This window comes from Aptenodytes patagonicus, chromosome 12 (genome assembly GCF_965638725.1).
Source record: "Aptenodytes patagonicus chromosome 12, bAptPat1.pri.cur, whole genome shotgun sequence".
Classification (NCBI taxonomy): Eukaryota; Metazoa; Chordata; class Aves; order Sphenisciformes; family Spheniscidae; genus Aptenodytes; species Aptenodytes patagonicus.
Genome location: NC_134960.1, coordinates 22,217,044 through 22,498,334, shown reverse-complemented (window position 1 = coordinate 22,498,334; position 281,291 = coordinate 22,217,044). Strand labels below are relative to the sequence as shown.

The window sequence follows — 281,291 nt, the reverse complement described above, 5'->3', positions numbered from 1 at the left end:
CTGAACCGTTTGACCCTCCTGTTCCCTCAGAGGGATGCTGTAGGGGGGAACTCATTGACCACGAGAAGGGGATCTGTTTCCCGGTTTACCCTTTTCCTTCTACTCTCAACCCTTACAAGACTTGCTCACAGCACCAGTGTGTGAACACCCTCACCCCAGTGGCTTGGTTACGAAACACTTCTACATACATTTTGTTGCAGGAAACGTACAGAACTGCATGTGGAACACACATGTTTTTGGGCACGCTTCAATTAAACTTCAGGGTTTCTAATAGAGGAACCCCAATCAGGGCCATCTCGGGAACTGTCCCATTAACTGAAAAAAAATTTTCAATATAATTTATGGCAAGACCATTTCACTAGGAAAACAAGTGTGAAAGATTAATTTTGGGCCGTTTGAACTGATGACAATAACTACAGATCAAGATGAGTAGAGGTGACAATAAACACCAGTACAAAAAAAAAAAAAGCGTCTTCGAGAAGAATTAAAAGTTCAATGAGATTTTTCTGCCTGTTTTAACCGAAGAACAAAATTCAGGCCTCAAAATCAGTTGCAATTAAGTTGCAAGTGGAAAGCACCACGTTTCAGAAAAACTAGCAGACGGGCTCTCTACGAAGAGGCTGGGGAAAAATTATATGCACTTGTCCTAAATCAGTACAGTGGAAATGCTGGGGATGAGTATTTGGCAACAATGTGAGAAAGAATTGAAGTGCATGGAATGGAAAATGGCAAAGATGAAGGAAACCAGCATGATTTGCAGACAACCGTAAAAGGCAATTTGTGCAGAGTTCCACATGATGCCACTCTGACCTAATGTATGATAAAAGCGGGGGAAGGGGAGGAAAGACCTTCCAGTGCACGTAAAAGAAGAATGCAGATGAGAAAAAGAGCAGAAGAGAAAAGGATCTGTAGCCCCTGAGAAAGGATTACTGTACAGCGCACAGCTAAAACTGTTTTGATATAAAGATCTGTAATGACACAGTGGGGAGAAGAAGGAATCGCTGACTGCGATGGGCTTTTGCGGACTACCACGGCAGTGCTGGGGACCCGTGGTGCCGGTGCTGGGTCTGGGTATTGTGGCAGTGATCCTGTGAGTGGTACCGAGTAGGGCCTGGGCCTGTGTCACGGGGAGGGTGAGTTTGATGAGGCAAGAGTCTTGTCTGCTGGAAATGGAGATGCTGGGTAGAACATGGTCTGTGTCGTTGGGGAAGGACTGGAGAATGTCTGCTTAGCTGTGGAGATGCCATTCCCCATGGCGCGGGATAGAGGATGCCAGTAGAAAACCTTGAGAAGAGCCCTGGTGCACAGGGCTGCTTGCCCGGGATCCTCTCAGGACCTCCACAAGTTCAGTGCATCCTCGCACCCTTTTGTCTTTTGTGATATTCCTGCGTGATGTGAAGACATCTGCCATAGGCTGCCTTAATAATTTGCTCTTGAACGTGTTATGTTGTTGCTCAAACAGAACCTTTTTGAAATTTGGCTCATGCTGCCAGCCTTCTCTGATCCTTCCTTGATCTCCCCTCTGCTCTTTGTCTTGCTAGGGAGGGGAAGGAATTGTCTCCATATTCAGGATGTTGGCAAACCTTGCGTTTCAAGACAGTGGAATGGGATCCTTTGGTTTTCTTCCCTCCTCTCACCAAACCCACCCTCCCTTCTGGTTTATTTTGCTCTCACATTGTCACTGTGTTGGTCACAGTGGATGAGATGCAGACTGGAGAATTTTGGCAGCTGTCAGGTGGCCGACGTTTGTGTGATTTCCCATCAGCGTGGGGGATGGCTTTTCCGCTCTCCTGAGCTAAGTTTCACTTTGAGAGAATGTCCTTAGCTTTCAGGCCTCCCTTCTGCTTCCCCTGTGATAGAAGTGCCTAAGGGGCACTGCGCACTGTCCAGGTTTTGGAGAACGTGAGTCATTTGTTTCTGCCCAGCATCCCCAGAAATCTCTCATAACGTTAAGGGAAAATGTCCTTTAAATCCCATTGTCCTGTTTTGCAAATGTTTCTTTTCTGAAGAAGCAACCAGTGATGCTACAGGTAAGTCGCTGATACGTAAAGAAGATGTGTTTGAGAGACAGATGTACTGTTGTTCCTGTTCAGTGGTGGTATTTAGTGATGTTGGATGGACGGAATGTTGCGTGGGCTGTAATGCCTGTAGGTTTGGAGCAGCAAAGCACCCCTGCCTGCTCTCGTTCCTTTCCTGCTGCTTCCAGGCACAGGGTGAGCAGGTGGCAGCAAGGCCAGAGGGAGGAGGGACCCCAGTGCATTTCTTTGAGTGGAAGTGTTGGGCATCAAGGAGATGTTTGCATTGCATGCCTGCCTGAAAGGGCAAGCAAGTGCTTGCCATTCAGCATGCACGTGAAAATGAGTCAGGAAAAATAGCTCTTCCTCAAGGTATATGAAGAGCACCCAGGAGCTGTGGTTGCCCCGTGCTTTTCCAGCCTTCGTGGAGGATTGTCGTGCTGGGCTGTGATGGGTTTGAGTTCCCGAATGAGAGACTCGCCTGGGCTGTTTGTACTCTTTGGAGCGTGTTTGCACAGCTGTCCAAGTACCTGGGGCTTGGGCTTGTGTTTCCAAGGGTGGAGGATTCTGTTGTGATGTAGCAGAGCTGTTTGTTGCCGTACGATTGCCTTGCTGTGTTATGTGCTGGGTCCTTGAGAGGACTGGAGGCTGAAGAGTGTGGTCTTCTTCCAGAAGGGAAGGGGAGGTGCAGGGGCAGTCTGTCTGTCTTGCATAGACCAGAAGAAAGCAGGAAGGTTGTTGCCTGTCCGGATGGATGGAAGGCAGGAGGGAAAATGAATGCGAGCTCTTGCCAAAGGGCATGTCCGTGCTTCATGCCGAGCATGGTGCAGCCATCTAGAAAATATTTTGGTAAAGGGGGAAAAGAAGAGAAGAGGCAAGGATGGAAGCAGAAAAGAAGGGGAGGCAAGGATACGGCAGGGCAGGCAAAGAAGAAAAAAGAGAAGGAAAAGAAGGAGGAAAGAGAAAAAAGATGAAGAGAAACGCAGAGATGAAGAAGGAAGAAGGAGGAGAAAACGAACGAGAAAGGAAGCAGGAAATGAAGAAGGAATGCAAGAGAAAGGAATATGGAAAGGAAGGACTCTATGCAAGGAAACAGCAAGCAAAGATGAAAGAAAGAAGGAAGAGGAGGGAAGGGAGGAAGGAAGAGACGATAGCCGAGATTACCAGGCTGCCCCGATGTTATCTCTACGTGCTGAATGGAGTTGAGGACGTCGGCATCATCGGTACTGAGAGACGCTGTGGAAGGCTTGATGAAAAGCGGTGAGGAAGAGGGAAGAGCTTTTGCCTGAGGGCCTGTCCGTGCTCCATGGCGAGAGTGATGTGGTCCTGCAGCAAACACGTTGGTAAAGGAGACGAGGAAGAGGCGAAGAGGGAAGAAGAAGAGAAGGGGAGGGAAGGACAGGGAAGAGAAGGAGAAAGAGGAGGAAGAGAAGGAAAGGAAGGAAGGAAGGAAGGAAGGAAGGAAGGAAGGAAGGAAGGAAGGAAGGAAGGAAGGAAGGAAAAGGAAAGCAAACAAGTCAGCAATGACTAGAGAGAAAGAAGATAAAGAAAGGAAGACAAGAGGAATGAGTTTACTAGCGTGCACGGATGCTATCACTGTACAGAGAAAGGTGGTGAGGGACAGGAAGGCAGAAAGAAAGAAGGAAATACACAGAAAGAGGGAAAAAAGCAAAGAAGCAAGGAAAGAGTCAAGGAAGGAAGGAAGGAAGAAGACACAAAGGAAGAAACCATAAATGAGATTACCAGGGTGCACCAACGTTATCTTGCAGAAGAATCGCAGAAGGAAAGGGAAAAGGCAAGACAGGGACCTGTGGAAGTAAAAAGCAAGGGAGGGAGGAAGAAAGAACAGCAGGGAAGGCAGGAAGTATGGAAGGCAGGAAGAAGCGATAGACAAGATGACCAGACCGCACCGGCATTACCTCTAGACGCTGAACGGAGGTGGTCCCTAACAGCCCCCCCGCTGGTTAGAGCACCGCGCTCCGGCGCTGATGCCCCGTAATTAGCGCTGATGCCCCGTAATTAGCGCTGATGGCTCCGTCTTGGATGGTCTCCGCCGCGGCGCCGGAGGCGACTGGGGAGGGGTTAAAGAAGAGAGAAGGGCGGAAAGAGAAGGGAAAGGGGAGTAAGGAATCGTGCACGGCAGGGCAAGAACGAAAAGAAGAAGGACGAGAAGAAAGCAGAAAGAGAAGGAGAAAAAAGTAGGGAAATGAAAGGAAGAAGAAAGAGAGAACCGAAGAAAGATAACGGAAGGAAGGAAGAAGGAGAAAGGAAGGAAGAGAAAGGAAGAAGGGAGGGAAGGAATCTGTGCAAGTAAAGAGCAAGTAGTCACGAAAAAAGGAATAAAGAGAGAAGGAAAGAGAGGAACAAAAGAAAGAAGAAAAGGGAAGAGGAGGACGGAAGGAAGAGAGGAACGAGGGGATGACCGGCGCGGGGCCGGCGGCGCGGGCGACGGTGGGGAGCGTGTGAGGCGGCGGAGCAGCACACGGTGTCGCTGCAGGCTCAGAAACGGCGGCTCCGCGGCGAGGCGGCTCCGCCCCGGTGCGGCGGAGAGCCCGGCTGTGAGCGCGGGGGGGCGGCGCGGGGCGGGCAGGAGAGCCGGTGCGTCCGGGCGGCGGCGGGGAGCCGTGCGGGGCCCGGTCGGGTGCCGGCGGCGGCGGCGGCGGCGGCGATGGGCGTGTGCTGGGGTCCCGTGGTGCGGGTGCTGGTGCTGCAGGCGGCCTGGGCGCTGGGCGGCGGGCAGGTGCGCTACTCGGTGCCGGAGGAAGCCAAGGCCGGGACGGTGGTGGGCCGGCTGGCGCAGGACCTGGGCCTGGAGGCGGGCGAGCCGGAGGCGCGTCGGCTGCGGCTGGTGGCGCAGGGCCGGCGGGCGAGCGTGGAGGTGAGCGGGGCGAGCGGGGCGCTGGTGGTGAGCTCGCGGCTGGACCGGGAGGAGCTGTGCGGGAAGAGCGCGCCCTGCGCCCTGCGCCTGGAGGTGCTGGTGGAGCGGCCGCTGCGCGTCTTCCACGTGGAGCTGGAGGTCACCGACATCAACGACAACGCCCCGCTCTTCCCCGCCGCCCGGAGAAACCTCAGCATCGCGGAGCTGTCGCTGCCGGGGTCTCGGTTCCCGCTGGAGGGCGCGTCGGACGCAGATGTGGGAGCCAACGCGCAGCTCTCCTATACGCTCAGCCCCAGCGAGCACTTCTCGCTGGATGTTAAATCCCCTGACGAAAACAGAAAATCCCTGTTTCTGGTGCTCGCGAAACCGCTGGACCGGGAGACGGTTCCCGTGCACCGGTTGTTGCTGACGGCGAGGGACGGGGGCCGTCCGTCGCTGACGGGCACGGTGGAGCTGGTGATCTCGGTGCTGGACGCCAACGACAACGCGCCGCAGTTCAACCAGTCGGTGTACAAAGTGCAGGTGCCGGAGAGCGCTGCGGAGGGGACGCTGGTGACGCGGGTGAACGCCACGGACCCGGACGAGGGCGTTAATAAGGAGTTTTCTTACAGCATCGTCAGTTCGGTTCCTGCTGGTAGCAAAGATGTATTCAGCATTGATCCCAAGACGGGGGAGATCCGTCTCACGGGCGCCCTGGACTTCGAAGACGTCCGTTTACACGAGTTGCAAATCGAAGCGAGAGACAGAGGTTGGCCCCCGCTGTCGGGCCACTGCAGCGTGGAGCTGGAGGTGGTGGACGTGAACGACAACGCGCCGGAGGTGTGGGTGACGTCGCTGTCGGTGCCGGTGCCGGAGGACGCGGCGGTGGGGACGGTGGTGGCGCTGCTGAGCGTGTCGGACCGGGACTCGGGGGCGAACGGGCGGGTGCGGTGCGCGGTGTGGCCGGCGGCGCCGTTCGGGCTGGTGGCGACGTTCGCGGGCTCGTACTCGCTGGTGCTGCGGGAGGCGCTGGACCGGGAGCGGGTGCCGGAGTACGAGGTGGAGGTGCGGGCGGAGGACGGCGGGGCGCCGCCGCTGCGCGCCAGCCGCGGGGTGCGGGTGCCGGTGTCGGACGTGAACGACAACGCGCCGGCGTTCGCGCAGGCCGTGTACACGGTGCTGGCGCGGGAGAACAACGCGGCGGGCGCGGAGCTGGCGCGGCTGTGGGCGCGGGACCCGGACGAGGCGGGCAACGGGCGCGTGAGCTACTCGGTGGCGGAGGGCGGCGGCGGGGGCGCGGCGGCGGCGGCGGGCGTGGGGTGGCGTGCGGCGTCGAGCTACGTGTCGGTGGACGCGGAGAGCGGGCGCCTGTGGGCGCTGCAGCCGTTGGACTACGAGGAGCTGCAGGTGCTGCAGTTCGAGGTGCGGGCGGTGGACGCGGGGGAGCCGCCGCTGTGCGGCAACGCCACGGTGCAGCTGTTCGTGGTGGACGAGAACGACAACGCGCCGGCGCTGCTGGCGCCTGCGGGCGGCGGGCCGGGGCCCGGGGCCGCGGGCTCGTCGGCGTCGGGGCCGGGCTCGTCGGGGGCGTTGTGGGCGTGGGCGGCGTGGGGGGCGCCGGCGGGGCAGGTGGTGGCGAAGATCCGCGCGGTGGACGCGGACTCGGGCTACAACGCGTGGCTGCGGTACGAGCTGTGGGAGCCGCGGGGGAAGGGCCCGTTCCGCGTGGGGCTGTACAGCGGCGAGGTGAGCACGGCGCGGGCGCTGGAGGAGGCGGACGGCCCGCGGCAGAGGCTGGTGATCGTGGTGCGGGACCACGGGGAGCCGGCGCGCTCGGCCACGGCCACGCTGAGCGTGTCGCTGGTGGAGGGCGGCGAGGCGGCGCTGGCGGCCGCGGGCTCGTCGTCGTCGTCGTCGTCGTCGTCGGGGGCGGGGCTGCGTCCGGCGGCGGGCGCGGAGGGCGGCGCGGCGGCGGCAGCGGCGGCGGCGGCGACGAACGTGTGGCTGGTGGTGGCGATCTGCGCGGTGTCGAGCCTGTTCCTGCTGGCGGTGGTGCTGTACGGGGCGTCGCGGTGGGCGCCGCGGGCGGCCGTGCTGTCGGGGCGCGGGCCGGCGACGCTGGTGTGCGCCAGCGAGGTGGGGAGCTGGTCGTACTCGCAGCGCCAGAGCCGGAGCCTGTGCGTGGCGGACGGCGCGGGCAAGAGCGACCTGATGGTTTTCAGCCCCAACTTCCCGCTGCCGCCGCCGCCCGGCCCCGCGGCGAAGGAGACGCAGCCGGAGCCGCCCGCTCTCCTGGACACGGTCAGTGGCCCTCCCTTTCTCGCCCCTTCTCGCCCCTTCTCTCCCTTCTCGCCCTTCCCTCCCGCCCCCTGGGCAGGCGGTGGTGGGAGCCGTGCTCGGGCGGCGGGGCCTGCGGGCGGTGGGTGCTTGGCGGGTGCTTAAGGGTGTTGATGGGACCCTTGCACCTGCCTTCGCGTCCTCGCCGGAGCCCCTCGGCTCTTGCTTCGGCGTGGGGAAGAGATGCAGGTATTGCCGCAGCCGGCAGCAGTTACCGTCCGCAGCGGAGGTTTGCTGCTCTGGGTGGGAGTTGTTCTCCCGCAGAAGAAAAGCACTGCCGATTGCGAGGAGAGGTGCCACGGCATGAGCTTTGCAGACGCTCTTGCTTGCTGGTGTGTGGCGTTTCCACCCGAGCTTGCTGGAGGAGTGCAAGAGACGCAGGCTGTGGTGGTGACAGTCCCCCCCCGGCCCTACTTCCTGCCTTGTTACCGTGGCTGAGTGCAGTCCGTGCTGGAATCAGCTGTGGTTTCTTGTCCAAAACGGTGTCCTCGTCCTCCCCTGTGATTCTGCTCTGGAAGAGAGGGGATGGAAGGTGACAACTGGGCCTTCAGGGTTCTCTCTCCCCATGGTGTAATTCCTGCCTTTCAGTTCTCTCAACAGTGGCATTATGAAAGTAGGGAAAGCAATAGGGACTTTCCTTTTTATTTTTCCTCTAAGTTTGTTGATACTGTAGTTCGTAGCATAAAGCGTTCAGGGAGAGGAGTGTCACCCAAGGCAGGTGTTAGAAAAGGGAATTTTCTTTTCCTGCTCCCCCTTTCCCCCAGGTTGTGGACTGCATTCCTCGCCCGTGAATTGTCATGACATATGCTGACCTGTTTTGATGTTCTTTCAATATTTGTATCAACAGCCACACCCTTTCAAAAGCCCTCCAAATCTTCTTTTCTTTAAAGAAAAAACAAACAAACAAACAAACCAACCAACCCATAAACAAAGAACCAGCCCTCCCCAACAAAAGCCAAATCAAATTCTCCTACAGAGTTGCTATCATCCGTTACGGTGGTGTGCTCATCAACATTTTGTTTTTTCTCTCAGTGCATGAAATCACTGCCATCGCCATTAGGGCTGTCCCGACATCCCCTTTAGAAAGGGTATCGGTCCCAGGTCTGCCACGTTTCCCTCTGCGATAGCTGAAGCATTGCCAAACACGAAGGGTCAGCAGCAGAGAGTCTGCCGACACTGTGCCTATGATACCTGTGTGTGTTTTTTGTGGTGCTCTCCTTGATGGGAAGTGTCTGCACTGCTTGGATTGAGGCCACTGAGTAGGGCCTGGCCATGTCCTGATGTGCAGGTTGACCTTGAGCAGTGGGAAGACTTGTCTGAGGGAAGTGGAACTCCTTGGGAAGACCGTGGGCCATGTCGTAAGAAGACAAGAATGGGATCTGATGTGCTTGTCTTGAGAACGCTTGTTGCAGAGTGGGGACTGGAGGATGCCTAGCAGAAAGCATGAGGCAGGATGGGCACGGAGTGTTCCTGCCCAGGATCCTTTCCCAGGCTCCAAGGGTCTGGAGTTGGAGGCCTTCCTGATCTTGAGATACTGTGTGGTACTGAAATGCCCACAACGTCCTTTGAGGTTATGACTATCTGGCAGCAGAGAGAGTCCCTTGTGCTGGTGCCTGCCTGACGTAGGCAATGTGTTGGTGAGAGGGGCTGAGATGCAGACTGCTGAGTACTCTCTGATGCAGCTTTCTGCTGCTGTTTTGGGAAAGGTGTTGTGGGAGGGTACTGCTTCAACCTGGTGTCCTTGTGTAGTGGTGGTGATCTGTAGTAGCTTCCACAGCCGTTGATGTTCCCATGACGGTTCCTGTGTCCTCCTCAGGCAGGATTTTTAAGGGCACGTGATGAGGTGGGTATAATCTTTGTGCTCTTGACTTCTCCTCCTTGTGCACTTGCACAGTCGGCCTACGGTACAAATGCTGTGTCCCCTTGTCATGCTTTACTCCTGTGGTTACATGCAGGGACACGCCAAACCCTGCAGAGCAGCCCAACTCTCTTCTGCTGTGGCAGAATCACTCCCCTGTGATTCTGCTCTGGAAGAGAGGGGATGGAAGGTGACAACTGGGCCTTCAGGGTTCTCTCTCCCCGTGGTGTAATTTCTCTCTTTTTACTCACCCACCAGAGTCATTATGCAAGTAGGGAAGGCCTTGGGGACTTTTCCTATGTTCTTTTTCAAGTATGTTCTAGACGTAGTTCGTAGCATAAAGCGTTCAGGGAGAGGAGTGTGACCCAAGGGAGGTGTCAGGAGCAGGAATTTTCTTTGCCTTCCTTCCCGCCCCCAAGCCATGTTATAGACTTCCATTCTTGGCTGGAGAAGTGACGTGCTATGATGTGCGCTGGCCTGTTTTGATAGTCTTCCAATATTTGTATCAGCAATGTCAGCCTTATGGAAGCCCCGGAAACCTTCTTTTCAAAGTCCCCAAATTCTCCTATACATTAGGTATCTTCCATTCCACGGCTGTGCTCGTCAGCATTCGGGTTGCTCTCTCAGAGAAGGACATCAATGCCCATTGCTATTGGAGCTGTCCTGACACCATGTCTACAAATAGATGTGTAACATTTCCGATGTGTAACTGAGCTCCCAGGTGTGTAACATTTCCATCTGAGATAGCTGAAGCATTGCAAAACATGAAGGGTCAACTATGGAGAGTCTGCTGAATGCAGTGTATATGATACCATCTGTATGTTTTTTTATGGTGCTCTCATTGATGGGGACGGTTGTGGGCTTGGGTTCCTGGCCAGAGAAGTGGCATGATGTACGCTGGCCTGCTATGATGTTCAACAGCTGGAGTGAGCCCTGAGGTGAGAAAGGAAAGGGTGGCATGTTTGTGGAGGTGAATGTGGCAGTGGCACTGAGTAGGGCCTGGCCATGTCGTGATGTGCAAGGTGACCTTGAGCAGTGGGAAGACTTGTCTGAGGGAAGTGGAACTCCTTGGGAAGACCGTGGGCCATGTTGTAAGAAGACAAGAATGGGATCTGATGTGCTTGTCTTGAGAATGCTTGTCGCAGAGTGGGGACTGGAGGATGCCTAGCAGAAAGCATGAGGCAGGATGGGCACGGAGTGTTCCTGCCCAGGATCCTTTCCCAGGCTCCAAGGGTCTGGAGTTGGAGGCCTTCCTGATCTTGAGGTACTGTGTGGTACTGAAATGCCCACAGTGTGCTTTGGGGTTATGACTATCTGGCAGCAGAGAGAGTCCCTTGTGCTGGTGCCTGCCTGACGTAGGCAATGTGTTGGTGAGAGGGGCTGAGATGCAGACTGCTGAGTACTGTCTGGTGCAGCTTTTTGCTGCTGTTTTGGGATAGGTGTTGTGGGAGGGAAGCTCTTCAACCTGGTGTCCTTGTGTAGTGGTGGTCATCTGTAGTAGCTTCCATAACCATTAATGTTCCCATGACGGTTCCTGTGTCCTCCTCAGGCAGGATTTTTAAGGGCATATGTTGAGGTGGGTATAAACTTTGTGCTCTTGACTTCTCCTCCTTGTGCACTTGCACAGTCGGCCTACGGTACAAATGCTGTGTCCCCTTGTCATGCTTTACTCCTGTGGTTACATGCAGGGACACGCCAAACCCTGCAGAGCAGCCCAACTCTCTTCTGCTGTGGCAGGAATTTTCCCATGCAGTTGGTATCGCGAGTGTGCTTGCGCTTCGGCATTTGGTGTGGTTCTCTTGAAGAATAAAATCTGTGGGGAGTGGGATCCGAGCCGTCACAGCTCTAATCACAGAATCCTCAAGAAGTGCAATGTGCAGCTCTGTGGTGTTTCCATCTGAGATTGCTGAACAGGCAAAAGCATTTCCGGGTGAAGTTCACACAGCTGGGAAGAGCCTGCCCGGTGCTGTGTGCCTTTGCAGCCTTCCATAAGTTCTTTATGCCGATCATGAGGGAAGGTGGGGATGTGCAAGGGTCTGGGTCACGCTCAGAGCTGGGTTTAGAGCTGGGCATGTCGTTGGGGTGGAGCAGTGTCTGGGTATTGTGGCAGTGATCCTGTGAGTGGTACCGAGTAGGGCTTGGGTCTGTGTGACGGGGAGGGTGAGTTTGGTCAGGGGATTGAAGGTCTTGCCTGCTGGAAATGGAGATGCTGGGTCATTGACAACATGGTCTGTGTCATTGGGGAAGGACTGGAGAATGTCTGCTTAGCTGTGGAGATGCCATTCCCCATGGCGCGGGATAGAGGATGCCAGTAGAAAACCTTGAGAAGAGCCCCGGCGCACAGGGCTGCTTGCCTGGGATCCTCTCAGGACCTCCACAAGTTCTGCACATCCTCGCGCCCTGTTGTTCTCCGTGGTATTACTGCTTGTGACGATAACTGCCATATGCACCTTTCATCACTTGTTTGTGATGTGGAATGTTGTTGGTCAAACAGAAGCTCTCTGAAATTTGGCTCATGCTGCCAGCCTTCTCTGATCCTTCCTTGGTCTTCTCTCTGCTCTTTGTCTTGCTAGGGAGGGGAAGGAGTGGTCTCCGTATTCAGGATGTTGGCAAACCTTGCGTTTCAAGACAGTGGGATGGGATCCTTTGGTTTTCTTCCCTCCTCTCACCAAAACCGCCCTCCCTTCTGGTTTACTTTTCTCTCACATTGTCACTGTGTTGGTCACAGTGGATGAGATGCAGACTGGAGAATTTTGGCAGCTGTCAGGTGGCAGACGTTTGTGTGACTTCCCATCAGCGTGGGGGATGGCTTTTCCGCTCTCCTGAGCTAAGTTTCACTTTGAGAGAATGTCCTTAGCTTTCAGGCCTCCCTTCTGCTTCCCCTGTGATAGAAGTGCCTAAGGGAGCACTGCGCACTGTCCAGCGTTTTCAAGGCTTTTGGAGAACGTGAGTCATTTGTTTCTGCCCAGCATCCCCAGAAATCTCTCATAACCTTAACGGAAAATGTCCTTTAAATCCCATTGTCCTGTTTTGCAAATGTTTCTTTTCTGAAGAAGGAATCAGTGGTGTTACAGGTAAGTCGCTGATACGTAAAGAAGATGTGTTTGAGAGACAGATGTACTGTTGTTCCCGTTCAGTGGTGGTATTTAGTGATGTTGGATGGACGGAATGTTGCGTGGGCTGTAATGCCTGTAGGTTTGGAGCAGCAAAGCACCCCTGCCTGCTCTCGTTCCTTTCCTGCTGCTTCCAGGCACAGGGTGAGCAGGTGGCAGCAAGGCCAGAGGGAGGAGGGACCCCAGTGCATTTCTTTGAGTGGAAGTGTTGGGCATCAAGGAGATGTTCTCAGTGAAAATATCGTGCTGTTACCTTCGTGGCTTTTGTTTGACTGTGTGATGGGTGGATCATGCTAACGAAGGAGAGGTATTCCATGCGGAGTAAATCCCTTGCGTAACAAGGTTCTTGGTGTGTTGTTCTGGCATTGCATGCCTGCCTGAAAGGGCAAGCAAGTGCTTGCCATTCAGCGTGCAGGTGAAAATGAGTCAGGAAAAATAGCTCTTCCTCAAGGATTATGAAGAGTGCTTGGGAGCTGTGGTTGCCCCCTGCTTTTCCAGCCTTCATGGAGGATTATAGAGCTCAACGATTGTGATGATGATACGGTTGAGTGTTTATGGGTAAGGATGAGGGGGAAGGCCAACGAGGCAGATATCCTGCTGGGAGTTTGTTATAGACCACCCAACCAGGATGAAGGGGCGGATGAAGCATTCTGCAAGCGGCTGGCAGAAGTCTCTCAATCGCTAGCCCTTGTTCTCGTGGGGGACTTCAACTTCCCGGACGTCTGCTGGAAATACAACACGGCAGAGAGGAAGCAGTCTAGGAGGTTCCTGGAGTGTGTGGAAGACAACTTCCTGACACAGCTGGTAAGTGAGCCTACCAGGGGAGGTGCCTCGCTCGACCTGCTGTTTACAAACAGAGAAGGACTGGTGGGAGATGTGGTGGTCGGAGGCCATCTTGGGCTTAGCGACCATGAAATGATAGAATTCTCGCTTCTTGGTGAAGTAAGGAGGGGGGGCAGCAAAACCGCAACCATGGACTTCCGGAGGGCGGACTTTGGCCTGTTCAGGACGCTGGTTGAGAGAGTCCCTTGGGAGACGGTCCTGAAGGGCAAAGGGGTCCAGGAAGGCTGGACGATCTTCAAGAAGGAAGTCTTAAAGGGGCAGGAGCAGGCTGTCCCCATATGCTGTAAGAAGAATGGGCGGGGAAGACGACCGGCCTGGCTGAACGGGGAGCTCTTGCTGGGACTCAGGAAAAAAAGGGGAGTTTACCACTTGTGGAAGAAGGGGCAGGCGACTCAAGAAGAGTACAGGGATCTCGTTAGGTCGTGCAGAGAAGAAATGAGAAAGGCAAAAGCCCAGCTAGAACGCAATCTGGCCGCTGTCATTAAAGACAACAAAAAAAGTTTTTACAAATATATTAATGACAAGAAGAGAGCCAAGGAGAATCTCCATCCCTTATTGGATGCGGGGGGGAACATTGTCACTGAGGATGAGGAAAAGGCTGAGGTACTCAATGCCTTCTTTGCCTCAGTCTTTAACAGTCAGACCAGTTATCCTCAGGGTACTCGGCCCCCTGAGCTGGAAGACAGGGACGGTGAGCAGGATGAACCCCCCATAATCCAAGAGGAAGCAGTCAATGACCTGCTACGCCACCTGGACGCTCACAAGTCTATGGGGCCGGATGGGATCCACCCGAGAGTGCTGAGGGAGCTGGCGGAGGTGCTCGCCAAGCCGCTCTCCATCATTCATCAGCAGTCCTGGTTAATGGGGGAGGTCCCGGATGACTGGAGGCTTGCCAATGTGACGCCCATCTACAAGAAGGGCTGGAAGGAGGATCCGGGGAACTATAGGCCTGTCAGCCTGACCTCAGTGCCGGGGAAGATTATGGAGCGGTTCATCTTGAGGGCGCTCACAAGGCATGTGCGGGACAACCAGGGGATCAGGCCCAGCCAGCATGGATTCATGAGAGGCAGGTCCTGCTTGACCAACCTGATCTCCTTCTATGACCAGGTGACCCGCCTAGTGGATGAGGGAAAGGCTGTGGATGTGGTCTACCTGGACTTCAGTAAGGCCTTTGACACCGTCTCCCACAGCATTCTCCTAGAGAAGCTGGCGGCTCACGGCTTAGACAGGTGTACTCTGCGCTGGGTCAAAAACTGGCTGGACGGCCGGGCCCAGAGAGTTGTGGTGAATGGAGTTCAATCCAGTGGGCGGCTGGTCACGAGCAGTGTTCGCCAGGGCTTAGTTTTGGGGCCGGTCTTGTTCAATATCTTTATCGATGATCTGGACGAGGGGATCGAGTGCTCCCTCAGTAAGTTTGCAGACGACACCAAGTTGGGCGGGAGCGTTGATCTGCTCGAGGGTAGGAAGGCTCTGCAGAGGGACCTGGACAGGCTGGATCGATGAGCCCAGGCCAATTGTATGAGATTCAACAAGGCCAAGTGCCGGGTGCTGCACTTCGGCCACAACAGCCCCATGCAGCTCTAGAGGCTTGGGGAAGAGTGGCTGGAAAGCTGCCTGTCGGAAGAGGACCTGGGGGTGCTGGTTGACAACCAGCTGAACATGAGCCGTCAGTGTGCCCAGGCGGCCAAGAAGGCCAATGGCATCCTGGCCTGTATCAGCAATAGTGTGGCCAGCAGGAGTAGGGAAGTGATCGTGCCCCTGTACTCGGCACTGGTGAGGCCGCACCTCGACTACTGTGTTCAGTTTTGGTCCCCTCACTACAAGAAGGACGTCGAGGTGCTGGAGCGTGTCCAGAGAAGGGCAACGAGGCTGGTGAGGGGTCTGGAGAACAAGTCTTATGAGGAGCGGCTGAGGGAACTGGGGTTGTTTAGCCTGCAGAAAAGGAGGCTGAGGGGAGACCTCATCGCTCTCTACAACTACCTGAAAGGAGGTTGTAGTGAGGTGGGTGTCGGTCTCTTCTCCCAAGTAACAAGCGATAGGACGAGAAGAAATGGCCTCAAGTTGTGCCAGGGGAGGTTTAGATTGGATGTAAGGAAAAATTTCTTTACTGAAAGAGTGGTTAAACATTGGAACAGGCTGCCCAGGGAAGTGGTTGAGTCCCCATCCCTGGAGGTATTCAAAAGACGAGTAGATGAGGCACTTAGGGACATGGTTTAGTGGGTGGTGGTGTTGGGCCGACGGTTGGACTCGATGATCTGAGAGGTCTTTTCCGACCTTAATGACTCTATGATTCTATGATTCTATGATTGTCGTGCTGGGCTGTGATGGGTTTGAATTCCTGAAGAAAAGACCCCCTGTGCATTGTTTGGACTCTTTGGAGCATGTTTGCACAGATGTCCAAGTACCTGGAGCTTGGGCTTGTGCTTCAGTTCAATCTGGCCATCACTGTGAAGGGCAACAGAAAGGGCTTTTTTAAGGATGTTAACAGCAAAAGGATGGTCAGAGATAACGTCGGTCCGTTACTTGATGAGGTCGGCCACCTCACAAAGAGGGATGTAGACAAAGCAGAGATGTATAATGCCACGCTCTGCCTCTGTCTTTAACACCGATGATGGGCCCTGGGAGCCCCGGAGCCCTGTGTTGGAGGAGCGTGAGTGGGGGAACGCTAAACTCCCAGCCAAGTCTGAAGTTGTTTGAGAGTTGCTGCTCCAGCTATGAAGCACAATGGGATTCACCCCAGGGTACTGAAAGAGCCAGTCGATGTTATTGCGGGATAACTGCGTGCAGTTTTGGACGCCTCAGTATAAGAAGGACATCAAACTATTCGAGTGTGTCCAGAGTAGGGTGACCAAGATGGTGAAAGGTCTCGAGGGCAAGACTTATTGGGAGTGGCTGAGGTCACTTGGTTTGCTCAGCTTGGAGAAGAGAAGTCTGAGGGGTGCCCTCATCACAGTCTACATCTTCCTCAAGGGGGGCAGCAGAGGGCGAGGTGCTGAACTCCTCTCTCTGGTGACCAGCACTAGGACACGAGGAAATGGAAGGAAGCTGCGTCAGGGGAAGTTCAGATTGGACGTTAGGAAAAGGTTCTTCACTGAGAGGGTGGTTGGTCACTGGAACGGGCTCCCCAGGGAAGAGGTCACGGCACCAAGACTGTCAGAGCTCAAGGAGCGCACTGTACAATGGTTTCAAAATTTTGGCAGAAAATGAGTAATTTTTTCTCTGTCTGGCAACCCCAGAAATCTCTCATAACCTTAAGGGGAAATGTCCTTTAAATCCCATTGTCCTGTTTTGCAAATGTTTCTTTTCTGAAGAAGGAATCAGTGGTGTTACAGGTAAGTTGCTGATACGTAAAGAAGATGTGTTTGAGAGACAGATGTACTTTTGTTCCTGTTTGGTCTTGGTATCTTGATGTTGGATGGACGGAATGTTGCCTGGGTGGCCTGTAGGTTTGGAGCAAGATTGTCGTGGTGGGTTGTGATGGGTTTGAGTTCCCGAATGAGAGACTCGCCTGGGTTGCTTGTACTCTTTGGAGCGTGTTTGCACAGCTGTCCAAGTACCTGGGGCTTGGGCTTGTGTTTCCGAGGGTGGAGGATTCTGCTGTGATGTAGCAGAGCTGTTTGTTGCCGTACGATTGCCTTGCTGTGTTATGTGCTGGGTCCTTGAGAGGACTGGAGGCTGAAGAGTGTGGTCTTCTTCCAGAAGGGAAGGGGAGGTGCAGGGGCAGCCTGTCTGTCTTGCATGGACGGGAGGAGATCAGGAATGTTGTTCCCCATCCGGAGGCATGGAAGGCGGAAGGGAAGGGGAATGATGGCTCTTGCCAAAGGGCATTTCCACGCCTCACGGCAAGTGTGGTGTAGTCACGTGGTAAATATTTTGGTAAAGGGAAAAAGGAAGGAAGAGGCAAGGATGGAAGCAGAAGAAAATCGGGAGGCAAGGGTAGGGCAGGACAGAGCAGGAAAGAAAAAGGAAGAGAAAGAAAAGAAGGACGAAAGAGAAAAGGAAGAGAAAGGAAGAGAGGACGGAAGAAAAGGAAGATCGGACCAAAGGGAAAGGAAGAAGGAAAGAACGAGAAAGGAAGATGGAAAGGAAGGAATCTCTGCAAGGAAAAAGGAAGCAAGGGAGAAAGGAAGGGGAAGGGAGGAAGAGGAAGGGAGGGTGGGAGGGAGAATTTACCGGTGGTGAAGAAGAGGAAAGAGCTCTTGGCAAAGGGCATGTCCGTGCTCCGTGTCGAGAGTGATGTCGTGATATAGAAAGCACACTGGTAAAGGGGAGAAGAAGAGAGTAAGGGGAGAGCGGGACAGGGATAAGAAGAGAAGGAGTAAGGGGATACAGAAGAGAAGGAAGGAGGGAACAGCAGAGAGAAAGGAAAGCAAACAAGTACGAAGCAAGCAGCAGAGAGAAAGAAGATAAAGAAAGGAAGAACCGATAAACGAGTTTACTAGCATGCACCGACGTCATCACTGTACAGAGGAAGGAGGGTAGGGAGAGAAAGAAAGAAGGAAAGAAAGGAAGAAGGAGGAAGAAGAAAGAAAGAAAGAAGCAAGGAAGGACGAAATGTAGCAAGGAAGAAATAAAGGAAGGAAGATGACAAAGAAGACAAAGAAAGGAAGAAATCATAAAGGATGTTACCAGGGTGCAGCGACGTTCTCTCTAGACGCTGAACGGAGGTGGTCCCTAACAGTCTCCGCCTTTGTCAGATACCGCGCTCCGGCGCTGATGCCCCGTAATTAGCGCTGATGGCTCCGTCTTGGATGGTCTCCGCCGCGGCGCCGGAGGCGACTGGGGAGGGGTTAAAGAAGAGAGAAGGGCGGAAAGAGAAGGGAAAGGGGAGTAAGGAATCGTGCACGGCAGGGCAAGAACGAAAAGAAGAAGGACGAGAAGAAAGCAGAAAGAGAAGGAGAAAAAAGTAGGGAAATGAGAGGAAGAAGAAAGAGAGAACCGAAGAAAGATAACGGAAGGAAGGAAGGAAGAAGGAGAAAGGAAGGAAGAGAAAGGAAGAAGGGAGGGAAGGAATCTGTGCAAGAAAAGAGCAAGTAGTCACGAAAAAAGGAATAAAGAGAGAAGGAAAGAGAGGAACAAAAGAAAGAAAGAAGAAAAGGGAAGAGGAGGACGGAAGGAAGAGAGGAGCGAGGGGATGACCGGCGCGGGGCCGGCGGCGCGGGCGACGGTGGGGAGCGTGTGAGGCGGCGGAGCAGCACACGGTGTCGCTGCAGGCTCAGAAACGGCGGCTCCGCGGCGAGGCGGCTCCGCCCCGGTGCGGCGGAGAGCCCGGCTGTGAGCGCGGGGGGGCGGCGCGGGGCGGGCAGGAGAGCCGGTGCGTCCGGGCGGCGGCGGGGAGCCGTGCGGGGCCCGGTCGGGTGCCGGCGGCGGCGGCGATGGGCGTGTGCTGGGGTCCCGTGGTGCGGGTGCTGGTGCTGCAGGCGGCCTGGGCGCTGGGCGGCGGGCAGGTGCGCTACTCGGTGCCGGAGGAAGCCAAGGCCGGGACGGTGGTGGGCCGGCTGGCGCAGGACCTGGGCCTGGAGGCGGGCGAGCCGGAGGCGCGTCGGCTGCGGCTGGTGGCGCAGGGCCGGCGGGCGAGCGTGGAGGTGAGCGGGGCGAGCGGGGCGCTGGTGGTGAGCTCGCGGCTGGACCGGGAGGAGCTGTGCGGGAAGAGCGCGCCCTGCGCCCTGCGCCTGGAGGTGCTGGTGGAGCGGCCGCTGCGCGTCTTCCACGTGGAGCTGGAGGTCACCGACATCAACGACAACGCCCCGCTCTTCCCCGCCGCCCGGAGAAACCTCAGCATCGCGGAATTCACGTCGCTGCCGGGGTCTCGGTTCCCGCTGGAGGGCGCGTCGGACGCAGATGTGGGAGCCAACGCGCAGCTCTCCTATACGCTCAGCCCCAGCGAGCAGTTCTCTCTGGATTTGCAAAAAAACGAGGAGGAAGGTGACTCCTTATTCCTGGTGCTCGCGAAACCGCTGGACCGGGAGACGGTTCCCGTGCACCGGTTGTTGCTGACGGCGAGGGACGGGGGCCGTCCGTCGCTGACGGGCACGGTGGAGCTGGTGATCTCGGTGCTGGACGCCAACGACAACGCGCCGCAGTTCAACCAGTCGGTGTACAAAGTGCAGCTGCCAGAAAATACGGAACGCGGCACTTTAGTGATCAGAGTAAACGCCACGGATTTGGATGAGGGGACGAACGGGAATATCTCGTATTCTCTCCAGCACTTGTTCCCTCAGGATGGCAGAGACGTTTTCGAGATCGACAGAAACAGCGGAGAGATCCGTCTTAAGGGGGACGTAGACTTCGAGGATGTTGGTCTCTATCGCCTGCAAGTTGATGCGGCAGATCAGGGAAACCCCCCGCTGTCGGGCCACTGCAAGGTGGTGGTGGAGGTGGTGGACGTGAACGACAACGCGCCGGAGGTGTGGGTGACGTCGCTGTCGGTGCCGGTGCCGGAGGACGCGGCGGTGGGGACGGTGGTGGCGCTGCTGAGCGTGTCGGACCGGGACTCGGGGGCGAACGGGCGGGTGCGGTGCGCGGTGTGGCCGGCGGCGCCGTTCGGGCTGGTGGCGACGTTCGCGGGCTCGTACTCGCTGGTGCTGCGGGAGGCGCTGGACCGGGAGCGGGTGCCGGAGTACGAGGTGGAGGTGCGGGCGGAGGACGGCGGGGCGCCGCCGCTGCGCGCCAGCCGCGGGGTGCGGGTGCCGGTGTCGGACGTGAACGACAACGCGCCGGCGTTCGCGCAGGCCGTGTACACGGTGCTGGCGCGGGAGAACAACGCGGCGGGCGCGGAGCTGGCGCGGCTGTGGGCGCGGGACCCGGACGAGGCGGGCAACGGGCGCGTGAGCTACTCGGTGGCGGAGGGCGGCGGCGGGGGCGCGGCGGCGGCGGCGGGCGTGGGGTGGCGTGCGGCGTCGAGCTACGTGTCGGTGGACGCGGAGAGCGGGCGCCTGTGGGCGCTGCAGCCGTTGGACTACGAGGAGCTGCAGGTGCTGCAGTTCGAGGTGCGGGCGGTGGACGCGGGGGAGCCGCCGCTGTGCGGCAACGCCACGGTGCAGCTGTTCGTGGTGGACGAGAACGACAACGCGCCGGCGCTGCTGGCGCCTGCGGGCGGCGGGCCGGGGCCCGGGGCCGCGGGCTCGTCGGCGTCGGGGCCGGGCTCGTCGGGGGCGTTGTGGGCGTGGGCGGCGTGGGGGGCGCCGGCGGGGCAGGTGGTGGCGAAGATCCGCGCGGTGGACGCGGACTCGGGCTACAACGCGTGGCTGCGGTACGAGCTGTGGGAGCCGCGGGGGAAGGGCCCGTTCCGCGTGGGGCTGTACAGCGGCGAGGTGAGCACGGCGCGGGCGCTGGAGGAGGCGGACGGCCCGCGGCAGAGGCTGGTGATCGTGGTGCGGGACCACGGGGAGCCGGCGCGCTCGGCCACGGCCACGCTGAGCGTGTCGCTGGTGGAGGGCGGCGAGGCGGCGCTGGCGGCCGCGGGCTCGTCGTCGTCGTCGTCGTCGGGGGCGGGGCTGCGTCCGGCGGCGGGCGCGGAGGGCGGCGCGGCGGCGGCGGCGGCAGCGGCGGCGGCGGCGGCGACGAACGTGTGGCTGGTGGTGGCGATCTGCGCGGTGTCGAGCCTGTTCCTGCTGGCGGTGGTGCTGTACGGGGCGTCGCGGTGGGCGCCGCGGGCGGCCGTGCTGTCGGGGCGCGGGCCGGCGACGCTGGTGTGCGCCAGCGAGGTGGGGAGCTGGTCGTACTCGCAGCGCCAGAGCCGGAGCCTGTGCGTGGCGGACGGCGCGGGCAAGAGCGACCTGATGGTTTTCAGCCCCAACTTCCCGCTGCCGCCGCCGCCCGGCCCCGCGGCGAAGGAGACGCAGCCGGAGCCGCCCGCTCTCCTGGACACGGTCAGTGGCCCTCCCTTTCTCGCCCCTTCTCGCCCCTTCTCGCCCTTCTCGCCCCTTCTCGCCCCTTCTCTCCCTTCTCGCCCTTCCCTCCCGCCCCCTGGGCAGGCGGTGGTGGGAGCCGTGCTCGGGCGGCGGGGCCTGCGGGCGGTGGGTGCTTGGCGGGTGCTTAAGGGTGTTGATGGGACCCTTGCACCTGCCTTCGCGTCCTCGCCGGAGCCCCTCGGCTCTTGCTTCGGCGTGGGGAAGAGATGCAGGTATTGCCGCAGCCGGCAGCAGTTACCGTCCGCAGCGGAGGTTTGCTGCTCTGGGTGCGAGTTGTTCTCCCGCAGAAGAAAAGCACTGCCGATTGCGAGGAGAGGTGCCACGGCATGAGCTTTGCAGACGCTCTTGCTTGCTGGTGTGTGGCGTTTCCACCCGAGCTTGCTGGAGGAGTGCAAGAGACGCAGGCTGTGGTGGTGACAGTGCCCCCCCGGCCCTACTTCCTGCCTTGTTACCGTGGCTGAGTGCAGTCCGTGCTGGAATCAGCTGTGGTTTCTTGTCCAAAACGGTGTCCTCGTCCTCCCCTGTGATTCTCCTCTGGAAGAGAGGGGATGGAAGGTGACAACTGGGCCCTCAGGGTTCTCTCTCCCCGTGGTGTAATTCCTGCCTTTCGGTTCTCTCAACAGTGGCATTATGAAAGTAGGGAAAGCAATAGGGACTTTCCCTGTTGTTTTTTTTTCCTCTAAGTGTGCTGATACTGTAGTTCGTAGCATAAAGCGTTCAGGGAGAGGAGTGTCACCCAAGGCAGGTGTTAGAAAAGGGAATTTTCTTTTCCTGCTCCCCCTTTCCCCCAGGTTGTGGACTGCATTCCTCGCCCGTGAATTGTCATGACATATGCTGACCTGTTTTGATGTTCTTTTCATACTTGCATCAGCAGCATCAACTTTACCAAAGCCCTGTAAGCCTCCTTTTCAACCAAAGAAACCCCTAACCAAAGAACCCCGAAGTGTCCTACGCGTTAGATATCATCCATTACAGAGCTGTGCTCGTCAGCATTTGGGTTGCGCTCTCACAGCATGAAATCGATGCACATTGCACTTAGAGCTGTCCCGACATCATGGGTTTATGCAAGGCAAGTCCTGCTTAACTAACCTGACCTCCTTGTATGACAAGGTCACCCGCTAAGTGGATGAGGGAAAGGCTGTGGATGTTGTTTACCTGGACATTATTAAAGCCTTTGACACCGTTTCTCACAGCATTCTCCTGGAGAAAGTGGCTGCTCGTGGCTTGGACGGGCGTAGTCTTCGCTGGGTAAAGCACTGTCTGGAAGTCTGTGCCCAAAGAGTTGTGGTGAGTGGGGTTCAATCCAGTTGGCGGCCGGTCACAAGTGGTGTTCCCCAGGGCTCAGTACTGGGGCCAGTTGTGTTTAGCATCTTTATCATTGATCTGGACGAGGGGATCGAGTGCACCCTCGGTAAGTTTGGAGGTGACGCCAAGTTGGGCGGGAGTGTTGATCTGCCTGAGGGTAGAAAGGCTCTGCAGAGGGACCTGGACAGGCTGGATCGATGGGCTGAGGCCAATTGTATGAGGCCTAAGATGGCCAAGTGCCGGGTCCTGCACTTGGGTCACAACAGCCCCATGCAACGCTAGAGGCTTGGGGAAGAGTGGCTGGAAAGCTGCCTGTCGGAAAAGGACCTGGGGGTGTTGGTTGACAGCCGGCTGAATATGAGCCGTCAGCGTGCCCAGGTGGCCAAGAAGACCAATGGCATCCTGGCCTGTATCAGAAATAGTGTGGCCAGCAGGAGTAGGGAAGTGATCGTGCCCCTGTACTCGGCACTGGTGAGGCCGCACCTCGAATACTGTGTTCAGTTTTGGTCCCCTCACTACAAGAAAGACATTGAGGTGCTGGAGCGTGTGCAAAGAAGAGCAATGAAGCTGGTGAAGGGTCTAGAGCACAAGACTTCTGAGGAGCAGCTGAGGGAGCTGGGGTGGTTTGGTCTGGAGAAAAGGAGGCTCCGGGGAGACCTCCACACAACCACCTGAAAGGAGGTTTTAACGAGGTGGGTGTCGGTCTCTTTTCCCAAGTAACAAGTGATAGGACAAGAGGAAACGGCCTCAAGTAGTGCCAGGGGAGGTTTAGATTGGATATTAGGAAAAACTTCTTCACCGAAAGGGTTGTTGAGCACTGGAAGAGGCTGCCCAGGGAAGTGGTTGAGTCGCCATCCCTGGAGGTATTTAAAAGACGCGTAGCCGTGGGGCTTAGGGACATGGCTTAGTGGTGGACTTGTCAGTGTTATGTTCACAGTTGGACTCGATGATGTTAAGGTTCTTTTCCAACTTAAATGGTTCCGTGATTCTGTGATCATCTTTGGAAATAGTATTGCTCCCAGGTGTGTAAGATTCCATGTGAGACTGCTGAAGCATAGCAAAACATGAAGGGGAAGCTGCGGAGAGTCTGTTGGACACCGTGTATGCGATACCATCTGCATGTTTTTCCGTGGCGCTCTCATGGATGGAAGGGTCTGCAAAAGCTGGAGTGAAAGGAAAGTGTTGCATGTTTGTGGAGGTGAATGTGGCAGTGGCACTGAGTAGGGCCTGGCCATGTCGTGATGTGCAGGGTGACCCTGAGCCGTGGGAAGACTTGTCTGAGGGACGTGGAACTCCTTGGGAAGACCGTGGGCCATGTTGTAAGAAGACAAGAATGGGATCTGATGTGCTTGTCTTGAGAACGCTTGTTGCAGAGTGGGGACTGGAGGATGCCTAGCAGAAAGCATGAGGCAGGATGGGCACGGAGTGTTCCTGCCCAGGATCCTTTCCCAGGCTCCAAGGGTCTGGAGTTGGAGGCCTTCCTGATCTTGAGGTACTGTGTGGTACTGAAATGCCCACAGTGTGCTTTGGGGTTATGACTATCTGGCAGCAGAGAGAGTCCCTTGTGCTGGTGCCTGCCTGACGTAGGCAATGTGTTGGTGAGAGGGGCTGAGATGGAGACTGCTGAGTACTGTCTGGTGCAGCTTTTTGCTGCTGTTTTGGGAAGGGTGTTGTGGGAGGGAAGCTCTTCAATCTGCTGTCCCTGTGTAGTGGTGGTGATCTGTAGTAGCTTCCACAGCCGTTGATGTTGCCATGACGGTTCCTTACTCATCCTCAGGCAAGACTTTAAGGCAATGTGATGCGGTGGGTGTAATCTTTGTGCACTTGCACAGTTGGCCAACAGTACAAATGCTGTGTCCCCTTGTCATGCTTTACTCATTTGGTTACACGCACGGACATGCCAAACCCTCCAGAGCAGCCCAACTCTCCTTCTATGGCACAAATTCTCCTATCGAGTTGAAACCGTGAGTGGGCTTATGCTTCGGCATTTGGTGTGGTTCTCGTGAAGAATAAAATCTATGTGGACTGGGATCTGAGCTGTCACAGCTCTCATCACAGATTCCTTAAGAACTCTAATGTGCAGCTCTGTGGTGTTTCCACCTGAAATTGCTGAAAAGATGGAAAGTGTTTAGGGTGAAGTTCACACAGCGGGGAAGAGTCTGTGAGACACTGTGTGGCTTTGCATCCGTCCATATGTTCTTTGTGGTGATCACGAGGGAAGGTGAGGATGTGCAAAGGCCTGGGTCATGCTCAGCGTGGGGTTTAGAGCCGGGGCATGTGATTGTGGTGGAGCAATGCCTGGGTATTGTGGCAGTGATGCTGCTAGTGGCATGGAGTGGGGCCTGGGCATGTGTCACTGGGAGGGTGACTTCGAGTGGGGAAGAGTCTTGCCTGATGGGAATGGAGATGTTGGGTAGATCACGGTCTGTGTCATTGGGGAAGAACTGGAGAACGTCCGCTTAGCTGGAGATCTCCTTTCCCATGGTGTGTCATAGAGAATGCCAGCAGAAAACCTTGAGAAGAGGCCTGACGCAGAGTTCAGGCTGCTCTCAGGCCCTCCAGAAGTTCTGCACATCCTCGCACCCTTTTGTCCTCTGTGATATTCCTGCGTGATGTGAAGACATCTGCCATAGGCTGCTTGAATAGTTTGCTCTTGAATGTGGTATGCTTTTGGTCCAACAGAAGGGTTTTGAAATTTGGATCATTTTGGGTGCCTTCTCTGAAGCTCTCCTCGGTCATCGCTCTGCCCACCTCTCTTGTTTGGGAGGGGAAGCAGTGCTGTCCGTATTCAGGATGTTGGCAAACCTTGCATTTCAGTAAAGTGGAATGGCTTCCTTTAGTTTTCTTCTCTCAGCAAAAATTCTCGCCCTTTTCTTTTTCTTCTCTCACATTGGCGATGTGTTGGTCACAGCGGATGAGATGCAGACTGGAGAATTTTGGCAGCTGTCTGGTTGCAGAGCGTTGGGCCGTTTGCCGTCAGTGTGGGGGATGGCTTTTCCACTCTCCTGAGCTGAGGTTGACGTTGAGAGAATGTCCTTAGCTTTCAGGCCTCCCTTCTGCTTCCCCTGTGATAGAAGTGCCTAAGGGAGCACTGCGCACTGTCCAGCGTTTTCAAGGCTTTTGGAGAACGTAATTTTTTTCTGCCCAGCACCCCCAGAAATCTTTCATAGCGTTAAGGGAAAATGTCCTTTAAAACCAATTCTCCTGTCCTGAAAATATTTATTTTCTGAAGAAGCAACCAGCGATGCTACAGGTAAGTCGCTGATACGTAAAGAAGATGTGTCTGAGAGACAGATGTACTTTTGTTCCTGTTCAGTGGTGGTATCTTGATGTTGGATGGACCCAATGTTGCCTGGATTGTAATGCCTGTAGGCTGGACCAGTAAGGCACCCCTGCCTGCTCTCGTTCCTTTCCTGCTGCTTCCAGGCACAGCGTGGTCGGGTGGCAGCAAGAATGGATGGAGGAGGGACCCCAATGCGTTTTGCGGAGTAGATGTGTTGGGAGTCAAGGGGATGTTCTCAGTGAAAATGCCGTGGTGTTACCTTCGTGGCTTTTATTTGGCTGTGTGGCAGGTGGCTCATGCCGATGAAGAAGAGGTATTGCGTGGGGACTCATGCCCCTGGATACCGAGGTTCTTGCTGTGTCATTCTGGCAGTGCCTGCCTGCCTGAAAGGGAAAGCAAGAGCTTGACATTCACTGCGCAGGTGGAAATGAGGCCAGAAGAAGAGCTCTTCATCGAGATACATAAAGAGTGCTCAGGAGCTGTGCTTGCCCCGTGCTTTTCCAGCCTTTGTGAAGGATTGTTGTGGTGGGCTGTGATGGGTTTGAGTTCCCAAATGAGAGACTCGCCTGGGTTGCTTGGACTCTTTGGAGCGTGTTTGCACAGCTGTCCAAGTACCTGGGGCTTGGGCTTGTGTTTCCGAGGGTGGAGGATTCTGTTGTGATGTAGCAGAGCTGTTCGTTGCCATACGATTGCCTTGCTGTGTTATGTGCTGGGTCCTTGGGAGGACTGGAGGCCGAAGAGTGTGGTCTTCTTCCAGAAGGGAAGGGGAGGTGCAGGGGCAGCCTGTCTGTCTTGCACAGACGGGAGGAGAGCAGGAATGTTGTTCCCCATCCGGAGGCATGGAAGGCGGAAGGGAAGGGGAATGATGGCTCTTGCCAAAGGGCATTTCCACGCTTCATGGCAAGTGTGGTGTAGTCACGTGGTAAATACTTTGGTAAAGGGGAAAAAGGAAGGAAGAGGCAAGGATGGAAGCAGAAGAAAATCGGGAGGCAAGGGTAGGGCAGGACAGAGCAGGAAAGAAAAAGGAAGAGAAAGAAAAGAAGGACGAAAGAGAAAAGGAAGAGGAAGGAAGAGAGGACGGAGAAAAAGCAAGATCGGACCAAAGGGAAAGGAAGAAGGAAAGAACGAGAAAGGAAGATGGAAAGGAAGGAATCTCTGCAAGGAAAAAGGAAGCAAGGGAGAAAGGAAGGGGAAGGGAGGAAGAGGAAGGGAGGAAGGGAGGGAGAATTTACCGGTGGTGAAGAAGAGGAAAGAGCTCTTGGCAAAGGGCATGTCCGTGCTCCGCATCGAGAGTGATGTTGTGATATAGAAAGCACACTGGTAAAGGGGAGAAGAAGAGAGTAAGGGGAGAGCGGGACAGGGATAAGAAGAGAAGGAGTAAGGGGATACAGAAGAGAAGGAAGGAGGGAACAGCAGAGAGAAAGGAAAGCAAACAAGTACGAAGCAAGCAGCAGAGAGAAAGAAGATAAAGAAAGGAAGAACCGATAAACGAGTTTACTAGCATGCACCGACGTCATCACTGTACAGAGGAAGGAGGGTAGGGAGAGAAAGAAAGAAGGAAAGAAAGGAAGAAGGAAGAAGAAAGAAAGAAAGAAGCAAGGAAGGACGAAATGTAGCAAGGAAGAAATAAAGGAAGGAAGATGACAAAGAAGACAAAGAAAGGAAGAAATCATAAAGGACGTTACCAGGGTGCAGCGACGTTCTCTCTAGACGCTGAACGGAGGTGGTCCCTAACAGCCCCCCCGTTGGTTAGAGCACAAAGAGGGATGTAGACAAAGCAGAGATGTTTAATGCCGCCTCTGCTTCTGTCTTTAACACCGATGATGGGCCCTGGGAGCCCCGGAGCCCTGTGTTGGAGGAGCGTGAGTGGGGGAACGCTAAACTCCCAGCCAAGTCTGAAGTTGTTTGAGAGTTGCTGCTCCAGCTGGAGGCACGTAGGTCTATGAAGCACAATGGGATTCACCCCAGGGTACCGAAAGAGCCAGTCGATGTTATCGCGGGACCTCTCTCCGTTATCTTTCAATGGTCTTGGGAGTCTGGAGAGGTCCCCGTTGACTGGAAGTTGGCAAACGTTGTCCCAATTTTCAAGAAGGGTAAGAAGGAAGACCCTGGTAATTACAGGCCTGTCAGTGTCGCTTCAGTGCCTGGTAAAGTGATGGGGAAGGATATTGTGGGAGTTACTGATAAACACTTGAGAGACACTGCAGTCGTTGGTCATAGCCAGCAGGGGTTCACGAGGGGAAGGTCCTGTTTAACTAACTTAATTTCTTTTTATGACAAGGTCACCCATCTAGATGAGCAAGGGAAGCCAGTAGATGTGGTGTGTTTTGGGTTTTAGCAAAGCTTTTGATACCGTCTGTCCTGGTTTTGGCTGGGCTAGAGTTAATTTTCTTCCTAGTAGCTGGCATAGTGCTGTGTTTTGGATTTAGCATGAGAATAATGTGATAACAGACCGATGTTTTAGTTGTGGCTAAGCAGTGATAATACTAAGTCAAGGTCTTTTCAGCTTCTCTTGCTCTGCCAGCGAGGAGGTGCACAGGAAGCCGGGAGGGGGCACAGCCAGGACAGCTGACCCAAAGTGGCCAAAGGGATATTCCATACCGTGTGACGTCATGCTCACTATATAAGCTGGGGGGAGGTAGCTGGGCATCAGCGACTGCTGCTCAGGGCCTAGCTGGGCATCGGTCGGCGGGTGGTGAGCGGTTGCATCGATTTTTTTTGGTTTTGTTTTTCTCTCTCTTGTTGTTTCACTTTCCATTACTATTACTATTACTATTACTATTATTATTATTGTAATATTTCAAGTGTTAAACTGTTCTTATCTCAACCCACGAGTTTTCTTACTTTTGCTCTTCCGATTCTCTCCCCCATCCCACCGGGGGGGGGGGGGGGGGCAGGGTGAGGGTGAGCGAGCGGCTGTGTGGTGCTTAGTTGCCAACTGGGGTTAAACCACAACATGTCTCTCACAGTATCCTTCTGGATAAACTGTCCAGCACACAGCTGTCATAATACTTGTCGTAAGACAGGTCCATCGTACGTTGGGTGAGCAATTGGCTGACGGGTTGGGGTCAGAGAGTTATAGTAAAAGGGGTGACATCAGGCTGGTGGCCAGTCACCAGTGGGGTTCCGCAGGGCTCAGTTTTTGGGCCAGTGCTCTTTAATATGTTTCTAAATGATCTGGATGCAGGAGTCGAATGTACGTTAAGTAAGTTTGCTGATGATACTAAATGAGGAGGAGCAGCGGACTCCCTCGAGGGTAGAGAGGCCTTAGAGTGAGATCTGAATAGACTAGAAAGCTGGGCAATCACCAACAATATGAAATTTATCGAGAACAAATACTGGATTCTGCACCTGAGACAGGGTCATCCTGGTTATACGCACAAAGTGGAGGACGAGAGGCTGGAGAGCAGCCCCTCGGAAAGAGATCTGGGGGTTTGGGTGGATGGCAAGCTAAATATGAGTCAACAGCGTGTCCTGGCAGCCAAAAGGGCCAACCGTGTCCTGGGGTGCATCGAGCACAGCATAGCTAGGCGGTTGAGGGAGGTGATTGTCCCCCTCTACATTGCAGTGGTGTGGCCGCACCTCAAGTACTGTGTGCAGTTTTGGACGCCTCAGTATAAGAAGGACATCAAACTATTCGAGTGTGTCCAGAGTAGGGTGACCAAGATGGTGAAGGGTCTCGAGGGCAAGACTTTTCGGGAGCGGCTGAGGTCACTTGGTTTGCTCAGCTTGGAGAAGAGAAGTCTGAGGGGTGCCCTCATCACAGTCTACAACTTCCTCGAGGGGGGCAGCAGAGGGGGAGGTGCTGATCTCCTCTCTCTGGTGACCAGCACTAGGACACGAGGAAATGGAAGGAAGCTGCGTCAGGGGAAGTTCAGATTGGACGTTAGGAAAAGGTTCTTCACTGAGAGGGTGGTTGGTCACTGGAACGGGCTCCCCAGGGAAGAGGTCACGGCACCAAGACTGTCAGAGCTCAAGGAGCGCACTGTACAGTGGTTTCAAAATTTTGGCAGAAAATGAGTAATTTTTTCTCTGTCTGGCAACCCCAGAAATCTCTCATAATGTTAAGGAAAAATGTCCTTTAAATCCCATTGTCCTGTTTTGCAAATGTTTCTTTTCTGAAGAAGCAACCAGTGATGCTACAGGTAAGTTGCTGATACGTAAAGAAGATGTGTTTGAGAGACAGATGTACTGTTGTTCCCGTTCAGTGGTGGTATTTAGTAATGTTGGATGGATGGAATGTTGCGTGGGCTGTAATGCCTGTAGGTTTGGAGCAGCAAAGCACCCCTGCCTGCTCTCGTTCCTTTCCTGCTGCTTCCAGGCACAGCGTGGTGTAAGTGGATGGAGGAGGGACCCCAATGCGTTTCGCAGAGCAGATGTGTTAGGATGTTCTCAGTGAAAATGCCGTAGTGTTACTCTCCTGGATTTTGTTTGGCTGTTTGACGGGTGGACCATGCTAATGCGGGAGAGGTATTCCATGGGGACTTATGCCCCTGTGTTGTTCTGGCTTCCCTGAAAGGGAAAGCCAGAGCTTGACATTCAGTGTGCAGGTGAAAATGAGGCCGGAGGAAGAGCTCTTCATCGAGATACGGGAGGAGTGCTCGGGAGCTGTGCTTGCCCCGTTCTTTTCCAGCCTTTGTGGAGGATTGTTGTGCTGGGCTGTGATGGGTTTGAGTTCCCGAATGAGAGACTCGCCTGGGTTGTTTGGACTCTTTGGAGCGTGTTTGCACAGCTGTCCAAGTACCTGGGGCTTGGGCTTGTGTTTCCGAGGGTGGAGGATTCTGTTGTGATGTAGCAGAGCTGTTCGTTGCCGTACGATTGCCTTGCTGTGTTATGTGCTGGGTCCTTGGGAGGACTGGAGGCCGAAGAGTGTGGTCTTCTTCCAGAAGGGAAGGGGAGGTGCAGGGGCAGGCATGTAGAGAATATTTTGGTAAAGGGGGAAAAGAAGAGAAGAGAATAGACAAGGATGGAAGCAGAGAAGTAGGAGAGGGAAGGATAGGGCAGGGTGAGGCAAAGAAGAAAAAAGAAGAGGAGGAAAAGAAGGAGGAAAGAGAAAAAAGGAGAAAGGCAGAGATGAAGAAAGAAGAAGGAGGAGGAAAAGAATGAGAAAGGAAGGAGGAAATGAGAAGAAGAAGGAATGCAAGAGAAAGGAAGGTGGAAAGGAAGGACTCTATGCAAGGAAACAGCAAGCAAAGATGAAAGAAAGAAGGAAGAGGAGGGAAGGGAGGAAGGAAGAGACGATAGCCGAGATTACCAGGCTGCCCCGATGTTATCTCTACATGCTGAATGGAGTTGAGGACGTCGGCATCATCGGTACTGAGAGACGCTGTGGAAGGCTTGATGAAAAGCGGTGAGGAAGAGGGAAGAGCTTTTGCCTGAGGGCCTGTCCGTGCTCCATGGCGAGAGTGATGTGGTCCTGCAGCAAACACGTTGGTAAAGGAGACGAGGAAGAGGCGAAGAGGGAAGAAGAAGAGAAGGGGAGGGAAGGACAGGGAAGAGAAGGAGAAAGAGGGGGAAGGGAAGGGAAGGGAAGGGAAGGGAAGGGAAGGGAAGGGAAGGGAAGGGAAGGGAAGGGAAGGGAAGGGAAGGGAAGGAAAGGAAAGGAAAGGAAAGGAAAGGAAAGGAAAGGAAAGGAAAGGAAAGGAAAGGAAAGGAAAGGAAAGGAAAGGAAAGGAAAGGAAAGGAAAGGAAAGGAAAGGAAAGGAAAGGAAAGGAAAGGAAAGGAAAGGAAAGGAAAGGAAAGGAAAGGAAAGGGGAAGGGGAAGTAAGCAATGACTAGAGAGAATGAAGATAAAGGCAGAAAAGAGGAATGAGTTTACTAGCGTGCACGGATGCTGTCACTGTGCAAACAAAGGTGGTGAGGGAGAGGAAGGAAGAAAGAAGGAAATAGAAAGAAAGAAGGAAAGAAGCAAAGAAGGAAAGAAGCAAGGAAGGAGTAAAGGAAGGAAGGAAGAAGATACAAAGGAAGAAACCATAAAGGGGATTACCAGGGTGCACCAACGTTATCTTGCAGTAAAATCGCAGAAGGAAAGGGAAAAGGCAAGACAGGGACCTGTGGAAGTAAAAAGCAAGGGAGGAAGGAAGAAAGAATAGAAGGGAAGGCAGGAAGTATGGAAGGAAGAAAGAAGCGATAGACAAGATGACCAGACCGCACCGGCATTACCTCTAGACGCTGAACGGAGGTGGTCCCTAACAGCCCCCCCGCTGGTTAGAGCACCGCGCTCCGGCGCTGATGCCCCGTAATTAGCGCTGATGGCTCCGTCTTGGATGGTCTCCGCCGCGGCGCCGGAGGCGACTGGGGAGGGGTTAAAGAAGAGAGAAGGGCGGAAAGAGAAGGGAAAGGGGAGTAAGGAATCGTGCACGGCAGGGCAAGAACGAAAAGAAGAAGGACGAGAAGAAAGCAGAAAGAGAAGGAGAAAAAAGTAGGGAAATGAGAGGAAGAAGAAAGAGAGAACCGAAGAAAGATAACGGAAGGAAGGAAGGAAGAAGGAGAAAGGAAGGAAGAGAAAGGAAGAAGGGAGGGAAGGAATCTGTGCAAGTAAAGAGCAAGTAGTCACGAAAAAAGGAATAAAGAGAGAAGGAAAGAGAGGAACAAAAGAAAGAAAGAAGAAAAGGGAAGAGGAGGACGGAAGGAAGAGAGGAGCGAGGGGATGACCGGCGCGGGGCCGGCGGCGCGGGCGACGGTGGGGAGCGTGTGAGGCGGCGGAGCAGCACACGGTGTCGCTGCAGGCTCAGAAACGGCGGCTCCGCGGCGAGGCGGCTCCGCCCCGGTGCGGCGGAGAGCCCGGCTGTGAGCGCGGGGGGGCGGCGCGGGGCGGGCAGGAGAGCCGGTGCGTCCGGGCGGCGGCGGGGAGCCGTGCGGGGCCCGGTCGGGTGCCGGCGGCGGCGGCGGCGGCGGCGATGGGCGTGTGCTGGGGTCCCGTGGTGCGGGTGCTGGTGCTGCAGGCGGCCTGGGCGCTGGGCGGCGGGCAGGTGCGCTACTCGGTGCCGGAGGAAGCCAAGGCCGGGACGGTGGTGGGCCGGCTGGCGCAGGACCTGGGCCTGGAGGCGGGCGAGCCGGAGGCGCGTCGGCTGCGGCTGGTGGCGCAGGGCCGGCGGGCGAGCGTGGAGGTGAGCGGGGCGAGCGGGGCGCTGGTGGTGAGCTCGCGGCTGGACCGGGAGGAGCTGTGCGGGAAGAGCGCGCCCTGCGCCCTGCGCCTGGAGGTGCTGGTGGAGCGGCCGCTGCGCGTCTTCCACGTGGAGCTGGAGGTCACCGACATCAACGACAACGCCCCGCTCTTCCCCGCCGCCCGGAGAAACCTCAGCATCGCGGAATTCACGTCGCTGCCGGGGTCTCGGTTCCCGCTGGAGGGCGCGTCGGATGCAGATGTGGGAGCCAACGCGCAGCTCTCCTATACGCTCAGCCCCAGCGAGTATTTTAGAATAGAGGAAGAAGAGAGTAACTCTCGCAGTAAGTCCCTGTTTCTGGTGCTCGCGAAACCGCTGGACCGGGAGACGGTTCCCGTGCACCGGTTGTTGCTGACGGCGAGGGACGGGGGCCGTCCGTCGCTGACGGGCACGGTGGAGCTGGTGATCTCGGTGCTGGACGTGAACGACAACGCGCCCCAGTTCAACCGGTCGGTGTACAACGTACTTTTGCCCGAAGACGCCTTAGAGGGGACGCTCGTGGCCCGAGTGAGCGCAACAGATCCGGACTTGGGAATATATGGAGAAGTGATTTACGAAATTGATACTTTTGTTCCTCCCTCGGCCTCAGACGTGTTCAGCATCGATGCAAAAAGCGGGGAGATGAGACTGACGGGCGCGCTGGACTTTGAGACTGTTACTTTCTACGACCTACACGTGAAGGCGACAGATCAGGGAAACCCCCCGCTGTCGGGCCACTGCAAGGTGGTGGTGGAGGTGGTGGACGTGAACGACAACGCGCCGGAGGTGTGGGTGACGTCGCTGTCGGTGCCGGTGCCGGAGGACGCGGCGGTGGGGACGGTGGTGGCGCTGCTGAGCGTGTCGGACCGGGACTCGGGGGCGAACGGGCGGGTGCGGTGCGCGGTGTGGCCGGCGGCGCCGTTCGGGCTGGTGGCGACGTTCGCGGGCTCGTACTCGCTGGTGCTGCGGGAGGCGCTGGACCGGGAGCGGGTGCCGGAGTACGAGGTGGAGGTGCGGGCGGAGGACGGCGGGGCGCCGCCGCTGCGCGCCAGCCGCGGGGTGCGGGTGCCGGTGTCGGACGTGAACGACAACGCGCCGGCGTTCGCGCAGGCCGTGTACACGGTGCTGGCGCGGGAGAACAACGCGGCGGGCGCGGAGCTGGCGCGGCTGTGGGCGCGGGACCCGGACGAGGCGGGCAACGGGCGCGTGAGCTACTCGGTGGCGGAGGGCGGCGGCGGGGGCGCGGCGGCGGCGGCGGGCGTGGGGTGGCGTGCGGCGTCGAGCTACGTGTCGGTGGACGCGGAGAGCGGGCGCCTGTGGGCGCTGCAGCCGTTGGACTACGAGGAGCTGCAGGTGCTGCAGTTCGAGGTGCGGGCGGTGGACGCGGGGGAGCCGCCGCTGTGCGGCAACGCCACGGTGCAGCTGTTCGTGGTGGACGAGAACGACAACGCGCCGGCGCTGCTGGCGCCTGCGGGCGGCGGGCCGGGGCCCGGGGCCGCGGGCTCGTCGGCGTCGGGGCCGGGCTCGTCGGGGGCGTTGTGGGCGTGGGCGGCGTGGGGGGCGCCGGCGGGGCAGGTGGTGGCGAAGATCCGCGCGGTGGACGCGGACTCGGGCTACAACGCGTGGCTGCGGTACGAGCTGTGGGAGCCGCGGGGGAAGGGCCCGTTCCGCGTGGGGCTGTACAGCGGCGAGGTGAGCACGGCGCGGGCGCTGGAGGAGGCGGACGGCCCGCGGCAGAGGCTGGTGATCGTGGTGCGGGACCACGGGGAGCCGGCGCGCTCGGCCACGGCCACGCTGAGCGTGTCGCTGGTGGAGGGCGGCGAGGCGGCGCTGGCGGCCGCGGGCTCGTCGTCGTCGTCGTCGTCGTCGTCGTCGGGGGCGGGGCTGCGTCCGGCGGCGGGCGCGGAGGGCGGCGCGGCGGCGGCGGCGGCAGCGGCGGCGGCGGCGACGAACGTGTGGCTGGTGGTGGCGATCTGCGCGGTGTCGAGCCTGTTCCTGCTGGCGGTGGTGCTGTACGGGGCGTCGCGGTGGGCGCCGCGGGCGGCCGTGCTGTCGGGGCGCGGGCCGGCGACGCTGGTGTGCGCCAGCGAGGTGGGGAGCTGGTCGTACTCGCAGCGCCAGAGCCGGAGCCTGTGCGTGGCGGACGGCGCGGGCAAGAGCGACCTGATGGTTTTCAGCCCCAACTTCCCGCTGCCGCCGCCGCCCGGCCCCGCGGCGAAGGAGACGCAGCCGGAGCCGCCCGCTCTCCTGGACACGGTCAGTGGCCCTCCCTTTCTCGCCCCTTCTCGCCCCTTCTCTCCCTTCTCGCCCTTCCCTCCCGCCCCCTGGGCAGGCGGTGGTGGGAGCCGTGCTCGGGCGGCGGGGCCTGCGGGCGGTGGGTGCTTGGCGGGTGCTTAAGGGTGTTGATGGGACCCTTGCACCTGCCTTCGCGTCCTCGCCGGAGCCCCTCGGCTCTTGCTTCGGCGTGGGGAAGAGATGCAGGTATTGCCGCAGCCGGCAGCAGTTACCGTCCGCAGCGGAGGTTTGCTGCTCTGGGTGCGAGTTGTTCTCCCGCAGAAGAAAAGCACTGCCGATTGCGAGGAGAGGTGCCACGGCATGAGCTTTGCAGACGCTCTTGCTTGCTGGTGTGTGGCGTTTCCACCCGAGCTTGCTGGAGGAGTGCAAGAGACGCAGGCTGTGGTGGTGACAGTGCCCCCCCGGCCCTACTTCCTGCCTTGTTACCGTGGCTGAGTGCAGTCCGTGCTGGAATCAGCTGTGGTTTCTTGTCCAAAACGGTGTCCTCGTCCTCCCCTGTGATTCTGCTCTGGAAGAGAGGGGATGGAAGGTGACAACTGGGCCTTCAGGGTTCTCTCTCCCGGTGCTGTAATTCCTGCCTTTTGGTTCTCTCAACAGTGGCATTATGAAAGTAGGGAAAGCAATAGGGACTTTCCCTGTTGTTTTTTTTTCCTCTAAGTGTGCTGATACTGTAGTTCGTAGCATAAAGCGTTCAGGGAGAGAAGTGTCACCCAAGGCAGGTGTTAGAAAAGGGAATTTTCTTTTCCTGCTCCCCCTTTCCTCCAGGTTGTGGACTGCATTCCTCGCCCGTGAATTGTCATGACATATGCTGACCTGTTTTGATGTTCTTTCAATATTTGTATCAACAGCCACATCATTTCAAAAGCCCTCCAAATCTTCTTTTCTTTAAAGAAAAAACAAACAAACAAACAAACAAACCAACCAACCCATAAACAAAGAACCGGCCCTCCCCAACAAAAGCCAAATCCAGTTCTCCTACACAGTTGCTATCATCCGTTACGGTGGTGTGCTCATCAACATTTTGGTTTTTCTCTCAGCGCATGAAATCACTGCCATCGCCATTAGGGCTGTCCCGACATCCCCTTTAGAAAGGGTATCGGTCCCAGGTCTGCCACGTTTCCCTCTGCGATAGCTGAAGCATTGCCAAACACGAAGGGTCAGCAGCAGAGAGTCTGCCGACACTGTGCCTATGATACCTGTGTGTGTTTTTTGTGGTGCTCTCCTTGATGGGAAGTGTCTGCACTGATTGGATTGAGGCCACTGAGTAGGGCCTGGCCATGTCCTGATGTGCAGGGTGACCCTGAGCAGTGGGAAGACTTGTCTGAGGGAAGTGGAACTCCTTGGGAAGACCGTGGGCCATGTCGTAAGAAGACAAGAATGGGATCTGATGTGCTTGTCTTGAGAACGCTTGTTGCAGAGTGGGGACTGGAGGATGCCTAGCAGAAAGCATGAGGCAGGATGGGCACGGAGTGTTCCTGCCCAGGATCCTTTCCCAGGCTCCAAGGGTCTGGAGTTGGAGGCCTTCTGGATCTTGAGATACTGTGTGGTACTGAAATGCCCACAACGTCCTTTGAGGTTATGACTATCTGGCAGCAGAGAGAGTCCCTTGTGCTGGTGCCTGCCTGACGTAGGCAATGTGTTGGTGAGAGGGGCTGAGATGCAGACTGCTGAGTACTGTCTGGTGCAGCTTTCTGCTGCTGTTTTGGGAAAGGTGTTGTGGGAGGGAAGCTCTTCAACCTGGTGTCCTTGTGTAGTGGTGGTGATCTGTAGTAGCTTCCACAGCCTTTGATGTTCCCATGACGGTTCCTGTGTCCTCCTCAGGCAGGATTTTAAAGGGCACGTGATGAGGTGGCTATAATCTTTGTGCTCTTGACTTCTCCTCCTTGTGCACTTGCACAGTTGGCCGACAGTACAAATGCTGTGTCCCCTTGTCATGCTTTACTCCTGTGGTTACATGCAGGGACACGCCAAACCCTGCAGAGCAGCCCAACTCTCTTCTGCTGTGGCAGAATCACTCCCCTGTGATTCTGCTCTGGAAGAGAGGGGATGGAAGGTGACAACTGGGCCTTCAGGGTTCTCTCTCCCCGTGGTGTAATTTCTCTCTTTTTACTCACCCACCAGAGTCATTATGCAAGTAGGGAAGGCCTTGGGGACTTTTCCTATGTTCTTTTTCAAGTATGTTCTAGACGTAGTTCGTAGCATAAAGCGTTCAGGGAGAGGAGTGTGACCCAAGGGAGGTGTCAGGAGCAGGAATTTTCTTTGCCTTCCTTCCCGCCCCCAAGCCATGTTATAGACTTCCATTCTTGGCTGGAGAAGTGACGTGCTATGATGTGCGCTGGCCTGTTTTGATAGTCTTCCAATATTTGTATCAGCAATGTCAGCCTTATGGAAGCCCCGGAAACCTTCTTTTCAAAGTCCCCAAATTCTCCTATACATTAGGTATCTTCCATTCCACGGCTGTGCTCGTCAGCATTCGGGTTGCTCTCTCAGAGAAGGACATCAATGCCCATTGCTATTGGAGCTGTCCTGACACCATGTCTACAAATAGATGTGTAACATTTCCGATGTGTAACTGAGCTCCCAGGTGTGTAACATTTCCATCTGAGATAGCTGAAGCATTGCAAAACATGAAGGGTCAACTATGGAGAGTCTGCTGAATGCAGTGTATATGATACCATCTGTATGTTTTTTTATGGTGCTCTCATTGATGGGGACGGTTGTGGGCTTGGGTTCCTGGCCAGAGAAGTGGCATGATGTACGCTGGCCTGCTATGATGTTCAACAGCTGGAGTGAGCCCTGAGGTGGGAAAGGAAAGGGTGGCATGTTTGTGGAGGTGAATGTGGCAGTGGCACTGAGTAGGGCCTGGCCATGTCGTGATGTGCAAGGTGACCTTGAGCAGTGGGAAGACTTGTCTGAGGGAAGTGGAACTCCTTGGCAAGACCGTGGGCCATGTCGTAAGAAGACAAGAATGGGATCTGATGTGCTTGTCTTGAGAACGCTTGTCGCAGAGTGGGGACTGGAGGATGCCTAGCAGAAAGCATGAGGCAGGATGGGCACGGAGTGTTCCTGCCCAGGATCCTTTCCCAGGCTCCAAGGGTCTGGAGTTGGAGGCCTTCTGGATCTTGAGATACTGTGTGGTACTGAAATGCCCACAACGTCCTTTGAGGTTATGACTATCTGGCAGCAGAGAGAGTCCCTTGTGCTGGTGCCTGCCTGACGTAGGCAATGTGTTGGTGAGAGGGGCTGAGATGCAGACTGCTGAGTACTGTCTGGTGCAGCTTTCTGCTGCTGTTTTGGGAAAGGTGTTGTGGGAGGGAAGCTCTTCAACCTGGTGTCCTTGTGTAGTGGTGGTGATCTGTAGTAGCTTCCACAGCCTTTGATGTTCCCATGACGGTTCCCGCGTCCTCCTCAGGCAGGATTTTAAAGGGCACGTGATGAGGTGGCTATAATCTTTGTGCTCTTGACTTCTCCTCCTTGTGCACTTGCACAGTTGGCCGACAGTACAAATGCTGTGTCCCCTTGTCATGCTTTACTCCTGTGGTTACATGCAGGGACACGCCAAACCCTGCAGAGCAGCCCAACTCTCTTCTGCTGTGGCAGAATCACTCCCCTGTGATTCTGCTCTGGAAGAGAGGGGATGGAAGGTGACAACTGGGCCTTCAGGGTTCTCTCTCCCCGTGGTGTAATTTCTCTCTTTTTACTCACCCACCAGAGTCATTATGCAAGTAGGGAAGGCCTTGGGGACTTTTCCTATGTTCTTTTTCAAGTATGTTCTAGACGTAGTTCGTAGCATAAAGCGTTCAGGGAGAGGAGTGTGACCCAAGGGAGGTGTCAGGAGCAGGAATTTTCTTTGCCTTCCTTCCCGCCCCCAAGCCATGTTATAGACTTCCATTCTTGGCTGGAGAAGTGACGTGCTATGATGTGCGCTGGCCTGTTTTGATAGTCTTCCAATATTTGTATCAGCAATGTCAGCCTTATGGAAGCCCCGGAAACCTTCTTTTCAAAGTCCCCAAATTCTCCTATACATTAGGTATCTTCCATTCCACGGCTGTGCTCGTCAGCATTCGGGTTGCTCTCTCAGAGAAGGACATCAATGCCCATTGCTATTGGAGCTGTCCTGACACCATGTCTACAAATAGATGTGTAACATTTCCGATGTGTAACTGAGCTCCCAGGTGTGTAACATTTCCATCTGAGATAGCTGAAGCATTGCAAAACATGAAGGGTCAACTATGGAGAGTCTGCTGAATGCAGTGTATATGATACCATCTGTATGTTTTTTTATGGTGCTCTCATTGATGGGGACGGTTGTGGGCTTGGGTTCCTGGCCAGAGAAGTGGCATGATGTACGCTGGCCTGCTATGATGTTCAACAGCTGGAGTGAGCCCTGAGGTGGGAAAGGAAAGGGTGGCATGTTTGTGGAGGTGAATGTGGCAGTGGCACTGAGTAGGGCCTGGCCATGTCGTGATGTGCAAGGTGACCTTGAGCAGTGGGAAGACTTGTCTGAGGGAAGTGGAACTCCTTGGCAAGACCGTGGGCCATGTCGTAAGAAGACAAGAATGGGATCTGATGTGCTTGTCTTGAGAACGCTTGTCGCAGAGTGGGGACTGGAGGATGCCTAGCGGAAAGCATGAGGCAGGATGGGCACGGAGTGTTCCTGCCCAGGATCCTTTCCCAGGCTCCAAGGGTCTGGAGTTGGAGGCCTTCTGGATCTTGAGATACTGTGTGGTACTGAAATGCCCACAACGTCCTTTGAGGTTATGACTATCTGGCAGCAGAGAGAGTCCCTTGTGCTGGTGCCTGCCTGACGTAGGCAATGTGTTGGTGAGAGGGGCTGAGATGCAGACTGCTGAGTACTGTCTGGTGCAGCTTTTTGCTGCTGTTTTGGGAAAGGTGTTGTGGGAGGGAAGCTCTTCAACCCGGTGTCCTTGTGTAGTGGTGGTGATCTGTAGTAGCTTCCACAGCCGTTGATGTTGCCATGACGGTTCCTGCGTCCTCCTCAGGCAGGATTTTTAAGGGCATATGTTGAGGTGGGTATAAACTTTGTGCTCTTGACTTCTCCTCCTTGTGCACTTGCACAGTGGGCCGACAGTACAAATGCTGTGTCCCCTTGTCATGCTTTACTCCTGTGGTTACATGCAGGGACACGCCAAACCCTGCAGAGCAGCCCAACTCTCTTCTGCTATGGTAGGAATTTTCCCACGCAGTTGGTATCGCGAGTGTGCTTGCGCTTCAGCATTTGGTGTGGTTCTCTTGAAGAATAAAATCTGTGGGGAGTGGGATCCGAGCCGTCACAGCTCTAATCACAGAATCCTCAAGAACTGCAATGTGCAGCTCTGTGGTGTTTCCATCTGAGATTGCTGAACAGGCAAAAGCATTTCCGGGTGGAGTTCACACAGCTGGGAAGAGCCTGCCCGGTGCTGTGTGGCTTTGCAGCCTTCCATAAGTTCTTTATGCCGATCATGAGGGAAGGTGGGGATGTGCAAGGGTCTGGGTCACGCTCAGAGCTGGGTTTAGAGCTGGGCATGTCGTTGGGGTGGAGCAATGTCTGGGTATTGTGGCAGTGATCCTGTGAGTGGTACCGAGTAGGGCTTGGGTCTGTGTGACGGGGAGGGTGAGTTTGGTCAGGGGATTGAAGGTCTTGCCTGCTGGAAATGGAGATGCTGGGTAGAACATGGTCTGTGTCGTTGGGGAAGGACTGGAGAATGTCTGCTTAGCTGTGGAGATGCCATTCCCCATGGCGCGGGATAGAGGATGCCAGTAGAAAAACTTGAGAAGAGCCCCGGCGCACAGGGCTGTTTGCCCGGGATCCTCTCAGGACCTCCACAAGTTCTGCACATCCTCGCGCCCTGTTGTTCTCCGTGGTATTACTGCTTGTGACGATAACTGCCATATGCACCTTTCATCACTTGTTTGTGACGTGGAATGTTGTTGGTCAAACAGAAGCTCTCTGAAATTTGGCTCATGCTGCCAGCCTTCTCTGAACCTTCCTTGGTCTTCCCTCTGCTCTTTGTCTTGCTAGGGAGGGGAAGGAGTGGTCTCCGTATTCAGGATGTTGGCAAACCTTGCGTTTCAAGACAATGGAATGGGATCCTTTGGTTTTCTTCCCTCCTCTCACCAAAACTGCCCTCCCTTCTGGTTTATTTTTCTCTCACATCGTCACTGTATTGGTCACAGTGGATGAGATGCAGACTGGAGAATTTTGGCAGCTGTCAGGTGGCCGACGTTTGTGTGATTTCCCATCAGCGTGGGGGATGGCTTTTCCGCTCTCCTGAGCTAAGTTTCACTTTGAGAGAATGTCCTTAGCTTTCAGGCCTCCCTTCTGCTTCCCCTGTGATAGAAGTGCCTAAGGGAGCACTGCGCACTGTCCAGCGTTTTCAAGGCTTTTGGAGAACGTGAGTCATTTGTTTCTGCCCAGCATCCCCAGAAATCTCTCATAACGTTAAGGGAAAATGTCCTTTAAATCCCATTGTCCTGTTTTGCAAATGTTTCTTTTCTGAAGAAGGAATCACTGGTGTTACAGGTAAGTCGCTCATACCTAAGGAAGATGTGTTTGAGAGACAGATGTACTGTTGTTCCTGTTCAGTGGTGGTATTTAGTGATGTTGGATGGACGGAATGTTGCGTGGGCTGTAATGCCTGTAGGTTTGGAGCAGCAAAGCACCCCTGCCTGCTCTCGTTCCTTTCCTGCTGCTTCCAGGCACAGGGTGAGCAGGTGGCAGCAAGGCCAGAGGGAGGAGGGACCCCAGTGCATTTCTTTGAGTGGAAGTGTTGGGCATCAAGGAGATGTTCTCAGTGAAAATATCGTGCTGTTACCTTCGTGGCTTTTGTTTGGCTGTGTGATGGGTGGATCATGCTAACGAAGGAGAGGTATTCCATGCGGAGTAAATCCCTTGCATAACAAGGTTCTTGGTGTGTTGTTCTGGCATTGCATGCCTGCCTGAAAGGGCAAGCAAGTGCTTGCCATTCAGCGTGCAGGTGAAAATGAGTCAGGAAAAATAGCTCTTCCTCAAGGATTATGAAGAGTGCTTGGGAGCTGTGGTTGCCCCCTGCTTTTCCAGCCTTCATGGAGGATTATAGAGCTCAACGATTGTGATGATGATACGGTTGAGTGTTTATGGGTAAGGATGAGGGGGAAGGCCAACGAGGCAGATATCCTGCTGGGAGTTTGTTATAGACCACCCAACCAGGATGAAGGGGTGGATGAAGCATTCTACAAGCGGCTGGCAGAAGTCTCTCAATCGCTAGCCCTTGTTCTCGTGGGGGACTTCAACTTCCCGGACGTCTGCTGGAAATACAACACGGCAGAGAGGAAGCAGTCTAGGAGGTTCCTGGAGTGTGTGGAAGACAACTTCCTGACACAGCTGGTAAGTGAGCCTACCAGGGGAGGTGCCTCGCTCGACCTGCTGTTTACAAACAGAGAAGGACTGGTGGGAGATGTGGTGGTCGGAGGCCATCTTGGGCTTAGCGACCATGAAATGATAGAATTCTCCATTCTTGGTGAAGTAAGGAGGGGGGACAGCAAAACCGCAACCATGGACTTCCGGAGGGCGGACTTTGGCCTGTTCAGGACGCTGGTTGAGAGAGTCCCTTGGGAGACGGTCCTGAAGGGCAAAGGGGTCCAGGAAGGCTGGACGATCTTCAAGAAGGAAGTCTTAAAGGCGCAGGAGCAGGCTGTCCCTGTACGCCGTAAGAAGAATGGGTGGGGAAGACGACCGGCCTGGCTGAACGGGGAGCTCTTGCTGGGACTCAGGAAAAAAAGGGGAGTTTACCACTTGTGGAAGAAGGGGCAGGCGACTCAAGAAGAGTACAGGGATCTCGTTAGGTCGTGCAGAGAAGAAATGAGAAAGGCAAAAGCCCAGCTAGAACGCAATCTGGCTGCTGTCATTAAAGACAACAAAAAAAGTTTTTACAAATATATTAATGACAAGAAGAGAGCCAAGGAGGATCTCCATCCTTTATTGGATGCGGGGGGGAACATTGTCACCGAGGATGAGGAAAAGGCTGAGGTACTCAATGCCTTCTTTGCCTCAGTCTTTAACAGTCAGACCAGTTATCCTCAGGGTACTCGGCCCCCTGAGCTGGAAGACAGGGACGGTGAGCAGGATGAACCCCCCATAATCCAAGAGGAAGCAGTCAATGACCTGCTACGCCACCTGGACGCTCACAAGTCTATGGGGCCGGATGGGATCCACCCGAGAGTGCTGAGGGAGCTGGTGGAGGTGCTCGCCAAGCCGCTCTCCATCATTTATCAGCAGTCCTGGTTAATGGGGGAGGTCCCGGATGACTGGAGGCTTGCCAATGTGACGCCCATCTACAAGAAGGGCTGGAAGGAGGATCCAGGGAACTATAGGCCTGTCAGCGTGACCTCGGTGCCAGGGAAGATTATGGAGCGGTTCATCTTGAGGGCGCTCACAAGGCATGAGCGGGACAACCAGGGGATCCAGCCTAGCCAGCATGGATTCATGAGAGGCAGGTCCTGCTTGACCAACCTGATCTCCTTCTATGACCAGGTGACCCGCCTAGTGGATGAGGGAAAGGCTGTGGATGTGGTCTACCTGGACTTCAGCAAGGCCTTTGACACCGTCTCCCACAGCATTCTCCTAGAGAAGCTGGCGGCTCACGGCTTAGACAGGTGTACTCTGCGCTGGGTCAAAAACTGGCTGGACGGCCAGGCCCAGAGAGTTGTGGTGAATGGAGTTCAATCCAGTGGGCGGCCGGTCACGAGCGGTGTTCCCCAGGGCTCAGTTTTGGGGCCGGTCTTGTTCAATATGTTTATCAGTGATCTGGATGAGGGGATCGAGTGCACCCTCAGTAGGTTTGCAGACGACACCAAGTTGGGCGGGAGCGTTGATCTGCTCGAGGGTAGGAAGGCTCTGCAGAGGGACCTGGACAGGCTGGATCGATGGGCCCAGACCAATTGTATGAGGTTCAACAAGGCCAAGTTCAACTAGAGGCTTGGGGAAGAGTGGCTAGAAAGCTGCCCGTCGGAAAAGGACCTGGGGGTGCTGGTTGACAGCTGGCTGAACATGAGCCGTCAGTGTGCCCAGGCGGCCAAGAAGGCCAATGGCATCCTGGCCTGTATCAGAAATAGTGTGGCCAGCAGGAGTAGGGAAGTGATCGTGCCTCTGTACTTGGCACTGGTGAGGCCGCACCTCGAATACTGTGTTCAGTTTTGGTCCCCTCACTACAAGAAAGACATTGAGGTGCTGGAGCGTGTCCAGAGAAGGGCAACGAGGCTGGTGAGGGGTCTGGAGAACATGTCTTATGAGGAGCGGCTGAGGGAACTGGGGTTGTTTAGCCTGGAGAAAAGGAGGCTGAGGGGAGACCTGATCGCTCTCTACAACTCCCTGAAAGGAGGTTGTAGCGAGGTGGGTGTCGGTCTCTTCTCCCAAGTAACTAGCGATAGGACGAGAGGAAATGGCCTCAAGTTGTGCCAGGGGAGGTTTAGATTGGATGTGAGGAAAAAGTTCTTTACTGAAAGAGTGGTGAAACATTGTAACAGGCTGCCCAGGGAAGTGGTTGAGTCCCCATCCCTGGAGGTATTTAAAAGACGAGTAGATGAGGCACTTAGGGACATGGTTTAGTGGGTGGTGGTGTTGGGTCGATGGTTGGACTCGATGATCTGAGAGGTCTTTTCCAACCTTAATGACTCTATGATTCTATGATTCTATGATTGTCGTGCTGGGCTGTGATGGGTTTGAGTTCCTGAAGAAAAGACCCCCTGTGCATTGTTTGGACTCTTTGGAGCATGTTTGCACAGATGTCCAAGTACCTGGAGCTTGGGCTTGTGTTTCAGTTCAATCTGGCCATCACTGTGAAGGGCAACAGAAAGGGCTTTTTTAAGGATGTTAACAGCAAAAGGAGGGTCAGAGATAACGTCGGTCCATTACTTGATGAGGTCGGCCACCTCACAAAGAGGGATGTAGACAAAGCAGAGATGTATAATGCCACGCTCTGCCTCTGTCTTTAACACCGATGATGGGCCCTGGGAGCCCCGGAGCCCTGTGTTGGAGGAGCGTGAGTGGGGGAACGCTAAACTCCCAGCCAAGTCTGAAGTTGTTTGAGAGTTGCTGCTCCAGCTGGAGGCACGTAGGTCTATGAAGCACAATGGGATTCACCCCAGGGTACTGAAAGAGCCAGTCGATGTTATCGCGGGATAACTGTGTGCAGTTTTGGGCGCCTCAGTATAAGAAGGACATCAAACTATTCGAGTGTGTCCAGAGTAGGGTGACCAAGATGGTGAAGGGTCTTGAGGGCAAGACTTATCGGGAGCGGCTGAGGTCACTTGGTTTGCTCAGCTTGGAGAAGAGAAGGCTGAGGGGTGCCCTCATCGCAGTCTGCAACTTCCTCGAGGGGGGCAGCGGAGGGGGAGGTGCTGATCTCCTCTCTCTGGTGACCAGCAATAGGACACGAGGAAATGGAAGGAAGCTGCGTCAGGGGAAGTTCAGATTGGACGTTAGGAAAAGGTTCTTCACTGAGAGGGTGGTTGGTCACTGGAACGGGCTCCCCAGGGAAGAGGTCACGGCACCAAGACTGTCAGAGCTCAAGGAGCGCACTGTACAATGGTTTCAAAATTTTGGCAGAAAATGAGTGATTTTTTCTCTGTCCAGCAACCCCAGAAATCTCTCATAACCTTAAGGGAAAATGTCCTTTAAATCCCATTGTCCTGTTTTGCAAATGTTTCTTTTCTGAAGAAGCAACCAGTGATGCTACAGGTAAGTCGCTGATACGTAAAGAAGATGTGTTTGAGAGACAGATGTACTGTTGTTCCCGTTCAGTGGTGGTATTTAGTAATGTTGGATGGACGGAATGTTGCGTGGGCTGTAATGCCTGTAGGTTTGGAGCAGCAAAGCACCCCTGCCTGCTCTCGTTCCTTTCCTGCTGCTTCCAGGCACAGCGTGGTGTGAGTGGATGGAGGAGGGACCCCAATGCGTTTTGCAGAGTGGATGTGTTAGGATGTTCTCAGTGAAAATGCCGTAGTGTTACTCTCCTGGATTTTGTTTGGCTGTTTGACGGGTGGACCATGCTAATGCGGGAGAGGTATTCCATGGGGACTTATGCCCCTGTGTTGTTGTGGCTTCCCTGAAAGGGAAAGCCAGAGCTTGACATTCAGTGTGCAGGTGAAAATGAGGCCCGAAGAAGAGCTCTTCATCAAGATACAGGAGGAGTGCTCGGGAGCTGTGGTTGCCCCGTGCTTTTCCAGCCTTTGTGGAGGATTGTTGTGCTGGGCTGTGATGGGTTTGAGTTCCCGAATGAGAGACTTGCCTGGGTTGTTTGGACTCTTTGGATCGTGTTTGCACAGCTGTCCAAGTACCTGGGGCTTGGGCTTGTGTTTCCGAGGGTGGAGGATTCTGTTGTGATGTAGCAGAGCTGTTCGTTGCCGTACGATTGCCTTGCTGTGTTATGTGCTGGGTCCTTGAGAGGACTGGAGGCTGAAGAGTGTGGTCTTCTTCCAGAAGGGAAGGGGAGGTGCAGGGGCAGGCATGTAGAGAATGTTTTGGTAAAGGGGGAAAAGAAGAGAAGAGAATAGACAAGGATGGAAGCAGAGAAGTAGGAGAGGGAAGGATAGGGCAGGGTGAGGCAAAGAAGAAAAAAGAAGAGGAGGAAAAGAAGGAGGAAAGAGAAAAAAGGAGAAAGGCAGAGATGAAGAAAGAAGAAGGAGGAAAAAAAGAATGAGAAAGGAAGGAGGAAATGAAAAGAAGAAGGAATGCAAGAGAAAGGAAGGTGGAAAGGAAGGACTCTATGCAAGGAAACAGCAAGCAAAGATGAAAGAAAGAAGGAAGAGGAGGGAAGGGAGGAAGGAAGAGAAGATAGCCGAGATTACCAGGCTGCCCCGATGTTATCTCTACATGCTGAATGGAGTTGAGGACGTCGGCATCATCGGTACTGAGAGACGCTGTGGAAGGCTTGATGAAAAGCGGTGAGGAAGAGGGAAGAGCTTTTGCCTGAGGGCCTGTCCGTGCTCCATGGCGAGAGTGATGTGGTCCTGCAGCAAACACGTTGGTAAAGGAGACGAGGAAGAGGCGAAGAGGGAAGAAGAAGAGAAGGGGAGTGAAGGACAGGGAAGAGAAGGAGAAAGAGGAGGGAGGGAAGGGAAGGGAAGGGAAGGGAAGGGAAGGGAAGGGAAGGGAAGGGAAGGGAAGGGAAGGGAAGGGAAGGGAAGGGAAGGGAAGGGAAGGGAAGGGAAGGGAAGGGAAGGGAAGGGAAGGGAAGGGAAGGGAAGGGAAAGGAAAGGGGAAGTAAGCAATGACTAGAGAGAATGAAGATAAAGGCAGAAAAGAGGAATGAGTTTACTAGTGTGCACGGATGCTGTCACTGTACGGACAAAGGTGGTGAGGGAGAGGAAGGAAGAAAGAAGGAAATAGAAAGAAAGAAGGAAAGAAGCAAAGAAGGAAAGAAGCAAGGAAGGAGTTAAGGAAGGAAGGAAGAAGACACAAAGGAAGAAACCGTAAATGAGATTACCAGGGTGCACCAACGTTATCTTGCAGAAGAATCGCAGAAGGAAAGGGAAAAGGCAAGACAGGGACCTGTGGAAGTAAAAAGCAAGGGAGAAAGGAAGAAAGAATAGAAGGGAAGGCAGGAAGTATGGAAGGCAGGAAGAAGCGATAGACAAGATGACCAGACCGCACCGGCATTACCTCTAGACGCTGAACGGAGGTGGTCCCTAACAGCCCCCCCGCTGGTTAGAGCACCGCGCTCCGGCGCTGATGCCCCGTAATTAGCGCTGATGCCCCGTAATTAGCGCTGATGGCTCCGTCTTGGATGGTCTCCGCCGCGGCGCCGGAGGCGACTGGGGAGGGGTTAAAGAAGAGAGAAGGGCGGAAAGAGAAGGGAAAGGGGAGTAAGGAATCGTGCACGGCAGGGCAAGAACGAAAAGAAGAAGGACGAGAAGAAAGCAGAAAGAGAAGGAGAAAAAGGAGGAAAATGAAAGGAAGAGAGAACCGAAGAAAGATAACGGAAGGAAGGAAGGAAGAAGGAGAAAGGAAGGAAGAGAAAGGAAGAAGGGAGGGAAGGAATCTGTGCAAGAAAAGAGCAAGTAGTCACGAAAAAAGGAATAAAGAGAGAAGGAAAGAGAGGAACAAAAGAAAGAAAGAAGAAAAGGGAAGAGGAGGACGGAAGGAAGAGAGGAGCGAGGGGATGACCGGCGCGGGGCCGGCGGCGCGGGCGACGGTGGGGAGCGTGTGAGGCGGCGGAGCAGCACACGGTGTCGCTGCAGGCTCAGAAACGGCGGCTCCGCGGCGAGGCGGCTCCGCCCCGGTGCGGCGGAGAGCCCGGCTGTGAGCGCGGGGGGGCGGCGCGGGGCGGGCAGGAGAGCCGGTGCGTCCGGGCGGCGGCGGGGAGCCGTGCGGGGCCCGGTCGGGTGCCGGCGGCGGCGGCGGCGATGGGCGTGTGCTGGGGTCCCGTGGTGCGGGTGCTGGTGCTGCAGGCGGCCTGGGCGCTGGGCGGCGGGCAGGTGCGCTACTCGGTGCCGGAGGAAGCCAAGGCCGGGACGGTGGTGGGCCGGCTGGCGCAGGACCTGGGCCTGGAGGCGGGCGAGCCGGAGGCGCGTCGGCTGCGGCTGGTGGCGCAGGGCCGGCGGGCGAGCGTGGAGGTGAGCGGGGCGAGCGGGGCGCTGGTGGTGAGCTCGCGGCTGGACCGGGAGGAGCTGTGCGGGAAGAGCGCGCCCTGCGCCCTGCGCCTGGAGGTGCTGGTGGAGCGGCCGCTGCGCGTCTTCCACGTGGAGCTGGAGGTCACCGACATCAACGACAACGCCCCGCTCTTCCCCGCCGCCCGGAGAAACCTCAGCATCGCGGAATTCACGTCGCTGCCGGGGTCTCGGTTCCCGCTGGAGGGCGCGTCGGACGCAGATGTGGGAGCCAACGCGCAGCTCTCCTATACGCTCAGCCCCAGCGAGCACTTCACGCTCGATGTTAAATCCTCTGATGAAAACAGAAAATCCCTGTTTCTGGTGCTCGCGAAACCGCTGGACCGGGAGACGGTTCCCGTGCACCGGTTGTTGCTGACGGCGAGGGACGGGGGCCGTCCGTCGCTGACGGGCACGGTGGAGCTGGTGATCTCGGTGCTGGACGTGAACGACAACGCGCCGCAGTTCAACCAGTCGGTGTACAAAGTACTTTTGCCCGAAGACGCCTTAGAGGGGACGCTCGTGGCTCAAGTGAGCGCAACAGATCCGGACTTGGGAATATATGGAGAAGTGATTTACGAAATTGATACTTTTGTTCCTCCCTCGGCCTCAGACGTGTTCAGCATCGATGCAAAAAGCGGGGAGATCAGACTGACGGGCGCGCTGGACTTTGAGACAGTTACTTTCTACGACCTACACGTTAAGGCGAAAGATAATGGGATGCCCCCGCTGTCGAGCCACTGCAGCGTGGAACTGGAGGTGGTGGACGTGAACGACAACGCGCCGGAGGTGTGGGTGACGTCGCTGTCGGTGCCGGTGCCGGAGGACGCGGCGGTGGGGACGGTGGTGGCGCTGCTGAGCGTGTCGGACCGGGACTCGGGGGCGAACGGGCGGGTGCGGTGCGCGGTGTGGCCGGCGGCGCCGTTCGGGCTGGTGGCGACGTTCGCGGGCTCGTACTCGCTGGTGCTGCGGGAGGCGCTGGACCGGGAGCGGGTGCCGGAGTACGAGGTGGAGGTGCGGGCGGAGGACGGCGGGGCGCCGCCGCTGCGCGCCAGCCGCGGGGTGCGGGTGCCGGTGTCGGACGTGAACGACAACGCGCCGGCGTTCGCGCAGGCCGTGTACACGGTGCTGGCGCGGGAGAACAACGCGGCGGGCGCGGAGCTGGCGCGGCTGTGGGCGCGGGACCCGGACGAGGCGGGCAACGGGCGCGTGAGCTACTCGGTGGCGGAGGGCGGCGGCGGGGGCGCGGCGGCGGCGGCGGGCGTGGGGTGGCGTGCGGCGTCGAGCTACGTGTCGGTGGACGCGGAGAGCGGGCGCCTGTGGGCGCTGCAGCCGTTGGACTACGAGGAGCTGCAGGTGCTGCAGTTCGAGGTGCGGGCGGTGGACGCGGGGGAGCCGCCGCTGTGCGGCAACGCCACGGTGCAGCTGTTCGTGGTGGACGAGAACGACAACGTGCCGGCGCTGCTGGCGCCTGCGGGCGGCGGGCCGGGGCCCGGGGCCGCGGGCTCGTCGGCGTCGGGGCCGGGCTCGTCGGGGGCGTTGTGGGCGTGGGCGGCGTGGGGGGCGCCGGCGGGGCAGGTGGTGGCGAAGATCCGCGCGGTGGACGCGGACTCGGGCTACAACGCGTGGCTGCGGTACGAGCTGTGGGAGCCGCGGGGGAAGGGCCCGTTCCGCGTGGGGCTGTACAGCGGCGAGGTGAGCACGGCGCGGGCGCTGGAGGAGGCGGACGGCCCGCGGCAGAGGCTGGTGATCGTGGTGCGGGACCACGGGGAGCCGGCGCGCTCGGCCACGGCCACGCTGAGCGTGTCGCTGGTGGAGGGCGGCGAGGCGGCGCTGGCGGCCGCGGGCTCGTCGTCGTCGTCGTCGTCGTCGTCGTCGGGGGCGGGGCTGCGTCCGGCGGCGGGCGCGGAGGGCGGCGCGGCGGCGGCGGCGGCAGCGGCGGCGGCGGCGGCGACGAACGTGTGGCTGGTGGTGGCGATCTGCGCGGTGTCGAGCCTGTTCCTGCTGGCGGTGGTGCTGTACGGGGCGTCGCGGTGGGCGCCGCGGGCGGCCGTGCTGTCGGGGCGCGGGCCGGCGACGCTGGTGTGCGCCAGCGAGGTGGGGAGCTGGTCGTACTCGCAGCGCCAGAGCCGGAGCCTGTGCGTGGCGGACGGCGCGGGCAAGAGCGACCTGATGGTTTTCAGCCCCAACTTCCCGCTGCCGCCGCCGCCCGGCCCCGCGGCGAAGGAGACGCAGCCGGAGCCGCCCGCTCTCCTGGACACGGTCAGTGGCCCTCCCTTTCTCGCCCCTTCTCGCCCCTTCCCGCCCTTCCCTCCCGCCCCCTGGGCAGGCGGTGGTGGGAGCCGTGCTCGGGCGGCGGGGCCTGCGGGCGGTGGGTGCTTGGCGGGTGCTTAAGGGTGTTGATGGGACCCTTGCACCTGCCTTCGCGTCCTCGCCGGAGCCCCTCGGCTCTTGCTTCGGCGTGGGGAAGAGATGCAGGTATTGCCGCAGCCGGCAGCAGTTACCGTCCGCAGCGGAGGTTTGCTGCTCTGGGTGCGAGTTGTTCTCCCGCAGAAGAAAAGCACTGCCGATTGCGAGGAGAGGTGCCACGGCATGAGCTTTGCAGACGCTCTTGCTTGCTGGTGTGTGGCGTTTCCACCCGAGCTTGCTGGAGGAGTGCAAGAGACGCAGGCTGTGGTGGTGACAGTGCCCCCCCGGCCCTACTTCCTGCCTTGTTACCGTGGCTGAGTGCAGACCGTGCTGGAATCAGCTGTGGTTTCTTGTCCAAAACGGTGTCCTCGTCCTCCCCTGTGATTCTCCTCTGGAAGAGAGGGGATGGAAGGTGACAACTGGGCCCTCAGGGTTCTCTCTCCCCGTGGTGTAATTCCTGCCTTTTGGTTCTCTCAACAGTGGCATTATGAAAGTAGGGAAAGCAATAGGGACTTTCCCTGTTGTTTTTTTTTCCTCTAAGTTTGTTGATACTGTAGTTCGTAGCATAAAGCGTTCAGGGAGAGGAGTGTCACCCAAGGCAGGTGTTAGAAAAGGGAATTTTCTTTTCCTGCTCCCCCTTTCCCCCAGGTTGTGGACTGCATTCCTCGCCCGTGAATTGTCATGACATATGCTGACCTGTTTTGATGTTCTTTCAATATTTGTATCAACAGCCACACCCTTTCAAAAGCCCTCCAAATCTTCTTTTCTTTAAAGAAAAAACAAACAAACAAACAAACAAACCAACCAACCCATAAACAAAGAACCGGCCCTCCCCAACAAAAGCCAAATCCAGTTCTCCTACACAGTTGCTATCATCCGTTACGGTGGTGTGCTCATCAACATTTTGGTTTTTCTCTCAGCGCATGAAATCACTGCCATCGCCATTAGGGCTGTCCCGACATCCCCTTTAGAAAGGGTATCGGTCCCAGGTCTGCCACGTTTCCCTCTGCGATAGCTGAAGCATTGCCAAACACGAAGGGTCAGCAGCAGAGAGTCTGCCGACACTGTGCCTATGATACCTGTGTGTGTTTTTTGTGGTGCTCTCCTTGATGGGAAGTGTCTGCACTGATTGGATTGAGGCCACTGAGTAGGGCCTGGCCATGTCCTGATGTGCAGGGTGACCCTGAGCAGTGGGAAGACTTGTCTGAGGGAAGTGGAACTCCTTGGGAAGACCGTGGGCCATGTCGTAAGAAGACAAGAATGGGATCTGATGTGCTTGTCTTGAGAACGCTTGTTGCAGAGTGGGGACTGGAGGATGCCTAGCAGAAAGCATGAGGCAGGATGGGCACGGAGTGTTCCTGCCCAGGATCCTTTCCCAGGCTCCAAGGGTCTGGAGTTGGAGGCCTTCTGGATCTTGAGATACTGTGTGGTACTGAAATGCCCACAACGTCCTTTGAGGTTATGACTATCTGGCAGCAGAGAGAGTCCCTTGTGCTGGTGCCTGCCTGACGTAGGCAATGTGTTGGTGAGAGGGGCTGAGATGCAGACTGCTGAGTACTGTCTGGTGCAGCTTTCTGCTGCTGTTTTGGGAAAGGTGTTGTGGGAGGGAAGCTCTTCAACCTGGTGTCCTTGTGTAGTGGTGGTGATCTGTAGTAGCTTCCACAGCCTTTGATGTTCCCATGACGGTTCCCGCGTCCTCCTCAGGCAGGATTTTAAAGGGCACGTGATGAGGTGGCTATAATCTTTGTGCTCTTGACTTCTCCTCCTTGTGCACTTGCACAGTTGGCCGACAGTACAAATGCTGTGTCCCCTTGTCATGCTTTACTCCTGTGGTTACATGCAGGGACACGCCAAACCCTGCAGAGCAGCCCAACTCTCTTCTGCTGTGGCAGAATCACTCCCCTGTGATTCTGCTCTGGAAGAGAGGGGATGGAAGGTGACAACTGGGCCTTCAGGGTTCTCTCTCCCCGTGGTGTAATTTCTCTCTTTTTACTCACCCACCAGAGTCATTATGCAAGTAGGGAAGGCCTTGGGGACTTTTCCTATGTTCTTTTTCAAGTATGTTCTAGACGTAGTTCGTAGCATAAAGCGTTCAGGGAGAGGAGTGTGACCCAAGGGAGGTGTCAGGAGCAGGAATTTTCTTTGCCTTCCTTCCCGCCCCCAAGCCATGTTATAGACTTCCATTCTTGGCTGGAGAAGTGACGTGCTATGATGTGCGCTGGCCTGTTTTGATAGTCTTCCAATATTTGTATCAGCAATGTCAGCCTTATGGAAGCCCCGGAAACCTTCTTTTCAAAGTCCCCAAATTCTCCTATACATTAGGTATCTTCCATTCCACGGCTGTGCTCGTCAGCATTCGGGTTGCTCTCTCAGAGAAGGACATCAATGCCCATTGCTATTGGAGCTGTCCTGACACCATGTCTACAAATAGATGTGTAACATTTCCGATGTGTAACTGAGCTCCCAGGTGTGTAACATTTCCATCTGAGATAGCTGAAGCATTGCAAAACATGAAGGGTCAACTATGGAGAGTCTGCTGAATGCAGTGTATATGATACCATCTGTATGTTTTTTTATGGTGCTCTCATTGATGGGGACGGTTGTGGGCTTGGGTTCCTGGCCAGAGAAGTGGCATGATGTACGCTGGCCTGCTATGATGTTCAACAGCTGGAGTGAGCCCTGAGGTGGGAAAGGAAAGGGTGGCATGTTTGTGGAGGTGAATGTGGCAGTGGCACTGAGTAGGGCCTGGCCATGTCGTGATGTGCAAGGTGACCTTGAGCAGTGGGAAGACTTGTCTGAGGGAAGTGGAACTCCTTGGCAAGACCGTGGGCCATGTCGTAAGAAGACAAGAATGGGATCTGATGTGCTTGTCTTGAGAACGCTTGTTGCAGAGTGGGGACTGGAGGATGCCTAGCGGAAAGCATGAGGCAGGATGGGCACGGAGTGTTCCTGCCCAGGATCCTTTCCCAGGCTCCAAGGGTCTGGAGTTGGAGGCCTTCTGGATCTTGAGATACTGTGTGGTACTGAAATGCCCACAACGTCCTTTGAGGTTATGACTATCTGGCAGCAGAGAGAGTCCCTTGTGCTGGTGCCTGCCTGACGTAGGCAATGTGTTGGTGAGAGGGGCTGAGATGCAGACTGCTGAGTACTGTCTGGTGCAGCTTTTTGCTGCTGTTTTGGGAAAGGTGTTGTGGGAGGGAAGCTCTTCAACCCGGTGTCCTTGTGTAGTGGTGGTGATCTGTAGTAGCTTCCACAGCCGTTGATGTTGCCATGACGGTTCCTGCGTCCTCCTCAGGCAGGATTTTTAAGGGCATATGTTGAGGTGGGTATAAACTTTGTGCTCTTGACTTCTCCTCCTTGTGCACTTGCACAGTGGGCCGACAGTACAAATGCTGTGTCCCCTTGTCATGCTTTACTCCTGTGGTTACATGCAGGGACACGCCAAACCCTGCAGAGCAGCCCAACTCTCTTCTGCTATGGTAGGAATTTTCCCACGCAGTTGGTATCGCGAGTGTGCTTGCGCTTCAGCATTTGGTGTGGTTCTCTTGAAGAATAAAATCTGTGGGGAGTGGGATCCGAGCCGTCACAGCTCTAATCACAGAATCCTCAAGAACTGCAATGTGCAGCTCTGTGGTGTTTCCATCTGAGATTGCTGAACAGGCAAAAGCATTTCCGGGTGGAGTTCACACAGCTGGGAAGAGCCTGCCCGGTGCTGTGTGGCTTTGCAGCCTTCCATAAGTTCTTTATGCCGATCATGAGGGAAGGTGGGGATGTGCAAGGGTCTGGGTCACGCTCAGAGCTGGGTTTAGAGCTGGGCATGTCGTTGGGGTGGAGCAATGTCTGGGTATTGTGGCAGTGATCCTGTGAGTGGTACCGAGTAGGGCTTGGGTCTGTGTGACGGGGAGGGTGAGTTTGGTCAGGGGATTGAAGGTCTTGCCTGCTGGAAATGGAGATGCTGGGTAGAACATGGTCTGTGTCGTTGGGGAAGGACTGGAGAATGTCTGCTTAGCTGTGGAGATGCCATTCCCCATGGCGCGGGATAGAGGATGCCAGTAGAAAAACTTGAGAAGAGCCCCGGCGCACAGGGCTGTTTGCCCGGGATCCTCTCAGGACCTCCACAAGTTCTGCACATCCTCGCGCCCTGTTGTTCTCCGTGGTATTACTGCTTGTGACGATAACTGCCATATGCACCTTTCATCACTTGTTTGTGACGTGGAATGTTGTTGGTCAAACAGAAGCTCTCTGAAATTTGGCTCATGCTGCCAGCCTTCTCTGAACCTTCCTTGGTCTTCTCTCTGCTCTTTGTCTTGCTAGGGAGGGGAAGGAGTGGTCTCCGTATTCAGGATGTTGGCAAACCTTGTGTTTCAAGACAATGGAATGGGATCCTTTGGTTTTCTTCCCTCCTCTCACCAAAACTGCCCTCCCTTCTGGTTTATTTTTCTCTCACATCGTCACTGTATTGGTCACAGTGGATGAGATGCAGACTGGAGAATTTTGGCAGCTGTCAGGTGGCAGACGTTTGTGTGATTTCCCATCAGCGTGGGGGATGGCTTTTCCGCTCTCCTGAGCTAAGTTTCACTTTGAGAGAATGTCCTTAGCTTTCAGGCCTCCCTTCTGCTTCCCCTGTGATAGAAGTGCCTAAGGGAGCACTGCGCACTGTCCAGCGTTTTCAAGGCTTTTGGAGAACGTGAGTCATTTGTTTCTGCCCAGCATCCCCAGAAATCTCTCATAACGTTAAGGGAAAATGTCCTTTAAATCCCATTGTCCTGTTTTGCAAATGTTTCTTTTCTGAAGAAGGAATCACTGGTGTTACAGGTAAGTCGCTCATACTTAAGGAAGATGTGTTTGAGAGACAGATGTACTGTTGTTCCTGTTCAGTGGTGGTATTTAGTAATGTTGGTTGGACGGAATGTTGCGTGGGCTGTAATGCCTGTAGGTTTGGAGCAGCAAAGCACCCCTGCCTGCTCTCGTTCCTTTCCTGCTGCTTCCAGGCACAGGGTGAGCAGGTGGCAGCAAGGCCAGAGGGAGGAGGGACCCCAGTGCATTTCTTTGAGTGGAAGTGTTGGGCATCAAGGAGATGTTCTCAGTGAAAATATCGTGCTGTTACCTTCGTGGCTTTTGTTTGGCTGTGTGATGGGTGGATCATGCTAACGAAGGAGAGGTATTCCATGCGGAGTAAATCCCTTGCATAACAAGGTTCTTGGTGTGTTGTTCTGGCATTGCATGCCTGCCTGAAAGGGCAAGCAAGTGCTTGCCATTCAGCGTGCAGGTGAAAATGAGTCAGGAAAAATAGCTCTTCCTCAAGGATTATGAAGAGTGCTTGGGAGCTGTGGTTGCCCCCTGCTTTTCCAGCCTTCATGGAGGATTATAGAGCTCAACGATTGTGATGATGATACGGTTGAGTGTTTATGGGTAAGGATGAGGGGGAAGGCCAACGAGGCAGATATCCTGCTGGGAGTTTGTTATAGACCACCCAACCAGGATGAAGGGGCGGATGAAGCATTCTACAAGCGGCTGGCAGAAGTCTCTCAATCGCTAGCCCTTGTTCTCGTGGGGGACTTCAACTTCCCGGACGTCTGCTGGAAATACAACACGGCAGAGAGGAAGCAGTCTAGGAGGTTCCTGGAGTGTGTGGAAGACAACTTCCTGACACAGCTGGTAAGTGAGCCTACCAGGGGAGGTGCCTCGCTCGACCTGCTGTTTACAAACAGAGAAGGACTGGTGGGAGATGTGGTGGTCGGAGGCCATCTTGGGCTTAGCGACCATGAAATGATAGAATTCTCCATTCTTGGTGAAGTAAGGAGGGGGGACAGCAAAACCGCAACCATGGACTTCCGGAGGGCGGACTTTGGCCTGTTCAGGACGCTGGTTGAGAGAGTCCCTTGGGAGACGGTCCTGAAGGGCAAAGGGGTCCAGGAAGGCTGGACGATCTTCAAGAAGGAAGTCTTAAAGGCGCAGGAGCAGGCTGTCCCTGTACGCCGTAAGAAGAATGGGTGGGGAAGACGACCGGCCTGGCTGAACGGGGAGCTCTTGCTGGGACTCAGGAAAAAAAGGGGAGTTTACCACTTGTGGAAGAAGGGGCAGGCGACTCAAGAAGAGTACAGGGATCTCGTTAGGTCGTGCAGAGAAGAAATGAGAAAGGCAAAAGCCCAGCTAGAACGCAATCTGGCTGCTGTCATTAAAGACAACAAAAAAAGTTTTTACAAATATATTAATGACAAGAAGAGAGCCAAGGAGGATCTCCATCCTTTATTGGATGCGGGGGGGAACATTGTCACCGAGGATGAGGAAAAGGCTGAGGTACTCAATGCCTTCTTTGCCTCAGTCTTTAACAGTCAGACCAGTTATCCTCAGGGTACTCGGCCCCCTGAGCTGGAAGACAGGGACGGTGAGCAGGATGAACCCCCCATAATCCAAGAGGAAGCAGTCAATGACCTGCTACGCCACCTGGACGCTCACAAGTCTATGGGGCCGGATGGGATCCACCCGAGAGTGCTGAGGGAGCTGGTGGAGGTGCTCGCCAAGCCGCTCTCCATCATTTATCAGCAGTCCTGGTTAATGGGGGAGGTCCCGGATGACTGGAGGCTTGCCAATGTGACGCCCATCTACAAGAAGGGCTGGAAGGAGGATCCAGGGAACTATAGGCCTGTCAGCGTGACCTCGGTGCCAGGAAAGATTATGGAGCGGTTCATCTTGAGGGCGCTCACAAGGCATGAGCGGGACAACCAGGGGATCCAGCCTAGCCAGCATGGATTCATGAGAGGCAGGTCCTGCTTGACCAACCTGATCTCCTTCTATGACCAGGTGACCCGCCTAGTGGATGAGGGAAAGGCTGTGGATGTGGTCTACCTGGACTTCAGCAAGGCCTTTGACACCGTCTCCCACAGCATTCTCCTAGAGAAGCTGGCGGCTCACGGCTTAGACAGGTGTACTCTGCGCTGGGTCAAAAACTGGCTGGACGGCCAGGCCCAGAGAGTTGTGGTGAATGGAGTTCAATCCAGTGGGCGGCCGGTCACGAGCGGTGTTCCCCAGGGCTCAGTTTTGGGGCCGGTCTTGTTCAATATGTTTATCAGTGATCTGGATGAGGGGATCGAGTGCACCCTCAGTAGGTTTGCAGACGACACCAAGTTGGGCGGGAGCGTTGATCTGCTCGAGGGTAGGAAGGCTCTGCAGAGGGACCTGGACAGGCTGGATCGATGGGCCCAGACCAATTGTATGAGGTTCAACAAGGCCAAGTTCAACTAGAGGCTTGGGGAAGAGTGGCTAGAAAGCTGCCCGTCGGAAAAGGACCTGGGGGTGCTGGTTGACAGCTGGCTGAACATGAGCCGTCAGTGTGCCCAGGCGGCCAAGAAGGCCAATGACATCCTGGCCTGTATCAGAAATAGTGTGGCCAGCAGGAGTAGGGAAGTGATCGTGCCTCTGTACTTGGCACTGGTGAGGCCGCACCTCGAATACTGTGTTCAGTTTTGGTCCCCTCACTACAAGAAAGACATTGAGGTGCTGGAGCGTGTCCAGAGAAGGGCAACGAGGCTGGTGAGGGGTCTGGAGAACATGTCTTATGAGGAGCGGCTGAGGGAACTGGGGTTGTTTAGCCTGGAGAAAAGGAGGCTGAGGGGAGACCTGATCGCTCTCTACAACTCCCTGAAAGGAGGTTGTAGCGAGGTGGGTGTCGGTCTCTTCTCCCAAGTAACTAGCGATAGGACGAGAGGAAATGGCCTCAAGTTGTGCCAGGGGAGGTTTAGATTGGATGTGAGGAAAAAGTTCTTTACTGAAAGAGTGGTGAAACATTGTAACAGGCTGCCCAGGGAAGTGGTTGAGTCCCCATCCCTGGAGGTATTTAAAAGACGAGTAGATGAGGCACTTAGGGACATGGTTTAGTGGGTGGTGGTGTTGGGTCGATGGTTGGACTCGATGATCTGAGAGGTCTTTTCCAACCTTAATGACTCTATGATTCTATGATTCTATGATTGTCGTGCTGGGCTGTGATGGGTTTGAGTTCCTGAAGAAAAGACCCCCTGTGCATTGTTTGGACTCTTTGGAGCATGTTTGCACAGATGTCCAAGTACCTGGAGCTTGGGCTTGTGTTTCAGTTCAATCTGGCCATCACTGTGAAGGGCAACAGAAAGGGCTTTTTTAAGGATGTTAACAGCAAAAGGAGGGTCAGAGATAACGTCGGTCCATTACTTGATGAGGTCGGCCACCTCACAAAGAGGGATGTAGACAAAGCAGAGATGTATAATGCCACGCTCTGCCTCTGTCTTTAACACCGATGATGGGCCCTGGGAGCCCCGGAGCCCTGTGTTGGAGGAGCGTGAGTGGGGGAACGCTAAACTCCCAGCCAAGTCTGAAGTTGTTTGAGAGTTGCTGCTCCAGCTGGAGGCACGTAGGTCTATGAAGCACAATGGGATTCACCCCAGGGTACTGAAAGAGCCAGTCGATGTTATCGCGGGATAACTGTGTGCAGTTTTGGGCGCCTCAGTATAAGAAGGACATCAAACTATTCGAGTGTGTCCAGAGTAGGGTGACCAAGATGGTGAAGGGTCTTGAGGGCAAGACTTATCGGGAGCGGCTGAGGTCACTTGGTTTGCTCAGCTTGGAGAAGAGAAGGCTGAGGGGTGCCCTCATCGCAGTCTGCAACTTCCTCGAGGGGGGCAGCGGAGGGGGAGGTGCTGATCTCCTCTCTCTGGTGACCAGCAATAGGACACGAGGAAATGGAAGGAAGCTGCGTCAGGGGAAGTTCAGATTGGACGTTAGGAAAAGGTTCTTCACTGAGAGGGTGGTTGGTCACTGGAACGGGCTCCCCAGGGAAGAGGTCACGGCACCAAGACTGTCAGAGCTCAAGGAGCGCACTGTACAATGGTTTCAAAATTTTGGCAGAAAATGAGTGATTTTTTCTCTGTCCAGCAACCCCAGAAATCTCTCATAACCTTAAGGGAAAATGTCCTTTAAATCCCATTGTCCTGTTTTGCAAATGTTTCTTTTCTGAAGAAGCAACCAGTGATGCTACAGGTAAGTCGCTGATACGTAAAGAAGATGTGTTTGAGAGACAGATGTACTGTTGTTCCCGTTCAGTGGTGGTATTTAGTAATGTTGGATGGATGGAATGTTGCGTGGGCTGTAATGCCTGTAGGTTTGGAGCAGCAAAGCACCCCTGCCTGCTCTCGTTCCTTTCCTGCTGCTTCCAGGCACAGCGTGGTGTGAGTGGATGGAGGAGGGACCCCAATGCGTTTTGCAGAGTGGATGTGTTAGGATGTTCTCAGTGAAAATGCCGTAGTGTTACTCTCCTGGATTTTGTTTGGCTGTTTGACGGGTGGACCATGCTAATGCGGGAGAGGTATTCCATGGGGACTTATGCCCCTGTGTTGTTGTGGCTTCCCTGAAAGGGAAAGCCAGAGCTTGACATTCAGTGTGCAGGTGAAAATGAGGCCCGAAGAAGAGCTCTTCATCAAGATACAGGAGGAGTGCTCGGGAGCTGTGGTTGCCCCGTGCTTTTCCAGCCTTTGTGGAGGATTGTTGTGCTGGGCTGTGATGGGTTTGAGTTCCCGAATGAGAGACTTGCCTGGGTTGTTTGGACTCTTTGGATCGTGTTTGCACAGCTGTCCAAGTACCTGGGGCTTGGGCTTGTGTTTCCGAGGGTGGAGGATTCTGTTGTGATGTAGCAGAGCTGTTCGTTGCCGTACGATTGCCTTGCTGTGTTATGTGCTGGGTCCTTGAGAGGACTGGAGGCTGAAGAGTGTGGTCTTCTTCCAGAAGGGAAGGGGAGGTGCAGGGGCAGGCATGTAGAGAATGTTTTGGTAAAGGGGGAAAAGAAGAGAAGAGAATAGACAAGGATGGAAGCAGAGAAGTAGGAGAGGGAAGGATAGGGCAGGGTGAGGCAAAGAAGAAAAAAGAAGAGGAGGAAAAGAAGGAGGAAAGAGAAAAAAGGAGAAAGGCAGAGATGAAGAAAGAAGAAGGAGGAAAAAAAGAATGAGAAAGGAAGGAGGAAATGAAAAGAAGAAGGAATGCAAGAGAAAGGAAGGTGGAAAGGAAGGACTCTATGCAAGGAGACAGCAAGCAAAGATGAAAGAAAGAAGGAAGAGGAGGGAAGGGAGGAAGGAAGAGAAGATAGCCGAGATTACCAGGCTGCCCCGATGTTATCTCTACATGCTGAATGGAGTTGAGGACGTCGGCATCATCGGTACTGAGAGACGCTGTGGAAGGCTTGATGAAAAGCGGTGAGGAAGAGGGAAGAGCTTTTGCCTGAGGGCCTGTCCGTGCTCCATGGCGAGAGTGATGTGGTCCTGCAGCAAACACGTTGGTAAAGGAGACGAGGAAGAGGCGAAGAGGGAAGAAGAAGAGAAGGGGAGTGAAGGACAGGGAAGAGAAGGAGAAAGAGGAGGGAGGGAAGGGAAGGGAAGGGAAGGGAAGGGAAGGGAAGGGAAGGGAAGGGAAGGGAAGGGAAGGGAAGGGAAGGGAAGGGAAGGGAAGGGAAGGGAAGGGAAGGGAAGGGAAGGGAAGGGAAGGGAAAGGAAAGGGGAAGTAAGCAATGACTAGAGAGAATGAAGATAAAGGCAGAAAAGAGGAATGAGTTTACTAGTGTGCACGGATGCTGTCACTGTACGGACAAAGGTGGTGAGGGAGAGGAAGGAAGAAAGAAGGAAATAGAAAGAAAGAAGGAAAGAAGCAAAGAAGGAAAGAAGCAAGGAAGGAGTTAAGGAAGGAAGGAAGAAGACACAAAGGAAGAAACCGTAAATGAGATTACCAGGGTGCACCAACGTTATCTTGCAGAAGAATCGCAGAAGGAAAGGGAAAAGGCAAGACAGGGACCTGTGGAAGTAAAAAGCAAGGGAGGAAGGAAGAAAGAATAGAAGGGAAGGCAGGAAGTATGGAAGGCAGGAAGAAGCGATAGACAAGATGACCAGACCGCACCGGCATTACCTCTAGACGCTGAACGGAGGTGGTCCCTAACAGCCCCCCCGCTGGTTAGAGCACCGCGCTCCGGCGCTGATGCCCCGTAATTAGCGCTGATGCCCCGTAATTAGCGCTGATGGCTCCGTCTTGGATTGTCTCCGCCGCGGCGCCGGAGGCGACTGGGGAGGGGTTAAAGAAGAGAGAAGGGCGGAAAGAGAAGGGAAAGGGGAGTAAGGAATCGTGCACGGCAGGGCAAGAACGAAAAGAAGAAGGACGAGAAGAAAGCAGAAAGAGAAGGAGAAAAAGGAGGAAAATGAAAGGAAGAGAGAACCGAAGAAAGATAACGGAAGGAAGGAAGGAAGAAGGAGAAAGGAAGGAAGAGAAAGGAAGAAGGGAGGGAAGGAATCTGTGCAAGAAAAGAGCAAGTAGTCACGAAAAAAGGAATAAAGAGAGAAGGAAAGAGAGGAACAAAAGAAAGAAAGAAGAAAAGGGAAGAGGAGGACGGAAGGAAGAGAGGAGCGAGGGGATGACCGGCGCGGGGCCGGCGGCGCGGGCGACGGTGGGGAGCGTGTGAGGCGGCGGAGCAGCACACGGTGTCGCTGCAGGCTCAGAAACGGCGGCTCCGCGGCGAGGCGGCTCCGCCCCGGTGCGGCGGAGAGCCCGGCTGTGAGCGCGGGGGGGCGGCGCGGGGCGGGCAGGAGAGCCGGTGCGTCCGGGCGGCGGCGGGGAGCCGTGCGGGGCCCGGTCGGGTGCCGGCGGCGGCGGCGGCGATGGGCGTGTGCTGGGGTCCCGTGGTGCGGGTGCTGGTGCTGCAGGCGGCCTGGGCGCTGGGCGGCGGGCAGGTGCGCTACTCGGTGCCGGAGGAAGCCAAGGCCGGGACGGTGGTGGGCCGGCTGGCGCAGGACCTGGGCCTGGAGGCGGGCGAGCCGGAGGCGCGTCGGCTGCGGCTGGTGGCGCAGGGCCGGCGGGCGAGCGTGGAGGTGAGCGGGGCGAGCGGGGCGCTGGTGGTGAGCTCGCGGCTGGACCGGGAGGAGCTGTGCGGGAAGAGCGCGCCCTGCGCCCTGCGCCTGGAGGTGCTGGTGGAGCGGCCGCTGCGCGTCTTCCACGTGGAGCTGGAGGTCACCGACATCAACGACAACGCCCCGCTCTTCCCCGCCGCCCGGAGAAACCTCAGCATCGCGGAATTCACGTCGCTGCCGGGGTCTCGGTTCCCGCTGGAGGGCGCGTCGGACGCAGATGTGGGAGCCAACGCGCAGCTCTCCTATACGCTCAGCCCCAGCGAGCATTTTCGTCTGGATATACAGAAATCGAATGAGCGAAATATTGTTCCCGATCTTGTTTTAACGAAACCGCTGGACCGGGAGACGGTTCCCGTGCACCGGTTGTTGCTGACGGCGAGGGACGGGGGCCGTCCGTCGCTGACGGGCACGGTGGAGCTGGTGATCTCGGTGCTGGACGCCAACGACAACGCGCCGCAGTTCAACCAGTCGGTGTACAAAGTGCAGGTGCCGGAGAGCGCTGCGGAGGGGACGCTCGTGGCTCAAGTGAGCGCAACAGATCCCGACGATGGAATTAACAGTGAAGTGACCTACACGGCGACCAACTTCCTTCCCCTGAGTGGAAGGGATGTGATTACCGTCAACCCAAAGACGGGGGAGATCCGTCTCACGGGCACCCTGGACTTCGAAGACGTCAGTATATTCGATTTTCGTATTGAAGCGAGAGACAAAGGGACGCCCCCGCTGTCGGGCCACTGCAGCGCGGAGCTGGAGGTGGTGGACGTGAACGACAACGCGCCGGAGGTGTGGGTGACGTCGCTGTCGGTGCCGGTGCCGGAGGACGCGGCGGTGGGGACGGTGGTGGCGCTGCTGAGCGTGTCGGACCGGGACTCGGGGGCGAACGGGCGGGTGCGGTGCGCGGTGTGGCCGGCGGCGCCGTTCGGGCTGGTGGCGACGTTCGCGGGCTCGTACTCGCTGGTGCTGCGGGAGGCGCTGGACCGGGAGCGGGTGCCGGAGTACGAGGTGGAGGTGCGGGCGGAGGACGGCGGGGCGCCGCCGCTGCGCGCCAGCCGCGGGGTGCGGGTGCCGGTGTCGGACGTGAACGACAACGCGCCGGCGTTCGCGCAGGCCGTGTACACGGTGCTGGCGCGGGAGAACAACGCGGCGGGCGCGGAGCTGGCGCGGCTGTGGGCGCGGGACCCGGACGAGGCGGGCAACGGGCGCGTGAGCTACTCGGTGGCGGAGGGCGGCGGCGGGGGCGCGGCGGCGGCGGCGGGCGTGGGGTGGCGTGCGGCGTCGAGCTACGTGTCGGTGGACGCGGAGAGCGGGCGCCTGTGGGCGCTGCAGCCGTTGGACTACGAGGAGCTGCAGGTGCTGCAGTTCGAGGTGCGGGCGGTGGACGCGGGGGAGCCGCCGCTGTGCGGCAACGCCACGGTGCAGCTGTTCGTGGTGGACGAGAACGACAACGCGCCGGCGCTGCTGGCGCCTGCGGGCGGCGGGCCGGGGCCCGGGGCCGCGGGCTCGTCGGCGTCGGGGCCGGGCTCGTCGGGGGCGTTGTGGGCGTGGGCGGCGTGGGGGGCGCCGGCGGGGCAGGTGGTGGCGAAGATCCGCGCGGTGGACGCGGACTCGGGCTACAACGCGTGGCTGCGGTACGAGCTGTGGGAGCCGCGGGGGAAGGGCCCGTTCCGCGTGGGGCTGTACAGCGGCGAGGTGAGCACGGCGCGGGCGCTGGAGGAGGCGGACGGCCCGCGGCAGAGGCTGGTGATCGTGGTGCGGGACCACGGGGAGCCGGCGCGCTCGGCCACGGCCACGCTGAGCGTGTCGCTGGTGGAGGGCGGCGAGGCGGCGCTGGCGGCCGCGGGCTCGCCGTCGTCGTCGTCGTCGTCGGGGGCGGGGCTGCGTCCGGCGGCGGGCGCGGAGGGCGGCGCGGCGGCGGCGGCGGCAGCGGCGGCGGCGGCGACGAACGTGTGGCTGGTGGTGGCGATCTGCGCGGTGTCGAGCCTGTTCCTGCTGGCGGTGGTGCTGTACGGGGCGTCGCGGTGGGCGCCGCGGGCGGCCGTGCTGTCGGGGCGCGGGCCGGCGACGCTGGTGTGCGCCAGCGAGGTGGGGAGCTGGTCGTACTCGCAGCGCCAGAGCCGGAGCCTGTGCGTGGCGGACGGCGCGGGCAAGAGCGACCTGATGGTTTTCAGCCCCAACTTCCCGCTGCCGCCGCCGCCCGGCCCCGCGGCGAAGGAGACGCAGCCGGAGCCGCCCGCTCTCCTGGACACGGTCAGTGGCCCTCCCTTTCTCGCCCCTTCTCGCCCCTTCTCTCCCTTCTCGCCCTTCCCTCCCGCCCCCTGGGCAGGCGGTGGTGGGAGCCGTGCTCGGGCGGCGGGGCCTGCGGGCGGTGCTTGGCAGTTGTGTACTCTCTGCTGACTGAAATGTTTCTTGTGTCTTCTTCCTCTGCAAGCTGTTGCACTGCTGCAATTTTTTATGCCCCTTTCTCATCTTCCTGGGGCACGGAATTGCTTGGAGCCGTTTTGCAGCTATTTTCCATAGCGCCACGACCGCAATGCTAATATCTTCACGTGATCGTTTGCTCCTTCATTTCTAGCTGAGGTGTGATAAAGTAGGCTTCTGTTTTGTGTAGCACCTCGTATTGTTTCGTAGAGGAGATGGAGTGTTCGGGAGTAGAAGTTGGGATTTAAAAGATGTGTGGAAATGTCTAGTACAAACCCATCCTGAAAGGTGGACGTGTTAAAGGTGGATGGGTTTTCTCGCGGTGTTGTCCAATCTATTTTTTCATGTCTTTGCTCCTTATCATTCTTCATGGTACTTCTGCTTTAGAGACCTCTGTCGTGTTCCCTTTCAGACTTTTATTTTTTGACACGAGGAAATGTTCCTCCAACAGAAGCTGCTCTAAATCTTTGGTCATCGTGTTGGCCTTCTCTGAAACTCTTCGTGGTCTTCTCTCTTCTTCTCACCATGTTAAGAAAGGGAGGACCTCCACAGAATATTCAAGGTGTTGGTGAACCTTATGTTTCTACAAAGTTGAATGATATGTATTGTTTTCTTCCGTGGTCTCCATAAGTCTTACCTTTTTGATTGGCACCGAGAACAGAGCTGATATATCCACATCACTGTCTTCTCTATGCCAAAGATGTAATTTCAGAACCTTAAATGATTGTTTCAAAGTCAGTTACAGTCTCTGTTGAAGCCACATTTTTTCCCTCATCTGCTCAGCTTTGTGGTGTCCTGCATGGAAAATATTTTGCCATTTTCCCACCTAGGTCTTCAGGGTCATCAACCCTCTCTGGAGTTCTTCTCAGCAGACCTGTATTTTAACTCCACTCCATAGGGTATTATCTCCCATAACCTTTGTTATATCACTCTCCATGACTTTTTGAGATCCCTTGATGAGCTATTAAATGGCACAGCGCCTGGCAAAGATCTCTGCCCTACTGCAGTGTTGACCTTATTACCTTGCTCAAGTGACCAGTTTCGGTTTTCCTGCCATCTGTGTAGTTAATGACAACTCTAAGTGCCTCTTTCAGCCTTCTTTCATTTTGTATGGAGTGTCTTCATTTCTGTACGTTTTCCTGTCTTGCAGGTAGGGCACTTTCAATTAACTTTTTGCTTTTGGCTGTTGCGAAGTGCTGGTATCCAGTCTTTTCTTAATCAGAAGTCTGTTGTCCTTTTTTGATTCTCCTCTGAAACAGAGTTGATGCAAGGTGACCACAGTTGGTACTCCAGGGTCTTCTCTGTTCACCTTGCATGGCATATATTAGTTTGTGAAGTACTACAGGATTTAGTAGAAGCATTTCACGTTGCCCCTTTCTAAGTATGATGTAAATGTACTTTCTAATACAAAGTACTTAACGGCAGAAGAGCACGAACCAAGGGAGGTGTGAAAAACATGCAGCTATAGTGCTGTATTAGGCAAGATGTGTTGCTAGAGGACTTGTTTTTGGTAGGCGAATACATTTGTAGAAGCACCTCAGCTATGGTTCCTGACTTTGCTAGTTCCATGTACCCTGCAGTGGTAGGCTTTGTATTTCCTTTTTTTTTTTTTCCTTCCTGAGAATACTTTTTAAAATAAACTGTTATTTCGTGTCTCGTTGTGTGTGTGCCTTATGATGCTCATGTGAATATGAACTGGGATGACACTTGAAACTGCTGATTCCTCCATAGACAGCGTGGCTAAGCTTGCCTTTCTCAGGAGTTGTGTCAGTACTTGGGAGCGAGAGCCATGCTGCCAAATAGCGTGGACTGATTTCAGAATTTGTGCCCCTTGCCATCGCTGTGGTTCACTGTCTTGTAGTCCCTTAAGGGGATGTTTACCTCGAGAGAATGCTGTGAGACTTCAGGTTTAATTTCTGTTTCCACCTTCATAGAAGTGGATACAGAAACACTGGTAATACAGCAGCGATTTGAGAGGCTGGACAAAACCTGTTTGCTTTTCCAGCCCTACTTCCCCGAAATCATGAAGAGCAATCCCTGAGCTTGGCCCTGACAATGGAGACCTGGAAATAAATCAAGACAACTGTTAGAATAGCAACAGGTGTATTTAAAGATGACCCATCGACAGACCTAGCTGGGTTTTTTTAGCATTTGGTATCTTCATTTTGTTTTGACCTCCTGTTGCATCGTTTATGCTTCTGTGGTAGAACCAGCAAGTTGCTACCCTGTGAAATCATCCGTTTCGTGTTGCTTGCCTGGCCTGTGCAGCAGGGTAGCAGCAAGCGTCCATAGTGGCGTAGAGAAGGGGCCCTGGTGTGTTTATGTCAGTGGATGAGGTGGGAGCCTGGAAACACGTTGTGAGATGAACTGTACCTTGCCAGAGCAGTGGTGCAACCCTTTTGTGTTGTCTTCAGTTATGTGGTGGGTGGATGGCTGTACTGTATCCTGCAGCGGCTCATCTCCATCAGTCATGGTCACATTGTTTTGCTGTACTGTGAGTGCCTACCTGCCTAAAAAGGTAAGAAAGAACTGGTCATTCATTGCGCAGCTACAAGCGGGGAGTACAACTTACAGGAAATACTTTACTGAGACACATAAAGACTACTGGAGAGCTCAGGTTCCCTGAGCTATTTCACCCTTCCGAGAGGATTTGTGCTATGTGGGTTATGTTTAGACTGACATATAGCGTTAAGGAGTCACTGATGGAGTTGAAAGTCTTTGGAATTTGTATGCACTGATGGTTTCTTAGGTTGGACCTATACTTCAAAAGGCATAATCATTCTGTTATGGACAGACACAGATACTCTTTGTAATATGTTGTTCTCACTCTATTGTTTACTGTATGAAAACCAAGGAGAGTGCATGGGATTGCTCAGCTACGTCACTGGCACGAAGCCATGAAAAAGTAAGCAGTTTCTGCTTGTTTTTAGCGTTGCTGCACTAGACACAAATAAATTCCATGTGAATCTATGTCTTTTGGAGACGTGAGTACTTTCCATAGACGGAAGATCAAGGATACAGTCGTCTTCTGTAGAGGAAACAGCTGAATTCTCTTTGCAAAGAAAGAAGTAAATGAGGAAACTGAGTTATGCCTCCTCAACAACGTGTAGGGAAGACAAAGTCAGGAGATCAGAAGTGGGGCGGGTTCTTTTCAGTCAAGACCTTCTCAGGTGTGATTTCTGGGTTAATGTAGGCGTTTAGGAAACATTTTGGCAAGTATATATCAATTAAAGTGCCTTTAAGGAAGAGAAGAGGAAGAGGCGGGGGAAGAAAGAAGAGGAAGAGAAGAGAGAAGAGATGGAGAAGAGGAGAACCATCTATTATCGTTTTTGACGAAGGGAAATGTTTCGAAGGGAAATCGCGGAGCTTGTCGGCCGAGCGGGCGGAGCCACGGCCCGTCGTTCCTCGAGCCGAACGCCGCTGCATGGCGCGGGAGGACGGCAGGGGGAGGCTGCTGGCGGAAGGAGCCGCGGTCGGACACCAGGTGCCGCTGTTGGCCGCGAAGGCGCCGTGAACCCGCGGGAGGGAGGCAGCTCCTCCCCGAGCCGCTGTCGCGGTTGCCGTCAGCGGGCGGGCGGCGGCGGGAGGGAGGATGCGGCGGGCTGGGCCGGGCGCGCCGGCGGAGCACGGAGCAGCGCCCCGCGACTGCCGGGGAGCCCTTAAGGCGGGCGTCCGGGCGGCGGCGGGGAGCCGTGCGGGGCCCGGTCGGGTGCCGGCGGCGGCGGCGGCGGCGGCGATGGGCGTGTGCTGGGGTCCCGTGGTGCGGGTGCTGGTGCTGCAGGCGGCCTGGGCGCTGGGCGGCGGGCAGGTGCGCTACTCGGTGCCGGAGGAAGCCAAGGCCGGGACGGTGGTGGGCCGGCTGGCGCAGGACCTGGGCCTGGAGGCGGGCGAGCCGGAGGCGCGTCGGCTGCGGCTGGTGGCGCAGGGCCGGCGGGCGAGCGTGGAGGTGAGCGGGGCGAGCGGGGCGCTGGTGGTGAGCTCGCGGCTGGACCGGGAGGAGCTGTGCGGGAAGAGCGCGCCCTGCGCCCTGCGCCTGGAGGTGCTGGTGGAGCGGCCGCTGCGCGTCTTCCACGTGGAGCTGGAGGTCACCGACATCAACGACAACGCCCCGCTCTTCCCCGTGAACGAAGAAGCCTTTACAATTGCGGAATCGTCGCTGCCGGGGTCTCGGTTCCCGCTGGAGGGCGCGTCGGACGCAGATGTGGGAGCCAACGCGCAGCTCTCCTATACGCTCAGCCCCAGCGAGCACTTCAGTCTCGATCATCAGGGGAATAATGAACAGAGCGCGTCATTGGCTCTTGTTCTAACGAAACCGCTGGACCGGGAGACGGTTCCCGTGCACCGGTTGTTGCTGACGGCGAGGGACGGGGGCCGTCCGTCGCTGACGGGCACGGTGGAGCTGGTGATCTCGGTGCTGGACGCCAACGACAACGCGCCGCAGTTCAACCAGTCGGTGTACAAAGTGAAAGTCGTAGAGGGTTCAGAGCGCGGGACTCTGTTAACCAAGCTCAGTGCCACGGATTTGGACGAAGGGATCAATAGTGATATTATATATTTATTTAGTAGGCGTGTCGCTGCTCAAGTAAAAGAAATGTTCACTGTAGATGAAAACAAAGGAGAAATCAGACTTCAAGGGAAATTAGACTACGAAGAAATGGACAGTTACGAGATTACAATAGAAGCAAGAGACAAAGGCTCCCCTCCGCTGTCGGGCCACTGCAAGGTGGTGGTGGAGGTGGTGGACGTGAACGACAACGCGCCGGAGGTGTGGGTGACGTCGCTGTCGGTGCCGGTGCCGGAGGACGCGGCGGTGGGGACGGTGGTGGCGCTGCTGAGCGTGTCGGACCGGGACTCGGGGGCGAACGGGCGGGTGCGGTGCGCGGTGTGGCCGGCGGCGCCGTTCGGGCTGGTGGCGACGTTCGCGGGCTCGTACTCGCTGGTGCTGCGGGAGGCGCTGGACCGGGAGCGGGTGCCGGAGTACGAGGTGGAGGTGCGGGCGGAGGACGGCGGGGCGCCGCCGCTGCGCGCCAGCCGCGGGGTGCGGGTGCCGGTGTCGGACGTGAACGACAACGCGCCGGCGTTCGCGCAGGCCGTGTACACGGTGCTGGCGCGGGAGAACAACGCGGCGGGCGCGGAGCTGGCGCGGCTGTGGGCGCGGGACCCGGACGAGGCGGGCAACGGGCGCGTGAGCTACTCGGTGGCGGAGGGCGGCGGCGGGGGCGCGGCGGCGGCGGCGGGCGTGGGGTGGCGTGCGGCGTCGAGCTACGTGTCGGTGGACGCGGAGAGCGGGCGCCTGTGGGCGCTGCAGCCGTTGGACTACGAGGAGCTGCAGGTGCTGCAGTTCGAGGTGCGGGCGGTGGACGCGGGGGAGCCGCCGCTGTGCGGCAACGCCACGGTGCAGCTGTTCGTGGTGGACGAGAACGACAACGCGCCGGCGCTGCTGGCGCCTGCGGGCGGCGGGCCGGGGCCCGGGGCCGCGGGCTCGTCGGCGTCGGGGCCGGGCTCGTCGGGGGCGTTGTGGGCGTGGGCGGCGTGGGGGGCGCCGGCGGGGCAGGTGGTGGCGAAGATCCGCGCGGTGGACGCGGACTCGGGCTACAACGCGTGGCTGCGGTACGAGCTGTGGGAGCCGCGGGGGAAGGGCCCGTTCCGCGTGGGGCTGTACAGCGGCGAGGTGAGCACGGCGCGGGCGCTGGAGGAGGCGGACGGCCCGCGGCAGAGGCTGGTGATCGTGGTGCGGGACCACGGGGAGCCGGCGCGCTCGGCCACGGCCACGCTGAGCGTGTCGCTGGTGGAGGGCGGCGAGGCGGCGCTGGCGGCCGCGGGCTCGCCGTCGTCGTCGTCGTCGTCGGGGGCGGGGCTGCGTCCGGCGGCGGGCGCGGAGGGCGGCGCGGCGGCGGCGGCGGCAGCGGCGGCGGCGGCGACGAACGTGTGGCTGGTGGTGGCGATCTGCGCGGTGTCGAGCCTGTTCCTGCTGGCGGTGGTGCTGTACGGGGCGTCGCGGTGGGCGCCGCGGGCGGCCGTGCTGTCGGGGCGCGGGCCGGCGACGCTGGTGTGCGCCAGCGAGGTGGGGAGCTGGTCGTACTCGCAGCGCCAGAGCCGGAGCCTGTGCGTGGCGGACGGCGCGGGCAAGAGCGACCTGATGGTTTTCAGCCCCAACTTCCCGCTGCCGCCGCCGCCCGGCCCCGCGGCGAAGGAGACGCAGCCGGAGCCGCCCGCTCTCCTGGACACGGTCAGTGGCCCTCCCTTTCTCGCCCCTTCTCGCCCCTTCCCGCCCTTCCCTCCCGCCCCCTGGGCAGGCGGTGGTGGGAGCCGTGCTCGGGCGGCGGGGCCTGCGGGCGGTGGGTGCTTGGCGGGTGCTTAAGGGTGTTGATGGGACCCTTGCACCTGCCTTCGCGTCCTCGCCGGAGCCCCTCGGCTCTTGCTTCGGCGTGGGGAAGAGATGCAGGTATTGCCGCAGCCGGCAGCAGTTACCGTCCGCAGCGGAGGTTTGCTGCTCTGGGTGCGAGTTGTTCTCCCGCAGAAGAAAAGCACTGCCGATTGCGAGGAGAGGTGCCACGGCATGAGCTTTGCAGACGCTCTTGCTTGCTGGTGTGTGGCGTTTCCACCCGAGCTTGCTGGAGGAGTGCAAGAGACGCAGGCTGTGGTGGTGACAGTGCCCCCCCGGCCCCACTTCCTGCCTTGTTACCGTGGCTGAGTGCAGTCCGTGCTGGAATCAGCTGTGGTTTCTTGTCCAAAACGGTGTCCTCGTCCTCCCCTGTGATTCTCCTCTGGAAGAGAGGGGATGGAAGGTGACAACTGGGCCCTCAGGGTTCTCTCTCCCCGTGGTGTAATTCCTGCCTTTTGGTTCTCTCAACAGTGGCATTATGAAAGTAGGGAAAGCAATAGGGACTTTCCCTGTTGTTTTTTTTTCCTCTAAGTGTGCTGATACTGTAGTTCGTAGCATAAAGCGTTCAGGGAGAGGAGTGTCACCCAAGGCAGGTGTTAGAAAAGGGAATTTTCTTTTCCTGCACCCTCTTTCCTCCAGGTTGTGGACTGCATTCCTCGCCCGTGAATTGTCATGACATATGCTGACCTGTTTTGATGGTCTTTCAATATTTGTATCAACAGCCACACCCTTTCAAAAGCCCTCCAAATCTTCTTTTCTTTAAAGAAAAAACAAACAAACAAACAAACAAACCAACCAACCCATAAACAAAGAACCGGCCCTCCCCAACAAAAGCCAAATCCAGTTCTCCTACACAGTTGCTATCATCCGTTACGGTGGTGTGCTCATCAACATTTTGGTTTTTCTCTCAGCGCATGAAATCACTGCCATCGCCATTAGGGCTGTCCCGACATCCCCTTTAGAAAGGGTATTGGTCCCAGGTCTGCCACGTTTCCCTCTGCGATAGCTGAAGCATTGCCAAACACGAAGGGTCAGCAGCAGAGAGTCTGCCGACACTGTGCCTATGATACCTGTGTGTGTTTTTTGTGGTGCTCTCCTTGATGGGAAGTGTCTGCACTGCTTGGATTGAGGCCACTGAGTAGGGCCTGGCTATGTCCTGATGTGCAGGGTGACCTTGAGCAGTGGGAAGACTTGTCTGAGGGAAGTGGAACTCCTTGGGAAGACCGTGGGCCATGTCGTAAGAAGACAAGAATGGGATCTGATGTGCTTGTCTTGAGAATGCTTGTTGCAGAGTGGGGACTGGAGGATGCCTAGCGGAAAGCATGAGGTAGGATGGGCACGGAGTGTTCCTGCCCAGGATCCTTTCCCAGGCTCCAAGGGTCTGGAGTTGGAGGCCTTCCTGATTGTGAGATACTGTGTGGTACTGAAATGCCCACAGCGTCCTTTGAGGTTATGACTATCTGGCAGCAGAGAGAGTCCCTTGTGCTGGTGCCTGCCTGACGTAGGCAATGTGTTGGTGAGAGGGGCTGAGATGCAGACTGCTGAGTACTGTCTGGTGCAGCTTTTTGCTGCTGTTTTGGGAAAGGTGTTGTGGGAGGGAAGCTCTTCAACCCGGTGTCCTTGTGTAGTGGTGGTGATCTGTAGTAGCTTCCACAGCCGTTGATGTTGCCATGACGGTTCCTGCGTCCTCCTCAGGCAGGATTTTTAAGGGCATATGTTGAGGTGGGTATAAACTTTGTGCTCTTGACTTCTCCTCCTTGTGCACTTGCACAGTGGGCCGACAGTACAAATGCTGTGTCCCCTTGTCATGCTTTACTCCTGTGGTTACATGCAGGGACACGCCAAACCCTGCAGAGCAGCCCAACTCTCTTCTGCTATGGTAGAAATTTTCCCACGCAGTTGGTATCGCGAGTGTGCTTGCGCTTCAGCATTTGGTGTGGTTCTCTTGAAGAATAAAATCTGTGGGGAGTGGGATCCGAGCCGTCACAGCTCTAATCACAGAATCCTCAAGAACTGCAATGTGCAGCTCTGTGGTGTTTCCATCTGAGATTGCTGAACAGGCAAAAGCATTTCCGGGTGGAGTTCACACAGCTGGGAAGAGCCTGCCCGGTGCTGTGTGGCTTTGCAGCCTTCCATAAGTTCTTTATGCCGATCATGAGGGAAGGTGGGGATGTGCAAGGGTCTGGGTCACGCTCAGAGCTGGGTTTAGAGCTGGGCATGTCGTTGGGGTGGAGCAATGTCTGGGTATTGTGGCAGTGATCCTGTGAGTGGTACCGAGTAGGGCTTGAGCCTGTGTGACGGGGAGGGTGAGTTTGATCAGGGGATTGAAGGTCTTGCCTGCTGGAAATGGAGATGCTGGGTAGAACATGGTCTGTGTCGTTGGGGAAGGACTGGAGAATGTCTGCTTAGCTGTGGAGATGCCATTCCCCATGGCGCGGGATAGAGGATGCCAGTAGAAAAACTTGAGAAGAGCCCCGGCGCACAGGGCTGTTTGCCCGGGATCCTCTCAGGACCTCCACAAGTTCTGCACATCCTCGCGCCCTGTTGTTCTCCGTGGTATTACTGCTTGTGACGATAACTGCCATATGCACCTTTCATCACTTGTTTGTGACGTGGAATGTTGTTGGTCAAACAGAAGCTCTCTGAAATTTGGCTCATGCTGCCAGCCTTCTCTGAACCTTCCTTGGTCTTCTCTCTGCTCTTTGTCTTGCTAGGGAGGGGAAGGAGTGGTCTCCGTATTCAGGATGTTGGCAAACCTTGCGTTTCAAGACAATGGAATGGGATCCTTTGGTTTTCTTCCCTCCTCTCACCAAAACTGCCCTCCCTTCTGGTTTATTTTTCTCTCACATCGTCACTGTATTGGTCACAGTGGATGAGATGCAGACTGGAGAATTTTGGCAGCTGTCAGGTGGCCGACGTTTGTGTGATTTCCCATCAGCGTGGGGGATGGCTTTTCCGCTCTCCTGAGCTAAGTTTCACTTTGAGAGAATGTCCTTAGCTTTCAGGCCTCCCTTCTGCTTCCCCTGTGATAGAAGTGCCTAAGGGAGCACTGCGCACTGTCCAGCGTTTTCAAGGCTTTTGGAGAACGTGAGTCATTTGTTTCTGCCCAGCATCCCCAGAAATCTCTCATAACGTTAAGGGAAAATGTCCTTTAAATCCCATTGTCCTGTTTTGCAAATGTTTCTTTTCTGAAGAAGGAATCACTGGTGTTACAGGTAAGTCGCTCATACCTAAGGAAGATGTGTTTGAGAGACAGATGTACTGTTGTTCCTGTTCAGTGGTGGTATTTAGTAATGTTGGTTGGACGGAATGTTGCGTGGGCTGTAATGCCTGTAGGTTTGGAGCAGCAAAGCACCCCTGCCTGCTCTCGTTCCTTTCCTGCTGCTTCCAGGCACAGGGTGAGCAGGTGGCAGCAAGGCCAGAGGGAGGAGGGACCCCAGTGCATTTCTTTGAGTGGAAGTGTTGGGCATCAAGGAGATGTTCTCAGTGAAAATATCGTGCTGTTACCTTCGTGGCTTTTGTTTGGCTGTGTGATGGGTGGATCATGCTAACGAAGGAGAGGTATTCCATGCGGAGTAAATCCCTTGCGTAACAAGGTTCTTGGTGTGTTGTTCTGGCATTGCATGCCTGCCTGAAAGGGCAAGCAAGTGCTTGCCATTCAGCGTGCAGGTGAAAATGAGTCAGGAAAAATAGCTCTTCCTCAAGGATTATGAAGAGTGCTTGGGAGCTGTGGTTGCCCCCTGCTTTTCCAGCCTTCATGGAGGATTATAGAGCTCAACGATTGTGATGATGATACGGTTGAGTGTTTATGGGTAAGGATGAGGGGGAAGGCCAACGAGGCAGATATCCTGCTGGGAGTTTGTTATAGACCACCCAACCAGGATGAAGGGGCGGATGAAGCATTCTACAAGCGGCTGGCAGAAGTCTCTCAATCGCTAGCCCTTGTTCTCGTGGGGGACTTCAACTTCCCGGACGTCTGCTGGAAATACAACACGGCAGAGAGGAAGCAGTCTAGGAGGTTCCTGGAGTGTGTGGAAGACAACTTCCTGACACAGCTGGTAAGTGAGCCTACCAGGGGAGGTGCCTCGCTCGACCTGCTGTTTACAGAGAAGGACTGGTGGGAGATGTGGTGGTCGGAGGCCATCTTGGGCTTAGCGACCATGAAATGATAGAATTCTCGCTTCTTGGTGAAGTAAGGAGGGGGGGCAGCAAAACCGCAACCATGGACTTCCGGAGGGCGGACTTTGGCCTGTTCAGGACACTGGTTGAGAGAGTCCCTTGGGAGACGGTCCTGAAGGGCAAAGGGGTCCAGGAAGGCTGGACGATCTTCAAGAAGGAAGTCTTAAAGGCGCAGGAGCAGGCTGTCCCTGTACGCCGTAAGAAGAATGGGTGGGGAAGACGACCGGCCTGGCTGAACGGGGAGCTCTTGCTGGGACTCAGGAAAAAAAGGGGAGTTTACCACTTGTGGAAGAAGGGGCAGGCGACTCAAGAAGAGTACAGGGATCTCGTTAGGTCGTGCAGAGAAGAAATGAGAAAGGCAAAAGCCCAGCTAGAACGCAATCTGGCCGCTGTCATTAAAGACAACAAAAAAAGTTTTTACAAATATATTAATGACAAGAAGAGAGCCAAGGAGAATCTCCATCCCTTATTGGATGCGGGGGGGAACATTGTCACCGAGGATGAGGAAAAGGCTGAGGTACTCAATGCCTTCTTTGCCTCAGTCTTTAACAGTCAGACCAGTTATCCTCAGGGTACTCGGCCCCCTGAGCTGGAAGACAGGGACGGTGAGCAGGATGAACCCCCCATAATCCAAGAGGAAGCAGTCAATGACCTGCTACGCCACCTGGACGCTCACAAGTCTATGGGGCCGGATGGGATCCACCCGAGAGTGCTGAGGGAGCTGGCGGAGGTGCTCGCCAAGCCGCTCTCCATCATTTATCAGCAGTCCTGGTTAATGGGGGAGGTCCCGGATGACTGGAGGCTTGCCAATGTGACGCCCATCTACAAGAAGGGCTGGAAGGAGGATCCAGGGAACTATAGGCCTGTCAGCGTGACCTCGGTGCCAGGGAAGATTATGGAGCGGTTCATCTTGAGGGCGCTCACAAGGCATGAGCGGGACAACCAGGGGATCCGGCCTAGCCAGCATGGATTCATGAGAGGCAGGTCCTGCTTGACCAACCTGATCTCCTTCTATGACCAGGTGACCCGCCTAGTGGATGAGGGAAAGGCTGTGGATGTGGTCTACCTGGACTTCAGCAAGGCCTTTGACACCGTCTCCCACAGCATTCTCCTAGAGAAGCTGGCGGCTCACGGCTTAGACAGGTGTACTCTGCGCTGGGTCAAAAACTGGCTGGACGGCCAGGCCCAGAGAGTTGTGGTGAATGGAGTTCAATCCAGTGGGCGGCCGGTCACGAGCGGTGTTCCCCAGGGCTCAGTTTTGGGGCCGGTCTTGTTCAATATGTTTATCAGTGATCTGGATGAGGGGATCGAGTGCACCCTCAGTAGGTTTGCAGACGACACCAAGTTGGGCGGGAGCGTTGATCTGCTCGAGGGTAGGAAGGCTCTGCAGAGGGACCTGGACAGGCTGGATCGATGGGCCCAGACCAATTGTATGAGGTTCAACAAGGCCAAGTTCAACTAGAGGCTTGGGGAAGAGTGGCTAGAAAGCTGCCCGTCGGAAAAGGACCTGGGGGTGCTGGTTGACAGCTGGCTGAACATGAGCCGTCAGTGTGCCCAGGCGGCCAAGAAGGCCAATGGCATCCTGGCCTGTATCAGAAATAGTGTGGCCAGCAGGAGTAGGGAAGTGATCGTGCCTCTGTACTTGGCACTGGTGAGGCCGCACCTCGAATACTGTGTTCAGTTTTGGTCCCCTCACTACAAGAAAGACATTGAGGTGCTGGAGCGTGTCCAGAGAAGGGCAACGAGGCTGGTGAGGGGTCTGGAGAACATGTCTTATGAGGAGCGGCTGAGGGAACTGGGGTTGTTTAGCCTGGAGAAAAGGAGGCTGAGGGGAGACCTCATCGCGCTCTACAACTACCTGAAAGGAGGTTGTAGCGAGGTGGGTGTCGGTCTCTTCTCCCAAGTAACTAGCGATAGGACGAGAGGAAATGGCCTCAAGTTGTGCCAGGGGAGGTTTAGATTGGATGTGAGGAAAAAGTTCTTTACTGAAAGAGTGGTGAAACATTGTAACAGGCTGCCCAGGGAAGTGGTTGAGTCCCCATCCCTGGAGGTATTTAAAAGACGAGTAGATGAGGCACTTAGGGACATGGTTTAGTGGGTGGTGGTGTTGGGTCGATGGTTGGACTCGATGATCTGAGAGGTCTTTTCCAACCTTAATGACTCTATGATTCTATGATTCTATGATTGTCGTGCTGGGCTGTGATGGGTTTGAGTTCCTGAAGAAAAGACCCCCTGTGCATTGTTTGGACTCTTTGGAGCATGTTTGCACAGATGTCCAAGTACCTGGAGCTTGGGCTTGTGTTTCAGTTCAATCTGGCCATCACTGTGAAGGGCAACAGAAAGGGCTTTTTTAAGGATGTTAACAGCAAAAGGAGGGTCAGAGATAACATCGGTCCATTACTTGATGAGGTCGGCCACCTCACAAAGAGGGATGTAGACAAAGCAGAGATGTATAATGCCACGCTCTGCCTCTGTCTTTAACACCGATGATGGGCCCTGGGAGCCCTGGAGCCCTGTGTTGGAGGAGCGTGAGTGGGGGAACGCTAAACTCCCAGCCAAGTCTGAAGTTGTTTGAGAGTTGCTGCTCCAGCTGGAGGCACGTAGGTCTATGAAGCACAATGGGATTCACCCCAGGGTACTGAAAGAGCCAGTCGATGTTATCGCGGGATAACTGTGTGCAGTTTTGGGCGCCTCAGTATAAGAAGGACATCAAACTATTCGAGTGTGTCCAGAGTAGGGTGACCAAGATGGTGAAGGGTCTTGAGGGCAAGACTTATCGGGAGCGGCTGAGGTCACTTGGTTTGCTCAGCTTGGAGAAGAGAAGGCTGAGGGGTGCCCTCATCGCAGTCTGCAACTTCCTCGAGGGGGGCAGCGGAGGGGGAGGTGCTGATCTCCTCTCTCTGGTGACCAGCAATAGGACACGAGGAAATGGAATGAAGCTGCGTCAGGGGAAGTTCAGATTGGACGTTAGGAAAAGGTTCTTCACTGAGAGGGTGGTTGGTCACTGGAACGGGCTCCCCAGGGAAGAGGTCACGGCACCAAGACTGTCAGAGCTCAAGGAGCGCACTGTACAATGGTTTCAAAATTTTGGCAGAAAATGAGTGATTTTTTCTCTGTCCAGCAACCCCAGAAATCTCTCATAACCTTAAGGGAAAATGTCCTTTAAATCCCATTGTCCTGTTTTGCAAATGTTTCTTTTCTGAAGAAGCAACCAGTGATGCTACAGGTAAGTTGCTGATACGTAAAGAAGATGTGTTTGAGAGACAGATGTACTGTTGTTCCCGTTCAGTGGTGGTATTTAGTGATGTTGGATGGACGGAATGTTGCGTGGGCTGTAATGCCTGTAGGTTTGGAGCAGCAAAGCACCCCTGCCTGCTCTCGTTCCTTTCCTGCTGCTTCCAGGCACAGCGTGGTGTGAGTGGATGGAGGAGGGACCCCAATGCGTTTTGCAGAGTGGATGTGTTAGGATGTTCTCAGTGAAAATGCCGTAGTGTTACTCTCCTGGATTTTGTTTGGCTGTTTGACGGGTGGACCATGCTAATGCGGGAGAGGTATTCCATGGGGACTTATGCCCCTGTGTTGTTGTGGCTTCCCTGAAAGGGAAAGCCAGAGCTTGACATTCAGTGTGCAGGTGAAAATGAGGCCCGAAGAAGAGCTCTTCATCGAGATACAGGAGGAGTGCTTGGGAGCTGTGCTTGCCCCGTTCTTTTCCAGCCTTTGTGGAGGATTGTCGTGCTGGGCTGTGATGGGTTTGAGTTCCCGAATGAGAGACTTGCCTGGGTTGTTTGGACTCTTTGGAGCGTGTTTGCACAGCTGTCCAAGTACCTGGGGCTTGGGCTTGTGTTTCCGAGGGTGGAGGATTCTGTTGTGATGTAGCAGAGCTGTTCGTTGCCGTACGATTGCCTTGCTGTGTTATGTGCTGGGTCCTTGAGAGGACTGGAGGCTGAAGAGTGTGGTCTTCTTCCAGAAGGGAAGGGGAGGTGCAGGGGCAGGCATGTAGAGAATGTTTTGGTAAAGGGGGAAAAGAAGAGAAGAGAATAGACAAGGATGGAAGCAGAGAAGTAGGAGAGGGAAGGATAGGGCAGGGTGAGGCAAAGAAGAAAAAAGAAGAGGAGGAAAAGAAGGAGGAAAGAGAAAAAAGGAGAAAGGCAGAGATGAAGAAAGAAGAAGGAGGAGGAAAAGAATGAGAAAGGAAGGAGGAAATGAGAAGAAGAAGGAATGCAAGAGAAAGGAAGGTGGAAAGGAAGGACTCTATGCAAGGAAACAGCAAGCAAAGATGAAAGAAAGAAGGAAGAGGAGGGAAGGGAGGAAGGAAGAGACGATAGCCGAGATTACCAGGCTGCCCCGATGTTATCTCTACGTGCTGAATGGAGTTGAGGACGTCGGCATCATCGGTACTGAGAGACGCTGTGGAAGGCTTGATGAAAAGCGGTGAGGAAGAGGGAAGAGCTTTTGCCTGAGGGCCTGTCCGTGCTCCATGGCGAGAGTGATGTGGTCCTGCAGCAAACACGTTGGTAAAGGAGACGAGGAAGAGGCGAAGAGGGAAGAAGAAGAGAAGGGGAGGGAAGGACAGGGAAGAGAAGGAGAAAGAGGAGGGAGGGAAGGGAAGGGAAGGGAAGGGAAGGGAAGGGAAGGGAAGGGAAGGGAAGGGAAGGGAAGGGAAGGGAAGGGAAGGGAAGGGAAGGGAAGGGAAGGGAAGGGAAGGGAAGGGAAGGGAAGGGAAGGGAAGGGAAGGGAAAGGAAAGGGGAAGTAAGCAATGACTAGAGAGAATGAAGATAAAGGCAGAAAAGAGGAATGAGTTTACTAGCGTGCACGGATGCTGTCACTGTACAGACAAAGGTGGTGAGGGAGAGGAAGGAAGAAAGAAGGAAATAGAAAGAAAGAAGGAAAGAAGCAAAGAAGGAAAGAAGCAAGGAAGGAGTTAAGGAAGGAAGGAAGAAGACACAAAGGAAGAAACCGTAAATGAGATTACCAGGGTGCACCAACGTTATCTTGCAGAAAAATCGCAGAAGGAAAGGGAAAAGGCAAGACAGGGACCTGTGGAAGTAAAAAGCAAGGGAGGAAGGAAGAAAGAATAGAAGGGAAGGCAGGAAGTATGGAAGGCAGGAAGAAGCGATAGACAAGATGACCAGACCGCACCGGCATTACCTCTAGACGCTGAACGGAGGTGGTCCCTAACAGCCCCCCCGCTGGTTAGAGCACCGCGCTCCGGCGCTGATGCCCCGTAATTAGCGCTGATGCCCCGTAATTAGCGCTGATGGCTCCGTCTTGGATGGTCTCCGCCGCGGCGCCGGAGGCGACTGGGGAGGGGTTAAAGAAGAGAGAAGGGCGGAAAGAGAAGGGAAAGGGGAGTAAGGAATCGTGCACGGCAGGGCAAGAACGAAAAGAAGAAGGACGAGCAGAAAGCAGAAAGAGAAGGAGAAAAAGGAGGAAAATGAAAGGAAGAGAGAACCGAAGAAAGATAACGGAAGGAAGGAAGGAAGAAGGAGAAAGGAAGGAAGAGAAAGGAAGAAGGGAGGGAAGGAATCTGTGCAAGTAAAGAGCAAGTAGTCACGAAAAAAGGAATAAAGAGAGAAGGAAAGAGAGGAACAAAAGAAAGAAAGAAGAAAAGGGAAGAGGAGGACGGAAGGAAGAGAGGAGCGAGGGGATGACCGGCGCGGGGCCGGCGGCGCGGGCGACGGTGGGGAGCGTGTGAGGCGGCGGAGCAGCACACGGTGTCGCTGCAGGCTCAGAAACGGCGGCTCCGCGGCGAGGCGGCTCCGCCCCGGTGCGGCGGAGAGCCCGGCTGTGAGCGCGGGGGGGCGGCGCGGGGCGGGCAGGAGAGCCGGTGCGTCCGGGCGGCGGCGGGGAGCCGTGCGGGGCCCGGTCGGGTGCCGGCGGCGGCGGCGGCGATGGGCGTGTGCTGGGGTCCCGTGGTGCGGGTGCTGGTGCTGCAGGCGGCCTGGGCGCTGGGCGGCGGGCAGGTGCGCTACTCGGTGCCGGAGGAAGCCAAGGCCGGGACGGTGGTGGGCCGGCTGGCGCAGGACCTGGGCCTGGAGGCGGGCGAGCCGGAGGCGCGTCGGCTGCGGCTGGTGGCGCAGGGCCGGCGGGCGAGCGTGGAGGTGAGCGGGGCGAGCGGGGCGCTGGTGGTGAGCTCGCGGCTGGACCGGGAGGAGCTGTGCGGGAAGAGCGCGCCCTGCGCCCTGCGCCTGGAGGTGCTGGTGGAGCGGCCGCTGCGCGTCTTCCACGTGGAGCTGGAGGTCACCGACATCAACGACAACGCCCCGCTCTTCCCCGCCGCCCGGAGAAACCTCAGCATCGCGGAATTCACGTCGCTGCCGGGGTCTCGGTTCCCGCTGGAGGGCGCGTCGGACGCAGATGTGGGAGCCAACGCGCAGCTCTCCTATACGCTCAGCCCCAGCGAGCATTTTCGTCTGGATATACAGAAATCGAATGAGCGAAATATTGTTCCCGATCTTGTTTTAACGAAACCGCTGGACCGGGAGACGGTTCCCGTGCACCGGTTGTTGCTGACGGCGAGGGACGGGGGCCGTCCGTCGCTGACGGGCACGGTGGAGCTGGTGATCTCGGTGCTGGACGCCAACGACAACGCGCCGCAGTTCAACCAGTCGGTGTACAAAGTGCAGGTGCCGGAGAGCGCTGCGGAGGGGACGCTCGTGGCTCAAGTGAGCGCAACAGATCCCGACGATGGAATTAACAGTGAAGTGACCTACACGGCGACCAACTTCCTTCCCCTGAGTGGAAGGGATGTGATTACCGTCAACCCAAAGACGGGGGAGATCCGTCTCACGGGCACCCTGGACTTCGAAGACGTCAGTATATTCGATTTTCGTATTGAAGCGAGAGACAAAGGGACGCCCCCGCTGTCGGGCCACTGCAGCGTGGAGCTGGAGGTGGTGGACGTGAACGACAACGCGCCGGAGGTGTGGGTGACGTCGCTGTCGGTGCCGGTGCCGGAGGACGCGGCGGTGGGGACGGTGGTGGCGCTGCTGAGCGTGTCGGACCGGGACTCGGGGGCGAACGGGCGGGTGCGGTGCGCGGTGTGGCCGGCGGCGCCGTTCGGGCTGGTGGCGACGTTCGCGGGCTCGTACTCGCTGGTGCTGCGGGAGGCGCTGGACCGGGAGCGGGTGCCGGAGTACGAGGTGGAGGTGCGGGCGGAGGACGGCGGGGCGCCGCCGCTGCGCGCCAGCCGCGGGGTGCGGGTGCCGGTGTCGGACGTGAACGACAACGCGCCGGCGTTCGCGCAGGCCGTGTACACGGTGCTGGCGCGGGAGAACAACGCGGCGGGCGCGGAGCTGGCGCGGCTGTGGGCGCGGGACCCGGACGAGGCGGGCAACGGGCGCGTGAGCTACTCGGTGGCGGAGGGCGGCGGCGGGGGCGCGGCGGGGGCGGCGGGCGTGGGGTGGCGTGCGGCGTCGAGCTACGTGTCGGTGGACGCGGAGAGCGGGCGCCTGTGGGCGCTGCAGCCGTTGGACTACGAGGAGCTGCAGGTGCTGCAGTTCGAGGTGCGGGCGGTGGACGCGGGGGAGCCGCCGCTGTGCGGCAACGCCACGGTGCAGCTGTTCGTGGTGGACGAGAACGACAACGCGCCGGCGCTGCTGGCGCCTGCGGGCGGCGGGCCGGGGCCCGGGGCCGCGGGCTCGTCGGCGTCGGGGCCGGGCTCGTCGGGGGCGTTGTGGGCGTGGGCGGCGTGGGGGGCGCCGGCGGGGCAGGTGGTGGCGAAGATCCGCGCGGTGGACGCGGACTCGGGCTACAACGCGTGGCTGCGGTACGAGCTGTGGGAGCCGCGGGGGAAGGGCCCGTTCCGCGTGGGGCTGTACAGCGGCGAGGTGAGCACGGCGCGGGCGCTGGAGGAGGCGGACGGCCCGCGGCAGAGGCTGGTGATCGTGGTGCGGGACCACGGGGAGCCGGCGCGCTCGGCCACGGCCACGCTGAGCGTGTCGCTGGTGGAGGGCGGCGAGGCGGCGCTGGCGGCCGCGGGCTCGCCGTCGTCGTCGTCGTCGTCGGGGGCGGGGCTGCGTCCGGCGGCGGGCGCGGAGGGCGGCGCGGCGGCGGCGGCGGCAGCGGCGGCGGCGGCGACGAACGTGTGGCTGGTGGTGGCGATCTGCGCGGTGTCGAGCCTGTTCCTGCTGGCGGTGGTGCTGTACGGGGCGTCGCGGTGGGCGCCGCGGGCGGCCGTGCTGTCGGGGCGCGGGCCGGCGACGCTGGTGTGCGCCAGCGAGGTGGGGAGCTGGTCGTACTCGCAGCGCCAGAGCCGGAGCCTGTGCGTGGCGGACGGCGCGGGCAAGAGCGACCTGATGGTTTTCAGCCCCAACTTCCCGCTGCCGCCGCCGCCCGGCCCCGCGGCGAAGGAGACGCAGCCGGAGCCGCCCGCTCTCCTGGACACGGTCAGTGGCCCTCCCTTTCTCGCCCCTTCTCGCCCCTTCCCGCCCTTCCCTCCCGCCCCCTGGGCAGGCGGTGGTGGGAGCCGTGCTCGGGCGGCGGGGCCTGCGGGCGGTGGGTGCTTGGCGGGTGCTTAAGGGTGTTGATGGGACCCTTGCACCTGCCTTCGCGTCCTCGCCGGAGCCCCTCGGCTCTTGCTTCGGCGTGGGGAAGAGATGCAGGTATTGCCGCAGCCGGCAGCAGTTACCGTCCGCAGCGGAGGTTTGCTGCTCTGGGTGCGAGTTGTTCTCCCGCAGAAGAAAAGCACTGCCGATTGCGAGGAGAGGTGCCACGGCATGAGCTTTGCAGACGCTCTTGCTTGCTGGTGTGTGGCGTTTCCACCCGAGCTTGCTGGAGGAGTGCAAGAGACGCAGGCTGTGGTGGTGACAGTGCCCCCCCGGCCCTACTTCCTGCCTTGTTACCGTGGCTGAGTGCAGTCCGTGCTGGAATCAGCTGTGGTTTCTTGTCCAAAACGGTGTCCTCGTCCTCCCCTGTGATTCTCCTCTGGAAGAGAGGGGATGGAAGGTGACAACTGGGCCCTCAGGGTTCTCTCTCCCCGTGGTGTAATTCCTGCCTTTTGGTTCTCTCAACAGTGGCATTATGAAAGTAGGGAAAGCAATAGGGACTTTCCCTGTTGTTTTTTTTTCCTCTAAGTGTGCTGATACTGTAGTTCGTAGCATAAAGCGTTCAGGGAGAGGAGTGTCACCCAAGGCAGGTGTTAGAAAAGGGAATTTTCTTTTCCTGCTCCCCCTTTCCCCCAGGTTGTGGACTGCATTCCTCGCCCGTAAATTGTCATGACATATGCTGACCTGTTTTGATGTTCTTTTCAATATTTGTATCAACAGCCACACCCTTTCAAAAGCCCTCAAAATCTTCTTTTCTTTAAAGAAAAAACAAACAAACAAACAAACAAACAAACCCATAAACAAAGAACCAGCCCTCCCCAACAAAAGCCAAATCAAGTTCTCCTACACAGTTGCTATCACCTGTTACGGTGGTGTGCTCATCAACATTTTGGTTTTTCTCTCAGCGCATGAAATCACTGCCATCGCCATTAGGGCTGTCCTGACATCCCCTTTAGAAAGGGTATTGGTCCCAGGTCTGCCACGTTTCCCTCTGCGATAGCTGAAGCATTGCCAAACACGAAGGGTCAGCAGCAGAGAGTCTGCCGACACTGTGCCTATGATACCTGTGTGTGTTTTTTGTGGTGCTCTCCTTGATGGGAAGTGTCTGCACTGATTGGATTGAGGCCACTGAGTAGGGCCTGGCCATGTCCTGATGTGCAGGGTGACCCTGAGCAGTGGGAAGATTTGTCTGAGGGAAGTGGAACTCCTTGGCAAGACTGTGGGCCATGTCGTAAGAAGACAAGAATGGGATCTGATGTGCTTGTCTTGAGAACGCTTGTTGCAGAGTGGGGACTGGAGGATGCCTAGCGGAAAGCATGAGGCAGGATGGGCACGGAGTGTTCCTGCCCAGGATCATTTCCCAGGCTCCAAGGGTCTGGAGTTGGAGGCCTTCTGGATCTTGAGATACTGTGTGGTACTGAAATGCCCACAGTGTCCTTTGGGGTTATGACTATCTGGCAGCAGAGAGAGTCCCTTGTGCTGGTGCCTGCCTGACGTAGGCAATGTGTTGGTGAGAGGGGCTGAGATGCAGACTGCTGAGTACTGTCTGGTGCAGCTTTTTGCTGCTGTTTTGGGAAAGGTGTTGTGGGAGGGAAGCTCTTCAACCCAGTGTCCTTGTGTAGTGGTGGTCATCTGTAGTAGCTTCCACAGCCGTTGATGTTCCCATGACGGTTCCCGCGTCCTCCTCAGGCAGGATTTTAAAGGGCACGTGATGAGGTGGCTATAATCTTTGTGCTCTTGACTTCTCCTCCTTGTGCACTTGCACAGTCGGCCTACGGTACAAATGCTGTGTCCCCTTGTCATGCTTTACTCCTGTGGTTACATGCAGGGACACGCCAAACCCTGCAGAGCAGCCCAACTCTCTTCTGCTATGGTAGGAATTTTTGCACCCAGTTGGTATCGCGAGTGTGCTTGCGCTTCGGCGTTTGGTGTGGTTCTCTTGAAGAATAAAATCTGTGGGGAGTGGGATCCGAGCCGTCACAGCTCTAATCACAGAATCCTCAAGAACTGCAATGTGCAGCTCTGTGGTGTTTCCATCTGAGATTGCTGAACAGGCAAAAGCATTTCCGGGTGGAGTTCACACAGCTGGGAAGAGCCTGCCCGGTGCTGTGTGGCTTTGCAGCCTTCCATATGTTCTTTACGCCGATCATGAGGGAAGGTGGGGATGTGCAAGGGTCTGGGTCACGCTCAGAGCTGGGTTTAGAGCTGTGCATGTCGTTGGGGTGGAGCAATGTCTGGGTATTGTGGCAGTGATCCTGCAAGTCATACTGAGTAGGGCCTGGGCACGTGTCACAGGAAGGGTGACGTTCTTTTGATACTTGGATCAGTAGCATCAACATTACTAAAGTCCTACAAACCTCCTTTTCAACCAAAAAAACCCCTAACCAAAGAACCCCGAATTGTCCTACGCGTTAGGTATCATCCATTACAGTGCTGTGCTCGTCAGCATTTGGGTTGCTCTCTCACAGCATGAAATCGATGCACATTGCACTTAGAGCTGTCCCGACATTATGGGTTTATGAAAGGCAAGTCCTGCTTGACTAACGTGACCTCCTTGTATGACAAGGTGACCCGCTAAGTGGATGAGGGAAAGGCTGTGGATGTTGTTTACCTGGACATTATTAAAGCCTTTGACACCGTTTCTCACAGCATTCTCCTGGAGAAAGTGGCTGCTCGTGGCTTGGACGGGCGTAGTCTTCGCTGGGTAAAGCACTGGCTGGATGTCCGGGCCCAAAGAGTTGTGGTGAATGGGGTTCAATCCAGTTGGTGGCCAGTCACAAGTGGTGTTCCCCAGGGCTCAGTACTGGGGCCAGTTGTGTTTCATATCTTTATCATTGATCTGGACGAGGGGATCGAGTGCACCCTCGGTAAGTTTGGAGGCGACACCAAGTTGGGCGGGAGTGTTGATCTGCCTGAGGGCAGGAAGGCTCTGCAGAGGGACCTGGACAGGCTGGATCGATGGGCCGAGGCCAATTGTATGAGGCCTAAGATGGCCAAGTGCCGGGTCCTGCACTTGGGTCACAACAGCCCCATGCAACGCTAGAGGCTTGGGGAAGAGTGGCTGGAAAGCTGCCTGTCGGAAAAGGACCTGGGGGTGTTGGTTGAAAGCCAGCTGAACATGAGCCGTCAGCATGCCCAGGTGGCCAAGAAGGGCCAATAGCATCCTGGCCTGTATCAGAAATAGTGTGGCCAGCAGGAGTAGGGAAGTGATCATCCCCCTGTACTCGGCACTGGTGAGGCCGCACCTCGAATACTGTGTTCAGTTTTGGGCCCCTCACTACAAGAAAGACATTGAGGTGCTGGAGCGTGTGCAAAGAAGAGCAATGAAGCTGGTGAAGGGTCTAGAGCACAAGACTTCTGAGGAGCAGCTGAGGGAGCTGGGGTGGTTTGGTCTGGAGAAAAGGAGGCTCCGGGGAGACCTCCACACAACCACCTGAAAGGAGGTTTTAACGAGGTGGGTGTCGGTCTCTTTTCCCAAGTAACAAGTGATAGGACAAGAGGAAACGGCCTCAAGTAGTGCCAGGGGAGGTTTAGATTGGATATTAGGAAAAACTTCTTCACGGAAAGGGTTGTTGAGCACTGGAAGAGGCTGCCCAGGGAAGTGGTTGAGTCGCCATCCCTGGAGGTATTTAAAAGACACGTAGCCGTGGGGCTTAGGGACATGGCTTAGTGGTGGACTTGTCAGTGTTATGTTCACAGTTGGACTCGATGATGTTAAGGGTCTTTTCCAACTTAAATGGTTCCGTGATTCTGTGATCATCTTTGGAAATAGTATTGCTCCCAGGTGTGTAAGATTCCATGTGAGACTGCTGAAGCATAGCAAAACATGAAGGGGAAGCTGTGGAGAGTCTGTTGGACACCGTGTATGCGATACCATCTGCATGTTTTTGCATGGTGCTCTCATGGATGGAAGGGTCTGCAGAAGCTGGAGTGAAAGGAAAGTGTGGCATGTGGCAGAGGTGAATGTGGCAGTGGCACTGAGTAGGGCCTGGCCACGTCCTGATGTAAAGGGTGACCCTGAGCCGTGGGAAGACTTGTCTGAGGGAAGTGGAACTCCTTGGGAAGACCGTGGGCCATGTCAGACGAGAAGAATGGGAGATGATGTGCTTGCCTGGAGAAGACATGTCCTAGAGTGGGGACTGGAGGATGCCTAGCGGAAAGCATGAGGCAGGATGTGCACGTAGTGTTCTTTCCCAGGATCCTTTCCCAGGCTCCAAGGGTCTGGATTGGGAGGCCTTCTTGATCGTAAGATACTGTGTGGTACTGAAATGCCCACAGTGTGCTTTGGGGTTATGACTATCTGGCAGCAGAGAGAGTCCCTTGTGCTGGTGCCTGCCTGACGTAGGCAATGTGTTGGTGAGAGGGGCTGAGATGCAGACTGCTGAGTACTGTCTGGTGCAGCTTTTTGCTGCTGTTTTGGGAAAGGTGTTGTGGGAGGGTATTGCTTTAACCTGGTGTCCTTGTGTAGTGGTGGTCATCTGTAGTAGCTTCCACAGCCGTTGATGTTGCCATGATGGTTCCTTGCTCTTCGTCAGGTGGGATTTGTAAAGGGGTGTGATGCGGAGGTGGGTGTAATCTGTGTGTGCTTGACTTCCCCTACTTGTGCATTTGCACAGGTGGCCTCAGTAGAGATGGTGTGTCCCCTTGTCATGCTTAACTCAGATATGTGCACGTACACGCCAAATCCTTCAGAGCAGCCCAGCTCTGGTTTTCTGTGGTACAAGTATTCCCACCCAGTTGGTATCGCGAGTGTGCTTGCGCTTCGGCATTTGGTGTGGTTTATTCAAAGAAGAAAATCCGTGCGGACTGAGACCAGAGCTGTCAAGCTCTAATCACAGAATCCTTAAGAACTCCAATGTGCAGCTCTGTGGTGTTTCTTTTTGAGATTGCTGAACAGGCAAAAGGATTGATGCTGAAGTTCACACAGCTGGGAAGAGCCTGCCCGGTGCTGTGTGGCTTTGCAGCCTTCCATATGTTCTTTACGCCGATCATGAGGGAAGGTGGGGATGTGCAAGGGTCTGGGTCACGCTCAGAGCTGGGTTTAGAGCTGTGCATGTCGTTGGGGTGGAGCAATGTCTGGGTATTGTGGCAGTGATCCTGCGAGTGGTACTGAGTAAGGCTTGGGCCTGTGTGACGGGGAGGGTGAGTTTGGTCAGGGGATTGAAGGTCTTGCCTGCTGGAAATGGAGATGCTGGGTAGAACATGGTCTGTGTCGTTGGGGAAGGACTGGAGAATGTCTGCTTAGCTGTGGAGATGCCATTCCCCATGGCGCGGGATAGAGGATGCCAGTAGAAAACCTTGAGAAGAGCCCCGGCGCACAGGGCTGTTTGCCCGGGATCCTCTCAGGACCTCCACAAGTTCTGCACATCCTCACACCCTTTTGTCCTCTGTGATATTCCTGCGTGATGTGAAGACATCTGCCATAGGCTGCTTGAATAGTTTGCTCTTGAATGTGGTATGCTTTTGGTCCAACAGAAGGGTTTTGAAATTTGGATCATTTTGGGTGCCTTCTCTGAAGCTCTCCTCGGTCATCGCTCTGCCCACCTCTCTTGTTTGGGAGGGGAAGCAGTGCTGTCCGTATTCAGGATGTTGGCAAACCTTGCATTTCAGTAAAGTGGAATGGCTTCCTTTAGTTTTCTTCTCCCAGCAAAAATTCTCACCCTTTTCTTTTTCTTCTCTCACATTGGCAATGTGTTGGTCACAGCGGATGAGATGCAGACTGGAGAATTTTGGCAGCTGTCTGGTTGCAGAGCGTTGGGCCGTTTGCCGTCAGTGTGGGGGATGGCTTTTCCACTCTCCTGAGGTGAGGTGGACGTTGAGAGAATGTCCTTAGCTTTCAGGCCTCCCTTCTGCTTCCCCTGTGATAGAAGTGCCTAAGGGAGCACGGTGCACTGTCCAGGGATGTTGAGGCTTTTGGAGAACGTGAGTAATTTTTTCTGCCCAGCATCCCCAGAAATCTTTCATAGCGTTAAGGGAAAATGTCCTTTAAAACCACGTCTGCTTCCTGAAAATATTTATTTTCTGAAGAAGCAACCAGTGATGCTACAGGTAAGTCGCTGATACGTAAAGAAGATGTGTTTGAGAGACAGATGTATTTTTGTTCCTGTTCAGTGGTGGTATCTTGATGTTGGATGGACCCAGTGATGCCTGGATTGTAATGCCTGTAGGCTGGACCAGTAAGGCACCCCTGCCTGCTCTCGTTCTGTTCCTGCTGCTTCCAGGCACAGCGTGGTCGGGTGGCAGCAAGAATGGATGGAGGAGGGACCCCAATGCGTTTTGCGGAGTGGATGTGTTGGGAGTCAAGGGGATGTTCTCAGTGAAAATGCCGTGGTGTTACCTTCGTGGCTTTTATTTGGCTGTGTGGCAGGTGGCTCATGCCGATGAAGAAGAGGTATTGCGTGGGGACTCATGCCCCTGCATACCGAGGTTCTTGCTGTGTCATTCTGGCAGTGCCTGCCTGCCTGAAAGGGAAAGCAAGAGCTTGACATTCAGTGTGCAGGTGGAAATGAGGCCGGAAGAAGAGCTCTTCATCGAGGTGCATGAAGAGTGCTTGGGAGCTGTGCTTGCCCCGTGCTTTTCCAACCTTCGTGAAGGATTGTCGTGCTGGGCTGTGATGGGTTTGAGTTCCCGAATGAGAGACTCGCCTGGGTTGTTTGTACTCTTTGGAGCGTGTTTGCACAGCTGTCCAAGTACCTGGGGCTTGGGCTTGTGTTTCCGAGGGTGGAGGATTCTGTTGTGATGTAGCAGAGCTGTTCGTTGCCATACGATTCCCTTGCTGTGTTATGTGCTGGGTCCTTGAGAGGACTGGAGGCCGAAGAGTGTGGTCTTCTTCCAGAAGGGAAGGGGAGGTGCAGGGGCAGCCTGTCTGTCTTGCATGGACAGGAGGAAAGCAGGAATGTTGTTCCCCATCCGGAGGCATGGAAGGCGGAAGGGAAGGGGAATGATGGCTCTTGCCAAAGGGCATTTCCCTTTGTATCACATGGGAAATATTTTGGTAAAGGGGAAAAAGGAAGGAAGAGGCAAGGATGGAAGCAGAAGAAAATCGGGAGGCAAGGGTAGGGCAGGACAGAGCAGGAAAGAAAAAGGAAGAGAAAGAAAAGAAGGACGAAAGAGAAAAGGAAGAGGAAGGAAGAGAGGACGGAAGAAAAGGAAGATCGGACCAAAGGGAAAGGAAGAAGGAAAGAACGAGAAAGGAAGATGGAAAGGAAGGAATCTCTGCAAGGAAAAAGGAAGCAAGGGAGAAAGGAAGGGGAAGGGAGGAAGAGGAAGGGAGGGAGGGAGGGAGGGAGGGAGGGAGAATTTACCGGTGGTGAAGAAGAGGAAAGAGCTCTTGGCAAAGGGCATGTCCGTGCTCCGCTTTGAGAGTGATGTCGTGATATAGAAAGCACACTGGTAAAGGGAAGAAGAAGAGAGTAAGGGGAGAGCGGGACAGGGATAAGAAGAGAAGGAGTAAGGGGATACAGAAGAGAAGGAAGGAGGGAACAGCAGAGAGAAAGGAAAGCAAACAAGTACGAAGCAAGCAGCAGAGAGAAAGAAGATAAAGAAAGGAAGAACCGATAAACGAGTTCACTAGCATGCACCGACGTCATCACTGTACAGAGGAAGGAGGGTAGGGAGAGAAAGAAAGAAGGAAAGAAAGGAAGAAGGAGGAAGAAGAAAGAAAGAAAGAAGCAAGGAAGGACGAAATGTAGCAAGGAAGAAATAAAGGAAGGAAGATGACAAAGAAGACAAAGAAAGGAAGAAATCATAAAGGACGTTACCAGGGTGCAGCGACGTTCTCTCTAGACGCTGAACGGAGGTGGTCCCTAACAGCCCCCCCGTTGGTTAGAGCACAAAGAGGGATGTAGACAAAGCAGAGATGTTTAATGCCGCCTCTGCTTCTGTCTTTAACACCGATGATGGGCCCTGGGAGCCCCGGAGCCCTGTGTTGGAGGAGCGTGAGTGGGGGAACGCTAAACTCCCAGCCAAGTCTGAAGTTGTTTGAGAGTTGCTGCTCCAGCTGGAGGCACGTAGGTCTATGAAGCACAATGGGATTCACCCCAGGGTACTGAAAGAGCCAGTCGATGTTATCGCGGGACCTCTCTCCATTATCTTTCAATGGTCTTGGGAGTCTGGAGAGGTCCCCGTTGACTGGAAGTTGGCAAACGTTGTCCCAATTTTCAAGAAGGGTAAGAAGGAAGACCCTGGTAATTACAGGCCTGTCAGTGTCGCTTCAGTGCCTGGTAAAGTGATGGGGAAGGATATTGTGGGAGTTACTGATAAACACTTGAGAGACACTGCAGCCATTGGTCGTAGCCAGCAGGGGTTCACGAGGGGAAGGTCCTGTTTAACTAACTTAATTTCTTTTTATGACAAGGTCACCCATCTAGATGAGCAAGGGAAGCCAGTAGATGTGGTGTGTTTTGGGTTTTAGCAAAGCTTTTGATACTGTCTGTCCTGGTTTTGGCTGGGCTAGAGTTAATTTTCTTCCTAGTAGCTGGCATAGTGCTGTGTTTTGGATTTAGCATGAGAATAATGTGATAACAGACCGATGTTTTAGTTGTGGCTAAGCAGTGATAATACTAAGTCAAGGTCTTTTCAGCTTCTCTTGCTCTGCCAGCGAGGAGGTGCACAGGAAGCCAGGAGGGGGCGCAGCCAGGACAGCTGACCCAAACTGGCCAAAGGGACATTCCATACCATGTGACATCATGCTCAGTATATAAGCTGGGGGGAGGTAGCTGGGCATCAGCGACTGCTGCTCAGGGCCTAGCTGGGCATCGGTCGGCGGGTGGTGAGCGGTTGCATTGATTTTTTTTGGTTTTGTTTTTCTCTCTCTTGTTGTTTCACTTTCCATTACTATTACTATTACTATTACTATTATTATTATTGTAATATTTCAAGTGTTAAACTGTTCTTATCTCAACCCACGAGTTTTCTTACTTTTGCTCTTCCGATTCTCTCCCCCATCCCACCGGGGGGGGGGGGGCGGGGTGAGGGTGAGCGAGCGACTGTGTGGTGCTTAGTTGTCAACTGGGGTTAAACCACAACATGTCTCTCACAGTATCCTTCTGGATAAACTGTCCAGCACACAGCTGTCATAATACTTGTTGTTAAGACAGGTCCATCGTACGTTGGGTGAGCAATTGGCTGACGGGTTGGGGTCAGAGAGTTATAGTAAAAGGGATGACATCAGGCTGGTGGCCAGTCACCAGTGGGGTTCCGCAGGGCTCAGTTTTTGGGCCAGTGCTCTTTAATATGTTTCTAAATGATCTGGATGCAGGAGTCGAATGTACGTTAAGTAAGTTTGCTGATGATACTAAATGAGGAGGAGCAGCGGACTCCCTCGAGGGTAGAGAGGCCTTAGAGTGAGATCTGAATAGACTAGAAAGCTGGGCAATCACCAACAATATGAAATTTATCGAGAACAAATACTGGATTCTGCACCTGAGACGGGGTCATCCTGGTTATACGCACAAAGTGGAGGACGAGAGGCTGGAGAGCAGCCCCTCGGAAAGAGATCTGGGGGTTTGGGTGGATGGCAAGCTAAATATGAGTCAACAGCGTGTCCTGGCAGCCAAAAGGGCCAACCGTGTCCTTGGGTGCATCGAGCACAGCATAGGTAGGTGGTTGAGGGAGGTGATTGTCCCCCTCTACACTGCAGTGGTGTGGCCGCACCTCAAGTACTGTGTGCAGTTTTGGACGCCTCAGTATAAGAAGGACATCAAACTATTCGAGTGTGTCCAGAGTAGGGTGACCAAGATGGTGAAGGGTCTTGAGGGCAAGACTTTTCGGGAGCGGCTGAGGTCACTTGGTTTGCTCAGCTTGGAGAAGAGAAGGCTGAGGGGTGCCCTCATCACAGTCTACAACTTCCTCGAGGGGGGCAGCAGAGGGGGAGGTGCTGATCTCCTCTCTCTGGTGACCAGCAATAGGACACGAGGAAATGGAATGAAGTTGCGTCAGGGGAAGTTCAGATTGGACGTTAGGAAAAGGTTCTTCACTGAGAGGGTGGTTGGTCACTGGAACGGGCTCCCCAGGGAAGAGGTCACGGCACCAAGACTGTCAGAGCTCAAGGAGCGCACTGTACAGTGGTTTCAAAATTTTGGCAGAAAATGAGTAATTTTTTCTCTGTCTGGCAACCCCAGAAATCTCTCATAACCTTAAGGGAAAATGTCCTTTAAATCCCATTGTCCTGTTTTGCAAATGTTTCTTTTCTGAAGAAGCAACCAGTGATGCTACAGGTAAGTTGCTGATACGTAAAGAAGATGTGTTTGAGAGACAGATGTACTGTTGTTCCCGTTCAGTGGTGGTATTTAGTAATGTTGGATGGATGGAATGTTGCGTGGGCTGTAATGCCTGTAGGTTTGGAGCAGCAAAGCACCCCTGCCTGCTCTCGTTCCTTTCCTGCTGCTTCCAGGCACAGCGTGGTGTAAGTGGATGGAGGAGGGACCCCAATGCGTTTTGCAGAGTGGATGTGTTAGGATGTTCTCAGTGAAAATGCCGTAGTGTTACTCTCCTGGATTTTGTTTGGCTGTTTGACGGGTGGACCATGCTAATGCGGGAGAGGTATTCCATGGGGACTTATGCCCCTGTGTTGTTGTGGCTTCCCTGAAAGGGAAAGCCAGAGCTTGACATTCTGGTGAAAATGAGGCCAGAAGAAGAGCTCTTCATCGAGATACAGGAGGAGTGCTTGGGAGCTGTGCTTGCCCCGTTCTTTTCCAGCCTTCGTGAAGGATTGTCGTGCTGGGCTGTGATGGGTTTGAGTTCCCGAATGAGAGACTTGCCTGGGTTGTTTGGACTCTTTGGATCGTGTTTGCACAGCTGTCCAAGTACCTGGGGCTTGGGCTTGTGTTTCCGAGGGTGGAGGATTCTGTTGTGATGTAGCAGAGCTGTTCGTTGCCGTACGATTGCCTTGCTGTGTTATGTGCTGGGTCCTTGAGAGGACTGGAGGCTGAAGAGTGTGGTCTTCTTCCAGAAGGGAAGGGGAGGTGCAGGGGCAGGCATGTAGAGAATGTTTTGGTAAAGGGGGAAAAGAAGAGAAGAGAATAGACAAGGATGGAAGCAGAGAAGTAGGAGAGGGAAGGATAGGGCAGGGTGAGGCAAAGAAGAAAAAAGAAGAGGAGGAAAAGAAGGAGGAAAGAGAAAAAAGGAGAAAGGCAGAGATGAAGAAAGAAGAAGGAGGAGGAAAAGAATGAGAAAGGAAGGAGGAAATGAGAAGAAGAAGGAATGCAAGAGAAAGGAAGGTGGAAAGGAAGGACTCTATGCAAGGAAACAGCAAGCAAAGATGAAAGAAAGAAGGAAGAGGAGGGAAGGGAGGAAGGAAGAGACGATAGCCGAGATTACCAGGCTGCCCTGATGTTATCTCTACATGCTGAATGGAGTTGAGGACGTCGGCATCATCGGTACTGAGAGACGCTGTGGAAGGCTTGATGAAAAGCGGTGAGGAAGAGGGAAGAGCTTTTGCCTGAGGGCCTGTCCGTGCTCCATGGCGAGAGTGATGTGGTCCTGCAGCAAACACGTTGGTAAAGGAGACGAGGAAGAGGCGAAGAGGGAAGAAGAAGAGAAGGGGAGGGAAGGACAGGGAAGAGAAGGAGAAAGAGGGGGAAGGGAAGGGAAGGGAAGGGAAGGGAAGGGAAGGGAAGGGAAGGCAAGGCAAGGCAAGGCAAGGCAAGGCAAGGCAAGGCAAGGCAAGGCAAGGCAAGGCAAGGCAAGGCAAGGGAAAGGGAAAGGGAAAGGGGAAGTAAGCAATGACTAGAGAGAATGAAGATAAAGGCAGAAAAGAGGAATGAGTTTACTAGCGTGCACGGATGCTGTCACTGTACAGACAAAGGTGGTGAGGGAGAGGAAGGAAGAAAGAAGGAAATAGAAAGAAAGAGGGAAAGAAGCAAAGAAGGAAAGAAGCAAGGAAGGAGTAAAGGAAGGAAGGAAGAAGACACAAAGGAAGAAATCGTAAATGAGATTACCAGGGTGCACCAACGTTATCTTGCAGAAGAACCTCAGAAGGAAAGGGAAAAGGCAAGGCAGGAACCTGCGGAAGTAAAAAGCAAGGGAGGAAGGAAGAAAGAACAGCAGGGAAGGCAGGAAGTATGGAAGGAAGTATGGAAGGAAGGAAGAAGCGATAGACAAGATGACCAGACCGCACCGGCATTACCTCTAGACGCTGAACGGAGGTGGTCCCTAACAGCCCCCCCGCTGGTTAGAGCACCGCGCTCCGGCGCTGATGCCCCGTAATTAGCGCTGATGCCCCGTAATTAGCGCTGATGGCTCCGTCTTGGATGGTCTCCGCCGCGGCGCCGGAGGCGACTGGGGAGGGGTTAAAGAAGAGAGAAGGACGGAAAGAGAAGGGAAAGGGGAGTAAGGAATCGTGCACGGCAGGGCAAGAACGAAAAGAAGAAGGACGAGAAGAAAGCAGAAAGAGAAGGAGAAAAAAGTAGGGAAATGAAAGGAAGAAAGAGAGAACCGAAGAAAGATAACGGAAGGAAGGAAGGAAGAAGGAGAAAGGAAGGAAGAGAAAGGAAGAAGGGAGGGAAGGAATCTGTGCAAGTAAAGAGCAAGTAGTCACGAAAAAAGGAATAAAGAGAGAAGGAAAGAGAGGAACAAAAGAAAGAAAGAAGAAAAGGGAAGAGGAGGACGGAAGGAAGAGAGGAGCGAGGGGATGACCGGCGCGGGGCCGGCGGCGCGGGCGACGGTGGGGAGCGTGTGAGGCGGCGGAGCAGCACACGGTGTCGCTGCAGGCTCAGAAACGGCGGCTCCGCGGCGAGGCGGCTCCGCCCCGGTGCGGCGGAGAGCCCGGCTGTGAGCGCGGGGGGGCGGCGCGGGGCGGGCAGGAGAGCCGGTGCGTCCGGGCGGCGGCGGGGAGCCGTGCGGGGCCCGGTCGGGTGCCGGCGGCGGCGGCGGCGATGGGCGTGTGCTGGGGTCCCGTGGTGCGGGTGCTGGTGCTGCAGGCGGCCTGGGCGCTGGGCGGCGGGCAGGTGCGCTACTCGGTGCCGGAGGAAGCCAAGGCCGGGACGGTGGTGGGCCGGCTGGCGCAGGACCTGGGCCTGGAGGCGGGCGAGCCGGAGGCGCGTCGGCTGCGGCTGGTGGCGCAGGGCCGGCGGGCGAGCGTGGAGGTGAGCGGGGCGAGCGGGGCGCTGGTGGTGAGCTCGCGGCTGGACCGGGAGGAGCTGTGCGGGAAGAGCGCGCCCTGCGCCCTGCGCCTGGAGGTGCTGGTGGAGCGGCCGCTGCGCGTCTTCCACGTGGAGCTGGAGGTCACCGACATCAACGACAACGCCCCGCTCTTCCCCGCCGCCCGGAGAAACCTGAGTTTACCGGAGAACAACCCTCCCGGGTCTCGGTTCCCGCTGGAGGGCGCGTCGGACGCAGATGTGGGAGCCAACGCGCAGCTCTCCTATACGCTCAGCCCCAGCGAGCAGTTCTCTCTGGATTTGCAAAAAAACGAGGAGGAAGGTGACTCCTTATTCCTGGTGCTCGCGAAACCGCTGGACCGGGAGACGGTTCCCGTGCACCGGTTGTTGCTGACGGCGAGGGACGGGGGCCGTCCGTCGCTGACGGGCACGGTGGAGCTGGTGATCTCGGTGCTGGACGCCAACGACAACGCGCCGCAGTTCAACCAGTCGGTGTACAAAGTGCAGCTGCCAGAAAATACGGAACGCGGCACTTTAGTGATCAGAGTAAACGCCACGGATTTGGATGAGGGGACGAACGGGAATATCTCGTATTCTCTCCAGCACTTGTTCCCTCAGGATGGCAGAGACGTTTTCGAGATCGACAGAAACAGCGGAGAGATCCGTCTTAAGGGGGACGTAGACTTCGAGGATGTTGGTCTCTATCGCCTGCAAGTTGATGCGGCAGATCAGGGAAACCCCCCGCTGTCGGGCCACTGCAAGGTGGTGGTGGAGGTGGTGGACGTGAACGACAACGCGCCGGAGGTGTGGGTGACGTCGCTGTCGGTGCCGGTGCCGGAGGACGCGGCGGTGGGGACGGTGGTGGCGCTGCTGAGCGTGTCGGACCGGGACTCGGGGGCGAACGGGCGGGTGCGGTGCGCGGTGTGGCCGGCGGCGCCGTTCGGGCTGGTGGCGACGTTCGCGGGCTCGTACTCGCTGGTGCTGCGGGAGGCGCTGGACCGGGAGCGGGTGCCGGAGTACGAGGTGGAGGTGCGGGCGGAGGACGGCGGGGCGCCGCCGCTGCGCGCCAGCCGCGGGGTGCGGGTGCCGGTGTCGGACGTGAACGACAACGCGCCGGCGTTCGCGCAGGCCGTGTACACGGTGCTGGCGCGGGAGAACAACGCGGCGGGCGCGGAGCTGGCGCGGCTGTGGGCGCGGGACCCGGACGAGGCGGGCAACGGGCGCGTGAGCTACTCGGTGGCGGAGGGCGGCGGCGGGGGCGCGGCGGCGGCGGCGGGCGTGGGGTGGCGTGCGGCGTCGAGCTACGTGTCGGTGGACGCGGAGAGCGGGCGCCTGTGGGCGCTGCAGCCGTTGGACTACGAGGAGCTGCAGGTGCTGCAGTTCGAGGTGCGGGCGGTGGACGCGGGGGAGCCGCCGCTGTGCGGCAACGCCACGGTGCAGCTGTTCGTGGTGGACGAGAACGACAACGCGCCGGCGCTGCTGGCGCCTGCGGGCGGCGGGCCGGGGCCCGGGGCCGCGGGCTCGTCGGCGTCGGGGCCGGGCTCGTCGGGGGCGTTGTGGGCGTGGGCGGCGTGGGGGGCGCCGGCGGGGCAGGTGGTGGCGAAGATCCGCGCGGTGGACGCGGACTCGGGCTACAACGCGTGGCTGCGGTACGAGCTGTGGGAGCCGCGGGGGAAGGGCCCGTTCCGCGTGGGGCTGTACAGCGGCGAGGTGAGCACGGCGCGGGCGCTGGAGGAGGCGGACGGCCCGCGGCAGAGGCTGGTGATCGTGGTGCGGGACCACGGGGAGCCGGCGCGCTCGGCCACGGCCACGCTGAGCGTGTCGCTGGTGGAGGGCGGCGAGGCGGCGCTGGCGGCCGCGGGCTCGCCGTCGTCGTCGTCGTCGTCGGGGGCGGGGCTGCGTCCGGCGGCGGGCGCGGAGGGCGGCGCGGCGGCGGCGGCGGCAGCGGCGGCGGCGGCGACGAACGTGTGGCTGGTGGTGGCGATCTGCGCGGTGTCGAGCCTGTTCCTGCTGGCGGTGGTGCTGTACGGGGCGTCGCGGTGGGCGCCGCGGGCGGCCGTGCTGTCGGGGCGCGGGCCGGCGACGCTGGTGTGCGCCAGCGAGGTGGGGAGCTGGTCGTACTCGCAGCGCCAGAGCCGGAGCCTGTGCGTGGCGGACGGCGCGGGCAAGAGCGACCTGATGGTTTTCAGCCCCAACTTCCCGCTGCCGCCGCCGCCCGGCCCCGCGGCGAAGGAGACGCAGCCGGAGCCGCCCGCTCTCCTGGACACGGTCAGTGGCCCTCCCTTTCTCGCCCCTTCTCGCCCCTTCTCGCCCCTTCCCGCCCTTCCCTCCCGCCCCCTGGGCAGGCGGTGGTGGGAGCCGTGCTCGGGCGGCGGGGCCTGCGGGCGGTGGGTGCTTGGCGGGTGCTTAAGGGTGTTGATGGGACCCTTGCACCTGCCTTCGCGTCCTCGCCGGAGCCCCTCGGCTCTTGCTTCGGCGTGGGGAAGAGATGCAGGTATTGCCGCAGCCGGCAGCAGTTACCGTCCGCAGCGGAGGTTTGCTGCTCTGGGTGGGAGTTGTTCTCCCGCAGAAGAAAAGCACTGCCGATTGCGAGGAGAGGTGCCACGGCATGAGCTTTGCAGACGCTCTTGCTTGCTGGTGTGTGGCGTTTCCACCCGAGCTTGCTGGAGGAGTGCAAGAGACGCAGGCTGTGGTGGTGACAGTGCCCCCCCGGCCCTACTTCCTGCCTTGTTACCGTGGCTGAGTGCAGTCCGTGCTGGAATCAGCTGTGGTTTCTTGTCCAAAACGGTGTCCTCGTCCTCCCCTGTGATTCTCCTCTGGAAGAGAGGGGATGGAAGGTGACAACTGGGCCTTCAGGGTTCTCTCTCCCCGTGGTGTAATTCCTGCCTTTTGGTTCTCTCAACAGTGGCATTATGAAAGTAGGGAAAGCAATAGGGACTTTCCTTTTTATTTTTCCTCTAAGTGTGCTGATACTGTAGTTCGTAGCATAAAGCGTTCAGGGAGAGGAGTGTCACCCAAGGCAGGTGTCAGAAACAGGAATTTTCTTTTCCTGCTCCCCCTTTCCCCCAGGTTGTGGACTGCATTCCTCGCCCGTGAATTGTCATGACATACGCTGACCAGTTTTGATGTTCTTTTCATACTTGCATCAGCAGCATCAACTTTACCAAAGCCCTGTAAGCCTCCTTTTCAACCAAAGAAACCCCTAACCAAAGAACCCCGAAGTGTCCTATGCGTTAGATATCACCCATTACAGAGCTGTGCTCGTCAGCATTTGGGTTGCTCTCTCACAGCATGAAATCGATGCACATTGCACTTAGAGCTGTCCCGACATCATGGGTTTATGCAAGGCAGGTCCTGCTTGACTGACCTGATCTCCTTGTATGACGAGGTGACCCACTTAGTGGATGAGGGAAAGGCTGTGGATGTTGTTTACCTGGACATTGTTAAAGCCTTTGACACCGTTTCTCACAGCATTCTCCTGGAGAAAGTGGCTGCTCGTGGCTTGGACGGGCGTAGTCTTTGCTGGGTAGAGCACTGGCTGGATGTCTGTGCCCAAAGCGTTGTGGTGAGTGGGGTTCAATCCAGTTGGCGGCCGGTCACAAGTGGTGTTCCCCAGGGCTCAGTACTGGGGCCAGTTGTGTTTCATATCTTTATCATTGATCTGGACGAGGGGATCGAGTGCACCCTCAGTAAGTTTGGAGGCGACACCAAGTTGGGCGGGAGTGTTGATCTGCCTGAGGGCAGGAAGGCTCTGCAGAGGGACCTGGACAGGCTGGATCGATGGGCCGAGGCCAATTGTATGAGGCCTAAGATGGCCAAGTGCCGGGTCCTGCACTTGGGTCACAACAGCCCCATGCAACGCTAGAGGCTTGGGGAAGAGTGGCTGGAAAGCTGCCTGTCGGAAAAGGACCTGGGGGTGCTGGTTGACAGCCGGCTGAATATGAGCCGTCAGCGTGCCCAGGTGGCCAAGAAGGCCAATGGCATCCTGGCCTGTATCAGAAATAGTGTGGCCAGCAGGAGTAGGGAAGTGATCGTGCCCCTGTACTCTGCACTGGTGAGGCCGCACCTCGAATACTGTGTTCAGTTTTGGTCCCCTCACTACAAGAAAGACATTGAGGTGCTGGAGCGTGTGCAAAGAAGAGCAATGAAGCTGGTGAAGGGTCTAGAGCACAAGACTTCTGAGGAGCAGCTGAGGGAGCTGGGGTGGTTTGGTCTGGAGAAAAGGAGGCTCCGGGGAGACCTCCACACAACCACCTGAAAGGAGGTTTTAACGAGGTGGGTGTCGGTCTCTTTTCCCAAGTAACAAGTGATAGTAGAAGAGGAAACGGCCTCAAGTAGTGCCAGGGGAGGTTTAGATTGGATATTAGGAAAAACTTCTTCACCGAAAGGGTTGTTGAGCACTGGAAGAGGCTGCCCAGGGAAGTGGTTGAGTCGCCATCCCTGGAGGTATTTAAAAGACACGTAGCCGTGGGGCTTAGGGACATGGCTTAGTGGTGGGCTTGTCAGTGTTATGTTCACAGTTGGACTCGATGATGTTAAGGTTCTTTTCCAACTTAAATGGTTCCATGATTCTGTGATCATCTTTGGAAATAGTATTGCTCCCAGGTGTGTAAGATTCCATGTGAGACTGCTGAAGCATTGCAAAACATGAAGGGGAAGCTGTGGAGAGTCTGTTGGACACCATGTCTGCGATACCATCTGCATGTTTTTCTGTGGCGCTCTCATGGATGGAAGGGTCTGCAGAAGCTGGAGTGAAAGGAAAGTGTGGCATGTGGCAGAGGTGAATGTGGCAGTGGCACTGAGTAGGGCCTGGCCACGTCCTGATGTAAAGGGTGACCTTGAGCCGTGGGAAGACTTGTCTGAGGGAAGTGGAACTCCTTGGCAAGACCGTGGGCCATGTCAGACGAGAAGAATGGGAGATGATGTGCTTGCCTGGAGAAGACATGTCCTAGAGTGGGGACTGGAGGATGCCTAGTGGAAAGCATGAGGCAGGATGGGCACGGAGTGTTCCTGCCCAGGATCCTTTCCCAGGCTCCAAAGGTCTGGATTGGGAGGCCTTCTTGATCTTGACATAGTGTGTGTTGTTGAAATGCCCACAGTGTGCTTTGGGGTTATGACTATCTGGCAGCAGAGAGAGTCCCTTGTGCTGGTGCCTGCCTGACGTAGGCAATGTGTTGGTGAGAGGGGCTGAGATGCAGACTGCTGAGTACTGTCTGGTGCAGCTTTTTGCTGCTGTTTTGGGAAAGGTGTTGTGGGAGGGTATTGCTTTAACCTGGTGTCCTTGTGTAGTGGTGGTCATCTGTAGTAGCTTCCACAGCCGTTGATGTTGCCATGATGGTTCCTTGCTCTTCCTCAGGTGGGATTTGTAAAGGGGTGTGATGCGGAGGTGGGTGTAATCTGTGTGTGCTTGACTTCCCCTACTTGTGCATTTGCACAGGTGGCCTCAGTAGAGATGGTGTGTCCCCTTGTCATGCTTAACTCAGATATGTGCACGTACACGCCAAATCCTTCAGAGCAGCCCAGCTCTGGTTTTCTGTGGTACAAGTATTCCCACCCAGTTGGTATCGCGAGTGTGCTTGCGCTTCGGCATTTGGTGTGGTTTATTCAAAGAAGAAAATCCGTGCGGACTGAGACCAGAGCTGTCAAGCTCTAATCACAGAATCCTTAAGAACTCCAATGTGCAGCTCTGTGGTGTTTCTTTTTGAGATTGCTGAACAGGCAAAAGGATTGATGCTGAAGTTCACACAGCTGGGAAGAGCCTGCCCGGTGCTGTGTGGCTTTGCAGCCTTCCATATGTTCTTTACGCCGATCATGAGGGAAGGTGGGGATGTGCAAGGGTCTGGGTCACGCTCAGAGCTGGGTTTAGAGCTGTGCATGTCGTTGGGGTGGAGCAATGTCTGGGTATTGTGGCAGTGATCCTGCGAGTGGTACTGAGTAAGGCTTGGGCCTGTGTGACGGGGAGGGTGAGTTTGGTCAGGGGATTGAAGGTCTTGCCTGCTGGAAATGGAGATGCTGGGTAGAACATGGTCTGTGTCGTTGGGGAAGGACTGGAGAATGTCTGCTTAGCTGTGGAGATGCCATTCCCCATGGCGCGGGATAGAGGATGCCAGTAGAAAACCTTGAGAAGAGCCCCGGCGCACAGGGCTGTTTGCCCGGGATCCTCTCAGGACCTCCACAAGTTCTGCACATCCTCACACCCTTTTGTCCTCTGTGATATTCCTGCGTGATGTGAAGACATCTGCCATAGGCTGCTTGAATAGTTTGCTCTTGAATGTGGTATGCTTTTGGTCCAACAGAAGGGTTTTGAAATTTGGATCATTTTGGGTGCCTTCTCTGAAGCTCTCCTCGGTCATCGCTCTGCCCACCTCTCTTGTTTGGGAGGGGAAGCAGTGCTGTCCGTATTCAGGATGTTGGCAAACCTTGCATTTCAGTAAAGTGGAATGGCTTCCTTTAGTTTTCTTCTCCCAGCAAAAATTCTCACCCTTTTCTTTTTCTTCTCTCACATTGGCAATGTGTTGGTCACAGCGGATGAGATGCAGACTGGAGAATTTTGGCAGCTGTCTGGTTGCAGAGCGTTGGGCCGTTTGCCGTCAGTGTGGGGGATGGCTTTTCCACTCTCCTGAGGTGAGGTGGACGTTGAGAGAATGTCCTTAGCTTTCAGGCCTCCCTTCTGCTTCCCCTGTGATAGAAGTGCCTAAGGGAGCACGGTGCACTGTCCAGGGATGTTGAGGCTTTTGGAGAACGTGAGTAATTTTTTCTGCCCAGCATCCCCAGAAATCTTTCATAGCGTTAAGGGAAAATGTCCTTTAAAACCACGTCTGCTTCCTGAAAATATTTATTTTCTGAAGAAGCAACCAGTGATGCTACAGGTAAGTCGCTGATACGTAAAGAAGATGTGTTTGAGAGACAGATGTATTTTTGTTCCTGTTCAGTGGTGGTATCTTGATGTTGGATGGACCCAGTGATGCCTGGATTGTAATGCCTGTAGGCTGGACCAGTAAGGCACCCCTGCCTGCTCTCGTTCTGTTCCTGCTGCTTCCAGGCACAGCGTGGTCGGGTGGCAGCAAGAATGGATGGAGGAGGGACCCCAATGCGTTTTGCGGAGTGGATGTGTTGGGAGTCAAGGGGATGTTCTCAGTGAAAATGCCGTGGTGTTACCTTCGTGGCTTTTATTTGGCTGTGTGGCAGGTGGCTCATGCCGATGAAGAAGAGGTATTGCGTGGGGACTCATGCCCCTGCATACCGAGGTTCTTGCTGTGTCATTCTGGCAGTGCCTGCCTGCCTGAAAGGGAAAGCAAGAGCTTGACATTCAGTGTGCAGGTGGAAATGAGGCCGGAAGAAGAGCTCTTCATCGAGGTGCATGAAGAGTGCTTGGGAGCTGTGCTTGCCCCGTGCTTTTCCAGCCTTCGTGAAGGATTGTCGTGCTGGGCTGTGTTGGGTTTGAGTTCCCGAATGAGAGACTCGCCTGGGTTGTTTGTACTCTTTGGTGCGTGTTTGCACAGCTGTCCAAGTACCTGGGGCTTGGGCTTGTGTTTCCGAGGGTGGAGGATTCTGTTGTGATGTAGCAGAGCTGTTCGTTGCCATACGATTCCCTTGCTGTGTTATGTGCTGGGTCCTTGAGAGGACTGGAGGCCGAAGAGTGTGGTCTTCTTCCAGAAGGGAAGGGGAGGTGCAGGGGCAGCCTGTCTGTCTTGCATGGACAGGAGGAAAGCAGGAATGTTGTTCCCCATCCGGAGGCATGGAAGGCGGAAGGGAAGGGGAATGATGGCTCTTGCCAAAGGGCATTTCCCTTTGTATCACGTGGGAAATATTTTGGTAAAGGGGAAAAAGGAAGGAAGAGGCAAGGATGGAAGCAGAAGAAAATCGGGAGGCAAGGGTAGGGCAGGACAGAGCAGGAAAGGAAAAGGAAGAGAAAGAAAAGAAGGACAAAAGAGAAAAGGAAGAGACAGGAAGAGAGGACGGAAGAAAAGGAAGATCGGACCAAAGGGAAAGGAAGAAGGAAAGAACAAGAAAGGAAGATGGAAAGGAAGGAATCTCTGCAAGGAAAAAGGAAGCAAGGGAGAAAGGAAGGGGAAGGGAGAAAGGAAGGGGAAGGGAGGAAGAGGAAGGGTGGGAGGGAGAATTTACCGGTGGTGAAGAAGAGGAAAGAGCTCTTGGCAAAGGGCATGTCCGTGCTCCGCGTTGAGAGTGATGTCGTGATATAGAAAGCACACTGGTAAAGGGGAGAAGAAGAGAAGGGGAGAGCGGGACAGGGATAAGAAGAGAAGGAGTAAGGGGATACAGAAGAGAAGGAAGGAGGGAACAGCAGAGAGAAAGGAAAGCAAACAAGTACGAAGCAAGCAGCAGAGAGAAAGAAGATAAAGAAAGGAAGAACCGATAAACGAGTTCACTAGCATGCACCGACGTCATCACTGTACAGAGGAAGGAGGGTAGGGAGAGAAAGAAAGAAGGAAAGAAAGGAAGAAGGAGGAAGAAGAAAGAAAGAAAGAAGCAAGGAAGGACGAAATGTAGCAAGGAAGAAATAAAGGAAGGAAGATGACAAAGAAGACAAAGAAAGGAAGAAATCATAAAGGACGTTACCAGGGTGCAGCGACGTTATCTCTAGACGCTGAACGGAGGTGGTCCCTAACAGCCCCCCCGCTGGTTAGAGCACAAAGAGGGATGTAGACAAAGCAGAGATGTTTAATGCCGCCTCTGCTTCTGTCTTTAACACCGATGATGGGCCCTGGGAGCCCCGGAGCCCTGTGTTGGAGGAGCGTGAGTGGGGGAACGCTAAACTCCCAGCCAAGTCTGAAGTTGTTTGAGAGTTGCTGCTCCAGCTGGAGGCACGTAGGTCTATGAAGCACAATGGGATTCACCCCAGGGTACTGAAAGAGCCAGTCGATGTTATCGCGGGACCTCTCTCCGTTATCTTTCAATGGTCTTGGGAGTCTGGAGAGGTCCCCGTTGACTGGAAGTTGGCAAACGTTGTCCCAATTTTCAAGAGGTGCACAGGAAGCCGGGAGGGGGCACAGCCAGGACAGCTGACCCAAACTGGCCAAAGGGATATTCCATACCGTGTGACGTCATGCTCACTATATAAGCTGGGGGGAGGTAGCTGGGCATCAGCGACTGCTGCTCAGGGCCTAGCTGGGCATCGGTCGGCGGGTGGTGAGCGGTTGCATTGATTTTTTTTGGTTTTGTTTTTCTCTCTCTTGTTGTTTCACTTTCCATTACTATTACTATTACTATTACTATTATTATTATTGTAATATTTCAAGTGTTAAACTGTTCTTATCTCAACCCACGAGTTTTCTTACTTTTGCTCTTCCGATTCTCTCCCCCATCCCACCGGGGGGGGGGGGCGGGGTGAGGGTGAGCGAGCGACTGTGTGGTGCTTAGTTGCCAACTGGGGTTAAACCACAACATGTCTCTCACAGTATCCTTCTGGATAAACTGTCCAGCACACAGCTGTCATAATACTTGTCGTAAGACAGGTCCATCGTACGTTGGGTGAGCAATTGGCTGACGGGTTGGGGTCAGAGAGTTATAGTAAAAGGGGTGACATCAGGCTGGTGGCCAGTCACCAGTGGGGTTCCGCAGGGCTCAGTTTTTGGGCCAGTGCTCTTTAATATGTTTCTAAATGATCTGGATGCAGGAGTCGAATGTACGTTAAGTAAGTTTGCTGATGATACTAAATGAGGAGGAGCAGCGGACTCCCTCGAGGGTAGAGAGGCCTTAGAGTGAGATCTGAATAGACTAGAAAGCTGGGCAATCACCAACAATATGAAATTTATCGAGAACAAATACTGGATTCTGCACCTGAGACGGGGTCATCCTGGTTATACACACAAAGTGGAGGACGAGAGGCTGGAGAGCAGCCCCTCGGAAAGAGATCTGGGGGTTTGGGTGGATGGCAAGCTAAATATGAGTCAACAGCGTGTCCTGGCAGCCAAAAGGGCCAACTGTGTCCTGGGGTGCATCGAGCACAGCATAGCTAGGCGGTTGAGGGAGGTGATTGTCCCCCTCTACACTGCAGTGGTGTGGCCGCACCTCAAGTACTGTGTGCAGTTTTGGACGCCTCAGTATGAGAAGGACATCAAACTATTCGAGTGTGTCCAGAGTAGGGTGACCAAGATGGTGAAGGGTCTTGAGGGCAAGACTTTCGGGAGCAGCTGAGGTCACTTGGTTTGCTCAGCTTGGAGAAGAGAAGGAGAAGGCTAAGGGGTAGATGCAGATCTCCTCTCTCTGAGACCAGTAATAGGACACGAGGAAATGGAATGAAGCTGCATCAGGGGAAGTTCAGATTGGACGTTAGGAAAAGGTTCTTCACTGAGAGGGTGGTTGGTCACTGGAACGGGCTCCCCAGGGAAGAGGTCACGGCACCAAGACTGTCAGAGCTCAAGGAGCGCACTGTACAGTGGTTTCAAAATTTTGGCAGAAAATGAGTAATTTTTTCTCTGTCTGGCAACCCCAGAAATCTCTCATAACCTTAAGGGAAAATGTCCTTTAAAACCAATTCTCCTGTTTTGCAAATGTTTCTTTTCTGAAGAAGCAACCAGTGATGTTACAGGTAAGTCGCTCATACCTAAAGAAGACGTTTGAGAGACAGATGTACTGTTGTTCCCGTTCAGTGGTGGTATTTAGTAATGTTGGATGGACGGAATGTTGCGTGGGCTGTAATGCCTGTAGGTTTGGAGCAGCAAAGCACCCCTGCCTGCTCTCGTTCCTTTCCTGCTGCTTCCAGGCACAGCGTGGTGTAAGTGGATGGAGGAGGGACCCCAATGCGTTTCGCAGAGCAGATGTTTTAGGATGTTCTCAGTGAAAATGCCGTAGTGTTACTCTCCTGGATTTTGTTTGGCTGTTTGACGGGTGGACCATGCTAATGCGGGAGAGGTATTCCATGGGGACTTATGCCCCTGTGTTGTTCTGGCTTCCCTGAAAGGGAAAGCCAGAGCTTGACATTCAGTGTGCAGGTGAAAATGAGGCCGGAGGAAGAGCTCTTCATCGAGATACGGGAGGAGTGCTTGGGAGCTGTGCTTGCCCTGTGCTTTTCCAGCCTTTGTGGAGGATTGTCGTGCTGGGCTGTGATGGGTTTGAGTTCCCGAATGAGAGAGTACTTGTTTGTACTCTTTGGAGCGTGTTTGCACAGCTGTCCAAGTACCTGGGGCTTGGGCTTGTGTTTCCGAGGGTGGAGGATTCTGCTGTGATGTAGCAGAGCTGCTCGTTGCCGTACGATTGCCTTGCTGTGTTATGTGCTGGGTCCTTGAGAGGACTGGAGGCTGAAGAGTGTGGTCTTCTTCCAGAAGGGAAGGGGAGGTGCAGGGGCAGGCATGTAGAGAATGTTTTGGTAAAGGGGGAAAAGAAGAGAAGAGAATAGACAAGGATGGAAGCAGAAAAGTGGGAGAGGGAAGGATAGGGCAGGGTGAGGCAAAGAAGAAAAAAGAAGAGAAGGAAAAGAAGGAGGAAAGAGAAAAAAGGAGAAAGGCAGAGATGAAGAAAGAAGAAGGAGGAGGAAAAGAATGAGAAAGGAAGGAGGAAATGAGAAGAAGAAGGAATGCAAGAGAAAGGAAGGTGGAAAGGAAGGACTCTATGCAAGGAAACAGCAAGCAAAGATGAAAGAAAGAAGGAAGAGGAGGGAAGGGAGGAAGGAAGAGAAGATAGCCGAGATTACCAGGCTGCCCCGATGTTATCTCTACATGCTGAATGGAGTTGAGGACGTCGGCATCATCGGTACTGAGAGACGCTGTGGAAGGCTTGATGAAAAGCGGTGAGGAAGAGGGAAGAGCTTTTGCCTGAGGGCCTGTCCGTGCTCCATGGCGAGAGTGATGTGGTCCTGCAGCAAACACGTTGGTAAAGGAGACGAGGAAGAGGCGAAGAGGGAAGAAGAAGAGAAGGGGAGGGAAGGACAGGGAAGAGAAGGAGAAAGAGGAGGGAGGGAAGGAAAGGGAAGGAAAGGGAAGGAAAGGGAAGGAAAGGGAAGGAAAGGGAAGGGAAGGGAAGGAAAGGAAAGGAAAGGAAAGGAAAGGAAAGGAAAGGAAAGGAAAGGAAAGGAAAGGAAAGGAAAGGAAAGGAAAGGAAAGGAAAGGAAAGGAAAGGAAAGGAAAGGAAAGGAAAGGAAAGGAAAGGAAAGGAAAGGAAAGGAAAGGAAAGGAAAGGAAAGGGAAGGAAAGGGAAGGAAAGGGAAGGAAAGGGAAAGGAAAGGAAAGGAAAGGAAAGGGAAAGGAAAGGGAAAGGAAAGGGAAAGGGGAAGTAAGCAATGACTAGAGAGAATGAAGATAAAGGCAGAAAAGAGGAATGAGTTTACTAGCGTGCACGGATGCTGTCACTGTACAGACAAAGGTGGTGAGGGAGAGGAAGGAAGAAAGAAGGAAATAGAAAGAAAGAAGGAAAGAAGCAAAGAAGGAAAGAAGCAAGGAAGGAGTAAAGGAAGGAAGGAAGAAGACACAAAGGAAGAAACCGTAAATGAGATTACCAGGGTGCACCAACGTTATCTTGCAGAAGAATGGTGGAAGGAAAGGAAAAAGGCAAGGCAGGAACCTGCGGAAGTAAAAAGCAAGGGAGGAAGGAAGAAAGAACAGCAGGGAAGGCAGGAAGTATGGAAGGCAGGAAGGCAGGAAGGAAGGCAGGAAGGAAGGAAGGAAGGAAGGAAGGAAGGAAGGAAGGAAGGAAGGAAGGAAGGAAGGAAGGAAGGAAGGAAGGAAGGAAGGAAGGAAGGAAGAAGCGATAGACAAGATTACCAGGGTGCAGCGACGTTACCTCTAGACGCTGAACGGAGGTGGTCCCTAACAGCCCCCCCGCTGGTTAGAGCACCGCGCTCCGGCGCTGATGCCCCGTAATTAGCGCTGATGGCTCCGTCTTGGATGGTCTCCGCCGCGGCGCCGGAGGCGACTGGGGAGGGGTTAAAGAAGAGAGAAGGGCGGAAAGAGAAGGGAAAGGGGAGTAAGGAATCGTGCACGGCAGGGCAAGAACGAAAAGAAGAAGGACGAGAAGAAAGCAGAAAGAGAAGGAGAAAAAAGTAGGGAAATGAAAGGAAGAAGAAAGAGAGAACCGAAGAAAGATAACGGAAGGAAGGAAGGAAGGAAGAAGGAGAAAGGAAGGAAGAGAAAGGAAGAAGGGAGGGAAGGAATCTGTGCAAGTAAAGAGCAAGTAGTCACGAAAAAAGGAATAAAGAGAGAAGGAAAGAGAGGAACAAAAGAAAGAAAGAAGAAAAGGGAAGAGGAGGACGGAAGGAAGAGAGGAGCGAGGGGATGACCGGCGCGGGGCCGGCGGCGCGGGCGACGGTGGGGAGCGTGTGAGGCGGCGGAGCAGCACACGGTGTCGCTGCAGGCTCAGAAACGGCGGCTCCGCGGCGAGGCGGCTCCGCCCCGGTGCGGCGGAGAGCCCGGCTGTGAGCGCGGGGGGGCGGCGCGGGGCGGGCAGGAGAGCCGGTGCGTCCGGGCGGCGGCGGGGAGCCGTGCGGGGCCCGGTCGGGTGCCGGCGGCGGCGGCGGCGGCGGCGATGGGCGTGTGCTGGGGTCCCGTGGTGCGGGTGCTGGTGCTGCAGGCGGCCTGGGCGCTGGGCGGCGGGCAGGTGCGCTACTCGGTGCCGGAGGAAGCCAAGGCCGGGACGGTGGTGGGCCGGCTGGCGCAGGACCTGGGCCTGGAGGCGGGCGAGCCGGAGGCGCGTCGGCTGCGGCTGGTGGCGCAGGGCCGGCGGGCGAGCGTGGAGGTGAGCGGGGCGAGCGGGGCGCTGGTGGTGAGCTCGCGGCTGGACCGGGAGGAGCTGTGCGGGAAGAGCGCGCCCTGCGCCCTGCGCCTGGAGGTGCTGGTGGAGCGGCCGCTGCGCGTCTTCCACGTGGAGCTGGAGGTCACCGACATCAACGACAACGCCCCGCTCTTCCCCGCCGCCCGGAGAAACCTGAGTTTATCGGAGAACAACCCTCCCGGGTCTCGGTTCCCGCTGGAGGGCGCGTCGGACGCAGATGTGGGAGCCAACGCGCAGCTCTCCTATACGCTCAGCCCCAGCGAGCATTTTAGAATAGAAGAAGAAGAGAGTAACTCTCGCAGTAAGTCCCTGTTTCTGGTGCTCGCGAAACCGCTGGACCGGGAGACGGTTCCCGTGCACCGGTTGTTGCTGACGGCGAGGGACGGGGGCCGTCCGTCGCTGACGGGCACGGTGGAGCTGGTGATCTCGGTGCTGGACGTGAACGACAACGCGCCGCAGTTCAACCAGTCGGTGTACAACGTACTTTTGCCCGAAGACGCCTTAGAGGGGACGCTGGTGGCCCGGCTGAGCGCAACGGATCCGGACGTAGGAAGTAATCGAGAAGTGATTTACGAAATTGATACTTTTGTTCCTCCCTCGGCCTCAGACGTGTTCAGCATCGATGCAAAAAGCGGGGAGATGAGACTGACGGGCGCGCTGGACTTTGAGACTGTTACTTTCTACGACCTACACGTGAAGGCGACAGATCAGGGAAACCCCCCGCTGTCGGGCCACTGCAAGGTGGTGGTGGAGGTGGTGGACGTGAACGACAACGCGCCGGAGGTGTGGGTGACGTCGCTGTCGGTGCCGGTGCCGGAGGACGCGGCGGTGGGGACGGTGGTGGCGCTGCTGAGCGTGTCGGACCGGGACTCGGGGGCGAACGGGCGGGTGCGGTGCGCGGTGTGGCCGGCGGCGCCGTTCGGGCTGGTGGCGACGTTCGCGGGCTCGTACTCGCTGGTGCTGCGGGAGGCGCTGGACCGGGAGCGGGTGCCGGAGTACGAGGTGGAGGTGCGGGCGGAGGACGGCGGGGCGCCGCCGCTGCGCGCCAGCCGCGGGGTGCGGGTGCCGGTGTCGGACGTGAACGACAACGCGCCGGCGTTCGCGCAGGCCGTGTACACGGTGCTGGCGCGGGAGAACAACGCGGCGGGCGCGGAGCTGGCGCGGCTGTGGGCGCGGGACCCGGACGAGGCGGGCAACGGGCGCGTGAGCTACTCGGTGGCGGAGGGCGGCGGCGGGGGCGCGGCGGGGGCGGCGGGCGTGGGGTGGCGTGCGGCGTCGAGCTACGTGTCGGTGGACGCGGAGAGCGGGCGCCTGTGGGCGCTGCAGCCGTTGGACTACGAGGAGCTGCAGGTGCTGCAGTTCGAGGTGCGGGCGGTGGACGCGGGGGAGCCGCCGCTGTGCGGCAACGCCACGGTGCAGCTGTTCGTGGTGGACGAGAACGACAACGCGCCGGCGCTGCTGGCGCCTGCGGGCGGCGGGCCGGGGCCCGGGGCCGCGGGCTCGTCGGCGTCGGGGCCGGGCTCGTCGGGGGCGTTGTGGGCGTGGGCGGCGTGGGGGGCGCCGGCGGGGCAGGTGGTGGCGAAGATCCGCGCGGTGGACGCGGACTCGGGCTACAACGCGTGGCTGCGGTACGAGCTGTGGGAGCCGCGGGGGAAGGGCCCGTTCCGCGTGGGGCTGTACAGCGGCGAGGTGAGCACGGCGCGGGCGCTGGAGGAGGCGGACGGCCCGCGGCAGAGGCTGGTGATCGTGGTGCGGGACCACGGGGAGCCGGCGCGCTCGGCCACGGCCACGCTGAGCGTGTCGCTGGTGGAGGGCGGCGAGGCGGCGCTGGCGGCCGCGGGCTCGTCGTCGTCGTCGTCGTCGTCGTCGTCGGGGGCGGGGCTGCGTCCGGCGGCGGGCGCGGAGGGCGGCGCGGCGGCGGCGGCGGCAGCGGCGGCGGCGGCGACGAACGTGTGGCTGGTGGTGGCGATCTGCGCGGTGTCGAGCCTGTTCCTGCTGGCGGTGGTGCTGTACGGGGCGTCGCGGTGGGCGCCGCGGGCGGCCGTGCTGTCGGGGCGCGGGCCGGCGACGCTGGTGTGCGCCAGCGAGGTGGGGAGCTGGTCGTACTCGCAGCGCCAGAGCCGGAGCCTGTGCGTGGCGGACGGCGCGGGCAAGAGCGACCTGATGGTTTTCAGCCCCAACTTCCCGCTGCCGCCGCCGCCCGGCCCCGCGGCGAAGGAGACGCAGCCGGAGCCGCCCGCTCTCCTGGACACGGTCAGTGGCCCTCCCTTTCTCGCCCCTTCTCGCCCCTTCTCGCCCTTCTCGCCCTTCCCTCCCGCCCCCTGGGCAGGCGGTGGTGGGAGCCGTGCTCGGGCGGCGGGGCCTGCGGGCGGTGGGTGCTTGGCGGGTGCTTAAGGGTGTTGATGGGACCCTTGCACCTGCCTTCGCGTCCTCGCCGGAGCCCCTCGGCTCTTGCTTCGGCGTGGGGAAGAGATGCAGGTATTGCCGCAGCCGGCAGCAGTTACCGTCCGCAGCGGAGGTTTGCTGCTCTGGGTGGGAGTTGTTCTCCCGCAGAAGAAAAGCACTGCCGATTGCGAGGAGAGGTGCCACGGCATGAGCTTTGCAGACGCTCTTGCTTGCTGGTGTGTGGCGTTTCCACCCGAGCTTGCTGGAGGAGTGCAAGAGACGCAGGCTGTGGTGGTGACAGTGCCCCCCCGGCCCTACTTCCTGCCTTGTTACCGTGGCTGAGTGCAGTCCGTGCTGGAATCAGCTGTGGTTTCTTGTCCAAAACGGTGTCCTTGTCCTCCCCTGTGATTCTGCTCTGGAAGAGAGGGGATGGAAGGTGACAACTGGGCCTTCAGGGTTCTCTCTCCCCGTGGTGTAATTCCTGCCTTTCAGTTCTCTCAACAGCGGCATTATGAAAGTAGGGAAAGCAATAGGGACTTTCCCTGTTGTTTTTTTTTCCTCTAAGTTTGTTGATACTGTAGTTCGTAGCGTAAAGCGTTCAGGGAGAGGAGTGTCACCCAAGGCAGGTGTTAGAAAAGGGAATTTTCTTCTCCTGCTCCCCCTTTCCCCCAGGTTGTGGACTGCATTCCTCGCCCGTGAATTGTCATGACATATGCTGACCTGTTTTGATGTTCTTTTCATACTTGCATCAGCAGCATCAACTTTACCAAAGCCCTGTAAGCCTCCTTTTCAACCAAAGAAACCCCTAACCAAAGAACCCCGAAGTGTCCTATGCGTTAGATATCACCCATTACAGAGCTGTGCTCGTCAGCATTTGGGTTGCTCTCTCACAGCATGAAATCGATGCACATTGCACTTAGAGCTGTCCCGACATCATGGGTTTATGCAAGGCAGGTCCTGCTTGACTGACCTGATCTCCTTGTGTGACGAGGTGACCCACTTAGTGGATGAGGGAAAGGCTGTGGATGTTGTTTACCTGGACATTGTTAAAGCCTTTGACACCGTTTCTCACAGCATTCTCCTGGAGAAAGTGGCTGCTCGTGGCTTGGACGGGCGTAGTCTTTGCTGGGTAGAGCACTGGCTGGATGTCTGTGCCCAAAGTGTTGTGGTGAGTGGGGTTCAATCCAGTTGGCGGCCGGTCACAAGTGGTGTTCCCCAGGGCTCAGTACTGGGGCCAGTTGTGTTTAGCATCTTTATCATTGATCTGGACGAGGGGATCGAGTGCACCCTCGGTAAGTTTGGAGGCGACACCAAGTTGGGCGGGAGTGTTGATCTGCCTGAGGGCAGGAAGGCTCTGCAGAGGGACCTGGACAGGCTGGATCGATGGGCCGAGGCCAATTGTATGAGGCCTAAGATGGCCAAGTGCCGGGTCCAGCACTTGGGTCACAACAGCCCCATGCAACGCTAGAGGCTTGGGGAAGAGTGGCTGGAAAGCTGCCTGTCGGAAAAGGACCTGGGGGTGCTGGTTGACAACCGGCTGAATATGAGCCGTCAGCGTGCCCAGGTGGCCAAGAAGGCCAATGGCATCCTGGCCTGTATCAGAAATAGTGTGGCCAGCAGGAGTAGGGAAGTGATCGTGCCCCTGTACTCTGCACTGGTGAGGCTGCACCTCGAATACTGTGTTCAGTTTTGGTCCCCTCACTACAAGAAAGACATTGAGGTGCTGGAGCGTGTGCAAAGAAGAGCAATGAAGCTGGTGAAGGGTCTAGAGCACAAGACTTCTGAGGAGCAGCTGAGGGAGCTGGGGTGGTTTGGTCTGTAGAAAAGGAGGCTCCGGGGAGACCTCCACACAACCACCTGAAAGGAGGTTTTAACCAGGTGGGTGTCGGTCTCTTTTCCCAAGTAACAAGTGATAGGACAAGAGGAAACGGCCTCAAGTAGTGCCAGGGGAGGTTTAGATTGGATATTAGGAAAAACTTCTTCACCGAAAGGGTTGTTGAGCACTGGAAGAGGCTGCCCAGGGAAGTGGTTGAGTCGCCATCCCTGGAGGTATTTAAAAGACGCGTAGCCGTGGGGCTTAGGGACATGGCTTAGTGGTGGGCTTGTCAATGTTATGTTCACAGTTGGACTCGATGATGTTAAGGGTCTTTTCCAACTTAAATGGTTCCATGATTCTGTGATCATCTTTGGAAATAGTATTGCTCCCAGGTGTGTAAGATTCCATGTGAGACTGCTGAAGCATAGCAAAACATGAAGGGGAAGCTGTGGAGAGTCTGTTGGACACCGTGTATGCGATACCATCTGCATGTTTTTCCGTGGCGCTCTCATGGATGGAAGGGTCTGCAGAAGCTGGAGTGAAAGGAAAGTGTGGCATGTGGCAGAAGTGAATGTGGCAGTGGCACTGAGTAGGGCCTGGCCACGTCCTGATGTAAAGGGTGACCCTGAGCCGTGGGAAGACTTGTCTGAGGGACGTGGAACTCCTTGGGAAGACCGTGGGCCTTGTCAGAAGAGAAGAATGGGAGATGATGTGCTTGCCTGGAGAAGACATGTCCTAGAGTGGGGACTGGAGGATGCCTAGCGGAAAGCATGAGGCAGGATGTGCACGTAGTGTTCTTTCCCAGGATCCTTTCCCAGGCTCCAAAGGTCTGGATTGGGAGGCCTTCTTGATCGTAAGATACTGTGTGGTACTGAAATGCCCACAGTGTCCTTTGGGGTTATGACTATCTGGCAGCAGAGAGAGTCCCTTGTGCTGGTGCCTGCCTGACGTAGGCAATGTGTTGGTGAGAGGGGCTGAGATGCAGACTGCTGAGTACTGTCTGGTGCAGCTTTTTGCTGCTGTTTTGGGAAAGGTGTTGTGGGAGGGTATTGCTTCAACCTGGTGTCCTTGTGCAGTGGTGGGCATCTGTAGTAGCTTCCACAGCCGTTGATGTTGCCATGATGGTTCCTTGCTCTTCGTCAGGTGGGATTTGTAAAGGGGTGTGATGCGGAGGTGGGTGTAATCTGTGTGTGCTTGACTTCCCCTACTTGTGCATTTGCACAGGTGGCCTCAGTAGAGATGGTGTGTCCCCTTGTCATGCTTAACTCAGATATTTGCACGTACACGCCAAATCCTTCAGAGCAGCCCAGCTCTGGTTTTCTGTGGTACAAGTATTCCCACCCAGTTGGTATCGCGAGTGTGCTTGCGCTTCGGCATTTGGTGTGGTTTATTCAAAGAAGAAAATCCGTGCGGACTGAGACCAGAGCTGTCGAGGTCTAATCACAGAATCCTTAAGAACTCCAATGTGCAGCTCTGTGGTGTTTCTTTTTGAGATTGCTGAACAGGCAAAAGGATTGATGCTGAAGTTCACACAGCTGGGAAGAGCCTGCCCGGTGCTGTGTGGCTTTGCAGCCTTCCATATGTTCTTTACGCCGATCATGAGGGAAGGTGGGGATGTGCAAGGGTCTGGGTCACGCTCAGAGCTGGGTTTAGAGCTGGGCATGTCGTTGGGGTGGAGCAATGTCTGGGTATTGTGGCAGTGATCCTGTGAGTGGTACCGAGTAGGGCTTGGGCCTGTGTGACGGGGAGGGTGAGTTTGGTCAGGGGATTGAAGGTCTTGCCTGCTGGAAATGGAGATGCTGGGTAGAACATGGTCTGTGTCGTTGGGGAAGGACTGGAGAATGTCTGCTTAGCTGTGGAGATGCCATTCCCCATGGTGCGGGATAGAGGATGCCAGTAGAAAACCTTGCGAAGAGCCCTGGTGCACAGGGCTGCTTGCCCGGGATCCTCTCAGGACCTCCACAAGTTCTGCACATCCTCTCACCCTTTTGTGCTCTGCGTGATGTGAAGATATCTGGCATAGGCTGCTTTGATAATTTGTGCTTGAACGTGGAATGTTGTTGGTCAAACAGAAGCTCTCTGAAATTTGGCTCATGCTGCCAGCCTTCTCTGATCCTTCCTTGGTCTTCTCTCTGCTCTTCTCTCTGCTCCCCAACAAAACCCAAATCCAGTTCTCCTACACAGTTGCTATCATCCGTTACGGTGGTGTGCTCATCAACATTTTGTTTTTTCTCTCAGTGCATGAAATCACTGCCATCGCCATTAGGGCTGTCCCGACATCCCCTTTAGAAAGGGTATTGGTCCCAGGTCTGCCACGTTTCCCTCTGCGATAGCTGAAGCATTGCCAAACACGAAGGGTCAGCAGCAGAGAGTCTGCCGACACTGTGCCTATGATACCTGTGTGTGTTTTTTGTGGTGCTCTCCTTGATGGGAAGTGTCTGCACTGCTTGGATTGAGGCCACTGAGTAGGGCCTGGCCATGTCCTGATGTGCAGGGTGACCTTGAGCAGTGAGAAGATTTGTCTGAGGGAAGTGGAACTCCTTGGCAAGACCGTGGGCCATGTCGTAAGAAGACAAGAATGGGATCTGATGTGCTTGTCTTGAGAACGCTTGTTGCAGAGTGGGGACTGGAGGATGCCTAGCGGAAAGCATGAGGCAGGATGGGCACGGAGTGTTCCTGCCCAGGATCCTTTCCCAGGCTCCAAGGGTCTGGAGTTGGAGGCCTTCCTGATTGTGAGATACTGTGTGGTACTGAAATGCCCACAGTGTCCTTTGGGGTTATGAATATCTGGCAGCAGAGAGAGTCCCTTGTGCTGGTGCCTGCCTGACGTAGGCAATGTGTTGGTGAGAGGGGCTGAGATGGAGACTGCTGAGTACTGTCTGGTGCAGCTTTTTGCTGCTGTTTTGGGAAAGGTGTTGTGGGAGGGAAGCTCTTCAATGTGGTGTCCTTGTGTAGTGGTGGTCATCTGTAGTAGCTTCCACAGCCGTTGATGTTGCCATGACGGTTCCTTACTCATCCTCAGGCAAGACTTTAAGGCAATGTGATGCGGTGGGTGTAATCTTTGTGCACTTGCACAGTTGGCCGACAGTACAAATGCTGTGTCCCCTTGTCATGCTTTACTCATTTGGTTACACGCACGGACATGCCAAACTCCAGAGCAGCCCAACTCTCCTTCTATGGCACAAATTCTCCTATCAAGTTGAAACCGTGAGTGGGCTTATGCTTCGGCATTTGGTGTGGTTCTCGTGAAGAATAAAATCCATGTGGACTGGGATCTGAGCTGTCACAGCTCTCATTGCAGATTCCTTAAGAACTCTAATGTGCAGCTCTGTGGTGTTTCCACCTGAAATTGCTGAAAAGATGGAAAGTGTTTAGGGTGAAGTTCACGCAGCTGGGAAGAGTCTGTGAGACACTGTGTGGCTTTGCATCCGTCCGTATGTTCTTTGTGGTGATCACGAGGGAAGGTGAGGATGTGCAAAGGCCTGGGTCGTGCTCAGCGTGGGGTTTAGAGCTGGGGCATGTGATTGTGGTGGAGCAATGCCTGGGTATTGTGGCAGTGATGCTGCTAGTGGCATGGAGTGGGGCCTGGGCATGCGTCACTGGGAGGGTGACTTTGAGTGGGGAAGAGTCTTGCCTGATGGGAATGGAGATGTTGGGTAGATCACGGTCTGTGTCATTGGGGAAGAACTGGAGAACATCCGCTTAGCTGGAGATCTCCTTTCCCATGGTGTGCCATAGAGAATGCCAGCAGAAAACCTTGAGAAGAGGCCTGACGCAGAGTTCAGGCTGCTCTCAGGCCCTCCAGAAGTTCTGCACATCCTCGCACCCTTTTGTCCTCTGTGATATTCCTGCGTGATGTGAAGACATCTGCCATAGGCTGCTTGAATAGTTTGCTCTTGAATGTGGTATGCTTTTGGTCCAACAGAAGGGTTTTGAAATTTGGATCATTTTGGGTGCCTTCTCTGAAGCTCTCCTCGGTCATCGCTCTGCCCACCTCTCTTGTTTGGGAGGGGAAGCAGTGCTGTCCGTATTCAGGATGTTGGCAAACCTTGCATTTCAGTAAAGTGGAATGGCTTCCTTTAGTTTTCTTCTCCCAGCAAAAATTCTCACCCTTTTCTTTTTCTTCTCTCACATTGGCAATGTGTTGGTCACAGCGGATGAGATGCAGACTGGAGAATTTTGGCAGCTGTCTGGTTGCAGAGCGTTGGGCCGTTTGCCATCAGTGTGGGGGATGGCTTTTCCACTCTCCTGAGCTGAGGTTGACGTTGAGAGAATGTCCTTAGCTTTCAGGCCTCCCTTCTGCTTCCCCTGTGATAGAAGTGCCTAAGGGAGCACTGCGCACTGTCCAGGGATGTCGAGGCTTTTGGAGAACGTAATTTTTTTCTGCCCAGCATCCTCAGAAATCTCTCATAACGTTAAGGGAAAATGTCCTTTAAAACCAATTCTCCTGTCCTGAAAATGTTTATTTTCTGAAGAAGCAACCAGCGATGCTACAGGTAAGTCGCTGATACGTAAAGAAGATGTGTTTGAGAGACAGATGTACTTTTGTTCCTGTTCAGTGGTGGTATCTTGATGTTGGATGGACCCAGTGATGCCTGGATTGTAATGCCTGTAGGCTGGACCAGTAAGGCACCCCTGCCTGCTCTCGTTCCTTTCCTGCTGCTTCCAGGCACAGCGTGGTCGGGTGGCAGCAAGAGTGGATGGAGGAGGGACCCCAATGCATTTCGCGGAGTGGATGTGTTGGGAGTCAAGGGGATGTTCTCAGTGAAAATATCGTGGTGTTACCTTCGTGGCTTTTATTTGGCTGTGTGGCAGGTGGCTCATGCCGATGAAGAAGAGGTATTGCGTGGGGACTCATGCCCCTGGATACCGAGGTTCTTGCTGTGTCATTCTGGCAGTGCCTGCCTGCCTGAAAGGGAAAGCAAGAGCTTGACATTCAGTGTGCAGGTGAAAATGAGGCCCGAAGAAGAGCTCTTCATCGAGATACAGGAGGAGTGCTCGGGAGCTGTGCTTGCCCCGTGCTTTTCCAGCCTCTGTGGAGGATTGTCGTGCTGGGCTGCGATGGGTTTGAGTTCCCGAATGAGAGACTCGCCTGGGTTGCTTGGACTCTTTGGTGCGTGTTTGCACAGCTGTCCAAGTACCTGGGGCTTGGGCTTGTGTTTCCGAGGGTGGAGGATTCTGTTGTGATGTAGCAGAGCTGTTTGTTGCTGTACGATTGCCTTGCTGTGTTATGTGCTGGGTCCTTGAGACGACTGGAGGCCGAAGAGTGTGGTCTTCTTCCAGAAGGGAAGGGGAGGTGCAGGGGCAGCCTGTCTGTCTTGCACGGACGGGAGGAAAGCAGGAATGTTGTTCCCCATCCGGAGGCATGGAAGGCGGAAGGGAAGGGGAATGATGGCTCTTGCCAAAGGGCATTTCCCTTTGTATCACGTGGGAAATATTTTGGTAAAGGGGAAAAAGGAAGGAAGAGGCAAGGATGGAAGCAGAAGAAAATCGGGAGGCAAGGGTAGGGCAGGACAGAGCAGGAAAGAAAAAGGAAGAGAAAGAAAAGAAGGACGAAAGAGAAAAGGAAGAGGAAGGAAGAGAGGACGGAAGAAAAGGAAGATCGGACCAAAGGGAAAGGAAGAAGGAAAGAACGAGAAAGGAAGATGGAAAGGAAGGAATCTCTGCAAGGAAAAAGGAAGCAAGGGAGAAAGGAAGGGGAAGGGAGGAAGAGGAAGGGAGGAAGGGAGGGAGGGAGGGAGGGAGGGAGGGAGAATTTACCAGTGGTGAAGAAGAGGAAAGAGCTCTTGGCAAAGGGCATGTCCGTGCTCCGCTTTGAGAGTGATGTCGTGATATAGAAAGCACACTGGTAAAGGGAAGAAGAAGAGAGTAAGGGGAGAGCGGGACAGGGATAAGAAGAGAAGGAGTAAGGGGATACAGAAGAGAAGGAAGGAGGGAACAGCAGAGAGAAAGGAAAGCAAACAAGTACGAAGCAAGCAGCAGAGAGAAAGAAGATAAAGAAAGGAAGAACCGATAAACGAGTTCACTAGCATGCACCGACGTCATCACTGTACAGAGGAAGGAGGGTAGGGAGAGAAAGAAAGAAGGAAAGAAAGGAAGAAGGAGGAAGAAGAAAGAAAGAAAGAAGCAAGGAAGGACGAAATGTAGCAAGGAAGAAATAAAGGAAGGAAGATGACGAAGACAAAGAAAGGAAGAAATCATAAAGGACGTTACCAGGGTGCAGCGACGTTCTCTCTAGACGCTGAACGGAGGTGGTCCCTAACAGCCCCCCCGTTGGTTAGAGCACAAAGAGGGATGTAGACAAAGCAGAGATGTTTAATGCCGCCTCTGCTTCTGTCTTTAACACCGATGATGGGCCCTGGGAGCCCCGGAGCCCTGTGTTGGAGGAGCGTGAGTGGGGGAACGCTAAACTCCCAGCCAAGTCTGAACTTGTTTGAGAGTTGCTGCTCCAGCTGGAGGCACGTAGGTCTATGAAGCACAATGGGATTCACCCCAGGGTACTGAAAGAGCCAGTCGATGTTATCGCGGGACCTCTCTCCGTTATCTTTCAATGGTCTTGGGAGTCTGGAGAGGTCCCCGTTGACTGGAAGTTGGCAAACGTTGTCCCAATTTTCAAGAAGGGTAAGAAGGAAGACCCTGGTAATTACAGGCCTGTCAGTGTCGCTTCAGTGCCTGGTAAAGTGATGGGGAAGGATATTGTGGGAGTTACTGATAAACACTTGAGAGACACTGCAGCCATTGGTCGTAGCCAGCAGGGGTTCACGAGGGGAAGGTCCTGTTTAACTAACTTAATTTCTTTTTATGACAAGGTCACCCATCTAGATGAGCAAGGGAAGCCAGTAGATGTGGTGTGTTTTGGGTTTTAGCAAAGCTTTTGATACCGTCTGTCCTGGTTTTGGCTGGGCTAGAGTTAATTTTCTTCCTAGTAGCTGGCATAGTGCTGTGTTTTGGCTTTAGCATGAGAATAATGTGATAACAGACCGATGTTTTAGTTGTGGCTAAGCAGTGATAATACTAAGTCAAGGTCTTTTCAGCTTCTCTTGCTCTGCCAGCGAGGAGGTGCACAGGAAGCCAGGAGGGGGCACAGCCAGGACAGCTGACCCAAACTGGCCAAAGGGACATTCCATACCATGTGACATCATGCTCAGTATATAAGCTGGGGGGAGGTAGCTGGGCATCAGCGACTGCTGCTCAGGGCCTAGCTGGGCATCGGTCGGCGGGTGGTGAGCGGTTGCATTGATTTTTTTTGGTTTTGTTTTTCTCTCTCTTGTTGTTTCACTTTCCATTACTATTACTATTACTATTACTATTATTATTATTGTAATATTTCAAGTGTTAAACTGTTCTTATCTCAACCCATGAGTTTTCTTACTTTTGCTCTTCCGATTCTCTCCCCCATCCCACCGGGGGGGGGGGGCGGGGTGAGGGTGAGCGAGCGACTGTGTGGTGCTTAGTTGCCAACTGGGGTTAAACCACAACATGTCTCTCACAGTATCCTTCTGGATAAACTGTCCAGCACACAGCTGTCATAATACTTGTCGTAAGACAGGTCCATCGTACGTTGGGTGAGCAATTGGCTGACGGGTTGGGGTCAGAGAGTTATAGTAAAAGGGGTGACATCAGGCTGGTGGCCAGTCACCAGTGGGGTTCCGCAGGGCTCAGTTTTTGGGCCAGTGCTCTTTAATATGTTTCTAAATGATCTGGATGCAGGAGTCGAATGTACGTTAAGTAAGTTTGCTGATGATACTAAATGAGGAGGAGCAGCGGACTCCCTCAAGGGTAGAGAGGCCTTAGAGTGAGATCTGAATAGACTAGAAAGCTGGGCAATCACCAACAATATGAAATTTATCGAGAACAAATACTGGATTCTGCACCTGAGACGGGGTCATCCTGGTTATACGCACAAAGTGGAGGACGAGAGGCTGGAGAGCAGCCCCTCGGAAAGAGATCTGGGGGTTTGGGTGGATGGCAAGTTGAATATGAGTCAACAGCGTGTCCTGGCAGCCAAAAGGGCCAACCGTGTCCTGGGGTGCATCGAGCACAGCATAGGTAGGTGGTTGAGGGAGGTGATTGTCCCCCTCTACACTGCAGTGGTGTGGCCGCACCTCAAGTACTGTGTGCAGTTTTGGACGCCTCAGTATAAGAAGGACATCAAACTATTCGAGTGTGTCCAGAGTAGGGTGACCAAGATGGTGAAGGGTCTTGAGGGCAAGACTTTTCGGGAGCGGCTGAGGTCACTTGGTTTGCTCAGCTTGGAGAAGAGAAGGCTGAGGGGTGCCCTCATCACAGTCTACAACTTCCTCGAGGGGGGCAGCAGAGGGGGAGGTGCTGATCTCCTCTCTCTGGTGACCAGCAATAGGACACGAGGAAATGGAAGGAAGCTGCGTCAGGGGAAGTTCAGATTGGATGTTAGGAAAAGGTTCTTCACTGAGAGGGTGGTTGGTCACTGGAACGGGCTCCCCAGGGAAGAGGTCACGGCACCAAGACTGTCAGAGCTCAAGGAGCGCACTGTACAGTGGTTTCAAAATTTTGGCAGAAAATGAGTAATTTTTTCTCTGTCTGGCAACCCCAGAAATCTCTCATAACGTTAAGGAAAAATGTCCTTTAAATCCCATTGTCCTGTTTTGCAAATGTTTCTTTTCTGAAGAAGCAACCAGTGATGCTACAGGTAAGTCGCTGATACGTAAAGAAGATGTGTTTGAGAGACAGATGTACTGTTGTTCCCGTTCAGTGGTGGTATTTAGTAATGTTGGATGGATGGAATGTTGCGTGGGCTGTAATGCCTGTAGGTTTGGAGCAGCAAAGCACCCCTGCCTGCTCTCGTTCCTTTCCTGCTGCTTCCAGGCACAGCGTGGCGTAAGTGGATGGAGGAGGGACCCCAATGCGTTTCGCAGAGCAGATGTGTTAGGATGTTCTCAGTGAAAATGCCGTAGTGTTACTCTCCTGGATTTTGTTTGGCTGTTTGACGGGTGGACCATGCTAATGCGGGAGAGGTATTCCACGGGGACTTATGCCCCTGTGTTGTTCTGGCTTCCCTGAAAGGGAAAGCCAGAGCTTGACATTCAGTGTGCAGGTGAAAATGAGGCCCGAAGAAGAGCTCTTCATCGAGATACAGGAGGAGTGCTCGGGAGCTGTGCTTGCCCCGTGCTTTTCCAGCCTTCGTGAAGGATTGTCGTGCTGGGCTGTGATGGGTTTGAGTTCCCGAATGAGAGACTCGCCTGGGTTGTTTGGACTCTTTGGAGCGTGTTTGCACAGCTGTCCAAGTACCTGGGGCTTGGGCTTGTGTTTCCGAGGGTGGAGGATTCTGCTGTGATGTAGCAGAGCTGTTTGTTGCCGTACGATTGCCTTGCTGTGTTATGTGCTGGGTCCTTGAGAGGACTGGAGGCCAAAGAGTGTGGTCTTCTTCCAGAAGGGAAGGGGAGGTGCAGGGACAGGCATGTAGAGAATATTTTGGTAAAGGGGGAAAAGAAGAGAAGAGAATAGACAAGGATGGAAGCAGAGAAGTAGGAGAGGGAAGGATAGGGCAGGGTGAGGCAAAGAAGAAAAAAGAAGAGGAGGAAAAGAAGGAGGAAAGAGAAAAAAGGAGAAAGGCAGAGATGAAGAAAGAAGAAGGAGGAGGAAAAGAATGAGAAAGGAAGGAGGAAATGAGAAGAAGAAGGAATGCAAGAGAAAGGAAGGTGGAAAGGAAGGACTCTATGCAAGGAAACAGCAAGCAAAGATGAAAGAAAGAAGGAAGAGGAGGGAAGGGAGGAAGGAAGAGACGATAACCGAGATTACCAGGCTGCCCTGATGTTATCTCTACATGCTGAATGGAGTTGAGGACGTCGGCATCATCGGTACTGAGAGACGCTGTGGAAGGCTTGATGAAAAGCGGTGAGGAAGAGGGAAGAGCTTTTGCCTGAGGGCCTGTCCGTGCTCCATGGCGAGAGTGATGTGGTCCTGCAGCAAACACGTTGGTAAAGGAGACGAGGAAGAGGCGAAGAGGGAAGAAGAAGAGAAGGGGAGGGAAGGACAGGGAAGAGAAGGAGAAAGAGGGGGAAGGGAAGGGAAGGGAAGGGAAGGGAAGGGAAGGGAAGGGAAGGGAAGGGAAGGGAAGGGAAGGGAAGGGAAGGAAAGGAAAGGAAAGGAAAGGAAAGGAAAGGAAAGGAAAGGAAAGGAAAGGAAAGGAAAGGAAAGGAAAGGAAAGGAAAGGAAAGGAAAGGAAAGGAAAGGAAAGGAAAGGAAAGGAAAGGAAAGGAAAGGAAAGGAAAGGAAAGGAAAGGAAAGGGGAAGTAAGCAATGACTAGAGAGAATGAAGATAAAGGCAGAAAAGAGGAATGAGTTTACTAGCGTGCACGGATGCTGTCACTGTACAGACAAAGGTGGTGAGGGAGAGGAAGGAAGAAAGAAGGAAATAGAAAGAAAGAAGGAAAGAAGCAAAGAAGGAAAGAATCAAGGAAGGAGTAAAGGAAGGAAGGAAGAAGACACAAAGGAAGAAACCGTAAATGAGATTACCAGGGTGCACCAACGTTATCTTGCAGAAGAATGGTGGAAGGAAAGGAAAAAGGCAAGGCAGGAACCTGCGGAAGTAAAAAGCAAGGGAGGAAGGAAGAAAGAACAGCAGGGAAGGCAGGAAGTATGGAAGGAAGTATGGAAGGAAGGAAGAAGTGATAGACAAGATGACCAGACCGCACCGGCATTACCTCTAGACGCTGAACGGAGGTGGTCCCTAACAGCCCCCCCGCTGGTTAGAGCACCGCGCTCCGGCGCTGATGCCCCGTAATTAGCGCTGATGGCTCCGTCTTGGATGGTCTCCGCCGCGGCGCCGGAGGCGACTGGGGAGGGGTTAAAGAAGAGAGAAGGACGGAAAGAGAAGGGAAAGGGGAGTGAAGAATCGGGCACGGCAGGGCAAGAACGAAAAGACGAAGGACGAGAAGAAAGCAGAAAGAGAAGGAGAAAAAAGTAGGGAAATGAAAGGAAGAAGAAAGAGAGAACCGAAGAAAGATAACGGAAGGAAGGAAGAAAGAAGGAGAAAGGAAGGAAGAGAAAGGAAGAAGGGAGGGAAGGAATCTGTGCAAGTAAAGAGCAAGTAGTCACGAAAAAAGGAATAAAGAGAGAAGGAAAGAGAGGAACAAAAGAAAGAAAGAAGAAAAGGGAAGAGGAGGACGGAAGGAAGAGAGGAGCGAGGGGATGACCGGCGCGGGGCCGGCGGCGCGGGCGACGGTGGGGAGCGTGTGAGGCGGCGGAGCAGCACACGGTGTCGCTGCAGGCTCAGAAACGGCGGCTCCGCGGCGAGGCGGCTCCGCCCCGGTGCGGCGGAGAGCCCGGCTGTGAGCGCGGGGGGGCGGCGCGGGGCGGGCAGGAGAGCCGGTGCGTCCGGGCGGCGGCGGGGAGCCGTGCGGGGCCCGGTCGGGTGCCGGCGGCGGCGGCGGCGATGGGCGTGTGCTGGGGTCCCGTGGTGCGGGTGCTGGTGCTGCAGGCGGCCTGGGCGCTGGGCGGCGGGCAGGTGCGCTACTCGGTGCCGGAGGAAGCCAAGGCCGGGACGGTGGTGGGCCGGCTGGCGCAGGACCTGGGCCTGGAGGCGGGCGAGCCGGAGGCGCGTCGGCTGCGGCTGGTGGCGCAGGGCCGGCGGGCGAGCGTGGAGGTGAGCGGGGCGAGCGGGGCGCTGGTGGTGAGCTCGCGGCTGGACCGGGAGGAGCTGTGCGGGAAGAGCGCGCCCTGCGCCCTGCGCCTGGAGGTGCTGGTGGAGCGGCCGCTGCGCGTCTTCCACGTGGAGCTGGAGGTCACCGACATCAACGACAACGCCCCGCTCTTCCCCGCCGCCCGGAGAAACCTGAGTTTACCGGAGAACAACCCTCCCGGGTCTCGGTTCCCGCTGGAGGGCGCGTCGGACGCAGATGTGGGAGCCAACGCGCAGCTCTCCTATACGCTCAGCCCCAGCGAGCATTTCGGTTTGGATTTACAGCGGAGTGAAGAATACCGAGAATCCCTGTTTCTGGTGCTCGCGAAACCGCTGGACCGGGAGACGGTTCCCGTGCACCGGTTGTTGCTGACGGCGAGGGACGGGGGCCGTCCGTCGCTGACGGGCACGGTGGAGCTGGTGATCTCGGTGCTGGACGCCAACGACAACGCGCCGCAGTTCAACCAGTCGGTGTACAAAGTGCAGGTGCCGGAGAGCGCTGCGGAGGGGACGCTGGTGGCGCGGGTGAACGCCACGGACCCGGACGTGGGAAGCAATGGGGAAATGACGTTCACAGCGAGCAATACTTTTCCTCCAAAGGGCTTAAACCTCTTCGTTTTAAATCCGAAGACGGGGGAGATCCGTCTCACGGGCGCCCTGGACTTCGAAGACGTCCGTTCCTACGAAATACAAATTGAAGCGACAGATAAGGGGACGCCCCCGCTGTCGGGCCACTGCAAGGTGGTGGTGGAGGTGGTGGACGTGAACGACAACGCGCCGGAGGTGTGGGTGACGTCGCTGTCGGTGCCGGTGCCGGAGGACGCGGCGGTGGGGACGGTGGTGGCGCTGCTGAGCGTGTCGGACCGGGACTCGGGGGCGAACGGGCGGGTGCGGTGCGCGGTGTGGCCGGCGGCGCCGTTCGGGCTGGTGGCGACGTTCGCGGGCTCGTACTCGCTGGTGCTGCGGGAGGCGCTGGACCGGGAGCGGGTGCCGGAGTACGAGGTGGAGGTGCGGGCGGAGGACGGCGGGGCGCCGCCGCTGCGCGCCAGCCGCGGGGTGCGGGTGCCGGTGTCGGACGTGAACGACAACGCGCCGGCGTTCGCGCAGGCCGTGTACACGGTGCTGGCGCGGGAGAACAACGCGGCGGGCGCGGAGCTGGCGCGGCTGTGGGCGCGGGACCCGGACGAGGCGGGCAACGGGCGCGTGAGCTACTCGGTGGCGGAGGGCGGCGGCGGGGGCGCGGCGGGGGCGGCGGGCGTGGGGTGGCGTGCGGCGTCGAGCTACGTGTCGGTGGACGCGGAGAGCGGGCGCCTGTGGGCGCTGCAGCCGTTGGACTACGAGGAGCTGCAGGTGCTGCAGTTCGAGGTGCGGGCGGTGGACGCGGGGGAGCCGCCGCTGTGCGGCAACGCCACGGTGCAGCTGTTCGTGGTGGACGAGAACGACAACGCGCCGGCGCTGCTGGCGCCTGCGGGCGGCGGGCCGGGGCCCGGGGCCGCGGGCTCGTCGGCGTCGGGGCCGGGCTCGTCGGGGGCGTTGTGGGCGTGGGCGGCGTGGGGGGCGCCGGCGGGGCAGGTGGTGGCGAAGATCCGCGCGGTGGACGCGGACTCGGGCTACAACGCGTGGCTGCGGTACGAGCTGTGGGAGCCGCGGGGGAAGGGCCCGTTCCGCGTGGGGCTGTACAGCGGCGAGGTGAGCACGGCGCGGGCGCTGGAGGAGGCGGACGGCCCGCGGCAGAGGCTGGTGATCGTGGTGCGGGACCACGGGGAGCCGGCGCGCTCGGCCACGGCCACGCTGAGCGTGTCGCTGGTGGAGGGCGGCGAGGCGGCGCTGGCGGCCGCGGGCTCGTCGTCGTCGTCGTCGTCGTCGTCGTCGGGGGCGGGGCTGCGTCCGGCGGCGGGCGCGGAGGGCGGCGCGGCGGCGGCGGCGGCGGCGGCGGCGGCGGCGACGAACGTGTGGCTGGTGGTGGCGATCTGCGCGGTGTCGAGCCTGTTCCTGCTGGCGGTGGTGCTGTACGGGGCGTCGCGGTGGGCGCCGCGGGCGGCCGTGCTGTCGGGGCGCGGGCCGGCGACGCTGGTGTGCGCCAGCGAGGTGGGGAGCTGGTCGTACTCGCAGCGCCAGAGCCGGAGCCTGTGCGTGGCGGACGGCGCGGGCAAGAGCGACCTGATGGTTTTCAGCCCCAACTTCCCGCTGCCGCCGCCGCCCGGCCCCGCGGCGAAGGAGACGCAGCCGGAGCCGCCCGCTCTCCTGGACACGGTCAGTGGCCCTCCCTTTCTCGCCCCTTCTCGCCCCTTCCCGCCCTTCCCTCCCGCCCCCTGGGCAGGCGGTGGTGGGAGCCGTGCTCGGGCGGCGGGGCCTGCGGGCGGTGGGTGCTTGGCGGGTGCTTAAGGGTGTTGATGGGACCCTTGCACCTGCCTTCGCGTCCTCGCCGGAGCCCCTCGGCTCTTGCTTCGGCGTGGGGAAGAGATGCAGGTATTGCCGCAGCCGGCAGCAGTTACCGTCCGCAGCGGAGGTTTGCTGCTCTGGGTGGGAGTTGTTCTCCCGCAGAAGAAAAGCACTGCCGATTGCGAGGAGAGGTGCCACGGCATGAGCTTTGCAGACGCTCTTGCTTGCTGGTGTGTGGCGTTTCCACCCGAGCTTGCTGGAGGAGTGCAAGAGACGCAGGCTGTGGTGGTGACAGTGCCCCCCCGGCCCTACTTCCTGCCTTGTTACCGTGGCTGAGTGCAGTCCGTGCTGGAATCAGCTGTGGTTTCTTGTCCAAAACGGTGTCCTCGTCCTCCCCTGTGATTCTCCTCTGGAAGAGAGGGGATGGAAGGTGACAACTGGGCCTTCAGGGTTCTCTCTCCCCGTGGTGTAATTCCTGCCTTTTGGTTCTCTCAACAGCGTCATTATGAAAGTAGGGAAAGCAATAGGGACTTTCCTTTTTATTTTTCCTCTAAGTTTGTTGATACTGTAGTTCGTAGCGTAAAGCGTTCAGGGAGAGGAGTGTCACCCAAGGCAGGTGTTAGAAAAGGGAATTTTCTTTTCCTGCACCCTCTTTCCTCCAGGTTGTGGACTGCATTCCTCGCCCGTGAATTGTCATGACATATGCTGACCTGTTTTGATGGTCTTTCAATATTTGTATCAACAGCCACACCCTTTCAAAAGCCCTCAAAATCTTCTTTTCTTTAAAGAAAAAACAAACAAACAAACAAAAAAACCAACCCATAAACAAAGAACCAGTCCTCCCCAACAAAAGCCAAATCAAATTCTCCTACACAGTTGCTATCATCCGTTACGGTGGTGTGCTCATCAACATTTTGTTTTTTCTCTCAGCGCATGAAATCACTGCCATCGCCATTAGGGCTGTCCCGACATCCCCTTTAGAAAGGGTATTGGTCCCAGGTCTGCCACGTTTCCCTCTGCGATAGCTGAAGCATTGCCAAACACGAAGGGTCAGCAGCAGAGAGTCTGCCGACACTGTGCCTATGATACCTGTGTGTGTTTTTTGTGGTGCTCTCCTTGATGGGAAGTGTCTGCACTGCTTGGATTGAGGCCACTGAGTAGGGCCTGGCCATGTCCTGCTGTGCAGGGTGACCTTGAGCAGTGGGAAGACTTGTCTGAGGGAAGTGGAACTCCTTGGGAAGACCGTGGGCCATGTCGTAAGAAGACAAGAATGGGATCTGATGTGCTTGTCTTGAGAACGCTTGTTGCAGAGTGGGGACTGGAGGATGCCTAGCAGAAAGCATGAGGCAGGATGGGCACGGAGTGTTCCTGCCCAGGATCCTTTCCCAGGCTCCAAGGGTCTGGAGTTGGAGGCCTTCCTGATCTTGAGATACTGTGTGGTACTGAAATGCCCACAGTGTGCTTTGAGGTTATGACTATCTGGCAGCAGAGAGAGTCCCTTGTGCTGGTGCCTGCCTGACGTAGGCAATGTGTTGGTGAGAGGGGCTGAGATGCAGATTGCTGAGTACTGTCTGGTGCAGTTTTTTGCTGCTGTTTTGGGAAAGGTGTTGTGGGAGGGAAGCTCTTCAATGTGGTGTCCTTGTGTAGTGGTGGTGATCTGTAGTAGCTTCCACAGCCGTTGATGTTCCCATGACGGTTCCTGTGTCCTCCTCAGGCAGGATTTTTAAGGGCACGTGATGAGGTGGCTATAATCTTTGTGCTCTTGACTTCTCCTCCTTGTGCACTTGCACAGTCGGCCTACGGTACAAATGCTGTGTCCCCTTGTCATGCTTTACTCCTGTGGTTACATGCAGGGACACGCCAAACCCTGCAGAGCAGCCCAACTCTCTTCTGCTATGGTAGGAATTTTCCCACGCAGTTGGTATCGCGAGTGTGCTTGCGCTTCGGCATTTGGTGTGGTTCTCTTGAAGAATAAAATCTGTGGGGAGTGGGATCCGAGGCGTCACAGCTCTAATCACAGAATCCTCAAGAACTGCAATGTGCAGCTCTGTGGTGTTTCCATCTGAGATTGCTGAACAGGCAAAAGCATTTCCGGGTGGAGTTCACACAGCTGGGAAGAGCCTGCCCGGTGCTGTGTGGCTTTGCAGCCTTCCATAAGTTCTTTATGCCGATCATGAGGGAAGGTGGGGATGTGCAAGGGTCTGGGTCACGCTGAGAGTCGGGTTTAGAGCTGGGCATGTTGTTGGGGTGGAGCAACATCGGGGTGTATTGGCAGTGATCCTGCAAGTCATACTGAGTAGGGCCTGGGCACGTGTCACAGGGAGGGTGACGTTCTTTTGATACTTGGATCAGTAGCATCAACCTTACTAAAAACCTGTAAACCTCCTTTTCAACCAAAAAAACCCCCTAACCAAAGAACCCCGAATTGTCCTACATGTTAGATATCATCCATTACAGTCCTGTGCTCGTCAGCATTTGGGTTGCTCTCTCACAGCATGAAATCGATGCACATTGCACTTAGAGCTGTCCCGACATCATGGGTTTATGCAAGGCAGGTCCTGCTTGACTAACCTGACCTCCTTGTATGACAAGGTGACCCGCTAAGTGGATGAGGGAAAGGCTGTGGATGTTGTTTACCTGGACATTATTAAAGCCTTTGACACCGTTTCTCACAGCATTCTCCTGGAGAAAGTGGCTGCTCGTGGCTTGGACGGGCGTAGTCTTCGCTGGGTAAAGCACTGTCTGGATGTCTGTGCCCAAAGCGTTGTGGTGAATGGGGTTCAATCCAGTTGGCGGCCGGTCACAAGTGGTGTTCCCCAGGGCTCAGTACTGGGGCCAGTTGTGTTTAGCATCTTTATCATTGATCTGGACGAGGGGATCGAGTGCACCCTCGGTAAGTTTGGAGGCGACACCAAGTTGGGCGGGAGTGTTGATCTGCCTGAGGGTAGAAAGGCTCTGCAGAGGGACCTGGACAGGCTGGATCGATGGGCCGAGGCCAATTGTATGAGGCCTAAGATGGCCAAGTGCCGGGTCCTGCACTTGGGTCACAACAGCCCCATGCAACGCTAGAGGCTTGGGGAAGAGTGGCTGGAAAGCTGCCCGTCGGAAAAGGACCTGGGGGTGCTGGTTGACAGCCAGCTGAATATGAGCCGTCAGTGTGCCCAGGTGGCCAAGAAGGCCAATGGCATCCTGGCCTGTATCAGAAATAGTGTGGCCAGCAGGAGTAGGGAAGTGATCGTCCCCCTGTACTCGGCACTGGTGAGGCTGCGCCTCGACTACTGTGTTCAGTTTTGGTCCCCTCACTACAAGAAAGACATTGAGGTGCTGGAGCGTGTGCAAAGAAGAGCAATGAAGCTGGTGAAGGGTCTAGAGCACAAGACTTCTGAGGAGCAGCTGAGGGAGCTGGGGTGGTTTGGTCTGGAGAAGAGGAGGCTCCGGGGAGACCTCCACACAACCGCCTGAAAGGAGGTTTTAACCAGGTGGGTGTCGGTCTCTTTTCCCAAGTAACAAGTGATAGGACAAGAGGAAACGGCCTCAAGTAGTGCCAGGGGAGGTTTAGATTGGATATTAGGAAAAAATTCTTCACCGAAAGGGTTGTTGAGCACTGGAAGAGGCTGCCCAGGGAAGTGGTTGAGTCGCCATCCCTGGAGGTATTTAAAAGACGCGTAGCCGTGGGGCTTAGGGACATGGCTTAGTGGTGGGCTTGTCAATGTTATGTTCACAGTTGGACTCGATGATGTTAAGGGTCTTTTCCAACTTAAATGGTTCCGTGATTCTGTGATCATCTTTGGAAATAGTATTGCTCCCAGGTGTGTAAGATTCCATGTGAGACTGCTGAAGCATAGCAAAACATGAAGGGGAAGCTGTGGAAAGTCTGGTGGACACCGTGTATGCGATACCATCTGCATGTTTTTGCATGGCGCTCTCATGGATGGAAGGGTCTGCAAAAGCTGGAGTGAAAGGAAAGTGTTGCATGTTTGTGGAGGTGAATGTGGCAGTGGCACTGAGTAGGGCCTGGCCATGTCGTGATGTGCAGGGTGACCCTGAGCCGTGGGAAGACTTGTCTGAGGGAAGTGGAACTCCTTGGGAAGACCATGGGCCATGTCAGAAGAGAAGAATAGGAGATGATGTGCTTGCCTGGAGAAGACATGTCCTAGAGTGGGGACTGGAGGATGCCTAGAGGAAAGCATGAGGCAGGATGGGCACAGAGTGTTCCTGCCCAGGATCCTTTCCTGATCTGGACATAGTGTGTGGTGTTGAAATGCCGTCAGTGTGCTTTGAGGTTATGACTATCTGGCAGCAGAGAGAGTCCCTTGTGCTGGTGCCTGCCTGACGTAGGCAATGTGTTGGTGAGAGGGGCTGAGATGGAGACTGCTGAGTACTGTCTGGTGCAGCTTTTTGCTGCTGTTTTGGGAAAGGTGTTGTGGGAGGGTATTGCTTCAACCTGGTGTCCTTGTGCAGTGGTGGGCATCTGTAGTAGCTTCCACAGCCGTTGATGTTGCCATGATGGTTCCTTGCTCTTCGTCAGGTGGGATTTGTAATGGGGTGTGATGCGGAGGTGGGTGTAATCTGTGTGTGCTTGACTTCCCCTACTTGTGCATTTGCACAGGTGGCCTCAGTAGAGATGGTGTGTCCCCTTGTCATGCTTAACTCAGATATTTGCACGTACACGCCAAATCCTTCAGAGCAGCCCAGCTCTGGTTTTCTGTGGTACAAGTATTCCCACCCAGTTGATATCGCGAGTGTGCTTGCGCTTCGGCATTTGGTGTGGTTTATTCAAAGAAGAAAGTCCATGCGGACTGAGACCAGAGCTGTCGAGGTCTAATCACAGAATCCTTAAGAACTCCAATGTGCAGCTCTGTGGTGTTTCTTTTTGAGATTGCTGAACAGGCAAAAGGATTGATGCTGAAGTTCTTGCACCTGGGAAGAGCCTGCCCGGTGCTGTGTGGCTTTGCAGCCTTCCATAAGTTCTTTATGCCGATCATGAGGGAAGGTGGGGATGTGCAAGGGTCTGGGTCACGCTCAGAGCTGGGTTTAGAGCTGGGCATGTCGTTGGGGTGGAGCAATGTCTGGGTATTGTGGCAGTGATCCTGTGAGTGGTACCGAGTAGGGCTTGGGTCTGTGTGACGGGGAGGGTGAGTTTGATCAGGGGATTGAAGGTCTTGCCTGCTGGAAATGGAGATGCTGGGTAGAACATGGTCTGTGTCATTGGGGAAGGACTGGAGAATGTCTGCTTAGCTGTGGAGATGCCATTCCCCATGGCGCGGGATAGAGGATGCCAGTAGAAAAACTTGAGAAGAGCCCCGGCACACAGGGCTGTTTGCCCGGGATCCTCTCAGGACCTCCACAAGTTCTGCACATCCTTGTGCCCTGTTGTTCTCCGTGGTATTACTGCTTGTGACGATAACTGCCATATGCACCTTTCATCACTTGTTTGTGACGTGGAATGTTGTTGGTCAAACAGAAGCTCTCTGAAATTTGGCTCATGCTGCCAGCCTTCTCTGAACCTTCCTTGGTCTTCTCTCTGCTCTTTGTCTTGCTAGGGAGGGGAAGGAGTGGTCTCCGTATTCAGGATGTTGGCAAACCTTGCGTTTCAAGACAATGGAATGGGATCCTTTGGTTTTCTTCCCTCCTCTCACCAAAACCGCCCTCCCTTCTGGTTTATTTTTCTCTCACATCGTCACTGTATTGGTCACAGTGGATGAGATGCAGACTGGAGAATTTTGGCAGCTGTCAGGTGGCAGACGTTTGTGTGATTTCCCATCAGCGTGGGGGATGGCTTTTCCGCTCTCCTGAGCTAAGTTTCACTTTGAGAGAATGTCCTTAGCTTTCAGGCCTCCCTTCTGCTTCCCCTGTGATAGAAGTGCCTAAGGGAGCACTGCGCACTGTCCAGCGTTTTCAAGGCTTTTGGAGAACGTGAGTCATTTGTTTCTGCCCAGCATCCCCAGAAATCTCTCATAACGTTAAGGGAAAATGTCCTTTAAATCCCATTGTCCTGTTTTGCAAATGTTTCTTTTCTGAAGAAGGAATCACTGGTGTTACAGGTAAGTCACTCATACCTAAGGAAGATGTGTTTGAGAGACAGATGTACTGTTGTTCCTGTTCAGTGGTGGTATTTAGTAATGTTGGTTGGACGGAATGTTGCGTGGGCTGTAATGCCTGTAGGTTTGGAGCAGCAAAGCACCCCTGCCTGCTCTCGTTCCTTTCCTGCTGCTTCCAGGCACAGGGTGAGCAGGTGGCAGCAAGGCCAGAGGGAGGAGGGACCCCAGTGCATTTCTTTGAGTGGAAGTGTTGGGCATCAAGGAGATGTTCTCAGTGAAAATATCGTGCTGTTACCTTCGTGGCTTTTGTTTGGCTGTGTGATGGGTGGATCATGCTAACGAAGGAGAGGTATTCCATGCGGAGTAAATCCCTTGCGTAACAAGGTTCTTGGTGTGTTGTTCTGGCATTGCATGCCTGCCTGAAAGGGCAAGCAAGTGCTTGCCATTCAGCGTGCAGGTGAAAATGAGTCAGGAAAAATAGCTCTTCCTCAAGGATTATGAAGAGTGCTTGGGAGCTGTGGTTGCCCCCTGCTTTTCCAGCCTTCATGGAGGATTATAGAGCTCAACGATTGTGATGATGATACGGTTGAGTGTTTATGGGTAAGGATGAGGGGGAAGGCCAACGAGGGAGATATCCTGCTGGGAGTTTGTTATAGACCACCCAACCAGGATGAAGGGGCGGATGAAGCATTCTACAAGTGGCTGGCAGAAGTCTCTCAATCGCTAGCCCTTGTTCTCGTGGGGGACTTCAACTTCCCGGACGTCTGCTGGAAATACAACACGGCAGAGAGGAAGCAGTCTAGGAGGTTCCTGGAGTGTGTGGAAGACAACTTCCTGACACAGCTGGTAAGTGAGCCTACCAGGGGAGGTGCCTCGCTCGACCTGCTGTTTACAAACAGAGAAGGACTGGTGGGAGATGTGGTGGTCGGAGGCCATCTTGGGCTTAGCGACCATGAAATGATAGAATTCTCGCTTCTTGGTGAAGTAAGGAGGGGGGGCAGCAAAACCGCAACCATGGACTTCCGGAGGGCGGACTTTGGCCTGTTCAGGACGCTGGTTGAGAGAGTCCCTTGGGAGACGGTCCTGAAGGGCAAAGGGGTCCAGGAAGGCTGGACGATCTTCAAGAAGGAAGTCTTAAAGGGGCAGGAGCAGGCTGTCCCCATATGCCGTAAGAAGAATGGGCGGGGAAGACAACCGGCCTGGCTGAACGGGGAGCTCTTGCTGGGACTCAGGAAAAAAAGGGGAGTTTACCACTTGTGGAAGAAGGGGCAGGCGACTCAAGAAGAGTACAGGGATCTCGTTAGGTCGTGCAGAGAAGAAATGAGAAAGGCAAAAGCCCAGCTAGAACGCAATCTGGCCGCTGTCATTAAAGACAACAAAAAAAGTTTTTACAAATATATTAATGACAAGAAGAGAGCCAAGGAGAATCTCCATCCCTTATTGCATGCGGGTGGGAACATTGTCACCGAGGATGAGGAAAAGGCTGAGGTACTCAATGCCTTCTTTGCCTCAGTCTTTAACAGGCAGACCAATTATCCTCAGGGTACTCGGCCCCCTGAGCTGGAAGACAGGGACGGTGAGCAGGATGAACCCCCCATAATCCAAGAGGAAGCAGTCAATGACCTGCTACGCCACCTGGACGCTCACAAGTCTATGGGGCCGGATGGGATCCACCCAAGAGTGCTGAGGGAGCTGGCGGAGGTGCTCGCCAAGCCGCTCTCCATCATTTATCAGCAGTCCTGGTTAACGGGGGAGGTCCCGGATGACTGGAGGCTTGCCAATGTGACGCCCATCTACAAGAAGGGCTGGAAGGAGGATCCGGGGAACTATAGGCCTGTCAGCCTGACCTCGGTGCCGGGGAAGATTATGGAGCGGTTCATCTTGAGGGCGCTCACAAGGCATGAGCGGGACAACCAGGGGATCAGGCCCAGCCAGCATGGGTTCATGAGAGGCAGGTCCTGCTTGACCAACCTGATCTCCTTCTATGACCAGGTGACCCGCCTAGTGGATGAGGGAAAGGCTGTGGATCTGGTCTACCTGGACTTCAGTAAGGCCTTTGACACCGTCTCCCACAGCATTCTCCTAGAGAAGCTGGCGGCTCACGGCTTAGACAGGTGTACTCTGCGCTGGGTCAAAAACTGGCTGGACGGCCAGGCCCAGAGAGTTGTGGTGAATGGAGTTCAATCCAGCTGGTGGCCGGTCACGAGCAGTGTTCCCCAGGGCTCAGTTTTGGGGCCGGTCTTGTTCAATATGTTTATCAGTGATCTGGATGAGGGGATCGAGTGCACCCTCAGTAGGTTTGCAGACGACACCAAGTTGGGCGGGAGCGTTGATCTGCTCGAGGGTAGGAAGGCTCTGCAGAGGGACCTGGACAGGCTGGATCGATGGGCCCAGACCAATTGTATGAGGTTCAACAAGGCCAAGTTCAACTAGAGGCTTGGGGAAGAGTGGCTAGAAAGCTGCCTGTCGGAAAAGGACCTGGGGGTGCTGGTTGACAGCTGGCTGAACATGAGCCGTCAGTGTGCCCAGGTGGCCAAGAAGGCCAATGGCATCCTGGCCTGTATCAGAAATAGTGTGGCCAGCAGGAGTAGGGAAGTGATCGTGCCCCTCTACTCGGCCCTGGTGAGGCTGCACCTCGAATACTGTGTTCAGTTTTGGTCCCCTCACTACAAGAAGGACGTCGAGGTGCTGGAGCGTGTCCAGAGAAGGGCAACGAGGCTGGTGAGGGGTCTGGAGAACATGTCTTATGAGGAGCGGCTGAGGGAACTGGGGTTGTTTAGCCTGGAGAAAAGGAGGCTGAGGGGAGACCTGATCGCTCTCTACAACTCCCTGAAAGGAGGTTGTAGCGAGGTGGGTGTCGGTCTCTTCTCCCAAGTAACAAGCGATAGGACGAGAAGAAATGGCCTCAAGTTGTGCCAGGGGAGGTTTAGATTGGATGTGAGGAAAAAGTTCTTTACTGAAAGAGTGGTGAAACATTGTAACAGGCTGCCCAGGGAAGTGGTTGAGTCCCCATCCCTGGAGGTATTTAAAAGACGAGTAGATGAGGCACTTAGGGACATGGTTTAGTGGGTGGTGGTGTTGGGTCGATGGTTGGACTCGATGATCTGAGAGGTCTTTTCCAACCTTAATGACTCTATGATTCTATGATTCTATGATTGTCGTGCTGGGCTGTGATGGGTTTGAGTTCCTGAAGAAAAGACCCCCTGTGCATTGTTTGGACTCTTTGGAGCATGTTTGCACAGATGTCCAAGTACCTGGAGCTTGGGCTTGTGCTTCAGTTCAATTTGGCCATCACTGTGAAGGGCAACAGAAAGGGCTTTTTTTAAGGATGTTAACAGCAAAAGGAGGGTCAGAGATAACGTCGGTCCATTACTTGATGAGGTCGGCCACCTCACAAAGAGGGATGTAGACAAAGCAGAGATGTATAATGCCACGCTCTGCCTCTGTCTTTAACACCGATGATGGGCCCTGGGAGCCCCGGAGCCCTGTGTTGGAGGAGCGTGAGTGGGGGAACGCTAAACTCCCAGCCAAGTCTGAACTTGTTTGAGAGTTGCTGCTCCAGCTGGAGGCACGTAGGTCTATGAAGCACAATGGGATTCACCCCAGGGTACTGAAAGAGCCAGTCGATGTTATCGCGGGATAACTGTGTGCAGTTTTGGGCGCCTCAGTATAAGAAGGACATCAAACTATTCGAGTGTGTCCAGAGTAGGGTGACCAAGATGGTGAAGGGTCTTGAGGGCAAGACTTATTGGGAGCGGCTGAGGTCACTTGGTTTGCTCAGCTTGGAGAAGAGAAGGCTGAGGGGTGCCCTCATCGCAGTCTGCAACTTCCTCGAGGGGGGCAGCGGAGGGGGAGGTGCTGATCTCCTCTCTCTGGTGACCAGCAATAGGACACGAGGAAATGGAATGAAGCTTCTTCAGGGGAAGTTCAGATTGGACGTTAGGAAAAGGTTCTTCACTGAGAGGGTGGTTGGTCACTGGAACGGGCTCCCCAGGGAAGAGGTCACGGCACCAAGACTGTCAGAGCTCAAGGAGCGCACTGTACAATGGTTTCAAAATTTTGGCAGAAAATGAGTGATTTTTTCTCTGTCCAGCAACCCCAGAAATCTCTCATAACCTTAAGGGAAAATGTCCTTTAAAACCAATTCTCCTGTTTTGCAAATGTTTCTTTTCTGAAGAAGCAACCAGTGATGCTACAGGTAAGTCGCTGATACGTAAAGAAGATGTGTTTGAGAGACAGATGTACTGTTGTTCCCGTTCAGTGGTGGTATTTAGTAATGTTGGATGGATGGAATGTTGCGTGGGCTGTAATGCCTGTAGGTTTGGAGCAGCAAAGCACCCCTGCCTGCTCTCGTTCCTTTCCTGCTGCTTCCAGGCACAGCGTGGTGTGAGTGGATGGAGGAGGGACCCCAAGGCGTTTTGCAGAGTGGATGTGTTAGGATGTTCTCAGTGAAAATGCCGTAGTGTTACTCTCCTGGATTTTGTTTGGCTGTTTGACGGGTGGACCATGCTAATGCGGGAGAGGTATTCCATGGGGACTTATGCCCCTGTGTTGTTCTGGCTTCCCTGAAAGGGAAAGCCAGAGCTTGACATTCAGTGTGCAGGTGAAAATGAGGCCCGAAGAAGAGCTCTTCATCGAGATACAGGAGGAGTGCTCGGGAGCTGTGCTTGCCCCGTGCTTTTCCAGCCTTTGTGGAGGATTGTTGTGCTGGGCTGTGATGGGTTTGAGTTCCCGAATGAGAGACTTGCCTGGGTTGTTTGGACTCTTTGGAGCGTGTTTGCACAGCTGTCCAAGTACCTGGGGCTTGGGCTTGTGTTTCCGAGGGTGGAGGATTCTGTTGTGATGTAGCAGAGCTGCTCGTTGCCGTACGATTGCCTTGCTGTGTTATGTGCTGGGTCCTTGGGAGGACTGGAGGCTGAAGAGTGTGGTCTTCTTCCAGAAGGGAAGGGGAGGTGCAGGGGCAGGCATGTAGAGAATATTTTGGTAAAGGGGGAAAAGAAGAGAAGAGAATAGACAAGGATGGAAGCAGAAAAGTGGGAGAGGGAAGGATAGGGCAGGGTGAGGCAAAGAAGAAAAAAGAAGAGATGAAAAAAGGCAGAGATGAAGACAGAAGAAGGAGGAGAAAAAGAATGAGAAAGGAAGGAGGAAATGAGAAGAAGAAGGAATGCAAGAGAAAGGAAGATGGAAAGGAAGGACTCTATGCAAGGAAACAGCAAGCAAAGATGAAAGAAAGAAGGAAGAGGAGGGAAGGGAGGAAGGAAGAGATGATAGCCGAGATTACCAGGCTGCCCCGATGTTATCTCTACATGCTGAATGGAGTTGAGGACGTCGGCATCATCGGTACTGAGAGACGCTGTGGAAGGCTTGATGAAAAGCGGTGAGGAAGAGGGAAGAGCTTTTGCCTGAGGGCCTGTCCGTGCTCCATGGCGAGAGTGATGTGGTCCTGCAGCAAACACGTTGGTAAAGGAGACGAGGAAGAGGCGAAGAGGGAAGAAGAAGAGAAGGGGAGGGAAGGACAGGGAAGAGAAGGAGAAAGAGGGGGAAGGGAAGGGAAGGGAAGGGAAGGGAAGGGAAGGGAAGGGAAGGGAAGGGAAGGGAAGGGAAGGGAAGGGAAGGGAAGGGAAGGGAAGGGAAGGGAAGGGAAGGGAAGGGAAGGGAAGGGAAGGGAAGGGAAGGGAAGGGAAGGGAAGGGAAAGGGGAAGTAAGCAATGACTAGAGAGAATGAAGATAAAGGCAGAAAAGAGGAATGAGTTTACTAGCGTGCACGGATGCTGTCACTGTACAGACAAAGGTGGTGAGGGAGAGGAAGGAAGAAAGAAGGACAAAGAAAGAAAGAGGGAAAGAAGCAAAGAAGGAAAGAATCAAGGAAGGAGTAAAGGAAGGAAGGAAGAAGACACAAAGGAAGAAACCATAAATGAGATTACCAGGGTGCACCAACGTTATCTTGCAGAAGAATCGCAGAAGGAAAGGGAAAAGGCAAGACAGGGACCTGTGGAAGTAAAAAGCAAGGGAGGAAGGAAGAAAGAATAGAAGGGAAGGCAGGAAGTATGGAAGGAAGGAAGGCAGGAAGAAGTGATAGACAAGATGACCAGACCGCACCGGCATTACCTCTAGACGCTGAACGGAGGTGGTCCCTAACAGCCCCCCCGCTGGTTAGAGCACCGCGCTCCGGCGCTGATGCCCCGTAATTAGCACTGATGCCCCGTAATTAGCGCTGATGGCTCCGTCTTGGATGGTCTCCGCCGCGGCGCCGGAGGCGACTGGGGAGGGGTTAAAGAAGAGAGAAGGACGGAAAGAGAAGGGAAAGGGGAGTGAAGAATCGTGCACGGCAGGGCAAGAACGAAAAGAAGAAGGACGAGAAGAAAGCAGAAAGAGAAGGAGAAAAAAATAGGGAAATGAAAGGAAGAAGAAAGAGAGAACCGAAGAAAGATAACGGAAGGAAGGAAGGAAGAAGGAGAAAGGAAGGAAGAGAAAGGAAGAAGGAAGGGAAGGAATCTGTGCAAGTAAAGAGCAAGTAGTCACGAAAAAAGGAATAAAGAGAGAAGGAAAGAGAGGAACAAAAGAAAGAAAGAAGAAAAGGGAAGAGGAGGACGGAAGGAAGAGAGGAGCGAGGGGATGACCGGCGCGGGGCCGGCGGCGCGGGCGACGGTGGGGAGCGTGTGAGGCGGCGGAGCAGCACACGGTGTCGCTGCAGGCTCAGAAACGGCGGCTCCGCGGCGAGGCGGCTCCGCCCCGGTGCGGCGGAGAGCCCGGCTGTGAGCGCGGGGGGGCGGCGCGGGGCGGGCAGGAGAGCCGGTGCGTCCGGGCGGCGGCGGGGAGCCGTGCGGGGCCCGGTCGGGTGCCGGCGGCGGCGGCGGCGATGGGCGTGTGCTGGGGTCCCGTGGTGCGGGTGCTGGTGCTGCAGGCGGCCTGGGCGCTGGGCGGCGGGCAGGTGCGCTACTCGGTGCCGGAGGAAGCCAAGGCCGGGACGGTGGTGGGCCGGCTGGCGCAGGACCTGGGCCTGGAGGCGGGCGAGCCGGAGGCGCGTCGGCTGCGGCTGGTGGCGCAGGGCCGGCGGGCGAGCGTGGAGGTGAGCGGGGCGAGCGGGGCGCTGGTGGTGAGCTCGCGGCTGGACCGGGAGGAGCTGTGCGGGAAGAGCGCGCCCTGCGCCCTGCGCCTGGAGGTGCTGGTGGAGCGGCCGCTGCGCGTCTTCCACGTGGAGCTGGAGGTCACCGACATCAACGACAACGCCCCGCTCTTCCCCGCCGCCCGGAGAAACCTCAGCATCGCGGAATTCACGTCGCTGCCGGGGTCTCGGTTCCCGCTGGAGGGCGCGTCGGACGCAGATGTGGGAGCCAACGCGCAGCTCTCCTATACGCTCAGCCCCAGCGAGCACTTCTCGCTGGATGTTAAATCCCCTGACGAAAACAGAAAATCCCTGTTTCTGGTGCTCGCGAAACCGCTGGACCGGGAGACGGTTCCCGTGCACCGGTTGTTGCTGACGGCGAGGGACGGGGGCCGTCCGTCGCTGACGGGCACGGTGGAGCTGGTGATCTCGGTGCTGGACGCCAACGACAACGCGCCGCAGTTCAACCAGTCGGTGTACAAAGTGCAGGTGCCGGAGAGCGCTGCGGAGGGGACGCTGGTGACGCGGGTGAACGCCACGGACCCGGACGAGGGCGTTAATAAGGAGTTTTCTTACAGCATCGTCAGTTCGGTTCCTGCTGGTAGCAAAGATGTATTCAGCATTGATCCCAAGACGGGGGAGATCCGTCTCACGGGCGCCCTGGACTTCGAAGACGTCCGTTTACACGAGTTGCAAATCGAAGCGAGAGACAAAGGGACGCCCCCGCTGTCGGGCCACTGCAGCGTGGAGCTGGAGGTGGTGGACGTGAACGACAACGCGCCGGAGGTGTGGGTGACGTCGCTGTCGGTGCCGGTGCCGGAGGACGCGGCGGTGGGGACGGTGGTGGCGCTGCTGAGCGTGTCGGACCGGGACTCGGGGGCGAACGGGCGGGTGCGGTGCGCGGTGTGGCCGGCGGCGCCGTTCGGGCTGGTGGCGACGTTCGCGGGCTCGTACTCGCTGGTGCTGCGGGAGGCGCTGGACCGGGAGCGGGTGCCGGAGTACGAGGTGGAGGTGCGGGCGGAGGACGGCGGGGCGCCGCCGCTGCGCGCCAGCCGCGGGGTGCGGGTGCCGGTGTCGGACGTGAACGACAACGCGCCGGCGTTCGCGCAGGCCGTGTACACGGTGCTGGCGCGGGAGAACAACGCGGCGGGCGCGGAGCTGGCGCGGCTGTGGGCGCGGGACCCGGACGAGGCGGGCAACGGGCGCGTGAGCTACTCGGTGGCGGAGGGCGGCGGCGGGGGCGCGGCGGGGGCGGCGGGCGTGGGGTGGCGTGCGGCGTCGAGCTACGTGTCGGTGGACGCGGAGAGCGGGCGCCTGTGGGCGCTGCAGCCGTTGGACTACGAGGAGCTGCAGGTGCTGCAGTTCGAGGTGCGGGCGGTGGACGCGGGGGAGCCGCCGCTGTGCGGCAACGCCACGGTGCAGCTGTTCGTGGTGGACGAGAACGACAACGCGCCGGCGCTGCTGGCGCCTGCGGGCGGCGGGCCGGGGCCCGGGGCCGCGGGCTCGTCGGCGTCGGGGCCGGGCTCGTCGGGGGCGTTGTGGGCGTGGGCGGCGTGGGGGGCGCCGGCGGGGCAGGTGGTGGCGAAGATCCGCGCGGTGGACGCGGACTCGGGCTACAACGCGTGGCTGCGGTACGAGCTGTGGGAGCCGCGGGGGAAGGGCCCGTTCCGCGTGGGGCTGTACAGCGGCGAGGTGAGCACGGCGCGGGCGCTGGAGGAGGCGGACGGCCCGCGGCAGAGGCTGGTGATCGTGGTGCGGGACCACGGGGAGCCGGCGCGCTCGGCCACGGCCACGCTGAGCGTGTCGCTGGTGGAGGGCGGCGAGGCGGCGCTGGCGGCCGCGGGCTCGTCGTCGTCGTCGTCGTCGTCGTCGTCGGGGGCGGGGCTGCGTCCGGCGGCGGGCGCGGAGGGCGGCGCGGCGGCGGCGGCGGCAGCGGCGGCGGCGGCGACGAACGTGTGGCTGGTGGTGGCGATCTGCGCGGTGTCGAGCCTGTTCCTGCTGGCGGTGGTGCTGTACGGGGCGTCGCGGTGGGCGCCGCGGGCGGCCGTGCTGTCGGGGCGCGGGCCGGCGACGCTGGTGTGCGCCAGCGAGGTGGGGAGCTGGTCGTACTCGCAGCGCCAGAGCCGGAGCCTGTGCGTGGCGGACGGCGCGGGCAAGAGCGACCTGATGGTTTTCAGCCCCAACTTCCCGCTGCCGCCGCCGCCCGGCCCCGCGGCGAAGGAGACGCAGCCGGAGCCGCCCGCTCTCCTGGACACGGTCAGTGGCCCTCCCTTTCTCGCCCCTTCTCGCCCCTTCTCGCCCTTCTCGCCCTTCCCTCCCGCCCCCTGGGCAGGCGGTGGTGGGAGCCGTGTTCGGGCGGCGGGGCCTGCGGGCGGTGGGTGCTTGGCGGGTGCTTAAGGGTGTTGATGGGACCCTTGCACCTGCCTTCGCGTCCTCGCCGGAGCCCCTCGGCTCTTGCTTCGGCGTGGGGAAGAGATGCAGGTATTGCCGCAGCCGGCAGCAGTTACCGTCCGCAGCGGAGGTTTGCTGCTCTGGGTGCGAGTTGTTCTCCCGCAGAAGAAAAGCACTGCCGATTGCGAGGAGAGGTGCCACGGCATGAGCTTTGCAGACGCTCTTGCTTGCTGGTGTGTGGCATTTCCACCCGAGCTTGCTGGAGGAGTGCAAGAGACGCAGGCTGTGGTGGTGACAGTGCCCCCCCGGCCCTACTTCCTGCCTTGTTACCGTGGCTGAGTGCAGTCCGTGCTGGAATCAGCTGTGGTTTCTTGTCCAAAACGGTGTCCTCCTCCTCCTCCGTGATTCTCCTCTGGAAGAGAGGGGATGGAAGGTGACAACTGGGCCTTCAGGGTTCTCTCTCCCCGTGGTGTAATTCCTGCCTTTTGGTTCTCTCAACAGTGGCATTATGAAAGTAGGGAAAGCAATAGGGACTTTCCTTTTTATTTTTCCTCTAAGTGTGCTGATACTGTAGTTCGTAGCATAAAGCGTTCAGGGAGAGGAGTGTCACCCAAGGCAGGTGTTAGAAAAGGGAATTTTCTTTTCCTGCTCCCCCTTTCCCCCAGGTTGTGGACTGCATTCCTCGCCCGTGAATTGTCATGACATACGCTGACCAGTTTTGATGTTCTTTTCATACTTGCATCAGCAGCATCAACTTTACCAAAGCCCTGTAAGCCTCCTTTTCAACCAAAGAAACCCCTAACCAAAGAACCCCGAAGTGTCCTACGCGTTAGATATCATCCATTACAGAGCTGTGCTCGTCAGCATTTGGGTTGCTCTCTCACAGCATGAAATCGATGCACATTGCACTTAGAGCTGTCCCGACATCATGGGTTTATGCAAGGCAGGTCCTGCTTGACTAACCTGACCTCCTTGTATGACAAGGTAACCCGCTAAGTGGATGAGGGAAAGGCTGTGGATGTTGTTTACCTGGACATTATTAAAGCCTTTGACACTGTTTCTCACAGCATTCTCCTGGAGAAAGTGGCTGCTCGTGGCTTGGACGGGCGTAGTCTTTGCTGGGTAAAGCACTGTCTGGAAGTCTGTGCCCAAAGAGTTGTGGTGAATGGGGTTCAATCCAGTTGGCGGCCGGTCACAAGTGGTGTTCCCCAGGGCTCAGTACTGGGGCCAGTTGTGTTTAGCATCTTTATCATTGATCTGGACGAGGGGATCGAGTGCACCCTCGGTAAGTTTGGAGGCGACACCAAGTTGGGCGGGAGTGTTGATCTGCCTGAGGGCAGGAAGGCTCTGCAGAGGGACCTGGACAGGCTGGATCGATGGGCCGAGGCCAATTGTATGAGGCCTAAGATGGCCAAGTGCCGGGTCCTGCACTTGGGTCACAACAGCCCCATGCAACGCTAGAGGCTTGGGGAAGAGTGGCTGGAAAGCTGCCTGTCGGAAAAGGACCTGGGGGTGCTGGTTGACAGCCGGCTGAATATGAGCCGTCAGTGTGCCCAGGTGGCCAAGAAGGCCAGTGGCATCCTGGCCTGTATCAGAAATAGTGTGGCCAGCAGGAGTAGGGAAGTGATCGTCCCCCTGTACTTGGCACTGGTGAGGCCGCACCTCGAATACTGTGTTCAGTTTTGGTCCCCTCACTACAAGAAAGACATTGAGGTGCTGGAGCGTGTGCAAAGAAGAGCAATGAAGCTGGTGAAGGGTCTAGAGCACAAGACTTCTGAGGAGCAGCTGAGGGAGCTGGGGTGGTTTGGTCTGGAGAAGAGGAGGCTCCGGGGAGACCTCCACACAACCGCCTGAAAGGAGGTTTTAACCAGGTGGGTGTCGGTCTCTTTTCCCAAGTAACAAGTGATAGGACAAGAGGAAACGGCCTCAAGTAGTGCCAGGGGAGGTTTAGATTGGATATTAGGAAAAACTTCTTCACCGAAAGGGTTGTTGAGCACTGGAAGAGGCTGCCCAGGGAAGTGGTTGAGTCACCATCCCTGGAGGTATTTAAAAGACACGTAGCCGTGGGGCTTAGGGACATGGCTTAGTGGTGGACTTGTCAGTGTTATGTTCACAGTTGGACTCGATGATGTTAAGGTTCTTTTCCAACATAAATGGTTCCATGATTCTGTGATCATCTTTGGAAATAGTATTGCTCCCAGGTGTGTAAGATTCCATGTGAGACTGCTGAAGCATTGCAAAACATGAAGGGGAAGCTGTGGAAAGTCTGGTGGACACCGTGTATGCGATACCATCTGCATGTTTTTGCATGGTGCTCTCATGGATGGAAGGGTCTGCAGAAGCTGGAGTGAAAGGAAAGTGTGGCATGTGGCAGAAGTGAATGTGGCAGTGGCACTGAGTAGGGCCTGGCCACGTTCTGATGTAAAGGGTGACCCTGAGCCGTGGGAAGACTTGTCTGAGGGAAGTGGAACTCCTTGGCAAGACCGTGGGCCATGTCAGAAGAGAAGAATGGGAGGTGATGTGGTTGCCTGGAGAAGACATGTTGCAGAGTGGGGACTGGAGGATGCCTAGAAGAAAGCATGAGGCAGGATGGGCACGTAGTGTTCTTTCCCAGGATCCTTTCCCAGGCTCCAAGGGTCTGGATTGGGAGGCCTTCTGGATCTTGAGATACTGTGTGGTACTGAAATGCCCACAGTGTGCTTTGGGGTTATGACTATCTGGCAGCAGAGAGAGTCCCTTGTGCTGCTGCCTGCCTGACGTAGGCAATGTGTTGGTGAGAGGGGCTGAGATGCAGACTGCTGAGTACTGTCTGGTGCAGCTTTTTGCTGCTGTTTTGGGAAAGGTGTTGTGGGAGGGAAGCTCTTCAACCTGGTGTCCTTGTGTAGTGGTGGTCATCTGTAGTAGCTTCCACAGCCGTTGATGTTGCCATGATGGTTCCTTGCTCTTCGTCAGGTGGGATTTGTAAAGGGGTGTGATGCGGAGGTGGGTGTAATCTGTGTGTGCTTGACTTCCCCTACTTGTGCATTTGCACAGGTGGCCTCAGTAGAGATGGTGTGTCCCCTTGTCATGCTTAACTCAGATATGTGCACGTACACGCCAAATCCTTCAGAGCAGCCCAGCTCTGGTTTTCTGTGGTACAAGCATTCCCACCCAGTTGATATCGTGAGTGTGCTTGCGCTTCGGCATTTGGTGTGGTTTATTCAAAGAAGAAAATCCGTGCGGACTGAGACCAGAGCTGTCGAGGTCTAATCACAGAATCCTTAAGAACTCCAATGTGCAGCTCTGTGGTGTTTCCATCTGAGATTGCTGAACAGGCAAAAGGATTGATGCTGAAGTTCTTGCACCTGGGAAGAGCCTGCCCGGTGCTGTGTGGCTTTGCAGCCTTCCATAAGTTCTTTATGCCGATCATGAGGGAAGGTGGGGATGTGCAAGGGTCTGGGTCACGCTCAGAGCTGGGTTTAGAGCTGTGCATGTCGTTGGGGTGGAGCAATGTCTGGGTATTGTGGCAGTGATCCTGTGAGTGGTACCGAGTAAGGCTTGAGCCTGTGTGACGGGGAGGGTGAGTTTGGTCAGGGGATTGAAGGTCTTGCCTGCTGGAAATGGAGATGCTGGGTAGAACATGGTCTGTGTCGTTGGGGAAGGACTGGAGAATGTCTGCTTAGCTGTGGAGATGCCATTCCCCATGGTGCGGGATAGAGGATGCCAGTAGAAAACCTTGCGAAGAGCCCTGGTGCACAGGGCTGCTTGCCCGGGATCCTCTCAGGACCTCCACAAGTTCTGCACATCCTCTCACCCTTTTGTGCTCTGTGATACTCCTGCGTGATGTGAAGACATCTGCCATAGGCTGCTTTGATAATTTGTGCTTGAATGTGGAACGTTGTTGGTCAAACAGAAGCTCTCTGAAATTTGGCTCATGCTGCCAGCCTTCTCTGATCCTTCCTTGGTTTTCTCTCTGCTCTTCTCTCTGCTCCCCAACAAAACCCAAATCAAGTTCTCCTACAGAGTTGCTATCATCCGTTACGGTGGTGTGCTCATCAACATTTTGTTTTTTCTCTCAGCGCATGAAATCACTGCCATCGCCATTAGGGCTGTCCCGACATCCCCTTTAGAAAGGGTATTGGTCCCAGGTCTGCCACGTTTCCCTCTGCGATAGCTGAAGCATTGCCAAACACGAAGGGTCAGCAGCAGAGAGTCTGCCGACACCGTGCCTGTGATACCTGTGTGTGTTTTTTGTGGTGCTCTCCTTGATGGGAAGTGTCTGCACTGCTTGGATTGAGGCCACTGAGTAGGGCCTGGCCATGTCGTGATGTGCAGGGTGACCTTGAGCAGTGGGAAGACTTGTCTGAGGGAAGTGGAACTCCTTGGCAAGACCGTGGGCCATGTTGTAAGAAGACAAGAATGGGATCTGATGTGCTTGTCTTGAGAATGCTTGTTGCAGAGTGGGGACTGGAGGATGCCTAGCGGAAAGCATGAGGCAGGATGGGCACGGAGTGTTCCTGCCCAGGATCCTTTCCCAGGCTCCAAGGGTCTGGAGTTGGAGGCCTTCCTGATCTTGAGATACTGTGTGGTACTGAAATGCCCACAGTGTGCTTTGAGGTTATGACTATCTGGCAGCAGAGAGAGTCCCTTGTGCTGGTGCCTGCCTGACGTAGGCAATGTGTTGGTGAGAGGGGCTGAGATGGAGACTGCTGAGTACTGTCTGGTGCAGCTTTTTGCTGCTGTTTTGGGAAAGGTGTTGTGGGAGGGAAGCTCTTCAATGTGGTGTCCTTGTGTAGTGGTGGTCATCTGTAGTAGCTTCCACAGCCGTTGATGTTGCCATGACGGTTCCTTACTCATCCTCAGGCAAGACTTTAAGGCAATGTGATGCGGTGGGTGTAATCTTTGTGCATTTGCACAGTTGGCCGACAGTACAAATGCTGTGTCCCCTTGTCATGCTTTACTCATTTGGTTACATGCACAGACATGCCAAACCCTCCAGAGCAGCCCAACTCTCTTTGTATGGCACAAATTCTACCATCCAGTTGAAACCGTGAGTGGGCTTATGCTTCGGCATTTGGTGTGGTTCTCTTGAAGAATAAAATCCGTTGGGAGTGGGGTCCGAGCCGACACAGCTCTAATCACACTCCTTCAGGACTCTAATGTGCAGCTCTGTGGTGTTTCCACCTGAAATTGCTGAAAAGATGGAAAGTGTTTAGGGTGAAGTTCACACAGCGGGGAAGAGTCTGTGAGACACTGTGTGGCTTTGCATCTGTCCGTATGTTCTTTGTGGTGATCACGAGGGAAGGTGAGGATGTGCAAAGGCCTGGGTCGTGCTCAGCGTGGGGTTTAGAGCTGGGGCATGTGATTGTGGTGGAGCAATGCCTGGGTATTGTGGCAGTGATGCTGCTAGTGGTATGGAGTGGGGCCTGGGCATGCGTCACTGGGAGGGTGACTTTGAGTGGGGAAGAGTCTTGCCTGATGGGAATGGAGATGTTGGGTAGATCACGGTCTGTGTCATTGGGGAAGAACTGGAGAACGTCCGCTTAGCTGGAGATCTCCTTTCCCATGGCGTGTCATAGAGAATGCTAGCAGAAAACCTTGAGAAGAGGCCTGACGCAGAGTTCAGGCTGCTCTCAGGCCCTCCAGAAGTTCTGGAGACCACCCTTTTGTCCTCTGTGATATTCCTGCGTGATGTGAAGACATCTGCCATAGGCTGCTTGAATAGTTTGCTCTTGAATGTGGTATGCTTTTGGTCCAACAGAAGGGTTTTGAAATTTGGATAATTTGGGTGCCTTCTCTGAAGCTCTCCTCGGTCATCGCTCTGCCCACCTCTCTTGTTTGGGAGGGGAAGCAGTGCTGTCCGTATTCAGGATGTTGGCAAACCTTGCATTTCAGTAAAGTGGAATGGCTTCCTTTAGTTTTCTTCTCCCAGCAAAAATTCTCACCCTTTTCTTTTTCTTCTCTCACATTGGCAATGTGTTGGTCACAGCGGATGAGATGCAGACTGGAGAATTTTGGCAGCTGTCTGGTTGCAGAGCGTTGGGCCGTTTGCCGTCAGTGTGGGGGATGGCTTTTCCACTCTCCTGAGCTGAGGTTGACGTTGAGAGAATGTCCTTAGCTTTCAGGCCTCCCTTCTGCTTCCCCTGTGATAGAAGTGCCTAAGGGAGCACGGCGCACTGTCCAGGGATGTCGAGGCTTTTGGAGAACGTGAGTCATTTTTTTCTGTCCAGCATCCCCAGAAATCTTTAATAGCGTTAAGGGAAAATGTCCTTTAAATCCCATTGTCCTGTTTTGCAAATGTTTCTTTTCTGAAGAAGCAACCAGTGATGCTACAGGTAAGTCGCTGATACGTAAAGAAGATGTGTTTGAGAGACAGATGTATTTTTGTTCCTGTTCAGTGGTGGTATCTTGATGTTGGATGGACCCAGTGATGCCTGGATTGTAATGCCTGTAGGCTGGACCAGTAAGGCACCCCTGCCTGCTCTCGTTCTGTTCCTGCTGCTTCCAGGCACAGCGTGGTCGGGTGGCAGCAAGAGTGGATGGAGGAGGGACCCCAATGCGTTTTGCGGAGTGGATGTGTTGGGAGTCAAGGGGATGTTCTCAGTGAAAATATCGTGGTGTTACCTTCGTGGCTTTTATTTGGCTGTGTGGCAGGTGGCTCATGCCAATGAAGAAGAGGTATTGCGTGGGGACTCATGCCCCTGGATACCGAGGTTCTTGCTGTGTCATTCTGGCAGTGCCTGCCTGCCTGAAAGGGAAAGCCAGAGCCTGACATTCAGTGTGCAGGTGGAAATGAGGCCCGAAGAAGAGCTCTTCATCGAGATACATGAAGAGTGCTCGGGAGCTGTGCTTGCCCCGTGCTTTTCCAGCCTTCGTGGAGGATTGTCGTGCTGGGCTGTGATGGGTTTGAGTTCCCGAATGAGAGACTCGCCTGGGTTGTTTGTACCCTTTGGAGCGTGTTTGCACAGCTGTCCAAGTACCTGGGGCTTGGGCTTGTGTTTCCGAGGGTGGAGGATTCTGTTGTGATGTAGCAGAGCTGTTTGTTGCTGTACGATTGCCTTGCTGTGTTATGTGCTGGGTCCTTGAGAGGACTGGAGGCCGAAGAGTGTGGTCTTCTTCCAGAAGGGAAGGGGAGGTGCAGGGGCAGCCTGTCTGTCTTGCACGGACGGGAGGAAAGCAGGAATGTTGTTCCCCATCCGGAGGCATGGAAGGCGGAAGGGAAGGGGAATGATGGCTCTTGCCAAAGGGCATTTCCACGCTTCACGGCAAGTGTGGTGTAGTCACGTGGTAAATATTTTGGTAAAGGGGAAAAAGGAAAGAAGAGGCAAGGATGGAAGCAGAAGAAAATCGGGAGGCAAGGGTAGGGCAGGACAGAGCAGGAAAGAAAAAGGAAGAGAAAGAAAAGAAGGACGAAAGAGAAAAGGAAGAGGAAGGAAGAGAGGACGGAAGAAAAGGAAGATCGGACCAAAGGGAAAGGAAGAAGGAAAGAACGAGAAAGGAAGATGGAAAGGAAGGAATCTCTGCAAGGAAAAAGGAAGGGGAAGGGAGGAAGAGGAAGGAAGGGAGGCAGAGAAAGGAAAGAAGGGAGGAAGGGAGGGAGAATTTACCAGTGGTGAAGAAGAGGAAAGAGCTCTTGGCAAAGGGCATGTCCGTGCTCCGCATCGAGAGTGATGTCGTGATATAGAAAGCACACTGGTAAAGGGGAGAAGAAGAGAGTAAGGGGAGAGCGGGACAGGGATAAGAAGAGAAGGAGTAAGGGGATACAGAAGAGAAGGAAGGAGGGAACAGCAGAGAGAAAGGAAAGCAAACAAGTACGAAGCAAGCAGCAGAGAGAAAGAAGATAAAGAAAGGAAGAACCGATAAACGAGTTTACTAGCATGCACCGACGTCATCACTGTACAGAGGAAGGAGGGTAGGGAGAGAAAGAAAGAAGGAAAGAAAGGAAGAAGGAGGAAGAAGAAAGAAAGAAAGAAAGAAGCAAGGAAGGACGAAATGTAGCAAGGAAGAAATAAAGGAAGGAAGATGACAAAGAAGACAAAGAAAGGAAGAAATCATAAAGGACGTTACCAGGGTGCAGCGACGTTCTCTCTAGACGCTGAACGGAGGTGGTCCCTAACAGCCCCCCCGCTGGTTAGAGCACCGCGCTCCGGCGCTGATGCCCCGTAATTAGCGCTGATGGCTCCGTCTTGGATGGTCTCCGCCGCGGCGCCGGAGGCGACTGGGGAGGGGTTAAAGAAGAGAGAAGGACGGAAAGAGAAGGGAAAGGGGAGTAAGGAATCGTGCACGGCAGGGCAAGAACGAAAAGACGAAGGACGAGAAGAAAGCAGAAAGAGAAGGAGAAAAAAGTAGGGAAATGAAAGGAAGAAGAAAGAGAGAACCGAAGAAAGATAACGGAAGGAAGGAAGAAAGAAGGAGAAAGGAAGGAAGAGAAAGGAAGAAGGGAGGGAAGGAATCTGTGCAAGTAAAGAGCAAGTAGTCACGAAAAAAGGAATAAAGAGAGAAGGAAAGAGAGGAACAAAAGAAAGAAAGAAGAAAAGGGAAGAGGAGGACGGAAGGAAGAGAGGAGCGAGGGGATGACCGGCGCGGGGCCGGCGGCGCGGGCGACGGTGGGGAGCGTGTGAGGCGGCGGAGCAGCACACGGTGTCGCTGCAGGCTCAGAAACGGCGGCTCCGCGGCGAGGCGGCTCCGCCCCGGTGCGGCGGAGAGCCCGGCTGTGAGCGCGGGGGGGCGGCGCGGGGCGGGCAGGAGAGCCGGTGCGTCCGGGCGGCGGCGGGGAGCCGTGCGGGGCCCGGTCGGGTGCCGGCGGCGGCGGCGGCGATGGGCGTGTGCTGGGGTCCCGTGGTGCGGGTGCTGGTGCTGCAGGCGGCCTGGGCGCTGGGCGGCGGGCAGGTGCGCTACTCGGTGCCGGAGGAAGCCAAGGCCGGGACGGTGGTGGGCCGGCTGGCGCAGGACCTGGGCCTGGAGGCGGGCGAGCCGGAGGCGCGTCGGCTGCGGCTGATGGCGCAGGGCCGGCGGGCGAGCGTGGAGGTGAGCGGGGCGAGCGGGGCGCTGGTGGTGAGCTCGCGGCTGGACCGGGAGGAGCTGTGCGGGAAGAGCGCGCCCTGCGCCCTGCGCCTGGAGGTGCTGGTGGAGCGGCCGCTGCGCGTCTTCCACGTGGAGCTGGAGGTCACCGACATCAACGACAACGCCCCGCTCTTCCCCGCCGCCCGGAGAAACCTCAGCATCGCGGAATCGTCGCTGCCGGGGTCTCGGTTCCCGCTGGAGGGCGCGTCGGACGCAGATGTGGGAGCCAACGCGCAGCTCTCCTATACGCTCAGCCCCAGCGAGCACTTCTCGCTGGATGTTAAATCCCCTGACGAAAACAGAAAATCCCTGTTTCTGGTGCTCGCGAAACCGCTGGACCGGGAGACGGTTCCCGTGCACCGGTTGTTGCTGACGGCGAGGGACGGGGGCCGTCCGTCGCTGACGGGCACGGTGGAGCTGGTGATCTCGGTGCTGGACGCCAACGACAACGCGCCGCAGTTCAACCAGTCGGTGTACAAAGTACTTTTGCCCGAAGACGCCTTAGAGGGGACGCTCGTGGCCCGAGTGAGCGCAAGAGATCCGGACTTGGGAATATATGGAGAAGTGATTTACGAAATTGATACTTTTGTTCCTCCCTCGGCCTCAGACGTGTTCAGCATCGATGCAAAAAGCGGGGAGATCAGACTGACGGGCGCGCTGGACTTTGAGACAGTTACTTTCTACGACCTACACGTTAAGGCGAAAGATAATGGGATGCCCCCGCTGTCGAGCCACTGCAGCGTGGAGCTGGAGGTGGTGGACGTGAACGACAACGCGCCGGAGGTGTGGGTGACGTCGCTGTCGGTGCCGGTGCCGGAGGACGCGGCGGTGGGGACGGTGGTGGCGCTGCTGAGCGTGTCGGACCGGGACTCGGGGGCGAACGGGCGGGTGCGGTGCGCGGTGTGGCCGGCGGCGCCGTTCGGGCTGGTGGCGACGTTCGCGGGCTCGTACTCGCTGGTGCTGCGGGAGGCGCTGGACCGGGAGCGGGTGCCGGAGTACGAGGTGGAGGTGCGGGCGGAGGACGGCGGGGCGCCGCCGCTGCGCGCCAGCCGCGGGGTGCGGGTGCCGGTGTCGGACGTGAACGACAACGCGCCGGCGTTCGCGCAGGCCGTGTACACGGTGCTGGCGCGGGAGAACAACGCGGCGGGCGCGGAGCTGGCGCGGCTGTGGGCGCGGGACCCGGACGAGGCGGGCAACGGGCGCGTGAGCTACTCGGTGGCGGAGGGCGGCGGCGGGGGCGCGGCGGGGGCGGCGGGCGTGGGGTGGCGTGCGGCGTCGAGCTACGTGTCGGTGGACGCGGAGAGCGGGCGCCTGTGGGCGCTGCAGCCGTTGGACTACGAGGAGCTGCAGGTGCTGCAGTTCGAGGTGCGGGCGGTGGACGCGGGGGAGCCGCCGCTGTGCGGCAACGCCACGGTGCAGCTGTTCGTGGTGGACGAGAACGACAACGCGCCGGCGCTGCTGGCGCCTGCGGGCGGCGGGCCGGGGCCCGGGGCCGCGGGCTCGTCGGCGTCGGGGCCGGGCTCGTCGGGGGCGTTGTGGGCGTGGGCGGCGTGGGGGGCGCCGGCGGGGCAGGTGGTGGCGAAGATCCGCGCGGTGGACGCGGACTCGGGCTACAACGCGTGGCTGCGGTACGAGCTGTGGGAGCCGCGGGGGAAGGGCCCGTTCCGCGTGGGGCTGTACAGCGGCGAGGTGAGCACGGCGCGGGCGCTGGAGGAGGCGGACGGCCCGCGGCAGAGGCTGGTGATCGTGGTGCGGGACCACGGGGAGCCGGCGCGCTCGGCCACGGCCACGCTGAGCGTGTCGCTGGTGGAGGGCGGCGAGGCGGCGCTGGCGGCCGCGGGCTCGTCGTCGTCGTCGTCGTCGTCGTCGTCGGGGGCGGGGCTGCGTCCGGCGGCGGGCGCGGAGGGCGGCGCGGCGGCGGCGGCGGCGGCGGCGGCGGCGACGAACGTGTGGCTGGTGGTGGCGATCTGCGCGGTGTCGAGCCTGTTCCTGCTGGCGGTGGTGCTGTACGGGGCGTCGCGGTGGGCGCCGCGGGCGGCCGTGCTGTCGGGGCGCGGGCCGGCGACGCTGGTGTGCGCCAGCGAGGTGGGGAGCTGGTCGTACTCGCAGCGCCAGAGCCGGAGCCTGTGCGTGGCGGACGGCGCGGGCAAGAGCGACCTGATGGTTTTCAGCCCCAACTTCCCGCTGCCGCCGCCGCCCGGCCCCGCGGCGAAGGAGACGCAGCCGGAGCCGCCCGCTCTCCTGGACACGGTCAGTGGCCCTCCCTTTCTCGCCCCTTCTCGCCCCTTCCCGCCCTTCCCTCCCGCCCCCTGGGCAGGCGGTGGTGGGAGCCGTGCTCGGGCGGCGGGGCCTGCGGGCGGTGCTTGGCAGTTGTGTACTCTCTGCTGACTGAAATGTTTCTTGTGTCTTCTTCCTCTGCAAGCTGTTTCACTGCTGCAATTTTTTATGCCCCTTTCTCATCTTCCTGGGGCACGGAATTGCTTGGAGCCGTTTTGCAGCTATTTTCCATAGCGCCACGACCGCAATGCTAATATCTTCACGTGATCGTTTGCTCCTTCATTTCTAGCTGAGGTGTGATAAAGTAGGCTTCTGTTTTGTGTAGCACCTCGTATTGTTTCGTAGAGGAGATGGAGTGTTCGGGAGTAGAAGTTGGGATTTTAAAGATGTGTGGAAATGTCTAGTACAAACCCATCCTGAAAGGTGGACGTGTTAAAGGTGGATGGGTTTTCTCGCGGTGTTGTCCAATCTATTTTTTCATGTCTTTGCTCCTTATCATTCTTCATGGTACTTCTGCTTTAGAGACCTCTGTCGTGTTCCCTTTCAGACTTTTATTTTTTGACACGAGGAAATGTTCCTCCAACAGAAGCTGCTCTAAATCTTTGGTCATCGTGTTGGCCTTCTCTGAAACTCTTCGTGGTCTTCTCTCTTCTTCTCACCATGTTAAGAAAGGGAGGACCTCCACAGAATATTCAAGGTGTTGGTGAACCTTATGTTTCTACAAAGTTGAATGATATGTATTGTTTTCTTCCGTGGTCTCATAAGTCTTACCTTTTTGATTGGCACCGAGAACAGAGCTGATATATCCACATCACTGTCTTCTCTATGCCAAAGATGTAATTTCAGAACCTTAAATGATTGTTTCAAAGTCAGTTACAGTCTCTGTTGAAGCCACATTTTTTCCCTCATCTGCTCAGCTTTGTGGTGTCCTGCATGGAAAATATTTTGCCATTTTCCCACCTAGGTCTTCAGGGTCATCAACTCTCTCTGGAGTTCTTCTCAGCAGACCTGTATTTTAACTCCACTCCATAGGGTATTATCTCCCATAACCTTTGTTATATCACTCTCCATGACTTTTTGAGATCCCTTGATGAGCTATTAAATGGCACAGCGCCTGGCAAAGATCTCTGCCCTACTGCAGTGTTGACCTTATTACCTTGCTCAAGTGACCAGTTTCGGTTTTCCTGCCATCTGTGTAGTTAATCACAACTCTAAGTGCCTCTTTCAGCCTTCTTTCATTTTGTATGGAGTGTCTTCATTTCTGTACGTTTTCCTGTCTTGCAGGTAGGGCACTTTCAATTAACTTTTTGCTTTTGGCTGTTGCGAAGTGCTGGTATCCAGTCTTTTCTTAATCAGAAGTCTGTTGTCCTTTTTTGATTCTCCTCTGAAACAGAGTTGATGCAAGGTGACCACAGTTGGTACTCCAGGGTCTTCTCTGTTCACCTTGCATGGCATATATTAGTTTGTGAAGTACTACAGGATTACTATGGACATGGAAAGGATAGTAGAAGCATTTCACGTTGCCCCTTTCTAAGTATGATGTAAATGTACTTTCTAATACAAAGTACTTAACGGCAGAAGAGCACGAACCAAGGGAGGTGTGAAAAACATGCAGCTATAGTGCTGTATTAGGCAAGATGTGTTGCTAGAGGACTTGTTTTTGGTAGGCGAATACATTTGTAGAAGCACCTCAGCTATGGTTCCTGACTTTGCTAGCTCCATGTACCCTGCAGTGGTAGGCTTTGTATTTCCTTTTTTTTTTTTCCTTCCTGAGAATACTTTTTAAAATAAACTGTTATTTCGTGTCTCGTTGTGTGTGTGCCTTATGATGCTCATGTGAATATGAACTGGGATGACACTTGAAACTCCTGATTCCTCCATAGACAGCGTGGCTTAGCTTGCCTTTCTCAGGAGTTGTGTCAGTACTTGGGAGCGAGAGCCATGCTGCCAAATAGCGTGGACTGATTTCAGAATTTGTGCCCCTTGCCATCGCTGTGGTTCACTGTCTTGTAGTCCCTTAAGGGGATGTTTACCTCGAGAGAATGCTGTGAGACTTCAGGTTTAATTTCTGTTTCCACCTTCATAGAAGTGGATACAGAAACACTGGTAATACAGCAGCGATTTGAGAGGCTGGACAAAACCTGTTTGCTTTTCCAGCCCTACTTCCCCGAAATCATGAAGAGCAATCCCTGAACTCGGCCCTGACAATGGAGACCTGGAAATAAATCAAGACAACTGTTAGAATAGCAACAGGTGTATTTAAAGATGACCCATCGACAGACCTAGCTGGGTTTTTTTAGCATTTGGTATCTTCATTTTGTTTTGACCTCCTGTTGCATCGTTTATGCTTCTGTGGTAGAACCAGCAAGTCGCTACCCTGTGAAATCATCCGTTTCGTGTTGCTTGCCTGGCCTGTGCAGCAGGGTAGTAGCAAGCGTCCATAGTGGCGTAGAGAAGGGGCCCTGGTGTGTTTATGTCAGTGGATGAGGTGGGAGCCTGGAAACACGTTGTGAGATGAACTGTACCTTGCCAGAGCAGTGGTGCAACCCTTTTGTGTTGTCTTCAGTTATGTGGTGGGTGGATGGCTGTACTGTATCCTGCAGCGGCTCATCTCCATCAGTCATGGTCACATTGTTTTGCTGTACTGCGAGTGCCTACCTGCCTAAAAAGGTAAGAAAGAACTGGTCATTCATTGCGCAGCTACAAGCGGGGAGTACAACTTACAGGAAATACTTTACTGAGACACATAAAGACTACTGGAGAGCTCAGGTTCCCTGAGCTATTTCACCCTTCCGAGAGGATTTGTGCTATGTGGGTTATGTTTAGACTGACATAGAGCGTTAGGGAGTCACTGATGGAGCTGAAAGTCTTTGGAATTTGTATGCACTGATGGTTTCTTAGGTTGGACCTATACTTCAAAAGGCATAATCATTCTGTTATGGACAGACACAGATACTCTTTGTAATATGTTGTTCTCACTCTATTGTTTACTGTATGAAAACCAAGGAGAGTGCATGGGATTGCTCAGCTACGTCACTGGCACGAAGCCATGAAAAAGTAAGCAGTTTCTGCTTGTTTTTAGCGTTGCTGCACTAGACACAAATAAATTCCATGTGAATCTATGTCTTTTGGAGACGTGAGTACTTTCCATAGATGGAAGATCAAGGATACAGTCGTCTTCTGTAGAGGAAACAGCTGAATTCTCTTTGCAAAGAAAGAAGTAAATGAGGAAACTGAGTTATGCCTCCTCAACAACGTGTAGGGAAGACAAAGTCAGGAGATCAGAAGTGGGGCGGGTTCTTTTCAGTCAAGACCTTCTCAGGTGTGATTCCTGGGTTAATGTAGGCGTTTAGGAAACATTTTGGCAAGTATATATCAATTAAAGTGCCTTTAAGGAAGAGAAGAGGAAGAGGCGGGGGAAGAAAGAAGAGGAAGAGAAGAGAGAAGAGGTGGAGAAGAGGAGAACCATCTATTATCGTTTTTGACGAAGGGAAATGTTTCGAAGGGAAATCGCGGAGCTTGTCGGCCGAGCGGGCAGAGCCACGGCCCGTCGTTCCTCGAGCCGAACGCCGCTGCATGGCGCGGGAGGACGGCAGGGGGAGGCTGCTGGCGGAAGGAGCCGCGGTCGGACACCAGGTGCCGCTGTTGGCCGCGAAGGCGCCGTGAACCCGCGGGAGGGAGGCAGCTCCTCCCCGAGCCGCTGTCGCGGTTGCCGTCAGCGGGCGGGCGGCGGCGGGAGGGAGGATGCGGCGGGCTGGGCCGGGCGCGCCGGCGGAGCACGGAGCAGCGCCCCGCGACTGCCGGGGAGCCCTTAAGGCGGGCGTCCGGGCGGCGGCGGGGAGCCGTGCGGGGCCCGGTCGGGTGCCGGCGGCGGCGGCGGCGGCGGCGATGGGCGTGTGCTGGGGTCCCGTGGTGCGGGTGCTGGTGCTGCAGGCGGCCTGGGCGCTGGGCGGCGGGCAGGTGCGCTACTCGGTGCCGGAGGAAGCCAAGGCCGGGACGGTGGTGGGCCGGCTGGCGCAGGACCTGGGCCTGGAGGCGGGCGAGCCGGAGGCGCGTCGGCTGCGGCTGGTGGCGCAGGGCCGGCGGGCGAGCGTGGAGGTGAGCGGGGCGAGCGGGGCGCTGGTGGTGAGCTCGCGGCTGGACCGGGAGGAGCTGTGCGGGAAGAGCGCGCCCTGCGCCCTGCGCCTGGAGGTGCTGGTGGAGCGGCCGCTGCGCGTCTTCCACGTGGAGCTGGAGGTCACCGACATCAACGACAACGCCCCGCTCTTCCCCGTGAACGAAGAAGCCTTTACAATCGCGGAGCTGTCGCTGCCGGGGTCTCGGTTCCCGCTGGAGGGCGCGTCGGACGCAGATGTCGGAGCCAACGCGCAGCTCTCCTATACGCTCAGTCCCAGCGAGCATTTCAGTCTCGATCATCAGGGGAATAATGAACAGAGCGCGTCATTGGCTCTTGTTCTAACGAAACCGCTGGACCGGGAGACGGTTCCCGTGCACCGGTTGTTGCTGACGGCGAGGGACGGGGGCCGTCCGTCGCTGACGGGCACGGTGGAGCTGGTGATCTCGGTGCTGGACGCCAACGACAACGCGCCGCAGTTCAACCAGTCGGTGTACAAAGTGAAAGTCGTAGAGGGTTCAGAGCGCGGGACTCTGTTAACCAAGCTCAGTGCCACGGATTTGGACGAAGGGATCAATAGTGATATTATATATTTATTTAGTAGGCGTGTCGCTGCTCAAGTAAAAGAAATGTTCACTATAGATGAAAACAAAGGAGAAATCAGACTTCAAGGGAAATTAGACTACGAAGAAATGGACAGTTACGAGATTACAATAGAAGCAAGAGACAAAGGCTCCCCTCCGCTGTCGGGCCACTGCAAGGTGGTGGTGGAGGTGGTGGACGTGAACGACAACGCGCCGGAGGTGTGGGTGACGTCGCTGTCGGTGCCGGTGCCGGAGGACGCGGCGGTGGGGACGGTGGTGGCGCTGCTGAGCGTGTCGGACCGGGACTCGGGGGCGAACGGGCGGGTGCGGTGCGCGGTGTGGCCGGCGGCGCCGTTCGGGCTGGTGGCGACGTTCGCGGGCTCGTACTCGCTGGTGCTGCGGGAGGCGCTGGACCGGGAGCGGGTGCCGGAGTACGAGGTGGAGGTGCGGGCGGAGGACGGCGGGGCGCCGCCGCTGCGCGCCAGCCGCGGGGTGCGGGTGCCGGTGTCGGACGTGAACGACAACGCGCCGGCGTTCGCGCAGGCCGTGTACACGGTGCTGGCGCGGGAGAACAACGCGGCGGGCGCGGAGCTGGCGCGGCTGTGGGCGCGGGACCCGGACGAGGCGGGCAACGGGCGCGTGAGCTACTCGGTGGCGGAGGGCGGCGGCGGGGGCGCGGCGGGGGCGGCGGGCGTGGGGTGGCGTGCGGCGTCGAGCTACGTGTCGGTGGACGCGGAGAGCGGGCGCCTGTGGGCGCTGCAGCCGTTGGACTACGAGGAGCTGCAGGTGCTGCAGTTCGAGGTGCGGGCGGTGGACGCGGGGGAGCCGCCGCTGTGCGGCAACGCCACGGTGCAGCTGTTCGTGGTGGACGAGAACGACAACGCGCCGGCGCTGCTGGCGCCTGCGGGCGGCGGGCCGGGGCCCGGGGCCGCGGGCTCGTCGGCGTCGGGGCCGGGCTCGTCGGGGGCGTTGTGGGCGTGGGCGGCGTGGGGGGCGCCGGCGGGGCAGGTGGTGGCGAAGATCCGCGCGGTGGACGCGGACTCGGGCTACAACGCGTGGCTGCGGTACGAGCTGTGGGAGCCGCGGGGGAAGGGCCCGTTCCGCGTGGGGCTGTACAGCGGCGAGGTGAGCACGGCGCGGGCGCTGGAGGAGGCGGACGGCCCGCGGCAGAGGCTGGTGATCGTGGTGCGGGACCACGGGGAGCCGGCGCGCTCGGCCACGGCCACGCTGAGCGTGTCGCTGGTGGAGGGCGGCGAGGCGGCGCTGGCGGCCGCGGGCTCGTCGTCGTCGTCGTCGTCGTCGTCGTCGGGGGCGGGGCTGCGTCCGGCGGCGGGCGCGGAGGGCGGCGCGGCGGCGGCGGCGGCGGCGGCGGCGGCGGCGGCGGCGACGAACGTGTGGCTGGTGGTGGCGATCTGCGCGGTGTCGAGCCTGTTCCTGCTGGCGGTGGTGCTGTACGGGGCGTCGCGGTGGGCGCCGCGGGCGGCCGTGCTGTCGGGGCGCGGGCCGGCGACGCTGGTGTGCGCCAGCGAGGTGGGGAGCTGGTCGTACTCGCAGCGCCAGAGCCGGAGCCTGTGCGTGGCGGACGGCGCGGGCAAGAGCGACCTGATGGTTTTCAGCCCCAACTTCCCGCTGCCGCCGCCGCCCGGCCCCGCGGCAGAAAACGGTTCTGCTGGGAAGGGTCCGTCTTCCTCCCCACTTGCTTCAGGCGCGGTAAGTGTATTCGCAAATACTTTTTTTGTTTTATCTCTTGGGTAATTCTTTTTACCTGTCACATTTCATGGATCATCTACGTATTAAGACACCTTTTCTGTGGCAATAATTTTAGAATGCGAGTCCTAGCCTTGTATTGCTGTTGGACGTAGCTGTAGTGATCCGCGTTAGTCATGCGTGTTCGCTTTTGGAAATTTCATTGTTTGACTAGCTAAATGCCGCTCAAAATTTCCATGTCTCCTTTTGTTTTCTTTTTCCCTGCGTAGGACGTTATGATTAAAGGTACTTTTAGCGTTGTAAGATTGCCCCCCCACACTACTTGGCATCTAATGGTAGCAGTAGGTGTTAGCGGATCTTTTATTTCCCCGTTTTAGCGTCTTTCAACGTGTGAAAACACCCGGGAGGTGCCCGGGAGCTTGGCAGCTCCCTCAGGATGACTGTAATTAGGGTACTAGTTATCTTTGAAACCAGGTGTGGTTACACTTGGTTTGATGAATATTGTGTTCATGTGCGCCAAGGATCGTTCGGGGGTTTATTGATTCAGAAGCTCGCTGGTTGGTGGGTTTCGGCAATCTTAAGAAGCTGAAATACATGAAGTGACACTTATGGGGTGCAGTGAGGGGAAGAAACGTTGGTGAAGGTCGTGAGTACTGTTCTGACTCTGGAAGTCCGGTGAAAATGTGGGGGGAAGTGGAGTGAGACACAGGATGCTTTATGAAAAAGTGGAGAACTGTTTGAGGGAGGGGGTGATCCCTGGCCTCGCTGCGCCTCTTCCCACGACCTGGTCCCGCTCTCTTCGTAGCGTTGTGGTGTCTGTTCTACCCCATCCACCTCAGTAACGTGCTGTGGAAAGTAGAGTCGAAAATTGTTAAGTTGGTGGAAGTCGAGAGAAGGGAGGAAGAGTGGTTAAAGGAAAAGTAGAAGGGAGGAATTCTGTATGCAATATTGAATAGTCTAGAGATGGTGGCTTGAAAACTTTGGTTCTCCCAACAGTAGAGCAGAAGCTGGAAAACACAAGTTCATCTAGAGAAAAGTTTTCGATACTGGTTTCCACCTTGATTTCCCTGCGTGGAGCGTGATCGCTTAATTATCGGGTTATTTTAACACCGTTGTCGAAGCAGCTGATCCTGGCCATGCACTACTGGCACTGAATCGACTCTGTTCTCATCGAGACCAGCTCCAAAGCACTCTCTGAGATGGGATATTAGGATCGTGTTTTGTGTTCCTCGTTCGATGTTAGAAACTGGGTACATCTTCTACAGGGAAAAGCGAGGATCTCTTACATCTGATTTTTACAGCGTCGAAACGAAGTCCTACAGGGCTGCCGGGGTAGTAAGAACAAGCAGTACTTTTATATCATTCTTTTTCTTGTTGAACGTTCAATTCGACAAAGACGCGTTTGGATAACTACCATCGTTTTGTGGCAAAGTGATATCTGTAACGCGGCATAGTTCTTTTGAGAACGTACATTTTGTTGGGTTTTGTACTAACAGAAGTGTTTTACACGAAGGACGTGGACTAAAAAAATAAAATCGCAGATCGCTCGTTCCAAATTGACAAGAATGGTGCTTATAGAGGTATCGACGTCCAGAAAGAAAGTTGAAAACTTCATGTCGGTCTTGCAAAAAAAATCGTAGGAGTGGGTTATCTCCCGCTGATCCATAGAAAAATGTGAGTGTCCCGCGAATTTCTCTTCCCTTCCTGCATCTATACTAAGGGATCTAAAGATATAAGTAAGGGCTTTACGTTTGAGTTCTTTGTGTATTTGCTGGGGACTGTGTTTCTAGTCTCCTTTGATCATGTCCGATAGCTCATGTGCTTGAGGGGAGTGGGTCATCACCTCTTAAGTGTGCGTGAACAACAAACCGCGATCTCCTAAAGGAGAATCTTCTGGTTACGTTTCTAAGAAGGTTTAACTAATTCTGGAGAAGAGGATGGAAAAACACAGCACTTGCGCACGGATGTGGGAAGCAACTTGCTTCCTCGGGCTGTGATTAAGGGCGATGTGGAGTCTCTTAATGCCGGTCGTTTGGGGCAGGGGAGGCTTTGGCTTCCGTGCGGTTTCTCTGGCTGCAGTAATGAATTGAAGATCTGAACGGGATTTATTGTAGGCGTGCGCTTGTCAGGAAATATTTCAGTATTTCTTTTAGAAACGTAAAGCAGTTTTAACTTCAGAAACAGAGCTCGTGGTTGCTTTCACTTCGTAGCGTAGTCTGGGCAGGAGCCGTTAACAGAAGGCGCTGGAATATCCAGTCAGTGTCTTGAATAAGAAGTAACAATTTCGCGCAAGGCTGTCGGTCGCTGCAAGCCCAGGCTTTCATTCGCGCCTCATATTGTTTTGGAGAATGGCGCTGATGAACAGCCGTGTTACCGGGCACGGTGCAATCGTGGCAGCTGAGGCAGGGCTTGCAGCCGGGAGCGCTGTCGAGCGCTTCCGCGGGCGGCTCTGGGAGCGGGAGGGGCGGGAAGGGGCGGCGGAGCCGCGGCTGCAGCGCCCGCAGCGCCGTGGCGGCCGGAGGCTGTTTTGCAGCCTCGGAATTGGGGATTTTACAGGCAGGGAAATGCCCGGCACGGCTGCCGGAGGAGTTGCGAGAGTCGCCGGATGCTCGGCTTGGAGCTGCTCTGCCGCACGAGCGGGACCGGTCCCCCGTACCCGCTGTCGCTGTTGTCCCTCCGGCGTCTTCCGCCAAGCCCCGTGGTCTCTAACTGCGGGTAAATAGACCAGTCTCCTCCCTCGCGTTCAAGAGGCGAGTTCTTGCTGACGATATAGCAAGTAGCACGTTGTGAGTCCGTATTTCAGTGGCTTGATACGGGTAATGGGGATTTTCGTGGGGTTCGCCGAAATCTAGAAATCCTCTGCTTACGAGATTGTTCTCCCGGGCTCCTTTTAGTCATCTCCGCTCCCGCTGTCCCCACGTAGCAGCTGCGAGCTCCCGTGGCATGTTGAAGGGCACCCTGACACCGCTGCCCGCTCTGCCAGCAGGCACAGCCTGCCTCCGCGGAGCGGGGGGCCGGAGCAGCGGGAACAACAGCGGATCAGCCCGGCGCCGCGGCCAACAGCGGAGCCGCTCTGCCCGCTCCTTTCGCCGGGGGAGGCGCGGGGCTGAGAGTGAGCCCGTGGGGGTGGGGGGCTCCCACGGGGGACAGATTCCACGGGGGACAGCGCGGGCTGCCTGCCACGCCGGGTGCCGAGGGGGAGGAGTCCGGTGTTTCGGGTCGCTGGGGGTATCGCCGTCCTTGCGCTCATCTCTGCCCGGAGGAGCCCACGTGCGAAAGGCGCTAGCGGGGTCCCTGCACCTCCGTCAGCGGCTCCGCGCTGGCGATTTGGGCTCGGTCCGAGGAGGAGCTCCTGCTTCTGACTCCGGTCTTCCTCAGTGCGCAGGCAGACCCTATTTACGCTCGGGGTCCCGTCAGTGTACGAGCTTTTCACGTGCTCCTTTCCGGGTGGAGATGAGGGCTGGGGCTGCCGGTCGGTCCGGGGACGGCTGCCGCCGCGGAGAGCTCATCGGTTCCCCTCGGAAGAGAAACCGCGGGGCTGTCGCTCCGTCTGCTCCCCCGAACGGATTCAGCTCCTTCTGCTGTCTCCCGCTGAAGCGCCGTGTCCTAATTTAACACCAGTGGGGCCCCTCGGTTCTGGTGGGAGCCCCTGGGGTTATCCCAAGCCTCGGTACCGAGCGGACCGTGTCCTGCAAACCTCCGCGTCTGCACCGCCTCTGATGCATTGCCCGCGGAAACGGCGCCTTTTAAGGCGTACCGCTGACGTAGAATGACGATGTTCAAACACGAGTGTGGTGCAGCCACGTGCTCCACAGCTCTGAGGTAACTCGGGTTTACTATTCACCTGTACTTTTTTGCCTTTGCTCGCTTAACAGTTTTTTCTGCCGGCCGCTACCTTTGTTCCGAGCACAACGTGCACGGCTGGACTAGTGACGTCTTATTGCCGGAAAAGGGGATGATTGGTTGAAAATATAAGACGGGGCGGGAGAAAGAGTACGTAAGGGATGCTCGGGGCTCTGAGGCGGTGTAAATGCGGCACTGCAACCGCCTGTCGGGCGGAGGGACGTGGAGAAAGCCCTCTGTGAGCACGTCGGGGAGCGGGACATGATGAGAGGGGTTGTGTAGCGGTGAGTGAGACCGCAGAGGTCCTGGACCATGCCCTCGGGATCGTAAAAAGTTGAATTCCTCGGCGGCTCGGGTCAAACCGGTTTCAAAAATGGGTCAAGCCGAGGGGAGGGAATAGGGAACGGTTCGGAGATGGCAAATTGAAGGCACACGTGAGATCAAAGACGAGGGGTTTTAAACAGTGGTTACATTATCCGTTGTGATACCAAGGGAAGTGTCTATATTAAAGGTGTTTCATACGACTGATGTGCAAATAACATAATTAGGGTAAGCGACTTGAGATGGAGAGGAGACGTTTGAGATTGGAGACCCTGAAAAGAGGGGTTGGGTGGAAGGGCAGCCAAACAAGAGTGAGAGTGGAGAAACTGAGTGTAAAGACACCCTTGATACCCCTGGGGCAGCTGGATGTGGGAGGCAGAGTACGAACAGGCAGGGAGGAACAGGCCTGGGACTCTGCCGAGCAGAGCAGTGTCTTCGCACAAAGGGCAAGGCTGGATTCTGCCCCCACGGCACAACGGTGTTACTCCCTTCACAGCAGGAGTGGCTGTGGTGCCACTGGATATTTAATATTACCAAGCACTGGATTTTGGCCGTGGCCCAGAGCGGTCTACCTGAGCGGTGTGTGGATCAGGCGCTCATCCAGGCTGGGCTGGGAAGGCAGTGCGGTAGGAGCTGGGTGTTGAGATGGTGCCGGGAACACGTGTGTTCCGGTGAGTGAAGCTGCCTGACTGCTGGGGACATCACTGTTCACAGCAGAGTGTGGAAAAGGACAATAGGACAAGGGATGCTAAAATACTAAAGCGGAGTTGTAAGGTTTGAAAATGTTGTTAAAAAGAAAGAGAATCGAAGGCAGGTTCCCTTACAGCCCACTAAACAAGCATTAGGCAGCGCTACAAAATTAGAGAGATGTAGCAGAAAGCTGAAGAAGTTATTTCGATGGTAAATGAAGAGTAAATGAGTGAATTAAAGACAAAATCGGTGTAGGCTGCCAGATACTTCTCAAAAGGTGAGTACATCTTGGAAAGAGGCAACTGTACAATTACTTTGACTGATTTTGGCCATTGTTCGTTAATCGGTTTCTGCTAGCCCTGCTGGTATTTCGGGCACCGCTATGCATAACCACAGCTTGTTATTCCAATATTAAGATTTGAAGAAAATCTGCCTTTGAGTGGGTTTATTTGTTCAACGGCGGCCTAACATTCTTGGATTTCTTTGTTGTAAACCCAGTCACAGACGGGCGAGTAGAGTCTGTGTGTTTTACCTCTGTGTGCACCTGGGACACCAACACCCGCCTGCCCTAGCCTTCCCAGACGGATGGATTTATCTTTGCCACAGGCCAACGTTAAGGGAAATTTATCAGTCTTTCCTGTGACTTTAATAGGTGTTACTGCATTGGTTCAGGGTGTTTATAATGACTGTGCGTCACTACAGAGCAGTAAAACTAGCAACTTTTTCATATATTGTAGATGACATCATATCTTGGTAGAAGAGGAGTCTAGGGGCAAATTTGGGGCGGGGGGAGTCTGGATGACAATTTTATGGTGACGAGGTGGGAATTGGGGATTTCTGCAGTTAACAATCAAGAAAAAAAAACAAAACAAGGTAAACAGCGTACCGTAAATACTTACACTGTATACTGTATGCAAGGGTCCATTGAACAAATTTACGTAGTGTGTGAATTAAGGTGGATGCACACCAGTTCCGCAGCTCCTGCACTCAGCACCGCTCCCCGCCCCCTTCCCCCTCCCCCCCCCCCCCCCGGCTCTAACGGGTGCTGTAGCGTCAACGCAGTAGAAGCAAAATCCAACATTCAGGTACTGCCGGGGGCTCCTGGAGTTAAAAAATCATAATATCTGCCGATACTTGTGGTGCAGCTGCCCAAGGCTTGCTCCAGTGTGGGCAGGATAGGAACCTCACTGGGAGGTTTTGCTGAGTTGTGAGGATGCAAACGGATGTATCGATTTTTTTTTTTTTTTTTAAATTTAAGGTACAACTTTTGGCTGTGCTCCCGGTTTTCTCCTATTTTGAAAGGCCCTGATACAATGTGTAATTGAAATGTTCTTTTTCATTTGCCCGGAAATTCTCAGCTGCATAAAGAAACACAATGAACGCAAGAAGGGTTAAGATCTGTCCTTGTCATTTATAGCCTCTTGCTTTTGATCGATCAGGATCTCATGATAATAAGCTTTCACAGAAGGAAGCTGAAAACGGAGGAGACCGGAGGGGTTGTCAGGGCTTGAGGCCCATCCGTGTAAATTGCTGCCGAACGTCATTCCAGGAAGGTTTTCCAGGAGGGTATATTGAAATACTTTCTGTCCTCTCCCACCTGCTTAGGGCGTAGTTGCTAACTGTGCCCTCAGGGCAGAAAGTCGGGGGAGCTTTGGTGATCCCCCCCGACCCCCGTGATCTATCTGTATGGTATCAGCTCGTCTCTCCCCACAGTTCCTGGGCATGTCCTAAACGCAAGACCTCTCTGGCGCCGATATTTACTTCTCTACAAGTAAGTCGACTGCTGCAGCCTCCCATTTCCCCCCGCCCACTCGAGCCATCCCCATCCTGCTTTGACGGGCTGGATGGGAGCTCGTCTGTGGCTGCGGGTGATCCGACTGGGGACTGTCAGAGGAGACATCCTTCTCTCCAATAATCCGTGTTAATTTACCTTGTCCAGAAGGCGAAGCAGAAAAGAGGCTTTCTCTCCACCTCCCCCCTTCCTTTTTATTTCTTTTCTCCTTTTTTTTTTTTTTTTTTTTTTTTTTATGTTTAACAGGGGTAGAGTCGACTGCCTCCTTTAATTGTGCTCTTAAAACCCCTCTGGGAAATGTTGTGCTCAGCCGGAGCTTGCCTGGACTGTGCTGACCCATGTTTAGCCGATGCCTGTCACTTCTCATACGCGTTTCCCTTCCACCGCTGTACTCTGACAGCGTGCGGCAGCGCATCCTCTCGCTGCTTCTCCTGCAAGGAGCAGAGGGAGGGAGGGGGGGGGGGGGGTGTCTGCTCTGCACCTCTCCTTCAGGGAGACGCATCCATGCCGCGGGCTCGGGGGCCCGGAGCCCCCCGGCTCTCCGTCGGGCATTTAAAAAATAAAAAGAAAAAGGGGGTGGGGGGGTGTGGAAGAAGCCGCCGGCCGGCAGGGTGGCAGCGGCGGGGGGAGCGCAGCCCCCTCCCCCGGCGGCGCAGGTGTCGCCGCGGCCTCTAGGTGGCGCCGCCGCGCCCGTGTAAGAGCCGCGCGGGGTCCCGCCGCGCCGGTCACGGCGAGCGGCGGCGGGCGCAGCGCAGCCGAGCTGCCGCCTCTCCCCGCACGGCAGCCGGCGGCGCGGGGCGGGGAGGGGGGGGGGGAAACCGTCGCGGAGCCGGGGAGCCTCCCGCACCTGCAGCGAACTTCTCGCCTTGCCGCCGGCGCGCCCTGGTTGCCCGTTCGCTTCACGCTGGGAACTTCGGGGGTTTGCTGAAATTCTGGATTATGTTCCTGCTGAGCCGGTCTGCGGGGAGCTGAGCCAGGGGAGGAAGAATGCGGGTCTATTTAATGGTCTTCTGCCTTATTTGCTGCACCGCGAACGGGCAAGTAGTGTATTCTATCGCCGAGGAAACGGAGCGTGGAGCGTCTGTTGGAAACATAGCGAAGGATTTAGGAATAGACGCAGCTACACTTTCAGCTCGGAAATGTCGCATGATCACCGGTTCAAGTAAGCAATATTTTTATATAAATGCAAGCACGGGGGCTTTGTCTGTTAACGAGCCCATAGACAGAGAGCAGCTTTGTGAATTAAAGTCTGCCTGTCTTCTGAGTTATGAACTCGTGTTAGAAAACCCTCTAGAGCTTTATAGGATGGAATTTAAAGTCTTGGACATAAATGACAATTCCCCCAGCTTTTCCTTAAGTGACTATCATATAAATGTGCCTGAGTTCCTGTCACCCGGCGCACGGTTTACACTTCCCAACGCCCAAGATCCCGATGAAGGCACCAACAGTGTCCAGAATTATACTCTGAGCCCTGATGAACATTTCCATTTAGAAATGCAGACACGCGGGGATGGGAGTAAATATCCTGAATTGGTGCTGAAGAAAGCCTTAGACAGGGAGCAGCAAGCCACTCACAGACTTGTCCTTACAGCCAAAGATGGTGGGGATCCTCCAAAGTCTGGTGATGTCCCGGTCATTGTAACTGTGCTGGATACCAATGACAATGCACCAGAATTTGAGCACTCAGTCTACAGGGCGAATATCTTGGAAAACTCCCCCAGTGGCACATTGGTAGTGCAAGTGCATGCCACGGACTTGGATGAAGGTCCAAATGGAGAGGTCAGGTATTCATTTAGCAACACTACTTCTGCTGATCTACAGCGAATGTTCTTAATTCACCCGCACACTGGGGAGGTGACAGTCAATGGCATTTTAGCTGTTCAGAGACCTCTCCTCGAGATGTTTATCGAGGCAAGGGATAACGGGGCATTTGGCATGTCCAGCACAGCTAAGCTGCTGGTGGAAATCATTGATGTGAACAATCATGGCCCAGAGATAACAATTACATCCCTTTCCAGTCCCATTCCTGAGGATGCTGTTCCTGGCACAGTGATAGCTCTGCTGAGTATTATGGATAAGGACCCTGGGGAGAATGGGAAAGTAACCTGCCAGATCCCTGATAACCTTCCGTTCCAGTTAAAGCCTTCCCTTGAAAACTACTACAGCCTGGTCACCAGTGGGCTTCTGGACCGAGAGCTGATCAGTGGGTACAACATCACCATTACTGCCACAGACTTGGGCTCTCCACCCATCACCACTCAGAAGACCCTTTGGGTGCAGATTTCTGATGTGAATGATAACCCCCCTGTCTTCAGTGCTGACACGTTTGATGTGTTTGTGGAGGAGAACAATCCACTCGGTGCTTTTCTCTACCAGGTCTCAGCATCTGACCCTGATATGGGGGAGAACGGACGGGTCTCTTACACGCTCAGGAATTCCACAGTTGCAGGCAGTGCCCTGGCCAGCCTTTTGTCTGTGAGCTTGGCCAACGGGAGCATCTATGCAAAACGTGCCTTTGACTTTGAGCAGCTTAGGAGCTTCTATTTCCAAGTGGAAGCCAAGGACAATGGGTCACCAGCCTTGAGTGCTGCCATAACTGTGAATGTTTACATCTCAGACCAGAATGATAATGCCCCAGCCATCCTGTACCCCATCAGTCAGAATGGTTCAGTAGCTGTGGAAGTTGTGCCCCGCCTGGCTGATGAGGACTACCTGGTGACTAAAGTAGTGGCGGATGATGAGGACAATGCGCAGAATGCCTGGCTCTCCTATCACCTCGCCCATTCCTCCGACTCCACCCTGTTCCACTTGGCACCGCACTCTGGTGAGCTGCGCACCACACGCTCCTTGCGCTCCACTGACTTCCTCAAGCACAAGGTGGTTGTGGTGGTGCGGGACCACGGGGATCCGCCACTCTCCTCTACTGTGACGGTGGGCATCCTGCTGGCTGACACCCTGCCTCAGGCACTGCCAGACTTTGATGACAGTGGGGAGCCACCACCACTGCTCAACGCTACAAACATCTACTTGATCGTTTCCCTTGCCTGTGTCTCCTGCATCTTTGCGGCATTCCTCCTCTTTCTTGCCATTGTGCGGCTGTGCCGCTGCCGGACTTGCTGCTGCGGCGGCTGCTGCTGTCCAGCTGATGAGTATGAAAAGTATTGCTATAGCGTGCATATGCTTCCCAGCTCCCACCTCCCACCAGACATGCTGGAGGTCACTGGTGTGGGTAAACTGACTCACACCTACTTGTACAGGGCATCTGTAGGTCTTGGGCCTAGTAACAGCAGCATCCCAAACGGTGATGCTGGGAACATTCCCGGCAGCTCAAGGTTACAAGTGCCAGGACCCTGCATCCAAGTGCAGCAGGTCCAAAGTGATCGGTTGAGTGCTGTCCTCGTGGTAAGTACTTCTTCCTTTCACTTTTTTTCTCCCAGGCACATGGCCTTGCGTCTGCACTGGGTTGCTGTCAGTGCAGAAGAAGGTACTGAGGGTATTTGCAGGAGAGCAGGCATCATTTCATGGCACCTGGAGGAAGCTTCTCTTCCTTTTATATCTTTCCTAAAGACAAGATCTCTTTGGGTGAAATATGGCCATAGGATGGCAAAAGAGAATTTTTTCCACAAACATTTAGGACTGTCAGACATAACTGAAGGTGAAGAAGATGTAAGTGAAAACTAAATCCCTTGCAAACCAAGCCATTGTCTTCAGATAGCTAAGTAGGGGCATGATAAGCATCCGTGCAAGTTTCTAATCCATGGGTGGTTCTAATCTATGCTGTATGGAGCCTGTATTTTTTTTTAAATTATTTTTTATTTCCCCCTCCCCCAATTCCTGAGATTTTTTCATTGAGGGGTGAGTACTTTGCTGAGCCAAGATGCTGGTTTACAATGCCCGAGGTAAGTCTGTGGTGGAGTAGCAGGAATTCAATATCCAGCACCTCTTTAGGTGCTCATCTCTCTTTCCAAGCAATCCATAGGTTTTGTGAATCTAAAATAATTCTCTTCTGAGCCTCTGACCAAGCTGGTTTCTTCTCAGTAGCATGATGGGTGACTTGCAGGAGAAAATATCTTACTTTGATCACAGTTTAGGGCTACAAGGTAGGATATGTCTGCAGGTCTGATCTGCTGGGTGTTGCTGTGTCACTTGTCCAAGATTCAGTTTTCTTATATGCACAATAACATTGATTGTACTTTTAATAGGTGCTGTGAGTCGTCTTTATATTTTTGTGAAGCTTTGAGATGTTTTGCCTGCAGACTGTCAAATTTCCTTAGTGTGCATAACGGTAACTAAGCACTGTTGGCTCTGCCCAGGCCAGTACTGTGGTAAGAGCTATTCCAGATGTTTCTAAGGCAAATGTAAGAGCCCATGTTAGACAGACACGGTATAATCTGCTTCCTGCAATTGTTTTTATCCTAATTTACAATTATTAGAGGTTGTCCTAAGTCTGTAACCATTATGTTTATTTTCATTTTTTAAATCATTATTGTACCTTTAAATACATGTAAATGGCCAGTCCCTTTTTGAACCTTGATGTAAGGGTAGCTTCAGCAACTTCTTTGGATAATCAAATACATGTTCAGCTATATAGCACTTCCTTTTATAATGCTTGAATTTCCAAGTAGGGATTTTTAGTAAGTTTTCCCCTGTTCTAGAAAAGATTCCTGATTTGCTCTTAACTATGCAATTAGTTTATCATGCCTTCTCTTATTTATCTGTTGGCAAGGTGAAATTGGTTTGTGGGTTGTGGTTTTTTTTCCCCCTCACTCTTTTCTGAACATCTTTTCCACATAAATCTTACTGACAAGGAAAGATCTTTTCTCAAATATTTTTTGATTTACTCATGATGGTTTACCTAGTATTTAATCAAAGTCATAATCAGTTTTAAGTTCTGTTCTCTGTAGTGGCAGAGGGTTGCACATGTCATGGGTCTCTGACTATGCAAAGGGGGGGGTTGGAATAAATCTTGCAAAGGCAGAAGTGTCAGTGTCTTTCAGTAATAAATTGTAGAGTCCAGGAAAATAGCAGTGGCAGTATGTAAAGAAGAATTTGTACCTAATGCATTGGTGTACTTTGGGAATATCATTGATTATTTTGAGGATCTGAAAAAAAAGGCTGAGTTAAAACCTTTGTAATGGGGAGTTAAAAACCTTTTTGGCAATCTCTTAACTAAGAAGGTGTCTGCAAGAACCCTGATAGTGTCTTGGGGGTGTATCCTTGGCTGGAGAGTAGTTCATAATTGCAAAACTTCTATAACAAAGGTGATCTAAAAAAACCCTGGCGCAACTGATTTCTGTGTTCCTATTGAGCAAGATCGTGAAACTCAGGTTATCAACACATTAACGGATTGAATAATAGCAAAAATGCAAAAGTATCCCTGATCTCTGTAATGAGAACAACCAAAATGTGTCTCATTACATCTCGCTGTATTTCAGTCATTCAGGTGAATTTTTAAATTTGAAATATGACACACCTTTTTAGGAGCTTTTGATAGTGGGCAAAATAAATCCGAGATGTCACCTTTGGCAATTTTATTTTCTTAGCTCCTAATACACAGAAATGGGTAACCATAGATGCGACCTACGTGGGAAGTCCAAAGGCTATGCATTAATTGAGCTGAGTATGGGAGCAGAGGCAGAGACTGTGAAAACTTATCTACCCTTAGAAACAAAAGGATGTCAGTTGTTATTCATTTGGTGCTGATGATTCCAGCGGCTAGTATACTGGAGAATCAACTACATGTTATACATGCATACATGTGTCTATGTACAATTTACGTATTTCTTGCGAAATTTGGAAGTTATTAAAATGGCACTCATAGTCAGGAGTGGGCAGAAGCTGCAGTTTCTGTACTTTCATTTCTGTACACGCTTTAGATTAACCAAGATTTAAAGTAAAGTATAATGATGTTAAAGAGATGCTTGGAAAATAGTTTCCAGTCACCTGAGGTGGGAAAGAGAACTGTCACTTATCCTTGAAAACTATTTCTTAGTCCAAATCCCTCTAGACTTAAATATGATTTCTATGCAGAAAGATCACAGTCACTTTATTAGTGAGGAATATTTTTACTCATTTTATATTAAAATGAGAGGATTGTAATTTTTCAGTGTTTACCAATAGATATTTCAGTGAAAAATAAAATTTAAGTTTGGGTGTTGACTAAATTTTGCCTTTAAGTGCTTTCAGACTGACCCATTTGGAGTTAAAAATATAAACATATGTTACCCTTTGAACTTCTGAGGAGGGATCGTTGTATTGCTCCCTAAGAATATGAATGTAACAAAAAGAAATTATCAAATATTTAAAAGGCACCGGGAGAAACTCCATACTTATAATTCAAGGCACTGGAAATGACTGCAAAATTGTAATTTTAGCAGAACTTAAATATCCTTGATGATTTTATTTTTTTAATTGAAGGGAGGGATTACAGTTTTTAGTATGTGGAAGATAGAAAAAATGCCTACATATACAAAAAGTTAATTGACATTCCAGAAGTTAACCTAAATTTTGAAAAGACGTTTAACTTCTTTATTCTTGGTCTTGATGTGCGTGATAGGCTTGAATGATTTTTACATATGCAGATGCACGAGACCCTTTTGTGCTTTTACATCTTCTATTTAGGTTAGAGCTAAAAATAGAAGTATGTATGGCCATAATAGCAGCGTAGTGAACTTTAATGGTATCTCTCAGTATTTTACTGTGTCTTTCTGCAATGTAGCGTAAGTGACAGCTAAGTGAAAAGCATGTTACCCCGCTATGCTACTGTGCTGTATTAGAGACAAAGGCACTAGTGGGATTACTGAAGTAAGCAGTAGTTCACTGAGTATTTCTGGGATCATGATGTGACTATGGATTTTTACAGTTGTTTTGTTTGCTTTTGTTGTCCATTGTGCTACACAGAAGGCCTGTAAGATATTTCTACATTCAGAGTGTAGTGACCTCTCTGTGATTTGACATTCAATATTTAGGTTACATCCAAAAATAGACACAAATCTAGCAATGGAGACTATTTCTTGCTGAACTGTAATAGGATTGGAATAATATTACTCAACGTGGCATGCATTTCCAGTGACAAAAATGGGTGCACTTACGTTGAGACAGTGGCATGCAATCTAGGCTGAACTGCTGCAGGCTAAGCATCAGTGGCTTACTCGCACAAGTAAAGACCAGCCCTCCCTGCATCTTGTTCTGATGGGAGCATCCCCCATAACATAGCCAAATGTAAGTGTGAAGCACCTTCCCAATTTTTTCTGTCTGTGCTGATAACAACCTGCCCAGAACCAGCAGTCTCATGCCCGAATTGTAAGAATTCAGTTATGTAGGCAGATTTCTTGGCTACAGAAGTTACTCTTGGGGTCAGGCCAAGAAAATCCTAGAAAGAGTGATGACCAAAGAAAATTCAGCAAGGGAAACTGCTGTAGATTTCCCTCTTTCTGACCACTCCAATTACCTTTTGCAAAGAAGGATGCAGCTCCAATGTTCAACAAAAGAACACTGTGTCCAGGAAAGGCTACAAATGCCTGGGCTGAAACTTTGCTTGTCTGATGTCTGCCTTGGAGTATTATTTTTAGAGGTAGCGGAAGGGAGAGTGACCAAAAGAGTAGCTTGAGACAAAGGGCTTGAGGGGATGTGGAGAGTAATGTGGCTGTATTTGGAGGTGCACAAGGCAAAGGCAATGATGGTCAGGGAAGGATCAGATTGGATGGTGACCTGGGCTGAGGGAGGGTAGATGTGAGTAGTAATTCTTGTATGAAAGCATAGAACAAGAAAACACAATTTGGATGAAGTCCCGTCCTTTCCTATATCAGCCACCATTTAATCTTCAAATTCAAAGATTTAAATTTTAATTGTAAAAATACTAATTTTAATTGCAAAATTCACTAGGTTGTGCCCATTGTTCCCATTGGAAAGTTACTCTTCCAAGACTTTGAAACCCTTTTTTGACATCCTGTTAACAGTTATTTGCTATGAATTTGTAGACATTTGTTCTCGTGCCAGCAACGTCCTTGTAGTATAAGTAGTTCTTTTCCCTCTTTGGGGCTTGCTTTCTTCATAGTTTAGAGAGCAACCACATCTTTTCTTAGGCTTTGTTTGACTAAGCTAAACAAGTCAACCTCTTTCAGTCTTATTTCTAAGGTCACCTCTGCACTTGTCTTATCACGCTAATATCCATTCTCTTCATCTGTTCTTCCTTTGTGGATATATATTTATTGCAAATATGTGACCAGAATTATATATATTTCAGACAAAGGGCCTCCTACACAGTGATAAGAATACTTCCCTGTCCAGGGGATGGGGAATACATCACCTGATACATCTTGGGATGGCAGTTACCTTCTCCATAGTTGTAATATGTTGATTGATCAGTCATGTGAGTATTATTGCAGCACTAGTCTGGGGTAGAGGTGGATGGGGGAAGGTTGGTTCCCAAGACATTGGTTCTTCTGCCTAAATTCATCCATCTAAATGCTTGATGTTTGAACCTTGGATGTTAAAAAGTCATAGCCACCTGCTGAGAGCAACTTATCCTGCTCATCTTAAACGTAAGAGTTTAGACATAGTCTAGACGTAGTGCTGAGACTAGATGCACAACTTTTAAATGACTGAAACTAGTTGATGTAAGTAGTACCTTACGGGAGTCTGCACTTTAGGTTATTAGATGTCATCCATTTCTGTGACAGGTGTCAAGTTGTTCCTGCAGTGAATGATGCCATATCATTGTCTTCCTCAATTGTTGTTAGAATAGCCCAACTTCTTGTGCCATTGTTAGACTTTTCGGTGTAGCACTGTATTGAATGTTTTACTGAAATCAGAATAGATGAGATGACTTTCAGTTTGTGTTTTCATTCAAGAGAATGGAAGACCAATCTAGCAAATAGTTGTGTCTGATAAATCTATGAGAATTTTCCTTCCTTTTCAGTGTACCTTCATTTGTCATTTATTCCTTCCTCCAAATTTTTATCCAAACAGGCAGGCTAGTGGGCTTGTGGTCACGTAGGCTGGATTTTACTATTCTAAATCACTGGCACTGCAGTTCCTTTTCTCCAATCTGATCATTCTACTCCAGACTTGACAGGTTTATCTTAAAAAACCACCAAAAAAACCCAACCCAAAACAAACCCTCCTCAATCCTACACTTTTCTTTGTCAGTTCTTTTGGAAATCTGTGGTGGAAATCGGGTAGTGGGGATTTGAGGATGCTGACGGATGCTGCATTTTACTTCTGCCTTGGTGACAGCAACTTCTGTTCCCTCAGAGTAATTTGTTACATAGTCAACATCCCACTCAAGATGTTGAAAATAGAGGAAAATACAGATTTTTTATCATAAGATGGGATGGTGTCTCAAGGGCATGATTGGTCCACATATGGCATGTTTTTGTACTATTGGCCTGTGCATCCTCTGTATCCTGTTGGAGAGAGGCTGCTGGGCTTTTAGTGTGGCCCAATATAACAGTACTCGTGCTATGTACTTTTGGGATTACAGTTAGCTTGTTTCAATGTAATGAAAGGAATTCTGCTAAGAGTGTGACTTGTTGAGGACTGTTTGAAGTCACAATTAATCAAAAGAATAGCAACGAAATCCAACACCAGAACTGAAAAGGGAGGCGAGCAGGCCCATGGGAATTAAGATATTCAGTTGAGATTTGTAAGGCAAAGAAAAGGGCAGGGCAACAGCTCAAAGATTTGATGCTATCAGAGGCATTTGGAGAATAACAGCAAATTTGACAAATATGGCAAGTGGAAATTAAATATCAGAGAAAGAAGGTACATAAAGAAGAAAAGGTTTGCACTCTGGTCTTTGAGCAGTCTCTCTAAGGAAAACGAACACATTTTTGTTCTTTGGATTCTTTCTTCTCCAAAGGAATGATTTTTATATTTTGATCTGTTATTTCTTCCATCTCCCCCTGGGCTTGTCCCAGCCTGATGGGTCTTTCCTCCTTGATACCTCCTTTAGTGGCTTTTAATTTCTTTCTTGTTCTGCAAAAGCTGCCTTCTCAAAGTCAAACATCTTTGCACGATCGGTCTGCAAAATCAAAGTTTGATGTTCATTCATGAAACCTGAGGCTGTTGGTTCCAAAAAGTTTCGTGCTGTTCCTCATCATTTTCCAATTCCTTTGTAGGGTGCAGAAGCTGAGCAAGGAAGTTTTACAGCTGAATGGGCTCTTCATCTTTTGAACTACATAGCTGTTTCCTACGTGTCTTGGGAATGTATTTTAGATAGCTGTTAAGCTCTGCTTTCTAGCCAATAGTTATATGGAGATTGGCACAATACCCTTATCGTTAAAGCAGTTTTCATTGCATGGTATTAAATTCACAGGGTTGTGATCAGACCTATAGTGTTAAGACATGAAGACATTTCAATATAAGTCTGATTTCAGTCTTCTAACTTCGTGGGACTCCATGAATCCCAGTATAAGAGAGATATGGAGCTACTGGAGAGAGTCCACTGAAAGGCCTCTAAGATAACTAAGGCACTGGAGCACCTCTCATATGAGGAAAGGCTGAGAGAGCTGTGACTGTTTAGCCCAGAGAAGAGAAGGCTTTGGGGGATCTCATTAATGTATGTAAATATCTGAAGGGAGGGTGTAAAGAAGATAGAGCCAGGCTCTTCTCAGTGGTGACTAGTGAGAGGAAAAGAGGCAATGGGCACAAACTAACGCAGGAGGTTCTGTCTAAGCATAAGGAAACATATTTTAATGCAGTTGTTTGGGGTTTTTTTTTGTGGTTTTTTTGTTTGTTTGTTTTTACTGTGAGGATGCTGAGCACTGGCACAGATTGCCCAGGGAGGTTGTGGAGTTTCCATCCTTGGAGATATTCAAAAGTTGTCTGGACATGGTCCCAGACAAGCTGCTTTAGTTGGCCCTGCTTGAGCAGTGGGATTGGATAAGATGACCTCTAGAGGTCCCTTCCAGCCTCAACCAGTCTGTGATTCTGTGTTGTCCTTAATGGAGGAGTGTGCTGGGTGTGTCCTACCTGTGTGATGACGATGGAGAAAAGGTGCAACTTCTGGGATGCAAAGTATATCCTCTAGTAGGTTTCCATTGGATAAAATACTCTTGGGCAATTCCTGGGGTAGAGGATGGTGCTGGGCTACAAATGTGAGACAGATGTTGCTAAAGTGTGGGTAAATGCTTGAGGATTGCAGAGACTGCAGAGATTTATTTTTTTAGACTTAGTATGTTTAAGCCTTTGGTTTATCATAATTTTAAAGTTACAGGATTTAGCAAAACTGTTGTTTTTCATGTTTGTGCCTACAATATGGACCAAGTGTGCTGGCCTATAAACAGCAACATTCCCGGACATTTACTGTTCAGTCAGAATTGGCGCAGTGGAGGCTGGGGGAGGGGAGGAGAATGGGTTAATGTAGCAAAAGTTTTTAGCAACTGGGTACTCTGTGAGAGGATGATCTAACCGTAGGATCTGTGGTGCCAAGGAATTTCTATCTGAAACCACACTCCATAGACTTCGATGAGAGTAAATTTTTGTTTGTATGTACTTTGGGGAATCTTTTTTGGACAGAAAAGGAAAAAAAAAAACAACCCAAACCCTCAGTTACATGTTTGCTCAGGGAGACCTTTTCTGCATTTTTCATTTTCACATGTCTTAAGATACCAAAGATACCAGGAACTCAAAACATCTGGCATTTGGTTAGGCCTAAAAGCTGCAGAATTTGAGGAATTTTGTTTAGTAGAAAATGGGAAATTTATGAATACTGATAAATGCCAGTAAAAGTGCTACTCAGGGTAATTGATGAGTTGAATGTTCAGTGACCAAATCTTGTGAAGGGCCATGGATCTTGCAAAAAGCACAAGAATGCTAAAGGTGCCGAAACAGGACTGACTCAATATTTTATATTGTAAACCCAGTGACCCCTGCAACAATGCAGGCTGAGGTGGTTTTTGGTGGTTTTTTTTTTTTTCTTTTAAGGTTTTCAGATTTGTAGCCAGAATCCCATTTGCTTGCATGACCCATTCTTCCCATACCCCTCACACCCCCAGAATCCCAAAAAGGAAAAAGAAAGTCTAGGTAAAATTTATTCAAATAATCTTAATTCTGCTCTATATGTCAGCCTGCTATTTATCTCTAATAGATTTATATAATGAGAAAATTTGTAATATTTCAGGAATCATTAAAATGTGACATTGTAAACATTTCCTTCTTTTGACTCAGTTTTCTTCTTTGTAGAATCCTAGTCTCATGGAGCATGGCCTATATCAATTCTATTTTCTCTATATATTCCTTCATTCCTTCAAGGGAATCCTTCACTTGTTTGGCGTGGTGTTGGTGTGGTGGGGTTTTTTTTCGGTTGGGCAATCATGAATACCCTAAAGATAATCGAACTCTAAAGCTATTTTTTTTCAATATAGTATTGGTAAGAAGGAAATCTGGTGGAAAAAGAAAGTGGTTTCTTCCTTCCAGTCAGAGGAAATATAACTGTCACCTTGTCTCACCTTTTTTGGGCTGGTGAAATAAAATCACCTTCATAAATGACTTGTCTAATCTGAGTTTCCAGCTGGAATACCTTCAAAGGGTTTTGGTTGTTGGTTTAGGACTGCTATTTGCACTTTCATCTTTATTTTAATTTTATTATATATTTGTCTAGGGATTAGAATTAGTGAGTTTCCGTCTTCCCTTTTACAACCTCACGCTTCTCTGCAAGGCATTCAGTCTCTTTAATGCATCTCACCTTATTTGAAAGGTGAAGAAAAATTAACCTGAGCTAATGCACAACATGGAAAAATGCCAGTTTGATCATGGTCAGAACATAGCTGTAGAATACAAATCTGCACTGAAGAATATCATCATTTTGGAGCTCTTAATCTGGTGAGGCCCTTTACTATTGCAGTGTTATGCCTCATGAAGAAGCTTTTCTTCTCTCAAGCTGCTCAAGGAGGACCCAGATGTTTTTGGATAAAATCTGAATTGAACTATTGAGCCCTGGAGCTGTAAGTTGCCATTGTATGAATTAATAGTTCACTACCAAGTGGTTCTCTTTTGTATTGTTTGTACTATCATCTAGGATATGGGGCCAGTGTTCTTTAATGTAGGTAATTTAGGTTCTTGGAAAACTTGGAAAACAGCCAATATTGGAGTCAAATTTGATTGGAAAAAAACCCTCACCAAACAAAAACCACCACCCCCACCCCCACCACCCCCCAAAAAAAACCCCCACCAGCAAAAAAACCCTACCAAAAACACAAGGTGAGAATTAATCATAGTTTTCCACTCCCTAACAGGCATTGCAGTGATGCAAAGAGAGGAAATAGTTACAGATTGCAGCAAGGGAAATTCTTGCTGGACATGAGGAAGAAATTCTTCCTTGTGACAGTGTTGCAACCCAGGGATAGGACCCAGAGAGGTGTTGGAATCTCCATTCTTGGAAATACTCGAAGCTTGACTGGACAAAGGTCCTGAGCAACCTAATCTACCTGTCAGGTTAACCCTCCTCCCTTTGAGTAGGAGGTTGAAGTAGAGAACTCCTGAGGTCCTTTCCAACCTAAATTTTTTCTGCGATTCTTTGAAATGTGGCAAAATGTAAACATTTAAAAGTTGTTATAGCCTTTCAAAAAATGATGCTTTATTCCATTTTTAAAAGCTGTGCTGGGTTGTTTACAGGCGTTCTGAAATTACTGTATATTTCCCAATAAATGCTCAAATCCCACTGTGAAAGGTGTGAAAATCATGCCAAAACATCTGAATTCCTTCCCTGTCAGATGCACAGCTGGTGGCATCCCCTGTCGTGGATCCTAATGCTGGGTTGTACCCAGCTGTCTCCAGCTGCAACTACAGTGATGATCGTACTCAAGTAACACAAGTTTAGGAAGCTCTGCTTTGCCACACAAGCATGAGATCAAAACCACACATACCAAGCTTTGGGGAAAGTTTCGGTATCTAAACCAGTCAAAATTACTTTTGACTGCAATCTTGAGTTCTTTTCTGAAAGAATCTTTTTCTGCAATAGAATAGCTATTTTCCTTTTCTAGAAAGCATTTATGCTAGTAATTCAGCTCCCACAGGAAGCCTAGGTCTTACCTTTATCCTCAGCTACATGTAACTGAGATGTAATTGAAAAGATTTTAATTTTCTTCTCTCTCTCTTCTTATAAAATAAGAGTTCCTTAGATAAAACAGCACAGCCCTATATAAATGATGAGTCTGGTTACAGAGTTGAAACAGCTGTTGGTCGTGTGCGCACAGGGTTCTAGGATAACTGTAAACAGGGAAGAGGAGAGATGCTCCATGGTGTAGTATCCTGATTCAATGGGAAGCTGTGGGAATGGCTTTACTGCAGCTATTAGTTTGTGGTGTACTATGTAAGAATCTGTAGCTCAAATCCTACTCTACCTTTCAAATTTGTACCCTTTCTGCTGCGAAATTCACAGGTTCTGTTACTCTGTCTTGAACCTATTGGTAACTCTAGCATCCAAGTAAAGTTGATGGAAAGAGATTATACACCATCATTGTAGTCTGGTTCACTGATGAAAGCAATAATGGATGTCATCAGGAAGTTGATTAAAGGAAATGTCAGTTTTCAAACGTGATACATGCTGAATAATTTAATCTTCTACATATGGCCTGATTTGAAATGATACATTGTGCTAATGTTTTTTGCTTCTCCTGGATGACATTTTGTGAACTGTTGAAAACAGTGCTAAAGAGGCAGACAAATTAATGGGGTAGAGATACCTGCCAGATTAGAAATACCAGTAAGATAAAAGAACAAAAAAGAAGTGTTGTTTTTTTCTAGTGCACTTAGATTAAGTATCATTCTGATTTGATGTTAAATTCAGTTTACTGGAAATTATTGTTAATACTTCAAAATGAATCTGAACATACCTAGACCTATGCCTGCACTGTATCATTGATACCAGCTGAGAGCTAACTATCTGTGGTGGTGGCAACTGCACCAATCCTTCCAAACTGAAGTCCTGTAAGGAGTTTTTAATTCCTTTTCCCTTCTGCCAGATAGCAAAGAGGTTTTTGGAATAATTCATAAATCTGTCCTTTAAAATGTGAAATAATAATGTCATCCATAAATTTCCTTTGTAATGCCCTTTTGAATGCTTACCTATCTGCTTGCAATTAAGATTCTAATTAATTTTATCAGAAATTGCTCATTCATTGTACTACTGACCACAAGATTGTTAAAAGTATATGCGGGGGAAAGAAAGAAACATTTGAGCACCTGCGAGCATATTTCACCTCACTTCACAGCCTTCTTATCCCCCCCTCACAGGGGATTCTGATCTGAGATTACACTATTGTAAGACTCATGGAGAAGTTTAACTTTTACACTGGATCTAGTATTCACGGTTAGACAGCTTGCAGATTTTCAGGATTACCATTGATGCTGTTCTGCCATTAGAGAAGGGAGATGGTGATTTATTTAATGAGACAGCACTTCTGGACTTGGAGGACTTTGGGGAGTCTTGGATTCCATTTCATGGCAGTCCAAGACATTGAAAAAGCCAAAGATACATTTAAATGTCTCTATTCCCTCCTAACTGATTCTGTAGAACAGAAGTCATGTTAGAACAGAAGTAGCAGAAGAATGGAGTTACAATAGCTATGGTTTTGTTGTGTGGTTTTTGTTTTTTTTTTCCTGAAAACATTGCCATATTTTTTCTCATTTGTAAAAAAACCCAAGAAACAAAAACCAAAAAAACCCCCACAAAACCAACCAAAAAAACCCAACAAAAAAAACATTGGCTCTAAATAAATCTTAGTCTTGGCATAAGTGTTTTTCATGTGCACTCTGGAAAATCTCCATAACTTGTGGCCATTTAAAACACATTAAAAATCCCAAACAAATATATATTACATTATCTCATAATATATTTCATCTCTCTATACCAAGGGCTTCCAGCCACCTCCACAGAAGTAGCAGAATTATCCTTTTTATCAGCCATGATGCTGTACAATTAGACTGTTCCAAGTATATGTTTGGCTGCGGCTAATGCTCAAGCCTGGTTTGCTTCCAATAAAGCTGGGAAAATTTTATATATAAAAGTGTCCTGCCTGAAAGACACTCTTTAGTTACTATTATAAGTAGTGTTTAGTCACTTAATATCATGCATTTTTAATGTAATATTAATTCTTCCAAAAAGGAATGTTTTTCAAAATACTTTCACAGAGAGAAACTGGACAGTAGTAATTACTGTATATAGTAGCATCTTGTGTTCAAACTGAATTTGCTTCTAGTAGCAAACCTTACTGTTTATATGGGGGATATTTGGCTTAATCCAAAGGACAGGTTAATGTGCCATCTGAAGAGAACTCTGTCACCTCAGTAACAGATGGAAGGAAATTCAGCAGTGTGAGCAACTTCCAAATTACTCTCTTTTGTTTAATGAAAGTAATTGCAATTGGTTACCTTGGAGCTATGGACTTCTATATTTCCAGCTCTGTCCATTATTGAATGAATGAAAACCTTTCAGTGTTTCAGGCAGTGTTCATATCACTGCTTACTATAAAACTGGTCTGATGCTATTCATTATAAAACCCTCTTGTCTCTCAGGGTGGTGATATGTGTGAACTGGGGATTGCCTGTTAGACAAGTTCGACTGAACAGTTTGGTCATTCCTCAGACTGAGGGTAGTTCTTTTTGCCTATAATAAAAATGTGTCCGATCTTTCCTTTAAAAGTCTTGTTGAAGTATATTTTGGAAAAAGGACTTGAAATTTGTCATGAAGTGGTCTTTGTGTCATGTTCGATGGCCATTAAGATCTGCTAAGGTTGGCTGAGTTACAAGCTTTTGAGAAACTCTTGTTCGCTGAACTTGGTAGATACTTGCAAGAGCTGGAAACCTCAGTTCCCTCTGAGTCCTGCCAGCATAGAGCCCTGCTTCAGCCAAGAGCTGGCAGGACCTTCCTATAATTGCTGTTGTATGATTGTGGCCCAGATTGAAGTTGGAGCTGGGGTTGGAGCTGAGAACAGGAGGACTGGGAGCAAAAAAACCCCAATGCCCAGTCCAGGACCAGGGTGCAGGGAGGGGGAGGGTCCCTAATTTCAGTGCAGAAGGTGTAGAAATGCCTTGCACAGGAGGATACCAAGTGATCCCATGAGCCAAGCACTGAACTGGGTTGTGGGAGACAGACAGGATCTGTTCTTGGTTCTCCTGTGTGGTCTTGACACGTCCTTCTGCCATTGTAAGTCATTTTCCCATTGTAAATTTATGTCAGTCATGTTGACTGTTCCTTTGTGAAATACTTTGAGATGTTCCAAAGTGAAGTACCAAATATAAGCTAAGTGTTAGTGAATATTATGCATTTCAGGGAAGTTGGATGAGAACTGGCAGGAGGCAGAGAGAAAGCTGGGAGGTGATTTGGAGATGCTAACAAAGAAATGCTGAAGGGAGGAAAGAAAGATGTGGAACAGGTGGCAAAAAAAAAAAAAAATTACGCATGAGAATCCAAATCCAATAGCAAGTTATGTTAAGAGTTTCATCAAATCAAGAGTAGGATGTGTATTTGGAGAACTGTTACATATATTGTCATCTTATGGAGTGGAAGGAAGGAGGCTTTGTGAAGATTTCATTGTGTTGTGGTTTAACCCATCAGGCAGCTAAACACCACACAACCGTTCTCTCACTCCCCCCCCCCCCCCCCCCCGCCCCCCAGTGGGATGGGGGAGAGAATCAGAGGGGGGGGAAAAGTAAAATTCGTGGGTTGAGATAAAGACAGTTTAATAGGACAGAAAAGGAAGGGAAAATAATAATAATAATGATGATAAAAGAATATACAAAATAAGCGATGCACAATGCAATTGCTCACCACCCACTGATCAATGCCCAGCCAGTTCCCAAGCAGCAGTCACTGCCCCCCAGCCCACTCCCCACAGTTTCTGTACTGAGCATGACGTCATATGGTAAGGAATACCCCTTTGGCCAGTTGGGGTCAGCTGTCCTGGCTGTGCCCCCTCCCAGCTTCTCACTGGCAGGGCAGGAGAAGCTGAAAAGTCCTTGATTAGTGTAAGCACTGCTCAGCAACAACTAAAACATCGGTGTGTTATCAACATTATTCTCATCCTAAATCCAAAACACAGCACTGTACCAGCTACTGGGAAGAAAATTAACTCTATCCCAGCCAAAACCAGGACAGGTACCTATTGGATGAGTGTGTGAATGCTGCATGTTTGCAGTGAGCATCAAGCTGGACCAGCCAGAGAGTAGGGGACCTGTGGGGCGGTCAGAGGGCCAGGAACTGTGCAGGGGTGCCGAGCAGCAGAGGGTCCATGCCAGTACTTGAGGGATCCATGAATGCGCGATCCCAGAAAGTTGTGAATCCAGAGAGTGGTGTGTGTGTGCACACGCACGCTTTCACCAATGACCTCCTGTCTCTGCCAGCCAAAGAGGAGAAGTGGACTTGGCTGTCTGTGCTTGTGTCTTATGCCAGTCCTGCATGTGGGTGGTGTCGAAGGCAGCGCCTTAGCTGTGGCACACTGTGTGACCGGCCATGTCAGTCTCGTGCGTGTATCTGTGTGTGTCTCTGGAATATGTCCTCAGCTTTGCTACTGGTTGAACCTGCAAATGGGAGAGCAGCAGCTGCATCTCTCAGCCAGGGCAGAGACCCTGTTTTCCGGGGCATTGGGCTGGGTTCCAGCAGCCAAGCAGGAGAGGTCCTGATATCCCTTAACAAAATGCAATAAAATTTTGGGATAGAATTAAAATAGTTTATTTTAATACCAGAGGGGTTTCATGAATGGACTGTGGCTGGGGAGGAAAACACACGGATTACAGCATGGCTCATAAGCTGCCCAGAAGATGTCTCCGTCAGTAAGAAAATGTATTGGAGGATGCATTAGTCAAGGTACCTGTAGTGGTTCTGGGGGAGTATTGACAACATGGTACAAGGAATGGCACGTTCTGATTTTTGCCACCTATGTTCAAAAAGCACAGCCAGAAATTGTAAGAGATATTGCAAAGGGTTTTGTGTGTGACTGAGGAAATAATTGTCTGCCAAATGAGAATGCAGTAGAAGGGCTTGGGATGTTTAGCAAGTACTGTTTTATTCTCTAGGAGAAACTCCTTTAGCTACTTACGCTAAAAGGCAGTGCTTCTCAACTACAAACGGGCATAAAATAGCCATGATACATGTAGACTGGTAAGAGAAGAAAGATCATAATAATTAGAAAGAGCCTTCCACTGGGGTTCAGCACCTACCAGCTTTTAAGTCTTAGTTCAGTAGGAAAGGTGACATACAACGTGGTACCTGCTATCTCAGGAGATAGTGTTGAAAAGCCCAACCTCTCCCTCCGGTCTTACGTTCCTATTGCATGTAGAAGAGAGTTCAGCTCAAACGCAACAGGAGTCCTTGATCCCAGGATTGTTCTGTCCTCCGACTTTGCAGAGCTTGGCATTGTTACTTTCAAAGATTTGTTTGCTGTACGTTTTTCTAATGGGTTACTTTTATAAGGTATAAAAGTACATTAGAAATACGTGTTTGGGTCATGAAGTGCTTGAATTTTAGATCAATTGCTAACCAAAAATCCAATCCTTAGGAATATGCAAATGGTGGACAGTGGTGTAATGAATACTTAATGAGATTAACTGAATATTTACTACACCATTGTCCTCTACTTGTGTCTTCCAATGATTGGATATGTGTTTTGGTTGGACAAGGACAATTATTTTTTTTTAATCTATCTTAGGAGGAAATTTGGCTCAAAACTTTAGAGGCTTGTAAGTCCTGAGGGTCAGTTACCACATAGTGGAGATTCAACAGTAGAAAATGTGACTTTGCTTCTTGAACAAATAGGCCGTATGAAGCTTCATGTGGGGGACTAGTTTCACAGTATCACTAAAAACACATTAAAAGAGTGTAAGAAACTAAGAATAGAGAAGTGAACAAATCAGAAGTATCAAAGATGAGAATGACTGAACAGAGCTTAACTAAGTCATTGCATGATGCACCAGTATAGTAATTAAACAGAAGTATCACAATGGAAGATAATAGATAAAATGTTTGATAGCTCAGAAACCGAATAGCTTCTTTCTTTTAATACTTCTACCTGGAGTGAAGATGCTTTGTTTCAGAGAGATTCTAGCAAGACTGGAAAGTGTAAAGGCTTTTGAATTGCAGCACTATAAAACCCAGAAAATAACTTAGCGATATTAACATTTGGCAGAGTTCCCGTTGTGGGTGGTTTTATGTGCCAGAATTCTTGAACAAAGGACTAAAAAAGAACTGAAAGTCTTTGGTGAAAATACAATGTCAAGACTGGTCCCAGTGTATGTACAGCAGGAAGATAACTATGGTGTTCATGGTTGCAGGACTAAGTACCCAAAGGAATACTGATTGGGTTGTGCCTCCCTGTCTTTCCAAACCTCTTTTTGGCTTTCTGCTTTCATTTTGTCCTCCCTAGTGCTTGTCCCTCTTTCCTCACCTTCTCCTGAGATCTAGTTCCTACTCCCAGAAATGTTTTCATATTGTACTCTGATTTAAAATACATAAACCCCTGAGAGAGGGACCAGACCCAGTCTCCTGTTCCTACTGTGTCCTTTCCAGGACGCAGAACCAGGCTGCCTTTTTTGATCTCGCAAACCTTGACTTTGTTGGCTGGAGGCTGGCTCTGTTTCCACAGAAATGCCTCCCCTGACCGCTGTGGTAATGGTTTGGGGGGATATGGCCTTTTCCTCAGTGGACTGGACTTGAAGGCCTCTAAACTTTGTGCCTTCAACCACTGTTCAGTGTGATAAAGAAACCCAGGAGGAACACCGGTGCTGCTGCTGGCTATTATTTTAGTTTTTTCCTAACCATGTGGCCAGTAATAGTTTGTATTCCAAATGCTCAATCCTGAAATCTGTCTCCAAACAGGACAGTTTTGAAAGAATATTAAATGAGAAGAATCACGCTGAGACATTGCAGGTATATCTGGTTGTGGAGGACAATGTTTTGATTAGTACAAGGAGGGGGGATTGATTTCAGTGGGTACATTTGATATCATCATCCTGCTGTGGTTTCTCTGTTCAAGGATGGAAAAAATACACTGAGCTCAGCTGAGTTGTTAGAAGCTAGAAGTCTAGTGTCATCTGAGGTATACCAGGGCTACCAGATGTATCCCCGTAAGGTTGGCAGATATGACCTGTGGGAGATCTGTGCCCTTCTGGAAGAGCAGCTGAGGACCAGGCAGGATACCCTGCCCTCTGCATCACAGAACCGTTGCCTGCTGTTGCAGGAAAAGGTACACACAATGTGGGTTTCCCTCAGTACCGAAGAATGAGTTTGCTACGTGTATGATCCATGCAAAATGCACAAGGTAAATCTACATTCATACTATAGTACTAACTAGCGCTGAACACCGGATATAGTCTAGCTTTTAAAAGAATATTGTACTAGGTCAACCACTCTGACCTATTCAGTAAGAATTCTTGTGCTCCAGGAAAGAAATATTGAACTCTTACTAAACTCAAAACACAAATATTTTGTGTCGCTGAGGTTTTAAGAATTCTGAAGAGAAGTTTGAAATCAGATTTGCTTAATGTATACTTAAAAAAAGCCAAACAGTTCTCTCCCTTCAGCACCCATTACAAATAATAAATTATACATATGTATATGTACCTTCCAAGTATCCTTTACAATAGTGCTTTAAACCTTGCAGTGGCCATTTGAGTCCAGATATTGCTGACATCTTAGGAACCAATTAAGATACTTGCCAAAAATCATGAAGTCCTTGATGTGACAGCGAACAGAACCCAGTTCTCCTGACTTCCTGCTTTTATGGCATCATCAACTGCTTCTGTCACCATCTCGCTTTTGTCTTGTCCCATTTTCAAAAGCCCCAGCTTAGCTCCAGGGAACTTTTTTCTTCTTGTTACTGCCTGAGAGCCACTGTTTCTCAGTCCTTCCTCTGGGCTTCTGGTCATAATCTGCCCCACCACATACATTGCATCTCTCCTTTTCTTTGCTTCCCCTTCCAAGTATGCTCAGATGCTCTTATGTGCTGTAAATCAGAGGTAAATTTGTTGCACTGGTGAATCTGAACAGAGCTATCTCACTAGTGCTGAAGCTGGGCATACAGGTCCTGAACTGGGCAGCTGTGGTCAGTGGCTTTCTGTCATCTTAATAACTTGACCACTGTTTCACCCAGAGGTGTGCCTGTCAGCCTGTGCAACACAGGATTTTTTTCATGCCATGCTGCCATATCCTTTTTTAATACTGTGTGTGACATTACAGTTCTTGTATTTTCTAAGGACTGTTCACCACTGCCTCATTCTCTGCTTCTGTTCCCATCCAGGTAGTGAGTTGAGAGATGTTGCTGACTGCTCCCATCTCATCTCCTTCCTGCTCTGCTCCTTGCAACTCCTCCAGCTACCTGGAGCTAGTCCTGTTCTCCAGCAGCAATAGCAGCAGTGAGTGCTGGAGGCTGTGAGGAACTGTGAAGAAGGATGCAGGAGCTGGTGCTGATGGCTGTATGTAGGTGGGGAAGTGGACCTGAAGCAGGGATTTAATAGGGCTGTGCCCTCAACCCTTTCTTAAAGTCTCTCTCGGATGCAATAGTTATTGTTGCTTGTTCTTCTCTGGGCCCTTCCACATAACATGGCCTGGTTTTGTTTTTTCTTGGTTCCTCACAGCATCTTCTGGCTATTGCTATGTCTCATCCTTTCTAACTGAACCCTTATCCTCTCAGGATCTGACCTTGTGTACAAATACTGTCTCACACAGAAGAATCTGGAATTGTTATATAGGAAATTAGTATAACGGAACTGAATGCAAGATTTTGTGGAAGGGAAAAATGATTTTCTTCCACAAAATCTCTGAAGTTTCCCACTCTCACTCATTCTCTTATAGATTCCGCTCACTCACACCCACATATTCACAAGCATTAGCTCATATGCCTGATGGTCACTGGTGACCAGGATCACTTGTGTGCAATGAAGACGACAAGGGACACTGGCTATCATGGCTCATAGGTTCTCATTCACTGGTGACAATAGACTGATTGGGGACTTGCCATTGATTCCCTTTAGGAGTGGGTGCTGTTTGGGATCTTTTGCATTATTATTTTGTCTCACCCCTTTATAAGTCTTAGGTAAAATTCTTTAATTTCACAGTTCTTTTGTATTCCTCAGATGTGCATTTTAAGGCTCCAGTTCTCTTCTCCATCTTCTTGACACCTTATTTTAGGTAATTTTGTTCCTCTTCATTAATTTGGATTAAATCCCCATATAGGGTGCTCTGTAGCAATTAATGCATCCTTTCCCTGTTAATCCTTATTTTGTATTTTCTTTGTGTGCTTTCACATGTGCACACGCTAATATTCATACTTCCTTCGTACTAATCTTAAATGTATATTTTTTTGCAAATCTCTACATGTAAAAGGAAAGATAATAAATGGGTACAGGTAAAATACCATGGATTACAGAAAGGAAAAACTCAGATTAGTTACAGGTAATGAACTCGAACTATTGATAAAATATTCACAAGAAGTGAGAAAGCAAAATTGTTGCTGTTTTTTTGCATAGAATTATTGGCAGACAATCTTTTGGCACGTTATCAGGTACTACTTGTAAGTGCACAGTTAGAATCCAATTCTCTGTGCTGTTCTGATAACCTTATTAAAGGGAAAATATGACTAAGATTGTAGAAGTACAGTAAAGGGCATTGAATGGCTGGAACATAGATTACAAGTCAAAAGAGAAAAAAGAACAAGCTTTTGCATGTCTATTTAAGAGAGTTGGGGGGCAAGGAGCGTGTGGGATCCCACTGTGTGCCAGGACCCTGAAGAGAAACACAAATATAAAACAATATAATTAGCAGAGAGTGTAAGTCAGGGTCAGATGCTGTTCCTGGTTCTGCTGAGTAAGAAAATCAATGGGACTTGTCCTGAGGTCAGGTAATATCAACAGAATCTGCAGTATTAACACTTTGCCCATCACATATGTGGTTATAGGTTAAAAATAGTCCAAGCACAGCACAATTTGGGCAGATGGATTTTTTTTTAAACAGGATTTGAGGTAAAAATCTTCTAAGCTCAGAAATGCCTGCTGAAAACTAGCAGACAAAACAAAATATTTTCCTGCCCTACTTTCCCTGCTCAGCCATTCCTGTGCAGACACATGAAATACAGAAAGCTGTGGAGCAGCATACTGGTCTTGTAAAAAATCCTCACAGACTCAGTATGTTTTATGGGGCCTGTGCTCTAATCCACTCTTGCCTCTTTTATGGCTCTCAGCTGCTCTTTAAAATAGTTAAAGGGTTTTCATTTTCTGCCCGTGTACTTGAGATCATGGTACATGTATCAGAACTGTAGGCAAAGACCTGCAGCTGAAAGCGCAACCGCAAGGGTGGTAAGAGTAGAGGTTTGTTAGGTATTTGGCCATATTGCTGAGCAAAGTCTTTCCCATTTGTGCCAAAACCTGGGTAGATTCTGTGACGGAGATTTTCCTCAATTGCTTGTTCTTGGGGTGAAGTTTCTTCCTTCCCACCATATAGAGAATTGCATTCTAAACAATGACTAATCCTGAGAACACTGTGAAAGGCTGGAACCAGACATGCAGAGGTTCACTCCACACCATATCTGGCTCTTCTGTCATGGCAGGTATGCTGAATACAACCTGTACCCAACCTGTGTTTGTTGTGGAGATCTCTGGAAGCCCAGAGCAACACCTTCATTGTTCCTTTGGTTGCTCATCCATTCTGCAGCAAGGAACTTCCATGATACCTAGACAGTTCTGCCTACTCTGGCTTGGAGACAGCACCACAGTGGTGGCTGAGCCTCTGGCTGGAGAAAGCAAGGGAATTGTGTCTGAGTGCACCAGCCAGAGGTAGAGGTGATGATTTGCCTCACTTCTGTGTTTTAAAAAGCATAGCTCTAATGACTTAATTTCCTGGCAAATTTGACATTGACTTTTTCTAACATCAAGAAAACAGCAATTCATCAGTTAATCCTAAAATATAACCTTGAAAAGGAAAGTCATCTCTACACTTTTAACTCTGATTAAGTATAATTTGTTCTATTAATTTGAGAAATTGCTGAAATTTAGGGCAGCTCTGTACAACTCAGTACAGTAGCATTTTGGGTCTGATTTTAGATTGAGAAAATCTGTCCTTCATAATTTCTGTGCTGCTTTACATATTTAGCTTCAGGAGCAAGTTGTAGCTTGCTGCTGCATAAGAATATCATGGTGGCTTGGAACAGGCACTTGTAGCTCAGTGCTAACCTCCCATAATAGCTTTGGAGTGGAGATGTGCCGGGGGGAAGAAAGGACAGAACTGTGACTCTCAGCTGCTGGAAGAAATTTAGAGCAACCAGAAGACTGCTTAGTTGTGACCATTGGATGATCCATCCATCTTCACATTGTGCATCTTAGATTTCTACTTGTGTCTCGGGCTGTCTGGAGCGGCTGCAGGCAGTATGTTGGATGTACATTGGAATGCATTCCTGTACAGGGAAGAAACACAGAACGCTTAAGTCACATTTAAGATGTCACATGGGACTGAAGTTGCACATAGGTCTGATTTGCTGAGAAAATGCACTTGGTATTAGCAGCCCAGTGCAATAGGTTAATGTGTGCTTCAGCTGGTGGTGTATGTTTTTTGAAAATACCAGGAAGCAGAGTGGCAGCAGGTGTGAGACAGGTGAGTCTGTGGGGTTTTTGTTTGTTTGTTTGTTTGTTTTCTTTTTTATTTAGTCAGCAGAAGGTCTGCAACATTTTAGGTAACTTGAAGATGTGTTAAGGATGGATTAGGCAGGCTTGTAAAAGAAAGTTGCAGTGAAAATATCTTTGAATAACAAAAGCACGAGTTAACCATTCAGTACAAGTGGTAATCCTGTTAGTACCTTAGCGGGGCAACTCTGCTGAGGAAAGGAGATCTTCACGATGTCTTTTTGCGCAGTTTTATGGCTCTGAATTGAATATGATTGCCTAGATACAGGGCTCAGTAAGTTAAGCATTGAAATTAAAGCTTAAGATATGCTTTTGCGTCTTGAATTTATCATTTTCTAACTTGATGTACTTTCACTGATTAAGAGAATTCATGGAGATGCTATTAGAAAATGCAACAAACCAAGAAAAGTTATTAGGTGAGCAGTAGAGCAAGAAAGAAAAGTGCAAATGAAGGAGAAGAAAGCACTGACCTTCCAAAAAGCAAAATCTGATCTAGCACAAGCTGTACAGGTTATAGTTAGGGCATTGACAGTCAATACTTCTAACATGCTCAAAGGCAAACTTAGGTCATCATTAAAACAATGTGATAACAAACCTACGTGATTGCCAGCTCCTTTTCAGATCCAAACTAAGCAGTTTCAGATTTAGGTGGTTAACTTTTAAGAGACAGGAGTAAGCAGGGAGCAGAAATAAAGTTAATAGATGTAACTCAGTATATGTTTTCAAGAGAGTGAATACACAGTACTTGGGTACTTGTATAGTCTTTTATAATGCAAACCTGACCTCTTTTGCCTGTTAAAGAGAGGCACTGACAGGCTCTAAAGAAAATGCTGTCAGTCTTTCTCAGCAGTGAAGAAGGTGACTGTTCCTCATATTACTTCTTGCCTGTACTTTTGATTCTCGCTATCTATTTTTATGCCTAGGTCTCTGTTTCCATTGGTTCCGTGCCACTGTTTGGTGCTTAGCTTCCTACTTTACCTGAGTTGTGTAGACAAAAATGAAGGGAAAAGGAGACATCAGCATTCCTTATCAGCATCATTTTGGAACACAGTAAATTTCTTGGATATCCAGAAGGACAAACATAAAAGCCCTAGGACATTGAGGGGAATTAATATGGGAAATCAACATAAAGAGAGGAAGTGAGTGGATGACCCATGAAAAAGGAAAGATGTAGGAGGACTGATGGAAAATGGAGTAGAAAATAAATGAATGAACTAGAGGTAGAAGATGGAAAGGAAAAAGGAGACTATTCAGTGGAAAGAGACAAGATGGAGAAAGAATAGAAACCAAAATGAAAAAAGGGGAGGATAGTATAAATAAAAGATGGAAAGTTCAAGTTAAGCTGTGGCTAGTAATAGGAAAATGAAAAAAAAAACCAAAACACATGGAACAAATATTTAAGAGGGAGAATAAACAGACAAGAAAAGAAGAAAAGGATGGGTTTAAGAGCCAGACTGTGAACAAGAAGACAACACTGGGCAGATTTAGAGCTGTCAGTCCAACTTGGATGTCCAGTTACGAGAGCTCAGGAGTCATCAGCAGAGACTTGGACTGATAGGATCATCCAAGTCTAGTAGAAAATCTTGTTTAGTAGGATAAAGCAATGTTTGAAGTCACTTTGTGCCAGAACGTATCTGTTCCTCAGAAATATGGCTTACTGGCAGATATATGCATGATGTTGGACAAGTTAGAAAATCTTCCAGGAGAACTGGCTTTCAAGAGAAAAACACGGAAAATAGACCCTTCAGATTTGAGATCTTCTCATAGGAGGTGTAACGTTAACAAAATACTAATATGCCTGAACATGAGAATAACATGTATGAAATGCTTCATGTATGGGTATGAATGGGGCTCCCCAAAAGATAGGTCAATGTCTATCTGACTAATAATTAAATTTCATGGATAGGATAGGAAAAAGGTGACATAAGTAAAACTAAACTAAAACCATAGAGCTCAACATTTATGTATTAGTAAAAAGATTAAAAACATCGCAAAGAATGAAAGGTGCTATTGCAGATGTAATGGTACTGGTTATGCATTGTCTATGACACTGTGTCGTCAGGATCTGGTACCATGAGCATGAAATAGGAGGACTCATGCTGTGAAAGTAGTTTATCATCACTAACAAACACAAGTGTGTGTGTAAGAATTAACACAAAAGCTATAAAATATTAGAACTAGTTCTAATATCACAAGGTGGTTTAGTATAAAGTTGATAAAACTTCTTGGAGCAAAAGGAGGTTTCTACTGTCATCTCCTCCTTTCCAAGTGAGTACCTCAGGTGTTAGGATACAGGATGATACTTCTTATATTGCTGTTCTCTTTGACATAGAATGGCGTAAGTTTTTGCCTTGTTTCAATAAGGAGGTAGAGGACATCCTGTGGCTTTCTAGGAGAAGGCACTTTCTAGGGAGATGAGGAAAGAAGTTTGAACTCCTTAAAGCAGAAAATGAAATTGAGTCTTTAGTTTCTGGGCAACTGCTCTGACACATTCATATACAGTTTCAAGAGGGGGACAGCTACCTTGTAACTTCACCCCAGTTCCCAAATTCTAAAGAGGGGCATGCAACACATGTGAGGAGAAGCATGTTTCAGAGCTAGGGAAACAAATGAAGTTATAATCATCTGGAAGTGATTTGTTTGACTAGAGTGTGTCTCACAACCAGTTCACTGAGCTGAAATTTAGTGGTGATGGCTTGAGCTGAAGAACTACAGCCTGCATAGAAGAGTGACAAAGACTGGCTCTGAAGAGAGGCAATGGTGATAAAGGAAAACACACCAACCAAAACCTTCAAGAAAACATTTGGCAGTAGAAGTAGCACTTACAGGCTTTGTGGCGACTTTAGAAAGGTGAAAGTTATTTTGTCAACGTCCTTCCATTTAGAACAGCACAGTATGTGACATTATGGTCAATACATTACTGAAAGGATTTTGAAGTCATCAGAAAAATATAGCAGAAGACAAACAGAATGAGTCAGAGAGATATCCATCCTTAAATTTTAGACTAGAAGTGAGAAATAATTGAATGTACACTGGTGACCAGGAGAAGCAAAGAAATGTATTTTCTATGTATCTTTGTTTTATGTGGTTTGTCTGAATTCAGGTTTTACAATGCAGATCTCTCTCCATACCCTGACCCACCACCCCTTTTTATTTACATGCTATTTTCTAGAATAACAGCAAGTACACTACTGCAAAGAAATTGTGATCTAAATACAAACAGGATTTTTTCTGGCTGTTTAGCAGCCTTGGTTCCTGTAACAGCAATGTTTTAAATAGTCTGGCTTCAGATGTTTGTGATACAAAATAAAATTCTCACCAGTTAGATTCATACCAATGTGAAAAATGGATTTAGGGAAAGATACGAAAGAACAGAGCCAATCTAACTGAGCAATTTGGCACCATACCTATTTCAAACAAGGGAGAGGCAAATTGCATGTGAAAAGATGCTTGTCAACAAGTAATTCAAGTGTGGAAGATGACTTGAACATAGGGGCAAAGAAGTTGGGCGTAGAAACAAGAAGTTTGTGTTACCTCAGGGAGACATTTTGCAGTATTTTTAGGAAGAGGGAGAATCCCATGTCCCCAGAAAATCCCATACAGAGAATGCAGACCATATACTGAAAGAGATCGGTTCAACTGCAGGGCTCTGTTTAAGGGGTTGCTCAGTGGCTCTGTTCTGACTGCAGAACCTGCTCTCTTATATTTTGGGATCTCTGAGCTCAGATTGCTAAATTGAGACTGATGGAGGCTTGTCAGGCAGGGAGCCACTGTAGGGTACGAATCCTTTTCGCTCCTGCCTTTGTGTTGCCTTATCATCTCTAGGTAGTACCTTCCTGACCAGACAGTACTTGAGACATGGGAAGTCACCAGAAACAATCCTGTATATATTCTCCTTCAGAGAAGGGGGGGTGGGGACGGGTAGTAGGGTGCAAAAGAATGCAGGAACCGCAAGAGGGTGAAGTGAAAGATGGGGTTGGACTGAAGAAGTAGTGTGAGCCTCCTCTGAAATTATCAAGATGTTTTTTCCATAGATCTCATGAGTACCCATGGGCTAGAAGATGGTGCTACAGTCCACCATTTCACTGGAAACAATTGTAGATAGGAAACTCCACAAATTTGAGTCATTCCCTTATAGTTTACGGGTATTGTTTTCCACTGTGGTTGATGTAATCTGGCCTGTGACTGATGGATGTTCCTTTCCTCTGGACTTGATTTAATTCTTAAGTAAGGCAGACAAATTGTAGGCACCACATGCAAGTGGGCACATAGAGAAAATCTAGTTTTTTCTAGAGAATGACACAGCTTACCTGCTTGTTAATGACTAAACTATATGGATTCTCTAGACTTGTCTCCATATTTTTTTGCACACTGTTTTATCAGTAGGCAGAAATTGTGTGTCTATCTGCCCTTCTTGGTATGCAAGTAATCTCATTGCTGCTAAAAACCTACATGCTGACAAGACTGCATGCAAAAGCCTAGAGCCCGATCCTTCGAGCTGGTGACTTTCCACCAGTTCAGAAAGGAGCTACACCATGATATTGAGTCGTTAGATATCATGTTTAAAGGATGTGATTTACTGAAGGTGAAGCTATGTACGAGGAAGCAAAATGTCTTTTCAGGTGTTGAAATACCTTGGAGTTCTTCAGTTAACGTGCTGTACTTTCACATCTTTCTGTTTTCTAATATGTCTTTCTCTCTCCTTTTGCTGTGTGAGACTCAGAAATAGCCAGAGGAAGGACCCTGCATGGTGTTCTGCAATGAAGCAAATTGAACACGGATTTATTGCTGCTCAAGCAAATTTAGGTGATTCTAGTTACGAAGTTATATAAAAACATTCCTTGTACAGGTGTGATTTGAAATGGATGCACTTTCAAGGCCCTAAATACCTACAGAACTATATATGTGTATAATTGTATCACTCCCAAGAGAAATATTACACAGAAATATTTGTGTCACTGCATTGCACTGCTACTAATTCAGGCATATCTATATGTAGAACTGTTTCAAGGAAGGCTTGCATAGGAATGTGAGGACTTTTCATACTGAAATAGTTATATTACTACAACCTCTTGCATAGATATATGTCAGTGTATTCCTATCCTGATATATACTGTGTGTATATATACACACGCTTAATTTTCTTCTGCAGGACTTGATAAAATCAGTGTATTCTTTGCTACACCTGTATGTTTGTACTCACATTAAAGGACCCGTACCATTTAATTCAACCAAGCTAATTAAAGTGGTGCAATTTTTGTATGTCAGTGAAGCCCAATAGGCCTGTGTATATAAATACTGCATACAGGCAGTATCCAATCACTTCAGGGGTTATCAGGTTTATCAGCAAATGGATATTTGGGCCTGATACGTTTTATCAGCTGTTTTTGCTGCAGGGATGGATTCTGATGCTCTTGCTCATGTGGGTTGTTGACCTGAACTCACTGGGTACATTTTTATTTAGTGAGCTTTGAAGGTGTTTGAAAATTTGATGCTTAGATGAAATTTCAAGAAATTACTGGAAAACAAAACTCTGGGAAAAAGAAAACTAGAAAGCCCCTAAACGTCAATTCAATTGAAACTGAAATTATGTTTTTCCATGTTTCAATTTTTGCTTTTCACTAGAAAAATTAATATCACTACAGACCAGATCCTGAAGTGTTTTCTCAATGGAAGTTTTTCCTGAATTAAAAATCGAGGCCTGCAGGACTGACTCAGCATTACCACTGAAGCTGATGGAAATAACTAAAATTATTGTGGCGATCAATGAATTTTATATAGATTTAAAGGGATTCGGGGAACATTTAATCAGAACAGAACAAGTTTCAGTATATCACTTATAAACTGTGCAGTCAGCATAAACTGTATAAAGCTAACATTTTGAGAAAGACTGTTACAGTCGTACAGTGCTACTGTATATAAACCAAACTACGGTATTAATTTGTAAAATGAAAATCAGAGTACCTATTTTACTGGTGCTGTAAAACTTACAAAAAGGCAAGAAGCCAGACAATCCTAGGATTTACGATTCTGAAATTAGGAGAAAAATTTTCTAAGAACCTGAGGTTTAGAAGCATGTTTGATGGGAATGAAAATAATATGGAATATGTTCTAGAATGCCTCAGTTAAGTGTGTGTGTGTGTATTATCTCTGTTCAGTTTTATATTCTGTGGTGTTTTGCAAAACTTTGGATGTGTGCACTCTTACCTGTCCACAGAGAGACAGGACGTGAGGAAAGATGAACCTAGGTAGCATGTAAATAGTGAGGTGGGCCAGGAGTTGAGCGTTTGTCAGCGCTTCCTTGCTGGGGGACCCAGCTGGAATGCACTAGAGCAGAGCCTGAATGTCTATCAGAAGGAACTCATTGGGGTCTAGGAACAGTGTGAAAGATTCCTCGCTGGTATTAAAACCCCCTGGATACGTGATTGGTGTGTTTCATTCACACACTGTAAGTAAAATCAACTTGTGGCTGGAAAGGCATTGCCTACAGAGATGAGGTTTTTTTTCCCACCACCTCTTACCATGGGCGTTGTCCATTTCCAAGAGAGTCTGTCCCAACGTGTTCCTTAAGGTAGGGCCTTAGATGTTGCCAACGTTGCTGTGGCTTTTGGCCTTTTACTGGTGTGCTGCATGTTTGTTAGAGGACTTTGTGGTGGTATACATGGGAGGTGTGGGGCAGAGATGATCTGTGGACTGTCTGGATGAAACCACTATTTGATTGTCTGAAAAACTGAGGGTGTGTCCCTTCAGGCTTTTGTTTAATATGATGACTGCAAGTTGTTTTGACACACGGCCACATAATCCATGCATAGCAGTGCTGCTATAGCTTTTTTATAGCTTTTAGCAAGGTGTTGTTTTTTGGTTGGTTTTTTTTTGGGGGGGGGGTGAGGCTGTTGGGGCATTTTTTTCTGAATCTATGAATATTGTGATCTTGAAGGTGGGTAGCTAGCCAAAAATTTGAAGCTGGTTTTTTTTTTTTAAGTGTTTTGCTCCTGTTTAGGCAACTAGATGAAATGGGCACACTTCCACATGTTCTAGGCACTTGGCATCTCTATCTGCCCTTCTTGGTCTGCGCAGACCTACATTTATCCTACTTAAAAAGATAAGCAGGGCTGGGTGGTTGCACAGCAGTATATGCAGACAGTGGGGTACTGGGCACGTTAGAATAAATATGAGGACAATTACTTGGGCCACAAAAAGGGGCTAAGAAGTAAATGAACCCATCAGCCAAAAGATAAATGGGGTAATCCTCCTCTTGTAAGTTTATCGTCTTTGCTGGGATTTGTGGCATTGGGGTAAAACTCATTGCAGCTGCAGCACCCTCACCCCACTGCTGAGTTTGTTCAGTTTCATGGCCCTGTTTTTTGTCAGTCCTCCATCGCAAGGGCAGAGGAGGAAAAAACTGTAACTGGAAAAGAGATTGTGTTGCATTTCTCCATCTTCTCTCCAGCTGCACTTGATCACCTTGAGCCTGTCTATTGCATTGGATGAGAAACTGAAGCCCACCTTAAATGCTCATAACTCGTGGGTGTGACTTGCAGAATTCTACCAGCCAAGCTGCTGTCGGGGCACGGTGGCTGCAGCAAGGGCGAGAGGGAGCTGGGCGGGCGGAGGGTGGAAGTGGGGCAGGGGGGCCCGCAGGGGTTGGGCAGAGGGACGGTGCTGCAGCAAGGATGAATCTCCGAGGGAGCAGAGGGGCAGGTCTCCAAGAAAGAGGTCGTCAAACATACTGCAGCAACACACAGACGGCACCAGACCTGGCTGGAGGCCCATTTTTTTTCGGAGCCCTGCGCTGATTTAACCCTCCCAAGCGGATGTACTTAACACTGCAGCAGCAGGTCCAGAAGTGCAGGCGGTTTGCGGCCCTTCCCCCGCCCCCCCCCCCCCCCCCCCCCCGCCCCCGCGCCCCCGAAGCTTCAGCAGCGAAGCCGGGGCGGAGACGAGGGGAGGCGGCGGCGCGGGAGCCGCACCCCTCCCGCCTCGGCGGCGAGAGCCCGCGGCCACCGGCAGCGAGGGGCCCGGCTCACCGAGGGGCCGCAACACGTGGGTGAGGACGGTGCGGCGGGGCAGGCAGCGCGGCGTCCCGCGGGCAGCGCGGGGTCCCGCGGGCAGCGCGGCGCGGGGGCGGCTCCCGCCGGCAGCCCTGCCGCTGTTCCCTGCCCAGGTGCTGAACCGGAGCCAGCCGCGGCTTAGCGTCCTCCCCCGCCTCCTCCCGCGCAGCAGCTGGAGCAGGAGAAAGCGGATCCGGCGAGTGCCGGTCCCTCCTCCTTCCTCCTCCCCCTCCTCCTCCTCCTCCTCCTCCCCGGAGCCACCGTCTCGGGCAGCCGGCGAGCATGGACCGGGCGGCGGCGGGGCCGGAGGGGGTCAGCGGCCGCTGCTCGCCGCTTGCATGAGGCGACCGAGCGGCGGCGGCGGGGAGTGAGGCCGGGCCAGGGCCGGGCGAGGCGGCTCCGGGCTCCGGCAGCTCCCCACCCCCGCCGGCCATGGCGGCGGCTGCTCGGCGGAGCCGCGGCGGGGCGGTGGTGTTGGGCCTGCTGCTGCTGGGGCTGTGCGCCGGGCGGGCGGCTGGCGGGCCGCTCCGCTACTCGGTGCGGGAGGAGCTGCCGCACGGCGCCTTCGTGGGCAGCGTGGCGAGCGACCTGGGCGTGGATCCGCGGCGACTGGCGGCGAGGGGAGCGCGGCTTACCTCGGGCAGCGGCCGGCAGTACCTGGAGCTGGAGCTGGGCCGCGGGGTGCTGCTGGTGCGGGAGCGCATGGACCGCGAGGCGCTCTGCGAGCTGAGCCCCGCCTGCTTCCTCAGCCTGGAGTTGGTCATCGAGCAGCCCATCGAGGTGCACAACGTGGAGGTGGAGGTGCTGGACATCAACGACAACGCGCCGCGCTTCCCCCGCCAGGATTACCATCTGGAGATCAGTGAGTCCGCTGTGCCCGGGGCCCGCTTCCACATTGAGAGTGCCCAGGACCCTGATGTGGGCACCAACTCTGTGCAGAGCTACCAGCTCAGCCCCAGCCGCCACTTTGCCCTGGACCTTAAAGGCTTTCAGAGTGGCAGCAAGCTCCTGGAGCTGGTGCTGCAGCAACCACTGGACCGGGAGCAGAGTGCCCTGCAGCAGCTGGTGCTCACTGCTGTGGATGGTGGGGATCCCCCCAAGTCCGGTACGGCCCAGATCTCTGTGCGAGTTGTGGATACCAATGACAACCCACCTGCCTTTGACCGCTCCACCTACACCGTGAGCCTTCTGGAGAATGCCCTGCCTGGCACACTAGTGGTCAAACTCAATGCCTCAGACCCCGATGAGGGCTCCAACGGGGATGTGATCTACTCCTTTAGCAGCTACACCCCACAGAAGGTGAGGCAGCTCTTCAGTGTGGACCCACATTCAGGGGAGGTGCGGGTTAATGGTACCTTGGACTATGAAGAGGCATCCTCCTATGAGATCTATGTGCAAGCCACTGATCAGGGCCCTGTCTCTATGGCTGGGCACTGCAAGGTGCTGGTCAACATTGTGGATGCCAATGATAATGTTCCTGAGGTGGTCCTGACCTCCCTGTACAGCCCAGTGCCAGAGGATGCAAAGGCAGGAACTGTGGTGGCCCTGATGAGTGTCACTGACCAGGACTCAGGGCTGAACAAGCAGGTGAGTCTGCGTATCCCTCCTGGCCTCCCCTTCACACTCAACTCTTTCAAGAACTCCTACACCTTGATCACCCAGGGCAAACTGGACCACGAGAAAGCAGCAGCCTACAACATCACAGTTACGGCTACTGACTCTGGGAGCCCCCCTCTCTCCTCCCAGAAGGTGATCTATGTGGAGATCTCCGACATCAATGACAATCCTCCACACTTTGAAGAACCTGTCTACTCAGTTTACATTCCTGAGAACAACCCCCTTGGTGTCTTGCTGTGCACCATCAAAGCCACTGACCCAGATGTTGCTGAAAATGCCTATGTATCCTATTCTCTACTAGATGGGGAGATTGAAGGGCTACCTGTTGCCTCCTATGTCTCCATTAAATCTGATAGCGGCAACATGTATGCTGTCAGGTCCTTTGACTATGAGACACTAAGGGAGTTCCAGGTGGTTGTCCAGGCTCAGGATGCCGGGATCCCACCGCTGAGCAGCACTGTCACTGTCCACATCTACGTGGTGGACGAGAATGACCATGCTCCACAGATTCTGTACCCTACCTCAACCAACACTTCAGCAGCCCTGGAGATGATCCCCCGCTCGGCATATGCTGGATATTTGGTAACCAAAATTATAGCCATCGATGGGGACTCAGGACAAAATGCCTGGTTGTTCTTCCACCTGGTGCAAACCTCAGATCCAGGTTTGTTCAGGGTAGAGCTCCATACTGGGGAGATTAGGACTACTCGCAAATTGGGGGAGGACATCACACCTACTTTCAACCTGACGGTGGAGGTGAGAGACAATGGAGAGCCACCGATGTCCTCATCAGTAGCCATCACTGTTGCCGTGGTGGACAAAGTTTCCAAAATCATCCCTGATACAAGAAGGCACTTTAAAACTCCAAGCAATTACTCAGAGATCACTCTCTATCTCATTATCGCCTTGAGCGCCATCTCCTTCGTTTTCCTTTTCACAATCATTGGGCTTACTGTTATCAAGTGCTACAGATACAGTCTGTATGGGGACTCCTGCTGTGCAGGGTTCTGTGGGGTCAGAGAACGGTGCCCTGCTGAATTGTACAAGCAGGCCAACAACAACATCGATGCTAGGTTGCCCCACGGTTTAAAAGTACAACCCCATTTCATTGAAGTGAGGGGCAATGGGTCTCTCACTAAGACCTACTGCTATAAGGCATGCCTAACTGCAGGATCAGGAAGTGACACTTTTATGTTTTACAATACCTGTGGCCCAACAGGAACTACTGCTCCCTCTGCAGTGATGACTGAGAGGCATCTGACAGGACAGAGTGGGCAGAGTGCACAAAACCTGATCATACTTAAAAATGACTCCATTACTCCTAATGAGGTGAGGCTACGTTGATAAATGGTCAGCACAGTGCTCTGAGCAAATCTGTACTTAAGCAGAGGTTCAAACTGGAAAACTCAGATTAAGCATCTTCCCTTTTGGGCTCACTGGGCTCACCCAGCTACGAAACATGGTTCTAATGAATTCTAATCTGTGCAATACATTTTGTTTCTAGGTAAATACTGGGACTTTCAGGGTCCATTTGGTAAGTTCAGTATATGCATCTGTTGTTTGAGATTCACTTCATTTTTGCGGCGTTTGCTGTATAGAGTATTGCCTCCTTCCCTTTTCTTTTACAGATCTAAAATTGCCTGCTGCCACAGAGTGCTAGGGAATGACACATGTGGTCTTAAATTTTTAATGCTAAAACTAATATTGCAGGAAAAAAAAATTTTAAAAAGTGATTAGCCTGGAAATCAATAGTTTACTCTATGGCAGTTATAGGTGTTTGCTACTACGTTGATTTCATACCTAGGCAAAGCTGTTGAATTTAGATCATTGCAATAATATTGCTTACTAATGTGGGCATGCTTTAGTTGTCTGAAAACTGCGATCCCTCCTTTGGTAATGTTTGTTCTACCTAGTGCTGCATGTCATGCTTTCTGGACAGTGACAATCCAGTGACATCTTTGTAGAGAATTACAGCAAGTTACCATCGTTATGTTACGGTGTGACAACTTCTAACCTGCTGGGTTGCTACTGAAAATTGTTTAATACCTATGGTTTGACCAGCAGTGTATTAACCTTTTCAATATTTTCCCACAGTGAAGAATTAACGGTTGCTTTATGCTAGCATACAGGCAGTCTGCAGTTAGTGTGTGGTTTGCATGCTCTGTACAGTTTCCTTTCCACACATATTGGAACGAAGCCGAGAAGCAGTCACAGGAGAGGCTAATTCTGGTTCACAAAAGGAAAAATTTGCAATTACTGTGTGTTGTTTGTACCCTACAATTGTGACAGACATAAGATCAGTTCGTGCATTAATGTGTGCTATGCCTCCAGACGTGGGAAAGCTAGGGGAGTAACTGTGGTGGGATAGAAAGGAGCCTGACTTGTGTATTCTTGCCACAGAAATATAACTTATTTCTTTATACTTATTCACATATGAAGATATTAACATCTTTTGCAACTGTTGTTTAGTTACACAAAGATGCACAAATCTTAAGGACTAGCAAGCCTTCCATAAAAATGCTTTTAGAGAGTCATGATCATCCATTCAAAACTAATCCGTTTAAAATTAATGCAGTGTTTTTTCTATAAACCATAGTGGCAGGGTATGGGGGAGGTGTTTTTCCTTTTTCTACACAGTTTTTGTACCTTAAAATCTTTCTGAGTATAATAAAATGCCTGGAATCTGTTTGATATAGGAGGGAACATGAGACAGACTCTATAAGCATGTAAGCTGAAGAATCAAAGAGTGAAATATACACCTTAAATCTGATTTTCTGGGAAAAAAAAAGAGGAGCAATAATTGAAAGTGGCTTCACTTTGGATGCAAGAGCAGTAGGAGATTAGTTTAACAGACAGATTCCTCTCACATTTTAGAGATCACTCCACTGAATGCAATGAATTAGCAAGTTTTGAACACCGGTGCAGAGCAGGCAGCGGCAGCAAAGCCAGCCCAAACTTGGAGTGCAAAAGTAGAGAGACATATAGAACAAACTGATGAATGCCTGCCTGTGTGGCGTTATGATCCAAAAGAGGAATCAATTTTTCAAATAGTTCTGTATGATGTAAACAGAGGTGAAATTCTGACAAGTTCTACTCATCACAAGTTCTTTTCTTAGGCCTCTGCTTCTTAAACGGTCCCATGGTAGTACATATTATGAAGATGTATCAATGCCAGGTGTACATGAGAAAATGGGTGAATGTAATGGCATTCACTAATTACTAGTTCCTAGCTAATTACATACTATAAAATCTTGTCTTTCCCTTGTTTCAAGCTCAGCATATGCACTGAAAATGCCACCCATTGCTTAGCAACACTGAATTCTACTTTTTAAGGATAATGATCTTTGTGTTACTAGTTCTTCAGAGAACTGTGTTTCTCTTTTTAGGTAAAGTGAACTTTCAATCAGTCTTTAAAAGCCCACGCCTTCACCTATGAAGCATAGCAACAGGTATCATTGTCCTTGCATTGATTTAGAAAGTTAGTCTCTGATGTGTATGTTACTTTTGGATAATGTGAACGGGTTTTTTCCGTTTGTTTTTTTTTTTTACAGTTTTGGGAAATTGATCTTCTGTTAGTTGTTCAGTGATGAGGGTGGAACCAGGTGAATGGGCTTTCTATGCATGCATGTCATACGTAGGGTTTCACAGAGGGTAATATTTTACAAATGTTTATACAGTGAGAGGAAAAATATTTCAAAGTTATTTGGGATTAATCTCAGTAACACTCGATGCAATAAGGTCTTAGTCCTTTTCATATTTACTAGTAAGGTCAAAGATGTTAATAATTACTTTACACTAAGCTGTGACTGACTTCATTGGGTCATTAGAAGGATGCAGTGGAAGGGAAAACCCAGGGTATTAAGGTTAGGTAGGGAATTCTTTGTATCTGCTGAAGCGCTGATTCCCGTGTGACTATTCTGACTTGTACTGCTAGCGTAGTGATGGTGAAATGGAAGATTGTTTCTGCAAGACAGCCTGTGCTTCTGCATTCACCCTGCTTGCCTGTGTGGTCCTTTATAGGTTTCTAAGAATATCTCAAAACAAGTGTGTTTTGTAGAGGAAGAAATGTACTAACACAGCTGCACTGAAAACCTTAGAAACAGTTATTGCTGGCAGGAGTCTGGTGAATAAGGATCAGAACGTGGGGTTAATGGGTATCGCTCTCTCATCAGCTAAGTAACTACTGCAGGGTGACCAGGCAGGCAGTGTAGGCAAAATATAGAGATAGCAAAATACTGTGGCTTCATTGCTGACACTGTGTGAGGTTATGGGCAGCCTGGATTCCTGCCTTTCGAAAGGGGGGTGCACGCAGATGTGAAGGGGGGGTGTGAAGATGTGATTTTTTTACTGGGCACTGCTGCAGTGATGATCCATCATTTTCAGGAAAGGTTTCAGTACTTTAGTCTGGAGTCCCTTTCATCATATGCCTGTAAAGATGCCAAGCGATATCCGAGTAGTTAGTATCTGGTCCTCGGTTTGTCTTTTCATCTCTTCCGTCTTGTTCTTAACGTTCTGTGCAGTTAAGCTCATTCATTATGTCTTGCGTCTCATGACAACCTTTTCCCTTCAATGCAGGGAATAACAATCAAAACAACATATGTTTTAACTGAAGTTTTCTGCCCCAGAAGGCAGCCTGGCACATTCCGAATGATGAGTGGGCAGTCTGGATACTTGATAGAAATAGATAACAGCTCTTCTGATTATACATTTCCTTGTACCCTTTTTTGTGTGGTGACACAAGTGGCTGACAAAATGTGATGGTTCATGTAATGTTCATAAATAAATTTGCGTGGTGCTCTATGCACGCTTTCCAGAAGGAACAAAAGCTGCACATTGGTGATGGTAAGACCCAGGGCTTCACTGGAGTTTTACGGCTCTTTGTTCTGCTTCTGGCTCTTCCTCTGTATTTTGCACTTCAAAACCAGCTTGCTAAACACATGGAAAAAAACAAACAACACTTGAGCTGAACACATCTTGATACTGCTTTAAAACGCAAGCATGTTTTGAAGTGTCTAAATCTAGTAAACCCACAGCATTGTCAGGGGCAGTCTTTCCAAGAGATTTCTCACAGAGGCTTTAAAGGTATTAATGGTGGAATATCTTACAGTCTCAGTTCAAGAACTTAAGCCTTTAAGAAATTCTCCAGCCCCACTGACATTGTAAAGGTTAACTACAAATGTTTGTTCTTTTGTTTAGTGGCAGTATCTGAACCTGTTGTGCTAAGCAGGGACAGTGCTCTGTGCTTCAGGGCAGTCGGACTCTTGGTTTGATGTTTACTGCTGTGCCAGCAGAAATTTGCATCCAATATTAAGCAGAGGAGTTTTCCTTCTCTGGGAACTCACTAAGTATACTTTACAGATGCACTTGCCTGTTCTTTCACCTTAGTTTTCTCAGAGTTAGGAATGCAAATGAACACTGCCAGGAGGAGAATCTTTGGGCTTCTGAATTACACCCTTTTCCAGTTTCCATTCTGATTTCTTGTATGATAAACACATGTTCAGTCTATAAATAGTTTGTTCTCCACATCAAATTAATTCTAAACATTTACAGAAGGAAATCAGGAATAGAAGCCTCTGTTTCCCCACATCTGTCAGCATCATCTCACTGGAAAATAAGCAGAGCTGTATGTGGTCAGGGGTTCTAAAAGGCCTTTTATTATTGCTTCAAAGCGGATGTATTTGATAAATATACCTCATGTCATTCTGTCGTGCTTTTGTGTGGAAATAGGAAAGGAGTGGGATGCTTTTAGCAGTCTCATCATCTGGTAGCTGTTTGTAAATGTTTGACTCACACTTCTCTACCTCAAGCAGGCCCTGTTCTAACACCCACTGAAGTCAATGGGAGGCTTTGCATTGACTTTCATGAATATGGGATCAGGACAACATTAAAAAATTTTAGAAATTCCTTCTATCCCTGGGACAAATCCTTACTGTGTTAAAGTATTAGCTAAAGAAGAGGACTGAGCAAAATGTTTGTAACAATGTATTTTTAATTAAATTTATTCTCCATGAACCAATGATATAATTCTTAAATTAACCCATGCTGTGCAATTTGAAAACAACTGTGTGAAATTTTGCATGAGCTTTTTTGCTACTAAGGTGGCTCCATTTTATATTATACATTCACGTTGTTGTTGACTTTCAGTAGGGTTGGTTGTTTCTGACTCGTGACATTAGTGCTTGTGGTTCTGTGGTTGGCAGAATGTAACCCTGGTGCCTGGAAGAACCAGCAGGGGCAAACCGTTGGCATGAGATGTTCATGGTGCAGTGACAACTGGCACCTGGGTAGATTTTGACTCATCTCACAACTATGATGATGTGTGCTGTTACTAAATCAGAAAAAGCAGGTGATGGGAGAAACAGGGAATGGTTGATTACTTCTGTGCTGGATCGTGTGATTTCCCTCACCTCCACTGTTGCGAGGTAAGGACAGGACCACTGGACTTGATACATGGCTTCCAAAAATCTCTGAGGGAAATGGCAAGCTAAGGTTACCTTAAAGTTAGTTGAAAGGGCTGGCGTGTGATAAACAGGGTCTTGTAATGAGTTGGGAGCTGGGGAGGGTAAAAGGAACAATAATATCTCCGTCAGCATTGTGTGACATAGCGACAGTATGGGGATACACAACTGGGAAGCATCTGGACCACTTCAGAGTCTGTATTCTTCTTTGTGCTTCCTCTCTGTACTCATGGTTCCTGGCCAGCTGTACCTTGTCCTGGTGTTGTTGATTTATGACACAGCTATACTTCTCACGGCAAAGTCTGTGACTCCTTTGCAGAGGAGCCAATTGACAGCTCCTGTGCAGACTCTTGTCCTGTGGGACTGTGCTGAAGACACTGCTCTACTTTGAGATCGGTCATATTGTGTTATGACACAGTGACTGTGTGTTGTGTGACAGCACACGTCAATGTGGCAGGTTTCAGTGGGTGGTTTGGTAAAGGTGGACTGTTGATAGCCACAGATGTAAGCCAACCCAAGCATGCAGATTGTGAATGCCTGATGGATCTATAAGAAACAACACTGCTGCATCTGAACTGGGGAAAGATATTACTGAACAGGTTTGCTTCTTCTACTATGCTGTCACTTCTGTTATTGGTCATGCTTTTTACTTTTCTCGCTCCTAATTGCCCAATCTCATTTAAAGATGTATTGAAACAACTCTTCTCTTACGACCAGAGGATCTTAAAGAATTACAGTCTGTAACAGAACAAAAGGAGAAGCCAGTTACACTGACAAAATTGGAATTTCACCAATTTTGCCAGTTGCAGGACATTGGCCTGTGATAACACAAGTGTGGGACAAAGACAGGTCTCTTGCTGAGGCCTGAAAGTTCCCAGTCAAGCAGTGTGCACACGGTAAAACTGGGTAAGAATAGGTTTAGACAAAGGCAGACTGCTGCCCAACTGCCTGCTCTTCCTATGAAGACTTCAAAAAGTAGAGAAGTCCCAGACATTGAATTTTTCACAGTTGAAAACAAAAGACAGCCCCTGAAAGGTCTGAAAGTCAACTGTGGCAATAGATATTTCCACCTCCAGAGTATATTTTTCTGATCCGGTCCCCTCCTTCCTTCTTCTGCTCCTCTGGGAGCAGCACTACAGCCCTGCCTAAAGAGTAATAACAAGTAGAGAACTGCTTGGGAGTAGCCACAAGATGCCACAGCTTCTGGATAGTAAAAATTGAAAATACCATAATCTCCTAATTGCTGCTGTTTCTGTTATATTGACATGGTGAATGCTGGTCCATGCATGTGGAGCGAGTGAATGACGAATTTCTAACTGATGAGTTTCTCCTGCCATCATTTATGATCTGGTGTCTGAAAGTTCCCACTGCAACAAAACATAGTTTTTTTTCTTCTAGCCAAGAGCTGGAAAGCTCTCAGCTGAAAACCAAAAATCTATATACTGTGAGCGAGTGGCTGTTTTCCACTTTCCTCACTCCTATCTAACTCGTGTCAGACCTTTCCAGTTCTTTGATGTAATCTCACTTCATTTGGGCTTTGCCTGGGACTGTGGTAAGATTCCTCCTTCTCACACTGCCTATAATCCTGTGCAAATCAGTAACCTGCACCTCTCCCATCACAAAAAAGAGCAAAGGGGCTTTCACCCCACCCCTAGCCCGGCAGTTCCACTGCTGTAAGAAAATCCCCAGCAGAGGAAAAGCCAAATCTTCTGGTGTCAGCACCCTTCATACGTCAAGAAAGGCAAACTCAGGAGAGGGTCTGATCAGTGTGTATTATTTTCTATCCTCTTTCATTGGCTATTACTGCATGGTTGACTTCAGAGTTGCTTTGACATCCCTGGGACCGGGGCCAAAATGGAACGAATCAGAAAATACTGGAACCATGCATAATGGGCTCCTTGTCAAGCCACTTTCTGCTAACCTCAGCAGAACCTGAGCATGCCAGAGAACTGGGGGCTAAATGGGAAGGAAATTGCTAGCACAGATGTTTGATGTGTGGTTGCAAATAGCAGTCTCCTCCCTTTTGTGTAACTCGGACCATAAAGAATACTAGGATGCGCATCATCCAAGAGCACCTCACTCTTGAGTGATGCTGGACCCCGGAAATATGGTGATAGAGTGATAGTGTAAGTTGTAATTGCTCCATTTTTATTTGAATAAAACCTATTGATCCAGGGAAAAGCATACCCCAAATCTCAAGAGGAAAGACAGAGTTGGCTTTAAATAATTCAGAACATTCAACACTTTCTTCTTCTCTTTCAAGTAATGGGACAAAATTCATTTCTTATCTGCCTCCAATAGCTTGAAGAGAATTAAACCATTACTGTCATATATTATTTGTGTGTTTGGCACTGTACAAGACACACCAGGAATGAGTGTAGTCCATTATGTTTCTGGACATAAGTTCTCTCTTTGAATTCAAGTGCCTGAAGTTAAGCACTGGCTGTGATATCACCTACAGAATAATGTCTTGAGAATCCTGAGAAATAACCTTGTTATATGCTTAGGGCTTAATTTTAAAGGATCTGAGCTTGCATTCATTGGCTGTAGTTGAAAATTATTGTGATGGTCCCCTGACAACGCAAAAGAGATTTTCTGGATTTTGATCAACAGAGAATTTCTTAATTATCTCCTTATTTAGCAAGCCATTCTGCAGCAGATCAGCGTATGCTGAGGTTTGTTGGTCAAAGGGTATTGCTGGCTATTTTCCCCTTCCACCTGTTATGCCCTCTCATGAATATGGAGAATGTGGTAGTTCTTGATATTATGAAAGAACATGTCTGCCTTTGGTAAAAGACTTTCTTCAGTCTGCAAATCTGATACAATCTAGTGCAGTCCTCTGCAGCACGCTAAATGCCAGCAGAAACCTCACAGCAAACAGACTGCCCTGCATGTCCCCTTCACAGGGGGCTGTATTTTATACGTCGTTAGGCAGATGCTATTCAGCGCAGGAGCTTGAGTTTCCTCGGCTTATCAGGTAAACAAACAATGTGTATTATGGATTTATGATGGTTTTTTCCCCTATGCCCAGAATGTTGATGAATGTACAAAATAACTGTCCACCAGTTTCCAGTCTTAAATGTTCCACAGAGATCATCTCTAGCCAAAGGCCTTGGCATGCAAACAAGTTTCTTTTTTGCAGAGACAATCTCTGTGTGTCCGTTTGAAAGTTTCTTTAGATTTGTGGATTTGGCAGTTCTGAATATTCACAAATATTGAGTAGCTCCATCTAGACTCTTCTGACAAAATTAGCCAGATGCATATGCTTTTCAGCACGTCTAACATACATTAATAACATTATCCTGGGCTTTTGTTTCTACAGCCGAAACACCCCAATCCTGACTGGCGCTACTCTGCATCCCTAAGGGCAGGAATGCAAAGGTACGTATGGTGTTTCCCCACGTGAAGGGGAATTCTGTCTTTGTCCTCTGTGAAAAGGACAAAGCTGTCTGGCTCCTCTGATGCCCTACGCTGACCATGTCTGTACGCTGAGATGGAAAGCACCTGAGTTCTGCTGCTGTCACTTCCAACCTCCAAGTGTTACAGATTCAGTCTGACTGCATCTTGCGCTATCATTATACTACCATAGATCTGTGGGCGTTTTGTGTTTACCTCCTGCCTTTTTATACATTGACTGTCGAGGCATAATTGCTCCAATTATTGAATTATTTAACTGTGATTATACAGTTTTTGTTTACTTAAGGCTCCCTGCAATCATCTATGCTGATATGTTTCAAGACTGACTGCAGCATTGATGTGTTTTCCATCTTGTCTTTCGTTACCATAAAAGTATGCTGCTCCTGCAGTCGGTTTATTAACCACATGGTGCAATCAAGATGATTAATACAGTTTAAAGGACATTTTGAAGATATGAGATGGATTTTCAAAGAAGGAAAAGTGAGGCTGTGTCCAAATCTCTTTAGACATCTTTGAAAGTCCTCTGCCTAACATCACAAGCAGACTCTGCTATAATTTGCTACTCTGTACACCTGAAAAAAAAGAATTATAATAAAATTGTTTTTGTAGAGCCTAAATAAAATAATATCTTTGCTCTCCCTTCCTGAGCAGATTAGAAAACTGGTTATATATTCAGGTGTAATCTGACATGATTAATAAGACTACCTTACAGGCTTAGATGTAATTATAAGGCTGCAGTAGTTCCTAGTGGCACTACAAAGTGCAAGACAGTATGCTTTTCCCAAAATTGTTGGTGCAATGGGACTGTAGTCATCACCTTTTATCCATTATCCACAGGGCTGAGGAGTCTTCATAAGGTTGAAGTCCAAAACTCAGATTCAGACTGTCCATCCCTGAGGCTGTGCTTCATGTGGGTGAGGGCACAGTGTACCTCTCCAGCTGGCTTTGGGCTGCTGTGTAAAAAGGAACCTAAACCTCAGGGACCAGAAGGAAAGGAAGAAAGAGCAAGCTTGATTCTGTGGCCTGTTGGGCAAACTGCTTTCCTTCTGTTATGTTCCTGCTGTTGTGGGTTTTTTTAATCCCTGACTGTTTACTGCAAAATGAATAAACAGTCTGGGGAGCAGGATCCTGAAGCAGGAATTCTCCTGCTTACCTAAGCATCTTACCTACGGTCCTCAGAGCCAGGCGTGCTCTCGTGTATTCCCAACATGATCCTGTGGATCCACGTTCCTTTCTATACAGAGTTCAGGATCTTGCCTGAAGTTACTTGAACAATCAATGGAAAGTCAGAGCTCATTTAAAGCAATTCGTGCACAAGCAGGGGAGCTAATGAAGCCTTTCTGGGAAATTGTATGTGTTCCTCTCTCACATCGGTAGCCCCCATCCTTACCTGAAATCTCAGGTTCTGAGCCTGTGTGACCTGCCCAGCTGATGATTTTCATAAAACGCTAATTTTTAATAAAACTTGCAGAAATTTGGTATCCCTAGGACCCTTGACGTTTGTGACATTTGATTGAAACCGCCCATTAAGTTCAACTGGGAGTGTGGAAGGGAGCTGAGAAGCAGATGAGCAGAGAGCAGGGACACAGTCACAGAATCCTGTTTCTCTAAGGAATTGCACACAAATACTTGCTTAGTTTTGCATTAAAAGTAGCAGATTTTTTCTTTTCCTTCCATCTGAGGTGCTGGCTAATAGCAGAATTGGTGCTTTCAAGGCCAAGTGCTCACGACGTACTGTAAAATTTGCTGTGTTAGTTTCTGCATTTGAGAAAATGTATTTCTCTTTCTGAATTGCTAATGAGAAGCACGCAGTAACCTGGGAAAGTGGCATCTGTTAAAGTAGCATAATGACAGAAGCTCAGAACGAACTCCACCAACTTTTTATCATTTGCTTTAATGCTAATACGTCGTAACAGCAAAGAAGGTGTGTAACTTCCTTGTTAGCGACTTCCAGTCAGTGAAAGCAAAGTGTCCTGCAGGTATGTTTGTTTTATAAATTATGCCACAACTGTGTTTTAGTAAATATTCAAAGATAACTGTTGCAAGGCAAAATAGCTAGTTCTCCAATGCTCCAGCAGAATTTGCTAGCATCATGCAATGCTATAGCGGTAGTTGCACAGCAACAAACAGTTATGACCTTTGAAGAGTAGCAAGAAAAGGTAATGTTATAAAGCCCAGGGCAGAGGGGAACTGTATAATCTAACTATGATATATGCTTATTCAGTGCTGTGCATATGGAGGAGGCAGGAATCCTACGTGGAGGACCAGGAGGGCCTGATCAGCAGTGGCCAACAGTCTCCAGTGCTACTCCAGGTAAGGGTGTGAAAATCCAGAATATATGTGAGGAACTACTGTTAACTTCAGTAGACCTCCTCATGCTTCCATCTTAGTTTTTGTTCTGTTTTGTGTCTCTGAGTGAAGTTCTTGTAAATTAATCTGTGGAATCTAAGTAGAGTGGAATAATAAAGCATAAAATGCATCTTTTTCTTTACTCAGTCTCAGAGGAGCACTGGAGATAAGAGTCCTTGATCCCAGCTTTCACCCTGCCTTTGGAGGTTATTGGTTTGTGTAATGGAATAGTGGAAGGGCTTCAGTTCTGATGTGTGTATTCAGATTCAAAATCCTTGAGTCTAGAGCTGATTTGCCCTCCATTTCAAAAGAACAGTAAAACTGGGGTAGGAGCTTATCAGTTCTCCCTTTGTTATTTTTACAAACCCAGTAAGTCTCTTTGAATGCCTCTTCTCATTTTCTGTGGTGAAATCAGACCTATTTTTTTTTGCTAGCTATTTTCATTCACTAGTACACGATGGTGGAAACTAAACTATTATTTGCTTATCAACATAAATGACCAAAAATACATTTTAGAATGTAGCTTCATTTACTCAGTCACTGACTGATGACTTCACAGTGGTCAATAAGAATTGGCAAAAGGTCCTAACTGAGTTAAGAAAAGAAAATCACCTCTGTCTTTTGTAGTGCAGGCAATAAAATATTCTCACTTTTTATGTTGAGGCAGGAATAATATACAGAGGTGGTGGAGCAGCCAGTCACTGGTGTGACCAGAGGTTTCAGTCATGTCCAAACTAAGCTGTCAACTTAGTGGATGCCCTGTGTAGGGTTGTGAGCCCTGTATGACAGCTCTGCGAGCATTATGAGTCCTCCAGAAATTCAAATGAGGAGAGATCTTCATATCACAGAGACAGGTCAAAGGCCAAGAAGTGGCATCTCTATCAGAGAAGATGTGAGAGCTGCTTTATTTAATACTTTTTGGTGCAAAACTTTCCCTTGACTTAAATGGGAATTTTACCTGGATAAAGGGCTGAGGAGCAACTTCAGGATTTGCAATCACAGTTACAACATATCCATGAATTAATGGTGCCCAGCAAAACCTGCACTGGTGTTGCAGAAGAGTTGTCTGCAGAAACAGGTTTGGAAATTAATATAATATATAATGGGCCCCTAGGCTATAATTACCTGGTTTTTGTGTGCTCTTCCTTCTGTTGCAGGCTTTGCAGGAAGACACAGCTCGTGCATGTTATGAAGGGCACATAACTGTTGAGCTTGCATTTGAAAATGTCACCACAAGTCACTCTAACCTTTACAAGGGGTTCCCTCAGGCTTTTCAGCTGCACTAATCATCCTTGACTGAGCACTTAGTGTATTACCTTATTCCAAGTTCAGTATGGATGCAATTCAGTGTGGATGCAAATACTCACCCTCACGGTTGCTTGCGGGTAATGCAGATTTCTAAGTACCTGAATGTAAATGCAAAGGTAGGGTGGTCCTGTCTTCTGAGGAGGTCTGTTGGCATTTGGGTCCCAGAACCCTGTTCCACTATCTGGACTCCTCCCTGCTATTCTTTTTGGGTCTTATCATTTTAGACTCACTTTGGGAACCTGAACATCTCTCTGTTTGAGGAGCAGCAGTAACCCTTGGCTCTTACTGCTCCATGACCATGCAATGAGGCACTTGTGCAATGAATGCATCCCTGTCACACACACTGCTCTGTAGGTTGGTGGCTATGTAGGGTGGAGAAAACTGTAAGGCATAGTGAGAGGAGAAGCTGGCAGGAGGCCCTGTGGAGCTGGGCAGCTGGAGAGGTGACAGTCCAAGTGCCAGAGCTGTTTATTCTGGTCCTTGGACTGAGCATTGTAGATCATTGTTTCTCTGTGGTTTTTATTTCTAGGTAATGTGTTCAAACAGGTTTCAAGAAATATCTTCAGCCACAGGAAATTTTTCTGCCATACAGGAAAATGTGACTAATTAAAATTACATTACAGAATACCCACACTAGTTACAGCTGCCTTTAAATCCAATTTTTGTGACTCAGGTTGCTCGTAAATGAATATTTTTTCTTGCACAATGAAGACTCATTTGTTTAGTCTTTGTCTACTCCGAAAGGATTAGTGACCCTGACATAACATTCATTAGTCCTTTTTTTATTGGGTTTGAGGTAATAGTCTTCTCTTGTAAGCAAAAGCTACAGATATCCCTGGTCCTTAACAGCAAACGATAATAGGCGATTCATAGGGAAATCTCAGTTAGGATTAATGATTGTGTTAATTTTCATAACTTAAGTACATCGTCACGCATCACATTTTCAGCAATTTACTACCACTGTTTTAGACTCCTATCTGCAGTTTCCCACAAATATCTCTTTCAATGCTTCTTTCTTTCTCTGGTTTAGTTTCAAGACCTGTAATGTTTTTCATCAGGTTAACATACACAACTGATGCTTTTCAGAAGAGATTGAACTCATTAGAGTCAATTGCAGTCGATTGAGACAACAAATGCATTTGCTCCTGACATAGTATTTGCATGTGAATGGAGTGCACCTGTGTCCAGATAAACTCCTAGATAAGCTATTTGTTTTCTCTGTTATCATCAGCATACTGTGGCAGCTGCAGGTCTCGACTTCTGATTACTAGAAACCACTTCCAAGTCTGTTCTCTCCACACATTCTCCATGCAGTTGTTTTAGTCAATTGATTAATCCCAATCAGTTTGTCACTAAACTATTCATTTAATTTAACAATCCACGAAAGGTACGGATAAGATGCCTCACAGAGACAGATTCAGAGAGTTAATCAGTGAGAGCATTCAAAGATGATGTCATAGGAACACTTTAAGAAGGATGAACAAGTCAAGTGTTGAATCAGTAACTCCTTAATTCCTAACGCGTAGCTGTACTCAAACATCACACAATGTTCAGCAAATATGTGTTGCCCAAGCAAAACCTGGTCCTCATTTGACTGACAACACTCCTATTGACGTTATTGCATATTTCACCCATGCAGGGGAAATCTCGATCTGGAGTTTTTAATTTGTCTTTGCATTTTCTTATGCACCAGTCCAATAGTTTGTAGGTTTGTAGTCAGGATGCTTCCAAGTGAAGTGGGACAAGAAGGCTCAAACTCCCTCTGGGTAAAGGACAGCATGGGGTTTAGCTCTCTGGGGCATCTCATTTGTCCCTCACATGCTATATAGTGAGTCCAGGAAATGCAGACAGATTTCTGGTTTCTGCTCTATGTCCTTCAACAGATTTGGCAATTATATTAGACTTTCTATAGGCGACCACTAGTCTGAGTGAACTTTATTTTCTGGATGCCTAACTCGGAATAACTGGGGCTTGATTTGCAGAAGTGGTGGGAGGCTGTAATAGAAACTAAGATGAACAGAAACTTTGCTCTAAACATATGGCACTGAAGACTTCTGAATAAATCAGACCTATGCATAATTCAGAGCTTAGAACTAGTGGGCATTAGACAAATCGGTGTGTACTTCTGTGCTCCAGGTTCCAATCTACGAAACAGAACCGGTAATGCCAGTGCTTCACAAAACAGTCTAAAGACACATTCATAGCACATATAAGACTCAGGAGAACGATAAGGTTTTGTGATGAAAAACAGCCACGAGGAATTTTAAGTCCTCTATTCAATGTAGGCTTTATATGTGTGCAGTAAATAGGGCAGTGGGCCACACACCGCATATATAGAGGGGAAAAATATACTTCCATCCAGACAACTCTGTAAACAAAAGAGGAAAGGACCTCATGAAAAAAATCTGCATTTGAAATTTGGAACCGTGTAGGTGAAGACTATGGGTCAAATACTGGCATCACTGAAGTCCATGGCAAATAGCCACTGACTTCAAGGGAGCTAGGATTTCAGTGGTCTGGCCTGAAATATGCTAGAGGGGAATATGCACAAGGGACTGAATTAAGGTTGCATAGACAAATGCAATCCTAAAATATGCTAGTTTTATGCTTCTGATCTTGCAGTGATAACGTTCTTCTAAGTATATCTATCATTTTTGTTTCCTTTTCCCAGGTAATTAGAGAGGTGGTAGCCTTGTTTTTTAAAGCACTCTTACGAAAAAAGCAATTATATTGTGTGAGAATCTACTGACCTCAACATGGGCAGTTCTCCATGCTTGATATTCATGGCACATATGTTTATCCCTTGAACTGGCCAAGTAAACAGCAGTAGTAATATTGGCTGCTATTCCTTAAGAGAAATAAGCAGAAGAGACAGGTTAGCTATGGGTTTCATAGCTACTTGAAAAGGCAGGGGAATATTATAACCAAGAAACCCAGAGATCAACTCTAGGTCTGAAGAGGACTGTATGTGCTACATATTTATGTGTATACATATTTTTTTTTATATATATATATGTTTGTATATATATAAAATCTTTATACAAAACTGTATATAGCTCCTTGTTTCCTGTCACCCCAAGCCTGACTCTTTCAACGTTTGCCCTCTGAAGTTTGTGTCTACCACAGCTTTCCTCTCTTATTCAGTTTTTCCTGCTGTTCCTTACCCCCTGCCTAATTGTGACCTTTTTACACATGCCATGCTAGCTAGGGATATTCCATGCCCATATACTCTCAGACTGTCCTGAAAGACTGTAGAGACTCTTAGGTTTTATGCTGGGAACTACAGTTGCTCTGGAATAGATTTAAGTTGCTCTCGGAGGATGGTTCCTGCTCCAATCAGCTGGAATGTAGAAGAAGTCCATCGATGGGGCATGGGCTGTAGAGTAAGTGATGAACACTGAAAATTAAATGAGAAGCAACTATAAATATGGCAAATAAGCAAAATGATCGGAAAGGTAAAGTCAGTCTTCCTAGTAAGTTTTATACTGCTGGTTTGGGGTAGAGTGTTGGGAATGGAATGACTGTGGGAAAGCTGTGAAGCAAGGGAAAGGGGATGCTTGTGTGGATTTTAATAAAAATGCCCAAGAACGCATTGATAGGAGAAGAAATTATTATAATTATCTAGTGTAAGTTGTGGTATACACAGTTCTGTGTTTCACAGGCTAATTTGTATGTCAAGCAAGTAAATCCTACTTGAATAAGAACGTTCTGTCAGAAAGAGACACTTTCTTCCAACGGAACAGTATGAGAAGGGCCCAGATGAGAGATGGGGCATTAGTGTAAGCGGGAGAGATCTGAGCAGAGAAATCTAAGGACGTGAGGGGGGACACGAGTAAAAATCTTGGAAGAGGAAGGTGAGCACAGAGGATCTGGTAGAGGGAAACAATTGGAAAAGGATGCTAGGAGGTCTGCAGGAGGCAGATAGCATTGGGAATGGTACAGTGTAGACTCTTAAGTGACTACTGAGCATAGGTCACTGGAAAGAAGATTGGCACACCGAGACTGGGTAATAGACTGTGATGAGGGGGACAGAAAGCCACACTGAAGTTAGTTGTTCTTTTCATGGAATAATCATTTGATCTCTCTCTGTCTTTGCGACCATTTAACATCAGCACAGAAGGGAATGAATGGGGGGGGGGTGTTAAGTTTGACTCTCTCACTGTTGCAACAGACGCTGTTCTTGAAATTCAGCAGGCATAACACTCCGGTAAAAGCTCACAGGGGACCACAATACTGTCACAAGGCTCTTGGCTTCTGAAGTATTTTTCTAAAAATTCAGTTTAAAGAGAAAGAGCCTAAGAAAACAACTGAGTGCTATAAGACCTCAGGTGCAACATATTTCATATGATATGGCTTTACATTGTGGTTGTAAATGGAGAACAATTTCTTCTTAAATGTTTCTATTCACCTTCTTCAAATGACCTTCCTTATCTACAGAAAAAGGGGCTAATTAAGACTCGTCAAGCAGTCACTGCAAAGAATGTGCAAGGGCCAAAAGTGCTGCTGCTTTGAGACTGGTAAAGGTTAATTTACAAATAACGGCACAGAACACTGGTCTGGCTTAGCTTTAGCAGTTCATTGATTAAAGCTGTAAAAGATAATAACTGATTAGCAACCCAGAATACAAAACGGGGATCTTGGTTTGTTGCAGAATGTTGCAGCTGTTTAAAATGGAAGGAGCTAGAAAATGCAACTGTGCACATCTGTATCCTTTATACTTATTTTAATCCATAACCAATTTTCTATGAAATTTCATAATTTGAATTTTCAAAGCCAGAAATACCTACATATCAAAATACCAGCTCTAAGAACCATACCTAAGTGGTCTAAGAACCACTGTGATAATATATGTAATATTTTTAAAGGAGAAAATAGGGAAAATACAGAACAGCCAAGTTATTCATGTTTGTCGTGAAAATCAGTCTTCAAATCAGTGATATAATAAATGTCCAAAATGAAGGTCATAAGCAGTTTAACTAGTTCCTAAGCCTACATCGTAAAGTATCATAGAGATTTGGATCACAGCCTCTTGTGATCATGGAAAAAATCATCCCCATAAAGCATACTAAAATCGGTATTTAAAGCTGTAGTATCTCTACCAGCTCAGTAGAGTCTGGAGAAGGAAATCACGCCAGCTTTCTCATGTAGATGCAGAGCAATGACACTATACTGAAATAGAAATAATCTGCTAGGACCATATAAGGCTAAATCCCTTTCTTTTATCTCATGTTTTGACCTTGGTCATTGAATTCTCAAGTTAATACCGTCTAGTTGCTGAGACCTTCAACATGATGCACAGTCCTCAATTTTGCTCCTACTCCAAGTACGCTTTATTCCCAGGATGCTCCCTGTATACTTCCAGCTCTTTGGCTTTCCACTTCTGTTTCCTCCATTATCACCTCTTTCCTGTTACCTATCTGTTTTGCCAAGTATGCACCTCTCTCTTCCCTATTTCTCTTCAAAACTTGTTTATTCCTTTCATCTAACGACTCTGGTCTCTTCCTGCTCATCTGTCCACTGTGTCTCCCCTCTGCATTGTTATTCCAGGAATGCTGAAATGTAGATCATTGGCTTGGCCACACATCACCTTTTCAATATTTCACACTGAACTAAGAATTTTCTGTGACAAATGCTTCTCATTTCTGACAGCCTGATGGAAGCTGGAGAGGGCTGAGAATTTCAGATGCTGCTTGGGCTGAAGAAAAGCATTTTGAAATCAGAAAGATTTTTCAAAGGAACATGTCAGAAAATGTAAATATTTTTATGGCAGATGCAGCTTGACATACTGATTATTATTTTTTAAAAGCTGATGACTGTTCCGACCAGGAACTTGTCTGCTTTACCACATGCAAACTATAGTTGAACCAGCAATTTGGGCTCTCAGTATTTGCAGCCAGGACTAGGTAAGTGAATAGGTTAGTTTAGATTTCTGTTCAGCTGAGTGGGCAAAGAAAGGAGGAGAAGATAGATTATATTACACAGAAACTGCAGTCATGATTCGGCTACTGTTAAATTTACTTTCTGTTATTTTGTTATTTTCCTCTTAGCTCCAAAAAACCCATGACTGACCTGAAATAGAATTTGTGATCTTTATCACGGGGTTCATTATTTTTCAGTGGGGTGTACCAAGTAAATTAGATGACATTGGATGAGAGATTTAATAGTGTGTGATGCCTTAGTCCTTGGAGACTCAGTGTAAGGGAAAAAAAAAAAAGGACTCATCAGAATTTGAAAAAGGCTAATGCTGGAAACTTCACATTTGTGTGGTCTGTTTGTCTTGATATATTTGACTAAGACTTTGTTTTCATTTTGACTGTGAAAGAGAATGATCTTCAAAGAATTTATGTCTCCATATACTGTGGAGAATTCTTGTTTCCACCTGCTGCAAAGATTTGTGAGAGGAATTAACCTTTTTCATTAGCCCCAGGCAATGCAGAAGGCATTTGTGCATCTCGTCATTTAGTCAAGTCCCTGTGCACGTGCAGCCCTTCCAGTTAGATTAGGGCCACATTTGTCCCTGACTGGAGCCAGTTGTTGAATTTGCCAAAGTGGAGATGACCACGTCCAACTTCTGATCTCCACATGGGGTGATTGTTCCAACGCAGATTTCTTGAAGATCCATGTAAGACTGATAGCTCCAGCTGAGATACTAATAACACATGAAACCTGCAAAATTTCCAAAACCTGGAATAAAATAAGAGTAACAGGAGCAAAAGGTTAGTGGTTTTCTGTGACTGAGTAATATGAAGCAGGTGTTCCCAAACTGTGGACAAAAGCTGCTGCAGCTCAAGACTTTGTCATTTTAAGGAGTGATAAAGTAAGAGATTTTACACAAGCGGTTTAGCTGGCTAGCTGGCTATAATTTCTGTATTTAGGTGCTAGGAGAAAGTTTAATGACAATAACTCCTTGTCTACTTAATTCATCTTTTCCTATAATAAACTTTTTGCTTCCTCAAAATGGAAGTTACAGTTGCACCTAAAAAATGTTTCTCATTTGATAGCTGTTACTAACTCTACTCTTTGTTTTAGGAAGAAAGTAACATCTCTTGAAAAGTACCTGATTTTGATTATGATTATTATTTTGATTATAACTTTGTTATGTCTATAATGGCCAATAGTTTGTTAACTCTTTTGAATCAAACACCAGAAACTCCAGCTAGTTTATCAGGTTTGCCACCCCGATTAACCTACCATCTAGAAGTTAGTCATACCCCAGATGATGCTGTAACTGAGCAAAAAAGCGGAGGAACAATACTTCTTTCAAAAAAATAGATTTGCCAGATGATGTGATTGATTCCTAGATATCTGGTAGGAAATTATTTTATAAATAAAATGAAGTCCAATTTTCAAATCTGAGCAACTTTTTCACTTGTCTATTGCTCTAGGCATATGCTGCTTTGTGATCTTGGTAACAATACCAGGGAGTTTGTCCTGCATGCCTACTGTATGGTAATATTCTGTAGCTATGCAGAAGACATGGATTTTGATTCCCACCTCTATTATTTTCTCAGAGGTTTCAATGAATAAATAGAAAAATCACTCACTTGCAGCTGTACTACCTTGGGTTATGATCTTGTCAGAACTTATAAGCTAAACAAGTGTTTAGCAGGTCAGTACTTTGGGGAATTGATGGTAATCAAATTGTTTCCACATGAGCTCACAGCTGCTTTATTTTCTCCCTGTTGTGCCTCCCTTTTGTGTTTGCGTTTTGGGGTTTTTTTTCCTCTTTCTCTACTTAATTTTAGTCCTTTTAGATTTTCTTAAAAGAAAATCTACTCAAGTAAATGTTAAAACAACCTATCATATTCATGATCCCAGAGGAATTTCAACCCTGTTATCTCTTGCAATATACAGTTCACTGATAGAAAACAGGTGGATAAAATAAGGAAGGTTCTAAGCAATTCTAAGAAATTTTGATCCGAAATGTATGTATATCGCAAGCGATGGAAGGAGAAGAAAGGTTGAGGGAGTACAGACCACTCTGTGATATTCCATCTTCCCCTAATGGATGTCTGCCTGTGTGCAGCACTTTGCTGTACACAAGGGTCATGAATGTATTTTTCATGTGTTTATTTTTGTAACTGGGCATTGCTTCAGCATCTGTTATTAACGTTGTAGTGTGGCAGTGCCTCTCAGGTCAGATGGCACTACATAAAGCCCATACAAATAGCAAAAGACAAGCCTTGCCTTAAGGAACTTACCACTTACATGAGCAGGGCAGACAAAGTCTGGGAACGCAAGGGAAAGGGAATGATCATTATCCTGGTTTAAAAAGGAAAAAAAAACAAGGTGCAGAAAAATTAAAATTATTCTTATCATCGAGTGCTCTTTGGCCATGCTGAGGACTGGATCAGCATCCATCTGGCCCCAGATGCTCTCACTGCAGCAGGGGTGAGCAAAGAGTAACAGAGCTGTGAGCCTGTTTTGGGGCATCCTTCCCTGCTCCTCTCCAGCCTGCTGAGCCATAGAGAGCCTGTTCGGTCAGGGCTTCCTGAACACTTTGTGGTTGTTGTTTCAGCCTTCATGTTTCACTGCTGTGCTTACAGGCCCTTTGCCTGTGATGTCAGACCTTTAGCAGCCCTGCTTTTAAAGAGGCAGGCAGAGGCTGCTTCACATTCCTCTCGTCTATTATGTTTCTTTCTTTTGCACCCCCCGATCTCTTTGCCTTATCCTTGCTTTGGTGGGACTGCCGGAAGAGAACTGGGCTGCACAAAGCAGAGAAAGCAATACTGCAATACTGTGCATACTTTTCCAGCAAACATTCTAAGTTATGTAACATTGACCTAGAGATGCTGAATTTATTTTGAGAGCTAAACTCTAAACTCATTCGGTCATTACTTGTGTGCACTCAGAGGGTGTAATGAGAGATGTAAAACAGTAATAGCAGCATGCAAAGGCATCCCCTTCATTATGGGGATTTAATTCTTAGAAAATCAAGGCTCTGGCTGTGGAGGGAATGAATCTGAGTGCAGCTTCTCTGCTCTTGTCTTGTATAATTACAGTCACCCATCCCTAAAAGCATCCCCTCTTAGCATGCACATACAGCTAGCAAAATAAATGGTTTAATTAGGAAGAAAAAAAACCCACAAACCCTTTGTGATCTTGTGGAAATTGTTTCTGTGTGTTTGTGCTGAGAAAAATAGCGTGCTGCTTCTACTTGCACAGGTAGATAGGACAGGTTCAGAGAAGGCAGGGGAGACTTGGTGCGGCCTGCGGGACCTTGTGCAGAGCGTGCACGCCCCAGCTCAGCACACAGTGCCAGGATGAAATACCAAAAGGCAACCAGAGCAAAACAGTTAACAGCAGCAGTTCATCCCACGACAAACGCTGTCAAGGAGGCTGGAGCTAGAATAGAATTCATTGGTAGTGGTTTGAGCATCATGAAATTAAATTGCTTATATTTTGATCGATTTTGTTACTAGGAACAGAGCAAGCGCTTCATTTGCGTTTGTTAGTGGCCCAGTTCTGTCTTGTGCCTGCCTCCCATGACTTGTTTTTTGACTGTTAAGAAAAGGAGCTGTTGAAAAAGCAAGATTTGTTGACTGGCAAGCAAATCCTGTGCCGATGGATTCACAGGCTCTCTTGGAGCGTGTGCTATGCTGTTGCATAGAGTGGGGTGGGGTTTGAGGGGCTGCAAAGGGAGTTCAATCTCCATGCAAAGGTCAGATCTCAGGCCTATAATATTGAAGCCCACACAAGACAGGCTGCTGCCTGGGCTGGGAGTGGCACTGATTAAATACCTAGTTGTGCAGCTCCGTAGGCTCACTTAGACAATTAATGGCAAGAGAGGTCCTCTACCCTTCCCTTGCTGCATTCGTCCCTGTGGTTACTAGAGCTGGCCGAGGGATTTTGCCTTAGGTTATACCTTCTTATCCTGTAATCACACCTCCTTGGCCTAGTGCCTGGTCCTATGGATTGCTTATTCTAGCTACGTTATTCAAACCTTGCAAAAGAAATACCTAGTTATTTTCAAGAGGCAAGCTCTGGTCTTCAAGTAATTTTAGCAGGTTTTTCACATTCAGATTTTCAATACACTGGGAGGCACTTGGAAATCAAGAAACTATAGACTGAGCTCAAAAACAATCAAGAAAGTCCTGAAGCTTCTTTAGTTCTCTTGATTCAATTTTCTGATATTTTTGTTGCACATAATCACTTGAATATGGTAGCTGAGCTTAAAGGAAGAACAGGATGTTGTAAGACTCAGAATAAAATCAGAGGGGTTTTGAACAAAGGCAGCAAGTGAAAAATGGCAAAACCTGTATTAAAAATATTATCATAATACTAAAAAATGTAGAATGAACAATTCCTCCCGCAGGTTTCCTTCAAACACTGCCTACAGACCTTACAACATTGCTTTTAAGACACAAAATCCAAACTGGATTCTTCATTACCAAGGAACGTTACACATTAAACACATCTCAGGATCTGCAGTTGCAAATTACATTCTCCTCTCTCCTGCTCTCAGTTTTTCACTGTCGTGTGCTGTATTACTTTTCCATGATCCTGTATGGTCCCAGGAGCAAAAGGCTGTCATTTTAGTGGTAAATCAACTTGCATGCATATAGCGGTGTTTAAGTGGTCATAATTAATAAGTACAGTAACAGAATACTTTGTCTTTAGTGTTCACCATACCATTTCAAACTGCTCCCGTTGTCATCTCAGACAGTATAAGCAGACAGACTGTAATGGTAAGCAGTGTCCTTTCCAAATGCCTGGAGTCAAATGTATTCGGTCACATACAGAGGATAAGCTGGCCCAAAGAAGTAACCTGCAACTGCAGCATGCATAGACTGTCAGCAGGAGGAGTGTGCTAGCACCACACTACTCATTAGGTTTCCAAGGGATTTGTTCTCTCTAGTTATCATGCATAATGTCATCTCTTCATGACAAAAATTACCTGTTCTTGGTAGATTATTATCTTCTTGCAAATTTATGCTAAGTAGGTAGCAGAGTCTCCCACATGTGTAGCTGGAAACAGAAGAATTAAATTAATAACATTAGTGTCGGATTATCTGCCTCAGTTACTCCCAGACTTCACTGCAGGTGGGAGAAATAAAGCAGCATGATAAACATAGAATCATAGAATAATTTGAGTTGGAAGGGACCTCTAAAGCTCATCTAGTCCAACCCCCCTGCCGTGGGCAGGGACATCTTCAACTAAATCAGGTTGCTCAGAGCCCCGTTCAACCTGACCTGGAATGTTTCCAGGGATGGGGCATCCACCACCTCTCTGGGCAACCTGGGCCAGTGTTTCACCACCCTCAGCATAAAAAATTTCTTCCTTCCATCTAGTCTAAATCTACCCCCCTTTAGTTTAAAGCCATTCCCCCTTGTCCTGTTGCAACAGGCCCTGCTAAAAAGTCTGCCGCCATCTTTTTTATAAGCCCCCTTTAAGTACTGACAGGCTGCAAGAAGGTCTCCCCAAAGCCTTCTCTTCTCTAGGCTGAACAACCCCAACTCTCCCAGCCTTCCTTCATAGCAGAGGTGTTCCATCCCCCTGATCATTTTCATGGCCCTCTTCTGGACCCGCTCCAACAGGTCTGTGTTTTTCTTATGCTGAGGGCTCCAGAGCTGGACGCAGTACTCCAGGTGGGGTCTCCCCAGAGCAGAGTAGAGGGGCAGAATCCCCTCCCTCGACCTGCTGGCCACGCTGCTTTTGATGCAGCCCAGGACACAACTGGCCTTCTGGGCTGCGAGCGCACATTGCTGGCTCATGTCCAGCTTTTCATCCACCAGTACCCCCAAGTCCTTCTCGGCAGGGCTGCTCTCAATCCCTTCATCCCCCAGCCTGGATTGATACCAGGGGTTGCCCCGACCCAGGTGCAGGACCTTGCGCTTGGCCTTGTTAAACCTCATGAGGTTCACATGGGCCCCTTTCTCCAGCTTGTCCAGGTCCCTCTAGATGGCATCCCGTCTCTCTGGCGTGTCAAACGCACCACTCAGCTTGGTGAACATCACCTTTTGCTTTTAATTGAGCTTATTTCCTGTGGGGCAAGAAAGATCACAGAGTTTCACAAGGACCACATACGCTGTGGTCCACTCTGGATCCCTGTCTTTACCCCTCTGAAGAGTGCAGGTGCAGTTATATAGTAAAACTATTTTCAGCAGTGAAGTTTGGAGATAGAACAAAGCATGTTTCTGTTGTTCCACACTGTAAATCAGTATATCCATCTCAGTGTACAGACTTTCAAACTGCAGCTAAACCTGTCTAGAAGACCCATTAATGAGAAAGAGAACTACTTACTTCTGGGCTGACAGGCAAAATAATTTGGTGATCCTAATCCAGTTCCTCACTGGCAATTTGCCACATCAGGGAAAATGCTATCACAACTGAAACTAATTGGCAGCCCTAGCAGGGAGGACAGTGGGTCATGCAGATTAAATCTGTGCAGGTCAACTTCTGATCTTTTCTGAGGCATGTTGGCTAGACAGCACGATGGGAAGCTCAGAGCATTTCTGCCAGCTTTGTAGCTGTTCTCAGTGGAAAATATATTCCCAGTTGTGAATACTGGTGCTATGATTGTTTTTCTTGATGCATTTTTATGACTCTTCAAATTATATGTCAAATATAATTTTAAAAGCTTAATCCTCATCAAGGTTTACGATTAACCTCCTTATTCTTGCCTGGTATTTTGCTTTTTGCCATTTCCAGATGGTAAGTGTTTGTAATAAACGTTGTAGAAACTGCATCTGGGTCCTTCATAGCTATGATGTGAGGTCAGCCGTGGCTGAAGATCTTTGATGATAACTTCACTCTAATCTGCAGATTCTCTTTTCCATTTGTTTATTTCCCCTGATTAATTTGAATTGAATACTAGTTTAAGAACTCTTCACAGTTCCTTCATGTGGAGTGAAAAAACATCAGAGGATGGAATGCAGGTAAAAGTAAAACGTAGGTGTTTCTTCCTGCTTCATACTAATCTTCCAGGCAGCCTTAGAGTGCACTCCACTTGTGCATTAAAGGAGAGAAAGAGGCAGTTAAAAAGTCTAAAGTATCTCTTTGAGAAGAGCTGCAACAACCCCATGTTAACTAGTGCTCAGTACAAAATCACTGCCAAGTTGGCCTGCAGAGTTGCTAGGAAACCAAAATAAAAATAGCAGATTTTTGCTGCTATTTGTCCTTTTTTTTTTTTTTTTTGGTGATGGTTAAGCAAGGTTGTGGAGGATGGAGGGAGGAGAGAGGCTGCACAAACAAGAGTTTGGAGGAAGCACTAGAAAGCTGATCTCTGTCCTGATGTCTGTAATCCTACCTGTGTAGAACCAGGCTTACTGCAAGTAATTTTAATTTAAAAAAAGAGTTCTCAACTTTCGGCCAATGGGATACTTCCCTGCTCTTACCCAGCTTGTATTGCAAGAAACATGGAGGCAGCTGGCAGGGAAGATAGTGAGGCTTGTAGCAGGGAAGAGCTTGCCTGCATTTCAGGGAGGCTATGTGGTTAAACGGATGGGCTTTGTGTAGTTCCGTGTCAGCTTATGGATTGTGCATTATCCATCAGTCCGTATCCATCCATTATCTGTATCAGTCTCAGTCTGGGATTTTTGGTTTTGCTTTTTCTTTTAGTTCTTGCTATACATTCCAGTCCTCTCTCAAATCAGCATTGTTTCTCCTCTGACTATAGATTTAGCTGGTTCAGGGAGCTGATCTGCCTGAAAAGGCTTGTGTAGGTTTAATTTTCAACTCAATTAGCTGCTGATGAGAACTAATACTGGCACAAAAAAAGGGTAGGGATACCACAGACTAAATGGTGGAACTGCATCTTCAGAACAAAGGACTGTTGTGCTTGTAGAGAATCAACCTTGTGAAAACATGGTGGCAGAAAGAGGAAACAAGAACTGATCTTGTTGTAGAGTTGATCATAACAGATAATGAAGAGAAAAGGAAGATAAGGACTTTCATTATCTGAATAAGAAGAACACAAACAATGAAAGAGATAGTATGTTCAAGAATAATGAAGCATTTGATAAGGGGTTTGAGAAGTATAATAATCCCCTGACAGAATTAATTCTTCTAAAATACATTATTTTTGAAGTATATTTATGAAGTAGAATATTGAATAGATATCTGCATGAAGAACATAGAACTCCAGCACTGGAGACACTGATTTCCAAAATTAGAGATGAGATACAGATGGGTTACAGCTATGCTCTAACAACTTAGGCTATGCTCAGCATGCATGGCTCCTCCATATTGCAGTGAACTTGCAAAAATACTGAACATTTCTCCCATTTGTGCTCCCTGGTTTGCTTATGCAGAGCCTCAGGTGTGGATACGCATCGCAACAGTCAGTGAATCTGGCTTTGGGGCCACTCAAAAACAAAAAAAAAATCAGGAAAAAACCCAGATACAACATCAGAGAAATGCTCAGGTCTTTAGGAGATGGATCAACATTTGACTGCTATGAACACAAGACAAGTGTACCAGGTCAACATGTAAGAAACAGAATCAGGAAAAAAACAGAGGGTGGGGTTTTGGTTTAACTTTAGTCACCTGTGGTGTAAATGATAGCATCCCAGTTGGTCACACAAACTTGTGAGCTCAAGCAAATTGTGGTGGAGAGAAATGACGTTACATTTAGTTTGTCACTTCCTAGAGCAGGTAGCTAAAACAGATCAGCTGAATTATGGTCACCAAGTTCCTTTTTCGCTATTATTCAAGTAGCCTATCATGACTACTGGAAATGCTGACATCTGTGTTGCAGACGGAGGCCAAAATACACAGAGCCATGACTTCTGTGTTCTTAGTTAAGACTATAACCTTTGCCCTGTGCTGGGAGAGACAAGTGGTGACACTGTGTACGGAAACAGATTTACTCTAAGTCTGGATACTGTAGCCATTCAGCCTAAGAAAAACTAGGTACAAGAATGCACCTAGTGATGTGGAAACTTACAATGAAGATGAAACCTATGGTGTGATTTTAGCGGACCCAGATATTCTCAGTAGATAGACTAGTCAGAAAGAGCTGCCAGGCATTCAGCTGCCATATGTGCAGCCAGTCTATTTGATCAATGACCAGTTCTGTTTCAGATGGATTGTGCTGCTAGCTGCAATATAATCAGCAATACTGATAAGCAGCAATATTGGATTGGAGAACGTGACCAAATGCTTGTGTTGTTTTAACAGAACTATTTAATGGCTAGTGGGCAACTGCAGGCTGTTGAGAAGAAACCCACTATCCATGAGACGCTATTGCTTGGAATTCATCATAGCAGGCAGAGTAAGCCTTGCACATGGTTGCAGTGTTGCATGAGCATATTCACAGGAAGAGAGGAGGGAGAACTCGTCATGGGTTCTTCCTGCCCTTCTCACGCCCTCTAAGGATATGTTTCTAAGAGGAAGCTGAAGTCAAAACAGAATCCACTGTGAAGTCCATGAAACTAGTGAAATGCAGATGGCCATCAGATGTAGTAATACCACCATAGAAAGAACAGAGTCCATGAAGAAGAGAAATTGTTATATCCACTAAAATTAGAAAAATGGATCCACAGCCAAATAATTATTTAAAAAAATTACAGGTAAACTGAGAATCAGCATTGACAATTCATTGAAAAAAATACCAGCTATTCCCACCATCTGAGGACAAACTGATCTGCCCAAGGCAGTCTTTCTTGACCATGGTGCAAGGACTGTGTTCTGCCAGACAGAATGAGAGGACTCATCAGACTAGCTGACTGTCTTTGTCTCAGCTTTTGGTAGGCATTTCTGGAAGTAAATGCTTAAGGGCATTAGGGCTTGAAAGATTTTTTACTATCCATATATGCAGATAATAGAGGAACTCCAAGACACTTGAATGGCACCCATTTAGAGATTACCATTTTAGTGGGAAAGAAAGAAAGCCTGGAGAAAAATCCTCAAATCATACCCTAGAAATGCCTCTTTCTACTGAGTGTAGGAAGGATGTAGCCAACTACCTCCCTTTCATTGCAGACTCAGCTTTACAGTTTATCTAAGTGAGATGAAACCTGCCCCAAGACAGGAAAATTTGGCCAGGCAGACAAGCTGAAGTTGAATAAGGCAGAAGAAATCTGAATAATGCTAACTTCTGAAAACTCCAGTAGTCCACAGGAGACCGAGAGCATGAATGGACAAACCCGGACCAAAGGACGGGAAGGGAGTAAGCAGTTTACAGTGTCACCAATTGCCTTTCTAAATTCTGTACTTTCCTATCAGTATCCAGGAAGCCCTTCAGATTGTTGACTTGCAATAACACAACAAGACCAGATTCTTGAAAGAGTAGAAGAACCCATCATTCAGAGTTCCTGCCTGTATCCACTCCCCTTCCTACACTATTAACCCTTTTAGCTACAGGTTTTCTGATGATTTCTCAGTATAGAGGAGATCTTTGTGCATTGATCCTTCACTTCTAGTGAATTCTCCATCTACACGGCCATAAATTTTTTTCTGTAATCCACATATGTGTAATACCTTGCTCTAGTTTTCTCTCTCTTTCCTCCATCCTGTTGAAGTGACAGTGCTGTTTTCATGCATTTGTATCTCACTTTTAGGTAATCAGCATTATTTTCATGCACTGAGGTATTGCTTTTAGCATCCTTACCATTTACTTGAAGGAGGGGACAGACGATCTGAGCGGGGAGGAGAAAACATGGTATTTATATTTTGTTCTCTTTGAACCACAGCTTGTGCTCCTTGTCCTCTCCAAGCCATAGTTGCCTTGTTGCCCTTGGGAATTCCTTTCCAAGGACGGGGACTTTCATTCCCCCGGAAGGGATGAATAGCTATGCTCATGGCTAGGAGTCTCAGCCTTGCGTTGGCATGTCCTTCCTCACGGCATCTTTGAACCGTTGTGAGTCATGCAATGCGTAGACTATCACTGCATCTCATGCTCTAGGAGCAGTCCTAGGCCAAGACCAGTGAGACCTGGATTTCTGTGAAATCTCATTGTTTTCTGTTTCTACTGAAATGAACAGGTTATCCAGTTACTGAATCCTGGAAATGAGTGAAAATGCATGTATAGCCCCTGCTTTCTATGGAAAGTGAGGCTCTGTACTACTCAAGCAAGTGGCTGTTCTCTCCTTACATGGGCTGACCACTCATCTTCTTACCTGTACCGGCTCCTGTTGAAGAATTAAAATGCTGAGGTTGTGGTGAGGGTTGTTTGGAGACTCCTAATTACCTGTATCTTTTTAAATTTTATTTTTAGCTCATTTATAGAATGTAGATTTCCCGGTCCAGTTGATGTCTTCCCTTAATGATACACAATGCCTGGAAGGCCAAACTATTTTTTTTCCCCAATATTTCAACAGTCTTTGATACTACTGCCCGGGGTTTGGGTACTCTGCTGATGGATTCTGGCAAAAGTGGACAGGATTGCATTGGATTGGTCGTAGATCTACTTTTGAGGTACAGGCTGGGGATTGGAGAAAATAGTAATTAAATATTTGCTCTACCATTTTGGCTTCACAGCAATAACCTTTCCTTTGAGCTGTGCAGAACGTTATACTTGAGAAGTTACTTGAAAGCTAATTATTACCAGTCCCATGTACAGAGCTCAGTAGTCAAACATCCAAAGATCATCTGATTTAAAAAAAATTAAACTTCTTGTTTGTTTTTTTCTACATCAGAGTTATGATTCTTTTTATTTCTTCTCCCTCCCCCCCCCCCCCGCCTTTCCTAAAGCCATAGGGATTATAGATTTGGTTTTGTTAAATTCTGAGATTATATAGTGCTGGAGCAGCATTTGAGCCTTCAAAAAGTCCAGCAGCCATCGTGTAGCACACACAAAATGAGAGAACTGGCCATTTTGCACTTCAGAGTAATTACTGGTAAAAAGTGGAGCCGTATTAATTTTTGTGAACATATAATACAATTTTTTACAACAATTATGGCACACTAGTCAAGCCAATGTTCAACATATAGTGCCGCTGATGAGCTGTGAATTTTTAGATATACTTGGTCCTGACTTTTGGATGCACAACTGCTCACTTCATACGTTGGGTTAATAGTTAAGGTCAGCTCAGATGCTGACAGTATTACCCTTCAAACTGGTGAATAGGTATTCCTGTAGAGCAGAGCTTGCCTTCTGCTCTGCCAGGTACTGAGTTTGTGGCCTTCTGGGCTATGTACAAATTCCTTCTACTTTCACAGAGGAACTAAGGAGACGAGAGAGGATTGTTTGTGTTTTGAATGGCCTTTATTCACTCTGAAGAGAGGCAACTGTTGCAGATTTTTTTCATACAGAACATGTGGTCTGAGACAGTGCAATTCTGATGGTAAATATGAAGAATATATAACATGGATTAAGGTAAGAGGAATATTTGGTTGCTGAGATAAATCTAGTATTTGTGAAAGGGGGCAAATTGTTGCACCTAGTGTTACCATAAGTCGGCAGACGAAAAACCCTCTAAGACTCAATTTGGAGTTTTAGAAAGCAGGCATTCTTTATTGCAGCGCCGGGCGCACAGGGGATCGCTCCACCTAGTGTGCGCGCCGGGCTGCTCAACTATGGGAGTTATGTACAATCAGAATATACATATTCATTAAATTTCTAAGAAATGATTAGCATATTCATGTTATTTCTTGGAACTCATTAACATATGCAAAAGTCTTTAACGCATGCGCTCTTATGTTCATTGGTGGTCTTCCAGGGTCCTCTGGTGGTCGTCGATAGTCTTCCTCACTGTGTCCGCTAATTGAACTCAGTCTTTTCACCTAGTTGCAGTAGCTGATTTCAGCATAACTTCCTTATCCATTCCACCCCTGTACACAGAGCTTCAAGGATTCCTTTTATCTATGGAATGTCCAGTCTGCAGAACATTTAGTTACTTCACTTCGACAAAGAAAACCATATGTCTCCTTAGTATTTCGGTATCACTAGCAGTGAGGTCCCCCGTTTACTGCAGAGGAGAGGTGCTGGGTGGAAATTTCTAACTCCTTTGCAGACCTGCTTGTGTTTCATCTTTGATCTGGAAGAACCAAAGCTAGTACCCAGTGGCTGTTTCTTATTTATGTGTTAATCATTCTTTTATTTCTCTGCTGAGGTTGGCAGTTAGGGAAAAAGATGTAATTGTTATTTGCGGTGTTGAGGTTTGTCCCTCCCAGCACTTGACAGAGACCCATCACTTCATAACACGTAGGCTGGGAGGTGTAAGTTGCAGCAGATGCTGGAATCTGGAGGTGAAAGCTTCCAAATCATACCCATCACTAAAGTTTTTGAGATACAGACAGTACATCCTAGCAAACATTCAGCTGGGTTTTCAGAATAACTGGGCTACACCCTTATGCTGAGACAACAGTTTGAATGTACAAACAGAGTTTCCAGATGAGAATGTCACTGCCTAATCGGGAGAAACATATTCAGGTCAAGTGCCAGACACAGTTTTGCAGAATAATAGTGTTGGTCCACACGGCATTTAGGGAAGCAGCATAATACTGGAATACTGAAAAAGAATCCAGCAAACAGTGCACAGCTTTGAAGGAAGCCATCGGAAGATATTTTTCTGCCTTGCAGACCATGATTATTGATTACTCAGTTCTGTGATTCCCAGACACAAGCTCTTCCTTGACTGGAATTAGGTTTATGAAGGCCGTTGCTTTCTCTGCAGCAGTAGCACGTGCACGGCATGTTCTGTTTGTCACAGATGCCTGGGTAAGGGAGAGCACCTGTTATTAAATGCATGATGGTATAGAGAATGGGATGGATAAACAGACCATGAAATCACATTGGGTCAGTCCTGTGCTGCCAATCCTGAACACTCAAAACTTAATCCTCAAGTAGAGATTGTTTTAAAAATTATGAGGGGTTTTTTTTTTCTAAAACAAAGAATGAGTTCCTTTTATTTGCTTTCTGGTGCATTAGCAGGCAAAAGTAACTTTTTTTTCCCCTGTAAAACCTGAGATTCTCACACAATCACAAAACTACTGGTGCTTAAGTAAAGTGACAAATATACTGAGAATTGGCAGGATGAGTGGGCATGACATGATCCCACAGTGCAAAGACTAGAGACACAAAAATCCCACATGGGTAGAAAAAACTACATAAGAAAGTTCAGGCTGCAGTTTATGCTCTTTCATTATTTAATTGTGATTAAAATACAACAGCCACAAGAGAACAAGCTTGTTTCCATTCTGTGTGTGTTAGACTATGGCAGTGCCACCTGCTCAGCATTTTTCTTTCTTAATGCAGCTTTCATGCTGAGCCCAAAGCAGAATTACCTGGGGGAGCAGCAAAACACCCTGCAGATAGGCTTGTGATAGTTGAGGATTAGGAGGCAGAAGTGGGTGATTCACTTTGGCTTCTGAAGACAAGCACTAAAACAAAGCTGGAGGCAGGAGCGGGAAGGCTATTTGGGAGAAGTATGAACTGATTCCTAAGTTATTTATAGAGGGGGAAAATAGTGGGTTTTGCCTTAAGAAAGCTCTGCAGGTTTGGGTGCAGTTGCAGACATAGTTGTCCAAACAGATGTCTCTGGGTCCCAGTGTGGCCTTGAATCAATGAGTTTATCTCGGCTTCCTCAGTGAGGGGAAAATCATCCCACCTGGCACCATTTGGTATACTTTGATCAATGGCTGAGGCCCCGAAGAGAGCAGCTGGGCAATTCACAGATTATTTTCAGTATTTATAAACCATTGTTTTGCTGGCATTTTGTTGGCTTCCCCTCTCACTTTTTTTTTTTAAATTGTGTCTATATATCACTAAAAAATATTTATGTGCCAAAGGGAAAGCTCTGGCCCCTGCAAAAAAAGAGTAAAGCCATCATAATTCATTTCTGCTATTTGTTTCTCTCAGCTACTATAGGCAAGGCTATATGACTCATGTCAGTATTTGCTACTGAGCCTAAATATTTGTCCTCTTGCCAGGTATTGTCCCCTCCTTAAGACTGACACATCAGCGCTAAGCAACTGGCAGATTTGCTCATCCACAGAGAAACAAATCTGTTTGCCTGTTCACAGAGTCGTTTCACTAAAGATGCAAATATGATAATTGCTGATGCAAAAATTGTCGATAGCTGCTTGTCGAAGATCTGCATGCATGATTATACTGTTTTTACAGGAAGAGGTATTAAATATTAGTGCTAGTTTCAGTAAATATGCACACACGTTTTTGAATATAAGATTCAGAATAGTGTGCCTCTCTGGTGAGTAGAATGAACTGGATCAAGCACAGTATTTTAAAGCATCCTTTTGCTGTCTTTTCTCCTCAGCACACAGTATATGTGCTTTGACTGCACCTCCTCCAGTCTCTAAGCTACTGCAGGAATTCCAGCCGCTGAGCAGCTGCGTGTATGCTTGAATGAAGTGTGTGCTATTCCATGTGTCAGTGGGAAGAGATAAAAATAGAGCTTTTTTCCTCCTTGTTGTCACAAACTATGTTTCTGCTGGCTGCCCCGAGCCATTTCTTCTTCAAGTCTGGTGTAAAGGGAATATGTTTAAGTTAGGTTCAGTGCTGCAGCTGTGGATCATAGGGAGACTATGAAGCAGCGTAAGGATTGCAGCCATTTTACACCTAGTGCTTAGTGGGACAAGGCATATCAAGATTAATGAATGGCTGCTCTTGCTGCTGTCCAGGCAACTGGCCTTTTGCTGCAGAAGTTGCCTTTTTCCCCCCCCTTTCCAGTGAAGGAATATATTGAAATAGCTGACAAAAATCCCCCTTTATGAAGGGGGGGAATGAAGCTCTTTTGGCTTTGTGCTCCCTTGCTGACGCATGCTGGTCTCACACCTCTGTAATGAAGCAGTGCTACTGTTGCCAACTCACACACCAAATGCAGTCAGCTGAGAGAGCTGGAGAGCTGGTGGGTGAGTTGGTTTGCCTGGCACCGGGGATCTCCGAGTGGGAGAACAGCATTACCTGGTATAGCGGGAATATGCATTTATCATCATATGATCTGACATATGTGAGCTGCACCACACATCAGGACTCTGTGAACGTGTGGTCTGCGTGGATTAAAATGGACCAGGACACAATACCCACTAAGCTACTATTCCAGATACAGAGTTGATAATGTAGCAAGCCCTTTCCTCCATGACCTGACCTGGTAGCAGTGTGACTGAGGAAAGATGCTGGGAAAGTAGAATCTGAAATGGGGTGTTCTTTGAGGTGGGAGAGGGCTTGGCCCATCCTGGGAAGCACAAAGACTGGTTCAGGAGGCCCTGGTTGCATATAGCTTTGATGGACTTGCAAATAATGTGGTCTCACCTCATGTTTCCAACTCAAATCAATCTTTAAATTGTTCCTGAGGTGTAAGCATCTGATTTGGCCTACAGTTTCTGAAAGAAACATTATCTTTACATTATATATGTCCACCTCTGTGCAAGGACTACAGTGGGTATTAGCCGGCCACGATTTATGGAAAGAATGTATCAATGCACGCACCTCCGTCACCAGTTTCCTTTCAGCTAAAGAAGTGCCTTGCATGGCCCCCCATCTGCTGCAGTTCAGAGAATTGTCCATATTATGGATTGGCGTACATGAGGCTGACACTTCACGGTGGTCCCTGTTGCTGTCAGGAGTTGCTCTCTGCATCGTTCTGAGTGCACTTGCATGTAAAGCATATAGGTAATAATTAAGAAGCCAGTCACCTCCTCAACAATCACAGAAATTCAAAACAAATGAACCAATTGTCTATTAACATGTATGTATATACACACAATTACAATGGGAAAGCAAAAGTTTAAAGTTGACTTCAGTGTTAAAATATTTTTTAAATATTCTACATGTAGATCCCACCAGATGGTAATTTAAAATTCCTTTTGAAGTGAAGGATTCAAGAAGCAACAACATCACCTTTTAGCCTTTATAAACACTAAGATCTTTTAAATGTCTCTATTCTTTGACAGCTTGTCCTAGTTACCTGGGCATATGACACGTTTCCTGGAAGGAAAATAACTATGCTGTCAATCCAGATACAGTCTGCTCTTGCTTTTCTCCCTGCCTTTTCATTTAAAGGAATCACAGCTATAAGAAATGTGAATTTTCTAAAATTTAATCAGGATAGGATTTTTTTCTAAGTCAGCCTCCATTAAGCAATAATGTAGAAATGAAGTTAATTTTCCTTACTTTGCTCTCAGACATCCATTTTACATCCATTACACTTTATGTGTAATAATTCCTTTCCCAGATTTGATCTTCCTGTTCAAGCCAGTTCTTCCATTTTTAATATTTCCTTCAGAGAAGTGAAATGGCAGGCCTATTATATAAATAACTTTCTGATATGTTGCTACAACTGTTTGAGCAATGCCTTTCTTGAAAGAGAGTTCATTAGCAAATGAGCAGTTCCTGAGTATAATGTAAAGCATCATTTTACGTGGAAGGACAAGCCTGAGCCATTTCTCCAATTGCTCCATTGAGGGAACATTTCTTGGCTTAAAGCATGACTGGGCCTATACAATTAAAATCAAAATAATTGAAATATAAAGTAGGTCATTTACTAACTTAAACTGGGATTATGAGGGCTCTATTCTGAAAAGGTTACAGTTATCAAAAATTAACAGAGAAGGCTCTACCCACTTTTTGTATAAGTGTTAAGCCTCCAAGACTTAATACCTACCGTCTGATGGATATTTAAGAAAGTGTAGTCCTAGAGGCAAGACACAAAAGGCATCTGCAACTTTGTTAAAATGGCTGTGGCAATGTGGTGCCATCCATTTCAAGCAACTGCCAACTTTGCTCTCGTCTTTAGATAACCATACCTTAATATTCCATAATTGTGTATTATCCCCCCTCAGGTAATCTCTTTGTTAAATTTGTTTTGTTTCAGCATTATACGGCCTTTACAGCACATCACCTAGCAGTTTGTGATTTCAATTTATGTGACCAAGTAGAATAAAACACTGAACAAGTTAGGACATGCATAAACACATTTAAATTGGCTTTTAACAGCCAGCCAGAGGAGAACTGCATGCAGATCTATTAAATTCAGCAGAACTACACAGATACACATCTGTTGAAAACCTAGTGCAAACTTTTCATCATATGGTTCAAGCAGGTACTGTCCTCTCCATTAAGAGAGGACACCTTTAGCTTCAGGGAAGGACAAACAGATAGAAGGCTTGGAGACATGATACAGTAGGTCCAGACTTCCAGGGCGGACAGTCTGGTTCATCTCATCAGTACCAAAATAATCCACTTCAAAGCATTAAAGACCTAGATGACTCTAAACTATTATAATATCTGGGTTTACATACAACCCAAGAAAAAGTCCTCCAAGAGTGGACCTTGCAACTGCTTGAAAGAGCAAAGCTATTTCTGCAGTAGGAAAATGGATGTGGGGAGTCTTCGCAAGGTCACCTCCATTTTCTCCTTGGAGAATGTTTAAAGGATTCTGAAAAATAGAAAAACTGTGTAGCATGCTTATCCAGGAGGCTTATCATATTGTATTAGCAGTTACTCATCATATTTAATTAAGATTCCTTTTTAGCTGATATGAAATATTATTAGCTCCATTCATCCCATATCAGTAAAAAGGAATAATAATGGGATGTGATCCTAACAGGAGATGATAGGAAGCTGCTAATGTGACATACATATTGTGGAAGGGAAAGAGGTCTGTGACTGCCAGAGTCTGTTTTGAGGCCTGTGATATCTTCAGTTTCACAGCCCCTTCCTGTGGAAGGTATTAAAGTAACACACCTCTTTTAGGGCAGGTTGCTGGCTAACAGCCATATCAGTGAGAATCAAAATAGAATCATAGAATCATAGAATAGTTTGGGTTGGAAGGGACCTCTAAAGCTCATCTAGTCCAACCCCCCTGCCGTGGGCAGGGACATCTTCAACTAGATCAGGTTGCTCAGAGCCCCGTTCAACCTGACCTGGAATGTTTCCAGGGATGGGGCATCCACCACCTCTCTGGGCAACCTGGGCCAGTGTTTCACCACCCTCAGTGTAAAAAGTTTCTTCCTTATATGTAGTCTAAATCTGCCCCCCTTTAGTTTAAAGCCATTCCCCCTTGTCCTGTCGCAACAGGCCCTGCTAAAAAGTTTGCCGCCATCTTTTTTATAAGTCCCCTTTAAGTGCTGACAGGCTGCAATAAGGTCTCCCCGAAGCCTTCTCTTCTCTAGGCTGAACAACCCCAACTCTCTCAGCCTTTCTTCATAGGAGAGGTGTTCCATCCCCCTGATTGTTTTCGTGGCCCTCTTCTGGACCCGCTCCAACAGGTCCGTGTCTTTCTTATGCTGAGGGCTCCAGAGCTGGACGCAGCACTCCAGGTGGGGTCTCACCAGAGCAGAGCAGAGGGGCAGAATAGACATTGGTTAGTATTTAGTTAATTGGCTTTTGGAGGAGGAGAAGTTTGCAGAGGTTCAGTGATAAACTAGTCAGAGTAGGTCAGCTAAAGGATTTTGTAGGTCTAAATTAATTTTATATACCTGTATGGTATGGTTTACTTTTAAAATAAAGAAATACCTTGAGGATAACAAAACCAAACTAAACTAAACAGTAATAGTATCCTTTCTTCCCCTTTATGGTCCAGATAGAGAAAAGGCCAGTTTCAGCTTTCATCCATAAAATACCAGTAAAATTATGTGATCAGAGCCAGAGGCAGCCAGGGAACAGGTTCCAGCTCTGAGGTTCAGAGCATGGAGCCACCTTCAACCTCTGAGAGACAAGGCACTGCACTTTCCACTCTGAAGCTTTGTGTGTTTTTTGAAAGGGAGATCCAAGCAGAAAGCTTCGCACTGTAGTGATCTGACCTGGAGATGACAGTGGTTTGGGCTGCTGGGGTGGGAGCCATGTACAAGAGGAATGGTTGAAGCCTGCAAGCTAAACATAGATAATGAAGAAAGGAAAAAAAAGTTCTCTTTTAAGACCACTTCTTATGTGGCCATGATCCGTTACTATCCTTTCAAAGTGGTGGAGCTCACACATTCATTCATGTTTAAAATAGATGCCTCTAAAAGCACTGAAATAAATGTATCCCTTTTTCTTTCACTACCACTTCAAGCATCCAATTAGTTGGTTAAAATTAGGTTCTGCTTCGAAAGACTAAAATTGATGCTTCAAGTTTCCATAGTTACTGTCTTTCTATTAATTGTGCTCAGTTAAAAAGCGGGGATTCTTTTTTGCCTACCAGCACCGGGGTTTGGCAGCCATGCTGGGCTCTTTCCTCTTTATGCACCAGCAGTAATATGGACTGTGCTAAGGTAAGTTTACCTGCAGAAGGTTTTCACAGCTGTAGAGACTGGTACTTGGTAAACAGTTTTGTTGAGGGTAAGCAGAAAGGACTTGAATTCAACCGAATTCTCTTAGGAGCGTTCGCTCTCCAAGGTGAACACAAGTGAAAACAAGATAGTCCTGTCCAGGAGATACAATGCTAGGAGATATCTAATCCTGCCTTCTGTCTTCCCTTCGGGTAACCTGAAATCCCCGACCTGAAGTTTTCCTTCTTTGGGGAATCAATCACAGCCAGCCACCGAGATGGGAGCTGAGGCAGAAGGTGGCTGTAGTGACTGTAGACAGGAGTCCAAGCTGCTGATCCTGTGATCACCCCATAGAAGCAGAGTGGCCTCCAGTGGCAGGAGGCAACCGGATAGATAACGCATCTGCGCTCTTGGCCTCAGTTCAATAGCTCATCTAGCAGAGAGCAAGGCGGGGGGGGGGGGGGGGGGAGCGTTGGCTGTCTGCAGAATGCTGTTAGAGGCTGCAGCAGCAGCCAGGAAATGCTTCCTCCTTTTCACCTTCACAGCAGGATTTATGATGGTCTGTGAGCCTGTTGTCTTTCACATAAAAGTGCTTGTATGTAAGAATTAAATTATTTTTTATTTAAATTTGACAGAACACAGTAACCAGAATTGGCTTTCCATAATACAGACTAAGCAGTGCACAGATCGGTTCCTGTCCTCCTGACATTCAGAGCTTTGTCTTCTGCAATGACTTTTGCTCTCTTTGCAATGTTTCATGTCTTTGTGTAATAGAGGCAGCACTCACACACAGCACAGTAAGCTGAAAGCAGTTAGAATGTCACCTCCCTCCTGGTCACATCCAGAGGGAGATTTGAGCCACAAATCAGACATCCCAGTTTTTAAAGATTTGTCTCAAAAGTCCACATTTTTGGGATGTATCACCCAGCAATCCTAAAATCAGCCCTCAGCAGAGGCTCTGGTAGCTGTTTGCCACTCCAGTCAGTTCAGTTTAGGGAATTTAAGGAGGCCGCATAGCACCTGGTTTGACATGAAGGCAAAGAAAAGCCTTTTCTTTGGTGGAGGTGGGGCGGGTGGCAGCAAGGCCAACCCACCACATGTCCTCAGCGGAACATTGTCCCCAGCTGCTGCCCATACCACCTCTCCCCTCTCCTTTCCCGGGTACTGCGGAGCACAGCAGTCCCCCCAACACCAAGTCGAGTTTTCCTGTACTATTCACTGCCCTTTACCTTACTGTTTGCATTAAAACAAGGGCAGAATGGCTGATGCTCTAGCTGCCCACACTATATTTACAATGCATTTATAAGTTGAAAATCATCTGGGGTTTTTCTTTTTTTTGTCTGTTTTCAACTATGAACTCTTAAAAATAGTCCCTGTGGGCCTGCAGACATGGTGAAATGCCCAAATAAAAATCCATCTACCTTATATTGCAAGAATAGTCTCTCCCTAACAACCTCTGCATGCGACACAAACATTCAAATGCTGCACTCCCCCAGAGCCCAGCGTCCAGTTAGAGCTGGAAAGATGATATGGAGCATCCTGGATGTGTGCGCATGCTGTCTGGGTGATGCAGCAGATTAGTCCTCAGTTTGGTGAGGAAAAGGCTAAAGCTTGTGCTGAGCAAGTACTAACAGCTGCTTTCCAAGACAAATTCTAGTGGTGGGAGCAGGACTGGGCACAAGTACAGCACTAGAAGAATGTTACCTGAGAAGGTTGATGCTTTTGTGGGAGGAAAAGCCTCTTTTAGTGAAAAGAGAGCAAGAGGAGCTTGGGGCTGCAGACACTGGGCTCTGCTTCTTCAGCAGCTGCGAGAAGCCATTTAGCCTGTGTTGTGCTCTGGCCACAGCAGGCTGTGGTAGGAAGCAAATCAATTTTTGCTTTCACATATCTCAGAATATGCTGGCAGAGCTATTCGGTAGCGGAGACAATTGCTTTAATACACAGCCATGTATGATTGTTTTCTTATAATGAGGTAGATGATCTCTATTTAAATTAAATTTCAATGTCAGCATGGACAGTAACCTGAGATTGAGCTGGAAGTGACCTCCGTGCCCGCCCCCTGCTTTGTATCTGGATGTTGGAGCAGTGGGGAGTTACAGATCTCCCACAACATATGTGCTATAATTACCCCGTTTAATGTTACTGACTTTAAATCCAAGCAATAGATTAAAGCTACAGGCTCCTTGGTGGGGAGAGTTTTCATTTTGTTCATTCCTCCTGTCTCTGAATCATTAGTGCAGAACAGGTCAAACAGATGGAAGGGCAGAGTGTGAGAATTTTTTTTTTTTTTCTCTTTAAGACTCCAAATTGACATAGTCCTTAGAGATGGTTGGGATTGTTTGGCAAACTGGTAGTTAAAATGGTTCAACTTTGTTCTGACTGAATCATTTCTCCGTCTTTCAGTTCAGTATCTGTCATTTTATCATGCTGATGATGGATTTTTATTTGCTTTCTTTGTTGTGTTTTTGGTTGTGGTTTTGGTTTTGTTGGGATTTTTTTGTTTTTCAAAAAAAAAAAAGATTAAATGGGCATTTTAATCCCAAAAAGACTTAGGGATGATCAGTGAAGCCAGAATGTCCGCAGAGATCCTCCAAATGACACAGAGAGGGTTTCTCAGTGCACGCTGTTTGCATTTGATGTGCTGTTTCAGAATCAGTGCAGAATGTCAGACTCTTTATAACAGTGAATATTCATTAAGCTTGCCAGAGGCAGAAGCTGCAGTCAGTACAGCATCAGTGGAGGAGGCAGGGAAGAGAGAAATCAGGTTAATGACTAGCTTTCTCTGCAATTTGCTTCCTGCTTATTGCATGATCTCAGTTTTAAATAAATTCATTTAATTAATGTGTTTTGCTACGCTGACCTGCAGACAGAAGGGTCTGTGATTATGATGGGGTATTCCTAGTCTCACGGTGGCTTTAGTCGGCATGTTCTAGTGTCTAGGAAAAAAAACATTGAAAAATATTTCCTTCAAACTTAATAATAATAGATGGTTTGATTGAAAGCTTTTATCTAAATGATCTCATGAGTCCATGAGCCATCTAATTTTTAAAGACAGGGACAAAGTGGTGAGTGGGGAGGGGTGGAACAGAGTGAAAGCAAGCTGCTGTCTTGGCTGAGCATGTCACACAGTCAAAAATGTCTCTGCAGGGAGACAGAGCTGCGCAGAAATGCTTTCCTCTTCTCCCCCTTGAGCAGGGGCACATCTGTTCTAACATGAGTTAGCTGCCTTCTGACAAAGGTTCTTTAAGAAAGCAGCAGAGGCATAGGAGGTAGAGACAATGTACACGGCACTCAGAATACATGGCCAGCTCGCATTATGGGAAGTGAGCACCATCTGATCCTAGTAAACACCAGATTGGAGCTGTGGGGCTTATACAGGGACAGGAAAAAAACACGTGGCCTCCCCAAAAGAGAGAAAAATGTCAGTGAGATAGAAACTGCACTCTTAGCCCAGACCTGATGGGATATCGATTTGTGGGCTGAGTGATGGCACATTCTGGGAGCAGGCATTTTGCTCCAAATGTAGAAGACATCTCAATTTCAGACTGTTTGTACCCATCGCTCAGCATTTCGACTTTGTTCCACTTACATATCAGCTCGGATGGTTTTACAAACTGATGAAAGCCAACCCTTCAATTGAGTGAATTCACAAATGCCGCATCTGAAAAGACAGCGCTGTAAATCTCGGTGACAGACCTGTACTTTGGAGTTTTGCAGCAGAGTATCACTCAGGACCTAAACTGTACTGGTCTTATTGCTGTCGTAACTAAAACGTGGCCTTTTAAGGGTGGAAATGGTGCAACCTTAACAATATGGCTGAGCTTTCTCAGGTATTTCTGAACAGAAGATGCCAATGCCTGCCTAAGTGAAAATCCCGTGAAGGGATCAGGGCTGAAAAAGCGACCTTATCTTGCAAATAGTTCCGCAGGATTTTTGTGGCTGTCACTGTTAAAGAGATTAGTTTCAAACTTCTTTTTTTTTAAATAGTCTGGCGTGGTCATTAGTACAGCATCCCCCAAGCCATGATGCTGCTTAGCTTGCTCCTGAGGGTGGAATTCAGCTCCTTTTGCACTAGCCACCCAAAAGCTAGCTGTCTAGTTTAAATTGGCTGTCTGGGCTTTATCTGTAGTTAAAGAAGCAAAGGTAATACCGCTCCAGCAGAGAGAGGAGAGGAACAAAGAAAATTCAGTGCATCTAAAAATAGGCGTTTAAGCTAGGTGTGTTGAAATGCCTTCTGAGGGTGTCTGTCTCTCTTTGTAGACTGTAGCGAGAACTAAATTAGACAGTTTAGATTGGATGCCTACTTTTTGGTGGCTGAATTTAGAAAAGGGATACCTTACTCTGTGGATGACATCTAAGAAAAAAAATTTAGGTGCCTACAGCTACCACAAGCTAAATTTTAGGGAACCTGTTACTTGTAGTAGGTGCCTGGGCTCCCTGCACAGAGCACGGCGAGAGTTAGGTACCTCTGAAAAACCTGTGTGCTGAGATCAGGACTGCCTGGAGCATGCGAACAAGAAGCTCTCTGCTCAGCGAGGTGACACAGCTCACCTGCAGCCTGCTCTCTGTCTGGGTTCTTGGAGCCTATGACATCCACAAGACACTTTCTATCTGACAATGTGTAGGAAATCAGGTGCTTTCAGAGCAATTAGGACTTATTGAACAAGTACCTATTGACTGAGATTTGTATGTTTTTCAAGTCCTGTCAGAGGTAGAGGGCTACAGCATATGACCCGTAAACGCTTCTGGAAGAGAAAAAGGTAGCTAGACACCGTACCCTACTGCTTCAAGCTTTCAGATAGGTGACTTTAGCATGTGGGGTTTTTTTTGTATGTAGATCTGCCTGTGCGTTTCAGACAACAGTCACTGGATAGAAAAAGAAGTACTTTGAAAGATGACCTAGAAGTCCTTTCCTCTCAACTAAATCTACTTGACTGCAGAGTCTCTGTTGCTCTAGGTTCCATTTAAAGTCTACTGAGACACTTGTATCTTGGTGAGAGTACAAGGAAATGGAAGGGGTGAAAAGTTCATCTCCCATTTTAGCATGCAGACACACAGGGGAAGAAGCATCAGGAGCTGCAGGTGCAGCCTAGTTTTTGGGTTCTGCTGCATGCCCACATTAAAAATAAATCATTTGGTCATTGAACATGAAGGCTGCTGTATTCCTTGAGAATAAGGCGAAGGGGTAGTCTCCAAGGTAATCCTTTGAGTTACACCAGGAAATGGCCAGACCCTGCACTTTGATGTAGAAAGTCTGGCAAAACCCCGCTATGTAGCTGTAGGAGGAAGAGAAGTGTAATGTTTTAAATTAAGTGGTATAAATATAGCTGGCAGATTTGCTTTATTTAGATTTTCCGCTAAGTTTAATAAACAACTTTAAAGCATTCAATAAGACCCATAAAATATGCAAGAGAAGTACAGCTAATCCTGTTAAATGTAAAATAGCATCTAAGTGGAAAGTTTATGTTCTTAAATTCCTGCTGATAAGAAACAGAAGAGATGTTTAAGGAAGCTTTGGAAACTAGGTGGTAGGTGACATTTATCCTTGATCTGAAATGCCTAAACATACAACATTGTTAATACAGCTGAACTGTGACCTTCCAGCCTGCCAATACAGATAAACACACATGTTATCAGGTAAATCACACAGAAGGGAAATTTCCTGAGGAGACTGTTGAAGCCCCACTTGCAGGAAATGATGGCTATTAACTCACTAAGTTCTGTCTGTCTCTGGCTTCTTGTATGTGAGCTCTCCACACAGCTGTAAGGGTAATTAGTTTCCTTTGGCTTAGTGAGTATTAAGGAGTATTAAAATGCTTAGTTTGTACGGACAGCAAACATATTCAGGGGCTGGGAAAAAAACACACAGAAATGCAAGCAAACCCCCTTAGTCTTTAGTTTGACAGAATCCTGATTCCGGGGTAGATATGATGGGTTTGTTGTGTTTGGATACATTATGTCGGATGGCTTTGTGATAAATGTTACTGGCTTCATCTGGTGAGTGGATTTGTCTAGGCAGAACCAGATTAAAGGGTCAGTATCCTGTTCTGAATTAGATTTCAATAATGCAGACGTGTATGTGCACCCTGTTAGACTGGCAAGAGTTTTCATGCAAGGAAAAAGAGATGCTGTACCTTAAGGATACCCTCTATTCTTGCACGTTACTGTATTTGTGTGGCAAAATGGATAATATAAAGTCACTGTCGTTGTCTCATGTCCTGTCTTCAGCCTAATATGGTCACGTCAAAATGGCACGACCACACACCGTGTTATTTCAGGTGTGCTGTGGTGGCACTGTGATCCATAGGGTGTTGTAACCCTGTACACTTCAGAGCATTTTTTGGACAATTCACTGCTACAGGGCTCTCCCCAGCCAGAGCAAGGATGGTTCAAAAATTGAGGTCACCTTCAGCTGTTTTTTTCCTGCCAGGAACAGGAAAAGAGCATTGGGTCTGGACCAGTGTTGTTTGGAATGAATGTTGCATGAGCTTGTTGGGAAGGAGAAAGGATTTATTTGTCAAATAGGGCTTAATTTATTATGTACAATATGAAAGCTCACATTTTTGTATTGCTGGAGAAAGACAATTGATTAATAATTTGGAAAAAGGCCAAGAGACACAACAATCACCTTTGTAATTTATCATCTCAAAGAAACAAAACCGATATGAAACGTACCTGACCAAATTACTTTATTGAGCAGAAATGAAAGCTGGTTCATATTAATGTGTTTAGTATGAAAGGGCTTGCTAGGACATTGCTATTACCAAAACCAAACATGTAAAAAGCCTGAAGCTGGTAGTTAAGACCGTAGGAAATCTACAGAAAAGCTACAACAGATGAAATAGAGGAACTTCCATATTAATAATAACTTCAAAAAAGATATTTGAGGCTAGGGAGGTTAAGGTCACTGAAACAACTTCAGCAGTTCCTGGAAAGAACATAAAGTCCAAGTCAAATCTTCTTCATCATTAAGTACAGTCTTAGGGGAAAAAGAAGTGTACAGGCTCTTCTAATTCTTGATTAAACATCACATTGTAAAAGCAGTCATATCACCTCCTTTACAAAGGTTCCATGTGCCAAACCTATTACACAGATGGTCTCAGGGACAGTTCTGGTGTGTCATGTATACACATTTCTTTGGCTCTGTAACATGGACGTACTGTGTAAGTGTGGAAAAGCTTAAAAGGAATCATGCTTTCCAGTGGTGTTTATTTTGCTGCCAGGCAAGAGAAAGATTGTCAAGCAGCAAAATGCGTTCTTTAGCTTTTGAACCAGGAGATCCTTATGTCTGCACGCATGACATACATTTGATTTCATAAAACAGAAAATTGTATGAACAACATTACAGAAGATGAAGAATCATGAAAGAATAAGAAGTACAGGAGATGCTGTTCATTTCAGGAACTGGCTGCTAAAGCAAATGCAATATTCTTCATTACTACTACAGGGGTACGGAGCAGTCAGTAGCTGAGGTTTACTGAACAGCATATTCTGGTCTGGCAAAATGCTGGAGATCTCCCGCTAGATTGTCTACTTTGTTTCCTCTTCCTGCGCTCTTTCACCAGCTAGACACCTAGGACTTCTGTTTCTTCTCCTCCTTGCTGTGCCCTTGCCTCCTCTTCCAAGGGATATGGAGTCCCTCTCAGCTGGTTTTCCAACCCTTCCTTGTAGCAATGCAGATCCCATCTCCTTCTTTCCCCGAACATCTTTACCTATTCAACTGGACAGCTCTGATGCAGAATACAATGATGTTGAGACTTAATCAGATCAGTGGTATTGGCATTGTTCATGTGGTATTGCAAGAATTTGTGTGTGGCTAGGAGTTCTACAAGTGTGACAGGTCCTATGTTTGTGATACTGCACTTTTAGAGTGTAGATAAGAATGTTTTCATCAGATTTAAGGGCTTCAGCATCAATGCATAAGCACTGAGCTTTCCCCTGATCACAGTTCCTTAAACACTCTAAAATGATACACTAAAATGAATATGCTGTTCCTATTCAAAATTGGGAGTTATGTAGATTACAAAGAATTTTCAAAGTTTAAGAAAAAGAAAACAGCCAGTTTTTAAGACTTTCTCTCATAGAAGAACCTGATTTATGTTGCATCTCATTATGCTAGAAAATTGTCCTTGTCAGGACAACATACATAAACATTTCAATCTGATTAGCTCAATCTTGGTAAAATCATGGAAATAAAATTAAAAATTTGCTTCATACTGCAAGCCTGAAGCTGGGAACAGAACTTCACTTTATATTTGCCTGTATAAAGTATGGTGAACTACCATTCTACTATATCAATTCAAAGAACCAAGAGTTAGTCACCAGTCTGGTGTTTTTCATCCTTTTTGTTGTGATATTACAATAGGAAAAAAGAAACATAATAGTGAGGACTTTCCCGGTTTGAGAACTCATTGCAGTATTATTTACTTCTGAGCCATTCTTGACAGCTTACCACAAATTTGGCACCAGCCCTTTCCAATTTCCCATTTTGCTTAAAAGTTCATAGTTTAGAAAAACTTTACAACTCTCATACAAGAGTCACCCTATTTCCTGGCAAAAGGGAACAGGTTGTTAGAGCCTCGCCTTGAAGAAGACTATGAATATTTCTGAGACCAGATTCTGCACCCTGATTGAGGGAGTCCTGCGGTATCTCTACCCAGGCAATTCAGTTCACTCCTGTTTTTGCTCTAGGGCCATGTCTGCTGATCAGCCACATTGCATACATACATACATACATACATACATACATACATATTTATATGCTAGTTGGCTCTCAGATTCCTCTCTGGGATGCATCAACTCATTCCCTCCATGAAGAATCCTGGACACAGCTGACAGGATGGTTTGCTAGGATATCCAGCATGGATGTGCATACTGCCCAGGCTGACTCCCCCTGCCCTGGACAGTCCTCTAACCCTATCTCAAAAGACTTTTGACACCCTCAAACATACCCTTGTGCCATGCAATACACATGCTTGTGTTTCATGCTATAAAACACTACAGTGGGCTGCATCACAGACATCTCTTATTCCAAGCACTTCAAATTCAAAAGAAACATAGAGAGCAATTGTATTTCAAGGCACAACATGGGATCCAGAGCATGTTGGGCCCAGCAGTATGCAGAGTGAGTCAGTGCATGCTAACATTGAGCAGCCTGGACAAGAACCAGTCGATAACACCCAGATGAACAGCCAGGCAACCAAGAGTCAACGTAGAGCCAGGCTAAAGCCATAGCTTTCAAATAGGAAGCTGATACTCACTGAGTGCTTTAATGATGCTTTAAGCTTTTCTTGCTGTTTTGACTTTTTCAGAACCTGAGGCGGGAGAGGTGTCCCCCCCAGTGGGAGCTGGTGTGAACAGCAACAGCTGGACCTTTAAATTTGGACCGGGCAATCCCAAACAAGGTGGTCCTGGTGAGTTGCCAGACAAATTCATTATCCCAGGATCTCCTGCAATCATCTCCATCCGGCAGGAGCCACCAAACAGCCAAATTGACAAAAGTGACTTCATAACCTTTGGCAAGAAGGAAGAGACCAAGAAAAAGAAGAAAAAGAAGAAGGGAAACAAGACTCAGGAGAAAAAAGAAAAGGGCAACAGCACCACTGAGAACAGTGACCAGTGAGGGGTTTATACTGAAAGAACCCACTTAGCCAGTTTTTGTAATAATGGCAGATTTCTCCTATGTAGCAACTCCCAACTTCTTCCTACTGTTAACAAATTTCCTGTATGTACAGACTTGAGAAAATCAGCAGGAAATTCACAGTGTCTGTCTAAATTGCTTAACAGGTTTTGTCTTAAAAGCTTTATTAAGTCTGGTGTTAACTCTTTTTCTCCACTCTGGCTTGTTTTCAGAATCTAAAAAGCAGACACAAGTTTCCTTTCTCCTACGCCGAAAAGGAGAATCTTCACAGTACAGCCAGTGAGAGGTTGGACTCTGCACTGTGGTTCCTGTGCTCCTGTCTTGATGACACTTACAGGATAGGTTTAAAAGTTTTAATGTTGTGCACCCTCTATCTGATTGAAAATATTTGTGTGCAGATGTCAGCTAGGTGATATGAGATCAGATTATAAAATGCAAGAAGAGCTGGTAAATATGCAACAGAGGAAACACCTAATGAACACAAATGTTCACAGATGTTCAGGCTGGGGAGGAAATGACTGAAAGGAGATGACCAGACTTTTCAAATCTTGAGAAGTCACTGTGTGGGAATACTGAGTTCTATACATGACGTATTGTACACACTCCTGCAAATAAAACCTCACATTTACAGCTCTTTAAGATACCATAAATTTTATCTCTTGTCAAGCAAGCCATTGGGAAAATTGTCCCTTAAAGCCCTGCATTACCCTGGCAAGGCTAGCCCTCAGAGTGTAAGGAGGGCTGGGCTGACATCCCAGGAATGTAACTGACTGTGATGCTCTGTGTCCCTATTTCCACTCTAACATTATTTTGCACATTATGTCTCTGAAAAGGTCAGAGTTTTTCCACGACACTTATGCAAAAGAGAGAAAAAAGAAACGTTAACTATGCTATTTGTTATTTGAGATATTTATTTATAAAGAAATATAGCTGTAAATGTTAAAGAAATATGATGCCCTTTAACCCAAACAGAAGTCAATCTAGAGCCATTATAAATTACAATTGCTGCTATTAAAGTGCTTTAGAAAAATTGCCTGAAACATCTGTATTATATCGGCCACTTGCCAATAACAGCTTTATTCTGTCGGGTGACTTGGGGGCTGCCTCTTGCATGTATTAGTAAATACAAGAATATCTTCTTTTTTTTTGCATTAATCTGCACTTTGAATACACCTTTGCAAACAAACTGTCCTAATACGAAGAAGCAGAAGCAAACTCCTCACACAAATGGATTTACTGACCTGCTAGCTCTGTGCAGTACGTTGGTGTTACCTCCCACACAACCTTTTCTGATTTTAGTTTTACTTTTCTATGAGATTATGAATTTCTGACCCTACTAACACCCATTATGTAAAATTCAAGTACTGTATGTATGCTGTATGCTCTTATAAGAATCCTGAAATATATATTCTGTGCTTGTGTATGTGAATGTCAATGCAACTATTATTAGAGTGGACTTTAAGCTTTACCGTTGAATGTAATTTCATTATTTCTTTTTTGTACACTTGTGAAAAAGTGGAGTAGTGTTAATTTTTTAAGCGACTGTTGATTATCAGTTTTTTGTGTATGAAACACAAGTAAAATACCTTTCTTAAATCAAGCCATGCATGCATTTGGGGATTTATTGGTAAGAATCTGTGAAGCTAAAGCTCTGTGAATTACTGAACCTAAGGGTATAAATGGAGTATTGAATGTGGTTGAGGATGTTGCTATAAAACGAACACATGTATTTCTAAATAGAATATAGCTGATGAGGGAATTCCAAGGAGTTTTCTACATTATTGTACAGTCACAGAATAAAGCTGAAGTGTCATATTAATTGGAACTGTGTAAGAAACTCCATAGCTCTAAAATTTCTAACAGGCCCTTTAATCTAGGATCAAAGAGAACAACTGGATTTCTTGAGACATGTCTTGGATGTTTTAAGTTTCCAAACTGCTGACGGTTCAGAACAGGACAATTCCTATTCATTTTTAAGAACCTGCAGCAAGTCTTAAAACATCGCAGAAGGTAAAGCTCCAATAAAAGAATTCATATCTCAGAGCGTGAACCACCAATGGCCTCATGTGGTCTATTTAGAGTTTTCTTTTGCTACCAGTCTTGTTTTACTGGCAATGAAAAAGATGCTACTTGAGAAAGAGAATCCTTGATTCAGTTTTTAAGGCTAGCCAAGAGGAAAAAACTTAAGATTTGGGGAGGGAGCTGTTCTTTTATGCAAGTGTACTATGCAAGTACATTTAGACTTTTTTTTTTTTTTTATTTGGTGACTAATCCAACAGTTCCCAAAACATTCATAAACTGGAGTTACAGCGGTAACTTAAACACACAGAAGGGTACTGTTGTTTTGTACTCATTATAAAGTAGTTCTCCTCAATGCCTCTGGCAAAAATCCAGCACAAAGATTTAATTCTTACAGGAATCTTTAACATTTGATTATTTTTAGATTTTAATTGAATATTTTTTTTTCTTTTGAGTGCTTTGCATTTTCCTCTATACAGGCCAATCTGTTTCATTAATTTTTCATCAGTGGTCATACACAGCTGGTTTTCCAAGGCTTGCTTCTATCAGAATGAACCAAGAGCTGCAGTGTGCCTCTGATTTGCCTGTTTTAACACAAACTTACATTTGCCAGTGCTGGCTTTGTTGCAGATGCTTACTGCAGGAGGACTGTGTGCTTGCATGACTTGGTAGACAAAACAAAATATCTGAAGATAAGCATTTCAGTAGGGAGGTCTGATAGAACAGAGAAAAAACTTGGAGAGGAGTAGTAGAACATACATTACACAGATTCACTTTGTTTTCAGAAGACTGAATCAGGCACCTCACCAGATTTTTAAAAGATTTTTCCACATTTGAACCCTCTAGTACAACTGGAATGCTGATATGTCTTAAGTGAAATTTGGATATTTCAAAACTAGTATACAAAAGATACCACTAACAACTTTGATTTTGAATCATAGAATGGTTTGGGTTGGAAGGGACCTTAAAGATCATTTAGTTCCAATCCCCTGCCATACACAGGCAGGGACACCTTCCACTAGATCAGGTTGCTCAAAGCCCCATCCAACCTGGCCTTGAACACTTCCAGGGATGGGGCATCCACAACTTCCCTGGGCCACCTGTTCCAGTGCCTCACCACCCTCATAGTGAAGCACTACTTCCTTATATCTAGTCTGAATCTACCCTCTTTCAGTTTAAAGCCATCACCCCTTGTCCTATCACTATGTGCCCTTGTAAAAAGTTCCTTTCCAGCTTTCTTGTAGGCCCCCTTCAGGCACTGGAAGGCTGCTATAAGGTCTCCCTGGAGCATTCTCTTCTCCAGGCTGAACAACCCCAACTCTCTCAGCCTTTCTTCATATGGGAGGTGTTCCAGCCCTCTTATCATCTTCATGACCCTCCTCTGGACCCACTCCAACAGGTCCATGTCCTTCTTATGTTGGGGGCCCCAGAGCTGAATGCAGTACTGCAGGTGGGGTCTCACGAGAGTGGAGTAGAGGGGCAGAATCCCCTTCCTCGACCTGCTGGCCACGCTGCTTTTGATGCAGCCCAGGATACAGTTGGCCTTCTGGACTGCAGGCGCACATTGCCAGGTCGTGTTGAGCGTCTCATCAGCCAACACCTCCAAGTCCTTCTCAGGGCTGCTCTCAATCCATTCTCCCACAGCCTGTATTTGTGCTTGGAACTGCCCCAACTCATGCGCAGGACCTTGCACTTGACCTTGCTGAACTTCATGAATGTCTAGGAGGAGGAGAAACCCTTGGCATGAATTGTTTTTAGCGGGGTGGGGGGGGTGAAATTTGCACATTCTGCCACAGTTTTGGGGGTTACTGTTTAAATACTACACAACAATGGGAATTGAGGATCAGAGGTGGTGGCCAAAACCAACAAGAATCAAGAAAAAAGTTTCTTTTATCCTCTTGCTGACAATGAAGTGAGCCAGGCAAAAATACACTGCAGAATTTGTTAACAAGGAAATTATAATTCTGGGGCTTTTTACCACTTGAACAATTTATTCCTCTCAGAATCCATATATTTTTTGTGAGCATATTGTCTTTGGAAATCTGGGTTTTATGCATACAAGATCAGTGGCCAAAACCATTGGGCTTTTATAAAAACTAAGCCTAAGTTATGTTGTATATTAATTACATCCTGTCATTAAAAAGATATTTTACATTAGGCTTCTAAGACTTAGTCTTGTGCAATTTCTTTCTGCTTAGTATTTGGGTCATGGCACATCACAGGAGGGGGATCCAACTGAAGTTTGCCAATGATCTGACATAAGGGGAAGAACATAGAACCCAAAATACATTTCCCAAATTTCATATATGAAAATCCATTATGGAATTAATTGCAGCCAGCTTTGATATCTTTTAGGATCATCTTTCATTTCCCTTTCTTCTTCATTCATCTGATGTGTTTCAAGAACCGCTTCCATTTTTGGAAAAAGCCATTACACTGTTAATTGACTTTCTCCCCAGGAGAAATGTGAGTAAGCTACCTTTATGGAACAGCGCTTATTAGTACATGATACAGTGACTACAGTTTCTATAGGATACATAATTCATGTTGGCTGGTCAAAAACTTAGACCTGCCCGTTCTGGGGCTTAATAGTCTCAAGGTTCCAATAAATAGCATTTCCTCCAGGAAACTTCATTTTATTAGCTCCCTAATCCATATGTAACATATTTAGGTAAAAAATGAGTCCATGATTCTTCCTGCTTCATGCCACCAAACACTTCCATTAGAGCTTTCTGTGTTTCTAAAATCACCTGCTCTTAAACTGTAATTACATTCTTAAAATGTAAAGTCAATTACTGCCTTTCTTTTACACAATTGGCCTCACTTATTTTAATCCAGGTTATAGCCAAGTTTGTGTCAACAACTGGGTAAAATAAACCATGTACAATCTTCCTTCCTTATCCTATTTTCTCCTAGCAGGAGTTTTGTGGATCTCGTGTAAGACAAGTAAGGAAGGAGCTGAGCCGTTATCCTCATTTGAGTCCTAAAGAACGAGTAGGTTCCTCAGCTTTGCTGTTATTTAATTGTTTGGAAACTACTGGCTGTTCCTTGACACAGACACTTTTTTAAGACACTGTCAAGAGTCCCATGTTCTGTTAAGGCTCCTGTAAATATGCAGAAGTATCACTTTGATCAAAAGTTTGGCTTTAGTGACTAAGTATACATTGAAGTCCTTTGGTTTCTTCCTTCACATGTCTCTGAAGGAGAAATGAGTGAACAGCTGAGCAATGTTTTGATATCATCACACATAGTTTAATCTGCATGAAGCAAATGTATGCCCTGGAAAGTATAGGACAGGCTGAGCTCTTCAAGCAATGCAATAATACATTGCGTATATGAAGGGCTTGATATGATGCTCACACATGCCTGAGTGGCTGGCTTTGCACAGTACTTACACAATTGGACATACCAAGAGCGCATAGAATAGCTGTCATGAAATAAATGCTTCATCACATTTTAATGACCTTGTGCAGCTTAAACCAGCATACTAGAAAATCAATATTGCTAGCATAAAAATTAATTTTCCATTAGCTCTTGGTACGGGGATGCTGTACTCTCTACTCTCCTGAGTTCTTTCTGCTCTCTATGGCCTCTGTCCCTCACTAAAGGATCCAGTGATACTGCTCTGCATTTGCAGATGGGGGGGGGTGGGGGGGTGTGTATGTGTATATATATGTGTATCAGAGATATATACACAAATCTGGGACCTGATTATGTTGTTATACAGAATACTGCAACGCCTACTGTCAGTGGTAATACTGCTTAGGTAAAGCCTATTATGCAAATCTATCTGATTTTTCAAGGTGATGCTATTATGGTGACATTATGCACCTACTTCTGGAATGTGTGCTGTTCAGGTGCCTTTGGCTGGCTTAGAGAACTAACGAAAGGAATTCTTCATCATGAAGTACTGCAGAATTGCTTCTGCCACACAGTGAGAAGAGAGTATCTTACAATGCACTGTGGATTCCCTTTCATACCCCAGGACTGCCTCCATGCAATCACCCTGACACAGGTTTTAACATCAAAAGATGACAGACATGTAGTGAAGTAAACATCTTTCAGAAGCCACACAGCTTGGCAAACACTAAAAATGTTTGCTTGCCAGCGGCGCCCAGAGCTATGTAACTGTTGTCTGAAAGACAGCAAGTAACTCATCCACATTTAAGAACTGATGTCTGGAGCATATTACAAAACAGACATGCTAGGCTTGAAAACCAGATTTCAAAACCAGGACCCTGACAAAGAGTTGGAGGTATTAAGCTGGCCTTCATACCAAGTAGAGCAGCCATAAGTCTGTTGTCACTCCAACCACTCAACTCACTTGTCCCTCAAGATAATGAGCTCCATTATGGTGGGGGGGAGTGGGGCATGTCATGAAGAGATAAACCCATGTATGCTGTCAGGTGGGAAATGTTATGCTACAGGCATATCATTGCAATAATGCACATAGATCGGGTGTTGGGCATACTTATGGGGCTTTGTGTTAGGTGAAGGGTGAAAGCCCATGTTACCAGTGCACCATTCCAGCAGGAATAATACCTGAATCTCCTACCAAATGTGAGACCCTGAAGGGCTGCCCTATGGACTCAGCAGTGGGTATTGCATCTGTGCTGGGGCATTACACCTGCTTTCAGGCTTCAGCACTGAGATGGGATAACATAAGAGCTGGCCCTGGCAGCCCTGTTCCAGCTCCTTTGGTGGTATTTTATGGAAGGTTCAAGTGTCTTGGCACCCTTGGGCAGCACTGAGGAGAATTAGAAAGTCCTTGCCCATTAATTACAGGAATGGCGCCACACAAGAAGCCTGACAAGACATAATAGTTATTACAACACATCAATCACAGCCACCCTAGACTTTTAATCCTGCAAGAGTATTCCTTTCAGATAAATCCTTCAGCTTTTGTAGGACTCAAATTCCACTCAGTGCAGCCTCAGTGGGAAAAATGTGTGTAAATCTGAGGAAAACTACACTGAAAATGTGGGTAGGTGTAATCCTATGGCCTAACTAAAACCCCAGTGTATCATAGCCCTCCTCTAGGAAGACATGAATCACTCTCTACTTTGAAGAACTTCCTTCCATCAGTGTTTAAAGAATCCTACCTGAAGTCTCTCTACCTGTGAAACAGTGTGCTAAGCAGTTACAAGTCAAGTCAAATCAATTCTGTACACTAGGGCTTATGGCTTTTCAGACATCACCACCCCCCACCCCCAGACTATGTACACTGTCAAAGCCATTACTGACTGGTGTCTACCTTCCTCTTCATCACCTATGGTGCAAACAGCCTGAGGCTCAGTGACAACCCAAGACCTCATTCCCTAGGAGCTGCCTAACCCCAAGGGTGTGTAAATTGTGTTAGACCAGCTACCCGTAGACTCAGAAAGTTCTTTGTAGGACTGAATTTAAGCTGCCACCAAGTGCCACAAAAGCTACCTTGATCTTTCCAAAGCCACATGTAACAATCTCTTGTTAATCTACTTCAGTGCAGTTGCAATATAAATGCAATCCTGAAGATAAGCTGCATCTTACCCTGAAGGGTGACTCCACTGAGAACTGGCAGGCGCAAATACCTCCCTCTGTTCTCGGGGAGTAAATGGCACAAAAAGGTGAAACCAGTTTTATTTTATCTTCAGGCTCCCTTCGCACACACAAGGGGAGGTCTCAGCTGGCCACATAGGGTCAGATTCTGGCTGGCAGCACAAGCAAGGAGACAGACAGTAATGGGAGTGTTATGAGGGTGAATTTTTCCACAACATCAGAAGATACCAGAGATTCAAAGTGTGACAGGTCAACCCAGGACACTAAATGCACTTACTTTCAGTCAGAAGGAGGGGCTATTCCACCTATAGATCTTGCTAATGGCCCCTGGGTCAAGCAAGCTTTCACAAATGGACAGCCCGTATCATCTGCAAAGCTGTCAAATATGCTGTTTGGCTGAGGGCAGGAAACGCTGACCTGTGAGTTATATTGCTCCAGTTGTTTGTACCTAAGAAAAAGTTAAAACTCCTGTCAAGTATCTTTGCTTAGGGCCTTATTGTGCACTGCTGGGCTCCCCCGTGAACCTGTCCAGCCAAGTTACGTAGGTGCTGGCATTCATCAGTATGCACACAGGCTAATGCAAAGCAACCTGGAAGTAACAGGATATTGCAGTGCTATAATGCCAAAGCCTTCACAACCCGATCAATGTTGATGGTGCAGTTAGTTCTGCATTGATTAACTTACAAAGTGAAACCTCTACAGCAAGTAAGTTTTGTGCTGAAGCGCTCACTGCCACAGTGCCTACCAGAATCGTGTGGCTGTGTAAAATAATAAGTAGGTCACAGGCAAACTGCAGGTGTAAGCATGTGCAGCCCAGATGGTACGCTGTGCAATGAACACTTACAGGACGGCTGCATACCCCCACAGGGTAGACTCTGGAAAATCATTATGTTGTGCTAAGTCTTGTCCCTCCCCAGCACAGCGATATGTACTAAAAACTCTTAACCCCAGAGGCTCTTGTCCATGCTCCCTGACCTCACTCTGCAAGGTCATGTGTATGCTCCACCATACATATCTATATTGTTGACTGTAGGTGCCAGTGGGCTTTGGGCTGCTCTGTGTAAAGGCATAGGGCTGGCTACAAAATCCATACATGCTGCCGATCGATGGTGGGATTATGGTGGTAAATGGGACGGATGCCCTGATGCTCACCCACCCACATGGCAAATAATGATTTACTCGAGCTCATCCTGAAAGCTCCCAAGGCCTTTTCATGTTGGTGCAGCTGGGTGAGGTCAGGGCTGCCGTTCCTCTCCTCTGATAAGTTAGCTCAACCACAAGTCCTATGTCCCTTTTAAATGCATGGGGGAGATTATATCTTCCTGTATTTTCTATACACTGCCAAAACAAATAAAAGAATTCGGTGGTGAAAACCATGCACTACCTCCTCCTGCCCTAGTCCAGCTCCCCTAGCCTCCTCCAAAAACTTGTTTTAAAATGCAGAACTGGGCAAGTTCGGCAAGGCTGGATTTGTGCCCATGTCCAGACACACCTTCAAAATGAAGGCTGTCCAAATGTTTTCTGTCCAAGCCTATCATGTCAGCTTCCCTTCTGCTGTCCAACCCACCCACCTACCCTAAGCTCTGTTTCAGAAAACTGTTTAAAATGTTTTGAAAAGCCATGTACCTCCCTTCCTGGCAACTGCTGGCTCACAGGTTTTTAGCCACTTGTAAAGTTGAGTGGCCAAGAGCTGACACAGACCAAGAAGGCAAACATCCCCAACCTCCATCGACCAGTGTCCCAATCCCTCCCTGGCACGCGTGGGCAACACTCATACATCCAGGGACAATCTAGCTGACATATTGAGTATAAGCTCCCAATGGAACTGGTTTGCTGACTGGTCCAAAGCCCTTTTCGATACATGGCTGTTACGGATATGATTCCTCTAGTCAGACACATGACCTACATTCTTGATCATATAAGATAATGCCTTTGGATGCGGTAAAGTATATGCGTCTCAGTCACTCTCCACCTCCCAAACCAGTTTAGGTTAGTCTGAATAACTGACATAAGCGTCTCATTTTCTATTCTAATAGTATGGGCCATCTGCATGTTTTTCCTTAAATAATTTTATATCTTCTACATTATTAATTTAGCAGCATTTGGTGAAGAAGAAATCCCCTGGAGATGCACAGAAGATCCCAGAGAAAGATTTACACTTAATTGCTGCATTCTATCTGTGGTAAGACATTTAATAGCCAGTTTAAAACTTTATTATATATGATCACTGTTGTGTAAAACTAAGGCACACAAATTGATCAGGTTTTTTCTTAGCACAGTTTTCTTTATAAATCAGGCCAATGATCCATTAAAAAAATTTATTACATCTATTTTACGAGACCCATTTTTCATAAAACCATAGTTTTAATCTTTACTGTTTGCATACCGTACCAGTCTTTCCTTAATTTTTCCTGGCACAAATTTCAGGCCCTTTGCCCTGTAATTTTCTAGCTCTTGCCATTTGGCCTCTTTCACTGGTCCCTCTCCAGAGTTCCAAGAGGTGTTAAAATAATCAATCACTGAAGGGACCTGAGCCAATTCTTGTATTGTTCTTGAATGAAGATATCTATCTCACCTGCCATCAGCTCCAAGTTCACTTACACATACAAAAATGTAAACGCATGTAAACAGACACTTGTTGCACTTTGTAGGGTTTTGTCTGTTTTGACTGTCATCTTATCACAGCAGAGGTTTATTTTATACTTAACATAGTAGAACAATCATTTCAGGTGAAGCTTCTTGGCCAATACTTTAATAAAATAACAATCACTAGTGAAAATCCATGCACATTGGAAACCTGTCTAGAAATGTTCTCATTTCTTACAGTCATTTTTGACTTCTCATCCCCTTCAAGGCTCTGTAGAACAAAGCGCTCACAGCTTCTCAGCTTCTCAGGGCTTGTTTCTTATCTCATGAATAGTTACCCTTACATAGACGGTCGGTGTATTGAAGCTAGGATTCTAATGAATTGTTTTACCCAGGCCACAATGAAGTGTGATATTCAGTATAATGCCTCTGCCAAATGCAGTTTAGTGGAGGTAGGGAAATGTCACAAATCTAATTGTCAAAGCCATGTACATGCTGCTGCAAACTGAGTCCTAAATCCTACTTTCACATATCTCATTCCCCCAGTCCCCCCAAAGACTAGAAATTTTGCAGTGGTTTCATTTTCAATTGCTCACATAATCAGTACAGTTCTTCTGAACTGTTTGCTTTAATATGGAATTACATACATGACACGCTTTTCCTTTTTTCTCAAGAGCCCTGATTGTCCTATTCTCAGAAAATAGTCTCATAGAAAGTGTCAAAAATTATTAGAGAAGAATTGGAGCTTTTGACACGTGAAAAGATGTGGGAGTTGTAGATAAGGGAGCGTTTCTGTAAATGTGAAGAGAAATGAAAGAGTTAAAGATATCGATTTTTGAACTATGAATGTTTCATTTCACCATTTTCAGCTCTTTGAGATGTGGCAGTTCACATTTCTCTGCCTCGCTGGTGACTTAGGACAACCCCTTCAAAATATAGACATGCTGTCAAGATCGTCTTCTGTATGCCGAGGACAAGCATGAAATAACAAAAATAAAATAGGAATTTGATCATGCAGTGGGCAAATGGCACAAGGTCTTTCATCAGTCTCTAGCTTTTAACAGTAATGAAATATAACATGCCACGATAAAAGCTGGAAGCAAGTTTGCCTTTGCTGGCATGTTTTGAAAACAGCGCATTATTACATACACTGCTTTCCTTAGTCAGTCCAAGACATTTTCTGCTACGGTTGCATGGATGGGCTTCTTCCTCAAATATGTCCAGCAAGGTCACTGTGATCATATCACTGCTTTTTTTTTTTTTCTGCTAATATAAGATCATTGTAACTCACTATGAATATGGCTAAGAAAAGGCACACGTAGACTCGAGGCATTAACAGGCACTATTTCTTTTCCACCCGAGCAACGTTAATAACAAAGCGTTTGTTCTTTGTATGTTTCTGCTGCGGGCAATGACCACGCCAGATCCTACAAAGAAATGAGTGCATGAGCGGCTGCACGGGCATACTGCTGTTAGAGAAATGGTCCAGAACTGGCAATTTTAAGTAGTTGCCTGCTTAAGAAGTCCAGCACTGTTGGAAAATATCTGGTAGTCCCACTGAGCATACGCTGCCAGGGTGTATTGTGTGTGAGAACCCATCCTGAACAATGAAACACAATTTTATACACATTTAATGAGTTTGCACACATTTAATGATTTTTTTTTTTTTTTGTCCAAAACAGCTGATCTGGAAATCGAATACCATTGAGAGCAAAAGAATTGTTCAGCTGGGCTTATTGTTTTGATTCAGGTTAGAAATCTTATGTATTTTACTAACCTAGTTTCTTCATTTTGTGACTTTAAAATTCGATCCTTTAATGCTTTATCTAATGCACTTCTCACTCATGTAATTTTTTAGAAGATAATACATTATTTTACAAAAGATTCTGGCATTTAACAGGCAGCTGAGCTTCTTTTAATGCACGGCTTAATATATTTCAGACTAGGAAAGAAGTTTATTCCATGTCAAAACCCTGAGGATAGGGGAATTGAAAAAAATGCTTTTAACAAAAATGTAAAAGAATAATTTGGTCACAAAAAAAGAAAGAAAAAAATACCTACTGAATAGTGTTTGGAGGTTCCACGTCTTAAGTACTTACAGCTCAAATTTTATTATTTCTGTGTAGGATACCAATATTTTTGGCTATGAATTTGAAGTTCCTTGTTAGATTTTTGAATCCTGGGAGAATGATTTTTCAAGCTTGTGAAGATCTACTTCTAACACTTAAAAATTGAAAGATGAGTGAACAGGTAAGACATCCTCTAATGAGAAAGACTGTCCTGGGCCACAAAATACCTGTTTGTAGTTCTACTAGTGGGAGGTTGAACTTCAAACATCGATATCCTCCAAAATAGGCAAGGATAGCAAAGATTTGCTCACAGTGCTTTCACCTCTGTAATGTGAACTTCCTGATATTTGCAATCCTGAAGCCTTTCCTTTATATCCCTGCAGTCTGTCTTTCAAGCCTGCAGTCTCCCTAGGCTCTGGGACAGCGCCTTCACCTTTGCACCCGAAGTCCTCTAACCCTCAGGGCCTTGCACTAGCGCGCTCTAAATACCTGTTAGGTCTGATAGGTTGGATTTGTGATGGGACACTGATGGGTTAATTGGCTTTCCTTTTCCACCTCCTGCTTTGTAGCTTGAATCTAAAACTGCTAGGGACCACATTGCTCAGTAGATAACAATAGGAGGCAGCAGTCATTTAAACAACTAATAAACATTACCCCGTGATGGGCAGCACAAAGCCTAATGGGCAATTAGCGCTGGACCTCATCAAAGCCTGCTCCAATCAACACTATTAGCCTGAACAGTGACAATGGGGAGACTGAGTGGGGCCTGATGAAGCCATATTGTGGCAGTTGGAAAAGTATTTGGCGTTTCTTTGTTGCATTGGAGGAGATACTCTTTCAGTTGCTAGGAGAGCTTTCCTTTTCTGTCCTTTCTGCCTTTTTTTAATTCACTTTTGCCCAGCGATGACTTTTTCTGTAGAGCTGATGTGTGCTGTCAGCTGTGGATCCTTTGGGTAAATCTGTGTGCACGTAAGCCTGCCTCCTTATTTGCTGTGCGACAAGGCTAAACTCCTAATTTATTGTTAAGTGTTGGGATGGGGGGGTTGCTGTAGTATTAAATATTAGGAAGATGCTTAAATATCTTCCTTCCTCTTCCCCCCTTTTTTCCAGTGAATAAATGAGTCACATTAATTTGTTTGCTCCTCTTATAAGACACAAGTGCTTGTGATCATTTATGTTCTGAAATCACTGTTTGGAAGAGAGAGAAGGAAGAAAATAAAATTTATCCAGTGATATTTAACTCCCTAGTTATCATTCCGGACTGGCAGTGTCAGAGAAGGCCATGATTTCAGGAAGGGTTTGGACTGAATCTATCTCTAGAGCATCAGCCACTCTCAGACCTCACCTTGCGATCTCAGTCCTAAACTGGCTGTGCCTTTCATGCTGCCAGACAAGGAGTGAGCTGGAGGTGTATCTCCACCTTTGCTCTTGCTTTTTGGCAAGTAGCAGCTCTCGACTGCAACAAGGAAGAAGTATTTTTGCATTTGAAGTCTGTATTTTACCTAGGGGAAAAAAGAGAATTTAAAAGAAGAAAGTGCTTTCACCTGAACTTAAAGAATCTTAGATCTAAAGAAAATGAATCGTTTACTTTTGCTTATTCTCCTTAAGTGTGGTAGCAATATTGCAGAGAAAACACACGACATCAAAAAGCACGTGGGCCGGGAGGATAACTGCAAACACAGTGGGACAAACAGCTGAACAACGTGTGCTTTGAATTGATACCAATTAGTTAAAATGCTTCAGTTAGGCTAAGAAACATCCGGTTTGATTCAACCTATAAAAGATACAGAATTGCTTGTTCCCTTCTCTAAATGGCGTAACAGAGTCTGAGGTGAAAGAGGAAATGAGAGAATCTTCGGTTTTAAGAATAATAAAGCCACCAAGCCGTCTGTGGTTTTCGCAGGTAATGGTTCTTTCAAAAAAGAAGGAAGAATTTTGTTTCTGTGTAATCTCAAACTGATTGTTCCTTCAAAATCTGGTAGTACTTCTGCCTCAAAAAGAGACTAGATATTAGATAGGTATGGTAAGCAGTTAAAAACAATCTGGTAGTTCCTATAGTTAAAAATAATTATAGAAGTGTGACTTCGTGAAAGCCTGGGTTTCTTCTTTCCAATTGTAGACGTCTTAAAGTGGAATAGTTACTCAAAGCTGCTTTTCTGTTTATTCAATGCCACAAGTTTATTCAAAGCCACTTGACTGGTCTGCCTCTACAGTCAACAAAGAAAAGCAGCATTCCTGGAGGGCAACTCTTCTGAGTGCTTTTTAGAAGTGAATTATCACTTGCAGATGCTCTTTTAAAGGATCAAAGTCCTTTTTCTTTTCCCTTTTTCAGAAGGGTGTGTGTGTGTGTACTTCAGATCAAGTAACCATCTACTTAACTGGCTAAAGTCATGCAATGAATGTCTCAAGAAATTGCTTAAAACTCTGACCGAGATTCGTTGGTTACAAATAAGGCTGTCCTGATCACCCATGCTCTGACAAATTTACTGAAGATACCAAAAAGGGAAGAGAGACACAGGACAAGGGTTTTCCAGATAGCTTTTGATGTTTTAAAAAGTGGTACTCTGTTCCAAGACGGCGATGATAAGTTCTGAATTTAAGAAAATACTTTTAAAAAACCACATCGGAGAAGTGCTGAAGAATTACATGAAGTCACAAGATGAAGTAGACAATTCAGTGTTGCGTTAGAATCGGGAAACAGTTACCAACAGAGCACCAGCTCTGTACTGCAGAAAAAAGTTTCAGGTAGTATTTGGTGTTGGTTATGGTCCTCGTTATGCAGAAGTTATTCAAGAAATCAGTTGTTTTCTCTCACTGTGAAAAATTTTAGGAGGGCCTTTCTAAGATGGGCCCTTACATAGCTGGACGTTGGTCTGGAGTCTGAACACTGCCTTTTGAGCTCTTTTTTCTGACCAGCACCAGGTAAGAAACCTTGGCTATTTCTGAATACTCATTCTGAAAGAAAATCCTTTGTTTTCAAATATGTGAAATTTAAATCACCGCTTAAGTTTTTATGCCCGTAAAAAAAAAAACAAAACAAACAAACAAACAAAAAAAAACCCATAAAAGCCTCACTGAAAACCAAATAGAGTAAACCACTAATTCAAACAGAGTAGCTTGAAGGATGAGGTCATGTAAATTGTAAATAAGGCTACTGTTTCTTCATTAGTGTAACAAGTACTTGTATTTTTGGACAAGGCACTTGAGGCTGGTTGCTCTTTCTAGAGAAGATGAAGCTTTCAAAAATTCTGGGCTTGAAGGTGGCTGTAGCCAAATCAGAGGCCTGCTGCACCCCTGGAAGTAGGAGCTCCATAAGCAGGACATAATTAATACCAGCTTGTTTTGAATTCAAACATGAGCACACTCATATTGCAAAACTATCAAACAGTGTATAAGCATTTTTGTACCTGGTGTCCTAGTAAAAGCAGTGTTGCCATTGCTAGGAACAGGTCTCGGGCTTTATACTAACTGTGCCAGACTCTAGTCCCTGCCTGTTAGGTATGTTAGCAGCTTGTTGCAAGAACTTTATGTGTGAACTCAAGATTGAACTAGTGTCTTTAGCTATACACAGAATTTAAATATAGGATAGCAGTGAAGGCCTTGCAAATATGGGCATGTATTGAAACAGAGCCCCCAGAACTGTGAGTCAGCAATGAGTTGGTCATTGGTGATCAGCCACTGGTGATTAAAGAGGCACACCCTGGAAAGCGGGGAAAAGACTGCTTTTGTTGTAAGGTGGCAGGGGGGCAGCAACAACAGCAGCTTATCAAGAGATTAAAAAAGAAAAAAAAAAAAAACACCAAAAAAAAAATCCCAGCATAAAACAAAAAACAAGCAACAGGCCAACACACATGTAGCAGCCTGGGAAAGAAACACACACCCCCCGCCCCCAGCAGGCTGCAGTGCACAAGTGAATGGCTAAGAACTGTCTAGAAACTGAAATGCTTATAAAAGGAGAAAACATTGAATGTAGGGGTTGTGGAGAAAGAGTTTTCCCCTCTGATTCCCGCTTTCCCTTTCTCAAAGCTGATCACCTTCATCTCATGGACTGAGATCATCAAGGACAGGAGCCCTTGGCCCTGACTATATGGCACCCTCTCCATGGTATTGTACATTTACAGCTAATTTAGAATAAGATTGTTAAAATAACTTATTTGAATATGTGGTGATGGCTATTAATAATAAGTACCAACAAACATTAGCTATGTGTATTGTTAGTATCAGGCAAGTCAAGTGGGGTCGATTTTAGAGTTTAAAGCTGCCCTTGTTTATCTGTCTTCTAAACGCTCCCATCACAGCAGTCTGTTTCCCTAATTAGTACAGTTGTACTCAGTTGCGACATGGTAAGGGGTCTACTAAGGAATTTTATTCTCAGTAGTGAAGGAATCAGATATCTAATATTTAATACTATATCTAGTATTTATTTATTTCATGTTACATAGGACAAATGGGAAATGCATGGGCAAGATTTAGACTCATCTCGCCTAATCTGAGAAGTCTGCAGCATAGATATCTGCATCTGACCTAATCTTTGAGTCTCCTTTCATATTCAGTGGAGGGAAATAAACTCTTCTGAAATTCTAGTCATTTGTCGTATCTTTGAGTGAGACGAGGTGACCCTTGAAAGGCCTATTTCTGTCTCTTTGTAAAGAGAGCCCAGACAATGAGCTCCAAGGTAACAGTCTGCACCACAACCATCTCCGTTTTGACAGGGAAATCTCACCCTTTGGCTATTAGAGATGTCTGCTCCTGGAAGCTTGTCTAGCCAGAAGTTCCTCTTCTGCCTCTTCACAGGAGAAGCTACTAAAATCTTGGTTTAGACAGAGTAAGAAAGCCCTGCAAGATTACTCTTGTTTGCTATTCTTAATCTTCTCCAAGCAATCTAGTTTTTGGTGTCAAGTAGATATCGATTAGTTATGAATAAGTCCAGAGTGAATGTGTTATGCAAATTTTTTCCTTTTTTTCTGCTTAAATTGGTGTTCCCAGCCTCCCCACCCCCAGTTTGGATCCCATCGGAGTATTGCTTGAGTGTAGGAGGAATGCAGGTTTCTGTGTTGATGAAAAGGTTAATAGGTTATTATTCTGGGGAGCAAGGTATGATGGCAATGTAACTTATACTGGGTAAAGGGAGAGAATGACTAATGGAATGAAATTTGGGCTCTTCTAGAGGTCACTAGCTCATAATATAGGACAAATAGGCACAGAAAGAGACAGTGCTGGAGAAGTGGTTGTAGGGGTAATTATCTGCACTGTAAGGAGAGGCAGGAAACTACAACGACTTCAGGGAGCAATGAGAAAGCCAGAAATGGGGCAGTGTGACTCCTGAGTCTAAGAGATTTCATTTTCTCATGATTGAAAAGCGATTGCTGACTGAACAGACTGGAGCTCAAGAGATGCAGACATGAAAAACTGCAGTGGAGGAGACCTGTAATAGGTCTCATCCCCAGCACAGGTCCTTGTGCTACTCCTTCCCCAGGATCTTTTGGCTGCCGTGAGCCCAGTACCACCTTAAACTCTACTAAGCTGCTGTGGCCAATGCTTTATGCCGCAGGGGATGATTTGGGAAGCAGTGGGGGAAAAAGGAACACTGCAACAGGCCATGGATTAACAAAAAATATATATTAAAAAGGAAAATATTTGGCACCAGCTTCTAGCCTGTTGAAAGAAGATAATACACATATGTAGGAGTGTACCTGTCATGCCAGCTGCTCTTAGGAGCCTTGCTCAGAGCATGTGTGCTTGCATTTGCACTGAAATAGCTTCCAGACAAGGCAAGAAATAAATTTAAAGTGACAGCTGTTAGAATTCAAGGACTAGGAAAGACTCTAGGGATGTATTCTTCTACAGATTGCAGACAGATTAAAAGCATGGAGCAAACACAGGTGGTTTACACCAGCTGTGCGTTGCTGACTCAATGAAAAAAGTTACACTCCTTTTGCATATATTCCAGCTCCATTACCATCTCCCTGACCTGTTGTACAACTTGGGAACATGATGCAATATGCCTTCTTTGGCTTAAAATCTAAATTATGGTAAACATCACATGAAGGTACAGCTAATGAAAGACTACAAATACTGTCAGAACATTTTCTGCCCCCTTCTCTTTCCCTCTCTGTCACCAGGCTAGTAGTATGCCTTTGGATTCTCTGAACAACTCCGGCTCCTGAAGCCTAGTGTCCCAGTCTGCCCTTCCCAAGGCTCATGAGGTAGATCCATCATGGCCTGTGCAGACCTTAGTGTGTACTCCTAGTCCTATCATACAAATAAAATGGAACTCAGTCCTGTCATTATGGAAGAGAATGAAGAGCACACATCCCAACCTGTCCCATTGTTATTCCTGAGCTGCTGCTGCTGTTTTTTCTCTGAATGAATAACTTCAAATACTAGGTGAAAGCTGAAAACTTTTGGATTGGAACAAAGTGGTTGTTCCTTGATGTAATAAAGGGACTGGCAGTCAGTTAACTGGCTAGTCCAGCATTTAAAAGGAATCCTTTCTTATCTAGACCCAGAGCAAAGCACAGACCCTCCTAAAACTGTTTAAAAACAGCTTGTACTTGCTGGTGGTCTTTGTGCTATCAGGGTTGTTTTTGTTACAGCGGTAGGGAAAAAGCACTTTGATTTGCTCCTACTAGGTACCTGAGGTCTCTGAGAGCACCTGATGGGATAGACTTCGCAAGCCTAAAACAATGGAGTGCAATAGATAAACTTCTGAGCTCCTCAGTCATTAATTACTGCAGCAATTGAGCTGGCTTATGTTTAGGCCAGCCTGTTGTTCTGGGATGTCTTGTGCACCTTCTGTTCAGACTACTTTGCTTTGTAGTTCTTGGGATTTGGGGTGGTTGTTTCTTTTTTTTTTTTTTTGACAGATGTGTCTTATGATAAGTAGCTGTCTGATTAAGTCTGCATGGACAATCTTTTCTTGCATTGTAATAATATTTGGCAGAGGTTATTTCTTGCCTTTTATCTCCCAACTTATGCCTTGTGGTTGCAAGATCATGTGTTAGTTGGAAGTACAGTTCTCTCACCTTGCTGTGTGCATCGCCGGTTGCTTGTTAAAATAAGGGACCTGCAATGCACAGAAGTGAGAACTGGGGTTTTGAAAGAAGCTGTTGAAGCAGTTATTAATCCTTGGGAAATAAAACATGCAATATATTTTTTTTTTTAAATTCTAACAACTCTGCTTGCTACTGGCATTACACAATAAAAGTCCCACAAATGGGCAAGTGAAAGATTATGAAGATTAAAGATGACAAAGTCACTATCACAGCTCAGTATAAGCAGATTATGTATCTGTTTATTTAAATTTAATTTATTCAAAGCACCTGCCTTGGACCGCTAGACACTTTTAAAATTTTTTTTGAAACATAAAAGTGCAGCAAACTTAGTGTCCTTGAAAATCTAGAAAATTCCTTATTCCTCTGTAAATCTTAAAGCTCCTAAGCTCAGTGTAATAAAACCCACTAACCACATTACATGTTGAGAGACTAACACTGAGTCTTGTCATATCTAGGAAGGAGGCGAATTCAACGTGCAGGTCACCAAAAGAAAAATCAGGCTAACAGTTTCCTCCCATTTGAAAAGGTTGTTATGTGTCAAAGCAGCTCAGTAACTAAGAATTCACTTAGTGTCATGTGGGGAGAAAGAGGATTTCCAAGGTAAACAAGACACAAACAACTGACCTTTATAGATAAAAATCAATAGATTGAAATTCACGTATGTGAAAACACTGCACTTCAAAATATAGGTGTGATGTACTCTTTGTGGGTATTATTTGACACGCAAGAATTTTGGAAGTTAGAGAATTCCAGTGTCAAAAATACTGTAGCAACCTGTTGACAAAGTCATAGACTGCTCTAGCAGGATCTGCCCTGTAATAATTTCCTTTCATATTCTTTTCTGGTTCGTAATGAAACACTGTCATCAAATAGTGCTGCTAATGATCCTTGTCAGCATGTGTGTAAACAGCCAATTATATCAAAGGTGGCTGGAGTATACTCAATGTTATCATTTACCAAACACTTTAGCAAGCCCCTCACAAGAATTCCTGCTAACTCTGCAATCAAGTTGCTCATTAGTGTGAGGTCAGATGCACAACCTGGTCCAGTATGATTACATATAGAATATGTGTAGATGCAGTGGTAAAATTACATCAGAGATGCACGAGGTGACCAAATGGTCTTCCACCTCACTTGAAACGTTAAATACATGCAGCTCCTATCCCTGACACATCAGCCAAAATTGTTCTTAAAACTTCTTATCGAAGGGATCCTACTACCTCTCCAGATAGCCTGTTCTAGAGCTTAACTATCCTTATAGTACCAAGTTTTTTCTAGTGTGTAACCTAAATCCTCTTTGCTGCAAATTAAGTAGATTACTTCTTGCCCTCCTCCAGAAGATACTGAGAACAATTGATCACTGTCTTTGTTGTAATAACCTTTGGTAAACTGGAAGACTCTTCTCCCCTTCCCTCAATGTCCTTTTTTATCACCTAAACAATTCTTCTTTAAAGATCATGGGTTTTAAAAAACCTTATTTTTCTCACTCTGTTGGATAGTCTCTATGTCCATGCTTCTTTAAATGCTGTGCCCAAAGCAGGAACCAAGCTCTCACTAGTAACAAGTAGAGCAGAATAATTACCTCCCTTGTCTTGCATACAACCCTTCCAATAATATACCCTAGAATGAGATTTTCCTTTTTTTGAAGGTGGCATCTCACAGTCTGTGAACTGCTATAACCCCAGATATTTTCTGCAGTACTGCTCACTCATTTATTTCCCCATCTTGCTCTGTTATATTTGCTCTGACCTTCCTGACTCTACCTTTTTGAATGTGTCATTATGAAATTTTGTCTTATTTCAGACTCTCCCTCCCAAATTTTCAAGGTTCTTTTGAATTCCAAAAAGCTTCCCTTTTTCCCTGTCCCAGTTTGGCATCAGCTAAGATTTTGTGTGCATTACAGTAGCATACAAGGTGCTAGTAAAACAGTTTTGTAGAGTTGGATGCATGACAGACTCCTGTAGGAGTATACATGAAATGTCATCACAGATTGACAGTAAACCATAGTTTAAACACTGAATTTCTTCAGAGTCAGTTACTTATGAAGCTTATGGTGATTTAATCTAAACCATTTCTAGGGTGTAACCAGGTTGCTTTTTAAAGTTTATGTGCTTCAGCTTGCAGATGAAAGTTAGGTGTCAGGTTGAAAGTTAAGGGGGAGAGGAAGAAGAGGTCAGATTTGGAGTAACGTGTCATTAAAAGGTGACTGTTGAGCTACATGGCGTCAGGAAAAGAAAGCACACTGGAGAAAAAGAAGCTGAGGCCAGGCACAAAGATTCACAAAGGTTTTCTGGAGGAAGAGGAACAGAGGAATATTAGCAGACAGTTAGCAGAGACATGCTGTAGGTTGGGAAGTAAGTGTGAAAAGAGATGCAGTTTTCTTTAGTCAGGAATGGACCAGATTTGAAGGACAAAATTAATTTGGATGTTACCAAAAGGCTTCTTGCAGAATTGCTAAACATCATTGAGCAAAAGCAGCAGAAGTGTGTTTGGGAAATAGACTCCAACTCTTGCTTATGGAACCAACTCCCTTTTGGACAAAACATCTAAGGGGAACAGATAAAACAGGCCAGAAACAACGTTATGACAGAGGGAATTGTAATAGGGGATTTGAAAGTGTGGATGACAGATGAACAACCAGATGAAGGGAAAGAGCAATAAGAAGTAATAGGTCCCTGTTTATCTTCTCAAAAAAAGATGTCACTCGCCATAGCAAACATGGAAATTGAGATGGATTATGCACAGTGCAAGCTTAAACTTGCATAGAGATTTTCGAAGCTGGCTTGCTAAACCAGAAAGATTTTTAAGGAGAAAAAGAAGAAACTGTATTAAATTTCCCATTTTTGTCTACTAACTGTCAATGTCAAGAGCTCAGTCAGGATCATTGCCAGCAGAAAATGTATTAGGAGTTGTACTTCAATGCAAAGGACAGAAAACTTATTGGGTAACCACTTTTCACGGTGCAAGTCCCTCCTTTATGAGCCATCTTTCTGTGTCAGAGCAGTCTGGGATTTCAGTATACATTTACTGTCACTTAAGATCCCTGTAGTCAAGCGTGGCAGCACAGTGGGGTAAGCGAAGCCCACTGGTGCCCATGTAATTGGGTGCTCCTGTGCACAATAAGCACCTTTTACTGCGCTGTTTACAATGTCTTTCATGTGTGAATCATTCTGTTCTGCTCATGCTTCCTTCACTCTGCATTGTTTTGTTGTTCAAGGGCGTTTTGTTCTTACTTAAAGAAGCCTATGTCTTCCTTCCTTTTAAAGCTTCACTGTAGTTTCTTTGTGTTTAAGAGCTGAAAGAGTTGAATCTTAATTCGAACTCACTGAAGCCTACCTTTAGGTTGTCCTTATCTGCTTTCTGGGGCATCAGTCAGCACAAACTCGGTCTCCATGTATGATAAGTGACTAGCTGTAAGAAAGGACAATGCTTTTCAGTCACATACACAAAGTCACACAGGCTTCTTTAAGTAAAGGAAAATAAGGAGGTGGCTTTATAAATGTTCTAAGTGTCCAACTGAGACATCAAGATATTTTGGACAAGTGGAAAGTTTTTCATGCCATTATTCTGGGCACAGGCTGCGGTAGAGGTCAGTATGAGGGGTATCAGGCAGATGAGATTTGAGGAAAAAGAGGGGTTATTCAAGGAGAGATGATGTGGTCAGAGACCAAAACGTGGGGTTTCACATCCACGATGTGGATATGACCTATATGGCCTATGTCACAACATAGATGTCATGAAGAGCAGTAAGGGGGAGGACCCAGAAGTGGTGAGGTTCTGAGGAGCTGTATACTTCTGAGTAGAGAACAAATGGTACAACTTTGGGATGGGGCAGTGCTGACTCATTTGACGCTTCTGAAGATAAGCCTGAGGTAGGTGCCCAGGGGAGCCCTGGCCTGGCTCAGCAAACTATTCCAGTGCTAAATGGGCTGAGTCCATGCTCCAGGAAGTTCTGAGAACAATATATGCTACAGTGAGATACTGAGTGGGGCAGATTTACACAGCTTTTACAGTGCTCAGAGATGATGGTATACCAGCAGAACTGAGAGGTACTACAATATCCAGATCTGAGATGAAGCTTTCTTTAGGGATTAGGCCTGCGAAAAAAAAATCTAGTTGCCTTATACTCACAGCCTATGTCCAATATATCCCCTTCCTAATCCCCAGTTCCTTTCAGAGCTCAAGACTCAGGTTTGGTGAGCCAGTGCAACTAGAAAGTTGTGACTGATTGGTTCCCCAGATGGGTTGGGTAATATGGTCCATGGTAGCCATAAAGGAAAACATGTACAGTTTGGTATCTTTGGGATTTGCTTTTTGACCTTCACTCAGTACTGTACAGTCCCCTTTTCAGGTCTGTTGAGCAATAGCTATACTTCCATACACGTGAATAGCCAAGGACTACTCATCAGCTGGAGGCATTTGTGGTATAGAAGTGCGCCACAACACTGTGGCATGGAAGCATTCCTCCTCTGGCTTCCTCCCTCCATTCACAAATTACTCCAGAAAGGGGATTTATGCATCTTCTTCCCTGAGGAAGAATATTGGCACAGGGTTATGTGATGCAATACAGCTTTCACACATGTACCCTACAAAGTATATTATTAAATGCCGCGCTAGCATGTGGGGTTTAAAATGTATTACAATGTATATGAAACTACAGGACTAAACTTTCCAAGCATTACTTAACGTATGTACATTGTTATTACACTTTCTTAGTAAGGAACCCACTATCTTCCTTTTTGTCTATGAAATGACCACAATATCAGCCTGACAAAGATGAATGTGTTGCTTTCTGGCTGCCAGACTGAGAGCTCCGAGAGTCTGCAAACTGAACTCGGAATGTTATTACAGGGAATCAATGTGTGGCCCCAGCTCTGATCTTCAGAACAGATAACTGTCAAAGCCTGCATTTAATTTCCTTCCAAATATTAGGCTGTTTTAAAACGATCTTTGTAACAGATTACGTTGCTGTAAACATTACTGTTGGTAAAATAAATGAGTAATTCTCTAACTTTAACATTCTTTGTTATTTGGTTGATATTATCTACAGTGACTGCCTTCAACCTTAAACTTTTATCTAGAAACATTTTGGACTTACGCAAATAACTTCAGTGTTAACTAAAGTACAATTTTGGGGCCAAAGTCACCAAACTTTGTCTCTCAAGTCAAGTAGGGAGATCGGTTTTAGAGCTGAGGAGCATTCACTAAAGATGCTTTTCAACAAGCAATGACCTGGAGTTCCTCTAGAACTACTTTCTAGGTAGTACAACAGCCTCAGCTGATATAATCCACCAGAGGGTTGTATGAGAAAACTACCGGTCTTTTAGGTTGTAATTAAGTCCTTGCATTCAGCTGAACTTAGGGTGTGCTCCCTCCTGTTAAGCCCTGGCATATTAACCATCCTAAACAATAAATGGAAGCTGCTGACTGATTTCCTTTCTGTGCCACACAGCGGCACTGCAAAGATAAAGCAGTAGAAAGGCTTTTTGTTGGCTGGGCATTTATTGAAGAAATAGTGCCTACTTAATTATCTACTATTGTAGTTATGCATCATTCTATGTCCTTTCCCCGCAACTGGAACAGTTACCACACCTGATGGTGGCATAACGAACAATGGCCAGAAAAAGCTCACAGATTTTTCAGTCTTTATCCACTCTGATATTTGCTGAAAGGGCAACAGAACAGGACACAAGCAAGCCAGGAGGTTTCCGGAGTGCATTAACAATAAGTCCCCTGATACAGGTGACTGAGGCATCAAGGCGAGGAAGTTCTTTGCTGGACCTGATACTTACAAACAAGGAAGAACTGGTCTGGGGTGTGAAGACTGGGGCAGCCTTGGTTTTAGGGATCACACAATGGTGGAGTTAAGGATTCTGAGAGGAGGGAACTGGGCAGATAGCAGCCTCTCAACCCTAGGTTTCAGCAGAGTAGGCTTTGGCCTGTTCAGGGACCTGCCTGTAAGAATCCCATAGAAGATGGTTCTGGAGAGAAGAGGAGTTCAGGAGATTTGAAAGTTTTACCTTTTCCGAGCTCCAGAATGGTCCACCTCAATGTGTAGAAAATCAAATGAAGGTGGCAGAAAGCCTGCATGGATGATCAAGGAGCTCCTGGCACAACTCAAACATAAAAAGGAAGCGTACAAAAGGTGAAAGAAGGGACAAGTGACCCCACAGGAATATAGAGACGCTGTCCAAGATGCATGCAAGGATGGAATAGGAAAGCTAAAGCCCATCTGGAGTTGAATGTGGTGAGGGATGGGAAAGGCGACAGGCTTTTACAGGTACATCAGCAGCGAAAGGAAGAGTAGTAAAATGTGGGCCTGCTGCTGAATGATACGAGGGAGATGGTGACAAAGAACAAGGAGGCACTTGATAGCTTCTTTGCCTTGGTCTTTATGAGTAAGATTTGCGTTCAGGAATCCCAGGTCTCTAACAGCATTTGGAAAGTGTGGAGCAATAAAGACTTACCCTTAGTGGAGGAGGATCAGGCTAGAGAACATTTAAGCAAACTGGATATCCATAAGTCCATGGCACCTGATGGGATACATCTATGAGTGCTGAGCGACCTGGCTGATGTCACTGCAAGGCCACTCAATCTTTGAAAAGTCAAGGTGTTTGAGGGAGGTTCCTGAGAACTGGAAGAAGGCAAATATCAGTAGTATCTTCGAGACTGGCAAAGAAGGAGGATCTACAGAACTACAGCCCATCAGATTCACCTCAGTCCCTGGGAAGATGGTGAGCAAAGAATCCTGGAAACCATTTTGAAACGTATGAAGGACAAGAAGGTGATTTGGAGTAGTAAGCATGGATTTATGAAGTGGAAATCATGTTTGATCCACCTGATATCTTTCTACAATGAGGTGGCTAGATCACTGGATGAGGGAAGAGCAGTGGATGTTGTTTACCTTGACTTTAATAAGGCTTTCAATGCTGTCTCCTGTAACATTCCTACAGACAAACTGATAAAGTATGGCCTAGATAAATGGACTGAAAACTGGTTAAACTGCCAGGCTCAAAGGGTTGTAACTAGAGGTAAGAAGTTCAACTAGAGACCAGTTAGCATTGCGAGGAGATGCGCAGAATACTGGCAGAGCTCACCCTAGAGAAGAGAAGGATCAGAGGGGATTTTATCAATCAAATACCTGATCGGAGGGAGTAAAGCAGACAGACACTGTCTGACAGGACGATAGGCAGTGGGCAGGAATAGAAATACATTAAATTCTGGTCTAAACATAAGGAAAAAAAACTTTCATACTGTAACGGTAGCTGACCACTGGAATAGGTTTCCCAGGGAGGTTGCGGAGTCTCCATTCCTGGAGATATTCAAAACCCAACTGGCTGAGAGCCTGAGCAACCTGCTTTAGCTTACCCAGCTTTGGCAGGGGGGAGGGTAGGGGGTGTTTGAACTAGGTGATCTCCAGAGGGTACCTTCTAACCTCAACTGTTCTGTGGCTCTGCAAATGATGGGAAAACTGGTTCCTGATAAAGCAGTTTGACAGTGAACTCCCAGGAAGAAAAGACAAGACCAGAATCAAAGACTTGGTCACATTTAGATAATGTACAACTTACGCACTTTTAGGTAGAAGATGAGGCAGAAAAACACGGGAATTCATGTTTTGCTGAAAGTGGTGTATTATGCCTCTACGGTTAGTTGACCAAAAGATATTAGGAGAAGGCAGATACATTTAATTTGATGAAGCTGAGTAAATTAAAATTTGTTCTACACTTTATCTTTTGATTTCATATATTTCAGTTCAAAGACAGCTTTTTCCTTTTGCAAGCTTTTCATGCTGTATATACCCTAACCATTAACTTCCTAATTTAACAATATGCAGTACAGTGTCAAATCATTTTTATGTCCACAGTTTTCCTCTGCGATATTTGTTACCACTGTGAAAAATTCTGTCAGATTTAATAGGAATAATCTCCCATGTGTGAATCCCACTGAGTCAAACTTTCCTTAATTAAATCATAACAGTCCAGCTGGCCTGCTCTATCTCGGCTTAATGGTATCCTCTGTTACCCTTCCTGCATTCTTTTTTATTCTTGTGTTTTTCTTAGTATAAAAGACAG

General features: G+C 50.3%; 7 protein-coding genes and 5 pseudogenes across 7 annotated transcripts; all 12 read left to right on the top strand.

Moving 5' to 3' along the window:
• Window positions 1-4,683: 4,683 nt before the first annotated feature.
• On the top strand, window positions 4,684-8,000 carry LOC143166270 (protocadherin alpha-3-like). The gene is made up of 2 exons (XM_076350457.1): window positions 4,684-7,173; window positions 7,974-8,000. The coding sequence occupies exons 1-2, from the start codon at window positions 4,684-4,686 to the stop codon at window positions 7,998-8,000; spliced, it is 2,517 nt and encodes an 838-aa protein (XP_076206572.1).
• A 10,398-nt stretch (window positions 8,001-18,398) lies between these two features.
• LOC143166269 (protocadherin alpha-6 pseudogene) lies at window positions 18,399-21,754 on the top strand (annotated as a pseudogene).
• Window positions 21,755-32,424: 10,670 nt separating this feature from the next.
• LOC143166268 (protocadherin alpha-6-like) lies at window positions 32,425-35,757 on the top strand. Its single transcript, XM_076350456.1, has 2 exons — window positions 32,425-34,926; window positions 35,731-35,757. Exons 1-2 carry the CDS (start codon window positions 32,425-32,427, stop codon window positions 35,755-35,757), a joined length of 2,529 nt encoding a protein of 842 aa, XP_076206571.1.
• Window positions 35,758-48,348: 12,591 nt separating this feature from the next.
• LOC143166267 (protocadherin alpha-6-like) lies at window positions 48,349-51,675 on the top strand. The gene is made up of 2 exons (XM_076350455.1): window positions 48,349-50,853; window positions 51,649-51,675. Exons 1-2 carry the CDS (start codon window positions 48,349-48,351, stop codon window positions 51,673-51,675), a joined length of 2,532 nt encoding a protein of 843 aa, XP_076206570.1.
• Window positions 51,676-62,660: 10,985 nt separating this feature from the next.
• On the top strand, window positions 62,661-67,368 carry LOC143166266 (protocadherin alpha-6 pseudogene; annotated as a pseudogene).
• Window positions 67,369-68,919: 1,551 nt separating this feature from the next.
• LOC143166265 (protocadherin alpha-6-like) lies at window positions 68,920-72,378 on the top strand. Its single transcript, XM_076350454.1, has 2 exons — window positions 68,920-71,556; window positions 72,352-72,378. The coding sequence occupies exons 1-2, from the start codon at window positions 68,920-68,922 to the stop codon at window positions 72,376-72,378; spliced, it is 2,664 nt and encodes an 887-aa protein (XP_076206569.1).
• Window positions 72,379-81,783: 9,405 nt separating this feature from the next.
• Window positions 81,784-85,101, top strand: LOC143166264 (protocadherin alpha-8 pseudogene; annotated as a pseudogene).
• Window positions 85,102-97,313: 12,212 nt separating this feature from the next.
• On the top strand, window positions 97,314-100,634 carry LOC143166263 (protocadherin alpha-6 pseudogene; annotated as a pseudogene).
• Window positions 100,635-111,017: 10,383 nt separating this feature from the next.
• LOC143166262 (protocadherin alpha-6-like) lies at window positions 111,018-114,347 on the top strand. Its single transcript, XM_076350452.1, has 2 exons — window positions 111,018-113,516; window positions 114,321-114,347. Exons 1-2 carry the CDS (start codon window positions 111,018-111,020, stop codon window positions 114,345-114,347), a joined length of 2,526 nt encoding a protein of 841 aa, XP_076206567.1.
• Window positions 114,348-126,877: 12,530 nt separating this feature from the next.
• Window positions 126,878-130,194, top strand: LOC143166261 (protocadherin alpha-2-like). Its single transcript, XM_076350451.1, has 2 exons — window positions 126,878-129,376; window positions 130,168-130,194. Exons 1-2 carry the CDS (start codon window positions 126,878-126,880, stop codon window positions 130,192-130,194), a joined length of 2,526 nt encoding a protein of 841 aa, XP_076206566.1.
• A 12,211-nt stretch (window positions 130,195-142,405) lies between these two features.
• Window positions 142,406-145,734, top strand: LOC143166259 (protocadherin alpha-3 pseudogene; annotated as a pseudogene).
• Window positions 145,735-153,838: 8,104 nt separating this feature from the next.
• LOC143166258 (protocadherin alpha-2-like) lies at window positions 153,839-254,231 on the top strand. Its single transcript, XM_076350450.1, has 4 exons — window positions 153,839-156,334; window positions 214,469-214,527; window positions 216,788-216,876; window positions 253,624-254,231. Exons 1-4 carry the CDS (start codon window positions 153,839-153,841, stop codon window positions 253,932-253,934), a joined length of 2,955 nt encoding a protein of 984 aa, XP_076206565.1. The 3' UTR covers window positions 253,935-254,231.
• The last annotated feature ends 27,060 nt before the right edge of the window (window positions 254,232-281,291 follow it).

Coding starts and splice junctions, on each gene's coding strand:
- LOC143166270 (XM_076350457.1), top strand. CDS start 4,684: ATGGGCGTGTGCTGGGGTCCCGTGGTGCGGGTGCTGGTGCTGCAGGCG. Junction 7,174..7,973: donor CGCCCGCTCTCCTGGACACG/GTCAGTGGCCCT, acceptor CCTTTCCCCCAG/GTTGTGGACTGCATTCCTCG.
- LOC143166268 (XM_076350456.1), top strand. CDS start 32,425: ATGGGCGTGTGCTGGGGTCCCGTGGTGCGGGTGCTGGTGCTGCAGGCG. Junction 34,927..35,730: donor CGCCCGCTCTCCTGGACACG/GTCAGTGGCCCT, acceptor CCTTTCCTCCAG/GTTGTGGACTGCATTCCTCG.
- LOC143166267 (XM_076350455.1), top strand. CDS start 48,349: ATGGGCGTGTGCTGGGGTCCCGTGGTGCGGGTGCTGGTGCTGCAGGCG. Junction 50,854..51,648: donor CGCCCGCTCTCCTGGACACG/GTCAGTGGCCCT, acceptor CCTTTCCCCCAG/GTTGTGGACTGCATTCCTCG.
- LOC143166265 (XM_076350454.1), top strand. CDS start 68,920: ATGCGGCGGGCTGGGCCGGGCGCGCCGGCGGAGCACGGAGCAGCGCCC. Junction 71,557..72,351: donor CGCCCGCTCTCCTGGACACG/GTCAGTGGCCCT, acceptor TCTTTCCTCCAG/GTTGTGGACTGCATTCCTCG.
- LOC143166262 (XM_076350452.1), top strand. CDS start 111,018: ATGGGCGTGTGCTGGGGTCCCGTGGTGCGGGTGCTGGTGCTGCAGGCG. Junction 113,517..114,320: donor CGCCCGCTCTCCTGGACACG/GTCAGTGGCCCT, acceptor CCTTTCCCCCAG/GTTGTGGACTGCATTCCTCG.
- LOC143166261 (XM_076350451.1), top strand. CDS start 126,878: ATGGGCGTGTGCTGGGGTCCCGTGGTGCGGGTGCTGGTGCTGCAGGCG. Junction 129,377..130,167: donor CGCCCGCTCTCCTGGACACG/GTCAGTGGCCCT, acceptor TCTTTCCTCCAG/GTTGTGGACTGCATTCCTCG.
- LOC143166258 (XM_076350450.1), top strand. CDS start 153,839: ATGGGCGTGTGCTGGGGTCCCGTGGTGCGGGTGCTGGTGCTGCAGGCG. Junction 156,335..214,468: donor CGCCCGCTCTCCTGGACACG/GTCAGTGGCCCT, acceptor TTGTTTCTACAG/CCGAAACACCCCAATCCTGA. Junction 216,877..253,623: donor AGTCTCCAGTGCTACTCCAG/GTAAGGGTGTGA, acceptor TGACTTTTTCAG/AACCTGAGGCGGGAGAGGTG.